The following is a 283374-nucleotide window of genomic DNA, read 5'->3' on the forward strand; positions in this document are numbered from 1 at the left end:
TTCCGTTTAATTTTTTTTGGTGCTGAGAAGTTTTCTCAAGTATCTGTAGACACTGAAACTCACTGCTGGGTTTCCCCTGTTTGCCTTCCATTCACCGCTTAGCAACAGCCAGCAAGGCTGAGACTGCAGTTCTTGGACTGAAAGGCTTCCTGCTATACACTTGTAAGGAGACAGCAGCCTTTTTGGGCACAGAGGCTGAGTCAGGCGTGGAAATACATTCACATCCTACTGCTTAATGCAGTTGCACAAGGGAATTAGTTGGGCAATTCATATGAAGCTTCCCGTAATTTAGGAAAACCCTCCCTACCATGAATATGAGAAAAAGCCCTTTTTTTTTTACACCAGCAGTAGGATTGCCTGAATAAGGATTTCCAGATTTTCACCCACCAATATCTTGAACAACATTGCCTTGGCCTCCCTTTTTCTCCTCACAGGACACAAACCCTTTGGAGATATTCTTATATGTTAATAAACATCCTCCTCTTCAGCCTTCCCACATTCCTCCCACTTCCAAATTTTGCAAAGTATTGTCTTGTGTGACCATGACCTGCAGGCACTGATGTGATGGTTCCCCCCCCTTGTTCCTCCTCGTGCCTGCCTTGTGGGAATGTGAACTTTGCAAAGTGATGGCAAACACTGCCTCATTTGGTGAGGGATGTTTTTACATTGTGAGGAAAGGAAAAGCGGAGAGGAAACTTTCTTATCCCTCTTCTTGTTTGGAAACTTGCATATGACATCTGTGTCTCACAAGCCAGTTTGGGCCCATCTCTCGCAGAAACATGGGAGCAGTTGGAGGAGGAGCAAGCTTCCCTGCTCCCAGAGCATCATTTAATGTGAAAAGTCTCTGGTCTTTGGGAAGGATGGTTCTGAGAGCAGGGCTGCCAGGCTGCTTGCTGGGGATGCATTGCACTGAGTGGGGAAGGATTCCTTGAAATCAACCCAAAAAGTCAAGGGTGTGAGTGGGTTTTTGTGGCCTCTTCTCCATCGCATCGCTGGATTCCCAGAGCTCCTCTCTGTGTGCCTGTGGAGAACCTTGGCTGCCCAGCTTGCTTTGAGGGTGGGGCACACACCCCATCACCCACCCACAAGGCTACCTTATTCTCAGGGACAAGGTTTAGCACTTTAGTGCATGAGCTGGAGCCTGTGTGTAAGCATCAGCTCCTTCAGTCTCATGATCATTTCCAAATTTGGCCAACTCAGCTGCTTTCTGGTGGGATTTGGGATTTTCTTCACTGTAGCTCCTGCCAGATGTGGGTGAGCCAATCTGCCCAGCACCCTGAGTCCATCTCCTTCTCCTCCAGCGCTTGCATTCAGCGCTGCCAGTGTTAGCAGTGGGTTAGGAAGGTGGACATTTGTCCTTGGGCATTGGACAGGGAGCGCCAGGCTGGCTTTGGGCAGGCAGGGAGAAGCCAGAGGCCACAGGGACCGCCCCACGCAGCAGTATCCTGGGACTGAGCAGCACTGGACCAGAAATAGTTATGCAATGCTGATAGGAAAGGAAAGAAAAGCAAGTTCCCATTGCACCCAAGGAGTGGAGCAGGTAGGACAATGTTTGGAGTGCTTGTACAACTCTGGTGCTTCCTGTTTTCCTGCGGGCAGGAGCTGTGATTGTCACTTCTTATTCAGCTCCTCATCCTGGGAGGAAGACAGTATTGGGCTGTCCGGGGGCAGCAGGATGTTTATGTGGCAGGCTGAGTCAAGGTGCTGCTTTTAATACGCCCCGGAGCAGAGTCATTGGGGGAAATGTACATGTTAGATTTGGTTTGTTGTTTTTTTTTTTTTAAAAAAGACTCATGAACATCCAAAGTGCTTTTGGAATTGCCATTGAGCTGTGTGGCCGAATGCCAGCGCTGAGTGTCATTGTTTTCTAAGGCTATTACACGAGGATTTTACAGGGTGAACTACTGGTAGTTTAGGGAGGATTTGTCTAATTAGTGATGCTATATTGAGAGGCTTTGCTTAATTACTCCATAAGCTGTTAAACTTTGCATTGTCTCAGCCAGGCCCACATCAACCAGAGCACATAACGGTGGTGAAGAGAGGACGAGGCAGCAGTGCAGCCTCTGCCATGTGCCCATCCAGAGGACCTCTCTCTCCCTGCTTTATTAAGGATAAGGGCATTTTCCTGGAAGGGGGAGCCAAAGGACTGAATGAGACTCAACTTTAAAAAAAATATGGGGATTACAGCCATTATCTCTCTGCAGTTGCAGATGGGAATCCCATGGAAAAATAGCACATGTCTGGATCCATGTGTGCAGGGGAAGGATGCTCATCATCATCAAGGTGGCCATCACCTCCATCCTATCATCTGCCATGGGACCAACAGCCATCCATCTCATTGCCTCTATCCCATCACCTGCCATGGGACCAGCAGCCATCACCTCCATCCCATCGCCTCCATCTCATCACTTGCCATGGGACCAGCAGCCATCCATCCCATCACCTCCATCCCATCACCTCCATCTCATCACTTGCCATGGGACCAGCAGCCATCCATCCCATCACCTCCATCTCATCACTTGCCATGGGACCAGCAGCCATCCATCCCATCACCTCCATCCCATCACCTCCATCTCATCACTTGCCATGGGACCAGCAGCCATCCATCCCATCACCTCCATCCCATCACCTGCCGTGGGACCAGCAGCCACCGCCTCCATCCCAGCATCTCCTCATGGAGCTTTGTGGTGCCACCTGAACAGCACAGGACCTTTTACCACCGAGTGTTTCTCCAAGCAGATCTCAGTCTTGCTTTGTGTCCCAAGCTCCTCCTGGCCTTCCTCTCTCTTTAGCGCCACATCAGAGAAACCCAAAGTGCTCCCAGACAAACCAGGCAAGGCCTCTGGATGTGTGGTAATTTGGAAAATCTAGTCCTTCAGCTTTTCTTTCTCATTTATTTCTTAATGTGAATTTTGTTTCATGCAGACACCTCTGCTCTTTGGACTGTTCTTCCCTTTGGGACCTGAGTAAGAGAGGGATCCTGAAAGAGTTCTCAGGAGCCGCTTCGCTACCACCCCCAACATGGGGACAAAGCCTCTGCTTGGCGCACAACTTCACAGAGATGGGAGAGTTTTACTTGGGTGGCCAGAGCAGCATTGCTTGGGACAGCACAGAGGAGATTGGGGTCTGAAACCTCTCAGAATTTCCTGAAAAAGAGCTGCTGGTAGTGAAAAACAGGATGGTGGGAAGAAAACCTCTGTTGTAAAACATCACTCACTGGAACCAGACTTTGATCTCCTGCTGCAGTCCCTGATGGGAAGGAGAGGTGTGGGTTGGGAGGAGATGGGCAAAGGAAGAGGAGATCTCATGGGATTTGGGCTTGTGTCTCCTGTGGGTCCTCTGTTCCTGAGCCTCCACTCTCTCACTGCAAAATGGCTTTGCCAGGCTTCACACCCTGTTCCTGCCCTCTTCTCTGGGGGAGAAGCACTTTTGCATTGCTACAGCAGCGTTTTCCCCTTTTTGTGTAAATTTTTGTGCTGCTGCCTGGTCACATGAGGAAAGCTCTCACATGTGTCTGTTGCTGGACATGGGGGGATGGATTCTCAGGCAGATTTTGAGCCAGGGACTGGCTTTTGCTGATGCTCCTGAAAGCTGAACTTGTCTGAGGGTGCATCCAGACATCTGCCCGCTGTTCCTGGCCTCTCCCAAGGGAGCTCTGCCCCGTGACACTGCAGGCTATCGCATTTTCTTAGTTGCTGGTTGTTTCCATTATTCATACAGCAGCTCTTTAAATATTCAGAGATCTCTTGACTGGTTTTTCAGCGACTTGTGGAGGAGGAGGTGGCAGCATGGCTTGCTGGGGCTACCTCCACACCTGATTTAGTAGGATGCTATTTCTGATGAACAATGTTTTCGGGAACTCTGGAGCCTACAGCCCTGACTCTGCACCAGAAGTGGCAGGGGGAAAAGAGTTTAAGGTCTGTTTGTTTTACTTTTTTGTCCAGACAATAAGCCGGCAAATACTCCCAGGTTGTTTATATTTGGATAAGGCTGCTCGTGTCCTGTGAAAGGAAAATGACACATCTACTACTTCTCCTGGGGAGAGATGGTGTGGGACAAATGGTCTCCTGGCATGGCTGCCAGAAGCCTCTTGATGCCACTTCTGGGATGTGTGGGATGGCCTTGGCACTGTGGCCCAGATGGGGAGGGCATGGCAGGGGCATTGCCTGGTTTTTCTCTGTTGGTGGCATTAGGCTGGGACCAGATGCACAGGAAGGGCAGAGCTTGGTCCCCAGTGCCAGCCCCATGTTGCTGCCTCCTTCTCTCCCACTGGGATGTGGAGCTGTGGACACTGGGAGGTAGCCTCATCAGACTTCCCATCCTGCAAGTTGTTTTTGGAGTCTGTGGGATGTGAACCACAAACTGAAATTCTGCTTTCCTGTGTTCTTCCCAGAAGCTCAGCCCTTCTGGCATGGCACGGCATGGGGGAAAGACAGGAGGCACTGGGGTTTGGCTGCAGGGCTTTGGGCTGCCTCTGCTCAGCTCCCACCGTCCCTAACCAGGGCATCAGGTGCCTAACCCCCCCAAGGACACCCAGCTGGTCGTGCCTGTGTGTCCCCATCTGTTCTGGCTCCCTCTCACCTCCCTGCAATGAATGGGATTTAGCAGCTGCAAACAGGACTGACAGCAACTCTGGGGCTGAGCCAGTGAGGATCAGTGTCCAGCCCCATCCTGGGACTGGCAGAGTGTCCTCCCTCAACACGAGCCTTTTCTGAGCACAAGTGAGCACTGGATTCATTTGGGCTACACCACACGCAGCGTCCCCCTTGTCCTGGGGCTGGGTCTCGTGGGTTTTGGAGCTTCCTGCCATTGTCCAGCTGCATGGAGCTGAGGGATACTCTGCCCTCATCTCCTCTATTCCAACCCTCTCCTGCAAACCAAATGCATACCCTGAGGTGTTTTCACGGGAGCTGGGCAGCCCATCATGGCAAGTCACAACATGCAGGTTCCAAAAACTACCCCAAAACAGTTTTCTTCTTTTCTAAAATTTATTTTTAAATCACTCGCTTTCAGAAAGCACCACCTGCCTGTCCCACAGGGAGCGGTCAGGCAATGGGAAGAATGGGAAGTGAACTCGAGGCACTATGGCCCTGCAGCAGGTCAGGGAAGAGGAATTTTCTTGGCTCACAGAGCCTTGGCAGCTCCTGGGGTGGCTCTGCTGGCTTCACCCTGGGGCAGGTGCTGTGAGAAAGCGCCAGGAACTCGCAGCTCCACTGTAGCCTGTACCTCCAGCTGGGTCCAACACCCCCTTTCTTGATGTCAAAATTGGTCAGAATTTTTCTTTTTTAAAATTTTCTCAGGGTTATTTTTACCTAAAGTGCTCAGCACTTTACCTAAAAGTGAAGAAAAGAGAAACTTCTCTTCCTATTGTTTTTTTCCCCCTAGAGTTTTTGAAAGAAGTAAGAGGGGAAGTGGCTTTCCTCCTTCATTCAAAGTTGGCAAATGCAGCCAAAAATGGCCTTCTCCTCCCATTATTTTACTTCTATTGGTAAATCTTGCCTGTCTGTAAATTGGGCATTTCTGCATCTATTTTCATTCTGTGGAAATAACCAGTCCCAAGCCTCTCCTCTCTGATGTTTGTCTCCCCATACATACTGAGGTTCATTTGATTTAAATATTTCCAAACAGGCTGGAGACGAGGGAAGCAGCGTCTTGTCACCTGCAGCACCACACTTCCACAGAGCAAAACCACGATGTTACGAATGAAAAGGCCTGAAAAACTACTTGAGAAGAAAAAATTTGCAAACAAGCAAATCACCATCATTTCACATATAGCCACAATGAAAGAAGCAGCAGATCTGGGAATTGAGGCAGTTTTGGTCTGAAAAAGCCCAAAGGATTTCATCTCCATGTCCTAATCCAGGGCTTAAAATGCAGCAGCTGTTAAAAGTCATGCTCTGGTGCTCCACCTGCCCTGAGTGCTGAATTCAAAAGCAGGCAATGAAACTCTGAGCTGACAGGCCAGGAAAGCCATGAAATGGAGGACCAGGGATCTCTGTGCCTGAAGGAAAGACCCAGGAGGGGTGAACAGCTCTTTCACCCCTGCATCTATGAGCCTTCATCTTACCCTACACCTATTTCCTCTGAATGCAGGGTGTGGGAACAAAATGTATTTGGGGAGCTCTTTGGAAACAGATTTCGGATGCACCATTGTTAACTTTTACCTAAGACCTTGCAGCAGGTTTTGCCTTTGGAAGCTTGTGACCCCATCTGGTTGTTGCACCCTGGGTGAGCATCCTCAGCTGATTCTCCTGGTGAAGATGAAGAAGGAGAAAAAGAAGAATGATGGAAAGGTGACTCCCTTGGGAAAAAAAAAACATCAGGAAGGCATCCACCACATGCTTCAGCCTCTGAGGGAGGGCAAGCCAGCAGGGAAGAGGTGGGAAGGTTCTGGAGAATCCATGCCAGGTAGATGTGACCTTTCGGGACGTGGCTTAGTGGTGGCCTTCGCAGTGGCAGATTAATTGTAGGACTCAATGTCATAGAGGTATTTTTCAACATAGATGATCCTATGGTTCTAAAACATTACTTTCGTCAGCTCCTGAGTGCTGGGATCAGTGTGGGAGTGGTGCCTCAGCCCATGGGGTTTAACTGGAGCAGAGCACTGAAATCCCCCTGAGACCTGGCTCTTGGGTACTCCTGAGGCTTTTTTTGGAATCTTGGCTGGTGGTTTGGTGTTGCTCCAGCACATTCCCACTCTCTTACTGCTTCTCCAGCAGCCCCTTTGCAGAAGACCATGGTGGTGTCCCCAGAGAGCTGCCAGTGCCAGCTGCCTCTATAAATACCCCTGGTATAAATTCAGAGAGCTCTGTCCCTGGCAGGTTCAGCCTGTAGGGTGCTGGGCTGGAAACTCAGGCTGTAGAGCACTGCCACAAGAGAAACAGCTGTTAATGCATTGTTAGAAGGCTTACATTTCCCTTTCCAACTGATTAGTAAAAGTGATGCAGTGGTGGCTCTCTGGTACTTCAACATTTCTATTCCCTTGGTCTTATATAAGTCAAATATTTCAACTTTTGTACCAGGACAAATAATTTTTAGAACGCCAGCTAAGCTCTGTATGCACGCCACAGTGCTGCAGGCTCCGTGGCAATGAGCCTGGGAGCTGGGCTAAGATGTCCATGTGTGGGTCACACCCGTGGTTGCACTTTCCCTGTTTTATGGAGGAGTCAGCATGAAGCTTCCCATGGTTGCAGAACACATCCTTCCATTCTGACAACTCGAGTTTCCCCAGAGAAGACAGCTCTTGCCCCCTGCCCTGGGCAATAGCAGCAGGGTATTTCTCAGGCTGACCTAAAGGGACATTTCTTTACTGGGCTGTCCTTGCCCAGACTGATTTTGTGAGTCATGGTGAGGTCAAGTCCCTGGGAACCAAGCTCACATGGTGAGGTCAAGTCCCTGAGAACAGCCCTGTTGGATCCAAACCCATGTGAGGAGGAGGAGGGAAGCCTCTCTAGCCTGCCCCTCTCTGACAGCTCCCTGCAATGTTAAAGGGTGTCTTGGGGATGGGCCACAGCCAGAGCTGCTTTCAGTCCTGGGAGCCACATTTTTGACATCCACAGCCCCACTGAGAGAATCAAGATTTATTCTTAAAAGGAAAAAAATATGCACTTTTCCTTTTTTCAAGAAAAACTCTCACTCCCTTTTGCTCGCTTGCCAAGAGGAGCGGCTTGCTGGGGGTTGAGGGAAACTTCTGCTCAGCACCAGGCGAATGCATGAATTCCTTTTCATGTTCCTCTTGGCACATCTCCTTTTAGCACTTGAGGACTTTTTCCCTGGTCACAGAGAAAAGCAGGCAAGGAGAAAATAAGAGCTGGTGGGCAGTAGAGCCCTTGCCAGTGCTCTTCCTTTCATAAATGATGCTAGTGACCCTGGTGGCTTTGGAGTAAGTTTTTGGTGTGTGAGTACCCCCCCAGGGTAGACACAGCTAAGAGTCATGCCTTTGCGTTACAGGAGACTGACAATTATTGGCATTTGGGCTCCAAACGGCCTCTCATGAAATTGTGACAGAGCACAGGCAGAGGTGGGGAGCAGCCCCTCGAGGCAGGTCCACACGTGCTGCTCCTCCCTGCATCTCCAGGGGCTGTTGGGGAGCGTGGGTGTGCTGGGGAATGTGGGAGCTGTGTCATGGGGGAGTGGGAAGGGTGGGAGGAATGACTGTTCTGTGCTGTTATTTATCTCCTGGTTGATGACCAGGCTCACAAAGCAGGATATGCCTCCCTGGAGCCTGGCAAACTGACAAAAATCTACCTGGGAAGGATGCAAACCCAAACCCCCCTACTAAAAATATGCAGGCAAATAGAGATTTTCCAAAACAGAGTTCCAGAATGCTAAACTTGGTGGTGATTCATCGAAGGAGGGGGGCACAGCTGCTTTTTTTTTTTTTCCCTGAAGGCGAGCAGGAACAATGTAAATCCCAAATGTTATCCACCCTATCCCCTCAGCTGGGCTGCTGTGCTTTGAAGAGCCCATCCATAACCCCATAGGCACCAGCTTCCCAAGAAGGCAGACCTGCCGCAAAAACAGGAATCCCTTATCGGGCAGCAGGAAATCCTATTTTTACATGAAGTTCAGAATAAAAATAAAAGGGAAATATATGCTCTGTGGGTGCAGGCTAAAATTAAACCTGGAGCTTCTCCCCTGATGGCTGGCTCCTGCCATTCCCTGGGTTGAGAATCTGACAGTGAACAAGAAGGATCCTGCTGTCCCTGGCTGCTCTCAGTGGGATCTGCTGTGCTGTGGGGCTTTTCTCCTCTCAGTGAGCTCTATGAGTGTGGCTTAAATAAAGTGCTGTGGCTTAAATAAAGTGCTGTGGCCAAGGCCTGTGCCCTGGGCAAGCAGAAAGAGGTTCCTTTTCCTCTTCTTCATGTGGCTCCTTAGCATATTTCTGAGTCAAATTCTTCAGTTTCTGACTGCCCTGTCAGCTTCACTGAACTATGTCCAGCCCAGACCTTTCTCTGACCAAAATTTCTGCATCCAGGTTTTACCACAAGATGTACTGATGCATCATGAGGGTCTGTCTTACCTGAGTTTCCAGCTTTGGGTCTGCTTCCCCACCAGGAATGAACTGGCACATCTGGTCTGGATTTGAGCATTGCCTCACAAAGTTCTCTGGGGTCTGTAGTAATGAAACAAGCCCTAAGCCACAATCCCCAAACCTCTTCCTTTCCTGCAGTCCAACACTGAAAAGCGACTGCCAGAAGAGCGCTGTGGCTGTGTGTTGTCATTGCCACTGTGATTTGTACAACAAATGCAGCCCTTTCGCAGCCACGCTTTTGTTCTTCGACATCTCAGGCCTTTGCCAGCTGAAGCCACGCTCAGGGCTTTCCTCTGGGCTGCACCAGCTTCACCAGCTCTGCAGGGCAGGATGGCACTGAGACAAATCCCATAGGGACAGTGAAGGTGGCCCTGATAGCACTTTGTCAGCATTTCTGTCAGGCAGCTCATTTCAGACTTTTCTCTTTTGGATCTTGGACCAAAAGGCTTTTTGCTTGACTTCCAAAGAGCAATTAAACTGGATCCAGAAAAGTCACAGGGTAAAACGAATGATGAGGTGCAGATCTCTTGGCTGACCACACTGACATTTTATATATGTGTATATATATGTGTGTGTGTATATATGTGTTCAACCTACCTCCTGTCTGCTTTTTTTTTCTGCAACAAAGCTTCACTCTGAGCCCTTGGCTGCAAAATATATTGTGAAAGGTCGTTTGCTTGGAGTAAATATTTGAGGGCATTTTCAGCCTCCATCAGGAGAGCAAATCCCAGTAAACATTGAGCAGAGCAGCCTAAGTTAGCCAGACCCCTGCAGATGCTTAGCAGGGCCTTGGCTTCTCAGGTGCACAGGAGTTTGAGAGCAGAATTTCCTTCACCTGAGCTGGTCTCCTCCTACTTAGTGAAATTGCAGGAAGGTTTGAAAGGGTGGATAGAGAATGGTGGTGTTGGGTTATTACTGAGAGCCAGGTTGTATGGAGGGAACAGCCCCTGGAGAACAGGTAGGGAAATTGGGGAAGGAGAGGGAAGGTGAATGAAGAGAAAGCATTTGGTGATGGTTTTGGATACTTGTGAGTATCTAGGGCTAGAGGGAGCTGCCTGGGTTGTCTCAGCTGTGGTGTCATTTTTAGAAGATGGCTTTTGGTTTTGAGAGAAGGTAGAATTGCAGCATTCACCACTGCTCCTGTTTGTGGCTGGCCTGGGAAGTTGCATGTCTTGAAATTTAATGTTCCAGCATTGTTTCATTTCTTTCTCATGCACTAAGTGGATATATGTGGAGAGCTCCTCTCAGCTTTGCTAGCTAATGTGGGCAAGCAGTTAAATTGTTCTGGGCAGCCCTGTGTGTGAATGACTGCATGTGGCTTGCAGCAGTGGAAAGTGAATGTCTGAAAGCCCTCCAGAAATGCAGGTCTGTGATCTCTGTTCTGTTGTGTAAGTGCTTCTCACTTCTGCCGTTTACTGTAAGATGAAGTGATGAAATTTGGCTTAAAGGAGAAGTGATGTGAAATGGTGCCCAGTCTGATTTGGAAAAAATCGCTGGCTGCTCTTGCTCCATAGGGTGCAGTGTAGTTTGAACTTCATCATGTAAAATTATCTTGCTTATTCTTGAAAGGTTTTGTGCTGTAAAACATCACCTTGCTGTTTTGCCCCTTTGCAATCACTGTAAAAACTGTCCAGGCCGCTCCTGTTCTGGAGAAGCTGGGGGGCTCTGGCCTGGCCCTTGTCTTTCCTGGGGATAGGGACTACGTGCTAGAGGACAAATAGAGCATTTAGTTATTTTTATTTCATTTTCTGGACTAAATTTGCTGGTTGTTTCTCTTTCAATGTGAAGTGATTTTTGGGGATTAAATGTTAAAATCCTGTGTGGTACTGTGGTGCTCCAGGGGGATATCGTGTATCTGTATCTGATGTTGGATCAAGCCTGTGCAATGATTTTTCTCTTATCTCTGAAAAAGAGAGGCATGTGGAGCCAGTGAAAACAGAGGTACACATGAATGCCTTTGGGTTGGGATTGAGAGGGGTATGTGAGTGAATCCTCTGCCAAAACCCCTTGTGTAAGAGGCTTCCTGAGTAAGGACAGCACCTACAGGGAAAGGGTGAAAGAGAGGTATTCCTTTATTTGATACAGTCTGTTTGGCCCAGATATTGAACTTATGGTGTGACCCCAGAAACTGGGAACAGTAGGTCCAGGAGGTGCCCTGAGGTGAGGAAAGGAGTGGGCTTCCCTTGGAGGCCATTGGGACCCCTGGGCTGCTGCAAACACAGGCTGCTACCAACACAATGTGTCAGGAGAGCTCGCTGGGGACTTTGGGGTTTCAGACACAAACCTGTGTCCGAGGTCCCCCACATGACACAGGGTAGGTCAGCCATAAGCAGAACGAGCTGCCCACCTGGTTACTCTCCTCAGGCACGCAGAGGTGACAGGGGTCATGCCACCACAGCAAGAGGAGTAAACACAGAGCTCATGTCCCTGGAGATTTCAGGGTTTTTTTGCCTTTGCTAGAAACTGTGAGTGTTGCCAGAGTGCAAAATGCAGAACTTGAGAGGTGAGAGCGCAGGGCAAGACTAAATGTGGGCTCAAAGGCCGCTCCATCATCCTGAGCCGCCGAAAGACTCCATGTGCTTCTCTCACCTGCTGTCTCAGCTGGTGCACTTGAGTTTCTTGAACCTGGTCCCCATTTCACATTCAGCAAAAGAGAACAAATTTTGCAACACAACATGTTTAGGGGAGCAGGGGGGGAAAAAATCTGTCAGTCCTTCCTTTCTGAGATGTTTTGAGAGTCAAATTTTTATCAGAGGGAAAAAAACCCAACCCAAGACTCAAAACAGGAAACTCTTATCAGCTTGCCAGGAAGCTCTATTGCTTTGTGGAAGTGTTACCCTACGGTCATTGCTACTTTCAGTAGCTGTTTGTGAGTAATTTATGGCTTTAAGATGGGCGTCAATCTTCCATGCAAGCAGGGGAGAGGCCCTAAAGCTGGAAGGAGTAGTGGTAGGAATAGAGGGTGGAGGGGAAATACCAAGGAACAGGATTTGTATTATCTCACTACATATATTTACAACGATAAGATTTTCATTGTCTTCTATGGTAAATTATGATCCTGTTTTTGTTCTGTATTTGGATCAGGAAAAAGAAAACATGTGTCTTCAAAAAATGCACAGACTTAGTGTTCAGTGACTGTTATTCAGCAGAAGTAATCGAGGGACTTAGGATAATACGTAACTTCTCGGCAGGGGAATTTCTAAATTATTGCCTTATGGAGCTCTGTGTGCTTGAATTCTAAATGTGTGCAGGTGTCTTTGTGTAAATCATATATAAATTTATCTAAAAGCTATTAAAACCTGTCAGAGGGGGTTATCTGGTTTTCTTTTGTGTCCAAGTTTTGGTGTGCCCATCTGCAACATAGAGCACTTGTTATGCCCAGAAGTAATTACTTTAAAAACAGTGTTCCTGCAAAGTGTCTTTGGATTTAAGAATAAAGAAAACAGTGTTATGCAATGTAGTAAGATGTATCTGAAAACTCTGTGTGTATGCATTGTAAGGGGAGAGATCAGGAGCTTGTATCCCAAACCCTCCAGGTAGTTGTGTTGAACAGTTCTGGCTCCTGGCCCAGTGATTCTTTTTATTTTGCCTTTTTGTACTGTGGTGTGTCTGTTCTAGTGCATTGTGGATTGCTGTCACTCCTGTAGTCACCCAACATGATGGGGAATCTTTCCACCAGAGGCTTTTTGTGTCCCCCAAGCTGTATGGGACAGGCATGATGTGGAGAAGGAAGTGCAATGCTGCTGCCAGGTTATCGTGTTTGTCATGTTGACTGCTGACTAAAATGCTTGTTTATCTCTTAGTTTGTGCTGGCAAATCTCTTTTGCTTAAAAATAAGCATTAAACTTTTGTCTGGAAAGCTGGGCTTCTGGGCCATGAAGAGAAAAGATAATTTCTGAGTGTGTAACCCATGACCAGATTCTTAAAGGCATTTTGGCAGTGGGGCTGTGCGGAGGAGCTGGGATATGTCCTGGGTAAGCTCACTGTGCACCACCAGTGATGCAGAGCTCATTTCCATGGGCTCTGGCCTTGCATTTAGAAATACATCATGGTGTGACCAGGCTTTGGGAGTATGGGGACTGATGCTTTTTTGGGGGAGCAATGCATTTCTTGGCATGTCTTGGGCTTTCTTGTGGCTGGAGGAGTCCCTGTGAAATCAGCATCAGGGAGGTGAATCATCTCCGTCTTTCCATCTCATCACAGACAGTGAATGCACTTTGAAACCTGGCTGTGCCTATTGGGTTTTGGGCTGACATCCCTCTCTTAAACACATCTTTTAAACACACAGATTCACCCTTTTTATTTTCACCCTCCAGTTTTTAAATGATGGTGTTAAACCCAGAGCACTCTGTGTCCCGCACTTCTGGGAAATGAGGTTGTTCCATGACAGCTTGAAGTCTTTGGCCAAGCACTGTTGGTTCGCAGAGCTACAGCATACTGACTGCAGTGGTGTGTGAACCCACTTTTCTCCTTTAATATGCACTTACCTTTCTAATAGGGCATTGGAAAACATTTCTCTGAAACCCAGTAATCAGTGGCCTTTCTTACTCGTTGGACTCTGTTCAGTGTTTGCACTAGCACTTCATTAGGAAGTAAATAGCTATTTTCTGGGGCTGTAAAAAATTATTCTTCCTCTCCTTGTACCTTATCTCCTCTTCCTGGACAAAAGTCAAGAGCCTCTTTTCCCCTGCCCCTTCCCTCTTGGATATACAATTGAATACAAATGATCCAAGGAGTATGATATGCCAGGTATTTTGCACACTCATCTCTGGGAAGCTGATAACAGCAGCCTGTCTCTCTGGAAACAGCCTCTTGGCTGCTCCCACCTGCTGGAGTCAGCAGCTTCTTGCAGGGCCAGGAGGTGCTCACCTCCCTTGTCCTTCCACTGAAGGACTTTGGGGCAGGCAATGAGGTTGCATCTGATGCCTTGATGTGCTTCCAGAATAATTAATGCTATAAGCTCATCGAATAATTAATGCTATAAGCTCATCAACACGTTTGGTGGGAGAATTGCAAACCTCCAGCCAGGGTGGTAGGGGCCTTGAAAGGCATTTCCTTAGCTAGAGGGGGGAAAATGGGCTGCTTCTGACCACCTCTGGAGATAGTGGGAAGCCAGGTGGGAAGATGGTCTGAACATCCTCTTTTCCCAGGGGTCTCCCAGTGGCCAAGGTGAGCCCATGAGTCCTGTATTGTCCCAACTTTGGCAGCCTTTCCGTGTAAATCGCAGTTCTGACACTCACATCTGCAGTGAGAAGCTGGACGAGTAAATTCCCTTCGGGGACAAGGGAAAGGGCTGGAGCTGGCGCGTGCCTCTCAGGCCGTAATGATGGCCCATGGCTCTTGGCAGGACTGTGCCAGCTTTTGTTCCCCCCTGTCCTCCTGAAAGGAAGTGGTGAAAGGGCGCCAGGCCGCCTTTATTTCTGTGAAATGGAGTGAAATGAGTGAGGCAGCCCATCGGAAGCGGATCATTAGAAATATTAGTGACCTTAAGTGATCTCTCCAGGGCTGGGAGAGAAGCAGACGGAAAGGACAAAGTGTCCTTGTTTGTCACGTTAGCAGTTTATCATCCACTGCTCTGCTGGGCTTATTTGTCTCCCTTGTGAAGGAGACATCCATGTTTCTTGCTGTGTGGAGAGCAGCTTCTCCAGGAGGGTTGGACAGGCCCTCCACAGAGGCGTGGCCTGGTTTCAAAAAGCTCTAGTTGCACCAGCCTGCTCTGGCTGCATGGATGTGGCACCTTGGCCAACTTTTAGCAGGTTTCCCATATTTTCCAGTCCCACCTTTCAACCCTGGGACCTTCTTTGTGCCTTTGGCAGCTTCTGTTGAGGGCTGTGCTGGGAAGCCATCTCTGCTGTGTTGCTGGGACCTTGCATGGACTGACTTTTTGCAGAGGCTACAGAACAAGCAACAACACTCTTGCCTGTCTAGGAAGGCTTTTGGGCTGTCAGTATAAGCACTTTTCTTCCCTGCTCCCACAGTGCAGGTCGGATGAAGATCTGTACTTCCCCAAAGCCCTTGTGGGAGAGGAAGGACAGAGAGTGGCCTTGAGAAGCGGAATTTCCACAACCCAAAGCCCAAGACTGCTTCTCCCAGGTTCTCAAGAGAGATGTGAAACTCTGCCCCTGGGTCTGTGCTGAAATGCTACCGAGCCTGAGATGATGTGGTGCTTCTGGGGTTTGACTCAGCTGTGTAGAGGATGGAGGGGGAGGAAAAAGCTGTTCAAGCCTGAGCCACTTCATAGGCAGCATGTGGTCTCTTTTCTGTGCTGTTCTGCTGAAGTGCTGTGCTTGAAGCTTGGCAGGTCCTCTGTCCTCACAGATATGGGGAACAGAGCATTTAAGGCTGGGAAAATACTGCAGGGAAAGGGCTGGAGCAATTCAATCAGCAGAGCTTAAAGGAAAGTATTGCTGCCAAACCTCACTGCTTCATCAGTCTCCATTCCTGTGAAGTGTTTACAGGGGGGAAAAAAACCCCAAACCCCTACAAAAACCCCACCACCAAGAAGGTCGCATGGTTGCCCAGACAGCTGTGGGACTGTCAGGTCCATGGGCTATGGTTTGGTTGCTGTGGGCCTGGATGTTTGAGGCGTTCAGTCCCTTGTGGTGCACAGCATTGCCATACGTGATGGCTACAGCTGGTAAGGCAGAGTACATGTCTAGAGAGCTGCTTGCTGTGTATGCCACGTACTGCCTGCCTCAGGCTGAAGCAGGTTTGAACTGGGCCCTATAAACCAGGCCCCAGTGTGTCATCAGTACTTGACCCACGTGGGCTTTTTGATTAATGCTTCCTGAGAGACTTGGGGTTGACATTCACTTCTTGCATAACTCTTCTTTTGTAATGATCTCCGCTCCTGTACATGCGAGACATCTCTGGGCAGTAAAACGCCTTTCTTAATTGTTCTTCCAGTCACTGGATTTTCTATTGCCCCTGAGCAGCCTGTAAAGCTCTAACTAGCATTAAATGGCAACCACTAGATCACCTCCTTTCCCCTTCAAGGCTGCTTAATTTCAGAAGGAAGAGTGAAGCCTTGCATAGCTGAGAAGGAAGAAGGGCTTTAGGTGTGCTTTGCTATTATATGTTAGTGGCTGCTGGTGGGACCTGGGAAAAATGCCACCAGTTCTTTTTATAGTTTAGTTTGCAAGCTGTTAATTTCTTGGCAGAGAAGATGATCGTTGGTCTGTTTTTCTCCCTTTGGCATGTTGAGTCATCAAAGATGATATTAATTAGAAAACTAATCTCCCTTGGTGGCAAATGGTGCAAGTTCTCTAGTTTGCCAAGGGTTTGTTCCATGCTAGAATTGGATTGAGGGGTGCTAGTTGCTGTTATGGAAGCTTAAGCTGCTTATGACCTTTCTGTGCATGCAGAAGAATTGAAATTCCCAACTGGGCATATGAAGGAACTCTCTACTGGATATTTAAATCCTAACTGGGGAGCAATTCCGCTTCTGAAAACTTAACATACCTGTGAGCTGCCAGCTTGGACTGCAGCTACACAGTTCTGATACAAGTGGAGATGTGTGTGCTGTGGGACATGGAAGCTTTAAAGATGGTAGGATGCAGGGAATTCCTCCTAGTCTGTTCTGTGAATGGCTTAAATGAGGTAGGCAGACAGGCAGCAAACTCTTCATTTTCATACCTTTCCACTGTCTTTAGGAAAAACACTGCTGAAACTGTGCCTCTGAAAACTTGTGGTTGAAGGAGGTCAGAAAATGGCCAGAGAGCTTTCCCTGGGAGCTGTGCTTCCTACTGGCCTCTGAGCTGCATCACCTTATAAGGAGCTTCTGTGATCCTCATCTTGCTAATAAATGTGTAAGGTGGTGGGTGAAAGCTGTTCAGAGAGTTTTTGGTTGGCATTTGCTTGCAGTGAACTTGTGTGTCATTAAGGAGAGGAATTCCACACTCACGCCCTTTGTTTGCGCAATGGCCCAGGCAAGGAGGGCGATCTGATCCAAGGCCTATAAATATCTCCCACGTTCACGTCTCTGCAGACATTAACGGAGGCCTCGCTGACGGCTGTTTACAGGACACGGAAGCAGCTGGAGAGAAGCCCATTTTAAACCTAGCAACTCGTGCAGTGTTTGACAGCGAAGGGCTCAGTGGAACGGGCACGCCGTGGATGGCACGTGCTGTACTCGGCAGGGATTTCTCTCCCTTCAGGCACTGAGGAATTGTTTCAAAGGCCTGCTTTAAATACTGGATTTGTTACTCTATCAGCAGTGCCCAAAGGAGCTGGAAAGTCAATCACACTGTGATTGACTTGCCTGCACTAGCCTTGAACTTCTTAGCATGTTGAGATTTCAAACTAAGCCTTGTTTTTCCCCCACCCTTGGACAGACTGGGAAGAGGAGGGAAAGGCTCATAAGTGCAAGGAAGGAAAGGGAAAGACCAGAAAATAATAGATGCTATGCTATGTTATGAAAATTCCACAAAAATAACTTGGATGTTACTAGTCAAGCTGCTCCTCTGGAATAATTCAGTGCTGTCTTCCATGGGTGTTCTGTCTGTCAGGCTTTGAAGGACTTAAATAGTCTATCATGTCCCCTGATTTACCAAAGCCTGAATGTGGAGCCACAGCTTCTCTCTATAGTAAGAGAAACATGAGATAAACAATAGCAGAGGTGGAAACTATCAATGATGTAAGAGGTGTAGTGTGATCTGAGGAGAATTCTAGAGGAGCTTGTCCACGGTTCCAGCTGGGCTCGTAGGAACACTGTCCCTCTCTGTAAGGTCAAACAACTGGTAACTTTTGCTCACTAACCAAAGTCTGCTGTCATATGGACAAAGCATTAAAGCATAATAAGGAGAACTACTTAAAAGAACAGTTTCCAGACTTAAATCTGAATTTCATTGTTGTATGAAGCTTGTGTTGGAACTTAGGGTGATGGAAAAACTGATTCTAACCTTTTCTGTTTAATTAAAAATCCCTCTGAACTTCAGCATGCTGGCTAAATTCCAGCTCCCAGAAGTAATTGCCTTTTGCTAAGCTACACACCTCCTGTGAAATGTTACGCAGGGAACTTAGTGTAATTATTATCCTTCCCTTCAAATAAATGGTTGTATAGCACTGTTGATCTAATCTGCCTATCATGTTCCACAGTAGAGAGAATTTAATTTTCAAGAAACTCATATATTAGCCCATATAGCATGTAGGTACAGCTGTTTCTGCTCTAGATCCTTCCCAGAGAGAGGACCAAATGCAGTTCCTACTTAGAGGGGTTAAAAAAAAAAAAAGACCTTTTTGTTCTTCTGACCTTGTGAAAGCTCTTCTGTGTGAGGTTGGGTAGAGAAGGACATGAGAGGACCAGAGAAGTGAGTGGTAGTGGTATGTTCACATGATAAAATCCCCCACCCACAGACAGAGCAAATGAATCTGTTCCTCTGTAAAACCTCCTGGGGAAATCTTGTTCAGTAATTGAGAACTGCTCTTGGAAAAAGGAAGCACTGTTGGACACAGATAACTGCCTTTGGAACGTGGCTCTGTGAACTGGCAGGAACATGCCCTGGCTGGAGGCCTGCGTGCAGTGCCTGGAGTCCTGGTGGGCTTGGGAAATCACATCCTTCCACAGATGTGGGAAACAATACAGGTGGCTGGGATTGCCCAGGGAGTCCTAACTTGGAAGGGAAAAGGAAAGAAAGGGGGTGTGTGCATGTGCAGCTGCTATCTGGGAAGGGGATGGAGAAATACATACACCTTCTCATGGCCCAAGTGGTGAGACAGGATTTCACGTATTTTTGTAGACAACCTCAGGATGTTTCAGGTTTGATGTGGGGTTTTTGGTGCTTGTTTTAGTGTTATGTTTGTTTAAATTCCCTGAAGAGCCTAACAAAAGCGAAACGTGCTGGATAAAGTTATCTAACAAGGACTATTCCTAACCCGCCTCTCTGGAAACACAGCCTCCCTAGCAGCTGTCCTGTAGCAGGGTTGCTTTGTCTCCTGTCCTGCTGGCACACCCCGCTGCAATCCTATTAGGTAACACTGTGTTTGTCAGTGAAGTGCTGGCGGTGTTTTTCCCCCTCTCCCCACCACGAGTGGGGAAGCCGTGTTCTGACAGCACCAAGTGGTTCCTGAGCAGTGTTGAAAGCGAACCCCACGCGGCAGCGCTGCGGCGGCACCTCGCGCACTGACCTGTGTGGGCAGAGCTCCTGCTGGCCCTGCTGGGTGAATCCTGCTGGAACATCCCGAGACGCTGGCACAGGGGTGAGAGGAGCACGATGTGTGGAGCAGGCAGGAGCTGTGGAATGTGCTGGTATACCCCAGCCACGGTGTGGGGGTAACTGCTGCCAGCAACACAGGAGATCTGTTTCCTGTGTAACAGTGGGCCCTTCTTTGAGATTAGTCTGAAGCACCACTGCAGTCAGGCACTGATAACTAACCTACTACACGTGTTTTAACAACAGGCCAGGGGTTTGGTTTGTGAATGCATGAACAATCAGGCACAAATGTGCCCTAGAAGTTGTTTGATTGCTGTTACAATGAATTTTTTGCTACCTGAGCACATTGCTAGAGTGTACAGGGAAGAAAAGACTAATAGACCTCACCTTCTCCCATCCCCTTTGACAGAACCAGTAATGTTCTGCCTTTTCAGGAGTTAAATTTCAGCATGTGCTTGGCACAAGCAATGTGCTACTGTATGTGTGTCTATCAGACAGTTGTGCCCACACAGAAGTAGGGTTGATTCAGGGTGCTCTGCTCAGCCTCAGCTGGAGTCTGATGGATGCAAATTCCTCAGGAAGACCTGGACAGCCTTAGCAGATGTTTACTGTGATGACAGTTAAACTGGGGGTTACTGGGCAGCTGAACTGGAACGACACAGTTTGCTGACTTTTCCCTCAATTTGCATTTATTGCTTTTGCTCTCCACCCTATGATTTCCTCTCCCCCCTCTCTCATCCTGTACAGATGCTAAATGGAAACTGCCAACTACTACAGCTCACAGCCATTCTCTGAGTGCTTCCCCAGGACTATCCTACCTGCTCTCCCTGTCTTACTCAGTGCCTCTCACTGTCCCACTTGGGGGATAACTATCACTGCCATGAACATGTACAGAAAAGAAAGGGCAATGAAGACAGAAGTAGAATTAGTAAGATTTAAGACTGAGGTTTTTTGCATCCTTTCCAGATCTTGATAAATTTGCAGCATTCTCATTGTGACTGGCAGGAGGAAACTGCTTCAATATATTCCTTTTTCTACTGAAATTTGGTTGTTACCTCTCCCCTGCACTGAACAAGGTGAATCACGGGTTCAATTCCTCTTGCTTTGGCAAATATGGATGTTGTGATTAGACTGCCAAAAGAGAAAGATGTTGCAGATGTCAACCAGTCATTCAGAGTGCACACCCGAGTCCAGCTGGGCTGATCTGTACATGCATGTTTGGAAATGTGCATAAGGATAATCTCCTCCCTCTGTTGCATTTAGAAATAAGCTTTTTTTTCTTTTCAGCTGCATTTCATTTTGCTGTGTAAAGAAGTAGACAGATCTGGCCTTTCTTTTTTAATAATGTCTTAGGACCAGGGTACAAAAAAGGTTAATGCATTAATTTTTAAGACAAGTGATAAATGTACTGCAATAAGCACATCCTACATACACAGAATATATTTCTCTATATAATATGAACACAAGAGATATAAAATAAGTTATACTTATCTTGGTTTTTCATCACAGTAGGAGCTCAGCTTATATAAAGTGACAACAGGATTGGAACAACACACTGCTCCAAAGCAACAACAAAAACCAGAAGAGTGTGCGCGCACATGTGTGTTTAGGCAATGAAATAGGAAATTGAGGGATTTCTGCTAAAACTGGGTCTTGAAAACAAAAATTTCATAGAGCACGAAAGAAGTGGGGAAGGTCTCTTGGCTCAGGGTAGAAGTTCTGGAGGGGATCAAGTGTTACTGTGTGGTGAGGGGAGTGTATGAAGGCTGACATCTTGGCTAGGTTTGTGGAGGCACAGAGCAGAGCAAGCTCTGCCCAGTGCCCCTGTGTGTTCTGCCCTTGTGATGGATCCACCTGACAGTGTGGGGTTTGTATCTGTACAGTGAGAATGGGGCCTCGCAGCTTTCACTGTGCACGATGAGAGCAAACACGTCACTTCACAGGGATCACAGACACCATCACTGTTCAAAGAGCAAACACTACCCACTGGGTGTGAAATGTTGGGTGAGCCTGGAAGTGGTGTTCCTCCCTTCCAACCCAACTGATGTCCACCTCTAGGGCCCCCTCCCTCTGCTTCCCTTGGAGGTTGGTCCTCTTGGCCATGCCTGCAGAACAAATCTCCCCTGGGGACTGAATGGGAGGTAGCAATGATTGGGAACTCTGAGTGCCTGTCCCACAGGGAACAATGAGGAACTCCAGCTGCCCAGTTCAGAGCTCTTTCAGATTTTATTAATGTATTTTTCTTTCAGGACAGGGGAACGTTTGTAAAATTTGCATCTAATGGTGAATCAAGGTTCCTAAAGTTCTTAACTCTGGGGTTTAGTATCTAGTATTTTAGTGTGGGCTTATGTGAATTAGGAAATGCTCTTTATTTTGGCCAATAGCTTGAAGACCTTGTGGTTTCTCTTTGCTATCAAGATCTCAGTCTCCTGAAGTTTGCAAGACCCATTAGAAGGCAGAAGGTGCAGCCAAAGCTCAGGAGTGATACTGGCAGTTAGCAGATTTCTATTAGTGCCTATTCCACTCTCCAAATGCAGCCCACTTCAGGTTTTCTTCTACTCCTGCTTAACAGAGTCTCCTACTTTGCAACATCCTTTTTTTACCTTCATGTTTACAGACTACACATTAGAAAGCAGGGACAGTACACTGGAAGAGTTAATTGCATATTATCATGAAGGATTGGACTTTTTTGTTCTGCTTTAGATTTTGTTCTTCATACAGCAAAGTAGGTATAAATCCAAACGTGATCTCACATCTAAAGGTATAATTTAAGTAAACATGTTTTTCTCGATCTTTTATTTTCCCCTTCCCTTTCCCTCTCCCCTGTAACCTTCCTTTCACTCTGTTATTTTCCTTTTGGATGGAGGGAGGAGATGGGAAGGGAGCTCATTTGGCAGCTCATGACCCTCCAACTTGACTTTAATGAGATGATTCGCCAAGGCAAACTCCTCATCATCCAGCATGCCATCTTTGTCGATGTCAGCCAGTTTCCATATCTTGCCCAGCACGGTGTTGGGCAGCTTAGACCTTACCATCTCCTTCTTGGCATTGGCACCAGTTATTTTACCATCGACAGGCGAGAGTGTGTAGAAGATCTCGTCGTACATGGGCTTGTCCCTGGCCACCACCCACTCGGCGTCATCGATCCCTTCTCCGGCGCCTTCTCCGTAGCCGTGGCCGAAGGGACCGTGCAAGGTGCCCTCGAAGGCTCCTCCCTTCACCATCTGGGTTGGCCGCTGGGACTCTTCCTGGCGGACGAGCACCATGAGCTGGGCGATGTCGTTGGCCAGCATGTCTTCCACGGTCTCCAGCAGCTTGCTCTTCAGAGGCTGGAACTTGCTAAAATCCTGGGCTTGCAGCTGATCCTTAAAATGGGACAACACAGCAAGAGGTGAGCAACATGGCAATGCATGGCGGAGTAATGGTGTACAGTGGGATGCCTGCCTGCTGCTTGGCTCACAAAACCCTGCTACTGCAGAGGAGTGGGGAGCTTGGCATTCCTTCCTCTGACAGCCCTGCTTCCAGCATGGGATGGGGTCTCCCTGGCTGGCCTTGCTCTTACTTAAATCCTCTCTTAAGTCCTAGAGAAAATGACCAAATAGTTCAAGGCAAACTGGTTGTGTGGCTCTTGCTACATCCTCCAGCCAGTGCTCTACATTCCCTCCCCCTTCTGCACTCTGGGAAGGAGATGCCACCTGGCAAAAGGTCATTGTACTCATCATCATGCAGTGCATCTTTCAGATGCTATTAAGGCAGTAGTGTGTCTCTAAGAGGTGGTGAGCATGTCTTTACAGCATGCTCAGATTATGTAATTTCCCAGCTAAGCAAAAGTGCTCTGAGTAGGGCCTGCAGAGAACTCTCTTCTAGCTGCAAAATGACCTACAGCTTTATCTTCCACCCTCTACTCATTAAATCCACACTACTCGCTCCTATTGGACTGATACAGTTTTTTAAACGCATATTTTAACAAGCAGTGAACAAGATCCCCTATTGGATACGCTCCATAGATCTCATTCCCAACAACTTAGGGAAAATATATTTTCAAAAAGAAAAAAAATAGGCAAATGCTGTTTTCCATAGGTAACTAGTAGCAACCTCAACAGCTAGAACTCAGAACAGGTTTCTGCTTGGACTGAAGCCATGCAGCAATGCAGCAGTGTCCAGCATTGTCTGAATGTACAATACAAGGCTCTGATCCAAGGTCCTTTGAAGTTTTTGACTTGCATGAACACTGGGCTAGGTCTCAGGTCTGCAGAACAGAAAACCTGCTTCTCTGCTTAAAATAGAAAAGGGGCTTTAAGTTTTCACACCTTCCTTTTTTTTCGAGAAACAAAGAGTGAAATAGAAGACAAATATAGCTCTTGAGGAATGTGGCATGTGTAGCCTTTTCAGGACACAGCTTTCCTTTTAATATAAATTAACAGTATGCTTAGGCCTGAAAAATCTGCAAATGCAACCTGGAATTAAAAATAAAGGAAAAGAGTGTAAAGTGCTATTCAGGCAAAGATACGATAAATGAATGTGAAGCTGTAATACTTCACATGAGCTCTGTATGCAAGAAGTGCTCATGCCCAAATATAGCCTGCACATATTTTAAGGCATATTTCAACATTACAGCAGGCTTTTCCCACAGGTGGCAACAATCAATGTCTGCATGGCTCTGTTGTACTCCCTGCAGTTACTCTAATGTTCTTTCCTTGGGTGTTTGCCAAGATGCCACTGCTTACCTGCATTTTTCTCAGATTAGGGAAGTCTCCTGGTGAGATCTGATGCTCCCGTTCAATCCGGGCATAAATATCTCCCAAGTTGTTAACAAGCTCTTTCTTTTTATTGTCTTTCCCAAACATTGAGGGCATTTCCTTCTTTAGGGAACTGATGATATAGGCATGGACCTGAAGGGAATTAAATTATATGGCATGAAGGCAAATGTTAAATAGCACATCAGAAAATTCTTCTCAGCGGAGTTACCTGTGCCTGGGACTCAACTCCATCTTGTCCCACCCTGAAGAGCAAGCTCAGCTCCTCAGCTTGCCTGGACCTATGGATTATTATTCCAGGGCTAAATGCTGCTCAGCTGTGTGCTCTGGCTGTGCTGAGACAAGGTGAAAACAAGGTGTAGTCCTGAGCATACAGACAGTGACACTCATATGCACTTTCTGGAGGGAGTGGTGGGGTTTTTTTTTCTTCCACTGAGCATGGCCTTCAAGGGAACAGTCCCATTCCAATCTAAACATACAGGTTGAATGTTTTAGTACGAATACCAGTCCTTAACTTATGCAACATTCTGGCTTTTTTTTTTTTTTTTTTTAATGGTGAACCAAGCATTTTTTCTGGAAATGAAGACCCTTGCACTGAAAGCTTTTGAGGGATCTTTTGATATCTTTTCTCAGTTGATGTGGGGTTCTTTCCTGTATTTTTAGCGGCTTCTTTCACTTCAAATACTCAGGGATACTGCAGGCTTATTTATCATTTGGGTGAGTCTCCACCTCCTCTGCATCCATCTAAGCCAGGTATCTTTCTTGGCTAAGAAAGTGTAAAGCAAAAGACCTAGTGCTCATCAATTCCCTTGGTGTATGATTCTGATATACTAATTGGTCCTAACTCTCAAGTTGCTACCACAGAGCAACTGCTTTCCAGATCCCTTCAAGTGCTACCTCCTTTGACCTGTAGTTATCTTCCTCACTCTGGTCTGCTATGATTGACATACCAAGCAAAAGAGGTGTTTTCTTCCCATATTGGCATAGAGCTCATATGCTGGGCCTGAGTTAAATGGGATGGAAAAAGAGTAGGATCCACCAGCTCTGCAAGCTGAACTGGCCAAACCCACTTCTCCATAGGCTGCATGCTGCAGACAGCCCAAACCAAATGCTTGGGGGTTCTATGCCAACACCCACCTTGGCCAGCCGTGCTCTCTTGATGAGATCATTCAGCTTCCTCAGGGCTGCATTGCGGGGCAGGCTCTGGATATCCCTGAACAGGTCCTGCTCCTCTGCCTCAAACAACTTGCGGTTGTCGGGGATGAGCAAGGGATGGGACCAGAAGGAGCCGATGTAGACTCTGATGACCTCGGGAGTGTTGACGATCTTTCCCAGGGACCACATGAGGGCACCGTACACCCGCATCAGCTGCTGAGTCTCTATCTGGTCGGCCTTGTTGAGAACAACTCTCATCTTGTCCTCGTGGTTCTTCAGGGCCTTGATGACCTCAGAGAATTCATCAGAGATGTCCAGCTTGTGAGCATCAAAGAGGAGAATGATGCGGTCAACCCGCTCTGCGAACCACTCCAGTACAGCAGCGAAGTCATAACCTGCAAGGGGGGAGGAAGAGCAGAGATGCAGCAAACATGGGAGTAGAGAGCCTACTTGCTGTACTCTAACTGCATCTGTACCTAACTGAGGGTAAGCTTGCAAGGAAGCAGCTTTCCCAGTGGACCAGGTAGCTTGATAAGGAGACAGGCACTGTCCTTCACATGGAAATGTCTTGAGGCAGACAGTTAAGGACAGCTCTTGTCCTCTCCACATTAAGAGATCACCCAAAGAAGTCTTGAACTTGTGCTCCAGATCTTCATTCAAATGCATATCAAGGTGAAACACCTACTGCAGAAGTCTTGTATGTGGCAACAAGAGAGGTCTGGTTTGTGAATGACTGGCCATCAGCAACCCCTACGAAGGCTGTAGAAAGCTGCATAGTTGCAGAACTTGCACCCAGACTGGTTTGAGATGCGTATCTCCACTGCTTAATAAATCTCAGGTCTTGTCTAGTTGTGCAAGACTAACTCTGTCCCATCCAATTCAAATTCCAGGATGCAAATAACCTTCCTTACCAGAGCAATCATCCTGTCATACCTGCTGCATGTGCACAAAGCCAAATGATTTGTGTTCACTTAGCCAAGCGCTGGATGCTTAGCAGACAGCATTGCTGTGAACACCAGAGGCAGACACAGGCCAGGAACAGTGGGTTTAAATTTCATGTGCCTCAGGACTAAGATAATGGATTCAGTGTCAGACTGGGTCCACCTCTAAGCAGTACAGGGCATGATAAATAGAGTGTTAGAAGTCCCTAAAACAGTAGTAATGACAGCAACAAAATTACCTTTTTGCCTAGCTCTGTGGTGTTTTTAAAATCTTCTTTAAAGCCTTGGTGAGAGACTGGTTGGTTCTCTCCCCCTGCTCTGTCAGGCTCTCCTATGCTGTGCAACATTTGGGATTATCTGAGTCACCAGAGTGCTGCACTTTAAGGGAAATCAGGACAGACCAAATGCTGTTTGCATTCAAATCCTTTAATATACTATTTTAATCTTGGCTTTCATGAATAAATGCATGATAATTAGTTCAGTGCTTTTTCCTCTTGCTCCTCTTTCTTCTTTGTTTTTTTTCCTTCTGTCCCCTCTAAAACCTGGAGGGCAACCAGTGCATCCCAATCATTAGACTGGAACTACAGAAGGGAGGATAGCTGAGCTCTGATCTTGCTTTTTGACACTGGCCTTTTCTTCCATATGACTAACCAAACTGGAGCGAAATCCTGGCTCTCATGTCATGAGTAGAGCCTGTATGAACTTTCTCTTCAGCTGGATAAATTGGTATTAACTTTTTGCCACTGAGAACTTTTATATAACTTCAAAGTATTATTACTGGGCAGTGTTGTGCTTTGGCCAATTACAGTTTGCTCCTTACAGGAAAAGGGGGTGGCAGAGTGTGGGTGTGCGAGGTGCATGCTTTTGGATGTGGACACTTTGCCCTGCTCTCTTCCATGGGATCTACAGAAATCTCAAATGAAAGACAGATGTTTGTCTTACCAGTGTCCTTCTGCTCACTAGGACATGAGTGTCTTCTCTAACAAGAGCAAGCAATGCTGGGCCTTGGCTCTTTGCTCAGCTATGTTTGATGCTGAGAACTTCAGAGAATTCAGAACCAGTATTAGCTTTGACAAAGACCTGCTGAGCATTCAATATATTATATTGATAGCTGTGTATCTTGCTCAGTTCATGGGTCTGACCTCAAACACTGTCACAAGTCAGTCTTTTAGAACTGAAACAAACTTGGTCCTGCTTGCTTTCCGCTATTAGCAGCCTTTTTTAACCTTAGGTGTTAACCTCAGCTTTTTAACCTTGGGTGTTCTGGCTGCAGGGAGCTCTACTCCACTGCTCTAATTGCAAATCTGCTGCAAAGATCAGTGTGCTGACTCCTTCCTGACCTGTGCTGGGGGCAGTGCGAGCAGGACGAAGTCGATGCTGATACCTCATTTCACTTGGCCCAGGTTCAGGCTGTCAGCAGTCCCTCTGCAAGCAGATCACTGATTGTGCAAACAGGGGCCTCCCATGCCCCCTCAAACTTTGCTAGAGAGGACACACAGACTTTATGCTCACTTCTGCCAGGGCTGGAAGTCATCTGGCATGGCAGGACAGTTTATTCTTCATACGCAGAGCTACACAGCTTGCTTTTTCATCATGGAAGCAGTGAGTCAGGGTGACTTTATTTGGAGATGTTTGTGCATTTAATCTTGTCAAATCTCATGGACTGGGATGTTTTCTTGTCAAGCTGGCACATGTTTGAATTGTACCATAACTACTTTGTCCAGTGTTTCTCTTGGGAGAATCAAGAGGAAAACAGTCATGCTCTCTAGGCTACCTTGTAATGCTATAGTGATGTCCTGTCACAGAGCATGTGGATGGTTTCCCTTTGACGGTAGAGGAACAGTCACTGTTGTGCTCTCTGTTGTGTTAATAGGGGGTAGGGTGAATTGGGAAAAGTGTCTGCACCTGACACTCAGCCCACCTTTTAGTGATTCAGTAAAAGTGGGAAGTGATTATTTAAAAGAAGGGAGATACAGGAAAAAAAGTGTAATTGTGGTTTTGGTATTAACTGAGGACTTAGGAGACTGACCTTTGCCCTTTGATCTGCCTGGGTCTCAAGGTTTGTTCAAAAGTAGGTGCTTAGCTCTCATGAATTTTATTCTGTAGCAGCCTGCATCCACAGTAGCACTTAGAAGGTATCTATTTCCTGAGCCTCTCTTTACTATTAACAAAAATAAATGTTGCTCTACCCAGCAAGAAAAGGAAATTAATATCTGTTCAGACCCTTTGTGTATTCCCAGCTGCTACAGTAACATACAATGAGTCTTGAATGTCCCTGTGGACTTCATTAAATGTCTAGATCAATTAGCAGACTTTCTTTCCTGGCTCCTTTGCTTGTTCAGAGATAGTCTCCTGACAGCTGTCCTGCAGATCTCCATTAAAGAGAGAACAAAGCCCAGGAGAGTAACACTTGCTGTTCACTGCTCTGAAACATCACCACAGCCTCATTTGCATCCCATGCCAGGACAAAAGCCCAACCCAAACTCTCCCCTTGTATGTCTCACTTGCTCTGGCACTTAAGGAACCTCTCCTGTTGGTGCCCAGCTGAGCAAGAAACATGTCTTGTGTGTGCAGTGCTACTGATCACAGCTGCACTCCTCTGTATGGAGGTACTTGGCAGGAAAAACAAGGTGGAAGTGTATCTATTCTGTTCTTAAAGTGATAGAGCACTACAGAGGGAAAGGGGGGAAAATTATCCCGAGTGCTGCATAGTTCCTTAACACACAGCATGACGTGGCACAGACCTCTGTTTACAACTGTCTGCTTGGAGTCACTGAGTGTGGTGGCGTTTTTGCACACAGTGCCTAGAGGATTGCTACAGATGTGATTCATGGGGCTGACTTTTTAGTCTTGTTTTTAGTGTATAATAGATTCTTACTAAAGCATTTGGATAGCAGGATGACAGTGTAAATGCTAAGGGCAAGCTATTAATAAATGTGTTTAAAAATAAGGTCTTAGATAAGTATTTTAATGTTTCGTTTGGAGCTTTCATTTTTGGAAGGCTCTTCAATGGCATATAGAACTCGGGGCATTTTGCCTGGCTCCAGCCAGAGCTGAGGGTGTTCAACACCTGAAAACATGAGGCTGATTCTGTAAGTAAATTTAAGCATTATAGCCTCGCTTTGGTTTCTTCCCTCCTGCCCCTTTTTCATTTCACAGATGCACTGGGCCTGCCTCTTTCTTCTGGCAGGTTATTAACTGTGTGAGCTCAGACCAAGTACTGATCTGCATCTACAGTCAAATTAGGAGTTTTCATAGTGTCCCTTGCTCATTCCACTGCAAATGCATTATGTCTCCCTACGCCTCCCTGTGTTGTATGGCGTTGCTAAGGCCTCTCACAAAAGCAGGCAGTCACTATCTCTGCTTTGGCAGTGTTTCAGGGATGGGTGAAGCTGTCCACGAACACAGCACGGTTTTATTGTGAACTTACAGGGTGGTTGGGAAGCCATCTGCTTGCCAAAGCTGCATTAATGCAAAACCATTATTACAGGGATGCTCAGACAGAATTGTAAAGGGAAGAATTTTCTGTTCAGTAATTCCTGTCTGTTGTACTTGCATTCCCTGTTGAAAAAATGCTGCATATTTAAACATTCTCTAACATCACTGATGCAGCTTCTTTCACAACCTCCAGATAAGGGGAACGTGAAGAGAAAATTAATCCAAATCATACAGTACTAGGAGGACAAGATGAACATGATAACAATTTTATTCCATCAGATGTTTTTTCATGGCACAGGTTTCCTTTTGACAGCATGAAAAGGACTCAACAGACTTCACACAAAGCTGACAAGTCAGCAGGACTGTCAGTGGGTTCAGCCTGCAGAGAAAATGATCTTCTTGCAGACTCCCTGCCACCTAGACTCCATAAGACAGGCTGGCCTAATAAATACTTTGTGCACCATTGGAATATCTGGCACCATGCATTTCACCAAGATCTGGCAAGATTATGCAATTACATTCTGTCAAGTCAGATCAGGCATGATACAGTCTTTATGCTGACTGGGAAGATGGGTGATACCTGATCCAGCATAAAATCTGCCTGGCTGTAAGATTTCAAAGCCAATTTAAACCAGCAAGGAGTGGGCATGCACTGGTTCAGCACTTCTCACCATGTAGCTACACCGATTGCTGGTCTGGCTTTGTTTTGTTTGTGCTGGTTTTTTTGATTAGTAGCAAGCATAGTACTGATTTCCTGTCTTGTGGAACCATAGCCACAGGTCCTGTGGTAGTGGAGTTCAGGTGGCATCGAATGGGAACAGTGAGATCAAGAAGGGCCAAAAATCCCAAAGCTTCTGCTTTGCACCAGATACCTCACAGCTTGCTGTTACTACTGCTGTAAATTGTGCTGCTGCTTTTAGCAATTCACCTCTTTCCTGCTGAGTTTTAGTCACTTGGAGCTTCTTTGTCATCTTTCTAAAGCTGGTGTTATCCAGAGATGAAAGATTTATCAGATTGTGCCACTCTATAAGGCAGAGTTTTATGGCAGTGTCCCTGTTTGTCAAGTGGGAGACTGGCTCTGATTGTCCGAGGACAACATCACAAGATGGGACAGCTGACACAGTGAACACTGACTACCTAGAGAGGGAACAGCTCTTGGGAGATGAAAAATGAATGCTGATTCCAGGGAGCTTATGACTTAAATTTTTATAATTAAGAGGGTTTTGAGGATTAGTCTAACTGGTCACAACAATGTCCTGCCTGAAAGCCCTTCAAAGTCCAGGGAAGAAGGCTTATGTCACTGCAAAACAAGCAGGCAGCCCACACTGGAGGGGGAGAATGTGCCAGGGAGGGGCAGGTGTTACCCAAATGTGACAGATGGCTGGGTGCAAAGAAGAAGGAAGGTCACACGATGGCCAGAAGAAGAAAATGAGGGGAGGGAGGGGGAAGTGGCACACCCCTTTGAGGACACACAAAGTGAGTGGGAAGCTGGGTTGGGTGGATGTTGTGAGATTCAAGAGAGTAATGGTGTCCTAGAGAGAGAAGGGTGCTGGGTAAGAGTATGAGAGAGGAAATAGCTGGGACTGGGTGGAAGAACAGTGATTTGAGCAAATTTCTCTCAAGGTGAGGAGCTGGTGGTGCCAGCAAGGAGAGGACAGAAGGGATGGGTACTGGATACACCTCACTGCTGCTCATCCTAAAGCACCTTTGTAAACAGCTGCCATATTCCTCTCTGGAAGAGGCTGCCTTCCAAGGCAATATAATGAGATTCCTGTAATGTGTATCTGTGGGTGTGTTGGGAAGTAGACAGAAGTCCTTTGGGATGAAAAGATTTCTTTGAATGTCCCATGGCCTGATTTCTAGAGCACGCCCCAGCTTGCCAATCACTTCTGCTTGTGCCTATACTCAAAGAAATAATCTGTCCTGGAGCTGCTGATTCAGAGCACTGGGAGCTACATCCTCCTGCCAGTGCTCCGCATCTCCTCCTCCATACCAAGAACTAATGGAAACATTAAATACGTTTTGGAGGCTTTAAGGTTTCCAAAGCAAAGGCAAAAGGACTCCAAGTACAGCAGATCTCTGTTCTCAGCTAGCAACAATGCTAACATTTACATTAACCAGTACCTGGAGCGCCAGACTGTGTGGCCTTTTGCTTTCATGTTGTTTACTGCAAGGGCTTCAGGGTGGGGAAGAGACTGGGAGCCTGATGGGCTCTTGCTTTATGTCACTGGGAAGTGAACGAAACCTCACTAGGCACATTCAAATCAGGTGGAGTAAAACTGAGGAGAGCATTGTCCAGAGCTAAGTTTCCCTCTAACAGCCTATTCAGCTCCTATGAACAGACAGCAGAACCTGTCCCCATCTACAAGTTTATGTATTTGCCACTTGTTGACAGGTCTGGTACTTGGGCCAGTTCTGAAAACAATTTCTAGCCAGATTTTGAGACCTCAGAAGGCACCTGGATGCAGGCCAAGTTTTCCTGAGAAGTCAGTGCATAGCAGCATTGATATGTAGCTGGGATTCCAAGGAAGTTTTTTTACTATAGCATCTAAACACAAACTGAATTCTCCTGTACTCATACTTTAAATTTTGGGAGAAATCATGTTTGAAAAGCTGGCCTGAAATGGCCACCAGTAACTGATAGCTCCCAGTGACCAGGAAACACATTCCTTCTCCATTGTTGCTCAGGAAGCTGAAAGAATGCATGATGGGCATAAATAATGCAAATTGATGAGATGCTGATGGCATGACCATCTTCCCTCAATGCAATAGATACTTAAAATATTTCTGGAGTGCACAGTGCACAACAAATGGACAAGCTGCACAGCTGTTCTAAAAATCAGACTTGTTTAGTAACATAAATTAAATGCTTGCTGTATGTTAATAGGAATAGAAAAAAGCACAGCCCTTCCTGTCTCTGCTGCCATTTAATCTTGTTCTTTTGTGTTACTTTTTTTTTTGCTCTTCCAGCTCTGGAACTGCAAAATGTATCAGTATTTCCAACCCAAATCATGGAGACAGTCCCTCCCTCCTTCAACACCAAACAAAATAATGGTTTGGTTTTCTCAAACCCCAAATATAATCTTGACCTTTTGTTTGTATGCTGCTTTCAGGTCAGAAGAATTAGGCTCATGGCTTTATGTATTTCTAGAAATAAGAACGAGAACTGTGCAGGTTTTCTGCTCATTTTTGTGTTGCTTTTAAGAGGAAGTGCAGACCAGTGTGCCTGTAAGAGCTGAGCGTTTCAGTGGAACAGTATGTGTTAAGTGAGACTGTGATAAAATCAGGCAGGCTGGCAGAGCAGCTGTAATGGAGGTGAACTGGAAAGTCCAAACTAACCATTGCACTTTCACCCTCCCAGGCAGAGTGAAATACAGAATATAAGCAAACATCACCAGTGGGGAGTATTATAGCAAATATTTGAAATGCCTCCCTTTTAGAGGCTTTCAGGGTGGATGCCTTTAGTTTGTATCACGCTGTTGCTAGCACACGTGACAAAGCTCCTCAGAAAAAATATTTTTTGTTGCCACTGTACCCTAAACAGCATTGCATGAAGTGGGAGAACATTAATTCCCTTGGTGTTTGCCTTTCCCTTCCAAGCATGGCTATTTGCGAGACAGCCAGGCTGAGAGCTCTGCACTGCCCAAGACTGTTGCTATTAGCATTTTTCTTCTTGCTGTCAAGGCTGGTGAGTGACTAAGTGTCCCTGGTGCTGAAGCTGCTGGTCATTTGGGAATTCTGCTTTCCCAGGAGAAGGGCGCGGCTGGTGGGTAGGGTTTTTTTCCTTGGTTATGGGATGCTTAGGCTGCACTGAAGCCAGCAGAATGGAACTGGGTGGAAGGCCGGGAAAATGCTGGAAAAAAAGCCAGTGCAGAATGACACTGCCAGTCCTTACCTCCTGGCTAGGACCTTGTGGTCACTGCTAAGGCAGGAAAGGGAGAAGGCGGCAGAGAGAGGGTGAAGATGAAGTAAGTGTTCAGGATATATCCAGGAAGTACTACCCCAAAACAGGGATCAAATACAACTTGGCCAAGGTGTCACTGAACTTGGCAGACTTGGATCTGCTCAGCTCAGGGCAGATGTAGGTTGAGACAGATGGGCAGCAGAGCGTGCAAGGCTCAGCCCCCAGGGATGGCACTGCCAGTGAAACGCATGAGTTCCTGTTGCCAGGTGGCTCCATTAGCAGGGCAGACTGCACAAGGTGATGAATTATGGGGAAGTCCTCACTGCTGTCCTGGCTCTGCTGTACTGTATGACCTGATCTGTGGTCCTCCCCTCTGTCCTCATTTATTTCAGTACAGTCATCCCCTCCTCATTTTCCCTCCCAGCAGGCTGGCCTGAGCTCATTAAGTGACACCAGAACAGTTCTTTACAAATGGATGGCATTTCTATCATTATCAAATTGTCAAAGGAGACAAGACTGTACTGTTTTGGTACAAACACCTCCCCTATGGGCATCTCTGCAGCCTCATGCTTCCCTGGAAACAATTAAAAAAAATGACACAGAGCAAGGGACAAGGCAATACAACCATTAGTTCTTTAAATGTGGACATAGATTCATGCCCCAGTCTGTAAAAAAGATCAGAAGAGAAATGGCTGCCTTCCAGGCAAGGATAATACAGAAGCAGTGAAAGACAAGATGCTCTGGGCCAGGACATCCTGGAAACATTTCCCACAAAGCCTGTAAATGACACCTGTGTATCCTAGGGAGTCTAGCTGCCACACCTGTGACACCGTGGGTGCCCACCACAAAGTAGTGCATGAGCCAGGAGCTCAGTAGGTCAAATCAGCGCAGGCAGCTCCTTGGCTACACTTTTTACGAGAACCTGAGAGCAGCAGCAGCTGCTGTGTCAGTGCTGGTGATGTCACTGCATGTCAAAGGGATGTGCACTTCAGCTATGACAGACTCCATCACCCTCAATTGCTTGATAGGCCTAAACCTGCAGCTCTGCTATTGGGAAACTTCATGGGCTGCTCTGTGGGGGAAGGGGGCTCTTTATGGTCATGCAGTCCTGGAAGAGAGCCAGCGTAGAGCTTTGTTTCCTGGGATTATATAGCATTCCTTGAAGCAAAGCTTGGTAGCCATCTGCAAAGCCCTGCTGCTAGCACTAACACCAGCACCCTGTGCTCGTGCACACACTGGCTGTGAAGGGGAAGGGACTGTCAGATCTGTCACCTTTAACAGCAACAAGGCAGTGAGTTTAATTCAGAGTTGAGTGCAGACAAATGAAAAGCTTCAGAACCTCGACTTGGCCCCAGAATCAATCCTTTAAACCCTGTTCCCTTGCTCCTGCTCTTTGAAACACGGATGCAATAACAGGAACAGATACTGCTTTGAAATTGAGGGGTATAAGGTGGCTCTCATGGATTGCTAAACTTTGACAGCATGGTATTCTGCTAAGCTGACACTGCATAGATTAGCTAATGCTCCTGACTTCTAATGGGGAAGGAGACGGACTTGTGATGTTCCCACTGAGAGGAATTTCCTATTTTTAGAAATGCTGCTGGTTCTCATGGGATGGGCAGGCTGGGAAAGCCTACCACATCTTTTACATCTTTACTTTCCCCCTCAAATTTACAACAGAATGCTGCTTCACTATCTACTCTCTTCCCTGACTTTGCATCACAGGTACCCCAGTCTGAGGGTCTTAGAACCTACTACTATCAATGGGGGTAAGAAAAGCATTCCTGTTCTGAGCAGTTAAGAAACTTAAAAGTCTCTTGGAAAACCTCTGTAAGACTCTCTCAGGTATTGCTTCACTCCCAAGTGAAATCTGAGCAGGCTGGGAAGGTACAAAAGGAGCAGAAGAACTTTGTTGTGTCAGCAGTTTTTAGCCCTGTCTTGTTTCCTGCCTAGAAACCATGTCACTGCTCTATCTGCCTCCAAAACCAACTTGCTGATGAGGTCAGCTGGCTTGTAAGCTTAGTAGCAAAGGTGCCAGCCTCACCACTTTTTCCTATTCCTCTTCCATGGGAACTGGGAGGTGAGTACTCCCTTTCAAACACCTTGAGATAAGCTCAAGCCAATGCCTGGCAGCAGCCCTTCCTAAACACAAGAACCTCAGCACTCTTTTGACTCTTCCTGCTCCCTGTAGACAGAAATTGCTGGAGTTGTCCCAGCCTCAACAAAGCCATGTTCATCTAAACCAGATGAGGATCTTGTCCTGTAGCTATTGCAAGGTCATCTGGCCTGGCCCACATGACCACTTTCAGCCTATCCTGACAAAGCATGATCTCACCTACACTGTACTTTTAACTCCTGTGATTAAATCAGTTGACAGGTTGTGACAGCCCCCTTGTCTGGCTGGAGATACAGCAGAGCAAATTCCTGGGGTGGCAGGATGATCAGGAGATGGCTGTACTCCATTGAGAGTTGCCTCCTGGCAAAAGGGTCGAATGACCAGACAGTGTAGTCACAGGGTCAATGTGACAATTTTCTGCCATAAGTGCACTTAATTGTGCTAGGGGCAGAAAAGTTGTCCAGGAAGACCCTGTTCCACATGCTGAGACAGGCCTCCAGTTCTACAAACAGGTATAGCGTGCAAAAACGTATAGAACTGGGACTCCCCTTTAGCCTCCTCAGCTGTTTCCAAATGTTTGCAGAGGCACTACTGGCTTGGGTTAAGGTACACCAGTGACCTTCCTAACAGTGCCCAGCTGTGCATCAGCGTGTTCTGGCATTGCTGGCATTTATTAGAGTAGCTGCAGGAAGCATAGAATTGTTTAGGTTAGAAAAGATCTTTAAGATCACTGAATCCAACTGTAAAGCCAGCACTGGCCTCAGCCCATTGATCTGTCCCATCAATTCAGATCCCTCTACAGATTCCCCTGCAGAGCCATCCTACCCTCCTCCAGCAGACCAACACTCCAGCCCAGCTTGGGGTCATCTGCAAACTGGCTGAGGGTGCTCTCAATCCCCTCGTCCAGATCATTGATAAAGGTATTAAACATGCCTGGTCCAGTGCTGAGCTGGAGCACCATTGTGACTGCCTGCCAATTGAATTTAACTCCATTCACCACTACTCTCGGCCTGGCCCTCCAGCCAGCTTTTCAGCCAGGGAAGGGTGCACCCATCCAAGCCCTGAGCAGCCAGTTTCTTCAGGAGAATGCTAAGGGAAACAAGGTCATAGGCTTTACTGAAGTTTAGGTAGGCAATATCCTCAGCCTTCCCCCCATCCAGGAAATAGGTCACCTTGTCATAGAAGGAGAGCAAGTTGGTCAAAAAGGACCTTGCCTTTCATAAGCTTGTGTTGCCTGGGCTGATCCATGATGATGATCAGTTCCATGACCTTTGCCAGCACCAAGGTCAGACTGATGGGCTCTAGAATGGGATACCAAGGCCCACTGGAAAGCTGACAGAGAAATTTTTGCAGAAAGAGCAGCAAGAAGTGCCAGTCTATTTTGCAGGGGGGTATTTTTAGCTCTGTAAACAGATGAAAAGTAGGAAAATCTTGCAATATATGTCAGGATTTGAATTAGTGAGGAGATTTGGAAAAGGAGCTTGAAATGGGTTCATTTTGACTCACACCTTCTTTTCATTTTTTTTTAATAACAAAAATATTTCCTCCTAAGCAAGTTTCCTTCACTGTGATAGTTTCACAGAACTGTTTGCTTTCGGTGGCATTTTTTGACTGGAAAATGTCTACACCACATAATACAAATTTTTTTTTATCTCCATAATACTTTCTGCTGAGGGGAGGAATGCTTGCACAGCATATTTTTCAACCTTCTCATGAAGGCTGGCACACCTTGGAATTTCTGATCCCCTAGCAGGGCAGAAGCCCACAGTGAAAAAGGTTAATGTGAGTTTTCAAATAACTGTAGCTGTGCTTTATTGACACTTCTTTGCTAGCTAAGGTTCCTGTGCTGGAAAATCCCAGCAAAACAAGTAAGACCTGGCTCTGTGCAAGGTGGCTGCTCATTTAAAAGAAAAAAGTAAGTTTCCAAGAAAAATTTCAATGCAGAAGTGTCATAAAACTTGGAAAGCCATGAGTCATCTGAAATCTTATGGGACAGAACATGGAAATACAGGAAAGGCCTCAGCACTCTGGGGTAGAGCCTGTGCTGCTGAAACTCAACTGTGCACTGTTCATAGGCAGTGTGCATGAGAACTGATCTTCTCAAACCTGAATGCTGAGATTACTACCCTTGGCTTTCTTCCAATGAAATGATGCATAACTCCCAGCTTTATCTAAGGAATCTTCTAGAAATGCAAGCTATGCCACCGTCACCTTACAGAGCAAGAAAGTGACCACAGATGTTAGGTTTGAAGTATAAAGATGTTGCCCACTTTAGAGAGGGAGTCGGAGAGTGACCTCAGAAGTTCACTAAGAGACTCTGTGCTATTCATCAGCTCCATTTACAAGGGTCTGTAGTGACAGGACAAGGGGGAAGGGCTTTAAACTGAAAAAGGGTAGGCTTATATTGGATACTAAGAAGAAATTCTTTACTAGGGAGGTGAGGGTGGTGAGGCACTGGCACAGCTTGCCCCAAGAAATTGTGGATGCCCCATCCCTGGAAGTGTTCAAGGCCAGGTTGGATGGGGCTTTGAGTAACCTGGTCTAGTGGAAGATGCCCCTATCTATGGGAGGGGGTTGAAACTAGAGCATCTGTAATGTCCCTTCAAACCCAAACTACTCTAGGATTTTACAATTTAGTGTTCACAGGCTTTCCAGATTCCCCACTGCAATGAGCAACTTGGGTGCCACTGGCTCTTAAACCCAATCCAGCCCTGCACTAGATTTAGGAAGCTTGGACAGTGCAAGCAACCAGGTTGATTACAATGGGGGCCTTGGCTATGGATCATCAGTAAGCCACTGAATGCAAGTGTTTCTGCAAAGCAGATAGTTATTACTTGACTCTGATAGAAATCTCTTCCATGGGGAAATACTGGACTGTGCCACAGGTACTGCTGACCCTGTCAGCAGCCTTCCCTGAAAACATTTAAATTCTCTGCAGATCGACAATGTTCCTTTGGTCTCCATTTGCAAAGTCATGTTGTAGTTCTGAGAGGCTCTTACCACTGCTTTTATCCACAGCTTGTCTAGTTTGAAGTGAAACTCATCTACAGTTCCTCTGGTTTTCATTACTGTCATTTAGAAGAGAACTGAACTTGGGACTTACCTCTGCTAATTCTCTGCTTTTCTCCAGAAAGGATTCCTGGTGTATCAATGACACTGATGCTTTCTAATACGGGATTAGGTAGCTGGGCACAGACGAACCTGTGTAGAAAATAAGTATTTAAAAAAAAAGGCAAAACATACTTATGATGTGCTGAACATCACAGGCAACATGGGACAAGCCAGACTCTGATCTCTAAAGTCTTCAGTTAGAAACTGGAGCTACTGTTACTTAAAGAAATGAGAAAGAGGAAAGTGCTTAGTTCTAGTTTCTGTTTTGCTGCCGCTGGAACATGGGTCTCAGTCATGAACTATGACAGGTTTTTTATATGGGCCCCCAAATTGAAATTATGAAAACATTTGGGTTTTCATTTATATGCTGTTTAGATTTTAACAAGAAGTGGTACTTGTTTTTCTTTGCTTAAGCATTCCCCTGTACAGTCCTGAACTCAAGTGAACTGAAATAACTTCACTTAAAAAAAAAAACAACAGCAATGCTGTAGGACTTTTGTTCTCTTTCAAATCTGGTCTTAAACAGACAAAAAGCATGCTATTATTGCACCATGGAAGTACTAAAGCATAGGCAGCATGAGATCTCAAGAGGTTGCTTAGTCTATCATCCTGACTCAAGGCAGGATCAATCAGGTTGTCTAAAGTGTTCTTCAAATCCATGACAATGCAGACTCACCAACGTTTTCTGGGAGTCTACTCCATTACTTAATAATCTTTACAGTAAAGCCTCTTTTTTTAATGTCTAATCTAAATTTTGTATGCTACAATGCCACTCAGTCACAAACACAGTAGATGTGGAAAATTATTTACTTTCCCCTCTTGTCACAATGTTCACTATTGTCATCCTGCTCCTCTCAGTCTTTCCTCTATAGAAAACAGTTTGGTAGTTGTTTTTTTCTTTTTCCTATCTCTTCCAGTTCTCTCTAGCTGCCTTTCCAGCTCATTTCTAAATCCCTGAAGACCCTTGAAGCCTTCCTTTGGGTCCTCTCAAACTGCTTCACATATTTCTTCAGGCATGATGCCACAAGCTGACGTACTCCAGCCATGGCCCTGCTAGTGGTGAGCAGAGTGGATGGATTGCTCCTTATCTCTTACAGATGACAGTCCTGTTTATACATCTCAGTGACATGTTTGCCTTTTTAACAGCAGTATGACACTGTTAACTCACATTCAGTTTGTAATTCACTGCTCCCCGCTCTGCAGCTCCATTTACGTGTAATTGCTCTTTAGCTAGTTGTTCCCCATCCTGTATCTATGCAAATCACAGCCTAAGAACAGTCACTTGTGCTTTGTGGCTGCAGCTCATCTATTTCAGTTGCTAGTAACAGGAAAGGACAGTGAAAGCCTATCTGCTTCTGTAGCTCCTGGTAGCATTTCATGGATAGCCTTTTTGTGATGGCATTCCAGGCACACAAGCATGTGTGTGTGTGTGTGTGTGTGTGTGTGTGTGTACATATGCATATTAATAGAGTGGTGTGACATCCAGGCACAAAAAACATGTTCCTGTGGGAGGAGGCAGAACCACAAAGGATGGGGGTTGGCAGAAGGACTACTCAGTGCAGTCAAGGCAGATGGGGCCCTGCAGTGCTCTGATGAGTGTCTGGTTCTGCAGAAGCCCCTGCATCTCTGAACTCCTCCAGGCTATGCTACAACCTCACCCCAACTGTTCTGCTTGTATGACTCCAAGGAGATTCTGACAAGAGTGAATCCTCATGGGTTAAAGAGTGTCTCCTCCCCAAAGCTGTCAGCTATTTCAGACCACATATTACAGCTTCCCACATCCCCAGCTTGGCAGGTGGTAACAGGGAGCATTTCTGAATGTGTAATACCTCATATCAAAGAGGGGGACTGGCTTGATTATCCTGTTGAGTGCCAGGCACAACAGCAGAGAACAAAAGGCTCAGGAGGTCATGTTATTCCCTTGTCCTGCCAACCCAGGTTTGCTCTCCATTGTTACAGCCCTAAGTATTCCCTGTGCTGTAATATTAAATGGCGCAGGGGGATTTTCCACTGGTTTCTCTAGGAGAAGTACTCCACAGGAGATTTTAGATATAAGGTCAGAGGCCAGCATGAATGAGTGCTTTCTGGCTCTGTAGGCAGAGTTAAGGCTGCTGCCTTCCTGTTGTGCCAGCAGAACTGCAGGACCTCAGGGAGCATGACCTAATTCTGTTTGGGGCCATATGAAGGGAAGAACGTGGTGCCAAACTAGAGTTTCACCACCTCTACAGGCAGAGCATAGGGCTGAAGGATCAACCTGTTATCCACCTCTCCTGCTGTTCAAAACACAAAACCAGGACTGACTCCACCTTAGCTTCCCAAAACAAACTTTGGGGATGGGGGAATTCTTGTAACCTAGTCAATTTGATATGAAAGTAATGGGCGAGATTCCTGATTTTGCTCCAGGCCCTTGGTGCCAAACAAGTCTTCCTGATAACAAGGTGCAACCTCTAATCTCTCTGGAATCTTCCCAGAGGTGGGGTTTGGCCAGCCTAGTTGGAGAAAGGAAAGCAAGTCCTTCTCTCAATGCCCAGGAACAACCTGAGGCAAGAAGAGCAGACAAGAGACAGGATTCTGTAGATCTGCTGTCTTCCTTTCAGGCCTGAGCAGCCCTATCTCCCAGGTATGGGTAGGTGCTCCATTTCCTGGGAATGGAGGGAGGATGCAGGCTCTGAACAGCACAACTTGCTTGTCTCCCAGCCAAACCCTGACTATACCAGTCTTCCCCTGCTTCTGGAAAGCAGCAGATCCCAGTCTCTGCTGGGGAGGGAGTCCCAGCTAAGGGTGGATGCTCACTTCTGGACCAGCAGGCTCTGCACCCCACAGGACACAGTGCTGGCGGCTGCCACCTCTCAGCCAAGACCAGCTTGGCCTGTGTGAATGCTACTGCCTCATGTTGCTGCTCCTTTTCACTGATGCTCACAGTCAAGTGTTACCTTTAACCATCCATGGGCAAAGCAGACTTGCCCATAGTCACTCTTATCTTGGCTTAGAGGTGTGGCTCCTGGAGACTAGCTCCCTTCTGCAAATTTCTTGCTCACAGCCTCCTAGCTAAGGTCATGACCTTGGCATATACATGGCAGCAGCAAGAGATGTGCAAGGCAGAGATAGCTCTGCCTGTCTCCAGCAAAGAAGCCAGGCCCACTGGAGAAGTAAGTGTGGGTGGCTTGATCTGGTCCAGTGGGTGCACCACGACTTACATCTGCTCAATTTCCGGCCCTCTGCGTCAACTCTTGCATGTGTTTAATTTCCTAATTAGCTGGGCATTAGCATCTGCATTTTCAGCACTGTGATGCTCACAGAGCTGAGCTAGTCCCCCTTAGTGTCTCTTCTGTCAGTTTAGAAATCATTACCCCCTCTTTTTTCATGTCAGCAAGAGAAGGTTGTCATTAGCTGCTGTGGCTACTCCCTGCATCACTAGAAGGACTGCACTTATGCTGCTGCTGAATCACTGCTGTGTCCCTCTGCCCTGCTGAACGCACACGGTTGACTCCTTCCTCAGGAGAAGGAAGAGTAGAAGCACAACAAGAGCACAGCATGATACAGTGAACTGGGTTAATGCATGCAGAGATTCCTTGTTGTATCAGGAGCAAATTGCATTCAGGACACATCCATCAGGCTAGTTCAGAAGTGTTTGTTTTTTGCCCCCCATGCCTGGCCTAATGTTCCTTCTCTGCAGTGAACTGTCTGCCAGCTGTGGCTGTTCTTGGCTATCAGCTGAGCTGCTCTGAATTACGTCCTCTTCATCTGCGATCTCTGCACTCCAGGCAAGAGGCCTGTTGTTTTCTTAGGGGAAATCACCTTTCTGCCCTGGTGTAGGGAGTGGGCAGTCACATGACCTAACTGTTGGTCAGGTGCAGATGTTCTGGGCCCTACGAAACATCAAAAACTTCTCCAAGTCTCTCCGGTGCAGGATCATATTGATGCATTTGAATGATGGTCCTGTGCAGTGATCAGATATTGCTTCCAGAGTCACCCTGAGGCACTGTGAGGTTCTTCACACAGCAGTGACTCCAGCTAGGTCCCTCTCCTGCCGGCAAGCTTCTCCCCATGCTTCTCTGCAGGTCCATTCCCTGCCTCTCTGCAGCCTACACCAGCACTCCTGTGGTCAGTGCTGCTAGGAGATGCTGCACCCTCTGGACAGTCATTCTCTAAGCTCGAAGATAGAACGGGAGCCAGAGCCCAGCCCAGCTTTCCTGGCTCTTTGGCTGAGCAACTGCCATGTTTCCAGTGTCTCCTACACTGTGTTAGCAGGGAAGGCGTTGATGATGGGTGTAGTCAGTTTGTTGCCTTCTGCAGCACAGTTTGTGCTCATCTAGGATATGGGTGTGTGCTGCTGGCTTCCTGCAAGGCCTAGATCCAAAATCTCCCTATGGCTGGGCTGGGTCTAGGGGATGGAAAGGTTATAGTCCTCATGACACAGAGCCACTGTCCAAACACCCTGCAAAATTTTTTTACAGGAAACACATTAGAGTGGTCATCAATTTGAGGTTGTATGCGTAAGGCATGGGAACAGAGAGAGCCTGGTTTTGATTGCAAATGGAAGAAGCTAGAAATACTGAAGCAGGGGAGAGCAAGTGTAATGAAGATATTTACCTCTAGTCTCCTGTAAAATGAGCTTAGGCTGTGGTGTCATTTTTGTTTTGTTTGTTCAAGTAAAATGAAGGTTTGTCCCACTTGAATTTATCAGCCCTTCAGTGAATGACTTACGTGCATCTGGTAGGACTGGATTGGTGTTGCATCAGCCATGTGGATGGGAGGAAAAAAAGTGCCTTATCCCTTTACATTACTCGCTATGCTGCTCATTAGGTTATAACTTTACTCTGCAGAACAAGGGAGTTCTTGAGTACTGACCTGTTCAAAAAGGCATTGCCAAAGGCGTTGAGTTTCCTGAACGGTTTTTTGGGATCCACCACCAATGCATTTCCAGGAACGATTCCTTCCACATCTCCTTGCATAACTGCTATAAAGGAGTCAGTTGTAGGCTCTGGTCCAATCCTCATCCCTGGGAAATCCTGCTCCAGCAGGTACCTATAAGTCAAAAAACAGGGTGTGGGCATGAGACATGAGCTGCCTAAGTCCTAAAGGAGTTGTACTGAAGATTGCAGCGCAATTATGAAGCTCAAGAGCATGGATCCTTCTGAGACTATTTTTAGCACTGTCACTGAATCGTTTGATAAATGTCTTGGTATCTTTTCTACTTAGGATCTCAACATTGAAAGCTCATTTAAGGTGGATTAAGAAATTGAGATGATTATAGCTGCTGGGAAGAGATTTCTCATCATGTTGCATCATTTTGTGTACTTCAATCCTCAAGACATTTGGAACAGACTTAGCCCAGTGAAGTAAAAACAGCAGTTCACTGCAATCACAGAGTTAATCCAGAAACCCTACTGGCTCTTGGTGCCAATATCAATTACTTCGCTGCTGCTCATTTCAGCAGACTCATCCAACTAATGTGCTTAGCCCCCAGTCCAAATCAGTTGCTTAAATGCCAACTTTCCCTGCACTTGACTGAAGTCTCAGTCTCTGTCCTTGTGTGCTTCTGAAATGCAGCTACAGGTCTGCACTACAAACTGCTCAAGCATATTGAGCGCTACGCATGTGGGTGGGGGAGTATATTCCAAGCTATGCATCAAGCTAGATAGCACAGTAAGTACAGCATCCTATATTGAAGGTAATTTGGCAAATTTCAGGGAAAGATAGTCACCCATGGGGCTGTAGGACTTTGAATAGGACCCTGGCAGCATATACTAACTTACCCTGCCAAATTCAGGGTGGGTTAATGCTGCGTGCATGGGACAGTTCCCTTTGGCTCATGGAGGTGCCAAATGCCATCACTGAGGCCAGGTCTGTGTTTGTGTGTTTGGATGCAGAAAACCACCTGCTGAAGCTGTGCTGAAAACTAAGACCATTACATCCATGTGGCTTGCAGAAGGTAGCTAGAACAGGTCTAGCCCTCAGTATGGGATGGTGTCAGAGGGACGTGACAAGTGATAAGCTCTGGCTAGTTACATGAAGAATAGAATGACTACCACACTATGAAGGTTAGTGTAATAACGTGTTGCTTGTTGCCAAAGGGTAGCTGGCACTCCCTCTTCCATTGCTTTGACCTAATCCTTAGTAGGTAGAAAGATTATTACAGAATTGCCGTGGTGTTAAAAGTAGATTATGGGGATGTGGAAAAGGAAATAGGAGAAGGACTGGAGATTTTTTTCATGACTGTGACTGATATGTCTAAGCACCAGAATTGGTTCACTCAGGTGAGTCTTAAGTGAGGGAAGTCCCTGTGTGAGGGACTACAGGACCATTGACATGAAGGCCTGTGATAACTTTTTAGGAGTTCCTGCTTTCACTGTCATTTTAACACAGGTAATCACTATCCAGTGTTTAAGAAGCAACAACAAAAAATTGTGCAGGCTATTTATTGATACCGTGTCAGTAAATATGTCTTCAGTTCCCAATGGGCAAGGCCAAATCAACTGGATCTAGAGGTAAAACAACCAAATGTATACCCAGGACAAGTCACTGCTACTTATCTGGTTTGGTACACACTCATGCTGCAACAAGAATACCTCCAGAAATGACATCCATAATTCCCTTAGGAGCTGACCACACCTCCTTTACTGGTGTATTATCATGTATTTTCTAGTATCTTTTGTCCAAAGTGACTTCCAAGTCCCATGCTCACCAGAAGTGACTCTTCTTAACTGCAGAACTCTGAGATGCAACAGCAGCTGTTGATCAGCTCCTAAAAGACCTGAAATAATCCAGGAAGAGAGCAGCCCTCTGACCTACTACACTAGGGTAGATATATCCTATTTATCTAAACCATACAGGGGTTTCTCAAACTTTCCTATAAAAGTGGGTCATTACTTAAGCAGACTGCAGGTAGTGCTGGTGTGTGCTACCTCTCTGGCTGGTGATTACAATACACCTTCCTGGCAGCTGTAGTAACTCCTCTCTAGCTTGAAGCACCTGAGAACAAGGTAGGGCTGCTTCTCTCCCACCAAGGGCTGTGTAGACTGTCATATGCATGTTCCTGGCTTAATTCCCTGGAAAGCTCTTTACACTGACACAACTGTTTGCTAGGTTAGAAGCCACTAAGTCAGACTCTGGAAACCTAAGTTTGTGCCTCCTAGATGGCAATTCAAACCCTAGCCCCTGATGGACATTGCTGTCAAGCCAGTGGATTTATATAGATGGGAATTCACTGAATCCATAGCAATAAATGTTTGCATCCTCCCCATGCAAATACTAGAGAGAAAAGAAACAGGCAGTGTTAACAATTGTCAAATGCAACAAGTGAAGTGCTTTTGAGAAAGGCCCCTTACTCCCAATGTCAGGTTGCAGCCTTGCTGTAACAACCACTGTTTTTCTTTTTTACAGGCTTGAGATGCACGTGTAATATGACAACTTCTGAGCAGAAGTAAAAAATAGTTGAAGGGGGGTGTTTTGTTATTTATAAACAAAGCTTCCCAGAAAGTCTAACCAAAAGTCCTGTGTGTAATAGCAACACTCCTCCAGACAGCCTGCTTGGAAGAATTTTATCACAGCTCTGCTCAGCTAATGTTTCAAAGCATTTCTGTGTTTATTTCTTGTGTAAGAGTCAAAAAAATACAAAGCAAAAAATCCCAACAAAAGCACAAAAGAAGTAGCTACACACCAATGTTATTGACTTAATGGGCAACAAGTGGTAGGAAACCAGGGAGATGAAGATTGGACTGCCCACTATCACAGCATCTATTTTAAGTGAGGCCTCTCTGGGAGATTTGGGTACATTGTGCAGCAGGGTGTCAGCAGCACAAGAATCCCATTGTGCAAAGCACAAATACAAGGGGTTGTATTGACACTGCCTGATGGGGGGAAGCACTTCTGCTCCGCAGTGACACAGCCTGCCCTGGCTACCAGAGGCAAGCTAGAGAACACATGCAGCTGTCACACTTGTGGGGATTTCTGGGAGAGAGGAGCAAACAATAGCTGTGGAAAACACCAACCCTAGCAAGCAATTTCCCCTGCCAGTGCTGCATGCCTTAAGCTGAACGGCTGAACACCTTTAAAGGCATGGGGGAGTGACCTCCAGCCAGGCTAGGGAAGTCTGCAGAGTACCCCAGGTAGGAGGGGAATAGGTTTTTTATGACCAATCTGCTTTTCAGAGAAGTGTCTGGAGCCGGTGTGTGGCTGGAAGCATCATGCTGTTTGCCCATTGCAGGCCTGTTCCTGGTAAGGGACAGGGCAGGAAAGCAGCTGCATTAGTGCCAGCCCAGCTTGGGGTCCCCTTTCCCAGGCAGATTTGGAGATGGGTAAGGAGAGGCTGGGCTCGCTGGGCAGGAGTGCCGCAGGATGTGGGGGAAGGGGCTGCCTGCCCGTGATGAGTCATGCAGAAGCCCTGCAGGATGCCGATGAGTGTGGCAGCAGAGGTGATGGCGAGTGGGAAAGGGAAGAAGGGTAGAGCAGAAGGAAATGGTGACAACAGCCTGATGCAGGCAGAGATGAAAGGTTCAGGGCCACATGGGGAAGGCACACCAGAGCTCTGAGTGTAGCCTGTGACAAAAGTATGGAGAGGCCAAGACGTGTAAATGATTAGCTGTAGGAGGAAGGGGTGGCTACACCAGAAAAGCAAGCTATGTTGACAGTCAGTAGGGCTCTGGCAGGCTTGTTTATTTTATTAGCAGGATGGCTGGACTCGAGCCAGGATTATTTTTAGAAATGATCAAGGAATCTAAGTTAATTAGGAGAGTAATGTTCTGTCCTGCACTCCCACCCTCTCACAGGAAACATAAAAAGCAATAACGTTATAAAGGCAGGCTCCAGTGAGATCCTGCTGTGGCTGTCAGATATTCCCAGGTAGAGGTGTTGCCTTGCCCTAACCAGCACTGACTTTCAGTCCCCAACCCTGTGGAAAAGCATCAGCCAAATACATACCAAGGAGAGAAATGGGAGTGAGCACAAAGAGATGATACAGCAGGAAGCAGGAATGGAAAAGCTGCATTAGCAACACCTTTCACATAGCAGAGAAAGGCTCAGTTCTGTGTCCTGGTAAGCAGAAAAGGGAACAGACTGGTTCCACTGAAAACAAACCTGGCTCTGGTCTCGCTTCACTGGCGCTGACCCACACAAGAATGTTTCTCACTGCTGACCTTGACTGCCTTTTTTCTGCCATCAGCTCCTGATGAGAGAGAAGCCTCACTGCAAGATGTTGCAGCTTAGGTGCTTCAGAGCCTTGCACTTCTTCCTTGTTTCACCTCAGATTTCCCAAAACAAGGAAAAAGGTTTGGAAGACGGACATTCCTTAGGTAGGTGACTAAGGGTCTTTTTTTTTTTTTTTTTTTTTTTGGTAAGGTGTCCTGGGATCCAGGTAAACTGGGACTGAGTTCTTTCCACATGATTGTTTAGTGGCATTAAGTCATCTCCCTAAATTGCATGGCAGTACAAGCAGGATGCAATTTAAGAGTGGAATTGATACATAAGGGTAACACTAATTATCCCCCATCCTGACAAGATTATGGAAGGAATGTCCAGAGACTGTTTCTTGCTTCACTCTAGTGCTAAGACATAATGGTTGTCAACCCTCCCACTTCCTCCCCCAGCCCCCTTTAACCCCTCCCTGCTCTCAGCTTTAGCTCCCACTTGCCTTCCCACAATAACTCTGGACGCTAATCTGGTGCTTATCCCAGCTCTTTAATGACCAGTGCCTGCAAGCTCACGCTGGAAGCCTATCACGAGCAACACGAGGTTTTCTGGTCTTTGACTGGGAACACACTGGAGCAACAGACTCTCACAGTTCTCCTACTGTTAGAGACCCTGGGCTTCTACCAGAGTTCTCAACTTTCACCTTCTTAGGTACTATTTTGAAGAGAAGACTGCCTTTTCAGAAGGCCTTCTCAGGTCCGTTTGGTACTCCTGTGAAGCAGAAGCTTCCAAAACTCTTGGTCACTTCTGCTTGACCATAGTCTCATCTCAGCCCTGTGCCCAGAAAAAACTGACAGAAGAGGACACAAGCTCAAGTGAAAAGCAGCTGTCAGAGAGGCTCAGATCCACTTGCTGACAGCAAAGAGGTTGTTGCTGCCACCCCACATGAGCTAAGCCTCAACCTTCTTTTGCCTGGACCATGCTCTAGGCACCCAAACTTTCTGCAAAAGAGGCTGAGGCTTACAGAAAAAGGACTCCCCTGAATAGAGAGGGGCAAAGGCAGGAAGTCTCTGCTAACAGTATGCAGGTGAGACTGCAGGGAAACACATGCTGGCAATCCAAAGAAAAGAATTAGGAAGAGATGCTTTAGTTAGACAGCCTTATCAGGAATTCAGCAACCTCCTCGTGGTCAGGCTCTGAGTGTCTGTAACCCAGACGACCGAAAAAGCTTTTCAAAGAGGTTTGGTACCAAGTCACAGAACAAAGATTTGGGTTGGCACCAGGCAGCTGTGCCATCCTCTCTATTTTTCCCTTTGCAAACATGTACAAAATACTTCCTTGGGTCTTTTGCACCCCTTCACCATCCACCTGACCTTCTCATATGAGAAAAACCTTTTAACTCCTAAACTTTGTTTGCCAGGTACATGCCAAGGTAGCAGAAATGCATTCTGTTCTTGGCTCCCGACCAGGAAATTTAGCAGCAGGAATATTACAGCACATAAAAAAAAAAAGCCCCTGCATTTCTCAAGGTCACTGCTTTAGAGGTACAGTCAATTTGATTCACCTCTCTCTACTCTCTGCAGTTCCCTCCTTCACCAAGAATACGGGTAGAACAAAGGGCTGGCTGCCTGTGGCTCGCGTCCAGATTTACACTGGGGTAATTCCACAGATTTCAACACAGCCACGCCAGAAAAAGGCTGGAATTTAACGCTTAGCTTATGAATCACATAGGAAACACAGACAGCGCAGCTTCAGCTATGATCCCGAGGGAAAGGCTGCTGCAAGCTGAACTATCAGCATGGCTGAACAGAGATTCCTGCAACCAAGTCCAGTCGGAAAAGTTTAACCCTCTCTGCGACAGTGTCACATCATCGAAATGAAAGAGCTGCTGGCAGCTGCTCTTTCTTTACAGTTCGAAAGGAAATTGCTGCTCCCAGCATCTCGTCTGAGCAGGACACAGTTAAAACAGGGCTTTACTTCTGGAGCCCTGAAGAGGGGCAGGTCTCTCTGTGCACAGGCACACACGCTGCTCTGAGCGGGTTCTGAGTGCTGTCTGGGACAATGCAGAAAAAGACGGATGCAAGTGTCAGACCACCTGCAGACCGAAGCACTCCCTTTAAAGCTGCCTCCCCATTCAAAAGCTACAGCAAACTGAAAAGAATGGCTACTAAAAGGGTCAGCCTGGGCAGTGCAGGCACGGGAATGCCCGCGGGCTTCCCAAAGCCTTTGCACTTTGAACGGCCAGGAGGGCCCCAGTGACTCACATCTCCACACTCCTGACCTGCCTGCACTCCTCAGCCCTGCCCTGGGCTACTTTTTGCCACGTCGGTGTTCCATGGGACATCTCACACCACTCTGCGCTTGTGAAGGAATGCTCCACGTTTGAGTGGAGGTGACTTTTCAACGAAAAGCTGTTGAGGGGACGCGAAGGGGGTAAAAAAAGGGTTTTTAACGCATAGCACGGGTAGCAGAGACACGTTCTGCCCCACCCCGGTCCCCGGGCGTTGAGGGTGCAGGCGTCCCTGGGAGGGGGAGCGACGGGCAGCTGGATTTTACCTGATGAAGGTGGTCTTCCCAGTGGAGTACTGCCCCACGAGGAGCACCATGGGCTTGTTGTCGAAGTCGGCATCCTCCAGGGCGGGCGAGTGGAACTCGTGGAACTTGTAGTGTTCTTCCAGCGGCAGCAGCTTGGTCTTGTAGAGCTTCTTCAGGCCATCGCTGACCGTCTGGAACACCTCCGGGTCCTTCCTCCGACGGTCGTCGGTGCCCAGCCAGCTGAACATCTTGTGGCCGCCTGACGCCAGCTCCGCAGCGACCACCGGGGCTGGGCTGGGCTGGGCTGGCTGCGGGCGCGGGCTACCCGCGCATCCCCCTCAGGCCGGCCGGGCCTCACTCCGCTCCAGCGCCCACCCGCGAGGGCCGCCCGCCCTCACGCCACCTGCGCCGGCGATTTCAGCCAGAAAGCAGTCCCCGCGGGAGGCTGAAGGAGCGGCTCGCCCGCGCAGCCCCGGCCCAGCGGCACCGGCGGGCACCGCCTCCCCTCACGCCGCCGGCTCCCGGCGTGGGCATGGCGCGGAGGGCCGGCCCCAGGAAAGGGGCGGGCGCCGGAAGTCGGCGGTTCCTGGCAGGCGCCGCCCGTTCTCCCCGGCGGGTGAAGCCGCGCCGGGCGCCGCCATGTTGGACAGCGGGAAGGGCCGGGTCCCGCCGCGCCCCCTGGGGGCCGTTGGCGGGATTTTGAGCCCGGCCGCCATTTTATTCTCTTTCTCTCCTCGCGTCGAAATAAACCTAAAAAAATCCACTGAAATGAGCCCTGCGAGTGCAAATCTGAGAGGGAGCCGGCTGTTCCTGAGCACTGCCAGCCTCAGCTGGCTCTCGAGCCTATCATAGAATGGGTCAGGGTGGAAGGGATCCCAGTGGGTCATCTGCTCCAAGCTCCCTGCTCAAGCATGGTCATCCCAGAGCACATGGCACAGGATTGTGTCCAGATGTTCTGGAATATTTCCAGTGAGGGGCACTCCACAACCGCTCTGGACAACATGTTCCATGTGTGGTCATCAGCACAATAAAGAAGTTCTTCCTCGTGTTCAGGTGGAATTTCCTGTGCATCAGTTTCTGCCCATTGCCTCTTGTCGTGTTGCTCGGCACTGCTAAGAAGAACCTGGCTCCATCCCCTTGAAACCCCCACCTGAGATATTTATACACATTGATGAGGTGTGCTCTCAGTTGTCTCTTGGGCTATTCTTTCTCCAGCCCAATGATTTGGCTGCACTGCTGCCCCTCACTGCGTGGGGCTCGTGGCTCTGGCTGTGCCTGGAGGAGTTCTCCATCTAAGCAGATGAGACGGGCAAATTATCGGCTGTCCCCACTCCTTCGTTCCTCCAGCAATGAGGGGTGATAGGACAGCCACACAGGTTTTCCAGGAGTAGTCTGAGGATCAGCTTGTCCTTGGTGCTGGCCGTCAGCTCCTCTGCCAGGCTCTCCTCATCTCCACTGCACAGCTGGGATAAAGCAGGATTTTTTCCCTAAAATGTCTCCTAAAGGCTTTTTCACTTTAGTCTGCCCCACAGGTCCAAAAAATGTGGCAAGAGGCAGTTTTGGAAGCGGTCCTGCTGTGTGGCAGTTCCTGCCCTTTCCCAGCCCTTTACTGCCAGGAGGAGCCCAGATCTTGCATAAGCAGAGGCAGCTCTGCATTAAAACTTTTTTTTTTTTTTTTCCACAGGAAGGGGGACACATGGAGACTGTGGCCTTGTGTGCCTGAACAATGATCCAGGTCCATTTTTATGCCTTCTACTGAAGGAGAAGACACCTTCCTTGTCCCCATTGTGTGATCCCAGGCACTCGTATGCTCTCTGGCATGGCCTGACCCATGAGGTGCAAGCAATGACTCCAGGGTCCAGTTTTCTTTTTCTGGAACAACATAGCAGGCTGACTGTATTTTCTGAAGATCAGACTTCTGTGCTTTCCTGCCAATGCCTAGAGCTGAAAGTGGAACTGATGTTTTGAAACCTCCTTAAGACTAATTTCCCTCATTTCTTTAGTTTTATAAATAGAGGCTTTTGGCTTTAAGAATTTGATGACTCCTTTCCAGTGAAAACTCCTGAAAATGAAAGGCCCCATAGAATTCAACATTTTGGCAAGAATCACTCATTTTGTAGGAAGAATCTCGCTTTCATCTTCTAGCTAGTTCTGCCATTTAAGGGCTGTGCTCCTCCGATGGCGCTCTGGCATTTCTACAGCTATATGTGGAGTCTCTTTGGTGCTTGCTTGTGTTATCCTCAGAGCTGAGTAAAGGTCAGGCCAGGAAGCCTTTGATTGTAAATCTCCCCAGGCCATCTTGGTGCCCTTCCTGAATGCAGTGAATGGGGAGCAAAGCAAGGTTTCTCTTGTGCAGGCTGCAGGAGCTGACTGCTACAGGTGTGGCAGAAGCATGATTGTTCCCCGTTTACAAGGTGAGGATATTAATCATTAAATTGTACTAATCATAAATATGCATACCCACTGGCCAAATGGCCCAAAAAAAAAAAAAAAAAAAGAAGTTTCTTTGCCTTGACCAAAGAGAGTCCTTTTTCTGTGGGTTCATTATCACTGGGGCAGATCACAACTTGACAGTCTGTACAGACTTTCTTTAGGTGTCTCACGAACATTGCACAATTTTATTTATTTTTCAGTCTGTTTTCCTAGCCATTTGAGATTGACTTCCTCAAGAACTATCTTTACCTTGAAGTATAGAGCTTGCCAAAAACAAAGGGAAGTAAAATTACGAAAGGAAGTTTACAGTATAATTAGGTTTTTCTTTCTGGCAGAATCAAACTGAAAGTTTTAATCTGTTTTCATTATTTATTCCTTTTCTTAATCAGAGGTGCTTTAATGGATGGTTTTCTGTTGGGTAGATTGGTCTTATAGTGCAGTCTTGAGTAAACTGAGGTTTTTAAAAATAATTTACATTTTTAAAATGTAAAAGCTCTCCCTTGACTGGCCTGCACAGAAGCTACTCTGCTGCAGTACTCAGAATCTACCTCTGTCTGATACTGGTGGGGATTGCTACAGTCCTCTAGTATAGAATTTGTCTTTATCTTAAAAGATATGATGGATTTAACTTTTAGTTCTGTAGTTTCTCAGTCATGTTCCTGCTGTTGGTACACAGGGCTGGCAGTCACTTAGCTGGATGCTTGCCTTGACCAGGAGAGAGAGGCTTGCTGGAAAAGATTCACTTCCACTTTGCTGAAAGTCAGTGAGGCTGGACTAAGTCATGTAGCATTTGCCCACAAAATGAAACCTGGGGTTTTGGGGGCAAAACACAGTGTTGTATAACTGAATGTTGTGAAATGGTGACAAGTTTGTTTGCTTACCTGCAGCCTTTAGGTTGGTCAGGTTTACTTCCTAGAAAAGATCATCTGAGGATGGGGATTTTGAAGACACAGAATTTGAAAAGAAGTGGTGACTCAGACCATAACACGTCAACAGTTTCAAGAAGCTTGTGGGAGCACTGTAGTTCAGTAAAATTAACTTCCTGCCAGTGCAGTTACTGCCACTGTTTGTCCATTACCACGTATGAAACCTGAGGAGACAGTGTCAAAAGTTCAGGTGGTCATGGGTTCAACAGGGAATAACCAGGGTTGTGGGAAAGGAAAGAAGGGAGAGGAAGGTACAGCAGGCCCCCAGAATTAAACCAAATGTACTAATTTGATGACTAAGGGAGGGAAAGTTTCCTCTGGTTCAGCTGCATCAAAATTCTCAAGTGCCTGCTGGTGCCATATGGCCTATATGGAGACGTAAAATCATCTCCAGCATAGTCTATTCCTTTCCTCACTCATTGCTTTGCCTTTGCAACTCAGAAAGCTGCTGCCTTCCTTCCTCTCCTGGCCTCACTGCTCATTCATCTTCCTCTGAAATATTTCCTGTTACCTTTCTCCTACCATTTTCAGGTGTCTTGGTACGCACACACCCACACACACAGAGTCCTTTTCCCTACCCTGCCCATACTGCTCTTAGCCCCTCATTGCCTGAGGTGGAACAAGGTGCTAGTACCCAGAAGTGCCACCAAAAATGGGGAATGTGGGGCTGGATAATGTACATCCAGTGAGTGGGAAGCATTCTTGCTTCCAGAGAGCTCCCTCCTTAGATCTGCTTGGCAAGGAAAGCTGCTTGTATTGCACACAGGGACCTGACTGATGGGATGTCTATCAATGCTGGAAAGAAAAATCCTCTGAGCCCTTTGCCATCCATGCAGTGCAGAAGCTTGGTCTATAACTCTTGAATGATTTTGTCTGTCTCTGCCATAGGACATACACCTCCATCAAACTTACATAAATGTTCTTTGTAAAAATTGTTATGATTAACTGATTGACCAAGTGTCATGTCCCCGTCTGTTCTGAGAAAATATGGGGGTTTTGAGAGTATTTCCTCTCTGAACTACTTCCTACCTGAAAGCAGCAATCCTGTTAAAATGTATTAAGACACAGTTGAACACACCTTCCTGTTCTACCTTGTCAGTGATTTATGGAGAGATGTGGAGTTTTGTGCTGTGAATCATCGAGTGACAAACGAAACAAGGAAACTGCTGTCCACTGAAGTGCTGGGTGAGTCAGACGGTAGCCTGCAGGATGGGCTGACCTGTTCTTTTATGTCTTCTGTGGAATATTTTGCATTGAGTTCTCCAGAAGTTTTCTGTCATTGCTCAGTATGCTTTTTTTTCCCCACCTCCTGCTTCTACCACAGTATTTGATAGGTTAGGACAGGCTCTTGGGGTTACGTATGCAAGACATATATATACATGCACATAAACACACACACAGGGAGAGATAACAAATACACTACTTATGAGCAGCGGGCATCACTGCCAGTAGAACAATTATCTTTTGCTGTGAGACCACACCTGGAGAAGGTAGGACATTAAATGCCAAGTGCTATGTAGAGGTATTTGGTGCTGGCATTTAGCAGTTATCTCTGGCTAGCACAGAATTAGGATTTTCTTTTTGAAGGGGTTTGAAGGGAGTGTAACTCTGTCACCATAGCATGGTGTTAAGATGAAGCTGTCCTCTGGGGTCAGATGGGGGTATTAGTCACACAATGCAGCAGCTGCTGCTGTGCTGTTCTCTGGAGGTGTTGAAGGGAAAGGGAAAAAGTTTGTATCAGCAAATGTGGGAAGGATGGGTGTGATGTAAAGCAGCTAGATGAGCCACAGCAGCTGCCCTGCATGTCACAGCTCCAACGCTTCTGCCTGCCAAGTGGTTGGCAACACAGGCTGGTGTTTTAGCTAACCCAGATTTTGTGCATCCTTGTTATCTCACTTTTGCTGTTTAGAGTTGGTTTGGCTGATAGTTGATCACTTAGTATTCTGCGGAGATCAAAAATTTCATCTGTCATTAGCAGGAGTTGTGAGCAGTCAGAATATCTAATGATTGGGATGCTTATGTATAGGATGTTGTGACCTTAAGTGCTAAAGCATAGATCTTGAATAAATGGAATTTTCATATTTCCACTGATTTCAATGTAGCTTGGACAATTCCCACAGCAAAGGATATGTATTTTTAAATCTCAGTCAGAATCTTTAAAAGTGACTCTTTGGTCAGAGAGCTATTACTTGAAGTTCTGAAAGCCATCCAGGCATTTTTGATACAGACTTTTTGTTAAGATCAGTGGGAGCAGGTTCACTGCTTGACCTTGAAAATCTCAGCACCAGAAGGTGTTCATCAACTTTTGGGCCAATAATGTAAGCACAGGAAATTCAGGGAAAGGTCATCCACCTGTCTCTATATTCATTCATTTTGTGAGAAAACATAGTTCAGTGCTTCTTTTCAGGATATTTCTATTTGCTTTAATAGCCCACAGGAAGAGCAGGAGTCAGCCTTGAGGGTTTTTTTTTGAAATACAGCATTGTGTTTAATCAAAGACTTGAGGTTGTACCTGCAAGTGCTGTTTTTATACTGTTTGTTTAGAGACTACAATAAAGATTACCAAAGCCTAATACACTCACACTATCATTTTGACTAATGACTACTAATTTCTGCAGCTAGTGTTCTGCTGTATTACATGAATGGTTGTAAAAGATGGCCCTGCATCGTTTGTTCTGCTCACCCTGAAGTTTATTATTTTTCATGCAAACATTTACTGCTCTGTTCCACACAATGAGGAGCAGCTCCTCAGCCCAGATTTGGATTGTCTTTGTTAAATCAGAGGAACTGGGCTGAGCTCTGTCATCCCCAGGTTTAGCCCTCAAATTGCCCACTGTCCAAGTGTTGCCTGAGGTAAATCCTCTCCTAGAGTGAGTAAGAGGCTCTCAGAGAATTAATTCATGGTCCAGTTACTTTTACAGAAAGCGAAGGATTTTCCATAGATTCTTCAGCTTCTCATTTTAAGACTTAGGGATGAGGCATTTAAGAAAGCTCAGAGGAGATCATAGGATGCTAATGCAGTGGAAGGACTTAGATCAGATGGTAAACATGCTAACTAGGGGAATGTGGAAGGAATAGAGAATCAAATCCATTTAACCTACTAGTTCATGGCTTCTCTCTAAAGCTTTTAACCTCTGTTTGCTACACTTGGCTGCTTTCCCTTAGAAATTTTAATTGCTGGAAGAGACATGCACACACTCTGCTCCACCTGTGGTGGTGGACTGATTCAGTCTGGCTCAGTACCACTGGGGAGTGGAGTACAGGTGATTTCCAGGAATACCTTGGCTGGTCATATACATCTGTATCTGGTGCCTGCTCATGCACAGGACTGTGGCCAGACAGCAGGCAGAAGGTTAAACAGAAGGTGGAACACTTGCTGTCTGAGAAGTGACTGTTCATGACACATAGAATGCTTCATTGCATCTTTTGTTCAAAGATTTCCAGGTGATTTGGAAAAAAGTTTAAAACAACACACAGGCAGGTTCAGCTGGGAGGTTTTCAAAACATACAAAGTAGCATCATAGACTCAACACACACTGTTAGAGTCAGGGGTGCTGGCTGAATTTATTGAAAATAAGGCTACATCTTCAGGTGATTTCAACCTTCATTTTAGAAAGCATTGTTTTTTTCATATTATCTTTGGATTTCAAGACCTGTATATAAAGTTCAACTCTTTTTCAAATAAATGCCAGAGTCTAATGAGAACTGGTGAAAAGTTAAAATAATTTTATCAGACACTGTGAATTCTCTGCATGCCCAAAAATCAAGTCTCAAATATTTGTTCTTCAGTGTAGCTCAAAGTGTGGCAATTGCTTTCCACTTCTTTTCCTGGAGAGCAGCAAAATGAGAAATTCTTCTTCATACATGTTTTATCTGCCTATATAAAGTGCAGCTGGTCTCCAGGCTGTTTTCTTCCTTTGTTTTTCTCTTAAATCTATCTCTGTCTGTTGATCATGTTGTTGCAGCCGTGAAGGCCAATGGCTGTACAAAGGGAAGGTTTGGAGGGAGAGACAATATTTTTCATCTGGAGAAAAAGTAAGCAAGTTGTTAGGCACTTAAATTCTTTTTCATCTCTGAAATGTCTACTCTAAGATAGAAAATTGAATTTCATTTCCAGGGTTATCTTTTGAAGATTTTCTCTTGGTTGCCCTTGAGGGTCAAGCTTTGTGGATCACTTGTAGAGTGGGTTTATAACAAATGAGGGCTCTGTGTGGTTGAACAGTACAATCTGTGGTTGTTTGTTTTCTCACAGGGACTGCTGGTGGCCTTCAGCTTCGATGGGAGTAACAATCAACTGGTGCCTGACTGAGACCAGTGTCCTCGGGTGCCTGGGGCAGGGATTTTGAGTCTCAAAGAGCCTCCTCTGTGGGGGAGCCTTCCAAATGCTGTATCATGGCACGTGAACCAATTTTTAAACTTTGCATCCTGGTTAATTTTTTCAGTCCACACTGTACTAACTGATTGTGATCACTGTGTTAGCACTGATGGAAGTGATTTGCCTGCTGAGATTTAGTCGTGATTTCTCCCAGCAAGGGGTGGTGCAAATGTTTAACATAGCTGCTAATATTAAAAAAGAGCTAGGACATCACTCTTTGGTGTTTTTAGTGGGGGGATGAGAAACATCTGTCTTGAATGTTACAAGTCAAAAAATACCTCAGCATGAGATTTCATATGTGAATCTGTGGTGCTCAGCAAGATGGAATGTGAACTCTTGGGAAGATCATATCATTCTCCAAAATGAGGCAAAAAGGGCAAAATAACTATCATAGGGGTGTGAATCGTGGCTTTGTAAAACGTAATGTATTCCATTTTTCTGTTAGCCTTTGAGTTATCTTGCTATTTTTCTTTTTTTTTTTTTTTTTTGGGAGGGGAAATAACTTCATGCCAGAATGTGATTGAATAAAGACTGTCATTCATGTTGTAACATGTTGTGAAAATATCCTGGAGAGCCTAAAATAGTCCAGAGAGAGACATAGAATAGCCATGTGTATGTCTTCAAAGCTCAAGTAAAAGTCAGCGGGGTCACTCATTTTGATTTCACTCAGATCTACAGTAATATTAAAGCCTTGGAAGTGCAGTGATAGGTGCTCAGTTAGAATTGGGTGGGCCCCCACTTCTCCTGGGCATGCCACTCTTCCTACCCACCCCTGCTAAGACTAAGAAGAAAATTTCAAAAGCCAGAATTAAATGTACTTTTTTATACTTATTTTAACTATCAGGAATTCCTCTGAAAAGACACGCCTCATCCGAGAAAACCAAGAGTTTCCAGCAGAACTGTGCAGTGTGAGATCCCTCCAGAATCCTCAGTGGGAAGAAATTATCCTGGTGTTATTGGAGACATCAGCATGCCTTTTCTGCTGTGCTTGAAAAAAAATAAATCACCCGTGCCTTTAGGCAGGACTATCTTTCAAAAACACACCCCTCCCATCCAGCAGAACTACCAGGCTTTGCTGGAGTCGTGCTTGAAGAACAAACGCTTGTTCACAGACGACACCTTCCCTGCTCACATCAGCTCTATTGGAACAGGAGCACTGCTAAGGAAACTACCCCGAAATTTACAGTGGAGGAGGCCACACGTAAGTGACTTTCACTGAGCACTGTGTGTAAGAGGATGATTACAGATGATAGCCAGCAAATAGTTTTATCATTGAACAGACTACTCTTAGACTTTAATTTAGGTGTACTTTAATGTCTCCAGGGATTACATTTATCACATCAGGTGTCATTTTGGAAGCTGGGGTACATGGAGTTTCATAATTGCCTTTGAAGCATTTGTTGCTCAAAATCATAACCAGCCTTGTTCAGTTTATATCCACTTGGAGCAGGCAGGGAGAGGAGGCGAAGGGAGCAGGGAGAACTGGTTTCCTTGGAGCTCACAGCTACAGTGATCTCACCGTGATTCTGTGGTGACAGATGAGATCCTTCTCCCCAGAGTTCAAGATCATGACCTTTTAGAAGATTTCTGACTTTCTAGACAATTCTTAGCCGTGACCCCTCTCTCCCATGGACCACATACTGTTGTGATGCTGGAGGCTGCTACTTTCCCAGACAGGGCAGGTGCCTTATCCTCTTGCTTTTCCTCCCTGCTTAACTGTTTAGTCTATTGTACTTGGAGTATTCTTTTCTCAGCTCTCAAGGCTGAGCTTCTATCACAGCCAGTGATTGAGCATCAGTCTGTGAGTTGGTTTTAGTTTTGGGGTCTTTGTTTTCTGCTTGTGCTCACATTTCCAAGGCCTTTGCTGCTGTTCCAGGCTTAAACTGAACTTCACAAGAAGAGACACCCGATTGCAAGGGCTGGTCACAGAGCACGTTCTCATAACAAATGGGGAGATAACAAGTCTGGGAGGCCAGGACAGCGGCCTGGCACAGTTAGATAAGGCCTGTTACTAGCAATGCCAATTTTGCTCTTGCTGAACCACTGAGCAGAGTATTGACAATCAGATCCTTCTGAAACCAGTGTATAGAATTATGTGAGAATTTCAGAATTCCCTTGTCTGCAGGGAATTCTGCCAGGTAATAGCAGATAGCATCTCCCAGCTAAGTTATTTTCTAGCTGTCGTATTTTGTGAGATTTAAACAATTTCTCAGAAGGATCGAGTTTCTGCAAGAAAAAAAAGGGCCAATGTGAGTCCTGGCCTCTACAAAGCCCTTCAAGTCTCTCCACCTTTCAGATATTGAAATGGACTTGAAACTGCCTCTGTCTCTCAGTCCACTGTTCTGCTGCTCTGCTGTGATCTTTGGAGTGTCCTGTATAGGGCCAGGAGTTGGCCTTGATGATCCTGATGGGTCCCTTTCAACTCAGCATATTCTGTGATTCTGTGATTCTAAAACTGTCTTGTGAAGAAGGCTGCTGTTTACTCTGGATGCCAAACTCTCTGAGCAAAGACTCTCTGAGAATAGATGCTGTGCATCCTTCAGTCCCTGTGCTGCAGAGGACAGGCTGAGATTCTGCCATTCACCCTGCAGGCTTGTAGCTTGCTGCATCTATGACTGATGGCCTGCAAACTGAACACCCAAACTCACCAAGGGCAGGCCTTGGTGTCTAATTACTGTGACTGCCTTCTGAGAGTTTGCTGTTTCTTTGCTACTGCCTGCAGGGGAAGCCAGCAGCGCGAAACTTAGCTTGAGCAATTTCTGGGTCATCCAAGTGAAATGTAATTTTGACACTTAGGTTATTAATTTAACCCCAGAGGCACTTGTGAAGGGAAAAAAAATCACGACATTATTTCTCTCTGTACAATTATTCACAGACCTACTCTTGTCACAGCAACAGGAATTCTGTAGCAGCCATCGGTCTGTAACTCAATTGTCAGTCAAACTGTGGAGATGCCAGCCAGGTTGGGTGAAAGTTTGAACAGTTATGCTCTGCCCTCATAACCTCTTTTGGCTGACACTGGTGTGGAGGAGCGGGACTGGGAGGTTTGAAGGGTTGTCTTCTCAGCGTGGTGTCTGTGGAAAGCCATGGTGATGCATCTGAGCACCAGTCACTTACTCTGGAGACCAAATTCAACGTAAACCAAGCACAAATGTGTGGCCAGGTTGGTGTCAGGTTAGCCAGAACACATAACACCAGATTTATACCTGGGCCAGAACAATGTCTGCTGGGACAAAGGGACTCTCAGTATTTTAAAAGCTTTGACTTTCAAGCTAAGTCAGCTCATTTTACTGGCTTAACTCTGTCCTTCCTTTTTTATTTCTTTTTAATTTTGTGCTTCCCAGGCTTTGCACAAAAGTCCCGTATTTTATTCTGCAAACAGAAAGCAGCTTGATCTCTGCCAAGGATTGGTGGGTAAGGAAACTCCTTTGTATAAATATCTAAGTATTCTTACACAAGATAACATTTTGCATTGAAGTTTGAATGTATAAAACTTGGCATGGAAATAGAAGGTGTCCATCTCCTTTCTCCACTTGGCATGGTGTGGATGAAGCAATCATTTACTGGCATAGGCTCAGTAAATAAGCTGGCAAGCTTTGAGGTGGGATTTGAGGCATGAGAGGTGTCTCCACAAGCTGAAATCACCACTGTGTGTTGTTTCTGCCCATGCTAATAGGAAGTGATCCTGTGCTCTTACTGGTCTGTGGTGTTGCTATTTGACAATTGAACAGAGGCCACAGAAGGACTTTATATTTGTACCTAATGCTCAGTGTGTGTTCTCTTCTCAGCCTTGCAGTTAGAAAAATAATTTTATCCCTAAATAAAAGACTGTATTGCCACCTGCAAAACAGGTAGAGGTGGGACTAAATTAGTTTTTAAGTCCTTTATGTCTTTAAAAACAGTTTGCTAAGTACAGTCTTACATGTGAGATCCACTGGAAATTTTTTTCTCTTCTGAAAAGCTAATGTTTTCAAAGAAAAATGGAAATTTTTTTTTAATAGTGTGCCTTTATAGAGAATAGAAAAACCCTCACACAACATTGGTAAAACCCAGAATGTTTTCATTGACAGTTATTGCTTGCTAAATTTCTTATTTAACCAAACAGTATCCAAAAGAAAAGATCATGAGAGAACAATTATAAACCAATCATGGTTTGGTTAAGTAAAGCACATGTCTGGATCATCTCATTTTCTGTGTATGATTTGTTATAATTGTAAAGACATCAGCACAACAGCTCTTCTGCTGGGATCTTGGTGATGTTGCTGAACTTGGCTGAGAGCTCTCACTTTTCAGCCAACTGCATGTGTCCGTTTGTCTTGGCGCAGAGAACTGCTGGTTCCTGGCGGCCCTGGAAGCCCTGACATTCCACCAGGACATCTTGGCTGCAGTTGTGCCACAAAACCAGAGCTTTGAGAGGAAATACGCGGGCATTTTCCACTTCCGGGTACAGCTGCTCCCCCAGATTGCAGGAGACCCTCAGATATCCTTCTGCTATGTTTTGTGTCGCACCCTTAGATAATTTGTACGTGGTTCCCTTTGTCCAGGGGCAAGTGGCCAGAGGGTATCCCAGTCTGGAGAGGAACCCATCACCCCTCCTACAAAGTAGTGCAGGCAGTGAATCAACTGCCAGCCACTCTGAGGAAACACCTCTGCTTGGCTGCTCTCTCCCACTGTGTCCTACCCATATTTTAACACAGACAAAACTCTTTTTCAAGAGTGGCAACAGTCAGCAGGACCTGAGCACATCAGCTCCAATGTTCTACCCCTTTGCCCACCTGTTGGTACAACTCTGCTACCCTGCAGTTAGGAATTCCTTCCCCAGAAGTCCACCTGTGGCTAATTTCCCTGCTTACTCCTTTTACACCTGATACATGCTTTGTTTTCTCCTCTGGCTGGGTGGGGCTGAGAACCTGGCTTTGTGGGTGAGTCAGCACATCCCACTGACCCACAGCAGTTTGTTCTGTGCCCACAGCTAGGTTGTCTTGCCTTTCCTGTTGTTTCAAGGGGAGGTCCCTTCCAAGGAAACATCAGCTCATTCCTTTCCCCTGACAGTTCTGGCACTTCGGGGAATGGGTTGACGTGGTGGTTGATGATCGACTGCCGGTGAATGAGGCAGGGGAGCTGCTCTTTGTTTCCTCGGTCTATAAGAATGTGTTTTGGGGAGCCCTTCTGGAGAAGGCATATGCTAAGTAAGTGACTCATGCCAAGTTATGTAAATAGTCTCTCTAAAATATGTTGGTTGGTGCCTACGCAGTTTGTTCTTGTTTATAAATGCATCTCCTAGGCCTCACTACATTTGCAGTGTAGTAGATGGCTCTCATCTTTCTATTATTGCACAGTAAAAGCTGCCATTGCAGTAGCTGTTATCAACCCAGGCCCTTGAGTTTAAATCCAAGGGTTTAGGTGCGAAAACAGCCCTGTTGTGGGGGGTTGTCCTTTGAGTGTTATCATTGTTTACAGTGTATTGGCTTAGGCTGATGCCTTCCTTGTAAATACCACAGAGGAGTGAAACACCACAGATAGAGATTTTCAAATGTGAGTGATTTCTAAAAGCCTCCTTTAATGTATTATCAGTGGGAGAAGCCTCCAAGGATTTTCATTTTGGAGGTCTGCTGAAGTATTGCACTTTGTTTTGACAGATATTTTTTCTCTCAGGTCCCCAAAGCTGAGCCATGTCACAAGTCACATGGCACGGTGAGAACAGTGGCTTCTCTCCAGAGTGTTTTGTCTACAGTGGTAATCTCTAGTGGTAGTATCAGCACAAAGAAGAAGGCAGCAAGGCCTAACTGGTGGAGTTTGTTAATATTTGGCTGAAATAATCTCTGCAGAGCAGGGAAAAATATCCTAGTTTATAGTGAGAGAAAGATCACACAAAGGTGAGAATGTTCAGTTATTTTCATTTGGTGTTGGTGTTAGAATGAAAAGACTGGACCAAGTTGCACTGCAGTGATAAAGAAAATCAGATTGGAGACTCAGCTCTCAAGGCACTATATCTTAGATACAGCACAGTGCCTGGTGATAAATTCAGGTAACATTCTCTAAGGCAGAATTATCAAAGAGTCATGATGGGCATGTTCTCATTACAGTGCAGTCAGGGATGACAGCGAGTGAAGAGTCCCTTTCAGACTATGGCCAATCTTGGAGGCAATTTTGTAGATTCCCCTTGCCAAAATCTCCCCTAAAATTAAACATGAGTTACAGCCTTCCTTTTTCTTTTTGCACACTTTTTTTTTATGTTTTCATAGGCAAGCTGTTCTCACCCTGTCATCTGTGAGTATAACCTAAAGAATATATTGATATCTTTTTTTGCTAGACTCTATGGCTCCTATGAAGATCTGCAGATTGGGCAAGTTTCAGAAGCCTTGGTAGATTTTACAGGGGGTGTCAATACAAGGATCAAGCTTGCAGAAGCTCCTCCTGATCTGTGGGATATCCTGACAAGAGCCACCTACAGCAGATCTCTCATGGGCTGTCAGACACACTTAGGGGTGAGGCTTGGAGTGACATCAAATGGCTCTACAGCTAAAAGCCTTTCCACACCCGTTTCCCTCTGCTCAGCTGGTCACTATGACTCAAAAAGTATCAAAGCTGCCACATGTGGCTTTCTGTAGAAGTCACATTCTTCATGTTAAACTTTGCTCGTGAATTGATTCCCTGATGCTCTCAGCTCCCTGTTGTTATGTTTAGGAACTGGTTTATCTATCAAAGAATTTCTTTTGAATAGGGACCTACTGCATTTTCTCATTTTTGTTAAATAAATTTTCCATTTTTACAGATGGTGCAGTGAGGTACAGACACACATGGCATGAAGTTACAGCTAAGGTAGAGAGATGTGTAGTTCAGAACATGAATTAAAATCTTGGCTTCCAAGCTTTATGCTACCACCTCAGCTGTTGGGAAACTCTGCTTTTCTGAAAATCAAAACCTCCTGGACTTCCTTAAAGTGAGATGGTCTCTAGCCAAAGATCCACAGTTTAGGAAGGGGCATTCACATTCAACCTCCAATTCCAAGCATACTGCAAAATCTGCTCTTAGGAGCTTCCATTTATTTATTTATTTTCAGTTCTCCTTTTACTTTGAAAATCATTGATTGCACAAGTACAGGTTTCTGGTATTGGTATGAGTCTGCTGTATGAGTAGGGATAGAAGAAATGTTTATTTCCCTTCTGTTTCTTTTTCTTGTATACAGACAACAAAGGTCCTGAAGAATGGGCTTGTTGCTGGCCATGCCTACACAGTAACTGGTATTAGAAAGGTAAGACCAGCCCAAATGTCCTGGGTCCAGGTTAATTTGGATATTAGCAATTTTTTTTTTCAGTCATATGTTCAACCATTGATCAGAGCAACTATAATATCTCCTCCCCAATACTCTGTTCCTAGTCTAAGGCTAAGAGAGACTGTGTGCTTTGTTAAGATTTGCTTTCTAAGTATGTTATTTTTAATTTGGAGGCCTTGATGTAAAGGACAATGGTTATGGATCAGTGTATCTCTAAGGCTGGGATGATTCACAGGGCTCTCCTGAGACCATCACCTAGAAATGCATCTTAGCTGTTAAGAATGAAGGGACTGGCTTTTGGGGCTGCTGGGAGGATGTGCTGAAACTTGGGGATGCCTGGCAGCTGTGTCTGCTGGAGTTAGCTCCTGTTCCCTCGCCACATGGTGTGGGGGAGGGTACAGGCTGAGGGGATGTGCTTTCTACTTGGGGTAAAAAGCCTTCCTCTGAAGCCAGTGGAGAGGCCATAGAGAAGTAAGGATGTAAAGGCCAGAATATGAAAAACTGCAGATAGAAATGTGAGTCAGGGGTAGAGTAAGGGAACTGAACTGTGCTCCTGTGCAGACAGTGCAGGGGAACCCCACGAATCTCCAGACGTATTGCTGGGAGTCCCCTTAAGATATTTGTCTAGAGATAAAGGACAGTGAAATAATAGGTCCCAAAGAGTAGGAACTTCTCCCTCCTGAATTAGTGGATGACTGTCTTGTCCAGCCTCAAGAGGAGTTTGACAGGGGTGGCAAAGGACTCTGTGGGGCTTTGAACATGTTGGTGAAAGCATGTTCAGTACCTCCAGCAAGAGATACTAGAAAGGCTAGAAGAGGTGAGCTGGATGAGGCATATTTGTGTCTCGCACAGGAGGAGCAGGAGGGTTTTAGGTGTGGAGTTTTTCAGCAATGTGTCTGTCAGTCTGGCTCCTCTGATGAGATGAAGAGCCAGGCAGCATTAAGGGACTGACCAAGCATGTGGAAACAGTGTGAAGTTAGCTGTTCTGCTGTGTGCTGCCAACAAAGCCCCTGATTCGCCTGGCTCCCTCTCCTCCTGCCGTGGCATCCCAGTTCAGGAGGCATTAATCTGTGTGGTCACCCGAGGGGGCTGCATTGTGCTGTGCCGTTGCACTGGGATAGGACTTGGCTTTCACATGAGTACAAAATGAGCAGATGTTGGAAAGGAAGAGGAATTTACAGTCAAGCCTTTAGATTAGGAATCTGTCATGTCTCTGCTTTCAGTTTAGAATGTAAGATGAAGCACCTTAATCTCTTCATTGCTGGAATTCAGAGTTGCATGTTCAAATATTTTTGTTATCATACTTCCTGTGATCTATGAGAACAAACAAAATTATTGTTAATATCTGACATAGTACAGTGATATAAACCAGATGAGAACTGCTGAGACCTTGGTAAGCACAGCATTACTGTTTTCTGCAGGTGACTTGTCAATATGGACCAGAAAGCCTAGTGAGACTGAGAAATCCATGGGGAAAAATTGAGTGGAAAGGAGACTGGAGTGATAGGTGAGTTTAAAAAAGGAAAGGTATGACACTGAGCAGAGGAAAGGTTTCTTGGAGGAAAGATGCTGCCATCTTCAGGCATGAATTAATGTTGAGGACAGCAATAAGATAACAGTTGCTTGCACAGACCTTCTGGTGTCAAAGCAATGACTCCATAGATTTATGTCTCCAACAGACAGTGCTTCTGTAGCTGGGCTCACTTCACACATGCAGCCTCAACAAGATCAGTTCTGCTCTTCCATTTAAAAGTGCCAGAGGAAACATAGTATGAACATGAGATGCTGACCATGTTGCTGTGATCTGGAGAGCATGCAAAGGGACAGACAGCTGTGCAGAAGGCTCTAAAAAAAAGCATGTTTCAGGATACAGTCATTTATCACGGGAGGGCCCAGGAAAAATATCCCACAGGCTGAAAGGTGTTGGAACTGGGTAGCTATGAAGGAGTCCTCTGTCCTGGCTGCTTGAGGGAAATACAGTTGGGTATGAGATTAGAAGAAGCCGCTAGTGAGGAAAATGGGCCCTATATTTGCATCTACCTGACTTTTTATTATTTTACTTTTTTTTTAATTGGGACCCATGAAAGACAGTGGTTTGCATTCTAGACCATGGGCAACTGTAAACTTGTGTCCTGTTCCTCTTTGAAATGCAGCATGTTTCTTTCTTCCAAGCTTCACTTCACTCCCTGCACAGGCTGTTTGCTGAGGCTCAGGACATAGAAAGGAGGGAAGAGTACAGAGGTCATTGGGAATGCGAATGGCTTTCACCTTGTCTGTCGAGCAGTAACTTCTCTGATGCATGTCTGTCACATAATGACAGCACACCAGCTGTTCTGTTGAAGAGCATAATGAGCAACATACTGCAGGCTTGCCTTTGAAATGACTCCCAGCTGCCTCTTGTGCTGTCCTAGTCATTCATTCATTATGCCAAACACTCTTCCTATTATGTCTCCTTTGACAGAAAATTAACCAACAAAGCAGGTCTAGATTTTTACAGTTTAAGTACTTGGAAGCTGTGCGTTCAAGTGAAGGCACTGGCTGATGGAAATGGAACGTTTCTGGCTTCTGCTGGAGAAAACTGGAGCCACATAGGTGTATTTACATCTCATGGGACCCAGGGTGGTTGTGAAGAGTCTTGTGTGGCTGAAGGCATAGCAGGGGATAAGCATGGAGATATGTAGAAACAGGGATTTGGCCTCTTTTTATAAGGAAGGCTATGTCCTCTGTCTTGAATTTGTGGCCACATTCGGTTAGTCACCTCATGTTTTTCCCTTAGCTCTTACAAGTGGGAGCTGCTGAGCCCGAAGGAGAAGATTTTGCTGAGGAAAAAGAAGGAGGATGGAGAATTCTGGTAATGGCACAGTCTTGCTTGTCCCCTCTCCTCCAGTAGTGCTGGGGCTGCACCTGGAGCTGAAGCAGCACATTGCCACTAAGGCCAAGGCATAGGTGATAAGTTTTATAGCAGCCCACGCTCCTCTCAGCTTGATGCTGTGAGGAGCAGTGGCTATGCTGACATGGCATGCACTGTTCTTCAGTGTAGGAGTGAGGGAGAAGCAGGACGTTGCCAGCTCTCCTGGGGCTGCTGGAGATAAAGGGCAGCCCCAGGAGCTTTTGTCCTGCCTTTTTTTTTTTTGGTTGGTTTTTTTTTTTTTTTTTTTTTTTTTTTACCATAGCTTCGGGAAGCTCCCGCTTGCCTGTTTGCCTACGGTTTCTCCACAGCTTTTGCCACGAGGTGGCAATGTTGCTGCCCCTGTAATTTCACTGCGTTCCTTTTGCTGGCAAGATTATTTTACTCTCTGTTCTGCTATCCTTTGCTGAAGTTTTAGTGGTGCATTTGCTACTCCTAGATGCTGCTGTTGAAGCAGACGCTCTCTTCTTTACTGCCTAATAAAATATGAGCATTACCATATGTAACACAGAATGGTGCAGCTTCGAAGTTCCCCGCTCCCTTTTCTTTTCATTTTATGAGCCATATGGACTAAACTAAACTGCTGACAAGATGTCTCTTGGCACTCTTTTCCCAGGATGTCTCTGCGAGATTTTAAGATTCATTTTGTAGATCTGGTGATCTGTAAATTAACTCCAGACCTGATGAGCCAGGAAGATGGGAAAAAGTGGATGTACTCCTTGAAGAGTGGGAGATGGGTTAAAGGAAGTACAGCAGGAGGAAGTCTGGGATTCTGTAATGGTGAGGGGTGCTCTTTTGGATGACTCTGACTTTTGGATGCTCTGCTGACTCAGTTACCAGCTCCTTTTAACCTCTTAACATAAAATTGTTAACAAACATGTGTTTCCTGCTTCAACCTCCGCACAAACATCAGAAATAAGCAGCTGAAGGACTTTGACTGGCTCCTGCTCTCACAGAAGATGCACTGCTTGCAAACACAGGGCAGTGGGCTGATTATAGCATGAAATAAGCTTTAGGATCCCAGGATCAATTGCCAGCACTGATCTGCTCTAGGACATTAAGCTTGTCTGCTAAAATTTGCATCCTCAGCACCTCCAGGGAGTGTGTTTTAAGTAAAGTGAATAAAATAGAGGCTCAGCTCTTCTGGAAGCAGAGCAGGTGGAGTCTAAAGTCAGCAAGCCTGTGCACCAGAGGTGAGAGAGGAATAGTGATACATTTATGAACAAAATGAGCTCTTAGTTGCATATAAGCAGAAATATAATTCCTTCTCCTGTCTTAGTAGTTGCACTGCTAGACTTGTAAACTGCACCTTAAAATCAAATTCTTCCAGGATCTGGAGATCCAGACAACCTGTGACCTATTCAGTCCAATGCCAGGCATCATGTGGGAAGCTGGCAATCAATTTTGTCATGGAAAATAACATCAAAACGTTTTTCTTTTACTTAGGCAACTTTTGGATGAACCCTCAGTACTGGCTGAATGTGTTACCAGCTGAAGACAGTAGGAAAAGCCCAAGTTCGTGCAGTGTGGTTATATCCCTCATGCAGAAACACAGCAGCAAACACCGGAACCAGGCTCCTCACCTTTTCATTGGGTTTTTACTCTATAAGGTGCAAAGAATTGCTTTGCTTTTCTTGCTCTCACCAAACAGGAGAAATTCCAGCCCCTGTAGATTGTAGTGCTCTGCAGGCCAAGAGTTTGGTTGTGCGCAGGGTTATCTGTGCTCTTTCCTCCTGCCTGTGGCCAGTCTCCTCACACATCAGGGCTAGGCTCCCTCGGGCTCTGTGCCCCTCTTGCTGCCTCTCCAGCATGCTGTGTGTCATCCTGCAGAGCAGTGAGAAGTGCCTCTTGCTTCAAAGCACATTGGGCTTTATTTTGCTGCCTCTGAGGGTTTGTGCAATAGCTGGAAGAGGGTGCCAGGAGTTCCCTTACTTTGGGGCAGGAAGAGCTCTGACCTCAGGTTATTTCCAGTTATGGTAATATTGTGCCTGAGAAGTGTTCCTAATATGATGTGGCAGCTGCCCATGTGTGCATACTGCTAGCTCCCTGTGTATCCAGAGCTAAGTGGATATCACTAGAAGGAGTGCGAGTTTCCTCCCTTCAATTCTCTGCTTATCCAAGTGCCTTGAGAGCCACTCTGGTCCTTTGAACAGAGACACAGGTCTTGTTGCTGCTGTGAGCTTGCACAATTATGGAGAGGTGACTGTGGGGAAGGGATTTTGGGTGGAGGGACTGAGTTTTCTGAAGGCAAAAACCCCATATAGATCTATGTAGCTGCTCTGCTTCCCACGAATGACTTGGCTGTGTTTTGTGGACACAGATGTCCTGACTAACAGATGCTCTGTTTCTTTTCTTCCTGCAGGTGGGCCTACAGGTGAGTCCCTTGTCACCACTGCTGGCTGTTGTCTGGGGGACCTGGGCGGGTGCAGCTGTTAAGACAATGCTGAATGGGATGTGTTTGCCTTTGTTCCTTGGCTGACAGCAAATGACAGTATTTGAATTCAGTGAGACACCACAGCAAGGCACTACTAATGCAGAACTATCCTCTGACTCTTCTAAAAAGCAGCCATATCAGGAGGGCTCATCGGCCTTAAAAGGGGGTATTAGTTGTTTAGCTTCTGTCCTGGGACTTCAAAGGTATTAGAAGTGGTATCAGCCTTTACCTGATGAGCACTTCATTCCTGCTGCAGTTGTGGGATGGTGTCCAAATCCTTGGCTGTGTTGTGGGAGTCAGAGCTGCCTTTCTGCTGTTTTCCAGTCTTGGCATGAGGTGGGAAAAGAGCCTGTGCCCCATGCAAGTCAGAGATCTCCTAGGGAGCTCGGGTTCCTGGCTGGCTGGGAATGCTCTGGCATTTTCAGCTTCCTTAGGCCAGCTGTGTTTCTAGCATTTCCTTTATCAAAGAGCTTTTGGGACCTAAGAAAGGGCCCTGGCAGTAAAATCCTGATGTGAGTCCCAATTTTGGCCCTGACCTCAGAGGGCTATTTAAAACAGGGAAAGGTTTAGGTCCTTTTGTCTTTAAAGGGCATATCTTCCACTGTGTCACTACTCAAATGAGAGTACACCTCTTAAATGAGAACTTGGGCTGGTAAAAAACTAGTTTGGGTATATGGTTAGGGCAGCACAATTGTGTTCCTAGTTACTGTATTCCAAGCATGGTAACCATGAGGTAAGATGCCACTCCTTCCTGACTTAAATATCTTGGGCACCATCAGGGTTACCTTCAAGGTAAACTTTCTGGCAGAGGGGGTCTGAGTGTGGCCCTAGCACAGTGCTCTGCCACACCTGAGTGGGAATGGTGGCAGCCAGGACTTTTAATTTCAGGTTTGTAGTGGTTGCCAAGATCAATACGGAGAGATGGCAGGCCTAGAGCATCTAAGGTATTGGAACTGCTGTCAACAGAGTATTGACTGGAATATAAAAACTTTGAATTTAACATAAGGGGCATCAGGAGGAGTAACCCTGAACCCTTCATAAGAAAGATTGCTCTATTAGTAAGAAAAATACTGGCAAAGAAAGAGGAATAGCATCTCCCCATGAGGCTGCAGAGTAAAATGGCTAAATGTTTTGAGGAACAGCCAAGATCAGAAGGTGACAGTAGTTTTAGCTAGCAGGATTATTTATTGGGCTTGTGTACTGGGCACTCAGTGGCATTAAAATTAGTTCCATTTTGCCTGGATCAACACTTTATCCATCATCTTGTGGCAGAAAAGGGCCTGCAGGGCAAAGAGTGCCAGACAGATGAAGGACACTTACATCAAGTCAGGGCTAGGGCTTAGGTTGCTCGTGCAGTATGCTCAGATCACAGGTGCTCAAAAAAATCCTCTGCTACCACACCCCTAGTGCAGAGGACAAGCTGGGGACAAAGTACGTGGTCCCTGTGGGAAAAGAGGTGTTCTGGCCAGTGAAGGCCAGTCTCTGGAGCAGTTCCTGCCTGCAGTCATTTTGGCCAGTATGGCAAAGAATTTTGCAGTAGCCACTTTGACAGCAATGGCTTCTCCTTCCCAGTCCTTGTTGCTGTTCCTTACAAGTAGAGTTATTTTTTTTGTAAGTTGCGGGAAGCCCAGTGCTTGGTCATATTAGTACTGAGCAAGGGTGCTGCACAGTGAGAACCACCATGTCCTGGGAGGAGACAGTCCTTTGGGCTCTGTTACCTGCTTGTGCTGTAAAACAGGCTGAGATGTGAAGGCCGGCTGGCTGTGCCCTGCCCGTGAATCCTCCACACGCCTTTTGTCCGCGTGTTCAGCTGGGGCAGAACACGTTTCTCTTCTCTTTCTTCCCTGAACAGTACCAGGAGAGCAACAGAAAGCTGCCCCCAGGTTTCTTCACCCGACATCGGCCTGTGAACAAGCACCCGGTTTTCCTTGATGAGCGGGAAGTGACTTGTGACTTCCATCTGGAGCCTTGTGTCTATGTGATTGTCCCATCCACCCTGGAGCCTCAGCAAGAGTCTGAGTTCATCCTGCGGGTCTTCTCCAGGAAGCACATTCTTCGGTGAGATGCTGCTGCCCCTCTGCCAGCACCTAATTCTCTGGGAAGGTCTGGTCTTTCTAGTCTAGTGGGGACAGCTTAAAGACTTTACTCTGTAAAAAGCAGCACCATGTCTTTCAGAGAGTCTGGCTGTGGGTTTCTCCTGCCTTAGAATTCTTAATGGTTGGAAGTTTTTGGCCTTGTCCTTTCAAAAAAGGCTGGTGGGCTAGGCCCACACAACCCTTGCAGCATGCTCACATTTGAGACTGTGAGAATGATAAGAGCTTTTTAGCTTAGTTTGCCATGAGTCCCTGCTGGCAAAGCTGGGACAGTTGCTTTTACAAAAATGGTGCTTTGCATACTTCAAATGCCAGCAGCTTTTGGGATGCTGTATGGACATGAGGCCTTCCCTTGCTGTAACACCAGAGAATAAAACACATGCTGCAAGAGCAGGTTGGGGCCCCATCTGGGGAAGGGGGATGCCACCTGTGGTGAGACAAACACACAGTTCTGAGATCTCTCCTTAATGTGTCTGCTTTTTTGCATCTCCAGGGAAATGGGTGGGAACACGAGCTTCACCCTCTCTAAGGTGAGTGGGTGTGAGGGGAGTGGGAGGTCTGTGGTTCAATCTACAGCTCTGAATGTTGGGTTTTTACTGTTGCTCTGCCCTAGAGAAGAGGCTGAGTGAGAATGTCAATGCTTGTGTTACAGCACTTTTGAGAGCACAGCCTGGGTTTACAGACAGTCCTTTGGACCAAGGGGACAGATGCAGTCAAATGTGGGGGACAGGCAAAACTTTAGACAGCTTAGTTGCCTTTTTGCAAAGATCTTTTAGTGATACCATCTTCCTTGCTCTGCAGTCTTTCCTGTTCATGGCTTTTTGGAGACTCATGGTCCATTCTTGCACTTCTCCCTGTCCCTTTCATGCCTTCAAAGCTTTGAAGACGTTATGGGACCTTAGCAGTACTATTCCCATGCAGCAGCCTAAAGGTTATTTTCAAAATACCTGGTCTCAGCAGCAGTACACGCACATCTGCAGCTTGTGCCAGGGAATTTATAGCATAGTCTGTTCCCCTGGCATAAACAGGGCCTTTCCTGCTTTCATCTCCTCTGTTGGGCTGCATAAAGGAGGACAGAGACCCTTCTCTCTTTGTGGCACAGAGTGGGCCCCATGCTTCGCACAGCTTGGGGTGTGGTGAGGGGAATGTTTCTCCCCACTAAGTGTTGTCTGAGTACTTTTCTCCAAGAAATAGCACTTCTCTGGTGTGGGGAGGTATCTTAGCAGTGGGCTGTGGTAGTGATGCAACACTCATTACAGGGTGGCGAGAAGGGCAGGGAATGGAATGCAATTCTGGGAAAGCATCTTTATTACTTGGTTGACAATATTTTTCTCATGCAAGTAAATGATTTCTAATGATTTTTTTTTTTAATGTCTTAAAGGAAATTGTTGATAGGTATGAAGGCAAGATTTGGGAGGATTTCTTCACAAAACATTTTGAACAGGTAAGTGCTTGCATGAGTAAGCTCCTCCAGAGCTATTATGTAGCTCTGTGAAAGTAAAAGCATGTTGATATTCAAGGGAGGACTGTGGAAGTGTGGAGAGCAGAGAGGGGCTATGGAGAGGAGGTTGGACTCTGTACAGTGATGACTCCACGCAGCAAATTGGCCCGTGAAGCTTAGCAATATGACAGCATTGAGACAGGCACACTTCTCTGCACAACATGGTGTCAGTGCCTGGAACTTAATGTGGATGTGACAGTATCAAGAGGCTCAGAAGGTACTAGCAAACTGATGGGAAGAAAGTCCATAAACAAATACTGAAGGACTGGGCAGGGATGTACCCTCTAAGATCACTTTTCCAACAGGGAAACAGCAGAATGGACTGCAGAAGCTGACCAGGCTCACGTGCTCTCCCTAAACGTTAATTCCTATTGCCTGTACTGGGGACAAAGTGATGGGCTGTGTGGATCCATCCTACCCTTTGGGGTTTCTTACATTCATAGAGAGCATCCCTGAAATCTTGTCTCACACATACTTCATCACAGTTGGATGGCAACTAACTTGCTTTGAGAGGTGAAATAGATACTGGGTGTCCCATCATCTCCTTTTCCCCCTAATTTTCCTAGTCAAATGTGACCCTTACTGAGAAAGATTCTTTTTAGTGTTCTCTCTGGCCTGATTTGGGGTGGAGCTGACCATCAGGGATCCCATTAACTATGGTGAGGGATGCAAGTGTTTCACCTTTCAGAAAAGGTCACTGCGTTTATTTAGCATCATACCCCGTATTTGGCAAACACAATTTCACAAAAACAAATTTGCACTTTTAATAGGAATATTTTGAAGGAAGCTGTTACTAAAAACAAGGAATGCTTTCACTTTTTTCCACTTGTTTAAGATTTTGGTCTTGAGAACAGTGTGGCTTTGATGTGCTAGAAATTGCCACATACTGTGAGGTGCTGGTCCTTTGCTGTCAGGATGTCCAAGTACACACAGAGGCAGAGGCGGTACTGCCATTTCTGAAAGCTTTACCCTGGCATGTCTCAATGATCTGAAAGCAGGTTTTTATTTTTGAAGAGTGACATTTTAAAAAATCCTCCAAAGAAATGATTGTCGCAGCTTCCAAAAGATCTGTAAACTTTAGTATGACAAGCGGGAGGGGGAGTCTCTGCTTTGAAAAGTTTGGGGAGAAGTGTTCCAAAGTTTCCTCCTTTTTTTTTGTTTGTAAATGATAAAAGGGGAATGTTTAAAGCAGGTCTCTTGACAGTGTGCTTGGTGGGACAGATGGCAGCAGGGCTGAAAGGTTAACGGTCTGCATCCTCACTCAGTGGAAATCTGCACTACTGCATTGATCTGTGTGGAGCCCTGAGAACTTAGCCCAGAGCACACTGCAGCTCTTGCAGGCTCAGAGTCTTGTCATATTCAAAGGGAGTCTCTTCTATTGATTTTCACAGTGGCTGGAGTAGGGCCAGAAAAGCAGAGAATGAAGATGGGACATGCTGGGAAAACAAAAGAGGGAAAAAAGTGATTTAATACTTAGGAAAAAAAAAATTAAAATTCTCTTCCATATTGCAGAATCCTGAAATAAATGCTGTTCAGCTCCAGAGGATCTTGAATAATATATCTTGGAGAAGTAAGTGCTGAGAAATAATGTTTCTGTAAAATAAGCCCTCTCAGAGAAAAGCCTCAGCTCCTGTATCTATTTCTTGAATTCTGGGAAGTGAAACTGGCTTCAGTCTGACTGAACTGACTCTTCTGATGCCATATTAGATTTCCAGAGCAAAGGATTTGACTGGGTTTGAATCAACCTGGCAGAAATTTTATAAGCAGAGCTAATCTAGTTTGAATTTCAACAACTGAAAGAATGAGGAGGGAGAACAAGCATGGATGCAGATTCTTAATTTGACCTCCAAACCCAGCCTGACCTCAGCTTTGATTCTGAAACTGAATCTCATTTCACCCTGTGCCACTGCTGCAGTCTCAGCAGGACCAAATTAGATGTGGAAAGCCTGGTCTGTAGGAATTTCTGTGATGGAGGAGGGTCTTGTCTTTACTTTCATGTGCCTGGTCCATGCTGCTGTTTCTATTTACTCTTCCCTGCTGTGCATGCATAGGGCTGCTCCTTGCTCTGTGTTTGGGGGACAGGATGAGGTGCAGGTGGCCTGTGTAACTCATGCTTGTGAGAGCCAGGTGAGCCCTGGGCTTGTGTCTCTCATGTGTGACGTCCATTCGGCTGGGGCCAGCCCAGAGCACTCCACAGGCTCACACTTTGGACCTTGGTAACAAATAGCACTACCTGGACAGCAGTGAGGCATTGCAGTGGCTGTTTTCTGTGAACAATGACAATGAAATTACAGATACAATGATGAATCCAGATTTTCTTCCCAGTTTCTGCACTGGTAACAACCAATATGCAACACAGAAAATACTCTGCCCAGCCATTACAGGCAACAAAGAAGAAAATCAAAAGACTGATGTGATGCCTTTTCCACCTAAACTCAACTTGACATTACTCTCCTTTCTACAAAGGTGGACAAGGATAGTTCCTCTGTCCTTGTGAACTGACCCACCAGGCACTGTCTTATCTGTGAGAAAACTATATTGAACAGGGAGCCTTTACTTTTCATAAGTTATTGATTTTAAGACAGCGATTTAAAAATCTTTACAGTAGTTGATTCAGATTTACTAAACAGGGAATTACAATATTAAAATTATTAAAGCATCTTAACTTTCTGCAGAGAAGGAATTGGTGAGTTATGATTCTGTCCCTTACTCAGTAGAAGGTACAGACCAACTCTAATCATGATTTGCAGTGGGATTAGAGCTTATTTCTGTTACTCTTAATGTAATTTATATATGAACGAGGAATGCTAAGCTTTGAGGCAGCATCATGTTTTCAGCAGTGCCTGTACTTTTAATTATGTTAACAGAGCTGGCACTGTGTCTGTGAAAGAGAGGGAGAGAAAGATGCTTAGTACAAGGGTTTCAATTAATTTGGAGTGCTGTTCCCCAAAGCTCTTCAGGTCAAGTGACTTTGCTCAAGGTCATGCAGTAAATTCTGTTTGGGATTAGAGCTTTGGATGTCCTTTTCCTTCCATTTTCTCTAATAGCTGGAGATAGTGTACCATATTTCATTCTATATTACATGCCTGCAGGGAGCTCATATTGGATTTTCTGAGACTAGTAGAATCCATCCTGTTGCCTCATATTTTTATCATCATAAAAAGATACATCTTCTCAAGTGGGTGTAAAGTTTCACAAAGGCTTTGGGGCCTGAGCCCTCTCAAGCGAGGGGGAATTTTGTGAGAGTCCATTTTTTCTGAGAGATGTTCAATGACTCCCCAAAACAATTTTTTGGTTTGTTTTTTTTTGTTCTCTCTCCAGATCTCCAGAGTTTTCGCCTGAGTTTCAGTCTGGATTCCTGCCAGGGTATCTTGGCACTCCTGGATGTATCCATGTCATGAGTGATACTTCTGACTTATGTAATACTTCAGCAGAGCATTATTTCTTAGGGCAGACTGGGTGTTACTGTGATTTCTTTACCACCAGGACATGGCCCTGCTTATTGAACTTCTCACCCCCCATAATAATAGTTCAGCTGTGACAGAATGCAGCTGGTTTGGGAAAGGGTTGATTCCTGCCGCTTCTGAAATCAGCAGCCAGGTTTCCATTGACTTTAGTGGGAGGAGGGTCAAGCCTATAAATAGGCATGTGGGCTAGGAAATCATTATCCTCATATTATAATTGCATGGATGTTGGAATTGCTGTAAGTTTTGGGATTTTTTTAGGTTTTTGGTTTGGTTTTGTTTTCTCTTTTCTCATTTTGTAATATATGTAATGGGTGCTCGCTAATGTTTAATTGAGATGTTTTGACCTTAATTCGCCCACTAAGCTGAATGCCACTGGCACACTGAGTATCCAGGAATTCAGAGTCCTGTGGAAAAGACTGCTTTTCTATTTGGTATGACAACAATTTCCATGCCTCCCTTCAATATCTCCCTGCTCACAATCCCTTTGGTATCATCTGTTGGGTTTTGGGTGGTTTGGTTTGTTTAAAAATACTCCCTCACCCCACAGGAAGTTTTCCAGAAGAGAGACACCAACACATCAGGAAAGCTTGACCTTGTGGAGCTGCATGCAGCTGTACAGGAGACAGGTGAGCCCACAGCATGTTTTGGCAAGTCTCATCTTCTTGCTCATGAAAGCTGAAAAAAAGCACAGGGCTGGGAAACATCTTGATAACTGTGTGTAGAGCCCAGGAGAAGTGGAAAACAGTATCATTTGCATGGCCTTGGCCATCTCTTCTTCCTTCTTTAGCTGGGTAAACACTTCTGAAAATTATTTTGCCATGGGATGGGCTGCTCACTCTTTTCTCAGTGTGGTCTCACACTGAGAGTTGTCTGAAACAAGTGTCTGCCTATTTCAGACCCAATTTTGAAATCCCTTCCTGTGTGTTGCTAATTGAATTTTAAAAGATTTGTGGGGTTGTGTGGATGCAGGAGGCCAGATCTAGCTCCTATTAAATTGCTACCTCTGCTGAAGATGACAGCTCAGGGACCAAATCTGGAAGTGTGGGACTTGCACGGAGACAATACTGGTGCCAGACTTCACTAATGCAGTGTCTGAGACTTGATCTAGAAATGGCAGATGATACATATGGATCCAAATACTGGACCAAGCTCTGTTGCTATTGCTGGGTGTTGTGTGGGGGCTGGTGCTCAGTCTTGTAGCTTCTTTTGCATGTTTACACTTTAAATATCATTCCTCTTTTTGGTGCATGTTCACCCAGTTCATCTGAGTCAGTGAAAGCACAGTGAGAAACCCAGGCAGACCTCTGCTAAAGCAAACTAAAATCCCAGGCCATGAATAGAAAATGCTTTTATTCCTAGCAAATGCTGCTGCTAGACTTTGGGACTGATGCTTTCTGTATGAGCTTCCTCTGGATTTTCTTTTTCATCTCCTTTCCTACCCTCTTGGGAATATTGCTCTTAAACCCAGTGCTGCAATTACCCTCATATCCCATGAGCAAAAGAGGCCTATTTGTATTTTATTCCAGCTCTCAGTATAGGGGAGCAGATCTGAACCATTTTAAATTTGGAGGAGATATCTTCATGTAGAGGTCTCATTTGGGCTGGCTAATATTTGATTATCTTAAGCCAGGCTTGAAAAACAAAGCTGTTGGAGAAGAGATGAAGACCACTCAGTTGTGCCATCTCATTCTGTTTTCCTTCCCCCCCCCCCCCCCATTTTATGTAGGCATTTCACTCAGCAATGAAGTCTGTAATTTGATGGCAATCAGATATGGTGACCCTGACTTACAGATCAGCTTTGAGAGCTTTGTTTGCTTCATGCTTCGAGTGGAGATCATGGGAGGTGAGGCTGGCGCTCCGTGTCTGGCCTGGCAAGCTGGGCTGCCAGCTGAGCCCTGGCCCCTCTGATGCTGCTCCCACTGGCAGTGGCAAGGTCAAAATTAGCAGAGCTGGATTTCTGAATAAACCAAGAGTAATCAATTTAAAGCAAGGGACAGATAAAGAGGAAATCAAGCTCTCTCTTTACCCCCCCACCAGTCCCTGCCTACAGACATCTGAGCTGCACGTATCAGAGTGATTAAGCTCTCTGCAGGTTGGCACCAGCCTTCTGTAGGAAGAAGCAAGAAAATTACAGATGAAAACTACTAGTTTCCCATGAAGAGGACAGCCTTTAAATATATATTTTCCAGGAAGAAGAAAACTTTGAAATATGTCTTTGATGGACTGCAGTTGTGAGGATGAGACAGCTGATACTCAGATCATGCTGTAGACACTTTGCACATGTCTCAAAATTGTGGTGGGTCGGGTTGGGACCTCCTGCATTTTGAGGTTTCACAGATGCATGGGCAGCCAGTAACATGCCTGACTTTATTCAGCTGCTCCCAGTATTCCAGCCTTCAGGGATCTTCCAGTGACAGAACAGAGAAGCTCACATGCACTTGAGACTAGCCTACAAACTCTGCCTTTGGGGTTTTTCCTGAGACAGTGCCTTGGCTGTGGTGATCTCTTGGCTATCAAGTTAATGCTCCTCATTTACTTCTTTTGCAGAGGCCTTTCGCAACTTAACACAAGATGGCAAAGGGATATATCTCCGGGAATCTGAGGTAAAGCCCATTCCCTGACTGTCAGGTGCAGGCCCCTTGGTTGCATGTGGCACTGCATGCTTTGTTCTGTGGTATTAGAAAAGGTATCTTTAACTGACCACTTACAGGGCAGGTTACAAACAACAAGGAGGTTCAGGCTCCTAAGCCTTCTGCTTTATTATGGCTTCTATTCCTGCTGGAGGCAGAATATCTCCAATGCCCCATAGCCCAGTCCAGGTGGGAGTATGGCAGAGCTCTCACAGGGATGGATTCTTTCAACCCCCTTTCCATATTATTTTACAGTGGATGATGATGACACTTTACTCCTGAAGCAATGCTGTAGAGGAGGGGACAACCAGACCTGCACCAGCATGAGGAAGGCTGCCTTGTTTCAACTTTTTACTTCATATGAAAAGTCTTTCCCTCAAGCAGACTTAACCTGTTCACAGACAAGCTCACAGACTTGGTGAACTGAAGTTTTGCTAATTAACATATTTATTTTGAGTCCTGTTTCACTTCAGACAGCCCTACTGAGGAGAGACCGTTGGATGCCAACCACTACGAGTGCATAGTGTGACACCCTGGAGCATGGTGGCTGAGTGTTTGGGGTCACCTACTTCATGCTGATGTAATGCTGCTGTCATAGGCACACACTGTGGTAGTGCCCAGGGGCTGTGCTTGGTGTTGGGGCTCTTGAGTCTGGGAGGGGAATGGCCCCTGTCCTCAGTAGCTTGTCCCCTGAGAGAGGGATCCCAGTTCTGTACCTGCTAGGCCCATGGTAGAGGACTGGAGTCTGTGTGCTTCTGGGAAAGAAGGGGTAGGGACTCACAGAATGAATGAACACTCTTCCCTAGCCCTAACTTGGAAAGGTGATTTGCAAGCATTCAAACCATCTCTTTTGCTTTTCTAAGTTAGCACTGCCCTATTGAAGTGACCCTAATTTGGTTTGACCAAGTGATGAGCTGGGCCTCCAGCTGTTTGTTGTATGATGATTGAGTATTTATTTCAGAAAGGCAGTGGGTTTTCTCTGCAGATTGAAAAGTACAGTACAGTGAAAAGTAAACTGATCCCATATTGTTTTTAAGTCACCGGAGACTGGCAGGGAATGAATGTTCTCAGTAGCATGATACAGGAGCTGTCTGGTAAAACATTTGGATATTTATCAGTTTTTATATAGGGTGAGCGTGTGTGTGTGTACTTCTAAAGGATGCAGACAAATGTAGGTTGTAGCTAATTAAATAGTGCAACCTGGGTGTGTGGCTGTGAACAGCATTAGAGAACATGATATAAATGGGACTATTCACTATTCAGTCAAAATCCATGAGAGAGTTACTTGATGCATTTATCTGTAGGATCCTTTTGCACTTTCTTACCATTCATTTATTTGGGCTGAAAATTTCCATGCTAAGTGCCTGTTACAGGTTGCTGCTTTTATTTTTTTCTTTTCTTTAAAATCTTTTTTGCATTCCTGCAGACAGCTCAGTTGTGGCTCCTTTACAGTGCACAGCCTAGTCTGAGTCTGGGTGCTAAATGAAACAGAGCTCCAATGGGAATGAACATCTAATGAAAGACCATACTCTAATACCTTTGTAGGAAGAAGTTATATTAAGCTTGCACAGGCAGCCTTCCCTCTGGCTTTTTGTGACTTTTTAGGTGCTTAATCTTATAAATATTTTTTCAGAGTGCATGTGAGATTCAGGAATGAGGTGGACTGTGGATAAGAAAGTAAACATGGGCAAAAGACTGAGCTCAGGGATGTGCTTACCACTGCACTGAGGCCTGTGCAATAGCATAAGCATATTTATAGAGGAACTCCTTTGCATATAAGTGTTCCCAGTCAGGAGGCATTAAACAGTAAAAACAACAGCATGCACTTTATTCCCCAGAACCGTCTGTTTCTAAGCAATATCACTTTCCTCCTGTTTTTATGAGAAAACTGTTAGAACCAGATAAATAGATGGCTGTGTTGGTACTTGTTTATTACAGATGATGTATCTATCATCTATTGGGAGTGACCTAGTGTGGTGTCACTGGAGCCACAGGGTTCAGGTCTGTGAAGCAGAGCAGGCTGGAGGGAGCAGGGACACCCAGGGCCCCTGGAGCAGCCGAGGGCTCCGTGTCCCGCTGGGCTCCTGAAAAGGCTCCGTGTCCTGCCGGGCTCCTGAGGAGGCTCCGTCAGCAGCTCCCCTCTCAACACATGCCTCTGTTTCCTTCTGTGACTCGCAGCTGAACATGATGGTGCAAACTAAATTAGCCTGATTTAATTTGCACTCAACTCAGCAGGGGCTGTTATAAACACTGATTTACTGTGTGCAGGAGCAGCGCTGGAAGAACCAAAAGCGTTGGTTGAGGCAGCGCAGGTCCCGCTTTTCTCAGCATGCTCTGGAAAGGATGGTCCCTGGCACCCATGGGGATGTCCAGGGGATCTGTGTGAGTGCAGAGTGTTCACAGCAGGCTCTGCTGGACATGGTGGGATGGAAATCTGTCGGTCCCAACTGGGTTTGTTGCACAAAGTGAGCAAGTGTCATTTAAGGCTGGGAGTGTGCTGGACATACCTCTGCCACAGGCTGTTTGCAAAGCTGGTGCAGGACACCCAGTTTCAAACTGCAGTTCATTTTAATGTTGTACACATTGTTTTTTCTATCAGATTTTGTACTTACTTACTTCGCACCTCTTTAATGCAGAGCAATGTAATTGCAGGGAGATTATTTTGCTATTGATTACTTGATCCAGGAAAGAAACAGAATTCATCCATGCCATGAATCACTAAGCATTTGCAGCAATAAACTTTATTGAGCCATGTGACTTGCTGTTACAGAATTGTAAAGAATGCTTTACTGGAATGATTATACCAAACCATGTACAATTCAAACTGAATTATTTGGCTCACAATAAAATGTTTTTGGCAAGGGCACCTACTCGGACACTGTGAAGCTTTTATATTGCTAACAGAATAATGTTTTCTGGGCAATTCTGAAGATATATTACTCCTCATTTACAATGTGCATTGTGAAAAAATGGTCTGAAATGCTGCTGAAGGATGCATTCGTTTGTAACCACAGCATTTACAGGGATGCTGAGCTTTGCAGTGGGTGGTATTGCTCTGGCAGAAATGAAAGAAAAGTGGGACTGTGGCTTGAGACTAGTATTGCTAATAAAAGTCCTTTTTGAAAAGGCAGGTGCAAGAATAGCAAATAATGTCTGGAGTGGGAAGAGGAGATGGAGGGTGAGATATACTGTAACAATAAGACTGAGATGAAATTGAAAGGAACTAATCAACCCTTTACAAACAAAGTCTTCAGCTAGAGCTTATTGCTGCAAATATACACAACTGGAAGTATTTCATGTTTCCTGGATATAGTTGGTGCACATGTTGAGGGTGCAGTTGGGGTACAGCAGATACCAGTTTGAGATAGAAACACACAGATTGAGTATTTCTGCCTTTCTGGGTAATCAATTAAATGCTGTTGAGACACTGCGGTGTAATTCTCAGTCTGAGGTCACATCTCTCCTTTTGCCAGTTTTACAGTGGGGCCACCAGGACTTCTGCCTTACCTGAAAACATATTGCAGTCCTTTTCTGGGAGGTATTACATTCATGCAAGTGGCTACTGCACTATTAGAGCTGTCCAAGCTGTGCCAGCAGACTTTGATCACACCACATGATGCTCTGTGTGGAATGAATGAATAAATAATGTTGCTTTGGTTTTGATTAAGCAGTATCTGTAAACCTAACTCCACAACCCACAAATGGACCTCTAAAGGGCAAGTTGTCATTGGACTGGCACCATAAAAATGAGGACTTTGGAGCTTTTGGAAGGAAGAGCCTGTTTCCAGGGGCAGGTGCTGCCTGAAAAGTGTCCACTGAGGAGAGGGGGTGCAAAGTGTCCCACTAGTGCAGACCTTTGCACAGGGCAGTGATGGGAGTGAAGAGACAATATGGGAACATGGGGTCAAAGCCACTGCTAAATCCAAGTGTCCACCAGTCCTCACTCACCCCCTCTCCAGTGCAACAACCCCACCAGGAGACTCAATTCAGACAATGGGATTTCAAAATTTGCAAACCTTAAGTCTTACTTTATTTCCTCTGTGAGCTGTTCAGGTCAGTGTTTCATGCAAACCTATGGAAGAGGGTGAAAAGCTGGAGTGTGATACAGAGGTATGATCTTTGCATCTAGATTCAGAAAATTGAAGGGCAAAAATCCCCTTTGTTGTTATTTACAGTGCCACAGTGCCGAGGGGAGAAAGATCGGGTTCCCCAGGGTGATGGCTACTATGTGACACAAGAGCAGGACTTGCTGCGTGCTTAAAAAAAGTACTTCTGCAGTTCCCCGAGGGAGTGGTCTGTGTTCAGCCTGGGGCTCTGTTAAGAGAGAAGATTTGACCTGGACCTCAGCCTCTTGAGGTCCTCATCCCTCTGCATACCACAGCATTGCTGCTCTGGAATCCTCCTCCTGCTGGGAACCGGATTTTCCCCATAAGCAACGCTTCTTTCTTGTTGGCATGCAGGCGCTCAAGTTATGACCCTATCCCAAGGTTGGGGGCTTGGCAAGAAGCCAGTGATCTCTGGGTAGTTCTTCTGCACCTCTATCTGCACACACACCCCCACATCTTCCTGTGAACCCCATATCACCTTCCTTAAAAACTGTTGCAATACTGTGCTGAAAAAGAAGGCGAAAAAATCTTTTTTTTTTCCCTCCCCTGCTCAGGGAGCAGCTCCTTGCAGAATGAAATGCTAACGAGTGCCTTTGCCTTTCCTTCCTGCTGTGTCTTACACTGAATTAGACCTGAAAAGCAGTATCACCAAGCTTGAAGTTCAATTTATCAGTGCAGTCAGGATTGATTTGTTACACTACCTATTCTGGGGAAATGAATGTCTCCATCGCGCTCCCTTCCAGTGCAGGCAGACCTTTGTTTTGCTCACATCAGCCATGTAATGTAGGAAGCTGACATTCCACAGATAAAGGAAAAAACCTACAAAATCCAGACTAATTCTACCCAGCCTGGCAGTGCCAGAGAGTGATGCCACTTGCAAAGGACACACTTGGCATTGTGCTGGCTGCAGATACCAGGCAGAAGTGCTCTCTACCTGGGCTTATCTGCTACTTTTTTGTTATTGAATTAGTGCCATAAGTGTCCTAGAAAATTATTCTTGGCTGAATTACTTGTCCCCTTTATTGCTATTAATGTTGTAGCTGGACCATCGTGTTGATCCTTGGAACTCCAACTCACAGTAAGAGTCAGGTTGAAAACAAACTTGTTTTTTGTAGAAATTTTCAGCTGTTGTGTGAGACAAGAAAAATGGACTTTGCTACTGCTGTTGAGGAAGAAAATTTCCACTCATAATCTAGCACAGGGGATCTCCATTAAGAGAACAGCAATTATAAATCCGGTTTTCTCTTGCAGCACATTTTGATGGAATATTTGCAATGAACCACATACAAATGTGGGAATTACATTTTCAGATTAAAAAGACCCAAAATGTGATTGCTATGAAGTGTTACAATTTTAAAAGACCCTTTTTTTTTTTTTTCTTCCCTAACTTGTCATGCACATATCAAATGTGGAGGGAAGGGTTAAAAGCTAAGAACCCTGCAGAACCACACAGAGTTCTTCATGCTCCTGGAAATGTGGCTACAAGAAGGATGTCTATAGCTGGTGCTCATTAAGCCAGGTGAAATGAAAGAGGTAGTTGCTCTAAAGTAGCTTTTTTTCCTCAGGTAAAAGCAGGATTTCTTTCTCATAAATATGCTGCAGCTAGACATAAATGACTTACTGCTTGAAAGCAGCTCTGCACTGCTGAAGAGCTGGAGCTCAAGAGTAAGAAATTTGCTCTTAAGCTACCCTGAGTGGGTGCTTTCAGCCTGGCTGCCAGCAGCAGCAGTGCTGCTTTTTGCCTGGGGTGAGGCTGCTGAGGGCTCCTGCCTCTGCAGCTAAACACTGAGCTCCCAGAGGATGCAGGAGTGGGATTAAGTCTGTGATTGTCCCATTACCATAGTCTCTCCCTTTCCACAGCCCTCTTCAAAACCAAAGAGTTAGCTTGGAATACTGCTTCAGAAACTGGGACCATGCTTGCTCTGTAAGTCTTTGGGTACAGCCCCCTATTAATGGAGTAGGTGTTTTTTGTGCTCCTTTGGAGCATACAAGCACACCCTTGTTGACCCTTCTCTGCAGCTTGGATGTTTATTGTAATGTATTGTGTTCCCCTTTAAAAGGAAAAAGAAAACAATCTCAGCATCACCCACTCTTCCTAGCTGCTCCTTAATGTCAGATCTCATCTGAGTCATAATCCTAGTCTTAAAAACTGTCTCCTCCTCTTAGGGCATAGGTACACATGTACCAAAAGACTAACACTGAAGGGCTGAGGTGTTCCCCCTGATCCTCTGGCCAACATTAACTCCAGCTGTTCATTAGCTCCAGCTCTGCAAACTGCAGGAGCTGGCTCCTGCAGGAACTGGCTCATGCTGGGCCACGTGTCCCAGCACCTGGGTCCGATGGCACCCATGAGAGGTGTGGGACAGACCACTGGCAGTCTTATTTTAAGTTGAAGCCCTACTTGTCTCAGAGCTCTTCTCTGAAACCCAGGTAAAGCCCATGCTGAATCCCTTGTGCACAACTTCTCCTTCAGTGAGGCTGGGAAATGTCAGCCTGCTGTTAAGATGCTTGTCCGCAGGGACTCTGACTCTTGGCCTCCCAACACTCACCAGGCAAATACGGACAAGAGAAATAACCCTGAGCATCTCCAAAGTAGTTTGATCTGAAGGGCTCATTATTTTTGAACAGCTAAGTTGAACATTACTGAGAGCTCAATTTCCATTTCAGCTTGCTTTTCTACTTTGCAGGGCAGAGCGTGGGAGCAAGGCTTGGGCACTTCACAGCGTCCTCCGTATGGATCAATATTTTCCAATGTGCACAAGTTTCCAAGAGTTTAAACCGCTGAGTTTTGCAGAACTTTAATTGTATCAAATGCAAAAAAAGAAAGGGATACTCTATCAAACTAGCACGTAGCTAAGCACATAAAGAATTTAGGGGATGAATTAACAGAACAAAATTCATATGCTGCAAGAATAAACTGCTGAGTCCAGTAGAAGGAACTCCCATTTAGTTTTTATTTTTATTTTTATTTTTATTGTTTACAAGTACTTGGAAGTACAAAATGACAAGGGGAATTTGGTGGAAAGGCCATGTGGAGGTGCCATTCCTCCAGACTACTCTTTAAATTACAAAAAATGGTGCAATGAGTCTGTAGAACATCAAAGAACTTCTGTCAGCTCTGACCACCTGATGGAGCTGAAGGAAGCTGTGGCCACATTACCTTGCTGAATTCAAGTGCCAGAACCTGAGCTAGACACAGCTGTCCCTGGAGAGCTTACTGTGACAGGAAATAAGCCCTTCCTGCTGCGAGGCAGATATTCTTCCTTTCTCAAATTATTTAAAACAACCAGAGGCAACAGATCCTCAGGTGACCCATACTGCTGCATACACCTGAAAGTTAGGATCAGCTGAGAATGCTTCTCCTCAATGACTTGGCATATAGAATCATAGAATAAGTTGGGTTGGAAAGGACTTTTAAAGGTCATCCAGCCCAACCCTTCTGCAGTAAGCAGGGATATCTTCAAATAGACCAGATTACTCAGAGCTTTGTCCAAACTGGCTTTGAATGTTTCCAGGGACAGGTCATCTGCCACCTCTCTGGGCAACATGTTCTAGTGGCTCACCATCTTCATAGGAAAAAATGTCTTCCTTATATCTAGTCTAAATCTTACCCTCATTCAGTTTAAAGCCACTCCCCCTTGTCTTATCACTACCTGCTCATGTAAAAAATCCCTCTCCAGCTTTCTTGTGTGCCCCCCTCAAGGTACTGGAAGGTGCTCTAAGCTCTCCATGGAGGCTTCTCCACGCTGAACAAGCCCAGCTCTCTCCTCCTGTCTTTGGAGGAGAGATGCTTCAGCCCTCTGAGCATCTTCATCGCCTCCTCTGGACTCGCTCTGACAGGTCCACATCCTTCCTATGTTGGGAGTCCCAGGGCTGATTCAGTACTCCAGGTGGAGTCTCATGAGAGCAGAATCTCACGATTAGAGGGAGAGAATCCCCTCCCTGGACCTGCTGGCTTTGCTTCCTTTGATAGAGCCCAGGATGCAGACGGCAATATAAGAAGAGCTGCCTTAGTTAGCAAAGCCTAGAGAGAATGTCTCCTGGTGGTTGGTAAAGCTGCTTTCCTAACAGGCTGTGCTGGGTGCTTGTGCCCTTCCCAGGCTGGGTCCAGGAGCTGAGCTCGCTGTTTTGCAGGGGTGAATGGCAGGGTGAAGGTCCTGCAGCGTCAGCTGAGGCTGCCTTTCTGCTCTTTGTGTTCAGTCAGTGTTTTTCCTTTGGTGAATAACCCTGGCCTGGGGATTGCTGCGCTGAGGGTTGAGGCTGTTGTGATGTTAACAGGAGGTGGTTGCAGCGGGATCAACCCCTTCTGCATTGCTCGGGTAGCAGGGTGAAAGTACTCCAAGGGTGAGCAGGCCATGGGGTGGCACAGAGCTTGGGAGGTGGGCACACAGTGCCCATCAGTAGCCCAACTCTTGGGGGCTGTCAAGGATATGGTCACCTGTCCTATTGCCCCCCCAAACTGAGGCTACTCCTGGCTGCTTCTGGACTGTGCAGGGACAGCCAGCCTGGGACCTGAGCCCCTCCTTGCATTCAGCACATGGAGGAGGGAAATTAAAGGAGTCATCCTCCCAAGTCAGGCTTTTTGTACAGCTCTTCAAACCTAGAAACCACTCCTTTTTCTCCTGGCACTAGGCTCAGCTTGCTGAAACAAAGATTAAAAGCCTGGCTTCCACTAAAGATTCTTCAGTGGCAGCCCAAACAGGCTCCCTAGAGAAGATTAACTATCCCCTGCACTGAGGGGAATTTGAGCTTTAGCAAAATGGACTGATGAGAAAAACATAGGTAGTACTGCAAAGATGAATTTGATAAAGGTGGGCAGAGCACAGTGGAGGCATGAAAAACTGGTTAAGTGTTTGCTTTTATGTATAGCTGAGTTCTAGGTCTTTAGACAAGACTTAATCTTTTCTATAAACAAATAACACATTCATTTACATGAATAATCCACATTTCTTATGCAAATCACTTCCCTGCTGCTATTTCTACTGAGAATAATATTCAGTATAATTACCACATTTATTTAGTGAATCTATTTACACAGGATAGCTCTCTGTCCATGAACGCTCTTCACCAGAGAGGCCCAAAGAGCAACAGGGGAGCCCAAGCTGCCAGTCATGTGTGCCCTCTGCTTTCTATTTTTGTCCCCATGAAGCATTCTGGGACCGTTTGAGATGTCTCAGCAAGAGCAGAAGGATGCCAGCATCCTGCCTCCATCTCAGGGAGAGCACCTGCTGCTAATGGAAGGCAGCTCTCCCCTGCTCACCAGCCTGCTGTTTGAGCTCCAGCTAACTATAATGAGGCAAGGCACTTTGAATAATAACTTTCCTTTGGGTATAAGGCTATCTTAATTTTTTGTGTGCTTAAGTTGGTAATTGCCACAGAGTTTGAAAATCTTCCAGGTTTTACCACTCTTAATTATGTTCTCATGCATATGCATCCCCTGCTTGTGTGCTCATTACTGCGAGGAGATCAGAACCCCGAACGCTGGAACGGTTCCCTCCAATTATCTTCCATATGCAGAAGTTCCTGTGAAATACCTCTCCTGCATAGGATGGCCCAAGCTATTTGGAGAACATCTTGCTGTCCAGAGCACATTTTGCTCTGGGTAGTAAAACCAAAATGCTTTTCATCCCTCGTGTGTATCACCCAGGCTGCTGGGATGTCTCCTTGCTTGTAGCACCAGCCATTGAAATACTTGTTCAGGGGAAGTTATTAAGGCGTCCTAATGGAAAATATTTCAAGTTTCTAGGGCCCTGATTGCCTCTTTACCTGCTCTGTTTGCATCTATTGATCGTTCTGGTTCAACAAGACCCTCTGGGACTAACAAACTCTAACAGGTTTGAATGCATTCATGAGGTTCTATGTGGGGAAAGAAAAATAATGCTGTTGGGCTTCTGACTTGTTCTTGCTCAATAACAGCAAAACAAATGTGTGCAATTAAACATTACTTTGTTTTCTAAACAGCAGCCTTGAAATTTTGTCCTGCTAGCAAGGGAATCAAGCTGCTGCTTTGCTGTCTAACCAACAGCAATGATTTGGTGATGGGAAAGGAGATGTTAATCCACCTGAGCATGTTCAGGGTAGAATACTGTTCCCTTGTAGGTAGGCTGGATTTCTAGCACCCTGTGTGTTTTTGTGTAGGAGATCACAGTGGATCCTATGAAAAGATTGAATGGAGCAAGCACAGACCTTGACGTTACTCACTCTTTTTGTACAGAGCAACTGCTTGTTAACTGTTTCTCAGGGAGCTGTGGGGTTAGTTGATAGCCCCTTGGAGCTTTTGTACTGAGAGAGGGAGGTTGCCTGATCAAATAGAAATCACTGTCTTTACGCTTAAAGCATTGGATTGTATGTGAAGAAATGTCTATTCCTAGACACTTCACCTAAATAATGGGATTAAAATCTTAAGAAGTAAGGTGATGTGTGGCTCACTGTCTCCAGGTTTTGTATCCCTCAGGAGAAGGGAGAGATAAACAGTCAGGAATTTTTTCTATGGAAAATTTTACAGGAAGAAGATGAGGGTAAAACTTTCCACCCAGCTGTGAAAACCCTCCTTCCCAAAAAGTGCCTGGTGCAATATTACATATTGCCAGCTGTGTTAATAGATGCCTAGATCCCAGCTGGCATTGGGCCACACTTACATATCCCAGAAATAGAGATTTAATTCTGAAATCTGCTTAACACCTGCACACAAAAGGACAGAGGCATTAAAGGTGCTTTAAGGACAAAGCTTTACTTTAGCTCATGCGTTCTCTCGCCCATCACATGACTTGTTCTTTATTCTGTTGAGTGTCACCTGTCCAAACCACAATTATGGGCTTCAATGTGTCTAAGAGACACAGTCCTGCAGCTAGCTAAAAGGGACTGATTTAGTGTATTGAAAGAAACAAAGGGGTTTGGTCTGAATTCGGGCAGGGTTCTCTGCTTTTAGAGACGGATGGTGGTGAGTGTGTGCGTGTGCACATGTGTGAATGCACACAGGAGCACAGCTCCTTGGGAGGCAGTGAGCAGCTTTGCTTCCCCTGTGATGTCCCAGCAGCACTGGGGTCCACCAGGAGCATGTGCTTTACTAGAGCTGTGCTGAGAACTGCAGGGTGCCCGGGACCTCACAGGCTCAGCTGCTGGTAAAGATTCACCTGCCCTGGGCTCTGTTTATTGATTGTTTGCTGCTACTTGGCTCATAAAACTTTCTGCTGCTTTTGGTCTCAAATGCCCCTTTGTGGCCATTTGCAGTGTCTTCCACTGGTTGCTGGTGCAGTGACCTGGAGCTAGGCAGAATACTGAAAAACCAGGCTGTGGGATCAGGAGCCATCGCTTATCCAGAGGCTTTTTCCAGAAACTGGGAGCATCAGGAGAGACTAACAAGCACCAGAGACATATATCGGACAGACAAGATCCAGAAGACTTTATTGTAGCAATAAAACCCAGAGGCAGAGCTGGTCAAGACCAACCAGTGAACAGTATTGAAGGTGGTTTCAGTGGAAGAGCACTGTCCAAGGGAGCTGTTCTTTGCTAAAATGTCCCTCAGTTACACACTGAAGTCAATGTGTCTCCCATCAAATCTCCCATTGCTTTTGCCCTTGTTCCCACGCCTGCTTGGACTGGCATCACTGGGCACCTGTAAATGCTGTGAGTAAAGGCTGCATCTAATCCAGAAAAACCTGTGCTCCAGGAAATGGAGACAGGGACTGGGGAGCATGTGAATTAAACACAAGTGCAAGTGGGTGCCCATTTGATTGCAGTTGCTAGAGATGGAAAATACCTTGTGATAAGCAAGAATTCCCCCTAGCCTTTCTCCAGTTTTACTACAGAGAAGTGTTTGTATTTGTTCCAATGATGAGGGAGCTCAGTGCTGCCTCATCCATCAGTGCCATAGACACTAGCCTGGAGGTGGGAGTCTGACTTGTAGGAACTGCAGGCAAATGTCTGGATGTGTGCTCTTGCCCATCGACTCGGGAAGCAGCTTGTGTTGCTGCAGGTGACTTGATGAGAGCTTCAATTAACAAATGCTATTAAAGTAGCTCTCCTCTTTATTTTATTTTTTTTAATGCATAGCATTTCCTGACAGCTTAAACGTTTAATTAACTGGAGATGCCATCGTGGAAAGTTTGCTAGAGAAGCATGCTTGCGGTTTAATTAAATGGAAAAAATATCCTTTAGAGGTACTGGAAGAGATCTGCTTGCAACACTAATAGTGGCAAAAAGTCTGCAGGAACTCCTGTATTTCCCTTTCTGAGTGTAGCAGTAGGTGAGGAGGTGCACAGCGGTATCATCACCCGAGAGGAGAAGGTGAGTGCTCCACAGCTTCACGTTTGACCCTCCCGTTTAAACTGCATGTGTAGGACAAGCTACAGCTCTGTTACCTCAGCAAGGGAGAGGAGACAGCCAACTAGAAAGTTTTTGGTTTTGTTTTTTTAACACTTTAACTTACAATTCTTCTGGTATTAGGCCAGAGCTGTCTCTAACATTTTTCATCTTCTCCAAGGGCACACAGGGAGAACATTTTTCATATAAGCATTGGTTTGATTTTTTTGGCTTCCGTTACAGCACAAAAATAAAGGCAGCTCTTACCTGCCACAAAAAAGTGGGATACTCTTCACATTATCTTCAACAACTGCCACAGAAGCTGGTTTTTGAGCTGGCAAGGTACTGCCTGAAGTGGCAGAGAGCCCTTGCTGCCCTCACAACGCAGAGGGCTGTGTGTGATGGTAGCTGTGGGTAAGAACCCCCAGCTGAGCACACAATTGTGCCCCTGCAGCACCTTGCCACGAGCCCACGGCACAGTGGTGTCAAGTGCTGCAGGGCTGGGGGTCCCCCAGGGCAAAGCAACAGTCTCCTTGCTCCTGTGCAAAGGACTTCTCCCCTTCCTCTCCTCATACTGACCGAGTGACCCAGAGGCTTTTTGAACAGCTACAGGTCTGAAAAGGGAACTTTGTTCCAGTAGTAAATATAAACCTGGAAGTCACTGACATGACTGTTCACATTTGAAGCACAGCTCCACCCATGGAGGGGTATCAAATAGTTGTGAGTCATCCCTGGGAGCAGGCTGGGGCTGTGGGGTGGTGCTGGGCCAGGGCATGTGCTGGCTTGCTGTCCTGGAGCCTCTGCACCCAGGCTGGCACCTCTGCTGCTGGTGACGAGGGACAGCTGGGCTCCTGCTGAAACACGCCAATGCTCAGCACTTGCCAAAACAGCTATTTGGGAGCAGCTCGTTGTGCTCTCCCTCCTCTCCTGGCCCTCTCCTCAATGTGGTTAAATTCAGTAAGTGTAGCACACCCTCTGCCAGGAGTGGGAGAGAAACTTCTGAATGAGCTTCTTCCCCCGAGCCTGGAGCATGCACCGCAGAGGTGCCACTGACCACTGAATGAAATCCAACAGTCTGTATAACCCCATATTACCATGCTGACCCTTTCAAATGCTGATCTCCTATTTTTTGCACAGTCTTTCTGATATTTGTGCTACCACAAGCAGCACCTCTTCATGGGGATGGTGCACTGCCATGAACAGCAGTGAGTGCTGGGCTACCCCAAGCCACTGACTGAACCAGATCCTCCCCTGGCAATAGAGAGCTCTCTGTCCTAGAAGCCCCTTTCAATCTGGAGCTCACTGGGGTTCTTCCATCTTACAATAACCTCCCATGTTCAGTTGAGACTCCTTAGTATCCCAAGCTGAGGGTGGATTTTGATCCTTTCCTCTGATCACTTCTTGACTGTATCTGTTTAAGCCCCTTTCAACTTTCTGAGAAAAAACTGCGAAGTATTTGTGATCCTTTTGGAAAAGAAACATTCTCTGGATGGAATATCAGATGTGAACTGAACTCAAACCCAAGAACATTCCTAGTAAAAACTGCACTGAAGCAGTGCCCAGCTGGTTTGTAGAACCAGTGAGATTAGATTTCCTTGAAATGTGCTTTACAGATGCCCTTGAAACAGCAAGGAAAGCTACTTTCCCCTTCCACCCATTCCTTAAAGGACCCTGAAGGGCCATTGCCTGAAGCTGTGATTGTGAAGAGTCCACCTCCCACTCAGAACTCATGTCCTATTTTTGCCTTCATGAAACAGTTACTTTCATCAGCTTTTCAATGCTGATACCAACAAATGCTGGCCACCCATTTCCTAGGCTTTTTTCCTGTCTCTGGCTGCACTGCCTGTAAATTTTGCTCTGTTGGAAACAGGTAGTATGTTATGGGCCTCACCTGTGAAGCAGCTGAGACTGGCAGACGAAAAATTAGAAAAATGGCAAAGATATGGGTCAATAATGCAACAGAATATTTTTTTTTATTGCCATGTTTTAATGGAATTGCAGTAGGATTTTTATATGAGTCTCTGAAAGTCTATGACTTCAAATAACTCTGAACCTCCAGATTTGTATTCTTGCCTTATTCTTGTTTAAATAGCTGTTACCATCATCTGCATGATACATTATCTGTCCCAGCACACAGGCACACCATCAGGAGGAATATACTTCCTTGGAGACGACGCATTGCTAGAGCTCCTCGAGTCTCCTGCCTCCACGTGGGACACCTGCACAGCGCGGGGATTTGTACAGTGTCCCCTCCTCGCTGGAGTGGTGGCAGTGCCAGCGGGGAAGTGTTTTTGCCCGTTCTCTGCTGGGCACAGCGAGTTATCCATCACAGCACCGAGCCCTGCCAGTGAAGCTTTCCCTCAGCAGAGGGAGTTGTTTCTCAAGGTAATAAGAAAGCATTATCTGATTGCATTTTTGTCAGGTATGTCCTATTTATTACCTTACCTGTAATCTAATTTGTAATGTATTTCCTTGATATTTTCTATACTTCCCCTCTGTATTTCATAATAGCTTCCCCTGAAAGTCTGACCTACAAAAAAGACAAGGTTTTTAATCCAGCTTTGAATGATAACACCCTCCAGGTACCTTTATCTGGAAAAACTCTCCTAGCACAGAGGGAGGTCTCATAGGAAAAACTCAGCACCCTCTGCAAATGTGTTGGGGGAACACTGTGTAACAGCAGCCAAGGTCACTTTGTCCCAGGCAGGAAAACACCAGTGGCTATTTTCTTCTTGTGGCAAGGTGATATTTTTGGTCAGAAAGCCATTCCTGATCCAAAGAAGGAATGTGAGAAGTAGCAACCAGTCTGTCCCAATAGCAGGGGTGAGCATAAGGCAAGAAGATAACTATAAACCATGTAAAAACTACCACCCATGTGCCTCAGCTGCTGAAAGCTTTTCAGGTGTTTTACCTTAGGTGTCAGGAAAAAGCATAAGGCAACAGTTTGGGGGGAGAGCAGTACCTGTAGGTCCTAACTAGGTTGGGCAAAGATGTCTTATGCTGGCAGAGGTGGAGTGTGATGGTCCAGCTACCCTGCGTGGGGCTGAGGAAGGTTAACTGGCATGACAAATGACACATGCCATGGGAACAGTTTGCATTTTCAGGCTGGTTTGGGCTTCCCATGTGACATGAGGTTGGTGGCTCACCAGGGCATGAGGGCTTTCTGCCCTCTTCCCACTTGGTTAGTCCTGATCCTTCCACAAAGTTCAAACTAACTGCCTGCTGGACCTGAATTTCGTCATTCTGGTAAAGGTGTTTCAAAGTCGCACAGCTTTAAAACAAAGAAAGAGAAATGTCCCTTTTTGTGGATGCTAATGAAATTTTTATCTGGGCATCTTTCTGTGAATGTTGGGCCTGAGAGGCATGGATTATGTTAGGGAGAAGGGCTTATTGAGCCCTGGAAATAAATCAGAGGAGGACAGAGGATGAAGATCACAAATGATAAATTAGCAAGTGACAGAAAACAACTGCAGGAAATAATAAAGCCAGGAGGAGTGCGTGGGAAATGCATAGGAGCAGTTGTTTACAACATGTGCATTGGACTTTCCAGCATTTGACATCTTATCTCTATTTCATTCCATATGTTACTTTATGCATGGATTCCTGTTTTTATGGGGTTTGTTCTGTAGTTTTTGTACTAACATGAATGACTCACATCTGCTCCAATACTTAATTTATTCTCTAATGTCTTCTGCAAAGGTTTGCTCAGCTCATGTAGTACTTGTCAGTGGCAAGATCGGAAGCGCAGTGTCAGGCAGGTGAGCAGGGATAGCTGTGTGAGACAGCTCTTTTCTGGAGTCCTACTCTGTAGTTGTGCTAGGTTTTTTTTCCCCTCAGCAAGGTCTGTAATTCCTTCTTTGGCTGCCCTGTGTGGACAGGCCTGCTGTGCTGGGGCTGTGTATGGAGCCAGCAAGGAACACCCCATGGGACAGGGATTACGGCTGCAGGCCATCCCCGCAGGACCATGGCCCAGCACCAAGCTGCTGCCGGAATAACAACAGCTGATGATTATGATTTTATTTTTTAAGTGTTCCTGACAGCTCTGGAGACACACATCTTCTCTTCCAAATCCAGTAATTAAATTCCACCTACCTGAATTCCCCCTGCTGTTTCAATTGGTTAAATTAATCTTCCCATCATGTCTGAGCCTCCTCTGTGTTGTTGAGCGCTGGCCTCCTCTCGCCCCGGAGTCGGGCGGGGACCGGGACCGACCCGGGCCAAACTCGCAGCGGCGCTGCCCAGCCCCGCGCATCCCCTCGCGTGGAAGTGGCCCGGAGTCACTCACGGAGCGAGGGCAGAGGGATGGGCGTCCCCGGTTACACACAGACACCCCCGCACCCCGCGGTGTCCCCGTCCCCGGGGCTGCCTCCCCGCCGGCGCAGAGCGGGCAGGGCAGCGGCTTCCCCGGCACCAGCCCGGCTGCCTGCGCCCCACACCTTTCCCCGGCAAGCGGCTCCGCTCCAGCCCCCCTCCTCCCGGCGCCTCCTCCTCCCGTTCCTCCTCCCCTCCCCTCCCCTCCCGAGCATGCACAGCCCGGGACTCGCATCGCCGGCTCCGAGGCGGGCGGGCGAGACCCTCGTCCCCGTCAGCCCCGCTCCCGCTGCCCTCGGAGGCGCCCGCGGCTTCCCCTCACCGCCTCCCGGTGCCCCCGCCGGACTTTTCCCTCCTCCCGAGGATGAGGCGGCCGACGCGGCGGCTGGTGCTGTCTCTGCTGGGGGTGCTCTGGCTCGCCGCCCTCCTCCTCTTCTTCTTCGGGGCGCGGAGGAAGTTGGAGGCGGCGGAGCCCGAGGGTCACACACCGGAGGTAAGGAAGGGGCGGCGGGGCCGCGGCTGCTCCGGCGGGACTTGGGCGCGATGCCGCCGCTGCCCGGGGAAGAAGTTCCCGGCGGTTTTCGGGGCCCCGGCCCCCCCCCCCCACCCCATCGCGCTCCCTTTCAAGTTGGGTACCGGACCTGTGCCTGTGCGGGGGGGGCATTGCGGCCCTTTCCGTACCCTCCGGTCGTGGTGTCCCCCTCTCCTCGCTCCGCTTGGTCTCGGACAGCGGCAGCCCCAGCCGCCCCCCCGCCCCGCTTCACCGGAGGCTGCGGCCGTCGGGGCCGCCGGCGGTGCCGGCCCTTTGCCCCAACGCCACCTTGGAGCATCCCAGGCTCCGGGCCCTGGGGGGCGGCGGGACCGGGGCGCCCCAAGGAAACGAAACGCGTGGTTTGTGTCACGGGTGGGCGGCCGGCGACCCCGTGGGTCACGCCGTGCTCCCGAGCTCTCCACTAAAGGAGAAGGGCTCGATCCTCTCTGGGCTGAAACGAGAGGGGTGCAGACTTTGATGGTCCGTGCTTGGCGTACGCGGGCTGGGCGAGCCCGGTTAAAGCGCTGGGGCTTTTCGCCGCTGGTTGTGATGGAAGAGCAGACACGGGCAGGATGCTGCTGCCCTGGGAGCCCCAGCCGGGCTGGGAGGAGGATGCCTGTGCAATCGCGCCTTTCTGTGTCGTGTTTGAGTCCCCGGAGTGACAGCACGGCAGAGATGTGAGGAGCATCTCGCTCCACACAGGGAATGAATCAGAGGAGTTTCACTGCCCAGACGAAAAGCAGGGGAGCTGCGAGCAGCTGCGGCTGAACGAGGTGCCGTGTCCTCTCCGGGTCCCTTGTCCTCTCCTCTTCGGCTGAGAGCGGCTGGGGCTTAGCCGAGGGTTAACTTTCCAAAGGACGTGGATTAGTTACTGCTTAGTTGTACTGTTGTAAATCTTGAATTAATTAATCCGGGTTGGAGTCCAGTTTCTGAAAATACACCGAGATTAGGGTTATTGTGGCAGAGGAAGGATGTGAGACCTCAGCTCCTTTTTTTGCACCAGTGACACCCAGCAGTGTTTGGCCCACAGTATGTGACAGGTTTACGTGTTTGCCACGTCTTTGGAGAGTCTCATATATGTGTCTGTCGCCTCAGCAACTGAATTAACGACCTGATTGGAAAAAAAAAAGAACTCATAAAGCTTACTTTGATTTTTTCATCCTGAGGAATTATTGGTTTTCCATGTTTTTTTAAATAAAAATGATTGAGGAGGTTTTTTCAGGCTTTCGTAAATCTTTCAATCCTAGAAGAAGGGAATGAATCTATGCAACTTCAGGCCCCAAAAAGAAATAATTATCTATACATTTATTTATTTATTTATTTAAGCTGGGGAAGGCAATAAATAAGTCACTGAAAGCAGAGTTAGAATACAAGCACTTTCTTAACCAGAACTGTGCTTTGGTGTCAAAACCGTATTTGTAAAAACTGCAAAAAAAGACTTCCCCTGTTTGACAGGGGCTACTATAATCTCCTTGAAATGAGCCTTGCTTTTTGCTTAGCACCAGCCGCAGCTGAACTGCTGCCATTTTGCAGCCCATTTTGACTTTCTGCTCCCATTCACAGCTTCCCCCACCTCAGGGTGCAGGTTGCTGATACTGTTACAGGCTGGTCTTGGCTCCCGCAGCAGGTGAACTTCTGCCACACAGGATCCATCCCCATGTTTCAAAGCTGCCACTGCCAAGTTGCCATAACTCCAGCAATTTGACTGCTTAAATTGCCTCTCTTTCATTTCTTCTGAATTTTCCATCCAAATGGTTGCATCCCCTTGAGATCCATAGAGTGCAGATTGTTTTTTATTTTTTAATGCATTGCGTTTTTTGGCTTTGGAAGCTGCTTTGGAGCAGTATGACTTATAAGCTGTTTATGAGCGTGGGGACGTGGTGTAACTTCAGTTAACACTTCTGAATGGCTGCAGAGCTGACTGGGGTACCAGAGACAGGAATGCTGTGGTCCAGAGAGGAGCCTGGTGGGGTATCCTGTTGCCCTGGCCACCGGGACTGGCTGCCACTGATGAAAACTTGTGCAGTTAGGGGATGTCCTCCCAAATTCCTCGAGAAACAGGAGGAAGTGCTGGGTTGCTAACAGCACCTCAAATGTTGAAAAACAGCTACAGAGGGGAAATGGAGCAAATCCACATAAACTTTCCTGGCAGCATTTTCCAACCTGTTCCCTCCCCTACTTCTCTCCCAGCTGAACTGTATTTCTACGGACATGGGCACACCATGTATCATGCCTCGAGTAGGTTTAACCTTTAGACCTTTCCAGTTAGGCTTCAGCTGGTAACGCTGCATCCTGGCCATGCCTGTCTCCTGGCCGTGCCTGTGTCCTGGCAGGCTCTCGGCACACATCCCATGCTGGAAGGCCGTGGTGCTTGAGCTCCCTGGCTGGCTGTGGCACATTGGTGCCTTGCTGAGAGCCAACAGCAGAGCTGCTGCTCACAGATCTGCCGCCCTTGGCTCCACAGATGCCCATCGATCACTGTTACTTTGGTCTCACCCTACCCCTTGCTTTACCCCAAATCCTGAACCAGATCCAGGCCTCAGCTTCCCAAAGGAAGGCTTGTGATGTTTTTCTTGCAGCCAGAGGATCCTGTGCTGGGGTGGGCAGGGCCTCCAAAGGGCAGGCCCTTGGTGTGAGGGTCCGACGCAGTCTTTGAGTCCTTCCTTTGTCCAAAACACACTGCTGGCTTGGCATCTCAAAGATGTGGTGAAGACAGGTGTTTGGGGAAGGTCCTGCAGCAGTAGCTGGGCTTTCTCAAGCTGTTCGTGCCCGAAGAGGTGGGTGCAGCAGTGTCTTGTAATTAACTTGGCTTCACCTCCCCCTGTAATTTTTTTTCCTATATTCCCCTGCAACCCATCTCTATGGATCCCTCGCTGCTGCCCAGGGGCAGGCAGGTTTAGAGGGCCCCCCTACTTGCCAGCCCTTGCTTCCCTCAATCTGTGTCACCTCCTTTCCCTCCTCCTCCTCCCTGCTGCCTGCAGCCGCTGGTGGTACGTGCCAGGGCAGCAGGAGCAGGTTGAGGCTGGATTTTAGGGTGTGGGACTCCCTCCTGGCCGTGAGGTGTAGCAACCTTGCAGGGCTGGTAGGGTATGGAAGAAGAAAGCTGGCAGTGTTTAGGACCATGAAGTTGTTCCTGGGACAGCTTTGCCGGTCCCTCCAGTGCTGCTTTTACTGCTGTTGGCTTGGGGCTTCTTTTTTCTTTCTTTTCCAAGGGGCAGATCAAGCCCCATTAGTGCTGTAAGTAACACTCGCCCTTTCGCTGCCCTTTGTGAAGTCCTGTGACTTGGCTGGGAAGAGAAGCCGTAGCAGGGTGCCTGCCGCTGCCAGGGAGCTTTACCCGGCCGGGAGCCGGGTTAGCAGTGTGGGCTCAGCCTGCGGGGAAGCCGAGCCTGATGCATGGGGATGTAAGGACACGGGGCTGGCTGGGGTCGTGGATCGGCTGGGACTCCTTGATGCCTCCTGCCTTCCCTGCCTTTTGGAGGAGGGCTTCGAAACACTTTGCAAGCTTTAATTAGTTCCAGCCTGTCTCCGTGTCCCGGCAGTTTTCCAGCTGGATAAACCAGGACCCGGAGAGGCTAATTGAACTTTGTATCCTTCTGTCTCGCATGGACTCCGGAGGAATTGGAATCGTTTTATCCTCTTGGAAAAGCAGGCTGCCAGTGACCTACCTGAAGTCGCTCAGGGAGGCTGTGGTGGGGTTTGGCATGTGCTCCAGTAATCAGGGTTCATGGCCCTGTGCTACCGCCTGGCATCTCCCCTGCCTCCCTCTGATCCCTCCCTCTGCTCTGCTTTGAGGGGGGGACATATAAACTAATAACTTAATTACATTAAGGAATAATGAGGGGAACTGATACGCGGGATTAATTACAAGCAAAATCCCAAATTAATTGTGAAGAGTACTTGTAGCTGGCTCTGCAGCGATGCTTTGCTGGTGTGCTAGCTCCTGTGTCCTGTGCCAGGCTGTGGCTGTGTGGCCCTGGGGGATGCTAATGAGGGAGCAGGAGATGAATAGGTGGATGACAAGCCCTTGGTCCTCTCATTTCCTGCACCTGTGTGAGACCACAGTGGCTGTATAGCAGAGCCCTGCAGCAGGGAGGGGGTTTCAGGGGTCTGGGCTCCTGTGCTCAGGGTCAGCAGTGTGTGCAGGAGGGGCAGGAAGATAGTTTTTGTTGGGTTTGGTATTTTATTTCTCTTCATTCCCTCCTGCATGCTAGCTTGCTCCCTTTGATGAATGGCTGAAGCACAGCTGACAGCCTCTGGAGGGAAAGCAGGTCTGTCACGGGCTTGACTGCAGGAGAAAAGCTACAGAGGAAAAGTTTCCTTTATTAAAAAAAGTGACCTGTTCTACTTGACTTATAGTAGTGTTTGCAATGCAACAGCTCCTTTCTGAGTGTGAAGCCGGGGAATGGCTCCTGGGAGATGTGGAGAAGCTCAGCAGCCTCACTGCCTGCTCCAGGTGTTCCAGGGTGCTCAGCACGCTACAGGGTCGGACCTCAGTGCAAAGGGACCCTTGCCAGCTTTGTGCTTGTGTGCCTTGCACCAGCCTGTGCTTCCTTCTGCATCATTGCCGTGTAGAAAGCCTCAGCACCTGGAGCTCAGCTGACAGTCTCCAGATACTAAATTCCTGTCAGTTTTATAGCAGCAGAGCCACTTAACAGATTAAAATAACTGTGTATCCTGCAAAAATTCAGATCTTGACAATTAGGGATTGAAGTGGCAAAGCTGTTGGGAACAAAAAAAAAAGAAGAGGCAGAGTGTTTAATACCCAGGAAGCTTATGTTGACTGGGACTTGGGACTTGGCTGGGGGCATGGATAGGTCCAGGATGTGAGAGAAGGGGAAACTTCTGTCATGCTTTGCTGGTGAAACCCCACTCTGAAATCTAGGAGTAAATCCAGGCTTTTTAGGATGTGCAGAGCTTTGCCTGTGCAGGAGGTGTGATGGAATCCAGTTCCTCTCTCTCTTGCTTGTGTATTTAGTGCTGGTTAAAACAGAAAGCCATGCCCAAGCTGCCCTCATCTGTGGTATTGGGCAGGACAGGTCTGGTGGAGCAGGGGTGAGGCGAGGAAGTCACCTCGGTGATGAAACCAGCTGTGGGCAAATGGTGAGCAGCCTGCCTGGTGCACCTTGTTTAATTAACCTGCCCACTGTGCGTTACAGCGCTCCCTGAGATACCTGTGAAACAATAACCCGTCAATGAAAACCCTCCTAATTTTTCACTGGTAATTGCAATGAATGAATTTCGCCTCCATTACATTCTGGTAGAGCTCTGTGTTGCAGCTGTGACTGATGGGGACATAAATATCGATTGAACAAGACCTGTTTGCTTTGCAAAACAGTGAGCATTGGAATGTACAGGTGCCTTTCATAGCTTGGTGCTTTTAAAAGAGGTATCAGGGAAGGAAGGACAGGAGGCAAGGATTCTGCTTCTCTCCTGGTAAGAACATAAATAAATTTCTGTGCAGGTGGTATGTGTTTTGTTGACAAGAACTGTTGAGCACCAGAAGAAGAAACATACTTTTTATTGTGCTCTGGAAGAATAAAAAGAGTTGGAAGAGTCCTGCTGCTTCACTCTGAAGGGGTGTTGGAGGTGATGGTGCTCTGAGAGTGAGTTGGGCTCAGGAGTGTCATGGTTTCTCTTGTGAACTGCTTCTCCTGCCAAGGTCTGTGTGGAGCACCCTGCATGTGGAATTAATCTGGGCTGCAGCATCCCTCTCCAGCTGGTGTGACATGGTGTGGCATCATCCTCTCATAGGTGACAGGGAAGGGCTTGAGCCCTTGCTGCTGGGTTTTTGGGAGGACTAAGCTCTGGCTCACGTCCTGGAGCCCTTGGCGACCTTGAGGGGTGGGCTTGACAAAAGCAAGTCCTACTTTTGAGCAGGGAGGTCTCCAAAATCAGCTCTGTGTCTGGATGCCGAGGCTTCAGAGACACAGCACACATGTTGAAGTGTCTCCATGCTTGAGAAAGATGTTGACTGTCAGGGAAGATGTTTTGTCTTATTTATCCTTTCACCACCTCAGATATGCACAGAGTTGGATTGTTTACTCAAAAGCCCACTGTTTTCTCCTTGCTCTTCCTTCCCTTGATAAGAAAGCATCATCCTGATTTATTTTGATGGGCTCATGGCCCAGGGCCTGTCTTGGTTGGGTTTACTTCTTCTTGCTCTGCTGAGACATCTCTTGTCCCTGGCTCTGCAACGTGACCCGTACCTCCCCACGGGCAGGGGACTCAGCACATGGGATGGCTGCAGGGTGAGAGCTATAAATGGGAATGCTGTGCCTGGGGAAGGCAGGTCCAGGGAGCGTTTTATGGTACTGTGACTGGAGTTTTCCTGTGCCTCCTGAAGCTGAGAGGTTGATTGTATGTGTAGAGACCAGGGCAGAGCACGGAGGGCACACTCTGCTGAGCTGCTGTGGCTGTGATCTGGGCGAGCTCTGGCATGGGAAGGGCACTACCAGGAGACGCAGCCTTGCAAATAACGCTGTCTTGTGATCCCACATAAATGCAGGTGCAGTGTTATTGTCCCAAGCTGACAAATCCCTGGGAAGCTGAATATTGGGGTTTTGTGTGCCCAGTGTTTTTCTAGGGTGTGTGGATGTGTGTGTTCTGTGTGCACAGCTCACGGGATGCCACTTTGATAACCCTGGGTGTGTTTCTTTGTGCTGTAATCTCCTTGTCAGTGGGAAAATCAAGCTTGGGAGAAGTTGTGGAAATGCAAAAGCAACGTACTCCGCATGGGAGAGTCTCATCTGTGAGGACAGGCCAGCATTTGGTGCAATAAAACCAATTAAGGGGAATGTATCTGCGGAGAAAGCAGAAGTAGGATCTGTTTAAGGAAGATGTTTGCGTGAAGGAGTAATTACGTGCAGCCTAACGACAATGGGTGCAGCGGATTGACTATTAATTGGAGTAGCAGGAGAGGGAGATTGCTGGCGTTAGCTGTGTGTTTCTTGCTGGCTTCCTCCTGTTTAAAGAAGGAAGGGGTGAGGAGCAGATGATGGGGGGGAGTTTGCTCTCAATCCACTTTCCTGTGCAATGAAAAAGCCATTTCTCCCCCTTTCTCTCACAGCAAAATGTTCAGATTTTGCCAGTGATACTTAGTGCAGTTGCTTACTAAGCTGCAATTAAATTGATTTCCCACCCTCTTTACCCTTTTTGGTTCCAGAATCGCAGCAGGAATCAGTGTTACAGGAAAAGTAAGCCAAGGAGGAGATCTTGAGCCCCATCTCCTGCTCATCTAAATCAGTATTGCTCTACTCTTTATATGTATTTCCAGAGGAGCTGAGAAAGGGGGGCTGCCTAGATACAGGTTTTCCTATATAGCTGCTGCTGGGGTGGGAAGGGCAGCCCTAGGTCAGGCTGGATCAGTCTATAGGGTACCTGGAAAGCCTCCCACTGTGGGATGGGCATTGGGTGTCCAGGGAGGGGCTGGGGCTCTGGGTGCCAGTAGCACAGAGTTCCTGGGAGGAGCAGGAGGAGGGTTTCTTGTCCTTAACATGTCCCTTTGGAAAATGATCAGTGGTGACAGGTTCAGCAGGAGTTCACCCCTTTGTTCATGGAGGCAGCATTAGTCGTACTAAGAGTTTGCCTCAATCCTGCTGTTTGGAAGCCCCTTATGAACCTTGGCTAACCCTTCCTGCAGCCCAAGGGCGTGAGAGCTGTGCTGGTCCTTTGGGGGTCATTGGAGAGGTGTTTGAATAAGGGATGATGTGCCAGTGTCACTTCTCCACGGGGGGACAAGGTGACATGCTGGACTGTCCCCAGAGAGCAGGTATGCAAATGGGTGGTGGCACTGGGAGGGTGTGGCAGGACTTGTGTCCTCCGTCAAACCCTGCCTTGCCACACATGGGCAGAAATTAGTGATGATTTACTGCAAAGCAGCTTGAGCTCCAGCTTTGTGATATTATTTGGAGGAGCAAGTGAGCTAATGATTGCATCTCATCTCGGAAAGTACTGTGGGAAGTGCAGTGCCAGGAGAGAATTGATTCAGAAGCAAAACAGGTTCATTTTCAGATCAGGCCGAAAGACAAGGGAGAGAGAGATTCTCCTTTCTTTTTTTTCTTTTTTTTTTTTTTAATTTTTGTTTTTTCCCCTCAGTCTCAAGTGAGACTGAGTGTCGTAGCCTTTCCCTCCTTGATTTTCTCGTGGAAACACCAGCTATAAACCTGATTGGAAAGTGATGCGAGGAGAACAGGGTTCATACGGTGCAAAAACAAATGAGCTATGAAATCACCCTCTATTCTCCAAACATTATTCACAGAGCCAGGAAAATTGAGACGGATGATTCTTTTTCTTTTGAAGCCACTGAAGGAGTAAGTCCAAAGGATGTAATTTGGCCCATGCCAGGAGAGAAAGGCTGCTTTGTCCTGGCTTTCCAAATAGCTTTGCCTGCATTTAGACACACACCATTTCCTCCTCAAGGACCACTGTCGGCATCCGCCAGTTACAACCACACCTCATAACCCATTATGGAGACACACGGCTCGCAAATATGGCGTGGATATGTTCAGTGGTGTGGGCCTTGGCTGCGGCCCCCCCGGGCTGGATGGAGTTCGTGCACATCTTTTCTTGCTTGTGTGTTGAATTTTTAGTTGCTTGTTGTTAGGTGAGATGGAGGAAAGATGAGAGGGAGGAGTTACAGGTGTGAGCAAATTCACTTTCAATGGCTGGCTCAGTTCCTCTTATAAAACACTGATTTTTTTAAAATATATTTTTATTTAAAAGACGTTTTTTTCATCTGGGTCTAAATAATCTGCTTTACCCAGTGGGTTGATGCAGGGTCGTTCAGGATGGAATAACATCCTCTGATGTCCTTTGGGATCTGCCTTGGGGGTCATTTGGCATGCAGCCCTTTGCACTTTGAGCTTGCCCAGATGAAATGCAGGGTCTGGTTGGGGAAAGCAAGTGGTTTTTCCAGGGAGGTGGACAGTGGGAAGACACTGGGAGCTGCTGGAGCTGGTGTGTGGGAGCCAGGCTGGGAGGGAGACTTGTGTAGCATGGTCCTGCCTTCAACAGGAATGGAGCTGGATGGAGAAGGAGGAGGGAAGAGTTGCAGCATTCATAATGCCCGTTGCATTTTCCTGGTGCCGTAATACAGTGTCATTTAGAGAGAGGCAGACTCAAACATGCATTACCCAGCCATCTGCTGCTGCCACTGGAATCCAAATGGATGAATATCTGCCTAGTGCTCGGAGTTAAACCATGTATGATGTGTAGGCTGCATATTGTTTTCTCCTGGTGGTACAGCAAAACACTTCGTGAAGAACCCTCCTGTCCTGCCCTCCCATCCTGCAGGAAGATCTCTGGTTTGAGTCTCTTTAGAGAAGAAAGAACCAACCCCTGTGCAGCCCTTGGGGATGTGGCCTCAGCCCAGCAGTGTGCTGGCAGCCCTGTTTGCTGGCCATGGCGTGAGAGGAGCTGATTTTGGGGTGGAGACCCCTTGCAAAGGTGATGTGTGAAGGGTTTGGTAAGGAGCAATAGAAAAGGTGAGAAAGTGAAATATCTGAAACTTGAAATTAGACTTGCAAGTGGCGAAAAAGGGAATGGAATGATGAGAAAAGTATTACGTTGCCCGGTGAGCAGCCTGTGTTACTGCACATGGATGTGGATGTGTCTCCTCAGCAGGGACCTCCTGGATGCACCTGTGCACTCAAGAAACACAGCATTTCCAAAATCAAACATAAAATATAAACACAATCTACCTTGCAAGGTGAGAGTGAGCTCCAGCAGGCATCTGAGTGCCAGAGAAGGTCGTTCAGATGTTGTTCTTCACCTGAGGCACCGCGGGATTCAGCAAGGTGAGGACACCTTCCCTCCTGAAGGCAATGTCAGCAAAGGAAAGTCAGTTCCAGTTTGGGTTTTGCAGGCAGAAGCTCTCCTAGCGTGTGGAGATCATGTTGGTACTTTAGGGCACCAGCTGCTGGGAGGCGGAGGGCGGTCAACCTTCCCCAACAGGCACAAGGGGTGTTCTGGAAAATGGGATTTCTTTGCTCTTGGTGCCTTACTGCACCCTTGGGTGGCAGCTCCTGCTGACATCATCGTGGCCAAATCCTGACTGTGAATGAAAGAGAAGTTTCGTTCACAGAAGTGAAGATATCTCTGCTGTGTAACCAAACCTTTGCACATCTTCTGTTTACCCAGAGCATTGTGCTGGGACAGCAGCCGTAGCACTGGGGCAGAGCTGGTGCAGCAGCAGGTGCAGGCCCAGCATGGGGATTTGCCCATGCCATAGCTGGAAATTAACTCATTAAATAAAGTAATTTGCACCTTTTAATCTCAGAGATTCCTGCGTGTGGGCACCTGCATTTAGGAGAAGAGCTTATTCTGCTTCAATTAATTTTATATCAATATAAGCTGAATAATTAAAGGTGTGAATGAAAGGCTGGGTAGCTAATTCCCTTCCCTCTGGTGCACAGGCTGCACTGAGATAACCTGGGAGTGGGAGCTCCTGGCAGTGCAGGTGTTAGTCCAGCCAAAACAGCCAAACAGTTCTGAGTTTCTATATGTAAATAGCAACTGGGATCAACTAATTTTTGATGTTGATCTCCTGATATTGATCTCGGTTTGGGCATTGGCACCAGCTGTGCATGTGGCTTTGGGCAAGCCAGTGTTTCTCTGAATGCAGACCTGGGTCTCAAGATGTTCTCCCCACCTTCAGGCAGAACCAGCAACCATTACTGCATCTGAGAGATAAAGCAGATGAATTCCCACTTTTTTCCCTTATTTCCAGAAGCTGTGTTTCAAGTCTGTAGTCCAGGAGTGGCTCTGTTTCACAAGGTGTTTCATTACCGCAGGACACCAGAGATAACTGGCCATTTCTGCCTCAAAATCACAGGGAACTTTTCAGAATTATATTAATGCAATAAAAGAGTAAAAGCTTTCAAAGTGCAAAAGCTGGGGACATTTCTCCTTTGAGAACGAACCAATGCTTGACCTAAAAAGTATGATATATCTCAAGTCCTGAGGCGCAGCTAAACTCATGCCGTGCTCAGGATTTCTTCTCCTCCCCCAGTAATCCTTTCCCACTGCATCGGACAGGTACAGGAGATTAATTTGCTCGAGCTCTTAATGTTTGCTCCATGTTACAGGGACCCAAATTCCACAAGAGGCTGGCTTTCACTGAAGGAGGCTCTCAAGCCACCCAGTTCACCCCAGTGTGTGTGCTTAAGGGCTTTTGCAATGTGGGATTTGGTTTGGAGAGAACATGCGGGGAAGCCAGCGCTCGCTTTGCTGTAAGCAGGGTTGATTTCAGCGCTCTACGGAGCACAGGGAAGTTTGATAACCCAGCAGCATGGTTCAGTGCCTTCCCTTGTGCTGCCTGGCTGTGTTCTTGCAAGGAGCCACAGTGTGATTACAAGGGCTGTTAAATGCCCTTAATATTCACGCTGTTGGAGAGAGCATTACTCCTGCCGGCTCTGCTGTCTGCTGCTGTTTGCAGTAGCATCGCACTGATGATTAAATCACCAATGCCGCAGTGAGTAGCGTGTGAAGCCCCTCCAGCCAGGAGATGCAATGGCAGGGTTAAATCCCTCCTGTTTGTCCACTTATTTTTTTTTCGCTGTATCTTAACAGCATTTTTTTAAGCAAACAAAGCACGGTGGAACAGTTTGGAGCCGTTAAACGAGATGGGAAATGAGCCCCTTGCAGAGAGGTTAAGAGAACAGGGTACGGACGCTGTGAGGGGAAGGAGCTGGAGGGCTCAGGGCAGCCCATGCATGATGCAGCAGTGCTTTGCATGCTTCTTCTCCTCGTCTTCTTTTCAGGCATAGAGGGGAGAAGCAGCAAACTGAGTAATATATGTGTGTATATACACTGGTACGTACTTGGTGGTGCAGCTGAGCGGGGAGTGGCAGGGGGTGCTATGATGGTGGTGTGGGGAGGCTTTTGGAACTGAAGCCAGGGTCTGTTTGTTGTGAGAGAGCCTTGTTCCATCCTGACCCCTTCTGGGTGCTCAGGGGAGCTGCTCCCAGTTGGTGTTGGGTTTGGAGAGTGTTTGTTCCCCATCATGCCTGCACCATTGCCTCAGCTCCCGTGTTTCCTTGTCTGGCACTGAGATGCAGCTATTTCTCCAGCAAAGCCTTGTCCCTCATTTGCAGCCTCAGCTGCCTCAGACAATCTTCAGTATGCCAGGTATTTTAAGGAAAAGAGCCAAAAAGGAGATTCTTGGCACCCTGTTCCACTTGTTGGTCTGCTCTGCATCCCTCTCTGACCCCCAGGGCTGCATTCTCACTTCCTCGTGTGCCTTCCTGCTCAGCCGCAGGTATCGCAAGCAGGTGGCTTGTCTTGGAGGTGTCCCCACACTTCCTGTTTTGCCCAGAATGTGCAGTGTCTGTCTGGCCATAAAGACTTGGATTTTGCTTGTGGGGCCAGGGGCCTTGAAACTTCAGTGGTCATTTGGGAGAGAGGTACTGAGCCGAGCATCCTTGGCTGCAGGGAAATGCTGGGGACTTCCCCAGGGCCGGTTCCCGGCGGCACTGCTGCAGCCTCTCTTCTCTGCACAGGTACTGCCAGGGAGAAGGCTGGCACCTCCACAAATGACTTGTTTCCATGGCCTGCCCTGCCGGGGTGTGGGTGAGGAGCCCTGACAGGGTGGCCATTAGCAGAGCTGTCGGGTAATCGCTCCCCGTCGGTTTGAGTTAGGGAGAGCAGGTGCCGGGGACGCCTGGCTGGGCGCCGGCACGAGCTGCACTCAGGGTTTGCCGAGCCTCCATTGATTTCTAGGCTTGTCACGCTGTTCATTAGGAGAGCGAGAGCAAACGAGGTGCTTAGCAGAAGTGCTCCGAGTCGATCCTGATGGAGCAGGTTTCTCCGCCGCCTGCTTAGGGGCAAAAAAAATTCTTGCCCAAGTCTGCTCTGCTCCTAGAGCCCTCAGCTTCAAACCTCGTGTCTTCCAGGAGTGCCTGGCAGGATCTGTCCATCTGCCCTGGCACTGCCCTATCCTTGCAGACTTGCTGTACTGATAGGGAATGCAGAAAGTTGTGCTGTTGGTGCTTTTGGTTTGTGGGGTGACTGCGTTCTCTGTCACTCCCTCTTGTCCTTCCAGGTTCCCACAGCTGGGTCCCTGTTGCACGCTGAGCTTGCTGTGTCTCTTTTTCATGCTGGAGCTGCATTGATCGAGGCAGTAAATCAGCTGGCTAGTGCTGTGGATATAAATGATTGATGTAATGAACCAAGGGGGAGAAGAGGCAAAAAAAAGGAGGGGGGAAACAAAAGGAAAAATTGGTAAGAAAATAGCATACTCAACAATGGATGGGCTATGAGATGAAATCTCTACCTCAGCCAAGCCCCTCAGCACAGGAGCATGGTCCTCGTGATGGCTGGAGGTGCTGCAAGGGGACCTGCTGAGGGAGGAAAAGGGGGCTCCTGTGCATGCAGAGCTGTGCTGGCACCCTGCCTTCCCCCCATGCTTTCTGACAGCAGGTAATGGATGGTGGAGATAAGGATGGAAGCTGGTATCTGCTGCGTGGGCTGCCCTGCAGGGCTGGATAGAGGGCACCAAATGGAGCTAAATCATAGGCCAATTTACAGTCTTGTTGGCTACAGCTGCAGGGAAGGTTTGAGATACTATTGTTTGAATGTCTCTGCAGCTCTTAAGGTTGCAACCCCTTCATTTGCTTTCTGCCTTAGCTGGGTTTCCTTTTTTCTTTTAGTTTTAAAGCACTTTCCTGCTGGTGAAAGGCTGAGAGCCCCCAAGGCTTAAGCCTTCTACTGATTTCAGCAGTTCCTACATCCCTGAGCTGCTTGTACTCTGTCCCTCAGCCTGGCCCATGCTTTGGGGATATAGAAGGCAGTTTGGAGCCGAATCAGTGGCATCTCCACCAGTGGGTTGTTACCCAGCTGAACAGAGCCTGGCAGCTCCCCATAGGCCACAAACCAGATGTTGTGTGGCAGTGATGTACAGTCTCTGTCATTTAGAGACAAGTCAGTGATAATGAGTCTCTTTTTATAGAGAGGGACTTTGAGGCACGGGAAGATTTAATGTGAGATGCTTTTAGCTACTTAGCTAACTTTAGCAAAATCTTAGCCAAATTAGCTAAAAATGAGCTAAATTCAGCTAAAATCATAGGAGAATTGTCAGTCTGGATGGCGGAAAAGCAGAAATTGAAGGGGAAAGTGAAGCGTTTGTAGCACTGATGAAGTTGTAACATCAGTTGGTTGTTCAGGAATGTGCCCCTGACTTGGCTGTGCTGCTGAGTTCTGGGTGTCTCATTGGGATGGGTCCTGGCTTCGAAGAAATTAAGGTGGAGGATGGGAAGTTACTTGCAGAGAGAGTAATTTCCTTGTGGACCTCACTTTGGCCAGGCTTTTGCAGTGTGAAGCACTTGATGGCTGGCATCAGGAGGCTTCAATGCCTTCGTGGCCACCCTCAGCCGCAGCTTTTGTAAGAGGAGGAAAAAGAGATGGGGGAAAAAAGTGTCTCGTGACGCGGGATGTTGTCTTGAGGGCAGAAAAGTGGGGAAAAGCATCACTCCTAGGGGAGTTGTGTGTAGCTGCCAGTGCAGAGAGGTCTGCCCTGTGTTGGAGGCAAGGTGTCTGGTTGTATGGTTCGGGAATGATTTGTTTTCTGAGGTTGGGTATGGAGAAGAAACAGGGCTGTTTTAGTCCCATGCCCTTGGAAGTGAAATACGAGGAAGGAGAGATGAAGAAAAGCCTCTGAAGTGGCTGAAGGAGGAGGTGAAAGAGGGTAAGATAAAATGCAATTCTGTGAGCCTGGCCCTTGGCCAGGAGGATGTGGTGAACTTCTGTGTGCCTTGAGATCTGTCATGACCAGGAGCACTTAGGAGCTGTTTTTCCTCCAGCAGAGCTACATCTTTCTGCAGATGTTAAGTTGACAGAAACAAGATGGATTGTTGCAGAAGTACAAAGGGCTTGGATGTACATTTTTCCCTTTATCCCAATTTATGCTCGAGATAGTTGTAAGCCCCATGGAAAATTATCCTTGGCAGAGGATCTGGTGATGTGCTAGTGGCTTTCTGGCTTTGGGCTTTTCCCAGAGACAATTCCAGTGGACTAACCAAGGGTATCAGTGTTACTGGCCTGCAGTGGTGAAGCCAGTCCATGGGGTCCCCATGTCCTCCTCCATTATGTCTCCAGCTGATCAAGATGGTCTGGAGTTGTGGTTTTGTGGATTGTGCATGCTTGACCTGGCTCTTATCTGCCCATCTATTTTCAGCTCTTGGAGCTGGCAGAGTCATTTTATCTGAGTGGTGCAGAGTCAGGAGGGCACATGCCAGGGGAAGCCTTGTGTGGAAGTATCCTTGCCTGCAGCTTGGGGCTGAGGACCACAAAGTAGGACCTAAGGCAAATCCTGGAGCCTGCACCCCTGGGAGGTGAGAAGGGAATGCAGAGCTGTGCAGAGCAGTGCAGGCGTTTGCTCAGCATCCCCAGTTCACTTCTGGGACAGGAATTACTGTGGTGTTTTCAGGAAAGTGGACTTGGAAGTAATACATGGAGGCAGAAATCTGAATAGTCTCTCAGTTTGCTGACTGCTCTGATAAACTGTTGTCTTCAGGAGTGACAAACAGGTCATGCAGTTTTTGTGCTTCCTCCAGAAAAAACAATCCCTAAACCCCAGAAACCCACCCCCTGCCATTTAACATGGTGGGTAGGGTAAGGAAGAAACACATCTCTCTGTTTCTTTCACTTTCATTAAACGTGTTACCAAGAAGCATTGTTTAGTTTATGAATTTATTTCTCCCCCTCCGGAAACACTCTGCTGACAGCAGTCCCTGTGGTGGCTGGGCAGGCCCTGGCAGTGCTGGGCAGTGTTCAGGATGTGGGTGAATGTGACCCATAATTTCAGTTTAATAGCACCTGTGTTGGGCAGAGGGGCTGGTGTCCCATCCTAACCCTGACCTTGGTTTTCCTCCTGCAGCTCCTGTGTGCCCAGCAGGAATGTGGGGCAGCTGGGGCAGCTCTCACAGGCCAGTGTAGCTCTTTTGGGTTTGTGGATAATAATGAGCTGCCATGGGAAATAGCAGTTTCTTTTAAAGCAATCTTCTCTACAAAAGTCCCCTTGAATTTAATGAAGACTTAGAAAGTTGTTCCTGCAATTTTTACGCTGGCATATAGATATCCATAAAAGAGCCCTCCCGTAAGTGGAACAGAAAGGAAACCATTCATTTTAGCGTCTGAGCATTTATGGATTGATTTTTACAGAATCCTATTAGTTTCACTGCCAGTAAATGGCATGAAGACTCTATTTCAAGCCAGACAATGTCAAAATATAGAGGTGGGCATTAAATATCATCCTACCTGTTGCTGTTCAGCTATGCTGCTTGTGTCTGAGCAGAATGTAGTGGCAGAGGCCAGGAATGGCAAGTCGATCTCTTCCAGCTCTTTGCTTAGTAAAATCATTAGGAGCCACAATAACGTTAAGAGGCTGGCATTACACTGTTTCAACAGCCCATTAAATACATCTGATCATTTTTGTTCAATGCTTTCTTAAAAGCAAAGGAATACTCTCCTGTAGCTGGTCCTTGGTGCCTGCTTTTGAGAAAAGAATGATTTATGAAGCTCCTCCTAAATAAACAAGTTAGATACAATGAAAACAAACCCCAACCCCATAAACCATGGACTACTACTGTCCCCATAATGCAGACAATTTCTAGAATTTTTTTCTCCTCCCCCTTGGTCAGGTAGAGGACAGAACATCCTCTACCTGCCCATTTTACACTCTTCCTTCATGTGGTGTTTGAGCTGCTGACAGCCAGATGGTTTCATAAACAGCCACCTCTCTTTGGGCCAAGGGTAGCTCATCTTCCAGTGTCATTACCCAGCTCTCAGGTTATTACCAGTGGAAACATGCTCTTAGTGTGATTTCCTTCCCCCCCCCCGCCTTTAAGCTCTCTGCTTTGTGCATCCCACTTGATTTTTGGCAGTGTGATGCTTTGATTTTTGTTGGTGGGTGGTTTTGCTCTTCGATTTCAATTCCAGCTGCATTTGGTTTGCAGAATGTGGGGACTTTGCAATTAAAACCAAAACCGAGCCGCACACATGGAAGCGAGGCAGGGAAAGCAAAAGGCTGACACTTTGAGTGTGGCACGGCAAGTGGGGGACATTGCTTAGCCATGGGCTTGGCAGTCTCCTCCTTGGGGAAAGCAAATCTGTGAAGCCTTACTGGACTGTTTAGAAATGGCAAAGTAATGTAAAAATCATATGTGTCTATATCCATATGTATATTTTCCTATATATAGGTTTTCTGTAGCTGAGAGGGAAGGGGTTGTCGCCAAGATCAGTGGTATAGCCCCAGATGCCATGTGCTATTTAGGGATTTGATGCTGCTGGTTCTCAGCCATCTGATCACAGACACAAAAATGTGCTTCAGAGTTGTTTCTCGTGTTTTACCTCTGTGGGCTGACCAGGTCACCCCTGCGTTGATGCTGTTGTTGCAGTGGAGACTCGGAGGATGTCACTTCAGAAAGAGAAAAGGACCTTTTTGAGGGTCAGAAAAAAAAGAGAAGAATGTTAATAAAAGAGCCTGACCCTGAGCTTATCCTCTCCCTGGCTGTTAGGTTACTGCTCACACCCTTTGTCCACAGTATCTTGCAGGCTGTGGAAGTAGAGCGCTGTCAGGATGGACACTGGTGCCCCAAATCACTGCTGTTCTCCTGCCCATGGCCAGCACAGCCTTGCCACGAGTGTTTTCCTGCCTCAATGCTGGGGAATGGTTTCTAGGGTTGGAAGAGCACGTGGCTCTTTCCTCCCTGGGCAGCCTTGGGCTTCCCCGGCGGAGTGAGCACGGAGCTCTGCTGCTCTGCCTGGGGGCTGGGGAAACTCGTGGGGAGCCAGCTCAGCTCTGAGCTCCCAAAAACACTGCAGATGCTTTGAGCTTGCCCTTTTTGACGTGTGTAATTTCTGAGTGCAGCAGATGCTGGGAGACGTGTTTGGTGCGGGTTTGTGCCAGGGCACCTTTAAATTGCAGGGCTGGGCTCCTGGCAATAATAGCATTTGGCTGTAACATCTGTAGCCTAAATTTCATCCTGTCCCAAAGCTTCTGAGACTAGCTGGAGCTGGATTATTTTATTTTATTTTATTTTATTTTATTTTATTTTATTTTATTTTATTTTATTTTATTTTTTAAGGCTTGAGTTGTACTGTACCCAAAGAGCTGCCACATACACCTGCAGCTCTGGGATAGCCCAGCATCTGGGCTAACAGCTTATAGCACATTCCCAGTGGGTTTACATCCCATTGAGAATTCCAGGGTCTCCGTGGGCCAAGCAGTCACTGTTCCACACTTTATTTGCCCCATCAGGACATGGGGAAAGGATAGGGAGGCCTGGGTGAGGCTGTGCTGTGCCCTGGGGGCACAGAGCGGCACACCCGGCACTCCCTCACTGCTCTGTGCTTCCCAGTGGGAGGCCTGGGAGCACGGCAAAAGCTCATTTTGCTGCTTCCTTCACCCACTCTGATGGTGAAAAGCAGCTCCCAGTGTAAGGCTTTAATGAAAGTTACATTCAAAGCAGGGCTAAAATCCCGTTTCTTTTGCCCTTTAATTATTTAATTTATTTCTATATTTAACGTGCTTGCTCTTCGTGAGTCAACTGAATTTTCATGTGGTGGTTTTTTTTTCAAATATTTATCTGTGTTGGTGGAGGGGACGTTTTAAAATGAGCCTCTCAGAACTTGCCCTGGATGCCCTAATGTTTCTCCTGGCTTCTTCTGCTATGGAGGGGTTACTTGCTCCACATTTCCCACATGTTTTCCCTGCTGCTTCCAGTACAGATAAAATATTAAATCAAAACACAAAGAAGAATTTTCATTTTATTCCTCGTCTTCACCGCTTGTGTCTCGGGAAGTAAAGGGCTGGTGGGCTTAGCCCGGTGCTGGCAGCTGAGCCCTGCTCCGTTAGTGCTGGCCGACCATTCCTGTTTGGCATTGCTGAAGCTGGGCAGGAGTGAGGGATAAGCCACAGCCAGCCTGCTGGAGCTCAGCTGTGACATGTGAAATAGCAGAGCCCCTGCCAAATGCCCTGTGGAGGGGAAAACCATCTTGTCCTGGTGTACCAGGATCCTGGTGCCTTTTAGAAGCCTGGATTCATATTTCAGAATAATGAGGCCTTTGCTGCTTCTTGCTCCCTGCCATCCTGGAGAGGTGGAACTGGTGCAGAGGGGGACACAAGGTGATGGCTTCTCTGCAAGAAGTAGCCTTGGGCAGCTTAGCCTGGGATGGAGGAAGGGGGTTGTACTGCAGATCTGGAAGATCATTAATGGCAGACAAACAGTGGGTAGGAAATAGTTCCTGTCTCTTCCTGGACAAAATCTGGGATTGTCGAAGAAGGCTGGCAGGGGCAGGTTCAGTGTGCTTGGATACAAGCTGCTTGTGGAGCCCCTCTGCAACAGCATCTCCTGGGTGCTGAAAGCCTGGCTGGGTTCAGCAATGACTGGACAGGATGCATGGGAAAAAGGTCTGGGCAGGTGTTAAATGAGATCTGCCTTTTCCCCTGCTCCTCTGAACACTACATTCCTCAGCTCAGCAGTTTTAGAGCTGGGTGATACAATCAAGTCCAGCTGACTGGGACAAGCCCCCTGCCAGTGCAGGGAGCTGGGCAGATGTTTCTGGTGCCTATCTAGGACAGGAAGGTGGCTGCATCCCTGCTGGGGCTGCTGTGCATCCTGCTCAGGAGCTTTAAGCAGTGCTTTCTGGGGCCAGAGCACAGCACCGACCATTAGTCTTGCTGAGTACAGCTATGATTGTGCTTAGTGCTGCCTTCCTATCTCTCCTGGCTGAACCGTAGAGCACTTTGCAATGATTAATTCAGCATGAGACTCTTAAGTGAGCATTATTGCCCCGTGTTAAAGCAGACATAAAGGTCGCTGGCAGATGAGGAGCAGAAACTCTCTGCCATCCAGATGTTCACCAGCCTGGCTGGCTGTAGCCACCAGTATGTCCCACTGGCCTTCTTTTGTCACAGTGCTTTTTTTAGGTCAGTTTTCTTGCCCTTGAGATGTTGCTCCTTTTGCTGCAAAAAAAGGGGGATGCCTTCAGATGCTCAGCTGTACCCCATAGTTGGGGATTAAAACTCTCTTTGACTGCATAGATGAAAAGTCTTGGCTTGTTTAACGGGTTGTTTCTGGTCCACCTCTCCAGGCACCCGCGTTGATGTGGGCAGCAGCAGCATATGCTGCTGGCTGCGGAGGGACCAGTCCTGTCACCATCTCTGTGCAGGCTTGCTGGGGCAGTGGCAAGCGTTGCTGCTGGGGCTCTGTGTCCCTGCCTTTCCAGGGACCTGCACGAGCCAGGGGCAGATCATCCAGCTCAGAGCTGGGAGCCTGCGGTGCTGTGTCTGGGGCTCTTCACATCTCATAAGTTTTTTGTCCTTCAGGCTCTAGCAAAGGTGTAAAGATTATGAAAGCTCTCAGCTGGAGCTTGTGCTCTGAAGGTGCCTTTACAGCAGTAAATCAAATATAAAAGCAGTCAGGTGGGTTTTTTTACAGCTGTCAGGACCAGTGCTGGTTGAGATGCCTCATACACAGCTTATAGGACCTCTACATTGGCTGCTGTATTTTTGGGAAAGATCCATGGAATAGCATGTCTGCTCCTTGGCACATCTTCTCTATCCACCTGGTTTCTGCTCTTCTCTGAGGTGGTGTGGCTTTTGCTTGCTCCAGTGTGCCTCTCAAAGCCTGAGTGTACCCCCAAGCACCTTCTCCCTTATGTTTGAAGATGCACTGTGACAGGTGCCAGGGGTTGGGGGAGCAAGGGGAGATAGAGGCATCCCTGTAGCTGGAAGGGAAGAGCTGCTGGAGAGTATAGGAGAGGATAAGGATGGAAAAAGATCTATGAGAAAAAACGAGCCAGTGAATGCCTAGCATTAAGGGAAGCAGCATCACCAATTTGGGGCTTGCTCGTGCTTTCAGGACCATCCAGACAGCAGAAGGTTGTGTTTCATCTCTTGTTACACAGGCCTGGCAGGGGTGGTGTGAGCCACTTCCCTCCAGCGGCATGAGCTTCTTTTGCAGTTTCTACTCCCCTGCTTTCCACCAGGAAGCCCAGCTGGAGACATGGCTCCTCAGCAGGGAGAGTTCCTTCCCTTGTAGCTGTGGCCCATCAGGCACTGTATATCCAAACCTGTGGGCAGAGAAGCTGCATTAGCCTGGTCTCAGCCCTGTCCCTCCTTTCCTTGCCTGCCTGGCCAGAGTTTAACAGCATCTTGTTTCCCTCCGCTTGGAAAGACTGGCTCCTCATTTCCTTGCAGCTACTGCCAGCAGCAAACACGACCTCATTTGTATTATCCCATGTCTGATCCCACCTAATCCTTAATGCAGCTCTGCAGGCAAGGGAAGTGTGTTGCTGCTGGAGCAAGAGGGATCAAAGGCATGTGGGATGGGATGTGGACCACGTGGGCAATGGGGCTGCCTACATGTGGGTCCAGCCTCTGCTCTCCACTCGTTGTGTCATGTGGGGACTTCCCCTCTCCTCCTATGGCTTTCTGAGGGCAGGGAACCTTGCCTTCAGCAGATACTGCACAGCTCCTGGTGGATCTGATATGTCCACCCCTCATGAGATGTTCTCCATGGAAGCAAGCATGGGGCTGTTCCAGTGCTGACTCTTTGGGTTCAGAGGTCCTGGAAGTGTTGTCTATCAACTTGTTTCTGGTAGTTGGGTGGACAAGCCATGTGTGGTGACACCACTGTGCTGCCTAGGCCAGTAGTATCGTTGTCCCTGAGTGTAGTAGGTGTTGTCTTGCCACCCAAACTGTGCTGCAAGAAGCTGTACTGTGCCCATGGCCACTGCCACTGTCCAAACCTGATGCTGCCAAAGCGTGAAGACCTAAGAGATTTCGGGCAGCTTGTTTCTGCCTGGATTTGAGCTTTGCTGCTGGCTTGTGTTGTGATTGCTCTGCTTGCCCATGTGCATCGTGCAACAAAATGTCATCCACAGGAGTGCCTTGGTGTCTGCATGGAAGGGGATGAGTTTTGGGGGTTTGAGACATTGAGATATGTGGCAGGGCTTGCTGCCTCCACAGTGTGTGGAATTGTGTAGCTGAGCTGGAGCATGCCATGAGCCACACTGCCTGGGTGGAGGAAGCCTCTTCCTGCATCAGACAAGGGGGCTGGTCCAAGCCCTAGCAGGAGCTGCCCACCAAGACTTCCATACTGTGTTTTCATGACTGAGGACTCCAGAAATGCTATTTTCCTTATTGCAGTGAAACATGTGTTTGTATGGGTGACAGAGAATCAGTGCCAAATGCAGATTTTATTTTTTTTACGATAATAAAAACAAAGCTCAGTGCTGGTTGCTGGTTTCCATCCAGATCCCTACGCTCTTGGGGGATGTTTTGAGTTTGCTGCATCAGGAGACTTAACATGGGTTTGGTTTTTATGATGTTTGTGCTGTGGCTCCCGTGCCCAGATGCTCTGCTCAGGGTTTTCCCATGCAAGCATCAGGGCTGTGCTGCTGGAAGATGGCCAGAGCCCAGGGATCTGCCTGTTTTCTGCCTGGCCAGGTCATACCAGCCATGTCCTGCTTCTGTTTTCCCCCATCCCCAGCCAAGCCTGCATCATCCCAAGGCACAGCACTTGAGGCTTGTGCAGCACCTGTGCTCTTGGCTGGCTGGGACCCACAGTCCTTCCCCAACAGGCTTGATGATTTTCAAACTTGCCATACCTTGCTACAGTGCATTTCTCACTAGCCAGCACTGATTTTTTTATTTCTATTACTGAGCTGAGATAGGGGAAGGCTGGGCTGACACATATGCTCTAAATTATGCTGCTGTATCTCTGGTGCTGTCAGTCACGGTGTGCCCAGGCCCAGGATCGTGCAGCTGTTCTGGCAGCAGGCACCTAAGGATCAAAGGTTTAGATCCGTTCTTGCTGTCACAAATGTTTTATATCTGATTTCTCCTTGAGGGAAACTGGGGGGAGGATGGGCTGGTACATCTGAGGAGTATAGGCACCATGGAGCATCGTTTCTGTGACCTGAGCTTCATCTCCCTGTGCCTGTGTGTTGAGGACCAGCTCTGGGCTACAGAAACACCTGCCTCTGCAAAATGTGTGTGTGTGAGACGAGGACATGGGTCACCAGTGCTTTTTGATGGGGGGATGGTGTCTGAAAGGCAGGCACTGGCAGGCAGCTGAGCCCTGAGAGTTTGCCCCATAGGTTGGTACCCCACAGCCTGTGCTGCCTCTGCCAGCTGCAGAGAACCTGCCCCTGCATTCTGCATCCTCCTACATCATGTGAGCTAGGGCAGCTCGCGTTTCCTGGTGATGCTTTTAAATCTGTTGGAGAAGTCATACTCTGACCAGGAATTTCTCCACTGCTACCATGATAGCTGCTTAGTGTGGTTTGGGCTGGGCTGGGCTGCAGCACATCACTGCACAGTGGGCATATGGCAGGAAAGCTCTCTGTGAGGGCTCAAGGCATTTTGGTTAGTCTTCTTACTGCTTTTCCTGTGCTCTTCCCACTCTGCTAGGGGTGTGAGAAGTGTGAAAATGGAAAAAAGCCCTTGTAGTGGAGCTGCTCAGCACAGGTGATGCTCCCGCCCAGCAGGAGCCTTGTGAGTTAATTGTAGGAGCAGGGAAGCTGAGGCATGGCTGGAGGGAGTCCAGGGCTTTTCCAGAACCAGAAATCAAAGTGCAGTAGTGGGGAGTTTGGTCTGACAGCATTTCTTGTCCTTGCTGAGCTCCTTCCTTGGAGCAGGTTGTGCCTTGGTGCTGTCTTGGTGCATCTCTGCTCCCCAAAGCAGTTAGCTGACAGAGGGAGGGGGAAAGGTGAGCTGGTGGCTTCTTGGAGGCAGCTAAAGCCATGCATGTAACTGTCCTGTGTGTTTGCAATTATTTTATTTTCCTTTCATACCTGTTTTTCTAATATATGTGGTTTTTTATAACCTTTCCCTCCCTTGGAGACACTTCACATTCATATGCTGCTGTTACCATCACCCCTCGTTGCTGCCTGGCTCAGAAGGGTGGCTGCTCAGGGAAGGATAGTAGCATTAGTTTCTAAAGCTGTGTAAAGATCCTCATGGAAGCAATTACCAGATGGATTACCCCTGGCTTTGCTGCTGTGAAAAGCCCATGTTGGGTCGAGGATGCTGACTATATTAACAGCACGATCCCTTCCTTCTTGGGAGGAGTGGTTTGGATTAACCTCCTGATTTTTGAAGGGCTGGGTTGAAAGCAGAATGTTCAGAGCAGGGATCTGGCTGTCTGGCTCCTTTATTCTTCTCTCCCTGTTCCCCTTTTCCTTTCCCCTGATGTGTCCTGTCCCAGGCTGTCCTCTGGCACGTGGGATCCACAGCTCCATGGGGAAGGGAAGACCTTCCCCAGCCTCTGAGATGCTCAAGCTGTGTGGTTTGGTAGGAGTTTTGGCTGTTATGCAAGAGGAGCTCAGCTGGAGACTGAGTACAGCTATGGGCTCCTAAGTACTAAATCATCTGCTGCTCCTGCTGAAGCCTGGGAAGGCTGGTTTGACCTTCATGGCTGGGAAGCAGCTCATGTCTGTCCTGAAAGGCACAGAAGGAAAACAAAACACCGTCTGTCCATGTAGGAACTTGCTTTTGCCACTTTATTTACCCACCATGGCTCTGGGCTCTTCTCAATATATTCGACCTCTGATGATCCTGGGAGTGTGCTGAACCTGGCTGGTGTGGGGGGGACACATGGGATGTTGCCTTGATTTCTTTCCCAATTAGTGCCCTTTGTAATTGCTGACTACCTTTGGGGAGCAGCTCTTGCACTCACCCACGCACTGGCCGTACAGCCAGCAGAGGATGGCACTGAGTGGTGGCAGTGGGCTGGGGAGGGGCTGCTTGTGGTGCACCAGTTAATGTGGCACCATGGCCCCAAAGATGCTCTTTGGCATCTCCTGGCACCCTGGTGAGCCTGGAGAGGGCTGCCAAGAAGATCCCTTCTGGCAGGGAGCAAAGGCGCTTTTGGGAGGTAGCAGGTGGAGAATGATGGAGAGAGCCTGGTGGAGCTGTGGGTATCCCACTGCTGATGGCATAGGTGGGGGACTATTTCCATCAGCTCAGGGGAGCTGGCTTGGGAATTGGTGCTCAATTCACTGTGAGGCTGCTGCCAGTCCAGCAGTTTTCCACTTATTTTGTTTTTTTTAAACCTGAAATCTTAAAAAGTCTTAATGAAAGCAGAGACTCTTAAAACCTATCTGGTTTTGTTTGCCATCCAGATTTAGTATTTGTATACCCATTAGAAGGGTTCACAGGTGCCAGTGGACTTGGATTGGCTTTGCTCATCCTTTCCTGAGGGCTGTGGGAAAACCCAGAAGACCATTTTTTGATAGAAACTTGAGGAGAGACTGATGCAGCCCAAGGACAAGCAGTTGAACTGAGAAGTCCTGCAGCATCCCAGGAGAGCTGCGGGCAGGGGGAGGAGGAAATGACCAAAAATCTTCTCCATCCTTCTGCTTGACTCCCAGCACAGACAGAGCTGGGTCTTCCCTTTTGTCCAGTCAGCAGCTTGGTTTGTGCTGACCTCCTAAATATTCAGCTCATTATACACTGTAACGTATAAATAAAACAGAAGCAGGCAGCAATATTCTCCAGGAGGATATAATCGGCTTCCTTTCCTTTTTAATTATACAGGATTTGTCTCCATGTGTCAGGCTATCCTATGGGCTAATTTATAATTTTTTAAAGAGTTAAGATCGGTGTTCTTTATGCAGTGAGACACGTACACACCTGATTTTGGGGGTCCAAGACGAAAGAGCATCTTTCTAGGTGGAAATGCAAGGAATTTTGTTGCTGGGTGTTGTTTCTAGAGGTCAGTGGCCTGGATCCTGCATTCCTTTCCATTGTCACAGAGAGACAGGAGGTTCTTCAATATGTTGGAGGCAGTGAGGGTCACCATGGGAATTCCTGGGATCTGTCTGGGGCGTGTGGTGCTGGCTGCTAGCATGCATTGCCTGTCCCTCTGCAGAGGCAGGATGGTGGCCTGGTGCTACAGCCAGTGGATAGGAGCATTGTCCACGCATGGAGCTCTGGCCTCAGCTGCCTGCAGGAGATGTGTATATATTTTAACCTGGCACCACTGCCAGTGCAGCAGTTGCTTGCTGATAAGTGTGGTGTGAACTCTGAGCTGACTTGTTTTTTTCCTAAGGGAAGCCCTTGAAAGAAAATTTGGCTTTTCATCAAAGCAATGAATCTGTCATCTTTCCCTCTGTGCAGCTCAGAGTCCCCTGCTTCTGATTTGCGAATAAACTCCCCATTTTGGTGGCTGCCCTGGCCATCCATTTTAAAACTCAAGCTTTGGTCCCCTTACTGGAAAAAGCATCAGTAATTCTCCAGTGGCTTTTCATGCTGTTATATTTGGCCGGAGACTTCAGCAGATTTAAGCCTCTGGAGGGTGTTTCAGACCATGTATATTGTTTACCACAGATACAGACAAGAAGATACACAGACTGCTGGTTCTAGCTGTGATTGACTTAATGATGGCCCAGATTCCTTAGCCCTGGGTCAGCTGCTTGCACTGAATCCCTGGCCAACAACCTGAGCTGATGCCAGCTGAGTGTGGGGGTGATAAAAAGAAGATGCTGAAGAGCCTTCTCACAGGCCTTGAGGGGGATTTTTCCATCCAGGCTGAAGTTGCAGCTGTACTTTGTGAGGGTCAAGTCGTCTTCAAGTTCTTGAAGGTCACATCTTATTCCATGGCCCCTTTCCAGCCTGTCATTCCTATTGCCTGATGCAGTAGGTGCCGTGATTGCGTAAATGTGTGTGTGCACCACAGGAGAGATCCAGGCTCTGCCCACACAGGAGCAGATGTTACAGAGGTGGTGAGCAGCAAGGGCAGGAAAGGTGGGGACAGTGTGGGCTTGCCCTCAGGCCCAAGTGAGAAAGTGGGATACTGAAAGATCCTCAGGGACTCGTGCTCCCTGCTGAGGCAGCAGAGGAGGAGGTGATGCTCCATCCTTTGAAGATGGAGCGGGATGCCTGTGGATGTGCATGAGCGGGAAAGGGTCAGTGGCAACGAGAAGTTTAATGGTGGATGCTCAAAGCTTCTCCAGGGACCCCAGCTGCAGGGCAGCCTTTGCTGGAGAAGTGGTTTGCTTTAATTAAGTATCTGTATTAATATTTTATTTGATTTTTCTTTTGTTTTGTTCTTTCTTCCCCCAAAGTGGGGTCAGAATAGACTCAGATCTGAAGGTTTTCCTTAAGAGACAAAAAAAATCACCTCCAAGCAGGGGGAGGTGCTGGTCCTTCCTGGAGCAGGGTGGGATCCTGGATCTGCTGTGTGTCCCCATGGGGTCCCAGAGGAGCTGCCACCAAGGTGCTCATGAATGTTGTGCCCAGGTACCAGTGCAGGAGGAAGAGGAGTTTCACAGCCCTCAAATAAACGAACTGCAGCTAAAATCTCCATGGGTCAGAAAACTAATTAGGGCAGATCATGGCCGGGGCCCAGAGCTACCTCCATTCCCAGTGTGTTTGTGTCAGCACAAAGCAGGGGCACTGAGCCAGTGAAGCACTTAAGCAAGTACTTAACATCAGGTGTTTAAACAGGAGTTTCTCTCGGTTACTACAAATGCCTGGAGTTGCTTAAGTTTGTATTTAAGTGCTTGATTGGCTTAGGGACTGTGCAGTTTGGGGAAGGAGGGTAAGAAGAAGGACGTGATTTCCAGGGTCCGTACCGGTTTGGTGCTGAGCAGTACCTGATGTACCTGGAGGATGTCATGCAGGATGAGTACAAAGCCTGTTTTCCAAAGACCCACAGCCTGGTTATGGCACTACTACATCCTCTTTGGATGGGGCAAAGACTATGGCCATGGTGCTGTGTCTGTCTCCCCCTTGTATCCTGGGGCTGAGGCCATTGGGATGCACAGCACTGCTTGCTCAGGGCTAAGCCAAGGCACTGGGCTCTGGGGTTGAGAAAACTACACCAAACTTGACTGAAGGATCTTGTACCTCGGTGCCCCATCTGGGTTATTCAAGGATGAGGATGAACGCGGTGTGATGCTGTCCCACTTCTTTTCCCTCTGGTGCTGCTGACCCTCTTAAGTGCATGTGCTGGCACCAGGGGATGAGGCGGGATGAGCCCTATCCTGTTTGAAGTATTATAATCCTTTCAGATGGCATTAGTGCCTGGGCCAGCAACAGCTCTATAATTGAACCTCCTGTTTGCAGGGGCCCTGCGCTTCAGTGAGACTTCTAAATCTCATTTGTATAATGCCTGGTTGCAATTCCTGCTGAAAGATTGCCCTCTGCCTCCAGTGCCCCCGAGCCTGCTGAGCACAAAGACGTCCTCGCTGGCAGAGGAGTGACAGAGCGTGACTGGGCAGCAGTGTGCTGCACGGTGTCTGAGTTTCCAGAGCTTTCACGTGTTTATTGCATCTTTTGATAGGCTGATGTAATTTTTTATTTCCCCTTCCCCTCCTGTTTTTTAATGCCTGAGTCGCAGAGAATGGGCTCAATGGCAACTGCTGGGATGGGATTATTTAGGGATGAGATTTTCCAAGGAAAGCTGGATGTGAGGGGAATCGAGGTAGAGGGTACATTTTGGCTGCTGCCAGACTCCTTTGAGGTCATCATTGCACCTGCATCAGCAAAACCCCTTTTCTGGCCAAATGGGTTCCCTGGAAAACCCTGTCAGCTCTGCCAGCCCCCTGGGCTGGCTTGGGTTTGCTGCCACCTGAAATGATGCTCATGGCAGTGGTCTGATTCACTCTGGTCTGAAGGCAGAACACAGCAGCCCCAAAAGGAAAACGGCTTGTATTTTAGCAAAGGCTTAAATTCTCTATGCTAAAATAGTGCCACAAAACAAGAAAGTGAGTCAGAATCTGCCTTTGGCTTGCACTGCCCACTCCTTGTCTTGCTGGGCAGCTGGAGGCTGGCCCTGGGGACCGGTGTGACCTGTCCGACCCCAGTCACCACTGGCTCTTCTTGGGCCAGGCTTTTCACCTGACATGCCCTTTCACTGCTGCACTGCCTCTGGGTGGCCAAAGTGCTGCCACAGCACGTTCCCTGCCCAGTGTCCAGCCTGGCCTGGCCTCCCGTGGCGGGAGGGGTGCCGGGGGCTGCCTGCCGGAGCAGAGCATCCCGCGGGGATGCCCCGGGCCCCCCGCAGCAGCCGGCTGGGCTGTGTGTTCCTCCTTCCCGCTCCAGCGATCCCTGCTGTACTGTAATCACACAATTATTATGCCATTAAAATGTCATATTTGCAGAAATCCACATAAACAAGCCATTAGCAGTTGCCAGGAAATTGTAGTTTTACCGCTAATGACCCATTTTCCCCCCACAGCACCACTCCTTTTTTTCTTAAATATTATTTTTTCCCTTTGTTTTTTGGGGTGTTTTTTTTTTGTTTTGTTTCTGAGCTGTGATTTAAGAGGCAGATGACGAATTACATCTTCGCACTGAGAGGCTTTTAATCTTTAATGTACAGTTACAGTGAAAAGCTGCCTCTGTGCTTGCTCTGGGCTGTGTGCTCTAAGCCAGCGAGGGTGATGGGTGGTTTTGGAGGAGGTGCCTTTAGTGGGTCATTTTTTGGGGGGTGCTTTACTGAAATGGCAGAGAAAGCTCTTGGTAAGCCCTGCTCTTGGTTGGGTGCTGGTGTGAGGTGGAAGCTTCTCTTCACAAGGAGCTTTGTCCATGTCTTTTTGTGGGTTGACCTCTTGTTGACCACCCCTTGGGGACCCCCCAGTGTGGTGTTGGAAGAGGCAACACTTGTTTGCCAAGAGCAGGCAGCCACCCCTTGGATATATTTTTCTTCTCTTTCCTTCAGGCTCACTGAGTCTCTCAACTCTTAAGCATTGACTGTGTTTCCTATAATTAATACCAGTCATTAAACTTCAGTGTTGAAAGAGAAATTACCTAATTCCAAGAAAAAAAAAGAAAATTTATTACTAGTACGTGAGAGAAAAAGAATAGGAGACTTGGAGAGATGAGCCCTGTAGAGGATAAATAGAAAGGCAAGTGGAGTATTGACTTGATCCTTTTCTAGTGCAGGGTAATTTGGTCTCTAAAGTGAGTTAGATCATAATAAATTAAATTTAGATTTCTGCACATCAGTTATATAACTCCCAAAACAGAATTCTGGTGTGAGGGAGAGGTGATAATACATGGCAGAATTATTATAATGAAGACCTTATCTGGTAACCTGTAACCAATGTGGTGTCCCTGGGTGAGCAAAGGGGATTTCTCCTGATGCTTTAACTCTCATTCCCTGTCTCGGATCAGGCACAGGTGAGAAACATATGAGTCCCTGTGCACAGGCTGGTGAGGTCTCCTGCCTCCTGCTGCTTGCACAGCTGGGAGCTTTTCATGCTTTCCTCTTCTGCTTTGTGCAGGTATGGTTTGCAGAGGTCAGTATGCACCTGTGTCTGAGCATCCTGCTCCAAATTCAGTTACCCTTGTAGGGAGGCTTGGGATGGAAAGAACACCCAGAAGATTTGGACAGGTGCTGTGGATCAAAAGCAAATGACTGATCCCCAGTATCTACTTCTGGCTGAGAAAGTCAACCCAATCCAAGTCTTGCTTTGTGGCCAGATAGGGATTAAAAGAACTCTTTAATCTCTGGCATGTAGTTACTCTTGATCTCAGGTGTGTATTTAATTACCCAGTATTTAATATCTGCCCTACTGATAGCTTTCCTCAGCCCAAAAAGGAGGGCCTGGGTGAATCAAGGTGGGCTGGTGTCTTTCAGGTGGAGATTGCACAGGAGTATTAATTAGTCACTGCAGAGTGAACCAGGAATGCAGCCCTGGGATGCAATGCTCATCCAGAGCAGGATGAGAAGTGAATACTATGGGATAAGGCACTGGTATTTGCCCATGTATCCATTTACTGCTGGGACCCCAGCCCTGGTAACAGGACATTAGTGGGGTTAGATGGATGCAGGGAAAATGCCATGCCAGACCCTGCCATGTGCCAAACCCCTGCTTCTGCTGCCTGGCCAGAGCCTTGCTGCCCTTGTAGCAGGTGCAGAAGCTCCAGTTTTCATGAGAGAATCCACCAGCCCTCCGACCTGAGCCATCAGATTCTTGCCCAGCTGCACCCTTCTAGCTGATGCAAGGCTATTGGGATTAACTGACATTAAAAAAACCAAAATAGCATCAATACACACACATGCACACACACAGCTTACAGCCTTAAGTGCTGTGTGGCCACTTTTGAAAGCCATTTCTCTTCTTATTAAGTTTGATAAAACCAACTTTTATTTTTCTTCACAGCATTAAAATTTAGGGACTGCAGCTCTGGCTGTTGTTTTAGCAGCGCCAGGCCTCCTGGGGTCATCGTGAAATCTTATAAGCATCAGGCTGTCGGTGGCTCCGCGATGCAATCGCCTCACTTTCCCCTGATCTTTTACTGCGGTGCTAAATCATGTTTTGCAAGATGCCTTAGCAAAAATCCAACATAAACAGCATTTATCACCCTGTGCACGTCAGCCCTCCCCAAAGTCCGCAGGCGGGCTGTGAGCGTCCTCCTCGTAAAACTCCTGCAGGGACCTTACTGGTTTCATAACTTTCTCCCAGCCTTGAATAACTTTCTTCCAATCCTGAATAACTTCATCTCAGTGTGGCTGGTGACTTGGGGGTTTCTTCTGATCTTCTCACACTGGGGTAGGTGCTGGAGGAGGTCCTGAGAAGGCCATGGGGTCACACCAGGGGAGGATGAATATGACCCTGTGTCTGGAAACCCCTGCATCCCTGGAATTTGTTGGCTTTTTGGGAGTGCTCGTGTCACTGTAACCCAGAGCGATGTGGGGCATCCTGTGGCTGGAGGTGCCTGGCTTGCTCCTGTGGTGGTTCACTTGCAGGAGCCAGTGCTCCCTCCCCCCCTTCCTGTTGCTACAGAAAATGCACTGCCAGATGCGAGTAAAATCAATTACGGGATAAAAATCGCCCTTTTCAAAAGCTTCATTTTGCGCTATTAGCAGGCAAAATCAGCTTTGAGATGGTATGAACTGAGGAGGGGGGAGAAAAAAAGCAGAAGAAAAGATCAATTATTGGATAAGATCACAATTTTCTTTAGGGCTGAGATGTCTGTAAATGTTTGCATCTCTCAGTGTTACAGGTAGGCTGAGATCAAAGAGGTGGTGCTGCTGTAGCGATGAGATCTTATCGGCGCTGTTTTGTGCTGGCTGCCTCAGACACTGCCAAAGGATGCTTAAACCCCCGACAGCTTCTGCTGCTCAGGGGTGCTTAAACCCCAACAGCACCAAGCCACCAAGAAATGCTTCAACCCCTGAAGATTGTTGGAGCTGCTGGGTAACCCCAAAATGCAGCTCCTTCATCCTTCTGGAGTTGGGGGACCACACAGGCACATGCTTCCCTTCTCTTCTCCCTGCGGTAGGGCTGAAGTCCTCAGTGGGAGAGGTGTGGTGGCAAAGATGGACTGAAATTGGGCTGGGAGCATGATGGCCCCCTTCTTCCAGAGCCCTGTTGCTGGAGCCAGCTGTGGTAATGTGGGACTGCTCCTATCTGATGGCCCTTTCCAGCCTGAAGGGTTACAGGGGCAGTGGGTCATGTGATGTAACATACTTTTGATTTTTGGCTGGAGAGAAATTAAAACCCTTACAAAACGTTTGTGCTTTTTTATTTTCTTGGGACCGTGCTGCTTGAGAGGGGAATCCACCGGAGACCTGAATTCGGTTTCAAATTAGTCATTTTATTTCAAATTGGCAGGCTGTCTTTGACGTGGTGTTTCGGGACCTAAGGACCAGATATAAACCCTGAAAGCCTTATGGGACTCCTTGTTAACCTGCTCTTGTGATGCTTGCCTGTGCTGCAGGGCTGACTGACCTCCGGCGGGGTTGGGAGGAGCTCTGGAGCTCTGGGGTCAGTCGTCCTCCGGTCTCTCCTGTCTCTAACGGGGCTGACTTTGTGCGCGCAGGAATCGGACGTGGACTGGGACGACCTTTGGGATCAGTTTGAAGAGCGGAGGTACCTGAGTGCCCGGAGGTGGAAGGGCGGCGAGGACCCGTACCGGCTCCATGCCTTTAACCAGCGGGAGAGCGAGAGGATCCCCAGTGACCGCGCTGTCCGCGACACCCGCCATCACAGGTTCTGCCTCCCCCTGGCTCCTCCTGATCTTCCTCACCAGACTTCATGGCATGGGGGCATAGTCCTGGTCCCCTTCAGGGCCGTGGTTTTGGGATGCCAGTGGGTGCTCTTGGGATTGGGTCTGCCTGGGTTGTGTTTCGGGGATCGAGTTGTTGCTTGATTTCTTGGCATGTCTGGAAGCCTTAAACCTATTAATTGAAATGGTATAAATTATTCCAGGATGGAAGAAAGGAAAAGTCTTTATTTTACCTTCAGAAAAGTAATGCTTGCAAGAGCAAGTCTCAGTATTGGGCTAAGTCTTCACTGTTGCTAGGAACTCTTGCTCTGCAGACGATGCAATGAGGTGGTGCAAGGGGGATAAAATAACTGGTGGGCATTGATTTTGCTCTGCAGAGAGAGAGGAGTGAGGAATAAGGGATAATTGCTGAGTGAGGAGGGAAAAAGAGTAAGAACTTGATGGATTACTAGCTGCTCCAGCACCACTGAGGTCAAAAATATCCTTTGGTGCCCAAAGGAGCTCTTGGGAGAGGCAGGGAGGATTGCAGCAACAGTTTCCTTGTAGATGAAGCTGCATTCCCTTGTCAGTGTGAGAAGGGTGTGGTGGGAGTTTTGGGGCACCCTTGCTTGCTGAGGTCTCAGCTGTAGTCTCCCTCTGGTTGTCTTTCCAAACTCACCAGGGAAGAGCGGTCCTTCATGCTGAATGTCAGTGGGGTTAATTGTTAGTTTGCTGGATGGGGTGATGCAAGCATATCCCAAAGGTGAAGGAAAAGCTCCCAAGGTCCCCTCAATGCAGTTTTCCTCCTTGTTCTCTGAGGACACAGTGTATGCCTGGTCCCTGCTGTCAGTCACCAGTCTACATGCAAGCTCTTTCCATGGAGCTGTGCCTGGCATTATGTCCCAGCTTTCTGGCAGCAGCTGTCTCTACTGCCTTGTCCTGGGAGCCCTTTGGGGGAAGTCTTGCTTTGGTGGGAGCTCTGTGCTGGACCCAGCCATGGCATGTGCTGCCCCTGCTGCACCTTGCTCCCAGATCAGAGTGACTCCACTCCTGGCATCTGACCCAACTCTGAATTTCCCCTATTCCAGTTCAAATGCAGCACTTAGGCTGAAATGCTGAAACAGCACCAGTTCCCCAGCCCTGTAGCAAGCAATGTGCTTATTTATTTATTTAGCTTCTTTTTGTTGTAAGGACCAGATGCTCCTTTCTCCGGAGAGGAGCTGTCAGCCCTGACGGACGCCTGTTGTAGCTGAGCAGAGAGCGAATGTGCTATTCCTGGAGAGAATTAATGCCAGGGATATTAACCATCTGCCCTATTAAAAGGGAAGATTGACTCGGCTGCCCCTTGCCGTACCCCTGCTGCGCAGTGGCAGCCACCTTGTTCCTGGGCGGGCAGATGTGGCACTGAGAGCTCCTGTGAAAGAAAAGCCCTCGTTAAGGAGGAGGTGAAGGCACAGCACATGGGAGGGGCTGGGGCTAATTTAATTTGTTTCCAATTTCCTTAACCCGGTAATTGGATTCTGATTTATTGAATATGCCTGAAGAACGCTGTGGATGATGAGCCATTAGCCAAGCATTAGAGTGGCCACTGAGGAAATGGGGCTGCCGGGAGGTCTGGGGGAGGCAGGCGCTGATGGGGAGGATGGAGGAGGGAGAAGGATCTGGGATTGGTGGCTGAGGGAGAGAAGAAGGTGCAGATCTGAGGCCTCTCTGGGAAGATAATCCTTACTTACGGCACAGGTGTCCTGAGAGCTGCTGCAGGTGATGCTCAGGCCTTGCTATGCAACCCGGAAGCTGATCTTGAATTGTGCACCAGAACTGTGTGGGAAAGCACGGATACACATGGCCTGCTCTTGGAGCAGGGAGAAATTGCTCATGGCTGTGCAAGAACATGTAAGGGGAGTCCAGCATGGGGTTGACTAGATGTCCCTCCTGCAAAGGGGAGAGCAGGGTTCTGTGGGCCAGGCTGCTGTGGGAGGACACCCCTAGTGCTCATGCTGCTTGTCCTACTGGAGGCTGTGTTTAGAGGCTTAGTTTCAACGGAAAACCTGGATTAAGCTGCTTTGTGTGAGCCAGACTAGAAGTTCTCAGGCTTGCTTTTTTGAGAGTGAGCCCAAAGTGTCGGACCTTGATTCTACTCCAGCTGAATTGGAGCAAGGTACATCCTGTCATGGACCTCACACTGTGCCAAGAGGCTCCTGCCCAGCTTGCACGAGGGTTTAGGAGGCTTTGGAGAGAGTCTTACCCATCGCTTCAGCTTGTTCCCATACACAGGCAGGTTCTCCTCCAGCCTCTCAGGTGTTGTACTCTGCTCTGTGACCAGGTTCCGAGTGTGTTGGCTCTCCATCCTTCATTGCCTCTGTACGATGTGTGGTAGCACTGAGATGCACAGACCTACACAGCGTGGTAATGCCCAGAAATCCATGCATTGTATCCTAATCCTAGGGACTGGAATGTGGGGAAGCTGCTCCTTACAGTATCTCTGTGAGGTGTTTTTCATTAGGGTGGTTGCAGAAGGTTTCCTGGTGTTTTCTCTGCTAATCCAGCCAAGCATCTGGACTTGCCAGCGATAGCTGAGTATACAGAATCTGGCAAGGGCTGAGCAGCAAAGCTCCTTGCCAGGAGGTCATGGAGAGGGCAAATACTTTCAATGGGATGGGATGTGGCACTGACAGCCAGTTGCTTAGCAATGTTTGCTGGATTGATTTTGTTTTTAAATTGCAGCCAGTGGAATAGTTTCAGATGGAGAGGAATTGCAGTGTTCCAAGGAATCAGAGCAGGAGAAACTGTGGTGAATCTCTTTGTCTGCCTCTGGCTAGTGCAGAGCTATGAATTTCTGCTTGGTTTGTGGGTGATTTCAGCCAGAGAACTGTCATGCTTTCTGTGGATTACCTTGTGTTACTTGGCCTGGGAGATCTCACAGCTGGAGCATTGCTCCTGGTGACCCTCTTGTGTTTTGCTGCCATTAACTCCATTCCTGGTTGCCTGTTGACTAAGCCCTTGGACCACATAAAAGGCTGCCTTTCTCCAGGAGAGACCTTGGATGGTCCTGTGGTGGTACCTCCCATGCCCACCAAAAGTCAAGGTTAAAACATCCCTGTGACTGCATCAGCAGACTGGACCTGGACCTTGGTGTCACATCCACACCGTGCACAGCCAGCTTGTGCTGCTGGAGTGGGTGGCTAGTCCCCCTCCACCACGGTAGCCACATGCAGTTGGGATTACCTCATCCCCACATCCCACCTCCTACAACTCCCACTGGCAAACTGTGGGACTGAAACGGCAGTGAATGAGTCAGTGCCAGGCGTGAGCATGGTGAGAGAGGATCTGAGGTTTCCAGTATTGCTCAGCGGCTTGGAAAGCCGACAGGGAGGATGCGTCGCCCCGAGCCAGAAGATTTTGTCCTGATGGCTCCTGGGCTTTTTCCATCTGCAGCAGACAGCTCCTGGGGAGGCTGGTATTCACCACGCCAGTGCTCCATATGCTGCTTGGGCTGACCTCCACCTCCCCATGCTCCGTTGGGTTTGATGGATGTGCAGATGCTGTTGTGGCTGCCAGGCTCAGCTGGGACCGCGAGGCACGGCCGGCACCGGCCTGAGCGGGGGTTTTTGCTGGCTGAGGGCGGCAAAGCAGAGAGGGGAAATCAGGGACAAGGAGAGGAGATGAGAGGCTAGAGGAGAGGTGAGAGCCTCCAGCAGACGTCTCCAGCTATTGCAAATCACGTCAGCCAACTTCAGGCATCTCCCAGTGTCTGTTTTCCTCTATTTGTCTTGCTTTTTACTTCAGCAGTGCCGATACGTGTTTAGTAGTGCTGTCTCAAGAGCTGATAAAGCAAGAAGGCCAAGGATGGAGCCCTCTCAAATTCTAGCATAAGACTCCGCATTTTTGAAGTTCCCTCCTTCCTTGAGTCCTAAGTGCTTTACAAGAGGTCCTACCTACCCAGCTAATGTTTAATTTTACAGCTGCTTAGGGGTGTGTTTGTGTATGTGTGTGTCTGAGATAGAGAAAGCAGCTGCTAAGATCAAGTTGTGATTGAAACACGAGGCTGGCAGGGATGTTGCAGGCATGAAGATCAGGTGTTGCATTGTCAGCTGAAGGTGAGAGCATCCTGGCAGCCCAGAAGCCAGGTACTGCCAACTTGTGCCCCCTAGAAAAGCTCTGCTGTTGTAGTCTGTCCTGTTCTCTGTGAGGGGAACAACACATGCTCTAAGGTTTCCCCGAGGTTTCTCCTCTTAAACCCCTGTGCTGTGCCAGCTGGAGAGCGTCCCTTGGGTAGGAAGGCTGCTTAGGACTGGTTGCTCTGCTCAAATGGTCTGTTCATGGAAGGATGGGAAGATGTAGGTGGTGCCTGTGATGTTCCCCTGAAGCAGAGAGCTGCTGTCTTGTATTCTCAAGGTCCAGGAATGTCAGGATTTCAGCCCTTGAGCAGGAGCATTACACACTGGAGTGCTGTTTTGACCCATTAATTTCAGTGTGCATCCCGAGGGTGCAGAGCTTGCACATTCCACTTTGCGGTGGGGCAGCTGTGGTTGGGGTAGGCAAAAATACCTGGCTGTGCTGAGTGTGGGGATGACTGGGAAGAACAGGTGGTCCTGAGGGTCACCTCTGCTGGGTGTGCTACCTGTGTACACCTGGGGCTGAGTGCGGCTCTCTGCCCTTCCCTGTGTCCCACTTGGACACGGCTGGCACATGGCACACGGGAGCGTGTGTTGGCATCCCTGTGCAGATGAAATGAGGGCAGCTGTGTCACGTGCAGGCTTTGGAGTGGCTCTGCTTTGAGGTGAGTTGGTGGTTGCCACCCGAGAGTGGCAAACAGTTGAGTGGACTGAGAATATTGTGATATCTTCTTGGGAGTGAGGAGTTGAAGAGGAAAAAAGGAGGTTTTGACAGCATTGCTTTTGGTTTGGCATGTTTATGATGCCCTTGGACTTCTCACATTGCCTTGTCTTCTTCCAGCTTCCTTTTCCTCCAGACCAAAACCACTTTGAGGTTGTTCTTGAGGTGAACACTGGGTCTCAGCAGCTAGAAATGCATTTTTTGCCTCACATAGGGATTTAAGCATATTGCTTTTCTCGCCTGGTTTCTTGAGTGTCCCCAAAGGAGGAACTTAATGTCTGGAGGAACTTAATGTCCAAGCAGGACAGAGTGGGGGCTCTGCTCTGATGTCCTCAGTGGTACCTGAACATCAGACCTGCAGAAGCAGGTAAGTCCCTAGGGTCCCTAGCAGGTGACCAAACCTAGTTTGAATTTGAGGGAAGGTTTGCAGGGACCTAGATGGACTTTGCACAACTGAGAGCAGAACCAAATCTAGAGATTTTTGAGGTCTCCTGTTATCTTTCACTTTGCTGACTCCATACATTTCGTATTTTGGCCTCTGGGCTGTAGCTGGGCTAATCCACTTTTCTGTGGAATGCAGACAAAGTCCTGAGGGTTTATTATTTTTAAAATGTGCTTATTCAAGCAGTGTCTCATGAGTTGCTGGCTTGGGGTGTGCTGTGTGGTAGACCAGGGCAAGAGGTGGTGTGGGCAGGGGTCTCCCTGTGCCTGATGCTGCTGGGTGCATCTGCTTGGGGCAGAGGGTAGTGGGGCAGGTCTGAGCCGAGGAGCCTTGAATGCAGTGCATGTGGATGGAGCCCTGCCCTTGAGGTCGGATGAAGGAGCGAGGCGGGTGAGAAGGATGGGGGAGAGGGAGTCCTCAAATGCTGCCACATCTGTGGACCTGGCATTGGTGAAAGCTGGAAGAGGTGTCTTCATGTGGCCAGATGTCTGTGCTGCTGGCTTTGCTCTGTCCTGTACCCTCTTGTGTGGGTGCTCACCCATCTGCATGATGCTCTGAGGGGAGAAGGGTGGCAGCACCTTGTGTGAGCTTGGGGTGGCTTGTTGTGGGGGGGCTACAGGTTTCTTCTTGCTTTTGGGACTCATTATTAGCTGCTGGGTGGCTGCCAGCAATATCCTGAAGAGTTTTTCTGTTCCTTGGTTTGTTGTTCCAGCTGTTGCTGTTTTCTGGGCAGAGCCAGGATGTTTGTCATTTCATTGCAAAGTAAGATTTATCACATTTGGGCAAGGTTCTGTATGCGTGAGGGCCGTCCCTGGATCTTTTGCCTGCAAAGCATTTTGGGGCTGAAACAGCTGGGTAAGAGAGGATCTGGGATACCCCTGCCTTTGGTCTTGGTCTCCTTACTTCTAGTGACAGTGAGAGCAGAGCACGACCCTGCAGGTGAGCAGGTACACAAATCAATGGTGGAAAACAGCTTTGAGATGGAAGTATCTCCATTAGGAAGCAGCATGGTTGCTTTTGTCTCTTGGACATCAGAGCCCAAGAGGTTAGCTCTCAGCACTGTGTTTTTCCATCACCTCCTTAGGCTGAGATCTCTCGGGATGAAGATACGAGAACAATCCTTCCAGTAGAGTAGGGGCTGGCGTGTCCCTTTGGGATAAGCTAGAACTGCCTGCATTGGCCAAGGTTTTGTTTCTGCCCTTGGTCAGACAGCTTTTGTGGCCTAAGTTTGAAACTTGTGGGAGGTGGGCAGAGAGAGAATTGCTTGTGATTCTTTTGTGCAGCCCAGTCACCCTTTGGCAATGGTAGAAATAGCAAACAGAGGCTGGTGATAGGAAGGGAAGCATGTTCTGTAGCTGCTATTGAAGCAGTTGGGCAGCTGGATGTCAGTGAGAGAGGCGGCTTTGGGCAGCATCTCGCTCTCCACACACTGTCACCAGCCACTGACCAGCCATTCTGAGATCCAGCCACACTGTTGGTGTAAGAGGGGATTGTCATGTGGTGCTGGGATTTATTTTATTTTTTAGGGAATTGTTGTTCTTATCTCTTCTCATTGTAGTTACTCTGTTTTCAAGCTCTACAGCCCCCCAGGAATTTAGATCCACCCTAAACAGGTTGGTTGCTAGCACAGCCAGGTACCCTGGGTGGGAAAATTTGCTGTCTGCTGGCAGAAGACCCAGTGGGGAGCTCCCCTTATCAAACCCCATTATCTGTAGCTTTGTGCTGGAGTTTTTACCTGCTGTCATTCACAGCTTGGACCTGCGCATTGCTGAGGCTTTGGAATGAGCTGAAGTGTGAAGCCCCAGGTGCAGTTTAGAGGATGCAAACTGGGAAGGCCAAAGAATTAATGGTGAGTTGTACTTGGAGAAGAGGTGTGCACTGCCTCCCTAGACTACCACACAGCAGTTATTTTACCCTTCCAGCCCCTGTCAGGCAGCTGTGCCAGCATCTCATGGTCGTGGTGGCCAGTTTTCTGCCCACATCCTGAGACGACACTGGTTTCTGTCTGTTGGCTAAACCTGACCCACTTATGAGTATAAATGGGCCAAAAGCTAAGTCTTTCACTCAAAAGAGCTCAGTTCTGCACAGCGTAGATTCAGTCTACTTGGAGTGCTCACCTCACATAGCGGCATTTTGCACTTGGTTTTCTGGGTGAATTTGGACTTGAAACTCCAAGAAGGTTTGAGGAACAGTTGTGTGATCAAAACACAGAGAGACTTTTTTCCGGTAGCACAGAGAACAAGGAGTATTGGGATTGGCAACTCTTGGCAGCTAAGCGAGGAAAGCAGGACAGCTATTAATCAGAAACTGGCACTTCATAAAATCATAGAATAATTCGGGCTGGAAGAGACCACAGGAGGTCTCTGATCCAGCCTCCTGCTCCAAGTTGGGTCAGCTCTGTAATCAGCCCAGGTTTGTCTCAATGCAGAAAGCAATGAGCCCACTGGGACTCCTGCCTGTCAGGCTTGCCCCAGCATGTTGTAAAAGCTGATGTAATGTAAAAACTTTGGTTGCAGCACATGGAATTTGTAGTTCTTTCCCCCCAGCTACCTGCGTTTGTGTAACAAGCTTTGAAGTTGCTTGAGGTGCTGTCCTTGCAGTGCTTGGGTTGCCTGTATCTTGTCCAGTCACCCATAGCAAACGCATTCCAGTGAGAGGAGGGGTAGGTGCCTGCCAAAGCCTCCTGTCCTCACTGCCTGCCATCTTTAGCATCATCTTAGTACCAAATCTGTGTAACAAATCTGTTGTCACCTGATGGAGAGCTGCTGAGGTGACTGGAAGTCCTTCATCCATGTGATTAACAAGCAGGAGTCTCTGCTGCTGCTTGGGTGATGCTGATGTGTTTGGTGGCCTCAGGGCATTTTGTGTGGGACAGCAATGAGGGGACTTTTGTCATCTCCTCTTTTGGTGTTCATCACTTCTGGATGATTCATGTAACTACCACACTCATGTGTGTTCTCTGGCTTAACATTGCAAGGCTTTGCCAATGGTGAGGTTGAGGCAGGCTTGAGAAAACCTGGTCAAAGACACAAATCCCATGGAGTCTCCATTATGTTGCCTGAAAGTGGAGAATAATATTCACTGGATTGTTTTAGTACTGCAGAAATCCAGTGTTTCGTGTTCTCCTGCTTCTGCTGGAGTATAGATGGTATAGATGTGGGAATATCTGCATCAAGGTGCCTCTCTCTAATAGTTGCCCCTGTTCCCAGAGAGCTTGTTCAAAAATGTGATGGGTCTCTCTGGGGACTCACCAACTGCGACCTGAGCTGGACACTCACAGTCCTGGGAAATAGCTGGTGTGTGTCCAAGTCCCCATACTGGGAGTATCTGTGGCCACCCCAGTGTCTGTGACATTTGCTGCCCCATGTTTTTGTCTGGTGGAGGTGGAGGCCTCAGCTGACCAGATGGCTTCTGAGGCAGGGACTGGTGGCTGGCTTCAGGGGACAAAAATCGATGAATGCAATGATCTTTTTTCAAATATCTTTCTATGTAATGTCCTCTTCTGAAGCTTTCTGGGTTTGGGGTTTTTTTTTTGAATGTGGTAGGGGAAGAAAGAGTAGATGAGAAGGGTCTGCATGAAATGGGATTACAGTGTGTTTGAGCACTGAGAGAAGTTGCATTCCCTGGGGATGGCAGCCCATGTCTGAGCTGGGATATATCCTTGGCTGGTGGTCCTGGCTAGACCACCATCCCAACACTCACTTGTACTGAAGAGCCCCTTCTTCCCTCCTCAGATGTGACAGGGCTTCTGCCATTGCCTGTGTTGGATCTTCCCATGCCTTTCCTGGGAGTTAGTGTGTTCCTTGGGCATCTTGGACACACAAACCACCCTGTGTGACTCGCACAGACCTCACTGGAAAGGAGGGAGACTTCCAGGCACTAAGATCCCAATCCAAACCCAGATGCCTGAGGCAGCCTGTGGTACTGCTCTGCCCCCTCCAAGCCCGGCCTAATCACTCCCTGGAGCTAGAGATGGTGGGTCGGGTCGCTCAGCATTGTCTCCTTGGCAGGGACACAGGGTCATTGTCACCACCAGTCTAACTGCATCCCTGCAAAAGGAGCTCCTGCCAGCCTCTTGGTTTCGGGGATGCTATGTCTTCCTCACCCTGGCTGTGCAGCGGCTCCACTCAGGTTTTTGGAGCACAGTTCAACTGATCCCAGGTTGCAGATTGCGCCCTGGAGTCATGGGCTGTGACTCTGGATGTTGGCAGTCACCAAGGGGGCAGGAGCTGAGGTGAAGTGAGATGCTGAAGTTTTGTATCTTGAGGGGCTGCCTAGAGAAAAGGCTTTCCTTAAAAATGGCTTTGGGAAGGAATGCTGGGGCTGGGGGAGGCTAATGTTTCTTCAGGAGCAGGGTTGATTGTGTTTTGATTGTGGCTGCTGTAGGGAGGTGGCAGATGTGACAGTGCTTATTCTGCAGTGGTGGATTTTCAGTGCTATTCCTCCCCTCTCCTTTTTCTCGCATGAGAAGGATGAGGGTAACTCTTGAGAAGCAGCTGAGGAGTGAGCTAGGCTCTCTGAGGAGCTGATGCAAGTGTATAGGCGGGTGTTTGGGATGCAGGAGGATGTGCCAGTTAAGTGGTTGTGTTATTCATTTTTTTTCTGGAGGGCAAAGCTACTTCCATCTGAATGGGCTGTGAAAGGAGTGTGAGTTATGGCACTTGTCGGCAGAGCGAGTAGAAACCATTCCTGAGCTGTATTCTTGGCTGAAAGATGTCTGCAGGCCGAAGGGGATTGGCAGTGTGGGTACTGGGGGAGTCTGTAGGGACTTGGTGTCTTGGAGTCTGGCTGCTGGCAGTGGGGATGACTGGACTGTTCCAGCAAATATCGTGGTATAATACTAAATTTTGTACTGCTGTGTTTTGTTTATCCAAGTTGTCCCTTCTCCTGGTCCTTCAGTGCCTTGCTGATTAGGAAGAGCATCTGCATGGGACAGGCATCTTCCCAAGGAGAATCTGAGGAGCTCACAGGGGAGCAAGCACAGCTTCCATCCCAGCTGTCCCTTCCCTGAAGAATACCTTTTTTTGTGTTCCTTGCCAAAAATTGCGATTTCAGAGAGAAAGCTGAGAACATTTTTACCACTCCCCACCCCCCCCGCAAGTGATGTATTTCTTTCCCCTAAGTAATTTTGGCATTGTTTCCCTGTGAGACAGTCTTGATTTCATTTTGGAAATTCCCCGCTCACCCGTCCACTGCATTTTGCCAAGAAAAATGCATGCACAAAACAGTTCTGGGTCGATTTGAAATGACCCTTCCCTCGTCCTTTTCCAGTTCCTCCATTTTCCCTGCTTCCATCCCAGCCCTGTGGAGAGATGTTGTGTGCTGTACTGAGAACTTCTGTGCAAGCACTGGGGGAATCTTCTTCTGCACAGTCCCTGTGGGAATTTGCTTCAGTTGTAGGTTCCCTCATGAGAACAGGTTTGGCTTTGGGATGGAAGAGTTAGGAAAGCCCTTGGGATTTCCCTTCTGTTGTACAGACTGGGGTGCTGGAACAATAAGGGAAGAGAGTGCCTGGGGAGAAGGGATGGGGACTGGTGCTCTCGTGTCAGCGCTCTTGGGTGAGCCACAGTGCCTTGGTTTAAAGCATCCCTGCACCAGAGGGCATGGAATGCACAAGAAGAACGTGTGCAGCCTTTGGAGAGAGGTTTCCCTCTGTTCATATTCTGTGGCAGGTTGGTTTGTGTTGAGGAGTAACCGCTGGTGAGATGCACTGTTAGCCCAGAGTTGAGCTGCTGTCTATCCATCAATACCACGTGTCTCTCTCCAGCCTCCAGTCTTTTGCTCAGTCCCTTGGGAAATGGCAGAGCTACTACTGCCAGGGCTAATTATTCCTCAAGACAGAAGACATGTGATAAAATATTAACCTTTTTCAAAAACAGAGTCCCAGTTAATTAGCTTCACTTTTGTGACACATTCACCCAGAGATAAAAGCTTGTTCCCCAGATATCTGTCTGTGGAGCAGTGATCTTTCTGCGTGTCCCTGTCACAGTGGGGGACATGGAGGGAGAGCTGGGAATTTAATAAAAGACAGTGACCTGCCAGCCACTGCACCCTGAGGACGAACTGCTCCATTTCAAGGTGAGCAATGCCTCGGTACGGGCACTGCTGCTTTTGTTCAAGAGCGTGAAGCTGGAAACAGAGTGGGTGGTGGCATCCACCTCGCTCCCCAAACCTGGGCTGTGTCTGTATTGTCAGTGCCACATCTCTGGAGCTTGAATTTGGGGGCTACATGGGTAGATAGGGCTCAGTAGAGCTGAGTGAATAATGGTGTTGCAGTTCTTTGGTTATTTAAGAAAAAGAAAAGCCAGGAGATGGCAATTTTCAGGATAAACCAAAAGCAAAGCTGTTGGCGAATCTGAAAGTAAAAAGACAGGAAGACTTAAAGCCAAAGGGATCTGTTTTTCTCGTCCTCAAAAGGGAAAAATTTCATTTAGATCTCAAATGTTTTTGACACTCTAGTCATCTAAAAATGACAAGCTGTATTTCAAAGCAAGTATCAGATGGAAAGTACACATTGGGCTCCTGAGGAACAAACGATGTGCTGGAGTGGAAGTGATGCTGCAGTGTGTGTTGGTGGATGCAGGAACCACTGGTGGGAAGCAGTCACTGCACCAGGAGAGGCTTCTTTCCAGTGGAGGGACGGGGGCGGGGGGGGTCTCTGACAGACCAGGATTGACTGCAGAGCCAGCCATGGCCCTCAGGGTGGCTGTACCAACGTCAGCCAGTCCATGGGGGCAACAGGATCTCTTTTCTTAAACTCCATGTGCCTCCTTCCCTGCAATGGACTGGAAGCATCCTGGGGTTGTTACAGGGAAGAGAAAACCTTGCCTGTCTCGGTGCCCTTCACAGGGTGCACCCACCTGAACCACAGCAGGGCCCAGTGATGATTTGGTGCTGGCCATCCCTTCATCACCAAGTGCTTCAGCATTCCCAGGGTGCCATTGATCACTCTGCTAGAACCATCCTCTGCCTTTGACTGCTGTAACGTATTGACCACTTGTCTTACAGTTATTACGTGCCATCGATTACTTTGATAACTTGCTCCAAATAATTCTGACAGAATGAAGTTGTTTGTTTAACTCTCGTGCTTGTCTCACTATTTCTATTGACCTAATATGTTTATGTAGGCTGAAATCAAAGTCAAGTATTAGTAAATAATGGAACTAATTCTCTGAGACTCGCTCCTGTAGATAATTAAGGCCATGAGACAGTTTTCTCCATCAAACTCTTGTTTGCTTTTTTCAGCTACCCAGCACCTTAAAGTCCTACTCCATCAGCTGCAGCAAAAGGGCAATTTGTTTCGGGGCCATTTGGGTGGATTTCTGATGTAAGCACTGCAGATCCCTACATGTTGGAAGTGTGTTTGAGCTATCACAGCGTGGAGCTGGGTTTGTGCTTCCCCAGCTGTGAGTACGGAGGTGGTGTGAGGATGGGGACTTCCTCTGCTTTGATTTGCCACGTGGTGCCAGGAAGCTCTGGTCAGGAAGCATCTTCCCTAAGGAATCTTTACATCCAGGGTTTCGACCTTCTGAAATGTAATTTCAGGTTGTCCTGGCTTCTGAAGACCTTTACTAAGGGGTTGGTGGTTTTCCATGACGGTGCAAGGTACCAGATTTTGCTTTTACTTTCACCAAGTGCAAAACTTCGCTGTCAGCTCTGGTATTCCAGTAAAACTGGCCTCAGTTTAAAATTCTGCTGAATTGTACTGGTTTTGTTTTCTTCTTTTCACTTTTGTTGGCTCCATTTTTCTTTCTGCCTCAGTTCTGAGGAAGGAAGGGTGGAAGGAGTCAAGAAGCAAGACAGACCCTGAGTCTGTGTGGAGGGCCCTAGAAGTCTGAATTATTCATGAGCTGCTTTGAAAATCAAGACACACAATCTGGTTAAACTTGTTTTTAAAGGCAGCCGTGCTATTCTTTCCTTCCTTCTTAGTAAATTCTCTTTTTTTTCCCCCCTCCCCTTTTCTGAAGACAAAAATCCAGCAAATTTTTAATGAATTATAAATGCATCTTCTCATCAGTTTTGAGGTTCACAGGCAGCAGCACGTCATGCGCACAGAAGGTTATTTTTGCCTTCTTGCATTTCCCCTTTTCTTCAAATTTAGTCGTTTGATTAATTTTTTAGATATCTATCTTGCAGGGAAAAGAAAGAAAGAGACTGAAAGAGGCAGTGAGTTAGAGGAAATATTAATTGCACACTAGCCAAATACAGCACTGCTTCGAGTTCCAGAAGTTGTGTAGAAAAATGTCCCTTTTGGTCAACCCAAGGAGGCTGATCTCAGGTCAGCCAGTGGTTGAGTTGCACCAATTTGCAGGACTCTCCTCTTTTGTGCATTTTCTAGGTTTTTTGTGGGGTAGGCAGAGGTGCAGGCTTGGACAGGTTCCTCTGGACCTCTAACCTACAGCCAGAGCTGGTTCACTGCCCCAACAGATTTTTCCTGATGGTCTTCTTTACAATTTTATCCAATTACATCTAGTTCAACCCTGCTAAATAACTCCTTGTTAGCTCTGATGCCAACCACCGTTTAGTATTTGTTGCAGATGTACCTCCTTACCCTTGCTCAAGCCCTTGCACACCCTGAAGTCATCTGCTCAACCAGGGATTCCTCTCTTTGGATCACCACTGTTTCTCCCAGCCCCAGCAGCGTCTGTCACATGCCACCTTAGGGATTTTTCAGTCCCTTTTTGGGAATGCAAACCTAAGGCACATGCCAGTCCAGCACAGAGGAATCCTAATGACCTTTCTCAAGGGTATTTTTTCACTTTGGCAAGCCAAACTTGAGCTGGCATTCCCTGCAATCACGTGGCACTGCCAGCTGCCATCTGACTCCGCGTCCTTTCTTCTTTCCTTTTGGCATGGCTGCTTTCCGGACTGTTGTGGCTTCCAGCTGTGTTTTCAGCCTCTCTTTGCTCTAGGCCTTTTGGTGATTCAGTAGCACCAGCCTTCCCACAGCCATGGCCAGCCCGAGGTGGACGTGCCGGACCAGGTTAGGCATAAGAGGGTCTGTAGCTGGCGGCGATTCCTGCAGGCACCGCTTTTCCCGTTGTGCTGCGAAGGTCACATCTGTGCTCTGAGCAGTGATGTTCACGCTCAGATTGTGGTGTATCCTGGTGGAGCTTAGGGAGAACACCAGAGGGAATCCCAGAGCTTTCTCAGTAGGTCTTTGTGCTTGTGTCTCCCCATGTGCAGGATGTGCCAGCAGTTGTCTCACTGCTCCCAGCTGTGTCCTGGCGAGGCCCTGGGTGCTGTTGTGGTGCTGGAGATGCACAGACCATGGTCAGCCCTCTGTTTGGCAGCCTCTTCCAGGGGCAAAGCATACCTGGAGAAGGAGCAGGAGATGCTGGTGTAACTTGGGAAGGCAAAAGGGAGTTTTGAAGGTCTCTCAAAACTGAGTGAAAAAGTATTTTGAGGCAACGTGCAGGAAAGGTGGCTTGGGGAGAGCCAAGAAGAACTGAGGGTGTTGATGGGAGGTGAATGCCATGAAGAAGATCACTGACCCCTCTATGTGCTCTGGTCAAGCAAAATCTGAATTGTTGTACCCCATTTATACTGTTGTATGAGACTGATGCGTTGACTGTAATGTGAACAGCACGTCTTGGGTTTTCCACCTCTGGAGGTCATCAAGTAATGATTTTTTGCAAGGTACTCTGCAGTCAGGGTCAAGCCACTGGACTTAATGAGTGGATGACTGAGAAATGCAGAAATAACTGGGAGAAATGCCAGAGACTGTGTTTCCCAGAGGTCAAGTGAGGTGGTGCACAGTCCTGTCCAGCAGTAAGCTCTATGAACTTACTAGATTCCATATGAGTTGGCACATACGTTGCTTTATAGTTCTGTATCAATCCGTGTCCAGGGTTCCTATTGCTAGAGTCTTTTCATGGAAGTCTCCTAGGTTAGTTATTGGGGAAGAATTCTCTTTTGTGAGGGCCATGAGACACTGGAACAGGTTGCCCAGAGGAACTGTGGAGTGCCACATCTTTAGAGTTGTTCAAGTGTTGGATGGGATTTAGAGCAACCTGGTCTAGTGCAAGGTGTCCCTTCCCAAGGCAGGGACTTGGAACTAGATGATCTCTAAGGTTCCCTTCCAACCCAAATCATTCTGTTTTTATGATTTATGAATTTTGCTTTAGCTTCAAGACAAGGTTTAGACACAATGGTTTTCCACCATTGTGTATGCCACCCTGAGAGGTAGTCCTGAGAGGTATGACCAAGGTGTCTGCATGTCCTGCCATCCATCCCTACAGGTGTGCAGAGCCTGGGTAGGTTTGCTACTGGCCAGGACAGCTGGGACTCTAATCTTTTGTGATGGGCAGTGCCTTCCTCTCTCCCTGGGGCAGTAATTTTCATTTTCCTCCATGGGAGTAATTTTTCACACTTTGGGGAGTGTCATCTGAAATCAGAGTGGTTTGTCCATCAGGGATGGTGTGAACCCATCCTGTTTGTGGTGGCAGGTCCCTGTCCTCTGGGCTGATGCGAGAGCCTTGTGGCTGCAGAGTGCAGACCAAACCCAAATATCCTTAGTTTGGATGTGTGGTGACGAGACTGCTCTCCCATGTGTTTCCAAGGAGAAGAGAGGAGCCAGGAGGGAGGTGAAAGATGCTGTAGCCTGATGCAGCTGGCTGTTTGAAGTAAATATGCAGAGAGTGCTTTCAGAAGTGGTGAGCTGTGTTGAGGGAGAGTTTGGACTTCATGGAAAACATTAAAAATTCAAAGCAGAGTTGTTGGCAAGTGATGGCTGTTGGAGTAGAGCAGAGGAATGAGCAGAAGCCTGACAGGGGGAATCTAGGGGAATGGGATGAGGATGATAATTTCTTGAAGGAAGTTGACAAGGCAGAGGAGAGGGCGAATGTAAGAGGTGGGTTTTGAGAGACACACCACAGCTCTGTGGGCATGTGATGTGCCCTTGGATGAGCCTGGGGGCACCAGGACAGGCTGTGACACGGGGTCCCATCTCTGCTCACACTGTTAATCTTTACCATTGTGCTGTGCAGCTGTGTTGGCAGGGTGGGCTGTGGTTTGGTGAGGGGCACTATGAGTGAAGTTTGCCACTTTAAATGTGAAATGGGTTCAGATTCCCTGGGAATGGGCACGTGCTGCCCTTGTCAGAAGGATCTCTAAGGATGCAGGGGCAGTTGTGTGCAGAGCCCACCAGTCTGTGATACCACACTGCTAACCAGGAGCACAAGAGCTGAAGAAACCCAAGAAAACAATAGTGAGTAAGGGACTTTGGAGGCCTGGGGGCGATGCTGGAGTGTCCAAACTTAGGGACTTCGCTGTGATTCCTGCAGTGAGTGCAGGGCTCTGGCTGGCTGCCCCCTGTCCCCACAAACAGGTGCTCCATAATTTATTCCTGACCTCTTAATGGCATGTTGGGAACATGGAAATGAGATGTGCTGCTCTGTCCAACCTGAAGGAAGTAGGACAGGCAGTCAGTCCAGGCTGGGATTTTCCAAGGTGTTTGTAGCCAGACTACCCCTTTCAGAACTTTCTGATTCTGAAATTATTTCCATTTTGAATGGAAAAAAAACTTTAAGCAAAAAAAGTGACTCTTCCCATCAAATTAAGTTTGACTTCTTACATGAGGAAATAAGAATTGTTCTCCATCTGGAGACAATCTGGAGGACCCTGGGGCTTTTAGGGCAGACCAGCCAGGCTTCTGTCTTCTTTGACCCCACCCAGTTGTTGGGAGCCTGCAGTGCAACCTGGCACCATTCCTGCTTGCACTTGCTGTGCTAGGATTGCTCCCCAGTCCTGCTGCAAGGTTTCAAAGCATCAAACTTTAAATGGCTTTAGCCAGTGAGTTTCAATACACTGCAAATACAGGCAGTGCAGTTATTACTTTTTTTTCCCTTTTTTTTCTTTCCTTTTTTTTTTTAACCATCTAAAAAAACTCAAACTTTCATTGGTTTCCTGAAAATGTTGTGGGTGTTGTTTTTGGTTTTGTTTTGGTTTTTTTTGTTGGCAATTGGGTGACCTATGAAATACCATCAGCAGCATAAAACGTTTATCCAGTGACAGCCTGAGGTAGCACAGGCAGCTTTTAGCTGGTTTATTTTCATTATTACAGCAATTTTAGGGCTGCATGCTGCAATTTTCACTTGCAGTGAGGTATTAAATTGAAATTACCCCAGATGTAATTGTCACACAAAATAATTCTGGACATGCTGGATTTAATGCTTTTCCAAGCTGTGGTTTTTATTACCCCAGTAAGTGCCAAAAAAGACACTTGTAGTCAACAACTTAGACTGAAATCTGCCTTCTGGGGACCCAGGATGTTTAGCTGCAGTTACACTGGGGGAGGAAGGAAAAAAGAAAAGGGACCAAGTGGAGGAAACTTTGGGACGGCTCCTGAAATAAGAACCCAGGGGTAAACTCCTGAGCAAGGGCAGAGTCAGGGCCATAAGGGACCCAAGAGGAGAAGCCCTGGATAATACAGCAGCTCTGCCTAACCCTTTTTATGCAGTTTTTGGAGAGGCAAGTCCCAGCTGTGGTGTAGTGCTGGTCACAGAGGCAAAGTGAGGTTGGGGGTCCATAGCAGCATCATTCCTGTCCTTGGGATGTGACAAGCCTCACTAGACAGAAGCCAGGGGTGAGTTGCGGCTCTGGAGGTGCCTGTATGTGACATTCCAGCTTTCCCCACATGCACATGGCCTGGTTGGGCCAGTCTGGTGCACAGACGTCTGGAGTTTTAAAAGCAAATTGTTGCTCACGAGCAGCAGCCTCAGCCAGCCTGCAGCATCCCCAGCACTCCCACCCGTGGGAGGCACAGACACACCCAGCTGCTGCCTTATTTACCAGCTCCTTGGCTGTTGTAATAGTGTAAGTAAAGTATTGGTGACTTTATATTTTCCACTCTTTCTCGTTCTTCTCCAGAAATAGCTTCCCTTGTTTGCTCCACAGAACCCTGCTGGAAGTGGGTGGCAGGACACGCATCTGGGAGCGGGGTATAAATAGCACAGGGAGAGCAGTTGCCATGGTCTGTCCCAGCAGCTCCATAGAGCAAACGGGAGCTGAGCCTGAGCGTGGCAGAACTGAGCAGTAGCTTCTTTCTCATCCTATCAGTCTGGGATGGCTCAGCTGAAGCGGGCTACTGGATGATGCAAGGGGCTGCAGAGACCCAGAGAAGCGGCTCAGGGCATGACCCAGTGCTGTTTCATAATTCAGAAAGCCTCTGTTTTCAGCATCTCTGAGATGCAGTTTTGATGGATGAGGGTGTTGTTGCACAGGGCAGTGTTGCTGAACTTGCTCCTGCATATGGAATAGCTGTGCGACTTTGGTGTCCTTTGGGGATGGACCCAGAATTAGAATTGGCTCGAAGGTGAATTTCTGCTGTGGATGACTGTGCTGAAAGAACAGGGGAGTAATGAGAAACCTGCTTTTGGCCAAGTTGAAGCAGGATTTGGAAAGGGTTTTGAGTGAAACAATGAGAGAAAGCAGCAACTAATCTAGCATGAGTTTGCAAATACTTTGTCCCACCCAGGGTATAATTTTTTCTTTATCTTTGGAATTGTTTCTCCTGTTGTGCAGCCTTTTTTCCCTTTAATTTAATTCACTTTGTAAATAGCCAGAAATGCAATTTCAAAATTAAAATATGGAAAACCTCATTAAAAATAATATCTGGAGCATTTTGGCATTTGAGAGGTGCAACGTGCAGTTCTGAATAGCATAAACCAGCAATGTCTGGCTGCTCTTGCGTGCTTTCTCATCTCCATCCTCAGCTTAATTTCTCCATCTGTTTTTACTTCACCTTGCAGGTACTGTGGTCCAGAACTTTGGGGGAGAAAACTGATGGTTTGTTGGAAGAGTGGCTGCTCAGGGCTCTTTCCTGCTACATTTGAGGATGGTAGTGGTAGCACCTGGGCAGTGACACAAGAGCAGACAAGTGGCATGTGGATGGGAAGGGACAGGATGGCTGTGATGGAGAGCTACTGTTTTGTCATCTTAAGACCATCTTAAGGGACTGATAGGGACCTGGAAAGGGCAGCATGGATGTAAGAGGTTTTCTGAGCTAGGAATATATTGGTGTCGGTCTATAAAAGCCACAAATTTAATCAGATAAAGGTCAAAATAATTACAGAGTCTGTGACATTTCCTCCTGGGAAGGAGGCAGCAGGGGCTGTGGTTGCAGCTGTGGGGTTTTGCCTGCTTCAGGTTGGCTTGGAAAGTTTTAAATCCCAATCTTCCCTGTCGTCTGGTTATGCAATTAAGGCAGAATTAATAAGGAAACAATCAATTTAGAAACAGGGCTTGGCTTACCTTGCAACTGGCTGGTGGGAATTGCTTCCTCACAAGGCTGGCAGTGAGGCAGCTTGGAGCTGGAGCTGCAGGAATGCTCTCACCTCTGCTGGGGCCACGAGCCAGGGGGGTTAGAGAAGCACTGGTGGGTAGCTGGGAAGCACTGGGTAGAGAAAAGGGCTGCCAGCTGGGTGTCTTCCTTCTCATCCCTTCCCATTAATGACAGTTCTTTGCTGCTTTAATCCTCGGTGACTTACTTGGCATTTTCTGGACTCCTTCAGAAATGATTCACACAGAAAAAGTCTCACTTATTTGTAATAGTGGCTGGAGGACCATTTACTGATGGACTCTGCTGCCTGTGTTAATGAAGTGAGCTCCCTCTTCTAATTCCAGCCTTTTCTGCTTTCTCCCTCCCCAGGTGTACGACTTTGCACTACAGCCAGGACCTCCCACCGACCACCGTGGTCATCACCTTCCACAACGAGGCCAGGTCCACCCTGCTAAGGACAGTTCGGAGGTAAGAGCTCCTGGGGATCTCTTAAAGGAGGATGAGTGGGCCAGTGGTCATCACGAATAAAAGCAGAATCTGTTTGCACTCACCACAGCAACAGGACCAGACCTGCCAGCTGTGGTCTCAAATGGTGACCGAGAGAAATTAGCCTGAAAGTTGCTCTCTGAGAAGTAGGTTTTACAGTGGTGTGCTTGGGAAAGTGAGGAGCTGTGCTCCCTTTGCAGGGTCTAGCATGGGAAACTCTTAAGGGATCATCAGCAGATTACAGAGTCTGGGCTAGGAGCTTTTATATCCAGCTGGGTGTGCGTGCTCAGCTGTATTTTGTCCCAGCCCTCTAGGGACAGCTATCATTCTACGGATGTCTGCTCCAGTGCTGCTGTTTGAGCTTCTCCAGTGCCCCATGGAGTGCCAGAAAGGCTTGCTAATTGAGAAGCCCTAATGACACACATGCAGACCAGATTTTCAAGGATGGTTTCTGTACTCCTGCAGTGACACGGTGGAGCACTCTGGGCATGTGGCCATTCCTTCATTTGTTGGTTTGTTCTTGGCTGTGTGTCGCGGGTTCGGTTTGTAACCGGGCGGAAACACCAATTTAGTGTAGTGGTTTGGTCCAAAATACTCATTACTGTTTATCTGCTGTGAGATAAGAATTAGGAGAAATGCAAAACAGGCACCAAACTTGAAAGAATATAAAGAAGTTTATTAACAGACCTAAAAGAAGAAAAAAAAAAAATACCACCTTCAGAACTCTCCTCCTCCCCCCACCTTCCTCCCTTCTCCCACTGACGATGTGAAAAGACAACCCTTAAGATGTTCAGTCTGTTTACCACTTCCATAATAACCTTGTTCAGTCCATTTAGAAAGAGAAGTCTCTTCTTGCTCATGCTATGAAAACATTATCACAACGAGACAGCCGCCCACTTCCAAATATCGTTCAGTCCATTTAGGAAGAGGAGTCTCTCTGCCTGCGTGTGAGTCCTTTCCCCCGACTTGCAGCTTTTCCCGCAACTGCCTTCGAGGGTCCACTCTTGAAGTTTTTTGGGGTACAATTTTAAGGTTGAGCCGTTCAGAAACAAAAACAGAGGCCCTTCTCCTTCCCTGGGAGCAAAGGGTCTTCATCATCTTCATCTTTAGGACTATCTCTGGGAGCATCTCTACGGACTGAGGTTTTCTCCTTTCCCGTTCGGAGCAAAAGTCCTCATCTGGTTCATCTCTAGGGACTGAGGTTTTCTCCTTTCCTGTTTGGAGCAAAAGTCCTCATCTGGTTCATCTCTCCCTGTCCAAACTTCTCATGAAATTACAGCTGCGTCAGCATCTGCCTATCTCAGCGCAGGTGCTTTTGCTCACGAGTTGAACGCTCCACCCCCCATATCTTCATGAAATTACAACAGGATACTCTGATATATCATAGCTTCACAACAGAATTTCAGCTTTAAGCATCTCCTCTCTCTCTTCCCTCAGGTTTTCAGCTCTTCACAGCAATAAAAGGGTTACTCTCACCTCGGCCTTGCAGCTTTGCAGCTGGAATGTTGAATTTTTCTTATCGCAGTGGAGAGGGGGAGAGCCGAGCCGCTCCGGCTGCCCACGGCAAGGCAGTGGGGGGGGTTCCACAGCTGGAACAGGTCCATTGGCTTCAGGATGGCCGTGGCCCGGCCCGGCCTGGCCCAAGCAGGGCCTGGCCGGGCCCGCTGGCCCTCACACGGGGCCCGCAGCCACCTGTCCCAGCGCCGGAAACGAGAGAGAGCTTGGAGGGGGAGTTTGCCTATTCTTAAATGTGGATCACAGAGGTGATCACAACTTTAAGTGGCTTAGAGAATTGTCCATATTCAAACTGGCCAGCTGATAGGTTCTATCAGTTCCCAGAGGAAACTGTAAGCACCCCTTAGCAAGGACGTCCCTTCCGGGACTATGCTTGCTAACCTATGACACTGTGTTTTTGCTGTCGTGGATAGACTGAAGGCTTCATTTTCACTGCAGGTTTTTGAAATCTGTGTTTAATCCCAGTGTGTGCCTTGAACCTGCAGGTTCTCTTGTGGGAAGATCTGGTGAGGTGTGTCCAGGTCTAGGCTGGTGGGTTCCTCTCTTGCAAGCGTGGGTGTGCTGTGCTCTGTGCCAGTAGAGTTTTGCAGCTGCATCTCACGCACATGTAGTGACAGTCTGTGCCCTGGTGCAAGTCTTGTCTTTTAAACCCTGGCATCCCCAGGGATCCCTTGCCATGACTGGTACTGGTCAGACTGGGATTGCTGGTTAGGGGGAGGCTTTAGCTGTGCCCTGTTCCATGTCATGTCCTTGCTGAGCTTTTCTCTCAGCATCCTTCCTCAGGTGAGCATATCCAGGGCCACAAGTGAGTTTGACAGTCCTGAAATTGAATTCCTGCTCTGCTTTATGGTTTCATGCCCAATCCTGTCTCCTTCCTTCACACTCAGTAATCTCTCACTGCTTTCTCTCTCCAGGGTGTGTGGATTTTGGGTGACACTGATGCTTGGTGCTGTGCACCACCTCCTTGATCCTGGACCTTCTCTTTTGTCTTTGCAGTGCCTGGCATGAATTTGCCATTCTCCAAAACCAGTTGTAACAGAGGTGGCAAGTGCAGTCCTCTAGCCCCTGAGATATAGGGTGCTTGTAGCATGTGAAGTGCAGGGATGGATTTTAGTCTCATTTCTCCCCATAACTCAGCACCTGACTGTCCTGCCAGGTGTGATCATGAGTGATGATGTCACATAAGAAATGTTAGACCCATGGTACATCTCCTAGGCCTGGGTCCCCCATATCTGCCTTCGTTAGAGAACTGTTCATTGCAGCGATAGCAAGGTTATAGAAGTACAGGTACATTGAATTTTTACTTCTTCCTCTAGATGATTGTCCTTTGAATTTCTTATTTCCAGCATAAAAAGACTTTCTTCCTTGTTCCTCTTCTTTTCTTTTGCTTGACTTGATTAATTGCCTTTACTGCCTTCCTTACCTGGTTGTGTGTGATTTCCACCACAGCTTTGCCCTGTGCACTGCTTCTCCTTGCTTATAGGCCCTGGCAATTCCAGTGCTCATGTTTTATCTGTGGGGAGGTTTTCCCCAGCTTTGGGGATCCTTCTGAGCTCCCTTTCTTGTAGGTTCATCTCCCCACAGTGCCAGAGCATCCCGCTGAGCTGCACCACAGAGGCAAGTGCAGGAACTGAGGAACTGCGATGAAAGCATGGGTCCCCGTCTCCTCTGCCCTCCTTGGGGCTGAGATCCTGAACTGTCCTGAGCTGACCCTCTTTTTTCTGGTCTCCATGGTTGGAGGTGGCCTTTTGGCACCAGGGTTCACCATTTTCCTCCTGGATGCAGTGCACAGGGGCTTGCTTTGATCCGGCCAAGCCTAGGGATACTAATCCTTGGTGGCAAGCTGGTGACGTGGCTCCTGCTCTGTTCCTCTCCAGATGTGGTGATATGATTGTGCACATATTGCCTCCTCCCTGCCTCTTTTTGGACCCAGCTGGGAGCTCGTTTGCCTCTTTATCCTCTGTAGGTTAATTTTCTGTGCCTTCTGACTGCTTGGGGCGTTTTCTCTCTTGCTCGCCAAATACTCAGTTTAATTAGATCTTCCAGATGACTCCATCCCACAGTGGCTGTAACAACATGGATCATTTTCCTTGGCCATTCAAAACAAACTCTGTCCTCCTGACAGTGCTTTGTTCCTTTTGAGGCCGTCTGTGGCCAAGTGCTTTGAGCATTGGGCACCTCTTCTACCTTGTTCTCCCCAGTACATCTCCACAGTGGTGTAACCCACGTGACAGATAGACAGACTGAGGACGGACAGACTGAGAAGCAGAGAGGTGATCTCTGTGTAGCTGGTGGAAGATTTTGAATTGCAAACCTGGTTTTCTGAGTTCCAGTATGCTGGATTTTCCAGCCTCATTGCAGAATCAGTGTTCTCAGTTAATTGCCATGGCAGGAGCGAGAAATAGGACAAAGGGACATTTCTTGGCTTTTCCAAAGCTGTGGGTGATGGGGCACTGTCCCTGCAAAGGGGGCACTTCCTACAGGATCCCATGTGAACACAGAGGAGTGGCAGAGGGAAGTGCTTGCAGAAGGGACCACACCACGTACCTGATCCACAGGGGGATTTTGCTATTCCTGCAGTTTTCCTGGGTGCTTGAGAGCCTCAATGCTCCCCAAGTGCTGAAGCTGAGCTGTTTTGCAGGCTCAGTGTGTTCTGGGCTCGTGGTAGGAAGCAGCAGCACATGGCCTCCACAGCACCCCTTACCCAGGTCACGTTGGGAGCGTTGGGGATGGTTAGTTTATGGACGGTTTGCGTTGTCAGAGTTACTGAGAAAAGCTGGCAGACTGTGTTGAATAATGAATTCATTTAAAAGTTTCATGATCTTTTCTCTGACCATTTGCCAGCTGGAAGTAAAGCAGAGGGAAAAAAAGAAAAGGTAAATTTACTGAATGCCCAAATCTCTGGAAATGGTGAGGTCAGCATTTATAAATGCGTGTGCAACTGTGCTTGTGTACAACTGTCCAGGGAGTAAGGGATGGGTGTCATGAGGAAGGGAAACAGAAAATGGGAGAAGAGGCCAGAAAGGAAGGAGGACATGGTGAATAGCAAAGTAGCTCTTGAGATTTTTTAAGGTTTTGGTTTTTTTTACTGTGCAGATGGTGAAGAAGGTTTCATTGGGTTGTTTCAACCACTCACTTTTCAACAAGTTCCTTATCCCTCTGGGGTTCAGTTTCATGTATTTCAAGCTCCAGGGCTCAGTGCCTAAAAAATGGTGAGAGTCTCCAACAGTGCGTGAGGTGGGACTGTGTGAGTAAACCCAAGGTGGGAAGGCAGGAGCAAGGGAGAAAATAAGCAACAGAGAGACATTTAAAATAATATAATAATAATAATAATAATAATCCCCAAACAAATTCTTCTGTCCTGTCTTTCCATCCTATAGTAGCCTGGATTTAGCAAGGGAATCCTAATCATCATGTGGATGACCTGCTGGGCAGACGGTGAGACAGTTCCGTTTACTCTGCTGAGTGGTTTTTATTTATTTATTCTTCAAACTTGCAGCTGGGGAGCTCAGGGCAGGAATAAGAAAACTTAAATTATTTACCTCTTGCTGACAAACCAAAACACATCCTTTGGCAGGAGTCCTGATGAAAGTGCTGTGAATACCACATCAAATATTTAGGTCATTAATTAGCAGTATGAATATCATGCCTTTCATTTTCCACTGCTCATAGGTGAAAGAAGTGATGTCCTGGGCAGCCAGCACCTTGCACCTTCCCCTCGTGCCACTGCCTTTTCTGCATCCAGACACATCTGAGACAAAGATGAGGAGGTGACAAAGCCTCCTTGCTTAGGCACCATATAGAGTCTGTGCCATAACTGAAATGAGCCTGATTAAAGAAGCAAAAACAAGCCAGGTGTTGCACAGAAACTGTATAATTAGCACTTTGTGCTGACTATTTTTTCATTTCTTTTTTTCTTTTCCGCTTTTTACTTAAACCCCAGACTTTTTTTTTCTCTTAATTTGCTAATCATCTCTCGTGGCGACCGAGTACACAGCCCTCTGTGCGCTTTTACCTTTTGATGTTAACATAAGAGAACTCTTGAATTTCAAAGAGCTTGGCGGGTATTTGAAAGAATAAAATGCGAAAGCCGCAGTGTAATCAAAGCTCATTATGGTTATTCTTGGCGTGATGTCTTTCTTCCGACATAATTAGCCATTTGGGGTTGTTGAAGCAGTTCATTTTGGTGGGTATTTTCTCTCCATACTTTCAGTCTGATTTCGATAATTGTGACCCGTGGCCCTTTTCATACTTTATTATCCTCCCAAAGGTGTTTCTTTATCCCCCAACAAGTCCTAATATGTTGCTATGGAGAGAATTAGCAGGTTCATGAGTTCTCAAGGATGGGTGTCCACAGTCACCTCTCTAAAGCAAGTGGGTGGTGCCCAAAATCACACTGACTTGGTCAGGTCTAAATTCCTTCCCACAAACATTTTCCATATCTTACATCGTCAGGGGGACTTTTGCCCTGGTGTTCATTTGGAGATGAAATTGTGGGATCCAATGCTTACCTCTGGGTAGGTGGAAAAGGATCCCAACAAATTCTTGAGGAGGATGGACCTTACAATGAGAATTTAAGGTGAAATTCTCCATGGCTCTGTCTGCATAAGGTACATAAATCGGAACAAAGAAAATTTCAGCATTGTCTTTTCAAGATAATTCAGTGGCAAACCTGTTCTTTTTAGGTTAACTAAGCACTTTCTGGACTGGAGGCATGGACTTTCATTCTGATGGTAACAGGTCTTTTGGCAATTTAAGGGAGAAAATGTTGTGATCTTTGGCTCAGCAGAACTTAGAAACTGTTTTGATTTGTTCAAATATGCCCATCATAGCAATATATATCTACCTATGTTTGATTTCAGGGAAAAAAATCTATTATAACAGAGGGACTTCAAAGCACTATAATATTGTCTTCTGATTTTACCTGTATAAAAGGGAAAAAAAAGCCATGCACAGACATAAAGAAAGGAAGGTATTAAAAAAAAATCAAAGCTGAGCAGAGGCACAAGTAATAGAAAAGCTGGCTTTGAATTTTTAAAAGTGCTTTTATGGTCTGTCTGAAATAAAAAAACCCAAAAACTGTAACGTTGAAAACGTGGAGGATTTGATGCCTCTTTTTCCCATTCTCCCTGAGAAGCACTGCAGGAGGGGTGCTTATATTCTGTGTGTCCAGAGCCTGTGTGTGTTATTATGTGGTTAATAGATCACCAGGCAGAAAATGCGTTGGAGACACGAATTTGGCTTTGCTGGGGATCTCTCTGTGCCTGCATCAAGTGGCCCTGGGCTTAGCAGCAGTTTTGGGGCTTGCTGGGGTCTGTGCACTGACTTGCAGGTGCAATAATGAGCTCAAAGTGCACTGAAACCAGTGGACATCAGGTTCCATAGAGCCAGCCTTTGGACCACCCTCACCAGGGTGAGTTGTTCGCTTGAATTTTGGAAGAGTGTTCTGTGGTGAGGGAGTCCCACAAGGGATTTGATGGGAGAGGGCTCTGGTGGTACAGGTAGGGGGATGCTGTGCCACCCACAGTGGTGTCTGTCATTAGCCCCATGGAAGGCTGACGGTTTATGGAGCCAGAGGAGTCCTTGGAGACATCCTTCCCTTGTGGGTCAGCATGCTGGCCCTTTCCCTCTTGCTCTGGTCAGTCCCACCAATGGCCACTGTTGGCATTCAGGGGTCACCTTCCCCGATTTATGGGGTGGCAAGGCCAGGCACAGAGTTGGCAGCAAACTGCTTGACCTGGGAACAGTGGGAGCTTGCAGCTGAGCAGAGACTGGGCTGTACCTCTGCCCAGCCCAGGGCCTTGGAAATGGTCCATTTTCTTCCATAAGAGGTGCTCTGGCAGGAGTTCCTCCAAGGCACTGAGTACTGCTTAGAGCCCAGGCCTGAGTCTACACAGCCCAGTGCCACGGTTTTGGTTGAGTTATTCTGGCTGGTACCACCAAAAGCAGAATCAGCCCCTTTGCAGCCACCTTCTCGTAGAGTTAAGCCTTGTACTGCATTTCTGGCAGCCAAATCTACAGGGGAGACAAGGCAGAGGCAGGCCTTGAATGTTCCAAGTTGCCCACTGCCTCCTCCCCTCCCTCTCTCGGTGGGTTATTTATTTATTTTGCTGGCTTTCTTACAATCCTCCTTCTTTCCTGCAGGTTTCACAGAGTTAGGTTTCCAGGCAATCAGCACTTGTTAAATATTCCACTGAGCATGATATTGCTCTCCTGTCTCTGTCTACTGATGCTCAGCTACGGTAATTTGCTGAACTCAGCTCTGGCGTACGGGGATTTCTAAAAAATAACAAGCCTATTAATAACAATAATTAAAAAACACTTGACAGGTGGAAACAGCACATCTAAATTGTTCTGCGTGCCCCAGTGGGAGGAGGGGCGCTGAGCCACTTTCTCCCAGTACTTCATGCAAGCTCTTGGAGAGGTGGTGTTGTCTAACTCTGCTTGGTACAAGCCAAAGTGTCAGGGTGGACACAGCAGCTCCTGACTGTTGCTTAGGGAACTGTGGCTTTCTCTTCCTTCAAACCTTAGCATGCAAGACATCTATAGTGGGGGAAAAGAATGGCTTTTACCAAGATCCTGAAACTGGAAGAGGCAGGGATTGTGTTTCCAGGGAAAGTAATTCTTGGAAGTGATTTTTGAGGCGCTCCACAAGGGAGGTTCCAGGCTTACTCACTCTGGTCTGATAGAGAACCCCCCTCTTTGAGGATTTCTGCTCAGGGAAAAGAGAAACCAGCTTGGAGGAAGGATTCATTATATATGGAAGAAATTACTTTCTGTGAGTTGCCCAGAGAAGTTGCACATGCCCATTTACTTGAAGCGTTCAAGACCAGGTTGGATGGGGCATTGAGCGCCCTGGTCTAGTGGAAGATGTCCCTTCCTGTGGCACTTGGATTGGAATTGGATGAACTTTAAGGTCCCTTCCAACCTAAACCATTCTCTGATGCTGTGATTCTATTTCAAGCATCTGCCTTGTGATGTCCTGTATGCCTTCCAAAACAATCCAGTTCAACTGTTTCTCTCTGCAGGGTTGTAATTCCAGCACCTGGAGGGGAGGGGGTACGCCAGTGCAGGCAGCAGGCACCTGGCAAAGGGGAACCCCCTGGGTGGGGTGGGCTGCATTTTCTGCCAGCTGGTTGGGTGACTCTCAAGTCCCCTGGGGCTTCTCTCCTTTGTAGCTCTCTTTACTGGGGTCTGGGCCAGGAATGTGGTTTTTCCAGACTTCCAGGCTTTTTTTGGCCAGAGTTTTGGGAGCCTGAGAGACTGGGAAAACCTGTTAATAGGAATCTGGCAGGATCAGGGGCTGCAAGATTGTTAGCTAGTTGGGTGACTGCCCTCCTGTGCCAGTAGGAGGTCTGAAGATCTGAAATTTTGGGGGGATTTTAAATCCTGTGTGGAAAAGGAACCGTGCTCAGGATGAAGGCAAAGAGGTTTGAATGCTGTAGAAGTCTGTACAATCTGACTGGCATTATCAAAGCCCAAGTCAAGCACTTAGGTGACTTTTGGGATGCTCTGGGGCTTCTGCTTCAAGCAGACAGCCTTGACCTTTTGCTGGGGCAGGATTTTAAGCATGTGTAATAGCAACTGCAACTCCTTGTCTTACGTGTCAGGGTGACTTTGGCACTGGTGTTTATTGCTGGAGCTGGTGCAACCAATCCACGACTTCTGCGCTGTGAGAGAAAGGGAAAGAGCAGGTCTAGACTTCTTAATAATAGTAACAACAATAATAACCCTTGGTGGCATAATTAAGGGAAGACTGTAGCTTTGTGCCGTGTTTCACAGTGCCTGTCCACACGGAGGGAGCTGTGAACCACATCCTCCAGCCTCTCTCTTTCATTACCTGGGTGGGCTCTGACCCTGCTCTTATCCTCTCAGCAGCCTCCAAAACACAATCAGCTTGAGGATAAAAACAGGAGTCATCCTGCCACAGCTGTGAGCTGTGTAAAGATGGGTTTGAGCTGGGTAATTTTCTCTGTGTTGGCCCTGCTGTTTCTGGACACCATATCATTAGCCCCAGAGGAGGTGGAGAGGTGACAGTAGCTTTGCTGTAAGCCCAGTTAGGAATCTTGGTGTAATTTGGGGAAAAAGTGCCAGTTTTTCCTGGCTTTACGTGGGGCTCTGCTTTTGCTCACAAAGGTGAAAAGGGTGAATTGCAGCTATTTCCTAGGAATACAGAGCGCTTGGCTCCTAGATCAGGCTACAGGGAGTTGACAGCCAGCCACTGGAGATTATTGGGGGGTGGTTTCTGGGTTCTTATCTAGTATATCCTTTCTGGAAATCCAAGCCTGGTCTCCTGTGCTTTGGTGGGGGGGTCAGTTCCTCGGCTCTTCCACTCCATTTGCCGGGTTGTTAAGTTGGTCAAGCACTGTCATGGATTTTCTCTCTTCATTCCTTAGCGTGCTGAACCGCACCCCAGAGCACCTTGTCCATGAAATCATACTCGTGGATGACTTCAGTGATGACCGTAAGTGTCCCCTTCCCTGTTAAAAGCAAAGGGCCAAAAAGCCTGTGAGAGACTGGGATTTGTGCTCAGTGGGGGAGAGTTTGCTGGAGTGGAAGGAAATTTAAAGCTCTGTAGCTGCGAAGAGCAAACCCTGCTGTGCCGGGTTTGCATCGCCACGTGTAGAATTCAAATTCCAAACGATCCAGCCTCTTCTCATGAAAATAATGCAAGAAAAGTGCATGGCAAATTGTTTTTATGCCCAGTAGACGTGAATCCAATCCTTACATGGCTGTACCCCACCATGGCCATGGTGTGTTTGATCTGGCTTTCAGCTGCAGCCAGGAGCAGTTTTGGGTTGACACCACTGGAATTGCACGGGACAATGACAGTGTATATGACAATGATCCTATGTATATGTTCTGCATACGTTTATGTAGGTGGTCAGGTGGTCCTGATTTTTTTTTTTTTCACCCATGGAAAGAGGATTCCCTGCATGGGTTTCCCATTTCTGAGGTGCACCATAAATAGTGTTGTACACCACAGAGACAGCCCACATCCTCCTGCTGTTCCCTCCCAGTTAATAGTGTGACTCAAGGGAAATCAATAGCTCTGGTCTCCAGCAGAAGGTAACTGAAGCCCCAGGGGCTGCCAGGGAACCACCCCAGCTAAAGACCTTGCCTGGTGTGGTGGGAGAGTTGAAGATCTAAGTGCTCAAAAATACTGTCTCGGGCATAAAAAGGATGATAAACTGGCTGAGTGGTCTGTGGCACTTATGTTTCTAGGAGCTGCAAAATAAAGCTGTTTACTTGGAAACGTGAAAACAAAGCCAGATAGGTTTCTTTATAAAAATGGATCTAGGCTTTGCTCTTGGATGTTATAAATAGGCACTGCCTTGGAGAGCATTAGGGACAGATTTCACACAAGACCCACTTCTTGGCATTGACACCTCGCTGGGAAGTTGCTGAAGCTAGGGGAAGGAGCTGCTGTGATTACGGTAAGCCCTGGAGCAGCTCCAACACACGGGGCGGGCAGGCCGGGCGAGTCTGGGAACTGGCAGAACAGGGAGGAGCAGCAGGTGCAGGGACTTGAGCTGCCCTGGAGAACAGCAGAGCAGGATTTTTGGAAGGTGGAGGAAGTAAATGCCGGGTATTTGGCTAAATAGGCAAAGCACTTGCCTTCCTGGAAGTAGGCAGGTTTGTAGGAATGCAGCTCCCCTGTCACAGCGTGCCAAGTGCTGTGAGCCAGGGAGAAGGAACAGGGCTGGGTTTTAACTCATCCCAGGGCACCAGAGGGGAGCCTGTTTCCTGTGTAACTTAGGGCAACCCCTCAGCTACTCAGCTCTCCTCAGCTATCTGACATCTTCTTTCCTGTGATAGTCTGAGCCTGCTGGCATCTGCTCTGCATGCATTTACATAAAATACATGCATTTGCATAATACACTACACACACGTGGTCAGTTTTTTTCCCTGCAACCCACCCCAAGCAATTAGTGCTTTTATCTCATGCCCAGTTGTGTCTCGTTTCTCACCTCTCTCTGCCTGCTGACTTGTTATTCACTGGGATGCAGTTCTTCAGCACATGAGTTCCCACTATCCCCAGCAGGTTTTCATTGTGAGTCCGTAGCCAAGCCCTGGCACTTCTGCTCCCCGTTCCAGCTCTGTCCCTGAATTGTTAGGGGTGTGGGTACAGTGATTTCTTGCTGCAGAGATTTCTGGAGGGGTGAAGGTGCTCAGGGGGGTGTATGGGTGCAGGGGTTGGGCAGAGGGAATGGGGCTCTGTGTTTATAGCACTGAGGAAGAGAAGGCAGAGGGGTGTGAGCCATGAAGGGGTTGTGGAGGTCACGGCGTGGGTGTGTAGAGTTGGAAGGGACTGTGATGGGTGCACCTGACATCCTCCACTTTGCTGGGAGAAATCCAGGTGAGGAGGGATCCTAAGGCTGCGTGTGGGGTTGCAGGACCTCCCTAGCTCAGGTGTAGGTGTCTGTCAGGCCTTTCTGCCCCATGGAGCTGTTGCCCAGGGTGTGAGGAGCCCCCAGCTGCTCCACAGGGCTCTCTTTGAGCATCCCTTTCTCCTCACTGAAGGCTCCAAGCCACCACAGGAAGCTCCTGCCCTGCCAGGCAGACACCCATCAACAGCTTGTGCGTTGCTTTGCAGCTACCAAAAATAGTCATTTGCATTAATGTGCAAAAATTTAGATTCTGACCCGAACCACAACTTTTCTATGCTGATTTTAGAGCATAATTCAGCTGCTCTCAGTGTAAATCTGCTGAATTTACACTAGTTTTATGAAAACTGCTGCTGTGCCAGGCCCAATTTATGCTGCATGAGCTGAGGGGTAAGGCTGTCGTGACCCAGCAGTGCCATTGCCCTAACAAGCCATCAGCCAGCCAAGGACAGGGGCCTCTCCCTGCTCCCAGTCTCTCCTAGGAGTCCCCATTTCTGCTGCCAGAGCCACTGTGAGGGCTGACTTGTCCTCCTTTGTGTCTCCCAAGCTGATGACTGCCGCTTGCTGGGCCAGCTCCCCAAGGTGAAGTGCTTGCGGAATGGACGGCGGGAAGGTAAGAGCTACCTGCCCACATGGGGAAACGCAGATTTTGGGAAGTGTGAGAGTGATGGAGCTTGGGGGAACCTCCATGGTGTGGTCAGCAAGGAGGTCAGTGGCTCCTGGGAGTAAGGACGGCCCTGATAAAAGGAAATGTGATGAAGGGCTGGGATTTGAAATGGATCTCTCCTCTCTCGCTGAAAAAGATGGGACTATTAAGATATCCAGTGAGGCTCAGCTGTAGCTTATTAGCCAGAAAATTAGAACAGGCAAAACAAAGCCTGGGGTCTTATTTGTAAAGATGTTTGCTCTAATGAAAGAGAGAAGATCTGCTCCTGCTGCTTCTGTGGGATTTTTTTTTTTTAATAATTAATTATATTTGAGAGATTAAGAAGGGCTATATGGAGGATGAATGTGTGTCCTGCTGGGATGCTGCTGGCAACCTTTTGAGACATCTTCCCATTTCCCATAGTCTGAATGTGTGTTTCAAATCCTGCTTTACAGTATTAGGAGAACTAAAAACAAAGAAGTGTTTTCATGCTGCAGATTCAAGCTGTGAGTCCAGGTCAGTGTTGGGTTGAGGAGACTGAGGAGTGGAGAAGGTTTTTTTCTCTGTGGATTCTTTCTGCAGAGGGTTTCAGCTCTGCAGGTATGGTGACAGGGTGGCATCAGGCCCCATGGGTGTAAGAGACATTCCTGCTTTGGCAGGAGAGTAAGGGAGATCTCCACAGACCTGCCCCTCCTTCTCACCTTTCTCCCGTGTGTTATGGGGGTATGTGTGTGCTCATCTCCAGCAGCTGATAGACCTGCAGTTATTGGTGCTCTGTAAATCAGTCAGAATGTGGGAACTCAACCTTACCTTGCTGAATACATCTCTTAAACTGTATCCCTCAGGGGCTGCCAGGATTTGGGAAGGGCAAATGCTTGGAGGCTGTTCCTTAACCCCTTTCCCCTAGGGAATTTTAATATGAAAGTCAGTGACCTCCTGCACAGTCCTAATGTGTGCTGCTCCCTAAAATCCTTCTGTCTCTCTTTATCTGCCTCTATGTCCCCTTGTATTGCCACTGTTTCGGCTTCATAAAGAAGTTCTGCTCCCCTTGAGTCACCTGTGTCTTTTCTTGTTTGCCAACAAACCATCTCCTTTCATGGTTCCCTTGAGCAACCACTTCAGGCAGGAGAAGTGTTGGAAAGCTGGTTAACTCCTGCATAAGTAGGAACAGGGCATCTTTAAGAGCAGTGGTCTTGCCAAAGTCTTGTGTGAAATCCATGTGTGGTTTCCATGACCTCCCTCATTTTTCATTTTTCTTTCTCACAAACGTGTGCAGCAATCCCTTCCCATCTCCACATGATTCCCAAGTTCACTGTCAGAACCCTGATGAGCCAAGCCTCTTTCCTGGGTGGAAAATGTTGTTCCCATTGAGCAGTGCCCTCAGGGTGGGAGAGAAATCTGAGAGTCGCTGGGACATGGAAAGGATCACAGCAGGGAAGAGGCAGCGGTCTAGGAAAAGCTTAATTTTGTCACAAGGTGATCCCATCCTCAACTTCCCTGGCCCATTCCCCACTGCCTCACATCTGTGTTAGATTTGTTGCCTGCAGAGGGTAATGAAAGCACTTTGAATCATGTTTTGTCCCAGAAGGTGACAGCAGAACTAATTGTGCAAACTACATATTGTTATAAATGCCGTAAGTCAGTAACCTTGGTGGAGCCATTTATTTGTGTTGGGGATCTTAGGAAATGGTTTGCATACCTTGCAGCACTGGGAAGGATCCAATGAACCTGGGCCATGTTTTATCTGGATGGGATTTAGGCAGGTCAAAACCTGGGAGAAGCACGAGTGCAGGAGACCCTGGTGGAGGAGGCTGGGGGTGTTACCCAGCCATCTGGGCAGCAGCTGACGTGGTGTGTCCCTGGACAGGTCTGATCCGGTCCCGAATCCGAGGAGCAGACACGGCAAAAGCAGCTGTCCTGACCTTCCTGGATAGTCACTGTGAGGTGAATAAGGACTGGCTGCTCCCTCTGCTGCAGAGGATCAAAGAGGTGAGTGCTCCTGAGAGACAGGGTCACCCTCAGGGAATGCATGGCCGATGGCCCCCTCCTCTTCCTCTTAGTGGGCATGACCATCCAGCCATAACCAGCTGCATCCAGGCATCCAAGTAAGGGGTACAGAGGGGCCCTTTGGGGTACAAAGTGGTGTTTTCTGGCCTTCCTCCACTCAGGAGGCAGGTGGGATGTCTGTGTGACTGGGGAAGCATGTGGGTGGGCGGGACAAGGTGTCTCCCGGGGCAGCAGGACTCTTAACTGGCAGGCACAGGTTGAGTGGTGATAGGGGAATATGTGGGCAGTGCTCCAGCAGAGATTTTAATTAGGCTCATGTAAAATGCTCAGTGATGATGATTTAAGGGAGTGACGGCTCCTTGAATAGGGGCCGAATTTAATTTCATGCAAATTAAGTGCTAATAAATTGATTTAATAGGATTTAAATTCTGCTGATTTCGGAGCAGACAATGACATTCGCCTTTCTCCGGCGGCGCGTCTCTTGCCAGACGTGCACACAGAGGCTGCTGCACCTTGTCACTTGAGTCAGGGGAGCTCTGTGCCCGTGACCTGCTGGCAGCAGAGTGCAGGGATTGAAGCCTGCAGCTCTGGTGGAGGTGCACCATCCTTTCCCTTTGCCGTGCCTTGTTTGTTCACCCTTGCTAAACCTCTGGCTCCTGATTGCTAGTGTTAATTACTCAGCAATTTTGTAGCTACTGAGCTACATTGACATAAGGGCAGCTGAGGAGCAAGGGGAGGCTGAGGTGGTGGGTCATGGAGAAACTGCCTGGCTGGTGTTCACGATGCCCTCATCTAGGGCATCCTGCTTTTCACGTCTGCAGATGTGACAGCTGTGATGGCTGGGCTGTGCATCCACTCTCTGTGTCAGCAATGGGACAGGGGGAAGGGGGGCACAGCACCAGGTCAGGTCCCTTCATGTGGGCGAGGGCAGTCGGTGCTGCTGGCACTCGCAGCATAGCCAGCGCTGGAGAGGTCCCAACCTCGGTTTGCAGGCTGGGCCACAGAGCTGCTGATAGATGGTAATGTAATGAAAATGGTCTTTTCACATCATCGATCGTGCCTCCAGTAGAGCTGTGAGAACACATGCTGGGATATCCTACTGGAGCCTCATGGCTGGCCTGGCCAGGGTGGGATTCACTAGTGAGCTTTACAGCATCACTTGTTCCTCTGGGTGTTTTTAAGGCAAGCGTCCTTGCTTTTTGCCAAAGCCCTGCTGTTCTTCAGTGAGGAGTATCCAGAGCAATTGCATCTTTCCCAGGCAGAGCTTTTGATGTGTTTTGTCAGGAGAAGGACGGTGAAGGCGGCAGGAAGGGGGCTGGCAGATCTGCTGTCCCACGCAGCTCCGGGACGGTGCCCCATGTCCGGCACCCATGGGGTGGGTGAGCGTGAATGCCATGTGCAGCATTGCCGTAGGAGTTTCAGTGCCTTGTGGTCTGAATGCAGCATCAAAGGCACACATCACCTCTGTGAACTCTCCTGGATTCAATCTTTCCCCAGCTGGAAGTAAGGCAGTCTGTAAGCTTGCAGTGCTGCTCATGCTGCCCTGACCTTGCCCAGTATCTTGCAGCCTCAGGCAGCAGGGGAGATGTACTACAAAGAGTGTTGAGGACCCTGCAAAGCCAGAGGGGTCCCGCTTGCCTGCTTTTTAGCTGCTCGCAGAAGCTGCGGGATAAGGGCAGAGTCCTCAGTCTCCTCCTTCCCCGGCCCACCATACCCATCTTTGTCAGCAGGGTTGAAGTACTGCTCAGTGAAGTGTATGAAATGTTACTGCTGCCACCTTCAGGCTGTGCTCAAGAGATGGGCTCCCTGTCCAACTGCTCCATGAGGATCAGCTGCCTAGGAAGGGCATTTTCTCACTCTGTTGCACCCAGGAACAGTCTGTTTTGAGCTAATGTGGTTTACATTCCAAGCAAATGAGCGGTGAGTGCCTCAAAGCACACCCATCACTTTTGCACTGCAGCCCAGCCACCCTGCGCATCGCTTCTCTTATTTTCTCAGCCAGAGCAGCTATTCCTGCCACTTTCCATGGTGGGAAGTGCCAGAGCCCATGTGTGCCACCGTGCACCTCTGTGGAGGTGCCCCTTAAGCTCCACCTCGAGCTCTCCCAGCAGCTGATGGTTTTCCCCCCACGGCTGATGCTCACTGGTGGGCGTGGGCAGCACGTAACCAGCATATGGATTTGGAAGCAAGCAGGAAGAGCAAGTGATGGAGTGTGGGGGAAAGATAGAAGGTCTGGGGGATCTCAGCCCTGTGCCTGAGAGGGTGTTTGTCTCAGGGAGCAGCAGTGATGGTCAGTGTCTTGCACCAGCGTGTTTGCAAAAGCGTGGTTGGGAGTGTGTGGGCCTGGGCTCTTGTTTTTACTTATGGAACAAATATCTCTAAAGCCATTAATGGTGCATTTCAGGGCGGCTCTGAGTAACTTTTCTAAAAATGTAATTATCCATCCCGAGGTATTTTTACAGTATAACTCAACAAGCTCACCCCAAAACTAGATTTGCAAATGGGCACTGGGATGAACCAGTGAATGGTGACCCCCTGCTCCCAGCTCAAATACCCCCCAGTCTGATGCTTTCCTGGGAAAAAGGAGACACATGAGGGGCAGCCTGCCTAGTCTTTGCCTAATCCTGCTGTGGGGCCAGAGGAGCAACTGTGGCCCTTTTTGATGACCATTACAAAGTCAGGATGTAGAGGCTAGGAGCCACGCTGCAGCCAAGGTCCTTCTCCAAGTCTGAAATATATCTGTAATCTTCAGGCCCATTCTTTAGAGTTTTTTCCTGTTGGTTTAGGTGCATATATTGGTGTGTTTGAGAAGTGCATTGCAGAAATGAATTCTGAGGTTTGTGAAAGAGGATTGGAGGTTTGGGTGTTGTTAATATTAACACGCCCTGGCATGGGTGGGTATCAAAAAAACCAGAAAGATGAAGCTGCCTATAATAAGATTTGGTGCTCAGCCCAAAATAAATCATAGCAACAGCGCTGTGCTCTTGAGCATGCCTTGCTTTTCTTTTGAGGGTCAGAGTGACCTCCATGAAAGCTGAGTAAATATAAATGTTCCCAGGATGTGGCAGGGAAAGTGAGGCAGGAAGAAGATAGCACTGCACAAGGTTAGTATTTTGCAGTAATGCACTCAGCCCCAGATGTGAAGGGGATTTTTCTTTCAAGAAGTTGTGCTGTGCAAGGAGTAGCAGTGGAATTGAAATTGGGGGTGAGTGTCAGCTAGCTAGAAGTGCTTGCAGGTAAGATGTTTGAGGGGCAGGTTTTAAATGAGTGGATGCAATCCTTTCCCTGCAGTGCTCAGCACACAAAGCAGATGCTTTGCTTAAAACCTTTCCCCTAGCCTCAGGCAATTAAAGGATGCTTGGCTGTACTGAGCTGTGGCAGCTTGTGTGGCACTGTGCAGCAGCCACGATGGAAAGGCTCATCGTGCTCGGATATGACTTGTGTTTCCCCATGCAGTACAGAGGTACAGCAGACCTTGCCCTTTCAGTGAGATGTTTGACTCACAGAAAGTGATGGTGAGATCCCTGGCTTGACCCTGTTAAGGAAATACCAAGTATTTGTCATGCTCAATTGGAAAATCAGCTCTCGTCCAGCTCCCAGCTCATGGCCTCTGGTTGCTTCTTCCTACAGCTGCATTTGAATACTTCTTTGTCAGGACTAATTTCTAAAACAAAGTCTTTCCCAGTGAGAGAGCAAGCCCATGTGTGCTCAGATGCTTTCCTTTGTATAGCTGTGAAAAAACAATTTGATTTGGCGAGGGTAAAACCTTGAAGTTTGAGCTATAATTGGAGTTTGGGATTTTTGAAAAGAAAAAGGGAGATAAGAGACCAGTCAAAGCTGTCAGAGTCTCTTCCTCCTGTAGATATTTTTGTTCATAACTGTTTGTATAATCTCTTTGCCCATAACAAGATGTTAATTAAATCACCACCAACTATTTTGAGTAAATCAGGTCTTTTTTTTTTAACCCTTTCATACCTTTGGCAAAACTAACTGTATTGCCATAGTTGGTGCATTAAAAAAAATACCCATATTTAAGCTATTTGGCTGTGTTTTTCCTCTGTCATTTCAATTGTCTGTTTGTCACTTGACTTCTGAAATCCAGTTAAAAGTACTTAAGGGAGGTGAAAGGGGAATATTTTGGTGAATTTGCAAAAGGCAGAAGGAACTTTTCATCCAGCCCAGCTGGGTGCCAAGTACAGGCACAGCCTGAGGAGGAGGAGGCAGTAATAGGCACTTGTCCCTGGCAGACCTGAATGACGCCAATGTTTCCAGCCCCTTGGTGTCTCCAGAAGTTTGGAGTCCCTTGCCCAGTTTGAGTGGTGCCCTCTGAAGTCATGGGTCTGTTTTCTTCTGCTTTGCAGGATCCCACCCGAGTGGTCAGCCCCGTTATTGACATCATCAACCTGGACACTTTTGCCTACGTGGCAGCTTCCTCAGACCTCAGAGGAGGTGAGTCCAAGCTTTGTGCATGTCCTGTGGGCATCCATTCCATGGTGGGAATGTGCACTGGCCTTTGCACCACACCTCTCTTTCCTGCTGCCCCACAAAAATGCACAGTAGCACTGCTTGGTGCTCCCGCTGGTGGCTCCACACACAGGTGGGTGTGGCATGAGGAATGCTCTTGCACTGAGGAATGCAGTGGATAAGGCGGTCAAGCAGGAAAGAAGGGTCACATCAAAGCCACCCTGGGCAGCACTGGAAGTGACAGGAGGAGATGGGGGATGTCTAGGCAGCAACTGGAGGATGCGAGTGTACTGCTTATTAGTACGCCTGTGCTATTTGTAGCACGCAGTATCCATCAGAGCGTGCTTCTGTGTGCACAGGGGGACTAAGTGAGGTTTCAGCTGCAGCTTTAATTCTGACTTTTCCTGCCTTTGGAGCACTTGACTTTGCAATTGTAATGCAATGTGTTGTTTCTTGTTCATATGTAGTTGTAAAATATGTTAGGCATTGGACTTTTCTCCCAAGAGCTGCGTCTCTGTGGCTTAAGTCATTTGAAAGTGGGGAAAATGCTCCATCAAACACAGCTTCTGCAGCCTGCATTGCCTCCTAATCCATATCAATTTCTAATTTCCCCATGGCACTTCTCTACTCTGGTTTTAGGTTTTGACTGGAGTCTGCATTTCAAATGGGAGCAGCTTTCCCCGGAGCAGAAAGCCAAACGACTTGATCCCACCGAGCCCATTAAGTAAGTCAGGAGGGGGAAGGAGGCACCTGGCTAACGTGGGGCAGGACAGGCCTCTCATGTGACCTCATGTGTGTCCCCGTGGGGCAGGACAGGCCTCTCATGTGACCTCATGTGTGTCCCCATGCACTGTAGCAGTGTGCTATTTCTTCCAGGGCTGCTCTGAACTTCAGGTGCCTCTGGCGAGCTCCTGGCTAGCCTGGGTTTTGCAGTGCAGCTTCGCCTTCCAATACTGAAGCCTGAGATTGCCACAAAGATAGAAGGGGTGTATTTATGGTTACTGGGGTTTTGGGAGTGCTAAGGATTATGGTTAGGGAAAAAGCCCAGTGCTGTAGACTACTGCTTCCCTCAGCTCAGCTACCACTTTAAAAATAAGGCAGTGTCCTCAGCCCTCATGATAAACTTGGTGTCTAGTCCAGCCTTCCCAGATCCGCACTGCTCTTCTGGACCTCACTGAGGACTCCTCAGAAATTGGGGTGTGCAGGAGAGGGAGCAGAGCTGAACAGGAGAGGAGATGCCATCTGTCCTCATGCTGTGGGATGGAGGGGGTCCTTCATTCTGCTGGGAACTGCTGCTGGCAGCAAGCCTGGTGCTGGTGTCTACAGCCCCAGCCAGGTGTGAGGTGTGGGCACCAAGTGTTGGGGGAAGCTCAGGGCCTCAGAAGGCTCCCAGGGGAGAAAAGCACTGCTTCTCCTTAGGATGCTGCTGTTAACAGGAGCTCTCACTGGCTTCCCAAAGGCTGGCCCTTGCATTCGTGATCACTCTGCAATGTAGGGCACAGTGGAGATTAGCCTGGGCACAGCAGTCACCCCAGCTCCTCCCAAGCCTATGCTGAGGCATCCACAGTGTCTCCAACTGAATGGAGATGGCACTTGTGCCAGCGAACAGCAAGTCTCCTCAAGCTATCTTCTGGGTCTGCCCTCCCCTCCTCCATGGGCTTTCTCTGTGCAGTTTTCTTAGCTAATCCAAAGAAAGAAAAATAACCCTAGTTTGAAATAAAGATCACACAGCTAGTGATGGCTTTTAAAAAGCCCTTCTGAATTGGCTCTGCCTTCCTCTCCCCGGTGGAATGGTGCTCTTAATAGGCTGGCTCCAGGCAAAAAGCCCATCTGAGTGAATAACCCCTCAGTGCTAAGTGCATTTTTGATTCTGAAGCCTACAATCAGGGATGTGAACTTTGGGCTTGTAGGAGTTGTGCTGACAGGTGCATTAGCCAGTCATTAAGTGCCAGGCAATTTATGATTGACAGCAAAACACCAAGGCAGCCGAAAGAAAGGCTCAGATGCATTTTGAGGTGTTTTGTCCTTTTCTCAGTGAGAAGGTGATACGTAGGTAATGTCCTGGTGATGGAAGAGGAGGCAAAGGGAAGGGCTGCTTCTGTGCATCCAGGTGCTACAGCAGTGCTTGAGAGGGTGTCCTCTTCTCCTTGTCCCTTCTGCAGGACACCCATCATTGCTGGGGGGCTGTTTGTGATCGACAAGGCCTGGTTCAACCACCTGGGGAAGTATGACAGTGCCATGGACATCTGGGGTGGGGAGAACTTCGGTGAGTTGTTCTTCATCTTCCTGTGCCATGCTGTATTGGCTTCCTTTTCAGAGTCATGCCAGATGGATACAAGGTCATTTTGGACTTTGCTTTGAATGCTGTGGGTGGTTTCCTTCATTTACAGTCATAGGTTGTGGTCTTAGGAGAGTGAGGGATCCAGCAACCATGAATGATGGGAAGTGAGCAGTTGTTGGTACTTGGGACTGCCTGCTTTGATTTTCTGGAGGTAAATACCCTAAACCACAGAGTTTTCAGCTTTGGTGTTACCAACAGATGAGAGAACACTCCATGCACCCTCCTATTCCTTCCTGATCTTATTTTCTCCTTAATAAAGCAAAGAATATGTCTTATTCCATTAATGACAGCATTTCCAAGCTATGAACTGAGGTATCAGTGCCTCCTTGAGTTTGCAGAGTACCTGTAGCTCCATCTGCATACAGCAAACAGGTAGCAAAGTAACACGGCTGCTTATCCATTCCTGTGTCCCTGGGTGGCTGACTGCTGCCAGGCTCTCTGTGATACCATCGCTTCTCCTGCACCAAAAAAAAGGGTTGAGCTGACCTAAATTCAGTCACCTCTGGCCCTTATCATGGGACAAGATGGGCATTAAGAAATCTTCTGCAAGCACACTTGAGAGGGCACATGAAAGAGGTAACAGCCTTGTCCACTTGTCAAGCAGAGCTGGATCGGGCTGGGCTGTTCTCCCTTTGAAGCCATAGAGATGCTGTGGATCAGGACAATTGACTGTACCCACGAGAAAAGGGGGAAGCACTTGATGCCAGGCAGATGGATCAGAACCTGGCTTTAATAGCTTGCACCTCTGGGGAGTGCGGCTAGCCAGGAAGGAAGGCTCTTGTGTCCTAAAACATGATGCTGTCAGTCATCCAAGGGAGCAGATGCTGCCGCCTTGCAGGAATCCATCCGCTGCCTGGCACTGTTGTTTCCTTCACGTGCCTTGTCCCTCTGGATACATTTTATTTATTTATATCATGCAGTAGGAATCTCACTCTTTCATGCTTGCTCTTTGTGGGCGGGTATCTTGCCTCTGGACTGACCTGAAGTATCTGAGTGACGTGGCTGTGAGGAAACCTGGGAGGGGAGTGACAGCCCTGCCGCCTCCCCTGCTGCATCAAAAGCCCAAAGAAAGCACTCAAGAAGGGAACTAGACAGGAGAAAAGGGGGAGAGGAACTGCCATGCTGTGCCTGACCTGCTGCCTGTCTGTGCTCATCATTCGTCTCTGAGCTGCTCCTGGGACATGAACAGTGACAGCACAGCCTGCTCTTGGGGGAAGCTCCATCCTGGCAGCTTGTCCCCTGCCAGGCTTGTCCCATGACACGGCAGGCACTGTGCTCCTTATGCCTGGTTATGGCCCATCCTACAGAGGAGAGGTTTCCCTTAGGGATGCTGTGCCCCAGGAGGCTGGGCCTGACCAAACGTGCACTGGCTGGGAACTGAATGTGCTGCAAGGTGTACCAGGGCCTCATGTGACAAAGGAAAGCAAAATCAGGGTTAACATTGCAGCAAAAATGTGCAGGCCTGCATAGCAGCAGGGCAGAGCCTGTCTTGCCCATCGCCCTGGGAGCAGAAGTGTGCCCAGCTCACAGCTCCATCTCCTGCAGGTGCAGCAGTCAAGGGCAGCGTGTCCCATCTCTCCTTTGCACCCTGCTGGCCCTGGTCAGCTCTGGGCAGGGAACGGACAGCAGGAGCTGACCTGCTCATTTTGGGTGCTTGCAGTGAACCATGCTCTTCCTGGTAGCTTAGTCCTGAGGGGCTGCAGGACTCTGGTCCCCAGGAGTAGGGCTGCTGCCTTTAATGTTACTGACAGGGCAGCTGGAGGGGGCTGGAGGATTCAGGCAGAACAAAAATGAGTGTGTTTGGCTTTGAAGGAGGACACCATAAGTGTTTTGCTTCTTAAATTTACTGAATTCCCTGTAGATGAGTAATGGCAGAATGGACTTGCAGGCCAGCAAGAAGTGCTGGAGGTATTTTGCTGAGTGAAGGCCAAGTCCAGTGCACCCCAACATGTAGTGCTCACACCCCTCCTGGGGGTCACTTGGAGGGGCCACTTGTGCTGGTGACATCTCTTGAGGGTCAAGTGAAGGACACTGTTGATTCCTGCTCCCCTGACTCCTCTGAGCTTACCCTGTACCATGCTTCAGTTGGTGCCTCAGTTTACCTTCCATTAGGGCACTTTGCTCATGGCTGCCTGTCTGGAGACCTTGTTTGTTACTCGCCATGGATGGCTCCATGGATCATCCCTACCTGTGGGAACTCGTGCTTTCATTGTTTCTGCTGTGCCTGGAGCAGGCTCTGCAGGGTGCAACTAGTCTGAAGCAGAGAGCTCAGACTCCTCAGCATCTCTTGTGCACTGTGTCCTCATTCCAGTTCACAATACACAGAGATCACCTCTTCACTGGGCTTTGAAAAGATCAGGCAAGGACTGACTGGTGTGAGTCTTTCCCTTTTAGCACATCAGGGAGCTGCTCTTCTCCCAGGCCGAGCAGAAGGACCAGAGGAGGGGAAGGCACATTGCAGCAGCCATGCTGTGCTCCACAGCTGCTCAGCTGGTTGTCCCCTTGTATCAGGTGCCCTTGTGACTGACACAGCAGTGGCCAGTGCTGTGACACGCAGACAAGTGACAGCAACGGCCCTGTGCGAGGGGCAGCGAGAGCAGCAGCTCAGAGTGGCCACATCCTGCCATAATCTCATTTCCCTGCACCTGTGATTAGGGTTGCTCCCAATATAGCACCAGGACATGGCACAAGGGCACGTTTTATTGGCCTCTTAATACCCAGCACTGGGGAAAGTGGTGAGGCTCCAGCTGCTGTTGGCAGCTCTTGCATGTAAACACGGCAGTGAAGGGAAAGGGAGGGAATTTCTGGAAAGGAATACTGCTCCCTGCTGAGCTTTCCCACTCCTGCCATTGCTTGTCCCTGCTGCCAGGGCCAGCTGTTGGGGATGGGATCAAAGCCTTGAATTTTGGACTCAGGCATCAAGGCAAGAGGGCTTTGCAGCTGTGCCAGCCTCCCATTTCCATCAGCTCAGGAGCAGGCGGGTGTGCTGGGAATGGGATGGGAGCAACATGAACCTGGCTCCCACCTCTGCAGCAACTCAGGGCTGAGCTGTGTGTGCTGAGAGGGCTTTGGAAGTCCGGGCTCCATTTTGCCTTTGCTCCGTGAAGCTGTGAGCTGTTCTTGGAGGGATGGAAGCTTTGTAAGCCAGCAGTGCCTGCCCTTGGAGGAGGAGGAGTCCTGTCCACACTGCCCAATTGGCCTTCCTGCCACAGGTGCTTGTCTTGCCAGCATCCGACCTGGGGACAAGTGCTGGCATATGTGAGGGGACTGCTGGGAGCACAAGCAGGCAAAGACAAGAGGTGTTCTTCTGTCTTAACTCTGTACTTAAATGGGGGTGTGCATGTGAAAAGGAATTATTAGTTTTGAAGTAGATACATGCTTTATATAGCTCTGCACTGTCCATGGATGATAAAACAGGATTTGAAGAACTGCAGAAGCCTTTTCATTTTGATTTCATTTCTTTTCCACGCTGGTTCTGTCTGAGCATGACTGTCTGACAATAGAGCTACAGATTCATAGCTTCATAAGCATCAGGACCAGATGGACCCATTAGATCAGCCATTCTGCTTACCCATCCTACCTCATCCAGCTCCCTGCCAAGAGCTTTATAACTTCTGGTGTCAATTGTGCCACAAGCTCATTTTCCTAGAGAAGGGCCCTGTGGGCCAGCCATAGAGCGGCTTGGAGTGACTGGGAGACATTTCCCATACTGAGAGCTTATCCAGATTTTTGGGATAATCCCTCCCACCGCTGACCTTTCCTTGTGTGAAGGTGTGTGCCTTACTTAACTGCAGCATTGGCACTCAAGGCCCAGAGTACCTGGGCAGGGTAAGCTCCTGTCCATTTTGGGGCAGGTGATGGATGCACAGCTCTCTGTTCACTTTGCAGAATCAATGGTGGATTGATAATGACAGCTGTAGTCATTAATGAAGAGAATTCATAGCCTCTCCTGGTGAACTTGACAGCCCTTTGGAGGGAAGTGACTCTGAAACAGGCAGTGCAGAAGTAATAAGGGAGGCACAGAACTGGCAAGATGATTCTGCGATGTATGAAAAGGGACCTGCGTACCGTCTCACGCTCGCCATTGTGGTAGCACCTGCTGTGCTAGAGGCAGGTTTCAAGTGCACTGACTTCAAACAGCTTGCAAAGAAGCTTTGAAATGCGCTTTTAAGGCTGTTGTGCCTAGGAAAGCCCGTCTGGTAATTGATTTACCCTAGTTTAATGTTGCAGAGGATGAAGTAAGAGCTAACACCAGGATTCAGACTTGTCTAGGACAGAAAGACAAAGTGCTGAAGCTGCTTCTCTTACAGAAATCTCTTTCCGGGTGTGGATGTGTGGAGGGAGCCTGGAAATCATCCCCTGCAGCCGTGTTGGGCATGTCTTCCGGAAGAAACATCCGTACGTCTTTCCAGAGGGAAATGCCAATACATACATTAAGTAAGTGGTTTGTACTTGCTTTGTTTTTTCGTGAAACGGCCTTGTAGGGAGTGGGGGAGCAGAGAAGACAAGCAGGAAAGTTTGTTTGGACAACTTTGAAATATCCTTGGGCAGGAATTTCTTGAGCTGAAGAAAACGTAAGTCAGTACAACTGTCCCATAGGATTTCTCCAGCATCGAGAATGTGACAGAAATAGGACATTTATATGGTAACTCTCATCAGCACAGAAACGGAGGGAGGGCCCCAGCACATCCCTGAGCGCTGGCTACCGGGACATAAAATGGTTTAGACCTTCAGGTCGTCAGAACACATTTATAATGACCTGAAATCAGGCTGCCAGCAACGTCTGTCAGTAGCCAGTGACCTTGGCTGAGGGCTCAGTGTGGCTCAGCTGAACCAGAAAATTTGGTTCCCAGTGCTTCTCTGGGAGTGGAGCCACACAGCTTGCTGGAGTGGGTGGCTCTGTCTCCAGGCTGGTGCTCTTTCCTGAGCAGAGGCAGCAGTGGGCTGCACCTGACTGGCATGGACACCAAAGGAACTGCCAGGGCATGCCAGCTGAAGGGGACCTCTCCTCACACACAGGAACATAGACTGAATCAGGTTCTGAAGGGCTGCCTGAAATGGGTTAAGATCCAGGAACCATCAGGCAAAGAAGGAGGAAATCCAGAAGTGGGAATAGGCATGGGAAAGATGATGAGAGCAGCCAGTGAGGTCAGGAAGGATATCCTCCATTTTTAGAGTTTGAGGCTGAACATTGTTGCTTAAATGAATGACAGAGAAAAGCACTGGAGGCACTTAGAGTAAATGCAGGGTTGTTTCTGAGCTAGCCTGCAGCTGTGAGTGCTTGCACACCAGGCTTGCCTTTTAGTGTGGGCTTCCCACTGTTAGAAAGAGCCTACAGCATTTGTGAAGATCCAGAGTTACTGCTGGCCCAGGCTCTCTGCAGCTTCCTCAGCCTTGAGACAAAGAACAGGGGGAGTGCAAATTACACCTCTCACTAACACCTAATGTGTGATTTCCAGCCACACAGTGTGTGGAGCAGGAAGGGGATGGCAGTGATGGGCACAGGGCATTGCTGGCATCAAGGAGCAGAGCACAAATTTGAGAATCACTAGGAGGGCTCTTGCTTTCAGTAGTGAAGCCAGACTACTTCAGAGGGGTCTGGGATGTGGCATGATCTCCACTGTCAGTCGCTGCGTACCTGAGTGAAAAGGTGGTGCCTGCATTGCATCACCTGCAGGAGGAGCAAGGGGAGCTCGAATGGGTACAGCTCTCCTGATTCCTTGTCAGGAACCGGCCTCTGGGGACTTAGGGGACATCTCTGTCATGCCTGGGTGTGAGCCTTGGCGTTTTTCCCCGTGTTTCTTGTAAACTCAAATGAGATCAGGAAGCCAAACAAAGGAGCCCTGCACTTTGGGGAAGGTTAGGTACAGATGTAGACACTGATTTAGTCATCTCTTGAGCAAGAGCACTTAGACTACTGCCCTAGAGAGAGAGGAGGAAGCCCATTAATCAGCAAGGAACTGAAAAGCAGTCTGGAGAAATGTACCTGTAGGCATCAGGAGCTGGGGTGTTACTAAGCTTAGGGTATCTGCCAGCCTTAATGTCATAGTGTATAGATTGAGAGGAGAAGCAGCTTCTGGATTGAAACAAAGGAAATATTTACAAATCTTTGGCACACTTTCCAGAGCTCCATCCCAGCCACTAAATAAAACCGCAGGCACTCCTGCCTTGGAGATGATGCTTAAGAGAACATGCAGTTCTGAGTCTGGTGGATGCAAAGCATCCAGCTGAGTTTGAAAGGGTGAGTTCTTCACCCGAACTTTATTTGGCCGGATGTGTTTGGTCCCTGGGTACTGGCAACAAAGCACTACCTTCTCTAGTAGTGAGGGATGGGCTGGCTCAGCTTGGGTGAAGACCGAGCCGAGGGGAGGGAGGAGGGCAGGATGGACCAGTTGGTGCGTTTTGGGAAGTGTCACCTCGCAGGCCCCCTGGGTTTCACGCGCGTTCCGTTGCCTCCCTCAGGAACACCAAGCGCACGGCGGAGGTGTGGATGGACGAGTTCAAGCAGTACTACTACGCCGCCCGGCCCGCAGCCCAGGGCAGGCCTTTTGGAAAGTAAGGGTTCTTCCTCTGCTGCCTGTGCCCTGCGTGTGCCCTGCCTGCTGCACTGGGTGCTCACGGTGACATCCCCTGCTGTGGAAACCCTCCTGCATTGTTTCTGTAGTAACAATTAAATGCTAATGGCAGGCACGTGCTACAGCAGTGAGGTGGATAAACAGCCAGTTTAAATGCTGTGCTGGTTTATTGCAGTGAATAAACCAAATCCAGGTGGGGGAAAACCCCCTCTGCCTGTGTCCTGCCCTTGGCACTACATACAACTACTTATCCCAGGGCGGAGTTCGGCAGAGAGAGTCCAGAGGTGTTGGTGGCAGCTGGCAGACAGGAAAATCATCAAATTTTTGACCTGCTGATGCTTTATTGGAAAGCAGCGAGTGCTTTGTGTGCAGCGAGTTTGCCATTCCTTCTGTGAATAGCCAGAAATGCCTCCCTGTCAGGAAAACTGTAAATATCTTTGTTGTATTTCTCATTTTCACATGCTCCTCTTTGCCTCTTTCCTTCAGACTCCAGGGGGTTCCGAATCCAAACCCAAATTCCTTGTGACCACTCTTCAATCTCCAGGATAAATAAGTTGAAGTCCTGGTGACTCCCCTGTTTTTAGTGAATGAATATATCCTCCTCCCATCCATCAGCACAGAATGAACAGCTCTGTCCTGCTTAGTGTAGGAGGGTATGGAGAAGTTGACCTATGTGAAAAGGAGGTACTGGAGGCTTCTGACTACTCCATAAAAGCCAGCTCATAACAGCTTCAAGGGTAGAGGTTGGCCCAGGGAGGAGCTGGAGTTTCTAAAATGTCACTGTACATAATCCCTCAGTAGAAATTTTGTCCTGATTCATGAAAGAGAAAAGTATTTCACTGTGTGATTAGATTCTGCTGGCTTACAAGCATGTTTAGGTGCTCTTGCAAATTCGGCCTCCTATAATCCTGTAAACCAAGAGTAACTTAGAATAGCAAGTAGCATATATTAATTTCCTGGTACGTTAATATATTCAGGTAAGGGTCATTGCATATACTAGCATACATTTTTTGCTAATCATTTTTAAATGACTGCTCTTCCATGAACCTTTTCAGCTCCAGACTCCTTGTTAAAATGACAATATGTCATCATGCTATGTTACCAAGTGAGACCTCCAAAGAGACAGAGATCCAAACAATCGCTCAAGCTCACGCAGAGAGAAACCAGAGCTGCTGATGCTCTTATGTTTGCTGGCTATGCATTTCTGTTGAGTTTCTCTCAGCCTCCCTTTTTGGTGTGTTGGGTCTCACCTTCATCATTTCCATTGTATCTCTGTGATACTTTCTTCCCACAGTGTCCAGAGCAGAGTGGAACTGCGGAAGAAGTTGAAATGCCACAGCTTCAAGTGGTACCTGGAAAACGTTTATCCCGAACTTCGGTATGGATGTGCGATCTCCACCTGCCTCCAGCAGGCCAGTGGGATGCTCCATCCCTCCCTCCTGCCCCACAGAGCTTTCCTCTGCCCCAGAGACATAGGCACCCCCTCCCTCAGGCCTCACAGAAGGGCAGAGTGAATTTTGTGCTGGCTTTAAACACAGCTTGCTCACAGTGTGACATACTGCAGGGCTTTGGAGATCCTTGGGAGTCCATTCCAACTCCGGATATTCTGTGATACCTGCTTCCTCTAAGCTCTTTGCTGCAGGGCTGGTGAGGGACAAAGCACCAGTTACTCCCATTTGCTCTCGGGGATTCATTAGGTATCCTCCTGCCTATGCTGTGGAACAGGCTGTATAGGGAAATAAGAGAGATTTCCTCACAGAAGTATCCCAGGGCAGAAAATCCACCATAGCCTCTGCTGGGGTGTTTTGGTACTTAATGACTCTTGCTTCCTAAACAAGCACCTAATTTCCAGTCCTTTCACACTGTTCTGTGGCACTCAGGGCTTCTCTATTGTGAAACCATTCACTCTAGGATTTTATGATTTGTATTCAGATGGCTCTGCCTTGCTTCTAGCCCAATGCTTTGCTAAACATTGTTGCTTTTGCACAGATATCTTTTAGTTACCAATTTACTCCAGAAACCATTGCATTCATTCCCCTGGTGCCTATCAGGAGCCATCCTCAGAAACGATGGTAAAGTTCTAGAGATGCCTCCATGGACCTGCTGGTGCAATAGCTGAGTGCAGAATCACTGTGTGAAAACGATGATTTATAGCCATTTTCTTGCTTTTTTGCCATGGGTGGCATTGCACAGCAGCATTCACAGGCAGTGCCAGGGCTCTGTGACAGTTTGTTATAAAGTTCCCTTCTCCTGTAAGCTGAAGGCTGACCTTCAGCCTGCTCACAGCCTACTCCTGGCTCCTCTGTTTGCCTTGTGCAGTTATTTATTTTTTCCTCTTATAAAGGTCAGCCATCCATCTCTGAGTGCTGCTTCTGCAGCGTCCCAGTCTGTGTGCTGCTCTCAGTGCTTCAGTATTGTAGTAGATCTTGCCACCCCTCATTTTCTGGAGGTGAAATGATGCAACCTCACCCCACTGAGCCTCCCTGCGTACGGGGCAGTACGGATGTTGTTTTCACACTCTTCCCACAGGATTCCCGAGGAATCGCTCTATCAGACTGGGATAATCAGGCAAAGGCAGAGCTGCCTGGAGTCACACAAGTCTGAAGACCAAGAACTCCCCATCCTGAGCTTAAATCCTTGCAACAGCAGCAAGGGCACTGTACCAAAGGCACAGGTAAGATGTGTATCCCTGTGATGCTGGATGGGAAGAAGCCATGGGGGCAGCTTCAAGATGATTTCTTAAGGTTGCTAAAGCTCCGTTGGAGGATTTACCCATTCTGCCAGTGTCTTCCCTTAGTTAGCATGTAGTTAAACCCTGGCAACTCCACCTGACCTTGGTGGAGGCCCTGGACAGCAGCAGGGACTGGTGCAGGAGCCATGGGACAGCGTGTCCTGCTCCATGCGAGTCTGTGCTGAGCACTTCCCGCTGCCCAGGAACGCCACATGCTGCTCATCTGCACAGATCAAAGGCAAAGAGAATTACAACCTCCTCTCATCTCCTAGCCTTTTTTCCTTCAAAATACACTGAGTTGCAGTGGCATTTGTAACTTCATAGTCTGCATTCTCTCAGTATTGGATTGCATTAAACTAGCAAGAATTCAATGAGGATGATCTCGGGTTTTTCAGTCTCATTGAGACGAGAAAGCGCTGTATGAGTTGATGTTCTCAAAAGCACAGCCTAGGAGATGTTAGAGCCAAGAGCAAAAACATGTGCCTTGCAGCAGAGTTTCTGGACCAAGACAGCTTCAGAAAAACCCACCTTTGCTTCAGGCTCCCTTTGTGATTTTGGGCATGTCAGTAAGTTCTGTGTTTCCATCTATAAAACAGGGAGGATAATAATCCCTTGCTTCTCCATGGTTGCCATGAATTAATTCAGTGGGAAATGGTGTGGTGTGCTTGCTTCCACTTGTACATCCTTAACCCTCATGGTACATATTCAAACCAGGTAGCTGTGCATATGAAAGGCCCAGCCTGGGGAGACTGCTTAAAATGTCCCTGATTTATGTGTGCAAACAAAGCATGTCATTATGTGCATCTCTTTCCAAATGCAGTTGCATGTCTGTCTCTAGGCAGGAAATTAATATCTGTTTCACAGCATGGCAAAATCAACAATGACTACTTGAATATTAGTCAGTTCAGAAAATGTAGTTAATGTAATTGCAAGTGCCACATGGTAACACTTGGTAGGGTTTCACTGGTTTTCAGCTTCCAGAATTGTTTTTCTTTCTTCTGCTATGTGGACTTTTCACACAAACAGCAAGCTGATGAGAGCAGGTCATAATGTTTTCAGGGCTAGCTCTGCAGAAGAAAGAAAAAGTGTTCTAGTGACAATAGCAACTTCCAACGAATTGGCTGTTTTTAAAAAAAGACCTGGGAAAATCAGAATGAAAAATGCTGCTGCAAGTTAGTGTTTCAAAATGAAATGGTATTGGTCTTTCTGAAATACCAGTTTGATGTGGTATTTTAAAATGAGAAATGTCATGCCAACAAATTGGATTGTTTCATTCCCACCAAACACATTTTGTTTTGACATTTCTGTGCAGTAAATTTTTGGAATTTTTCACGCCACAAACTTTTCATCTTCCCGTTCTGATTCTGCAGCAGTTTGCGATAGGTCAACACTTCCCACTGGATGGCAACTCCATTTCTTGTGCACGTCCAGCACTAACTCTGCAAGGGAACAGAAAAATGCACTACAAACAGATTGCAGAATGGCTGCACTCAGTACACAGCAAGAATAGAGAAAAGCCTTCCCTTTTTATCTTTCTCTGTTTTTAGGCTAGTTCTCTGTTACTTGTACTCATGAAGAATAGTTCAGATTAAAGCAGGGTATTTAAACTTCAATTGTGAATAGAAACTTATATTTTAATGACTCAGTTGCTACAAGACCACCTGAACTTGTGGATGACATGGGTGTTAGAACCACCAGGCTGTGTAGAATTGATTATGCAGCAGTCTTGAATGCTACTTGGTTTTGCATTTGATATACCAGAATAGAGAAATAATCTTCACTTTTAACATACTGCAGTCACGTCTTGTTTACCCTAAGCTTCATTATTTGAAAAATAGGCTTAGCTAAATCAAAGCTCTGCTTTCCTGGTGTTCAATAAGTACCGTGGAAATATCCTGGCTGTCCAAATTCCTTATTATCACTATTATAGTAGCAGTAGTTTGGTTGCTTTGATTGCCTTTCTGTAGCTGTCTCCCTGCTGGGCTGCTGCAGCCCTTTACCAACATTACATCCATGAAATCTTGGGACTGGCTGTGGGAAGATCTGAGCTACTGTGGTTTAAGGAGAGAGGCACAGGAGCTGTCAGATGGCAATCAATTGCTCTTTATTTTAGGTTTTTGTACCTGTAGTGTAGGGGAAGGGTGTTGTGAGACCTCTGGCTACATCCATAGTTTGGGTAAATTGAGACAGGTGCTCTGTGGTGAAATCAGATTTACACCCTTAGGAGATCTCAAAAAACCTCCCTGGTGGTGTCTGGTGTTGGTCCTGAAGTACTGAAAGGGGCACTGAGGCACAAGAAGACCCCTCATCTTTGTGTAGGAGAGCTCTGTCTTTGCATCCCAGGGGTCCACTTGGCCCTTTCCTCTCCAGGTCTGGCAGTGGGCAGGGTGGGCTCTGTCCCCTGAGATGTCTCTCAGAGGGATCTTGAGGTGGTTGAGGACCCCGGGGTGGCTCACAGGGGGCTGCTGAGTTAGTGACTGGCAGAGACGTTTCTGCAGTGCCCATCCCCAGGGCAGAGCAGGCTCTGCCTGTGCTCCTGCCCACTGGAACCTCGGCGCTCTATGCCTTGTTGAGTCTCATTTGCTAAATGAACAGATTGATTTAGTTTTTCATGAGAGAAATGCATCTGAGGGAAAATAATTGATCATAATTTTGTCCTCATCTATCTAATGAAGATGTGAGTAGTTGAGGTTTTTTTTGAAACCAAGTGTCAGTTGATATTAGTTCATAGAGTTCGGAAAAGGCATCTGACTCTGGGATTTATTTAAGTCATTAGCAGCTTCAGGAAACCTGACATACTTCAGATAAAAAATTTGAAGATGCTTTTACCTGGATATAACACACATGTAAGCAGTTGCTGCAAGAGGAATGTAAAGCTCAGGCATCTTTCAGACAGGCAAGGAAAAAGGGGAAAGGCTGCAGCATCCGTTTCCTGGGCCTGCACCCCAAAATATCTGGGGTTTGCAGCTCAGTGGCTGCCACTGCATTTGAATGGCATGTCCTTGACTGTTCTTGTGAAGGAAATACAGTGTGATAATCTGCCTGGTATGGCTTTGATGCTCATCCCAGTTGGCTTGAGGTCTTCTGTGTGCTGACTAGATGTGCACTTTTTTTGGAGAGCATTTAGTATCTATCCAAACCCAAGTCCCTCCTGAGACATCTCAGCCATAAACATTCTCTTCTGACCTTCTTCCCCTCAAAAGCCTTCGCTCTTCTCCTCCGTGGGCATGACCTGCCTCGGCTGTAGGCTGGCTGCAGCTGTGGGAGCCAGGCTGAGCGAGCAGAGCAGAGGGGCAGCAGTATTATTTCTGCACCCAGGTGGTCCTGGGCACCTCATGTACTCTGCTTTCCCTCTCCTGAGATGTGTGGAAGTGCCAGTTGTATCCCAGGGTCTTTGGTGAGGGCAGCACTTCGGTGTCCTCAGGTGCCTTGGGAAGTCCTTCCCTGTGATTTTAAGAAGATAATTGGATAATTAGATCGTTGCACCTTCTTCAGAAACACTTTTCTCCAGCTTCTACCTCAGCTTTAGGGTACGGCTGACCTCTCGCTCGGCAGCAGAGGCCTCGCTGTCACGGAACGCTGGGCTCCCGTGGGACTGCTCCTTCCCGGGCTGAGGGGCTCCTTCCTCCATCTGCCAGCCAGGCTGTGCCAAGCCAAAGGTCACTTTTGAAAATAATTTCCTCAATTCACAATAATGCTGAGCAACAGTGACAGGTGCCGGCTCAGATGATGCTGAAGCCTTGAGAAGCAGTCACCAGCCTCAGACGAGGGGGTTAGTGTTACCTGAGGCTTTGGGGGAAGGGGGTTGCTGGTTGTGCTGTGCAGCTGGTAGCTCTCTTCTCCAAGTCCACCCTCTTCCTCCTGGCTCCACCACCACTCCTTCTTTGTCTTTGAAAAGGCAGGAAATCTTGATCTTTACCTCATGTATCTGTTTTTCTTTGGTTCTGGGGTCAGCTCTAAAGCCTGATGGTGTCTCCTCAGGCCAGTCTGCAGCCCTGAAGCCATGCTAGCTCCTTGCGGGGCTCCTTAGGAGTACCATGGGCTGCCTCATCCACCACAACCTCCATGATGCGAAGCTCTGCTGCTGTTAGTGCTGTGCTGGCCATGTCAGTGCCAGGGACTAGGAGATAAAGTAGTTCTCATGGGGAAAAAAAAAAGAAAAGAAGAAACTCATACCCCAACTCATACAAATAAGGGAAGAGAAGGGGTAAGATAAAAATTTGCCTGGCCATGGGTGTGTATTTTAACTCAAATCCCTTCATGGATTCTGTGGTGTTCAACTGACTTCCCTCTCCTCCCCCCCAGATTTCTTCATTTTCTGAATAATTTTATTTGGCTTTCATCTAGGGCTGAAAGGGAAGAAGACATGATTAGAGCTGGATAAAATACTTTCAACAGGACTGGCTTCCATAAAAAGCCATTCTGCCGAGATAGATGAGCTGTGTGAAAATCTGTCAGCTGAGATAAAGACAGTGGAAGGACAGCCTGGGGGCAGGAGGGTGGGATCCGGTGTCAGCTGTGGAACTGACACACACATCTAGCTCTGGAGCCCTCACTTCTTGTGGTGAAAAACAGCTTAGGGAAAATGGTTACTGCCATCCTTCCTATCCCATGGTCCACTGCTGGGTGAGAGGATGGTCCTGCCTGGAGAGGAGGTGAATATTGTGGAGGCTTGAACGTAGCCTGGTCTGGAAAAAAACCATGGAGAACCTGTGGGAGGAGCAGTCTTCCATGAGATAACCTCAGTGAAGGAAGAAGGTTAAGATGTCAAAACAAACAAACAAAAAAAGTCCCATGGCCCAAGTTAGTTGGAGAATTCAACATACACACAAGTTACAGGATTAACTGGCTGCTGCTGAGGAGCCTTGTGGGCACAGCTTCAGCCCTGTCCTGAACTAAAATGACAAACAATTGGTTAAAAATGTAAAGCAGGTTTTCAAAGCATCTTATAGCAGCGTGGGTGCCAAGAACAGATGTTGCAGCTTGCCCCATAGGGTTTGGTTCTTCACAGATGCTGGACTAATTTGGCACCTGATTTCCCAGGCTGGTAGTTTACACAGCAGCTGACAGGATGCATGGTTGGGATGTCTGGAACGTGTTCACTGTAGGATCAGGTAAACCCTGCTCCATATGACAAAGAAGAGTAGTTGCCAGAAGGCCCTTTGGGTGTGGATTTGGCTTTGAAAATGAATGCTTGTTATGTGCCCAGATCCTGGGCAGCTCTTGCTGAGAGGCCTGTGGGTAGGCTGTTCAGAAAGCCAGGTTTGATTTCCATGAGCTGGTGGGGAATAGTGGGCTAAGAAGCATAGAGTATGAGGATCACAGTGTGAAGTCCTTGTGGAGCTGGGTCTGCCATGGAAGAGCGTGTTTTCCCTTCCAGGTGGCTAAGAACCTGAATGAAAGTGGGATTTATATTCCCAGGAGTTAAATGCCTGTAGCTGTCTGTTTTGAAGTTGAGGAGAGGAGTTAGAGCTGCTGACGGTGACAAATACCAAAGGACTGGAAGCATTTCCCTGCTCTAATAACTCATGCTAATGCAACCCAAAACCTCCACCATTCAAAGTCAGGGGAGCTGCAGGCATCCCAGCTCTGAGAGTGGGGCAGCCATTCTTCACATTTCCCTCCAGCACTCAGAAAGGGTTGAAGTCTCCCAGGAGCCCCATTTTTCCAGCCCCAGCCTCGCAGCCGTATGTTTGAGCACTGCCTTTCCCTCTGCTGCCAACACCGCTGCTCACTTCACTTCTCACCGAGCTCTGACTCCTCAATGTCTGAGCTCTCAGCTGTTCTGCTTTCTCTTTGCACCTTTTCTTTCACAGCAGGTTCAGAGTTTTCATGGCCTCTATCCTGTCAACGCATCTGCCGTGGCTCCTGGGTGCTCTTGTGGGAAGCCTCTTGCTCCCTGGCCTTGCTGTCTGCAGCAGGGTTATTGCCCTCTGATAGTGAAACCAGCCTGCTGTTGGTCCTCCAGCCCTGCTCACCTGCCCTGCCACGGCTCAGAAACCTGCTTTCCATCTGCTCCCACTGCTGCTGCTCAGAGCCATTCACACAGCAGGAGTTGATCCTGCTTTGTACCCTGGCTGGGAGCCCTCAGAAAACCCTTCCAGTCCCGCTCTTTCTAATTTTAAAGTTGATGCTCACACAAAGTTACAAGCAAAACACTTGTTCCAGAAGTCCCTCTCCAGGGTTATGTGAAAGCATGGTTTGTGGTTTCCTATCAGCCAAACCAGCTCTTGTCTGCTTGTGCACACACACGGGTAACAGGGAGGCAGACATCCCTTGGCTGGGATCCTCTCAGGAGGTGCTCTTGGGTAATAAGAGCACAGGTAAGGATAGAAACTGCTCAGCTGGAGTAAACTTCTGTGAAACACTCCTGGGCTAAGCAGTGTGTTTGTACTTCCACTGTGCTTTGTCCAGCACATTTGAAATCCTCCTCAAACTATCAGCTACTCCTCTTTCTCTCCCAAAAACATTCAGTGGTGAAAAAGATGGTAATTCCAGAGATTGCCTGTTGTTTGGTAAGCATCATACAGGACAAGAGTCTCTGCTTGATGCCTTGAGGTGGCCTCCTAAAAACAGAGGCTAGACAAAAATAAGAGGATAGAAGTAGGTATTTATTTGAAAGGCCTTCAGAGGAAGGTACACCCTGGGCAGCCAAAAGGCTCCACCCAAGATGGACCCTGGGTCATGGGTTCTTCACACTTTTTCTAAGTTTGGTTCATTTGCATATCAGGATTAATTCTCCAATTATAACTTCAGTTAATGAAGTCATTACCCCAAGTTTGCCCCCCCCCCCCGCCCCTCCCCTTCTCTAGGCTTTAGTTTACACATTTTGGGGCCTGGTGTCCTTGAAGAGCAAACCTAGAGAGGCTGTTCTGTCTAACTAGCATGAGAGAGCAGTAGTTAACAGGGCACACGAAACTTCAGAGTTACACACTAAGCAGTACAGGACTTGAAAAATATAAAAGTTAAAACCTAAGGCATCAGCTCCTCCAAAGTTTATTTCTGGAGCTGAGAAGCTGATAAAGAGCTGGTGAACATGAAAAGCAGCAAAAGAAAAAACCTCCAAGGTGGACCAGTGGAACAGGAATAACAATGGTCATAGCAAACCAGAACAGCAAACCTTTGAAATTTGGTCCCACTGCCTTGATAGAAAGCAGAGCTTTACCCCTTATTTTTGTGGTACTTGGGAACAGGATCCCAGGAGTTGCAGGCATTTGCTAGGTATCACCTCTCTTCTCCCACTGCCAGCTGGAAAGCATCTCTGCTGCTCTTCCCTGAAAAAAGAGGATTGCACATTGTCTGGTTAGTAGTATTCCTGCCTCTCTTCTGCTTTTTTCCCATCCTTTTGTTCTCCAACCACAGCCCAGTTCTGGCTGTGAAATCTTTTGTCTCGTGAAACATGTTCTTCCAGCATCTTTTGTAGACATTTTCTTTGGTACCTGCAATCCCCCAATGACAGCTTCAATTTTGGGGAGGCTTCAAACATCCTAATGACCTCTCCTGGTGCCTCTTGAAGTCAGTGAGGTTTGTGCTTGATTTTGTAAGGGGCAGGATCCAAGCCAAAGTGTTTGTTTTCCAGGTAAAAAAATAGTAAGAATCAACACTGATCTTTCACCACCTTTCTTTTTCTTCCTCTGTGCAGGAATGGACTTACACATACAACCACCACGTCCGCCAGCAGCAGCTCTGTTTGTCTGTGTACACCCTCTTCCCTGGTTCCCAGGTGCTGCTGTCACCTTGTAAAGAAGGTGACAACAAGCAGGTGAGCCCCTTCACTGATCCCTCATTTTCTTGGAAGTTCCCTTTCTTTCATCACAGTGTTAGTGCACATTAAATGGCCTGTGCTCTGACTTCATTTGGGAAGCACAGTCATTTTGGGAGTACGGATTCTGGCCTGTTGAGCCCTTTGCCTCTTAAATGAGTGTGTTGATAAGGATGTCTATTAGTGAGGGTGGTGATCTGGATACTTCAATGCAGAAGTCAAACCCAAACTGGCAATTTAGTTCACATGGGCTGCCAGTAAGGCAGCAGATGCTAACATTTCCCTGCAGTTAATCACTGAGCTGGCATTTGAACCAGTGACCTGGGGAAAAAGCTGTTAGTAATATATTATTTTCCTGAAGCCAGGCAGAGGCTGAGTTGAATGAATGTGCTTCTGTTGGGAAAAATGCTCAGCATGTGCTCTGCTTGGTGTGGGTTTGGGGACCTTGTACTTGCCAGCATCAGGCCACAAGGGCTTGGTGACAGCTGTCCTCTTGATGCTGGAACAGCACAGTAAAAGCATTGTGGGGAGGAAGCTTGTTCACCTCTTTCTCCTGCTGTGTGTGTCTCTCCTCAGCGCTGGGGCAAAGTTGGGTCACACATTGAGCACATAGCTTCACGCTTCTGCTTGGACACCGAGACCATCGGGGACACGAACGAGAGCATTAAAGAGCTCGTCATCAACCCCTGTGAGAGCACAGCCATGAGCCAGCGCTGGGACATGGTGATGTCTTGACCTGCTGGAGGATGTGCACGGCGGGGACGGGCACCGGGACGTGGCCACACGCGGCTGAGGTGCACCGGATGGGGCTCAAATCCAAACCACTGGGCGTCCTTGTGTGCTGTGGGACAGGAGGAGAATCGTTCAAATAAAAATGGGACACAGCACTCCAGGTGGAACAGCAGATGTTAACTGCCAGACATGCAGCTGGTATTGGCCTGGTGATGGTCAAGGAGAAGGGGATGGCAGAGAACCAAGCTTGAAATGTTTTAGAGGGATACTGGGGCTCCTGTAATGGGCTGTACAGAACTTCAGCATTGATTGATCTCCCTGAAAACGCAGGTAGAAGGGCCTTTAATACCTAAAGAAGACTTGGGCTGAGCAAAACAAGCATCCCAGTGGCTCTTGGGGGTTGAGGCGGGTGCACAAGGTGGGATGTGCCAAGGGCTGCTAAGAAGCATCGCCAGGGATCAAGTGGAAGACCCTGAATTACCTTGGCACTTGCTGTGGATGTTTCTGTCTTCTGCCAGCAGCATGGGTGGAGCCATGTTGCACATTGGAATTGGTACCTGATCCACATCCATGTTGTGTGTACAGAGGCAGAGCAGCATTTACAGCTGTGGCCAGGATCAGAACAGTGAGTGATGGGGCAATCCTGCTCTGTGCTAGCTGCACACAGTCCTTGTTGAATTTCCAAAGCCCAAGCAAACAGAGGATTCACTGTGTGAGATTAAAGGATATAAACTTCTGTCAAGCTGGGAGGAAAGGCAGGAACATGATTATTTCTCCTCTCTGAAGGCCATAGGTCACTGAAAGCTCCCCTAAAATTTCACTGTCTCTCACTGCTCTGCTTCAGATCTGGACTAAATCAAATTTTCACTTTTCTTCCATAAAAGTAATATTTTTGGTAATTGAAGGTAATTGTGTCATATTTCTGTCTCCCAATTTCCAAACTACAGATGAAGGGACTCCCATAAAATGCTGCTACTGAAGGTTTAATTTACAATTAAAATTAGAGACTGCTCTGAGAAGGGGAAAGGGATATTACCTGGGTTTGCTTCCCAGTTACCTTGTGGGCCACGATGTGAAGTACTGAAGAATAGGTTTGGGATTCCCCATTCACACCTGTGAGCAGGGAAGCCTGGGGCACAATGTACCTCTCTCTCAAAGTCACTTAACATAGGCAGACCAGGCAGAAATGATTTATTCAGCTTTTGGAGATCAGTCGTTTCCCAGAGGTCGTGTCAGGTGCTGTCACTGGGTGGGAGTGAGGTGACTGCCCAAGGAGACTAGGACAGACGCCCTCAGGAGGGATGTTAGGAACAGAAGACTGGAAGGTCCTTTTCCAGCCTTTCAGGGCAGCTGTCCCTTCAGCCACAGGTAACAGGCATCACCAAGAGCTGTGCACACAGCTCTCCTGTGGTAACAACTCTCAAAGAGAACTTCCACAGGACTATCAATGTGACTTGAAAAAAAAACCCAACATAGTTTCTGTCTCTGAAAATGCTAGGATTTAGCGAGAATCCTATCCATTGTTTCCTGTGCCACAGACTGCAGGTAAAATACCATAAGCTTTAAGCCTTCAAGTGCTCTCAGCATCCCTTCTTGAATAAATTGCTGGCTTTCAGGATTTTACTGCCTCAGTTTCTCCTCCCTCAGTGCTGGGAGAAAGCCATATGTTTAAATCTCTCCAGCTTTAGAAGCAGAACCAGTGTAGCTCTTTATGTACAAAGGGTCGCAGTGCAAAATGCTTTTCATGTGCTGCAGTGATTACCAACCTCATCAAGCTCCCTTGGTGCCAGCCTCAAGGGCTTCTGTTATGAAAGGGCTGGAGCAAGCTGTCATTTCGTGGCGGGAGGTGGCATTGTTTCCATGCCACCACTCCGAGCAGGAAACAAAGGGGAGCACTTAAAATGGAATGGACCCATTTCACAAAGGAGGGCAGTGACCTTGGGCTTCTTTTTAATTGAACAGGGAAATATCACATCTACTTTTCACAGTGGTGATGACAGGCAAGGGGTAGTTATTCCCTGTGTAGTGTTTACAAGGGAAAGCAGCTCCTAAGAGCTTGGAGCTTAACACGTTCACACCTGTACTGTGCCCACAGCCTGGGACTGCCCAGCAGCTGGCAATTCGATTGTGAAAATTCAAATTGCTGGACAACTCGGCGTGGGTTTTGAAGTTCAGCACCTGGCAGGTACACTCTGAGCAGGACCTCAGACCTATCTAGCTTTACTGTTTTCCACCAAAGCTGAAAACAAATCTCTGTTCTGCTGACAGCCAAAGCTCTCTAAACTGTTCTTTGCCTTAGCAGAAACAGCTACCTCACTACATATGTGTGTGTGCTTGGGCACATGGACCCATGGGACCTGCAGGGATGTGTTCTAGGAAGGAGTTGTTTGACCAGCTTTTCAGCTCTCTTGCCTTTTGGGAAACACAAATGCTACAGCAAACCCCTCCTGTTCCAAAACATGGGCTAAGTGATCACTGTGAACATGTCTGGGGACAATGGAAGGCAGGCAGTGGAGAGAGGGACATCAGGCATGGTGTCCCCTACCAGAGAGCAGCAACTAAGTTCAGCTAAGTCTCTTGCAGGCCCAGCAGCCACCAAGTACCTCACAGACCTGGGGAACAGCAGCACTTACCAAACTGGTGATGGTGTCTCACACAGCCATCAGCTGTAACCCTTAGGCTACAGCTTATTTCATGGTCCAGGAAATGAGATTATCCCTGTGGATCAGCAGTGTTTTCAGAGAAGCCTGAGAGTATCAGCCTGTGACTCCTGGGGAGCTTTATATAAAGCTGGTGATGGTCTGGCAGTCTCCAGAGTTAGCCCCAATATGGCATTTAGCAAATCTGCTTAACACCCCTGCAGAGAGACCTCACATCGTGTCAGGGAAAAGGTTAACTGCTGCTGAAATCCAACTCGTACCTTCAGGTTTGTTTCATTTATTAAAATACACTGAAAACAGATGAACCCTTTTTGCTTTGTGTTTTTTCAATGCCTGGACAAATTATTATCATGCTGTGAACAGGGACAGGAGTGACTGATTGGGATCTAGATGGGCTCCCATGCCAATGCTTCCTAAGCCCCAATGCCATTTGGTAGTAATGCTATTTGGTAACATTTTACACTGACTTGAAAGAACAGCAGATAAAGTAGAAAATATGATTCTAATCCTGACTGTTGAGCTTTGTGACAGCCTTTATGAACTCTGGGTAAGTCACTTCTTGTGTCTTGGGAAAATTACATTCAGAGCAGGAAACTCAAGGCTAGAACTACGACTGGCTTTTAAAGAGCCAACTAAGGCTAGCAAAAAAAAAAAAAAATTCCCAGAACCCCAAAAAACACCATAAAAAATCAAAAAACCATTTCCCCTCATGGAGGAGATCCATATTCCAATGAGAACAAATCTGTCTGGTTTTAGCTGGGCTGGAGAAGTCTTGCACTCCTTACGTTGCTGCTTACGTGATTTCTAGGTGTCTCGTGCCCATCTTCTCCCTGTACCAGTGCAGTGCCATAAGGTAACAACACAAATCATCAGTGCACAGAACCTCAGGTTACAACATGGCAAGGTAGTGATTTGGTGGTACAGAGGTGGAAACTGAATTCAGAGATCTTTGATTATCCAGCGATGCAACAGCAAAATGGGGCTGGTGGATAAAGACTGGAGAACTTGTGGTGGTTCAAGACAAGCACAGCCTTGAGTGCTAATCCCTTCTGCTTCTAGGAGTGGCTTGGGATAGCTTGGGTCGTTTTCCTTCACTTACTAGACTGTCTTTATCTTGATTCACAGGTTTTTCTCACTTTGCCCTTTTGGATTCTTTCTCCCGTCCTGTTGGGCAGGGAGGGAGGGAGGGAGTAGGGACTGAGCTGGCAGACAGGGTCGACCCCACTGCCCTAAGCAAACCAGGATCTGTGGTATAACAGGCTGGTGTTCCTTGTGGCTCAGGCTCTGATCGCAGCTCTTCAGTAGGATCTGCACTGCTCACATTTCAGATCTTAAAAGCTTCAGTGAAAAGCTGGGGGCTAACATTGTTTGTAGAACAGGTAAAGGAAGCAAGGTCAAGCAGGTTTCACACAAGCAGAAGAAGAAACTTCTGCTGCTCAATAATGTTCTGGCTAAATTAATTTTGAATGATCAGTCCAGCACCAGTTTTAATGTGCAGCTACTTTAGATGGCTGGAGAGTTAAAGGAAGCCTTGTATGGGTGTCCAGCTTATGTTGAGACTTACGTGCTGAAATCCAGTGGCATTTTTCCAGATGTATGGATGTTTTCTCAGTGTCCACTGTTCTGTTTCTCACTGGAAGTGCCTTCAGAACCCTGTAAGAATAAAAACCTCTTGCAAGCTACTACCTCTCCAACTGAGTCTAATTAAGTTTTGAATAGAGCTGCATTTTAGCACAGAGCTGACAAAAAGCAGCACATAAATTTACAGGTAAGGACGCTCCTTTTGTGGTGCTGGGGGCTATTTTGTTTTCTCTGATACTCTGGGCACTAAAGAAATCTGAACTGGTTCTATGTGATGTACAAATGAAATCATGACTGGGTTTCAAGGCTGGGTTTTGCATAAGCACTCATGTAGTAATTGTCTATCAACTGTCCATCACAATGAGTGATGTCTCTCATTTTCCTATGACTAATGGGAAAGAAGTGTCCAGACCAGATATTGCTACTGCACAGGGGTAAATTCAGTTGTAAAACCAAGCAGTCATCCAACCAACCAAGGAGATGAAAAAGGAGAAGGAGCACTGAAAGCTTGTATGTAACCTGATATATGTAGTAAAAGAATGATACTGTGAAATTAGGACTGTTCCCAGGGTGAAAGGTTTGGGAGTGTGCAAGTCAGTAGAAATGTGTTTAGGGTTATTTTTAAGAGTCCCAGTGACTTAGAACTACACAATGGGGACAGGTTTATAACACAGCACCTGAACAAAGTTGCCCCAATCCGCACTTCTCTGAAGGAGCACAAGCCTCTGCACTGCTCCTGTGGTCCTTCAGAGCAGCTGTGCTTGTGTCAGGTGCTAAACATGCACGATGTGGTCCCAGCTCACTCTGGCCATGGAGGCACCTGATGATCCACGTGTCTGGTTGTGTCTCTGCAGCAGACAGATAAAACCCCTGCCTCCTTCTCACGGCTTTGGAGCAGTTGTGTGAGCCTATTCCAACAGAGATCGGCATCCTGGTGCCGTAGTGGTGCTCTGGCATTCGAAATGTTTTCAGAAGAATCAGTATTAGAAGCACTTAGAGCAGTTTTCATGAATTCTGGTCCTGTTGACAATTCCTGGATCATCCCCATGGAGATCCAGCCTGTGTTGTGTAGCAGAGATGATTGTTTTCTCTAAATGTGGAGTCAGGCCCAAAGTCTGCATGTAGTCACAACCAGATCCAAGGGTATTACTGCCGTTAGCTCTGACCCTCTTGGCCTAAGCCCACACAATTTAGATGGCTTTTACAAATTTTGCTGGACTCGAGGCCACTGACAACAAGGACGTGCAGCAACGATCATCTCACCAGAAGCAGAAGAACGTGTGGTGTTGGGAGAGGGCCCTTCTAATCCTCATCCTGAAGCTGCTGTCACCTCCTTACTAATCCTTGGGAAGTTGATCTGGGGAGGGCTGTGCACAAGGCAGGGTGAAAAGGAGGTTTCCTGGAGGTTTGGCAGTGGTGGGAAGCACTGCCTGACAGTGGAGCTGATGGAGGGCAAGGTGGGTGGGTTCACAAGATGTGTGGAGGTGTGAGGCTGGGGAGTAACCAAGGGCAAGTCAAGTGATTTGAGCATGGAAACACCTGCACCCACGGGTGCAGAGAGCCTCGGTGGATCTCAGAGCAGCACCCTACTTTCAGGGGGGGTTTATTTTGACTGATAACTGATCCAGTGCTTGAAATGGCTGCCCCAGAACACTGTAGGGGTTAAAAGAAATTTGCTTATCTGGTCACAACATACTTTGACTTCTGTTAATGGAACTGTTGTTAGAGTGGTAATGGATTATTCAGTGCCCTGCACGTGAGACCTTGGTTTGGACACAGCCCATGTGTTGGTAACAGGCACTGCTTGTCCTGTCCCTGCAGCTGTGCAGTGCCAGACATTTGGTATGTTTGCAGTGGATCTTCAGCGTGAAGGATCACAGTCATTGCATCTTGAAATTGATTTTCTTCTACGGAAAGCTGTTTGAAGCAAAAACCAATTTGGTTTGTATAAACTACATTAGAGATAAGGAGATATCCCTCAGAGTGCACAAGATCACCTTTGAAGACATTTTCACCCTACTGCAAGTAACAAGTCGCACAATAAAAAGAATTTCTTACAGCTGATCTGATCTCCACCCACCCGTGAGTTGGCTCTAAAGTGAGATAAACCTATCTCCTCTAATTCAGGACAGGTGTATCGTATTTCCCAGTCCTATTACGGAGACTAGAGAGGCCCAGTGGTGTAGCCCTGAGCATATAACCAATGCAAGTGAGGCAGCTTTATCTGCTTTGAGGGACTGGCCTTGTAAATAAGATGCTAAACTGCTCCTGCTGATCTGGAAGCTGGTCTGCCTGTGCTGCTACCTAGTAAGTGGTGGCTCTGGAGGGTCACCTATGTGGCTTTCTTTTCTTTCTGGATAGATTCAGTGTCTTCTATCTTCCCTCTTCCTCTGTGTGATGCTGTCTGTCCAGTCTGGTCCTCAGTTGGTGCCTGTTTGTTTAGGTAGTGTGGCAGCCAACCTACAGAGAGAGCAAAACAGAAAGTATGCTTTAAAGGGAAGAGCAGTGAGGGGAAAAAAAATAAACACAGCAAACTCACCACTTTTTCCTCCCTGCCTTCTCCCAATCTCTTGTCTTTTGTAATAGGTATCCCTGAAGTATACTAGCATCTAATTTGTAGGGTATCTAAGAGGTATCAGGGCTTGGTAAACTACTAGGGTATTGAAGATCCAGGTGGATTTGCAGTTCAGCTCTGGGCTAGAGCCATCCCCTCTCTTCCCTAAACAAAAGGTTGCCAGCTCCAGTTCTAAGACTGGTTATGTTTTATGGGTCCTGCGTTGCTGTTTCCCCTCAGCACAAGTGTCAAGTTAGCTCAGGAGCACTGAGAAGTTTCCCTAAACAGGAGCAGATGGATTCCTTAGCCAGAGATGCCAACTCAGGTTGTCCATGAGACTACAGGGGAAAAGACTATGGCTCACCAGGCCTGGGGTAAACACTAGTTGTTCTGCAGGGAACAGGGTGATGTTCCCAGCTGGGCTCGTTGCCTTAGATGGCAGAAGGCACATCTTGTGTTGGTTTGGCTGTATGCAGCTGTGGGGGTGAAAGGTGCCATGTTCGTGTATCACAATATTCATGGCAGTCGTCAAAAGGTGCCTGAGAACACAAGCATCCAGAAGGGAAAGGAGAGACTTGTGGTGCCTCAGCTGGATTTTGTAAGACATTAGTGGACTGGAGAAAGAAAAAGAACATGTCCTTAACCTGATTTCAGCATTTTGTAACAAACAGTGATGGTAGCAGCCATGGGTGTGTAGGAAGGGACTGTGTGCTGTCCAGTCTGTGAGTGAAAAGATCGCCCCTGAGCTGTGAGGCAGCGGAGAGTTAAGAACTCTGCTTGCTCTGTCATGTGTGCTGTGTGCTCAAGAGTGCAGGGCTGTGCTGGCCCCCGGGGAGCCCTCTCTCTCTGGGCTGTGGAGGCTCCATCAGTGCTGGCTGCTGGGGGATCAGTGGCAGTCTGCTGTGCCCCCCCGGTTGTGCTGCACCCTCCCTTCCTGGTGACATGCCTGCTCCTGGGAGCCCCGTGCCCGGTCTGTTCAGTCACAAGTTGTCCCTTGGAGGCTGCTCTTTCTGGGACACCTGGCTGCCTGCTGCATCCTGCAGTTGTTGGCATATTATCAGCTAATTTAAAATTGCTCAAACAAGCGCCCTTATCAGTGCATGAGACCAAAGGGTGTTAGTGGGCATAATGACAAGGAAGGTTTTATGAACCACTCATGAAGCCAAATCCTCAGGAGCTATTGAGGCTGTAATTAGATTTGAGGATAATAAGATTTTTTTTCTTTCTTCCTTTCTCCCCCCCCCCCCTCTCTCTTTCTGGTAGCAAATCAAGGAAAAAATTGGAGCTCTCAGTTCATTCTTGTGTATTCAGAGTGTGGCTGCGGGCTCTACTCAGTAACACAAAGGGATTACAACTTGATATCAAGTAGCCTGGGAGAAGTGTGAGCATGAAAGTACGGTGGTGTATTTTGCTGTAGACTATGTGGATCCCTTATGGATGTGCCTCAAAAAGGCCTCCCAAGCCTTAGGAGCGATTAATATTGAAATCAACTAATAACAAGATCTGTGATGTGAAGAGAAAGCTAGCCAGTATTTTGTTATGGGGAGAAAATGAGCAAACCAGCAGGGGACATGCTGATCGTGTCTGATTCATGTTGTCTCTATAATCTCAGCTAAAGTTTTAACAGCCCAGGAAGATGAATTACCCACTCTAACCAACACAGGGATCAGCATGGGGTTTATTAGAAGCAGGCTATCATTTAACAATGTCAGGAGTGTATTTATTATTAAGCAGTAGACTCCACAGTCTAAATGGAAAACCATCACTCCTCCTTAGACACCAAACAAGGTATGTTTATAAAGCCAAATGGCCAATACATTGTATTGCCTGAACACAAATGCATGGTCTGCTTTACTGGACCTCAGGGCTTTCTGTGTTTAGCTACAGACTAATAACCCAAAGTGTTTGAAGCTACTGGAGGACAAAGCTCTACACCATATGCTAATTTTGACTCTCAAAACTCCTCCCTGGTGACTTCACTTCAGTGAAGAAAGAAGAGAAGGAAACCAGAGAGAGAATTCTGGGTTCAGCACAGAAGGGTTGGTTAAAAGTGAATGCTGATGGGCCAGGGTACAAAACTCTCTGAAAGCAACTCTGATTTCTAATATGCACTGTGTACTTTCAGCTCAGAGATTGGTCAGTCCTTCCCTCTTCCTTAAGCCCAATGCCTTTGTCCATAAGAAGATCGATTGGTAAAATATCTGGTAATAAAACATTTTGGTTTTATTTATCGCCACATTAAGGTACTCATTGAGGAAGCATAAATAATACAGTTCAAGTAAACTACCACTTCATGTAGTAATATTTCAAGCTGGATTTGTGGGAAGGGCTTGGGCTGGACATGTTTACAGTCCAACTTTGCAAATCTGAAATGTTTCTGGACCAACAAACATACAGTGCTGTCAACCTGTAGCATGGCCAAGCAACTCCTACATTTTGCAGTTCTGCTCTTGCTGCACAGTCAAACAGCAATCACAGCAACAGTCTTTTGGTCTGAATGTGGGAAAGAGTTCCTGGGCACAGCCATCTGAGTGATGTGACTGTAACTGTGGGCTGCCACAATTGGCTTTGAACATGACCAAAAAAATCTTTTCTTTGCGATTTATGAGGCCTTTTCAGCCATATTTTTAACATGTCCTCCTAATGGCCCTCTTGGGCGATACCTTGAAATATGACAAAGTGAATATGAAATATGACGAAGCTTCTCAATTTTCAAAATTTAGAAGCCAAACTGCAGAATGAAATGTGAGAGCTGAGTCAGGCATGGAGCAAATACATCAGACTAATTTTAAGTTTCACCTATTTTTATCAGCTATCTGGGCATATCTGAGTTCTGAGGTTTAAGCAATATTACAGAAATTTCTTAACATTTCATGTCACTTTCAATTACTTTCTTTAATTTCTCAGATTCGGGATTTGTGAACGTACTAGAGTGGAAATGTAGGACGTAGATTACGCCGAGTTAATGCTGATCTGGAGGGTCTTGCTATAGCAAGACTTTTTCAGTTCTTTTCACTGTCAGTGCTCAGTTTGTCCATTCAAAATTAAAGTCCTTTTGTGTTTCATTGCCATTCCCATCAGCTGCTTCTGCTGCTGTCACTGTTCCCTGAATTCCCCATAACCATTATCCCTGATCAAGTCATAAAAGCAGATATGATACCATCTCAACAGGAATGATTTTCATCTAGGTGTGATGAATACCTCTTGCACTGCAATAGCTTGGATTCGAGCCATGCATAATTTTTGCATTAATTATGTCATTACTGTTTAATTACTGCAATTAGCAGCATCACTTTCTCTGAGCCATCAATGTCATTATATGGCCTCCACATTATAGCAGGATCCCACCTGTTAGGGCATCCTATGCTGATGTATGGAGTGTCCATATAATAGCAAAGAGCTGTGCTTACCTGACCACAGGAAAGGGAGTATCTGAGCTAATACCTCTTCTCTGTGAAGGCACCTAAAGCCCTGCAAGGTGACTGCAAAATGGTGCCTCTCTGAAATGTTTCTTTTTTATGTCCTTTTCCTGTATCTTCAGATGGCTACACAAAGTACAGGAAATATGGAATCAGGTCTCAACCTGAATTTTAAGGAGCTTCATAAGCTCAATTTATTTATGTCACATCATGACAGTGAGTGCCACCTGGAAGTGATAGGCACGTTGCTTAGGAAATGAAGAGCAGGCTGGGGCTGTGTATCAGGAGGCAGACTGATAAGAGTGTGACCACACTCTTCGTAAGCACTGTAGCTGGTCACCCCATGCAGAAAGGGATTCAGTTCACAGCTATTCGGATGATGTGTCTGGGTGATCTCAGTGTTTCTGGAAGATCTGAGTGCTTCCTACCATCTGGTGAAAATGTTAAATGGTGGATTAATAACAGGAAGAGTGTCATCTGGGAGTGCTTTAGGAATCTCCTCCCACCTCACCCCCTGCTGCATGTGCAGTGGGGAAGCTCTGTGCAGAGCCAGTTGTGAGCTTGTAAGATCTCAGGGAAGGCTGTCAGGATGAACTAGATGGAAGCATCTCCTAGGCAGGCATAAGACCCTCTGTTTTCATCTTACAGCAGAGCTGGCCACAGCACAAATTGTTATACATGCAGGCCACATCTTTGCTGTTTGTGCCTTTTAAGGTAAAATTATCAACATTGCGTCTTGTTGGTCTTCTGCACTAAATTAAAATCCATGTGAGATAACGTCAGAAGGATGGCAGTGCAGCAGGTTATTTGTTAATCCTACAGCTGTAACACGTGGAGAAAGCTACCGGGGCTAGGGTACACCCATGATATTAGAGTAGTTGGTACTGTTAGATTATTAGATGATATTGTTAGGTGAGTACCCAAGTCTGCCTTTCTGTTATGCAGAGAGGGAAGGGCTTGTTTCCCCGAAGTAATCACTCTTACTTGAGTAACCTGACCAACCCTCAAGAGATTATACAAATTAAAACTGCACTCTCTTATTCAGAAGCAAGATTAGCTCTTTAAGGAGAGCCGTACTTTGTACTGTGGTTGTTGGGCTCAGGAGGCTTCTGACTGTGTGACTCTCAGAACTCCCATTCGGCGTTAAGCTGTCTGCTAACAGCACCATCAGCCAGCGTTACTGCACAATATCCATCAAGCAACAAGCCCTGGTATCTGTTTAGCAGCAGGGGATTGTTACCCAGGAGGTGTTCTTCTGCCTTAAGACACTCTGCTTTAAATAAGGGTCAGCCATCCTGCCAAATGCATAAAACTCACTTTACCCAAACACTTACTTTTAGTAAAGCAGCGTCTTGCATTGCTTTTAATTCGCAGTGAATTTTGCTTTTACTGTTTTTTTTGGTGCATGTGCTTCTGGAGCTTTTTTTTTTTTTTTTTTTTTTTTTTTTTTGCAATAGCAATGGCCCTGCTGGGAGTTCTTATGATTGTTGCATTCATTTGAGCTTGCTTACACATACAAAACTCACTCAAGCAAAATCACTGCTGATCACTCTGCAAGTGGGAATGATGATGAGGTGACAGTTAAACGGGCTCAGTTTCATGGACATAAACCATCTTCATTGGCTGGAAAAGCTGCCTTGGGAGGGGTTCAACCTCTTCGTGTTTGTTCCAAGTGCTCAGGAAGAAAGGCAGCAATTACAGAACGTGGCTTTAGGTCGCTTTAAGTCACCCAGTGATGAACATTTATGCCACATATTACCAGCTTTATAAATGGCACTGTTCTGTGCCAGTGGTTACCCACTGTATAGGTAATTGTAAAACAAACTCCATATTCCAATTGACACCCTTTCTAATTACATCTCACCTTCATTAGGCTATTAAAGTGATAAATGCTAGCAATTACATTGAACTCCAGTGAAAACCCTCTGTCTGTGGCATGCCCTGACTGTGGTGTGAATGATTTGCCCAGGAGCCTGGCAGAATTCTGCCAATGGAGTGAAGCTCTGAACAAAACAATCCCAAAAAAGGAAAAAAAAAATTTTTTTCCTGAAAAATAGCTCAGCTGATTAGAGAGTATCTAACAGCAAAGTCCACGTCCAGCATTGAACAGCACGGCTGGCTGGGGCTGATCCTCCAGCCATGAGTGGCAGCTTCTCTTCATTTTAATTAGATCTCTGCAGGAGGGGGAAGAGTGAGTGGATCTGGCATGTGCTTCAACATGGCTTAAGGTGTTCCTGTCCAGCACTGGTGGTGGTTCTGTGGTCATCTTTCTTGCACGTTTTGGCTCTCCCGTGTTCTTGCACAGGAGATCTCCCTCATGTGGAGGGACAGGATTCCTGGGACCGGCATGGATGGACGTGTGTGTGTAGGATTTAAATGTGCATGGTTACCTGTGTTCTAGCTCAGGTGTGGTCTCTTCTGCATGAGCCAGACGTGGGTGGGAAGACAAAAAGCTGCTTTCTGTCACGAGGATTGGATGTGGTGCAGCCCTGAACAGTGGGGGAAGCCATAAGGAGGATTCCCAGGTGTTGAGGTGCCCTTTGGCAGGGCTGCCCTGGCCTGGTCTCCTCCTTGGCAGTCCCTTCTAGAGAGCCAGGGAAGAGAGCTGGAGATATTTGGGTTTTGGGCTTCTGCCTGTTGAGTGATTTGGGGGAGCAGCAGGAGGGGGAACAGGGGAGACAGGGAAGTGGCTTTTTTTGCTTCAGTATCAGCAGCACCTCCTCCCAGCCTGATGTAGGGGAGGCATGGTGGGGACCCCCAAATGGGAGCCTGTCTGTGTGGCATGGGAGTGGGACAGAGGGTTTGGGGTCACCCTGCAGGTCTGCCTGGTTTCCATCTCATAGCAAATTTAATTTTAAACCACACAATGCTTTGTTACAGCCATGCCTGCAGTTCAGTGAAGACAGCAGCCAGCCACTGCAGGAGCAGATGTTTTCCTAAAGGGTTGAGCCAACACAGGGGATGAAGTGACAGAGATTTGTATTTATTTTTTAAATAAATATGATACTTCTGCAGACTTTTTCCTGAGGGTTCCTGCAGGGCAGCTGCTATTACTGCCAAGAGCATATCCTGAGCTGGACACAGGCTTGCCCAACTCCTCAGGGATGGTTTCTTGGGGGCCAAACAACTGGGGCTTCCTGTGAGTAACATATTTGCCAGAGAAGGACAGCCAAAGTCACCTCCTCTTATCATTTCTGATCTTCCTATGGACAGATTGAGGGCTTCTCAAATGCAGTCGCTGTTGGAAATTATTTGCTGAATGCAGCCATTAGTCATTTCTGATTTATGAATTTTTCAGTCTGTGAGCACCTCGAAGTAAGGTATTTGAGATTCAAAATCCTGGCTGTGCTGATGTGTTGATTAGCTGGTCTGAATGCATTGAGGTACTTGATGTGTTTCTATTTTGTGACTAAAATGAGTGTGACCTTAAAATGTTTTTTACTACTAAAAATAATAAGCCATTAAAATCCTTAGTAGTTGGCCTATGCCTTGAGAATATTCTCCAGAGTTGGGAAGGAACAGCTGTGGGCTGCTTATTGACAAATGATAGCAGTGAACTTCCCCCAGCTTTTGACAGGATTGCTTTTTGATCTGTGCATTTCCATGCCATGTCTGAGAATCTTGCAGAAAAACCCTGAGCAAAGCTATCAGCACCTGTTTTATTATTTCTTCCATTATACCAGAAAAAGACACAGGTGAAAGGGGATGATTTGTTTTGGTGTGAATGCCTTCTCTAATAAGGACTGTTTCTAGCAAAGCTTTCTGCATTTCATTAGCTACAGGCTGGACACTGCACTAGTCTGTTGATGTGAAAATTTTGTGAGTTTTCACCCAAATGGTAGAAACTCTGTCTATTTTCAGTGACTCGTGCTGCACAATGTGAAATCTGTTTTCTGTGACTATTTTCTGCAACTGAAGTATTTTCTTAGAATACTGCTTTTGACTATATTATTGCCAGTAAAATTATTTAGAGTGCATTTGTAGAAAAGTAACATGAAGTTAGCAGGAACCTGGAAGAAAAAAACAAAAGAAAACAAGTCTTTTTAAAAGAGGAAGGATAATTTCTCAGGAAAACAACACAGATATGATAAGCCTCTTCCACTGAATACTAGTCCAGATGTGATAAGCCTCTTCCACTGAATACTAGTCCAGATGTGATAAGCCTCTTCCACTCAATACTAGCCCAGTGACCTCAAACAAGGATGTACACAGCCTTCCTGAGCTACCCTGCCATTCTGAAAGGCCCTCTCTGACTCCTACCACCCAGTCACCTCCTGGAGAGGAGTTCTCTGGGTCGCTGGGGGAAGAGAGAGAAAAATCAGTGGGAGATGCCTGGTTATGTGCAAGGGTGGGGTTCGTACCTGGTGCAGCTTTCTGTGAAACCAAAGGTGCTGGTGTGTGAGTTTGGGGCCGAACTGCCTGTGGTCCTGCCCTCCCTGCTGCCTAGGCCACAGGGGTGGCTCAGGGTGTTTGTGAGTGGTTTACTCAATCAAGAATGAACAGATGCATGTGTGAGTCGAGTCTCCAACACCTACCTCAGACAATGACAGCAGCACGAGTCAACAGATTTGGTTCCTGTGTTTTGGTGACACCCGACTTGCTGCCCATGAGGAACCCAACACAGGTTAGAGCCAGCAGGTAGAGTCAGTGGACCTGGTCATTGCAAATATTCACTTTTCAAGCACTTTTGACACAAATTTTAATTAAAGGCCTTGCACAGATGCAGGTGCGATGCAGCATCTTGTGTTAAAACTATCAATGTAGGTGCAGATGAAAGGAAACAGGGAAATGTTCAGGCATGGGGGCTTTTCTTCAGGTCTGAAAGCAACCCCAAAAGGTTGCCTTTGCTGGCTAGCAAAGAAGCACTACTATTTATTTAGCAGATGGCAGTTTGCAGATGCCCATCCCCTCCAGCCTGGATCAGATGCCTTCTTTAGGGCTGGAAATAAGTTTGTGCTTTGGGCACATGGCTCTTGGCCTCAGGGCCAGACTCAGGCCATTGGCATCTCCCGTGGTATTTAGCAGTGGGGATGAAACCTCAGTGTTTGTGTCTCGTTCCTGATGTGGCCATTGACCCCAGGCAGGGCCAGGGTGCTGCTGCCTTGTCTCAGAAGGTGTGCTCCAGGGTACACTGAAGTTACTGGATTATTCTGTCAAAGTCAGTGGCCTTTGGGTTAGATCCTGGAGTCAGCAGGCACTTGGGCATGGTTTTGTTCAGAAATCCAGGCCTTGAGCTGATCCCTGGTTAGAGAAACAAGATTTTCAGGTGTGTTTCTGAGATGGACTCTTGAATTATAAATAGGAATTAATTTTCCAACTAAATGGTTTCTGATTTCACTTTAGATTGTCTCTCTGTGAATGTTTCACCAGTAAAATTTTCGCTCTTCTCTTCCTGCTCCCTGTTGATTGAGATGACAGGGTCTAACCTGCCTCTACCTCTACACTGCCACCAGAGGTAGGGGCTAAAGAGGTGAAGGTGTGTACTTAAGGGAGGGGGAGTTAAAAAAGTGACTGTGTCTGCAATGGAGCTCTGTGGCCTGTGTTGCTGGCCAGGTAAAACAAGTAGAACAAAGGCATAGCAATCTTCATGAAACATAATTTTTATTATAATCACTTGGCTTTTCCACAGCTCATAACTTTGCTCATTAAAAAAATGCCCAGAGATTTATGAAGTCTGTTAAAAAAAAATAAAATTAAAGATTAACTATTCTGAAGCTTCCTTGTCTTTTTATATATCCAACAGTTAAAACACAGCAAAATGATTTTAATCATTCCTCATCCTGACACGGAATAATTGTTTGTTCTTACTGTTTGGATTACAGAGGGCTTTGAAAATCCAGTCAAAGGATCAAAGTCTTACTGTGTGAGGCACTGTACACACAAAATAAATCTGTGGCTCCAAAGAAGCTGCAGGATGGGCTATTTTTCAGTTTTTGTCTCCCAGCAATGCAGTGATGTCTTCTCCTGCTCTCTTTCTCTGACAGTCCAGTTATTTAGTGTGAAACCCATCTTTGTGATTTCCTCCTAAGATGCTGCAATGCTCAGTGTAGCCCATAGTTAATAGGACCATCCCCAGTGCTTTGGCAGGAGGATATAAAGGGAGTGGAGAAGAGGAAGGTAATTCTTTGTTCTAGGAATCCGATCCATCACAGCCTGCGCTATTTCCTCCTCAATACCATTCTCTGTCACTCACTGGGGCATATATTGGGTCAAACACATTACAGTTTGATTCTCCAGCTAATGGCTACTGAGGCCTGGTCTCAGTACGCTGCAACAAGCACAGTAATTGAAATTCAGACTGCAGGAGAGAAGAGGCTTAGTCTTCATTTCAGCGCATCACCCTCTTGCTTATACACAGTTTTTTCCTGGATGCAGTAAACAAGGGGCTTGATTCAGTATTGCCCTGAAGTCTTATCCCTTATTAGTAAAAATAATATGACAGTACATAGAGATCCCAGCACTGATTGTTTTTAGGTTCAAAGTGTCTCATCTTCTTGCTCTGGAGAACAAACTTTTGATGGTTCACAGTGGCAGACTCAAGGTCCTTGATTAGTTCCTGGGAGTTGCTAGATTTGTGTTGCCTTTTCCATTAGTGAGTCAGGAGAGCTGCTTCACTCAGCTGTGCTCTACTGCCTTTCTGCATCTCCCTGTGGCTCACCAGCATCAGAGTAGCTGGAAGAAATCAGATGCCTGGGAGAGTGACAAGACTTTTCTCATCGGGTGGGCTGAGGGGGGAATGTGGCTGCTTCTCATTCAGCTCTTGCTCCATCTTAAACCCTCTCTTATATTAGTGTTGACATAGTGAGATTAGTGATTTGGTCTGGGATTTTCTAACAAGCTCACCAAATTTGAAATTAACATGTTCTGTTTCAGAAAAAGTTAAAATTAAAAATGCACCAGGAATCGAGGCACTGTCATGTTGTTTTCTGGGCTGCCTTTACTCTCCTGGGTGCTTCCCAGCATGGTATTGTGCCAGTTCTTCTCACCTCCATGGGAAGCAATCCTTTCCAAGCCTGTCTCACCCTAGGGCTGGTCTTGCTGGGCCTTGTCCACTCCTAGAGTCCCTCTTCCCTTTCAGGCATTACCTTGCATTTTACTCTTTTTTACTGGATGGAATAATTTTCATGGACGTGATCCTCTGTAAATTAACTGAGACTCTGCTCTTCTATTTACATTCTTGTTCTATGTTTTGGCCCTGTTTCTATCCTGTGACTGTTACCCGAAGCCTCCTGTGTTTGTCCACAGAATTAGAGTTTAGTTCTTCTCTTCCTCCTCCCCCAAGAAGGAGGAAACATTTAGAAAGATGGTGCAGTTTGGCTGAACAAGTTAAAGGCAGTGTCTGATGTGCTTCCTTAATACATTGTAGAATACAGATTATCAGTGAAGAACATTAGTTGAAATGTCAATGAAAAGTGACAGAAACATTCACTAGGGACCATATGCTGTTCTCTGCACTGGCATCTCACTCTCCATACATGGCTCTGAGCCCTAGCTAAGTGCCTTATCTAGCTATTTAAGGTATTTAATTAATACCTCAGATAGAGTACCAATCCTCATTTTCCCATGTACTGATAGAGCAGAGCAAAGAGAGCAGCCCTGTGTTATCACAGCACACTGTACAGCTCTGAGAGGAGCCTTTCATCCTGACAAAAGAGCTCAGGGCTGGAGCTGCTCTGAGGCAGTAAAAAGGAGCCTGCTGCCAGCACAGTGTGGGGACAGGGGTCACAGTGCAGGGTCAGCCTGGGAAAGGTTGTGCCAGCTGCCATGCCTGTGCTCCGCAGGCACATGGCAACGAGCTGGAAAAGGAGAGCAGAACACACAAACCCTTTCTTTTCAAGGGAGCTGCACTGATGTGCTGGTCTGTTTGTCCATGCAGGTCATAGCTGGCCCCTCACAGCTCTTGGGAAGCAGAATCTGTGGAGGGCAGCTTTCTTCATCAGGGATTTGTGTGTCTGAGTCCTGTTGCTGTGCTGCTCCAGATGACTGCCCCAGGGAGGGCACCACTGGGCTCTGTGCCTCAGATTTTCCATTTGCGCTCTAAAACTTCACCACTTGATCTTTGCTTCTCTTTCAGCTCAGATGGGATTGGGGCTTTCATGTGTCCTAGAGCACCCACCAGAGCCATCCTGCAAAGGAACAAATACCCTCTCATTCCAAGTCTGTACAGTTATTAAAAGTTCATCCTGGTAAACCCCTAAGCTCTTTCTACACAAGATCATCATGTTGCTTTTTTTCCTTCCTCTCTTGACAGCAGGCCTCAGCAGCAAAACTGTCTCAATTACTGGATGAGCCCACTTCTGTCCCGAGCTTTTCTCCATGGATTTGCCACCCTTCCTATGCCTTTCAAATAAGAGGCCACATTCTCCTTTGGTTTTGGGCTGAATAAGTATAGCCTCCACACTAAGCTGAACAGCCTTCTTTATGGGTAGTGCTTTGCTTGTCACTTGTGTCAGTCAGATGAGCAAGCTCAGATGCATCGGGCTACAAAGTCACCAGAATGAGAAAACCCAGGCTGGTAATGTTTTAGGTTCTTTGGGGCTTTTTAACTCCCCAGTCCTGTAATGTTGGCAAGTGCTGATGCTGTTATGAAAGCTGTGGCCAAAATAATTCTTAGAGAGAGACCAAATGGGTTTCTGGTGAAGTGGGATACAAAGTGTGGACTGCTTTTTTCAGAGGAAAAGCACCTGGTTTAGGTACCCTGTATATTCCAGGGAAACAGAGCATGATCCTGGGAGCCTTGCACTTGTGTTCCCTGAGGCCAAGGAGAGCTGCCTGCTGTCCTGTCCAGGAGGCAGAAAAGATCTGTACCACTCTTACCTAACATGGTAACTGAGGTGAACACAAACTTTTTTCAGACATTACCATCAGGTCTGTAGGAATCTCACCATCCTCTTTCAAGACAGCCTCTCTTTTTAAACTGCCTGGGTAACTTGCAGGTGTGTGTTTGGGTGTTACTGCTTCAGACGAGGTCGCCTCTGTTGGATCAAGGGAAGATGAAGCCGGAGTCATCAAAAGCATCTGATTGCGGGCTTTTTTTTATTCTTTTAAATTTCCAGGAGTTTGGTGATGGAGTTGTTAGTCTGAGAGATTAATTCAATTTCTCCTTCTATGCCATTATTTGTGTTTCATGGAACCAGTATAGTCAAACAATGGCCAATGCTGTCAGCATACAGCACACTGTTATTGCTCCTCAAGCTCTTCTTAGAGGATTGGGCCAGGATGTCACGTCTGTGACTTCCATCCAACTCATGGCTTAATTCCACTGTGACAGTGGTAGGGTTTGCCATAATTTAGCCTCAGATCCCTCTGCTCTGATTTGGGTAGTAACCCCATTTTCAGGTTTTGGGTATGTGCTGAAGGACATGGAATCCCAGAGGAGCTGTCAGGCTTGTCTCAAGTTGCAGCCCTTAGTTTCTCCAGGTGTTGGATGTCTTGTGGGAGCAAGGAGGAGAGGTGGACAGCAAGTTGCCTGACTGGAATACCAGCAGGGCACCCTTGCTGGCGCCTTACAAATGGCAAGATGTCCAGGAAGAGGAAGCTGGGCTGTGCAGTGCATGTCAGCAGTCAGCAAGGACTGAGGTGAGGACTGGGAACTGCAAATGTTTTCAGTAAGCTGTTGGAATGATCTGCAGGCCAAGGATTCTCCATCAGAGGATGGCGGGAATGTTTCTGGAAAACAAACAAATGCGAGACTGTCGCAATCTGTTCGCACCAAGACAAAAACAAAACAAAAAAGCGTGAAATAAATTTTCTCATACCCACAGGGCTTTAACAAGGCTGGAGGCAGAAATGCCAAATAAGGGCTAATATGCTGATGAAAACAAGAGCTTCGTTTTGATGTGCCCTCCACAAAGGGCTGTCTCTGGACCCAAAAGCTGCTGATGAAGGGGTAGATGGGGGACACCAAGTAGAGAAGGGTAAAAGTGCTCCTTTGGTTGCTAGCAAGGTTTGGTAAAGCAGAGAAGCAGTGCTATGACCAGATGGAAGGGTGTCCGTGTCACTTGCAAGGACGATGTCATGACGGCTCTGTTTAAAAAATGCTTTGATGTTACTCCTGGTGATAGGATGGGCTTATTCTCAAGGAGAGTTTCACTGCTTGCTGCGGAGGGGCCAAACTTTTGTAGAGGTTTTGTAGGGCTTCAGTATTCAAAGTGCTATCATATTCTGTTCCTCATTCAAATGAAAAACAAAGTCCAAAATTTCCTGGGAAATCACATTCTGAAAAATAATGTCAGATCGAATGCAGAGAGCTACTGCAATAACACTTGAAATCTTTTTTACATTGCAATGTTAAACCTTTTGGATAATGCAGAGATGAGCCTGAAGTGATGGGTTTTTCATAAGCAAAAAAATGCAACTGTTGCAAAATCAGAATGGAGCCCAATGGCATTATCGAAAGGTATTGTGCCTTTCTCACAGTGAAAATTCATTGTTAGTGGCTTTCATCTTTGACAGAATTGCATTTTTCTGAAGGAAAAATATTCCACTGGGAAATTCCAGTGCTAATATGGGTGTCAGTAGCAGGTTGCCTATTTTTTTATTTTTATTTTTATTCTCGAAGAATTCCCACTGTGGTTCTGAAGTCGGTGGATATTTCTTCTGAAAATAGGGCTCTGGAGAGAGATATTTTTCACACCAAATCCCCCCTCCCCCAAGTGGCAGTAGGATCTAGCTCTGTGGATTCATTATGTACTGTTAAGCAGCTGCCACATTTCACTCCGGCAACAGTTGTACTTCATTTATGAGCAAAATGATTCATATGTGAATATGGCAAAAGTGCTGCAGCTCGTGGTGAATTTGCACTGAGGAGCAGCTCGTGGGTGAGGATTGGGTAAAAACAGATGCTGAAGTAGGACTTTGTTACTTGCCTGATAGTTTTTACAGTCATAAAAGTTTATGTTTTAGAAGGGCAGGTCCTGCCAGAAACAGGAGTGCATAAACACAGAGCAAAGGAGCTTGTTTATGACTAAAATTAATCACAGCTTCCCTGCATCTTGTGTAAGAGAAGCAAATAAATGGTAACACTTGACCTATATACCAAGTTATGAATGAGGAAATGAAATGGATTGATAGTGTTCTTACATTAGTCCCATAATGCAAAAACAGCGGGATGCCCAATCACTGCAGCAAATGTGACAATGACTGAAGGATGATTCCTCTGTTACACAAAACCTATTTGTGTTCACTACCCTGGAAAATTTCCCAGCCTGTTTCTTTTATTTACCGTGGTGTAAATTAGGAGTCTTTCTGCTAAAAAGAGTGTGATCTTCACAGGGCTAAGAGCAGCAGAAGTAAAAAATTAAGGCATATGTCTGAAATGTTGCAAAAGATAACAGTGTTAATACTTCAGTGCAGAAGCTCCGTGGGTGGAGTGAGGAGAGTTCCCTTCTTAAGGCCAAGGCTTCCACTAGTATTGGGACAAAATTACGCAGTTCCTCCCCAGACAGCCTTGAAGATGATACAAAACTCACTGCTTCGGAATTGCCACTGGCTACTGTGCTGGTTTTAACTGGGCTAGAGTTGATTTCCTTTACAGTGTCTGGTATAGGGCTGTAGTTTGGATTTGTGCTGAAAACAGTGTTGATAAAAGAGAGATGTTTTTGCTATTGTTTAGCAGAATTTGCACACAGTCAAGGCCTTTTCTACTCCTCACCCCACCCCAGCAGTGAGCAGGCTGGGGGTGCACAAGGAGCTGGGAGGGGACACAGCCAGGACAGCTGACCCCCACTGACCAAGGGGGCATTCCACACCACAGGGCATCACGTTCAGCATATAAAGCTGGGGGAAGAAGGAGGAAGGGGGGGATGTTTGGAGCTGCTGTTTTCCCCAGTAACTGCTATGTGTGATGGAGCCTTTCTTTCCAGGCTGAACACCTGCCTGCCCGTGGGAAGCAAGGAGTTAATTCCTTGTTTTGCCTTCCTTGTGCACATGGCTTTTGCTTTACCTTTTGAGATGTCTTGTCCTCAACCCATGAGTTTCTTCACTTTCACTCTTCCAGTTGTCTTCCTGATCTGGTGGTGGAGGGAGTGAGTGAGCTGCCAGCTGTGGTTAGACCATGACAGCCATGCAGAGCAACAGTCTACCCTCAGGAAAGCCAGGCAAAGAGGAGATATATGTGTTTAGTTTAAAATCTATTTCAAAAGAACCCCTGTGTTGTGCAATTTTTTGGGTGTATTTTCATCCCAGGGTAGAGGGGAGTAAGATTCACTAAATTCCAAAAATCTGTGATGCCAAAAATCTGTGGTGCCAGCTGAGACCTCACAAGCCGTGCTGGCTTCACATAAAACCTGGATTCAACAGCACTTGTTGGTATTTGCTCTCAGGTGCCAGTACCCACGAGGAGAGGAAGCTGTTGGTCCTAAGCAAAGGGGCCCTCCTTTATTTGGGCTTTACCAGCCCTAGCGTGGTAACTTAACAGTGTAGAAGCAGCTTTGATTTTTCAGTGATCCTTCTGCTGAGGAGTAGATTAAACTGCACATCTACCCTTAGACAGATTAATGTCCTTGCTCTGCAAAAGCAAACTTCAAGTCAGGGGAATTGTTGGCACCTGCCACAATCTCACAGGGTACCACTGGAAGAAAACACCCCTGCTCTCTCCATGCACAGCCCTGTGCTTTTTACTCAAATCCTTCTTTCTTATTTTTTTTTCTTGCAGGTTTCCACAGACACTTAGGATAGCAAGTAATCCCAAGGCTCATTACTGCACATAAATCCCTCAGCCTTCTGTGTTTGCTTCTCTGGAGCCACCGCAAAAATGGACACATCAATACAGCCTTCTGCAGGAAAGCTGGCAATCTCAAAATGGGCTCATGCTGCAATAGCTGAAATCTCCTGCCAGGTTGGTGATGGGGCTTTCTAATCAACTTTGCAATGAATATTTCTTAAGTCATGTTAATCCACCATTTAAGCAGAGATATCAGTTCCAGACAATGAATCACCATACCTGGAGGGGAATATACCTGCCGTTTCCCCAGAGAGGAGGCGATTAACAGCCCGCGTGCTGTCAGATGAGCCAGCAGCTATGGCATTTATCACCTCACAACTCCTTTCCTGCAATGAAGGAAATCTTTGCTCCCTGCTTCTGTGCAATCAGCTTTTATTTATGTAGTGGTTATGGAAAACAGCTCTTAAAGGAAAACTGCACCTGTTTTGCCCTCTGAGGCAGATTTTGCTCTAATTTACATGGATGCATTTCCCATTAAGAGTCTGCTAAATGTTGGGCTCTCATGAGGAAATGAATGCCGTTAAATATGAGCAGGCAGAGTGCAGTACACAGCTTTTAGGCCCACAGAACTATAGTAAACATTGATGAAGAAGATGAACTGTCTTTTTCATGAGCACTTTTATGTTCTTATCTCCCATAGCTCCTAGGAACCAGCTGCTATGTGAATTGTTAACATCCCAGCTCAAAGAGACTGCAGTCCAAACAGAAAGCCTTGTTCTGGAGAAATTCCTGAGCACAGGTGATTGTATGATTGCTTTGGGTAAGTGAAGAACTATGGATTGGTAACTTTTTCTCTTAATCCCCAAGGTAAACTTCATGAACATTCACTGCAGGGTAACTTTCCTTTTCATGAACAAGCTGTGGTAGCTTGAAAAAGAGAGGGTAATTTCTTGGGTCTTTGAGTCCCACTCCAGCTCAATGCAGGCTGACTTCTGAGTTAGGTGATGTTGCTGATGTCCTTATCCATGTGAATATCTCCAAGGGCAGAGATACTCCCGGCTCTCTGGGCATCTGAGCCACTCTGAAGATCTTTTTTGTCTCCAACCATGTGTAATTTTCCTTGCTGCTCCTTGTGCCTGTTGTCTCTGCCCATCTGCTGTGCAGCTTCAAGAACAGCCTGTCTCCACCTTCTCTGTAACTTTTTGGATAGTTGGAGGCTGCAGTTAGGTGTCCCTCCTGGGTGAACAGACAAACTCTTTCACCCTCTTCTCTCACACCGTGTGCTCCAGCCCCCTGACCATCCTGGTGTGTCTGTGCTGGACTTGCTGCACTTTCAGTACCCCTCTTAGGCTGGGCAGCCCCAAACTGGGTACAATACTGCAGATATCATCTCAAAAGTACTGTGCAAAGGGGAAGGGTGCCCTGCCTTGACCCACTGTGCTGCAACTCGTGCAGCCCAGGGTGCTGGTGGTTTGCTTTATTGCAAGGTTGCATCGTTGTCTCTTGTTCAGGTGGCTGCGTGCCAGGACTTTTACTCAAACACGTGTTTGCAGGCTGCAGGAATACACTTAGGATTCCTGCCAGGGAATGTGTCCCTGAGAATGTGCTGCCCACATTCCCTTGAATTTTGGGCCTTTTTAGGCTATCTCAGTTTGGTCTCCCAAAAATAAACATTTCCATATTTTTGCTAGATACTCTTTAATTATTTGGTTTGGGGCTTTAGGATAATGGAGGTCAGTCCCCTCCTAAATATAAGGATAAGTCCTACTTCCTCAGGCAGTCCTGGAGGAAATGAGCTGCCCAAGTGAACTGATGTGGAATTTAAGTAAGAGCCCAGTGTAAATGCTAAGAGGCATTGGCCTAAAAATATCTGCTGCTTTTACTGCTGCAGAAAGAATGACATGCACCTCTGATAACATGTCTTGTGGTGAGTCCTGCCAGGCTGTGCCTGGATCCAGAGTGATTACTGCACTTCCTGGTGCTTTGAGGAGGAAAACAGATGAGAGGTGCAAATAAACCTGCTTTCCTCTAAGAATAGCTGCAGCTGAAGCCACTGCTAGCCACAGGATGCTGTCCACAAACGTAGCTCGATAGAGAACTCATTGTGCATGGCTAATAGAAGTGTGTGTGTGTGTGTGTTACCTATCTCTGTATATATATTTTCAAGATACGATGAAGTCTGTATGAAACTATTACACCCAAGCCAGAACGGTCGTTGAACTTCAGCTTGGTTACGTTTACTTAAGGCGTGGCAAAAGCTCCCCTATAAAGGAGAGCAGGGGCAGTGCCAGCCCGTGTGTCTCCGCTGGTGCTGGCTGGAGTTACGCCGGAGGCCCTGCAGGTAAAACATCCCTTTGCTGTTTTATTTAGCACAAGATGAAGCAGGTGAAATACAAGTAATAGGGCTGGAAAAGCACCACAGACACATGGAGAGGGATTGCCTTGGAGAGACAGGATAAATTAGAGTCCCTATCCTTAATGTTACCTGGAGGGAAAGAAAAGACAAATTTGCCATCCTAGAAAGAGCCTCCTTTGTAAAACGGTAAGTTGTCAGAAGTAATTGGATCAAGTGGGAGTAGAGCTTCTAAGATGAGAAGGATGCTATAGTTACTGTAGGCTGCTGTTAAATGAGGTAGAAAAAAGGTATCTGGAACTGTCCTATGCTGTGTATGCAAAACGAGAAGAAAATTGACTTAATAAATAGCCAGAAGGGAGTACTTCACAGGCTGTTTGGAGCAGAAGGTCGTGCAAGATGCCACTGGGAAAGTAATCTCCTGCAGGGTTGCCAGAGTGCCTGGCTTTGGCTTTGATTTTCTGTGGTACTCGAGGCTTTCACACATGGTGTGTCCAAGGAGCTGCTGTCCGTCTGGGGTTTGGGATGCCCACGTTCTGGTCCTTGCACTGCCTCCTCAGCTTGCTGTCTCTGCAGAAGGCTGCTGGCTCTCTCTCTTTTTTTTTTTTTTCTCTGAATGCAAGGAGAGATAATAAACTCACACTTTCCTTCACTATAAGATAATTCTGGAACTGAGTTCCCGAAGTTTTTACAATGCTTCAAGTACATGAATGACGGGATCCTAGAGGAAAGAGTGCTGGCATTACTGTAGCATGTATTGTCTACTATGTGGAGGTGAAATGTAGCTTAATAATTTGGAGTGTTTGAGAGGAAACAGGGGAAGAAGGGCTGTTGGCTTTTTGGCTTTTCTGGTACTCTTTGTTGTGTTTGAGAAAATGAGTTGATCTTTTTAAAGTACAGAAACTCAGCTAAGCCAACATGGAATGGAAATGTTTTGAGAAAATCAGTGGAGAGGAGAAGGTTCAGCTATGAAGTACACATGGTTTCTAATTGCCTATTTCTACTTTCTACTCAGTGAAAAATACCAAAGCCATTGAAGGAAATGATGTCTGTACTGTGACATAAATCTTTATGCGACGTGTAATTAGCTGTCAGTAGGATTTGCCACCATTGAGTACCTGATTATAGTAGTGGTTTGACATCTTTCCTGAATGAGAGCTGGAGGGAGACAGGGCACACCTTCAGTGCTGCCTTTTAAGCTGTTCAGTGCAGAGAATGGTGGTTGCTTGGGGTTCCCCCATTAATTTCTGCAGGAGTCACCAACCTTTTTGCCCTGCTATGCTCAGAGACTCTGCTTTCCTTCCCATCCCTTTGAACTGTATCACTTGATCTCTTTTTATCCTTCTCTCTGTAGCTTTTCCACTGCTTACCTTCTCTCCCTCCTTCTTTGCTGTTTGTCCCTTTCTCAGGGACAGACAGCAAGGATGTCCCTCTGCCGAGAAGGAAGAGGAACCAAAAAAGAGCAGCAGATGCCAAGTTGGGTGTGATTCCCTTCTCCATTTCAGATAAGTAAGTGTGTTGAAGGAGATCCCAGGACTAAGTAAATGTTTGTTTAGCCCCTCCTGAATGTTTACCCCTTCTGAATAATCATTTCTTTCCTTAGTTGAGTGGCAGTCTCTTTGCTTTTCTTTGGAGTTTGACAATATGTGTGAACCAGCTTTTGTGAGTGTTTGAAATCCCTCCCTCTCTCCTTGCATCTTGTGGCAGGGAGCAGTCCAAGGGCAACATCTCCGATATCCATTCCATTATAACTCTGTCCCTTGAAAGTCTTTCTGGCTCTTGGGGTAAGTAACAGTGAGAAGCTCACCAAGGAAGCAAGGCAATATTCAGCTTTAACAGCTTTTGTGATCTTTGCTGTTGCTGACGGACCCATGAGAGCCACGGGGAAGAGCTGTGGCCAGGATTCAGGACACTGCTAGCCAGGTCCTGACCCCAGGGACTGCCTGCACAGGGGCATGGGTGGGTATAGAACTCATGTGTCTGTGCTGATGAAGATATTCCTGCAAGGGAAAAGTAGTTAACTGTATTATTTTCCTCAGTCTGGTTGCTAATTTAATCCCAGTATGTTAAACAACGTAATTAAACACACACACACACACATGCTAAAAACTCTTGTTCTCTGTCAGAAGAGAGGGAATGCGTGTCAGACCCAGCCTTCAAGCTCTGTTAATTTTAATTTGAGTTTTGGAATTAGTAATCAGTTTTGCTGGAACACTGTTTCAAGAAATAGATCTTAGCATGCATGGAGCCTGGGCACAGTTTCAAATGAGTATTTGTTAGGAAGCCATTCCCTTGTCGTGTTATGGTACATTACATGAGATTTATTTCCATTGTATTAAAAAATGCAAACCCAAGGGGAATGCTCTCTCTCCTTGTTGGCCGAGGGTGGTTTCGGATTTTTTTGTGGGGCTTTTAATTAAAACAATGAGATGCAAAACCACGTATTTGTTTAGGCTGTTGTTACCATGCCAGGAGGCTAAGTGAAAGGTGATGAGACTAAGTAAAAAGGGTGTAGGGAGCGGGAGTGGGGGGCTGTATCACACCTTCATTGTGGCTGAGCTGTATTTTTGACATGTGGGAAGAATTCACAGTACAAACCTGCGGCTTTGCTCTTACTGGAGCCATCTGCTCTATTTGTGCAGCACCAGGGACATCTCAGATCTACAGATAATTTTGTTTGGTAGAAAAGAGCCCTTTCATCTACTAAAAAATTAAACAAAAAAGAAAAAAATCAAACAAGCAAACAACACCAACCAACCAAAAGAGCTATGGCATCCGGTTGCTGGAAAGTGAAACTGGGTGACTTCTGGTTAGAAATTAGCACAGCAAAGTTAATTAACTGTAGGTGAGGCTTGCCCAGGGCATGTGGTGGATTTTCCAGTGCTAATTTATGAGAAGGTACATCTTAAGTGGCAGCCAGGAGCTAGGGGCAGGAATCCTTGGATCAGGTATGGTGGCATCCATAATGCAAGATGCCAGAGGAGGACCACAGGGATTCATGCCTTTAAAATTCAACTACTACAGGGCTTCACCATGGGCTTCTCTTTTCATAAGAAAAGAGGCAAAAGGGGAAATATGGCTCAGGATAGTTAGTATTTTGGTTTTGTGAGGGCAAGTGGTAACGAAGGGTGAAAACTGGTGTGGAGCCTGAGTCATGTTTTTATCCAGCAACATGTAATTTTGTGTGACAATAGGGGCTGACGGAACCAGGAGGCAGGGCAGGCTGCACAACCTTCCTGCTGCTTCTCTGAACCCTGAAACCCACAAGAGAACCTTTCAGCTGAAAGGAGATCCCCAGGAGGTGGTGCACAGGTGTGTGTGTCTCTGTACATTCATGTGGCTCTGGGGAGCACACCTGAAAACTTGTGCTCTGCTTGGACAGAACAAATTGCTTTCTTTAAGATCCAGTGCCACCGACCCCTCCAAAAGTGCAGCTTTTCCTCTTTCTTGTGCCCTTCTCCCACTCCTGTTCTAAAAGCTCTCCCATCCCACAGTCCAGTGTCTCCGTGGAAGATGAACTACCTTCCTTTGGAACAAAAGCAGATCTTTGATGGCAGGAATCCTGCTGTGCTTTTTGATGCCTGTAAGGGACAAAGCCCTCAACAGGAGATTTTGGCTCCTGCATCCATCCAAGCTGTGCCAGCAGGTGTATTAGCAGGTCTGTTCAGTTCAGGGTTTCACTGTATAGATAAAATGTTCATTTTTCTTAATTAACGTGCCCCTTTCCTTTAGACACATTTGTTGAGCTTTTGATGGGAGACCCTTCCTTCTCAGACCAGGGTAAGAGAGCAGAGGAGGCTGCTGTTCTGCTAAGTTCTTTATTTCATAGTCTCATAGCTTTCTTGAAGGCAGAGTTCAAGGGGGTTACACGATAAAGCCAAGCAGCAACAGCAAACAGCAGGCAGAAAACAGCTGCTTCTTCTAATTCTATATACTCTATCTTCTTTTCTTACAGAAGTGTGGATTACATTTGTTAATTGACCAATAAGTTTAACACACGATTCTAGTTTTCCTTTTCTTAACCTATCCTGGTCCAATTCTAACAGTCATAAGCCTTACACAAGTGTTACACAGGTATTACACAGATTTGCATATATAGTTTCTATCAGCTCTTATTGTTCATGGGAACACTCTATCTAAAAAATGTGAACAGTACAGTTCTAGCTATATTTTGTCTAAAGTAAAGAAATTCTGTGAAAAGGCAACACTGCTGCAGTAAGAACTGTGTTTAAGGTCTCTGCTGCAGGTCTTCAATGTTTCAGGCACTTTTTGAGGCACTTAGTATTTATTTCTACTAAAAGTTAAAAAATCTGTATTTCTATTTCACTTTGGTGTGACTTCATGTATCTCAGCTTATCCAAAGGTTTTAATTCAACCCCTGTGCTTTGGCTTCCCTCTGGGCCTGAGTCCAGAGAAGCTTTCACTCCAACACACATTAACAGAGAGGGGTTTGACCATGCTTCAGACTGGAATACCTGTAGATGCCATGCAATGACTGCCCAGTTTAAACAACAATTTGAAGTCCTGTGCCCTGGGCACAGCTGTGATACCTGGCCAGAAGAGTCCTGGGTACCTCTGGGCATCGTCCCTGCTCACACTCACACTCCCCTGTGTCTGCAGCTCCTGTTCCATGCCCTGTGCTCGCTTCTATTGCAGCTGTACCTCAGTGCTCACACAGCAGCTCACTTGCAGCTTTGCTCTCTGTCCTCAGGGAAGACTCCAAATTGAATTTGTAGCACTGACAGCACTGGTTTAAGATAAACCAGTTGGGATTTGACAACTACTCTTTCCCCATGCATTTCCAGCTAATAAGGATTTTGTCACTGTGGCTGCCCTCAGTTCTGCAAGCTGCTGCTCCACAGTTCTGCTGGTGGGAGGGGGAGGTGTTATCCCACATGCTCCTAATGCACCACTTTCTATCAGGAAACTAATGGCAGTCCCTGTCTCCCCCTCACAGGAAAGGGGCACGATGCTCGCCCCCAGCTCTGCTCCGGTGCAGGGCTGGCAAACCACAGGAGCAACAGGAAGCCTCCAGAACCTGAAGAAGTTTAACAGCCAGGACTTCAAAGACCTGAAAGCCTTGTGCCTGAGCCAAGGGCTGCTCTTTGAGGATGCCACCTTCCCCGCTCATATCAGCTCCATTGGTCCCAACCTGCTCCCAGAGGAGAAGCTCTGGCAAATACAATGGAAGAGGCCAACTGTGAGTTCCACCAGCTGGGGTTTTTCGTAGCACTGCTGCTGAATGGGAGCAGTGATGGCCAGTGGCTAAAAGCCTTCACTCTGGGGTGGGAGGCCCGTGTTAAGTAGGAAAGTAGACCTCAAGAGGAACACTGCAAGCACACTTGCAAGGAGGGATCCTTGCTGTGGCATGTGGGGAGAGAAGAAAACCTCTGCAACGTTAATGATTTCACCAGGTACGTTTTTGTAGGAAGCTTGCTTCCACCTGTGAACCTGACTAGAACTACTGTTCCGACTTTGATCTGCTTCTAGAGGACTTTGTGCAAACCTGAAAAGTTGTTAAATTCTATTGAAGATCTCTGATTTCTGTAATCCAAGCGACTGACTCAGCAATACCTATTTTGAAGTAACTGGGACAAGGCAGGAGATGAAGTACGTTTGTGTGCTGATTCCCAGTTGCAATTTAATAGGCAGTTATCATCTGGCATATGGAAGTTTAGAATGGGAGGTGGAATCACATGCTCAGCTCTTTTATCCTAGGACCTAATTTAGGAAATCTTCCCATGGTCCAACTGCTCTGTATAGCACTGCTGTGTACCATTTGCTGCTGGTGCAGCTCCTGGATTAGCCACGTGCTGCCCTTTTTCTGGGTTTTGCTGAGCACACTGCTAGTGCCTGGGGCCTTTGGCTTCCCTGGGCTGGGACAAACCAGCTCATCTCCCTGGAGGCAATGCCTCAGGGTGTGGAGACAGTGACTGTGAGACTGTGAAGAGACAGCACAAAACAACTGGAAAAGATTTATTTGGATGGCAGATGCATTAGGGCAGTGAGGGTATGCTGGAGCTTGGCAGCGTGGTGGCCTTGGCACAGCAGCAGCAAGGCTGTGGCCAGCATGGATGTTGAAACACATGGATCCCAGAAGGGAAGCAGAACAGCCTGCAGAGCTGCTAAATGTGGATGCCTGTGTGGAAAGGTGGGAAGGAAGCACAGCACAAGGCGTGGTGGGTGTGAAGATGCTGGGTGGAGATATTTGGGTGTCCTCTGTGAAGGTGCCATGAAGGGATCATTCTCTTCTGCAGAAGCTGCTCCTAGCACAGGCTGCATGTCTGTGCTTCTCCTTAGGCAGTTCTCCTTCAAGTCTGTGTCTGGTGAGAGTGCAGCTGGTGCTGTGTTTTTTACACCAGCACTCTGCTTATGGGTTCAGAGCAGGTGGGAACAATCTCTCTTGAAATGGGGGTTGTAGTAAGAAAGTGACTAAAAAATGCAAAGGAGAGGAGTTAGTTGCCACTATTTCCAGTCTAAAAGAAAAATACGATAACTAAGCATTAGACTCACAAAAGACAAGCACATATTAGAAAGGACTCTCCAGGGGCATTTTAAAGATGAATAAACTGGAACAAAATGTTATTATACAGTTCTGTTAAATACTAACACCCCAGTGCTTTTGCAGAAGAAGGGTGTAGGACTTCAAAAGCATACAAAGTGACTTAGAAACCCAAATACCACTGATTTTGAGGCACCGCACTGTGGTATGAACATCTATCCTACTCTAATATCCTGAGAGTTTTTTCATGTGCAAAGGGACTGATGTACCTTGCCAAAAGCAGAATCTGCTGCTGCTAGTGCTTGAAGTTTGTCAGGTGAGGCAGATACTGGAGAATTCCCTTCTATTTTGCTGAATCCATGAATACTAAGCTTATGAATAAAAGTTTTTATGGAATTGGTTTCAAAAATTTGCATATGTCCTCTCCATCCCAGCATTTCCCTTCTGAAGAATTTTTTTACAGCAGCCAACAATTTTCCAGAGTTTCTTTTTCAGGAAGGAGCAGGATCAAAATCCTTAGCTATGCCAGAGCTCTCCTTCAATAAATTAAACCATATACTCATGGTCCAGGGTTCATGACATGAGCATTGAAAAGCCTTTTGCTGTTTTATAGAGGCTAAAGCAGCATCACCAGCTGCTCTTCCATGACAAGGGACAAAAGTTGAGACTGCTGACTCATCTGGGTCATCTGGAACAGAAACTCCGGATTCCAGTGCTGAAGAATGCCCCATTTTTATTTTTTTTCCTCAGTTTGACCTAAATTTTCACCTGTAGCTGTTTCCCACCCATGAAGGATTCACCCTGCCAGACAAGATGCAAGATGAAGGGCAGTGGCATCAACTGCCTGAGGAGACCAACCAGAAATTCCCAAACATCACCACAACAGCCATGCTGTGTCATGGTGACATCAAAGTGTGGCCTCGCTTTCCTGACAGAATGAAGCAGGGGTAGAAGAAGTTGCTAAATCACAGTGGTTTCTTTTCATTTATAGAGCTGCAGAGGTTGAGAGCAAAGGGTCAGGAAGCTGTGTTTTGTGAATTTCGTAAGTCCCAAAAGGCCAGTGCTGTGTCCAGTTGCCCCTGGGAGTTGGTCCCCCAGGAGGAAGAGGGAGGTATCAAGAGCAGCAGTGCCCCCAACCTGAAGTTTTTCAGCTGGGCACCTTTTACCCATGCAGAAATGTTGGTACAATCTTTGTTCTTAGGCCATTGCACTGTCAACTCTAAGGATATGCGATCCCAGGTGTTTAAGCTACCTAAACAACTCAGCCAAGAGATACCCATAATTTCCTCAAGAGAGACTTTTTCCTACCTGAATACATCTCCCAGAGACTCAGTGCAGTTGTACCCTGCTGACAAAGCATGGCCAATTTAACCTATGTCTGCATTTTTCTCAGCCTCCACCATTAGCTCCCTCTGACATTAAAATAAATTTGTCTGGAAATGTACCTGTGACTGGCATCTTGGTCCTAATAATCTCTTAGCCTCCATTTGCTGTCATGCAGCATCTGGTTATTTAAGTGGTAGATAGCAATTATAACTGCTGTCTTTGTTCCAGATCCAACCGAGCAGTTGGGCAACATGCTGCTTCTATTTTACCTTGTACATTGTCAAGAGAATTGCCAATTATGCTCAGAGTTTGGAGTCTTCATATCGGGGGGTAATGTATGAAGCAGAGAGAAAACAGCTTGATTTCAGACAGTAACAGTCAGCAGTGACAGTCAGAAACAACTTTTTGACTTGTAAACTGGTCTTGTTTAATAGGGATGTGCCTGAAAAGGGAGGGAAGGTGGCTCAGGAGCACCAAGACAACATTCGAAATGTTTCTTTTCCCGACTCTGCAGTAGTTGCAGTTTCCCATCAGATGGGGGCTGCTTCAGGCTGTGTTTGCATCCCCAGGGCCTCAGTGTATGCCCTGTGAAATGTGCAGTCTGTGAGAGAGATTTTGTATGTGGTACCTCAGGCATTACTAGAGGCGGGGCTGAAGGTACCAAATACAGCAGGACCTCACAATTAACTATTCCTTTGGCTCACCAACAGTTTTGAGAAATGGAAGAGAAATTCTACTTTAGACTGAATAAAGTATTTTCTATTGCTATGCTTTTCTAAAGATCAGTCAAAGGGAAATTCTCTGCGAAGAATTATGTCAGATTTTAAAAACTGAGATGCTCCTTTTAAAACGTTCAGAACAATTCTTTTTCATCGTTTGCTGCTTTTCCTTCACACGAGCTATTGATTGGAACTGAGAAAGCCATGAAATGATTAACTCTTGTGGAATATGCATTTTTATTCAGTTAATGTTCAGGCTAAAGATTTCTCTCTGTTCTGATCATAGTGCATAATACTGTGCAGATGCAAAAAGAAATTGAAGGAGGATGGTCCAGACGATGTGAATTGTGGTGATGCTAAATGTGGAACGCTTTACTTCTGCTAACATTGGTTATATTTTCAGACATGAGATGTGTGAGGGGAGAGAGATTACCATCTGTGCAGCAGTGCCTTGGCCCTGCTCCAGGGATAGCCCACCACTGTGCTCAGTATGGTGCCCATTATAAATGTGAAGGATAGTCCGTGCTCTTCAGTGCTTATGATTTAAAAAAAGGCTAAAAAGGGCACAGGGTGAAGTTGCTGAAGACTTTTCTGAAAGGTCTTCAAGGTTGCAGACTACTGTTCCTGCCCTGCTCACCCTTGGTCTCTTGGGGACCCTGTAGCTCCCTTATGGGATGAGGGGATGCTGAGCAAGAGCTGGCATAAGAAGGTCTGTCCTCTGATTAACATAGACAGTTATGTGTGTGAGCAGCTGGGAGAGATGGAAAAGCTGCAAGGTGGCCAGTGGCAGTTTGAGGATCAGCATGAGAGGAATCCCCGAGTGACTTGTAGTGGGGTGCGTGGTGAAAGGACTGTCTGAAAGAGCCGACATGGGCTTTGTCTGCATCATCAGTCTGTTCAGAGCATCAGGGCGTGGACTCCTTGGGGTTAGCTGGTGAGAAAGTGTCTAAAAGAATTCCTTGGATGGAAGGTGCAGAAAGAGGCACTGTGAACTCAGGCAAGGGATACACCTTGTTCTTATAGCAGAGCCCTGTGCTACTGCACTTAGCACCTAAAAAACATTGGAGAAAATTTTACACATTGAGCCAGTGCTTGTTTGCTGGGAAAAGTGATCTATCATTTAAATCAGTCATTTGCAAAAGGGCTTGTTCATGTTTTTAATCCCCTTCCTCTGTCCCTTCCCAAAGAAAATGTAACCATCTTTCAGGAGCAGAGTGCCTATTGTGATTCCTTGCAGCTTTTGGTGATTATTTGTTCCTTGGCCTGTTATTTATTTCCCAGAAATTTCCAAGAATTAGCATCAGCATTATGGAATTTTGAATCCAGCAACTGACTTAACAAAAATGGACCCCTAAAAAAAATTAATTTTGAAGTTAGCATCCTTCTAGACAGATAAGCTGAGCTGGATTTCCTGCTGCATCAGCCTTGGCCTGTCTGTAGCTGGAGGGGAGAAAAACCCCAGATTTCATTCAGGCAAGAATTTAGACAACAATTTGAAGTTAACCTAAAATCTTATCTCTTAATAGAAGAGGGGAAAAATGAAGAAAAGCCTACCAAAAACAAAAAGAAGAGGAAAAATAAGTACAGGTTGTCACATGAGCTGCTTTAATGAGGGAAGTTACGGGAAATGTGTGGCAGCAAGGGATAGTGGTGTCCTGCAGATCTGTCACTTTGGGGCCATTTCCTGGCATGAGCCAAAGCTGCTCACCAGCTGTTCATGGTGGAGTTCACAGCTTCAGTCTTTCCCAGGGGCCAGGAGGCTCTTGGATCCTGTTCAGTGTTTCTTCGTGATGAAAATCAAAATCAATTCGCCTTGTTCTCTCCAAGTGTGCGTGTGCAATCAGTGTAATTGAACGGGAGCAGCATCCCCAGGCTGCCGTTGTCTCAGCCCTTGCCTACTCAGCTGATTGCACCTGACCTCGACTTGGAATTCATCCCTGTGGGCCAGGGAAGCTGCAGTGCATCACCAGCTATTACATCCCTCTTCCTGGAAGACAGAAAAGGTTTATTTGTGTAGTACTTCCCGACTGCATTGATCTTTGGGAAGGGCTGATTGTGAGGGGCAATTCGTGCATCCTGGGTGGATTGGAAAGCAGCGCTGCTGTGATGGTCTCCTGACTGCCCTGCTTCCCTGTTTCTCAGGCAGGATTATATGGCTGTGGTGGCCGGAGGGTAGTTGGTAACTCCATGGCACTTTCAGCTTGTACTGTGTGGTCCAAGGGGGAGGTTCCAACACCTCTAGGGAAACTGCCTCTCCAAGGCTTCGGGTGCACAGGACTACCTCCCTTGTTTACCTCCTTTGCCTCCTTTGTTTGCAATGACTGTTTATTTTTTAGCACTGAGCCACACAAAGCAAACAGGTTTCAGGTAAAATCCGATCTGATTTCTGGTTTTGTCTGGTTGTTGCCATCAGTCCATCCTCCAGCAGGACTTAGCTTTCACATTTGTGGGCTCCCCCCCCTGTGTGGAGTCTGGTGAAGTCATTCTTCCATGCAAAAGAGAACTGGAGCAGAGCATGGCTTTTATAAGCAACCAGTGCATTTGTATTGAAATCAGGCAATTAGGAATTGAGCTATTCTGCTATAAAACAGGGAATTGAGTTCTGTCAGTGTGAGCAAACCCCTTGAGAGCAGTCTGATTTTTCCTACTAATTTTGGCTTGCTCAGTTATCCTCTCCCTCTCCACTCTGTCAGAGACAAGTCATTGCAAGTCAGATCTTTGGTGTGGCCCAGCAGATCTTTGGTGTGAAGCCAAGCTGAGCAGGGCCCAGCCCGGCCTGCTGCACTGCATGAGCCCCCCCAGTTACCTGTCCAAAGGCCGGAAGCAAGAGAGGTTTCCCAGGGTTTATTTGTTCTTAAATGTGGATCACAGAGGTGTGTCAAGCTTCTTAAGTGGCTTTAAAAAGTTGCCAATATTCAAACTAGCCAGGGGATTGGTTCTATTGGGTCTGGAGGAAGCTGTAAGCACCGCTTTGCAAAGAATCACTTCCGTGACTGATGGAGCCTTAACTAAAAACCCAAACTATGCTAAACCATGACCACATCTTATATTGTGTGGGTTGGAAAAGACCTTTAAGATCATTGAGTCCAACCATTAACCCAGCACTGCCAAGCCACCATGTCCCCAAGTGCCACATCTATGTGTCTTTTAAATATCTCCAGGGGGGAGACTCTGCCACCTCCGTGGGCAGCCTGTTCCAATGCTTGGCAATGCTTTCAGTGAATGAATTTTTCCTAATATCCAACATAAACCTACCCTGGCACAACCTGAGGCCATTTCCTCTTGTTCTGTCACTTGTTACCTGGGAGAAGAGACTGACTCCTACCTGGCTACCACCTCCTTTCAGGCAGATGTAGAGAGTCACCCCCCTGAGCCTCATTTTCTTCAGGCTAAAAAAACCCAGCTCCCTCATCCATTTCTCCTAAGACTTGTGCTCCAGACCCTCCACCAACTTTGTCCTTCGTTCTGCTCTCCCTCATTATTCCAACTGTTTTATTTGTCTGGAGGTTCCCTGTGGTTATGGGATGTATGACAGTGGTGTGACTGACCCCTCCTCAGCACTGCTGGGCAGTGCCTTCAGCCCAGGGAACTGTAGTACCGTGTTTGCTTCTTAATCCAGAGCAACACTATTACAGGCACAGCAGTGCTGCTGAATTAACATTTGTCCAGCTGAGAATGGTTTGCCTTTCAGTCAGTAGCAGCCTTTTTTATTTGTCATAATTTGTGTGTGTTGAACAGGGAACACCATGACTCGTGATGGCAGGATATGTAAGGATGGTGGAGCTGTAGCAGAGGGGAGCAACACAAGTGTAGCTGAAGGGAAAGATGTGGACCTGTGGCAGGAACAGAAGCAAGGCTGGGATTTTACTTTAGGGTTAAGGTGAACTGACCAGGAGGTGGCTCTGCTATCAGTCATCTCCAGCTTCTTAACCCTCAGTGGCCTTGTGCCAGCACTCAGAGTCAGGTGGGGAAATGTGTGGGAAAGTGGCCAGCACCCAACCACAGCAGCCTGCAGCCAGACTGTCTTCCACTGCCTGGGAAATCCCATCTCAGGCTTCCAGTTTTTCACAAAACTGTTTGACTGCGTCCTTTGCATGTCTGCATGTGGTCTACTTCTACACTACCCACCTCCAGCTCCTTCTGGGGACTTGTTCTTCCCTAAAAATGTCAAGCAATTATAAAAAGAGATTTAGAGATAAATGCATGTACAGGACACTTTCCTTCCACCTCTCAGATTAATTCTCCATCTTGCCCTTTAGATGAACAGTACTTCTGTGGTAAGACCATGCTCTAGAGGATGAACTGGTTTGAACTTGAACTTCTCTTTCCTTTTGAATACATAATGAAGTCTTCAGTGGGCCAGGGAAAGCAAGTGATGAGAGCTTTGTCCTGAGGGGATGAGTTCAGGCAGAGTGCTTGACTTGCAGTCTATATGGTTGCCTTTACTGCTGGGCTCGTAGATACTCTGAGAAGAGACCACGTGCCTCCCTGAGCTCCCTCTTCTTTCCCCCTGCAGCTAAAACTGAAAAGTCTCAGGAATAATGCCACAAAGCCTCATCATTTCTCAGTGAAACAGGGCACTGCGTCTGGACAGACTTAGAGTTAAAGCTGTGGTTTCTCTCTTTGTCATGCAACTCGAGCAGTAGGAAATAGTGAGGCTTGCACATTTTGTGCAGTGGTAACTATGTGTTTAGCTGTGCTTTGCAATAATGGACAATGTGGTGTTGTATGACTGCTGTATTCTTGCCTTTGAAGGAAGAGGAGCTAATTGGAGACGTCCTTTCCTCCCGGGTGAAAGGGTCCAGATTTCCAAAGCACTTTACCCATCACAATTATGTCCTCTCTGTGCTATTTCAGGAGCCCTCTGTGGGTTCAGGCAGCTGCTGAGCTGCCCCTTCCCCTGGCTAGTGGAAACTGTATTGTGTCCTAGTTATTGCCCCGGAGCCCGTGGGGAGTGCACACTCCTGGAAGCAGAGCTTGGTGTGCTGTGGGTGCTGGGAATACAGTGTTGGAGTGCTCCCTCTGACAGCCACAGAGATGTTTGTGTGCACAGTCCAGGCGTGTTGGCTGGGGCTGACTTCAGATTATGTCTTTTCTGGTTGTAGACTAAATTACCAGTTTCTCTCAGCAAGGAACCTGCTTAATGACTCAGCTCATCCCTGTTTGCTCACTGGGGAGTCGGACACCTTGGTGGGCAACAGAATGTTTGGTGAGGCATCTAATGGGCTGACTTTTCAGCCGCTCTCCACAACAGGCTAGCAGGATCCACAGAGCACTTATGAGCTTTAGCATTCTGGCACAGAGCACAGCATCAGCCCTTTTCTTGGGGATCCCATAAAGACACAGCTGCCTTCCCATTAATTACAGGCTCATGCTTCTGGATGGTGCATACCCCCATGGCGTCTGTGCACTGTAGCCTAGCCACCCTGCTTCTGGCAACTAAGACTTCAAAGCCCTCAGAAATGATGGGGGAAACAAAAATACCCATTCCTTTATGCTGTTGGTTTTCTGGGATGACTACTGGCAAGTCAGACACACACAAAGGCACAGGCAAGTTCAGAACTTTGTCATGCAGTTTAATCTTTCCTGCTTGTGGAAAGTTTTGAGTTCACCCTGGTGAGGGGCACAAACTGCTTTGGGAAATAGAGGATAGGGGGAAGGTAAAGCTGGGATGGATGTAGAGTGGAAAGGAGAAGGGCTCAGTGCTGCTGTTTCCCTATACTATGAGCAAGCACTGCTGCTTGTGGCCACACATCTTAGGCCTGCTCCCAAGCCATGGGTAATCTCTTGCTGCAAATCCCCAAAGTCCTGGGATAGGTGGGGATGGCTGTAGGAAGGCATCTCTCAAGGAATTTGCCTGCCTAGGTTGTTTTCCCCCACATCAGCAGTGCTATGGAATCATGATCCGCCCACCAGCTTGGAGCAGTGACGTTGCATTGCATCTTTTCCTGACAGGGAAACTTTTTAGAGGGGTTTGATCACTGTGAAGCCATTTCAGAAAGCTGACAGCACTTACTAATGCTGAACTCATGCAACCATGCAAGTCATGAGTCACATTGTGAGCTGGTCTCATTTTTGTGCAGCATGTCAGATCAGCTAGGGAGAAGGAATGCCAGGGCCTGTTCAAGGAAGGGCTGCTGTATTATTTTTCTTACCAGGATGGTTTTTTTCCTCCTTTCATCTCTTTGTTTTCTTACGTGTGTGATGACTTGCCTGTTTCAGGCTGATTGCTCTTTCAAAACAGAGCCTTACCCCACTGGAATGTGCCAAGGGGTTCTCATGGGGGATGCTGAGGCCGTTCCTTCCTGAGCACTGAGATATCCCAGGCCAATAGCAGACACAGCTGGGAGAATGGTTCACGTATCTGTGTGCAAAGCCAAGCTCTGAAGTGCTTCCCCCTTCACTGCCCAAGCAAGACTCTCAAGGAAAATTCTCCCTGAATCAAAAATGTCAGCCAGGCCTATGGGATTTTGCAGACAGAGATTAAGCTCTCTTTCCGTATCTTCCTCACCAGAGTGAAAAAAGCAGCCCAGGCTGACCTGTATTAGACCTGAACAGAAACACAAAAGACTCAGAGTGTAAAATGCTCCCAGACCCACTGCTGAGCTGAAGGATGGACCCTGTTCCACTTTGCTTGGAGACCTGTGTGTGTCTCTGCCCTGTTGTGCTCCAGGAAACTGCGTGATTTCACTTCCAGGCTCAGACCCCTCTCTGAAAGGTGTCAGTAGCATCAGAAAAGCCCAAATGAAAACTCAGGGAGCACCCAGCCCTAGGAATCCACCCCTGGGAATATCTGAGCAGATTAAAGAAGAGATGCCTGAGTATCTCCTCTGGTTTTGTTGGTGGCAGGCAGCAAAACACCAGGGCTCAAGAAAAAACAGTTTTCAGATGTGGAAAAGGTAGTCAAGGTCTTCAAGGGGCAGGAACACACTGCTGGCAAAGGCTGGGTGCTCACACTGTTCTTTGTATTTTCTTTCCTCCAGGAACTTCAGAGAAACCCTCATTTGATCATGGATGGAGTTAGCAGATTTGATATCATACAAGGAGAAATAGGTAAGGTTATATTTATGTTTTGGAAGAGATGTGCACAAAGCAATAACCCGTGACTGCTTTGCCGTGTTCTGAGTGCTCGGTGGGAAGATGTGGACCATGGTAGCTGCAGTAAACAATCAGTGTGGGTCAATCTAGACTGGCATAAGTCCACACACAACTTATTGCAGATATTTAACAGGATTCCCAAATGCAGCAGCTCAAATCTTTGTTACTTTTGTCTGGCATCTGCCTTCTGGCTGTGTAAGGCCAAGCATAGAAACAGAGGTCCAGCTGAGAGCAGGCAGATGCTTCAAGTGCACGGGTCCAGCACAGCTAAGTGTACGTAGGTAAGTAGGCACAGCTCCAACAGGTGCAGGACAGAATTTTCTTTCTGTCCTAATGTCTTCATTTGACTGTCAGCGTTTTCTTTCCTGTGGATATTTCCATTCAACTCCTCTGATACTTACCCACTATCAGAGTACGTATCTGCGTGCTGTGTCGTTTCCATCTTGTACTCCTGGACCATGTTTGTTTTTGGGAGCAGCTCTGCTCCCAGGTAGAAAGAAATGCCTTCCCATTTCCCACTCCACTGAGAAGTTTGAAGGTTTCATAAAGATCGTTTTGGACTGCAAGTCTCAACATGACTTCAAAAGGTGGGAGCAGCCTGAAAGTAGAAAAGGATGGCTGGGTGACAGTAGGGTTCCCAGTGGACTTTGCTCGTGAACACTTCAGCATTTTGGAGGAGGAAAAGGTGACAGAAGAATGTTGGTTGCTTTTGGCAAAGTGTTTCTTGAATGTCCTAGAGGCTGTAGCCCACTCTCTTTAAAAAGAGTTAGCTATGATCAACAGCAGTGAGTAGCTGACTGAATACACTGGACTCTTCCCTCCCCTGAGGTGACTGCTGGATGCTGGCTGCCCTGGGCTCCTTGACACTGCGGAAACAATTTTTGGAAAATGTTTTACCGAAGGACCAAGGATTCCAGGACGATTATGCTGGGATTTTTCATTTCCGGGTATGTATTCCCTGTGGTATTGGCACCTCTTGAGCTTGGCTGGTTGGATTGCATAGGGGTTCAAGCTGCGGCCCCACATCTCAACATCCTTGAAAGCTTTAGTTCTTCAATGCTGACTCCCAATTCGGAATTTTGCAGAAAATCACGAATTTTTTTAATGATTCTTTGTGCTCCAGGGGGTGCAATTGCACTTCAGGGAATTTGATGCCCTTTTCAGAAAGTTATGACTGCAAAGGCAGTGGTACCAGCTGTTCAGATAGATTTGTGTACATATATGTTTTAGATGGCATTCTGGTGGCTGCTTTGATTTGGGCAGTCTGTTGTGGCTGTCATCTCACCTGCACTATCTATTTGGGCTTGTTTTCTGTTTCCCTACTTCACGTTGCCCTTTTAGCTTGTTGAAATGGCTGGAAATTACAAATCCTTGGAGACAGATCAGAGGAACAGGCTTTTGATATTTTGAAAAGAGATTTGCTTCAGAGAGAGGAACAAGGCTTTTTAGTAAATCTCACTTTCTACCAAGTCCTAAAATTGTCTGAATCTCCCAGGAGGGTGACTCGGGTAGCAACTGGCAGGCTCTGCTTGCTTGTATCTGAGTCAAACAAGTATCTGGTGGGATTAGAAGAGCTAGCAGCACCATTAAACTCCAGAAGCTAAACTGGATGTGGAGAGAATCACAGTATAAACTCAGCCATTGCTCATCCCTCTTATTTCACAAATCTCTTTTGTTTCATGCAGTTCAGCACCAAACAAAGAGCTCTGGCAGTGAGACTTCTTTGACCTCCTAGGCTCTTGTGGAGCAGCACCAGGAGGATTATCTTGTGGACAGTCTAAATTTCGCTCTGTTCCTCTGCTCCTCGGAATACCAGATGTTTCTATCTTGGCCCATTTCCAGCATACAGAGCCACACTGTATGAGATAAACCAGCTGAAGACACCCCAGTCTGCTTAAAACACATTTAAAGGATGCAAGCTAGATTGTCTTTCATGGGAGCTTTGAAAAGATTAGTTAGGCGCAATCCTTAAATCTTAAGCAGTATAAATACCTTACAGTATTTGAAAATGTTTTCCCTGTCATCTCATCTGCAAATCAGTGCAACTGTTTCTGGCTTTCCTTGAGCAATAAACCCCTGAGAAAGCTTCTCTGAATGGAAATGCTTCTCTGCAATGCCTTTCAATTATTCCATCAAAGATATTTTACTGCCATCCACAGGCTAAGCCACCCGTCCTCAGTTCAGTGAAGAATTGCAAACAAGGCATATCATATGCTAATATAAAAATTTTATCTTATAATTTTTGTCCACCTTTTTGGAACTGGAGCATGTTGCCTCTCAGGAATACAAAGGGCTGCTCCAGTCTTCCTCTGCAGCACAAGCTGTTCAGCTGCAAGAGTCAAGGGTGTTAAGCACTTCATCAGCTGTAGTTAAGATGGGTTGTGTTTTTATCTAGGGAATAATTACAGTGATGCTATTTCCCCAGGGATTAAGTTAGTCCCGTGTTTGTATAGGAATTGCTTTCTCTGCCACAGAAACTGTGGTGCCCATGAGGCAGAGTGTGTCACTCCTTGTGACGGTGAGGAGCAGCAGCTCACCTTGGGAAAAAAACAGAAATATTCTCCAGGGACTATAGGGGGTTATTGCACAGTGCATCAACTCACAACTGGAGGGATCTTCCCTGAGTGTTAATATCCCTGCTCTCAGGGAGAAACAGATGAAATCTTGAAAGACTATAAGTGGTCAAGAACTCAGTTTCAGGAAACATCCAAAACATGCTTTTTAACAGCATAAAAAAGGTTGGTGTTAGTTGATAGTTGATAGACATGTGATTTTCCCCTTACTCGATTTCAGAACTGGATTTTTCTAAGATCCCAGTCCAGGAAGGAAAAAAGGAGGCAAAATAACCACACAACATTCCCCCTTTGAGCATCAGAACCCTAGATGTGTTGTTGTCATCTTGGAACTGTCCATTTTTTTTCCCTCCTCTTAAGCCCAGGACAATAAAGTCCTGATTTAAAAGGCTTATCATAAATGTGGAAGCGAAGAACTTCCCTCTTTGCATCCTGCCTAAACAGCAATTCTTGGTTTTATTTACTACCATGTTCACAGCTGCAGTACTTAAATCCCATAAAAGGGTATAAAGAAATTTCATTAAGCCAGACTCAAGCCAAACAGTGAAGGCTTGGACCTTCTTTGAAGGCAGGAGAATGACTTCTCCTGTACCACTCTTGCAACTTCCAGAGCACTCTAGGGCTTTCCATGAGGTTTCTCATTCCCATTGTGGCTTTTCCCATCCTTGTGAGCTCAGACGAGACCACCATCTGAAAGTCTGTGACAGTCAGGACAAAGCAGCTCCCTTTAACCTGCTGAAGAACAATACAGTGCTGCATTCGGATGGCCTCCAGGCTTGAGCTCCATACCAAACATGGCCAAGGAACCTGACTTTTGGAAAAATGTCTCTCAGTGGGTTTGGACTGCATGAATCCCTACTGCAAGTTCTGTATGTTGTGTTTGCACATGAAGCACCATGGGGAGGTGTGGCTGGATGTCACACCTTTTCTCCATACAGTCTTGCTCCTAGGTGTTGGCTGGTGACAGAAGGGCTCCTTAGGTGATGGAAAGGACTGCTCCTTTTGGGCAGTCCTTTTGCCTGTCTCTCCTTCGGGCAGAGGACAGCCAGTGGAAGGCTTTTCCTCAACCTCCTCCTGCCAAAATCAGGCAGAAGCCTCAAATTGCTCCTGGAGCTCAAGTTAGAGGTTCCAGCCCTGCCACCTCCTGCCACCACTCATGCAGGAAGGGAGAGGCCTGGGTGAGGCAGAACCTAAGTAGGATCAGACCTCTTTCAGCTGAGCAGTCTGTTAAGCTGCTTTGCTGCTGGGCAGATCTGGTCTTGTGCTTTTCTAGTGGAACAGCTCATTTTGGGGTTTTGCATTGAACGAAGCTGTTGAAATAAAATCGTGCTAGACTAAATCTATTGCTGTCATACTTCCACTGGAGTCCTTAGCATTACTGCAAATAAGAGCTTGGCCTCTTATGATTTCGAATCGTGCTAAGCTACATTAATCTGCTAATGACTCTGGAAATGACTCCTTTAGTTCATCCCCACAGATCTCTATTCCTGTCTTTTCCCTTGAAAAGTTTCATCAGCTGGATCAGCTGGAGAAACACCTGCTCTGTCCACATGCTGGAGAGACTGCCTGTGTCCTTCTCATCCATCAAGGAGATGGATAACACCTCAAAACAGTCTTTAGTCACTACACTGTCTCCGTCCATGACAGCATGTCAGAGTCTTAATTGAAACACAGAGGAAAGAAAATTTAGAGGCTGGATCCTGACAGAGGCTCTCTGGGCAAAAGCTGTGCCGTGGGGGAAAACCCAAGTGCGGCTGAGGAGTGAGGCTCATGGAATCCACCTGCATAATCATTCTTTATCTCCTTGAAATCTTGCTATTGCCCAAGAATATTAGCATATTCCCCATGTTGAATCTCTCCTCCCACTGACTGCAGGACTAGATATACTCCCCAAGGACTTGCCCTGCCACTGGGAAATCCAGCCTCTTGGTAGCTTGTTTAACAATGTGCGCCATTAGCCCGAGGCAGTTCAGGAGAGAACTTGCACATATCCACGCTTTAGGTTAATTCCTGTGCTAGTTCAGGACTCTTTTGCATGGCATGGGCATTAGTGCTTAAAGGAGGCTTGTTATTTTCTTTTCTCTCTCTCTCTTTTATAAAAATACATACTTTTTTTTATTTTATCTCTTTCCAGTTCTGGCAATACGGAGAATGGGTGGATGTAGTGATAGATGACCGACTGCCACTCCTAAATGGAAGATACCTGTTTGTACACCCCCGAACTTCAAATGAATTCTGGCCATCCTTGCTGGAAAAAGCATATGCCAAGTAAATATACCTGGTCTGTTCTTCCACCCAGTGCTGAATGCTTTCTGTGGGTGGTTTCACCCTCTGCCTTGTGCAAAGCACACAGGGAGGAGTTCAGGCTGACAGCTGCCTGTGTGGTGCTGTGCTCATGCAGGGAACCATGGCTGCAGCAAACTTAGGGCCAACATAACCTGGAGATGCTGGTCGTGCATTAGACCTAAAAGTACCCGGTCCTAAATCAGCTCTGGGGTGTTAATGCCTGAGAAGCAAACTGAACAGGGCAATGGTTGGTGACACACAAGGGCCTGGAATCTCCTCCTGATTTTAGGCAAACTTCTTTGCCCCTGTTTTCCATGCTGTCCTCTGTTTAAAACTGCAGAGTCTTAAGTATGGATTACCTGTGTTTACAGTCACTAAGCAGAGATCATGTGGATATTTGGGGCAGGCAATGAGAGGAAGCATGACTGAAGAACATGCCCAGGCACAACACATGCACGCCTAGGACTCTCTGATCAGCTCTCACTTTCCAGAGAGCTCTGACTCTCAGCTGAGGTCCCCAGAGTATGCAGGGTAAATAATGCCTAATAAAGAGATGATAATTTTAAAAAATCCTCTGGGGAGAGAAGGGATCACGCTGTGCTCCCTTAGCATTTGCCCATTTCCCATTATTAAAAATGCTGAAGAAAAAGTCCTGTGTTAGGGGTGGTATGAAGGGCTGGAATTTGGTACCTGAAGCTGGTGTAGCATTTGCAATGCAGTGAGGAGAAGATGAAGAAAAGAGATAATAATTTTGGCAGATTTGGTCAGGAATAAGCAAATGTTAAAGCAGCATGAGAGCGACTCAGGAATAAGATGCATTTTGCCCTGAGATATCTCAGAAAAGTTGACTCAGGATTCAGTATCAATTTCCTGCATAAGATTTTAATTACAATGCATACCAAACCTCTATTAAATTAAAGTTGCAAGCAATGCTGTTTATGAGATTCCCATTTGAGAAGTTATTCCCCAGTGCCCAAGACAAATTCTTTTCATCAGTGTAGGACAAGGACAACTCTTCAAAATACAATTAGCTGCAGACTTCATTTGATTACATTCATTAAATACAGTGTGTATGGTGGGGTTTAACAGCATGCTCTACCTGCTCTAAGTACAGAATGTTCCAGCTTATTTGCTGTCTCAATAAAAACCACATGATAAAAACAACAAGGACTGTGTTGGCAATATTAAATTATTATCCTATTACTGCGCTCTAGCAGAGTGAACTGGGAACAGTGCTGAGAACTCGTTTCTGCCTTGCCCTGGAAGAATGGGTAAAATACTTTCACCTCTCTTCTCCTTTTTCTCATTTGCAAAAGGAATACTGGCCATTTTTATGAAGAGTCATGTATAGGTATGATGTAGAAACTAACAGTTCAGCTCCATTTGATCTGAAACATCCATTTGAACTAGTCACCTTTGGCTCCCTTCCTGTTCAGAAAAAGGAAACTGAGTGTTTCAAGATGAGATGCCGCTCACTTCCCTAAAATGCCTGTGCTGGCAGGAGATGCACCTTAATGTTTTCCACTGTCTGTAAATGGCTCTGGACAGCTGCCTCAGATGGGGATGAATACACAGAAAAAGCTCCCCCTTTGTCTCATTCCTTCCACAAGGCATGTCTTGTGCCTGGCCAAATATTTCGATCACGTTTCCTTTCATTACCTGCCCATAATGTCTGCACACCCCGGGCTCCCCTGTGCTCACCACCTTGATGCACATGTTCATTTTTAAAGCAAGCACTGTGCATTGTTTATGAAAACACAATGTAAGGACTAATTAACTTCACTCTCTCTCTTTTTTTTTTTTTAATCTTTTTTAATTTTTCCATAGGTTGCGGGGCTCCTACCAGAACTTGAATGGAGGCTTCCTTTCAGATGCTTTAGTAGACCTCACAGGTGGAGTTCAAGTACAGTTTTCATTGAAGGATCCACCTCCTGATCTGGAGGAGATCCTGAAAGCAGCTGACAAATCTCGGTGCCTGATGGGGTGCAGCACCACAGGCCAGGTGAGTCACAGGGCCAGTCACATGCCCCGTGCCTGTCTTGGTTTACTGTGTTTGCACAAAGGTTGCGCTTTGGAGTGGAAAAGGAAGTCCATAATCACTCTGTAAAATAGTTGCAGTTTTATAGTTTATGGATGCCCGAAGGGATCTTGGCAGCAGAAAGTAAATAAGGTTATTTGGTAAGGAATGTAAAGGCATTTGGGCAGGTGTAGCTGGATTGGTCTGTCAGAGAGGGGGGCTGTGGCTTCTGTCCTGGCTAATTCCACTGCAGTAGAGTGGTGTCCTCTTGCAGCAGGCCTGATTTTGGCCTTGTAGCTTTTTGATCAACTCTGGCAGGGCCAAAACACACCTCTCTTCTGTAAGAGGATGCAATTTTCTCACGATGGCTTGCAAGCTACTGGTATTAATGCTGGGAAGTTGCAAAAGGCTTTGTGGTACTCAGCAAGTACCTTTGGTAAAACGTCTCCAAGGCTTCCCTTATGGCATGTGACATGTGACTGCAAGGTGTGTGACACTGCTCCTGTGGTGCCTGCTTCCTCAGGACATGAAGCTTGGCTGCTGCAAACAAGCCAAGGACTATTCCCTCAGCTCAGGTGGCTGACACTGGGCTATGAGGGGCAGGGAAGTTCTGCATTCCCCAGTCTGACTGCAAGTCACCCAGTCCAGGCCATTCAGCAGTTGCAGCAGCTCTGGACTGTGGAAGAACTTGCAAAGAATTGTTGATCTGTAGCTTTGTTAAATTTCCTGGCTTGCTTATGGCTGCAGTGGGAACAACAGTCACATTCCTGTGTAGCATGTGGTCAAACCCGAGGCTTTGTTTAGTGCTGTGGCAAATGGCAGTTCTGGGAGCTGGTGGCTATGTCTTTACAGTGTGGCAGAGAGCTAAAAGCTGTGCTTTCTTCCTTCTGTAGGCAAGCAGGAACGTAGAGCTGAGGAATGGGATTGTACAGGGTCATGCCTACACCGTCACCGGAGCTGTGAAGGTAAGATCGGGGACGTGTTCCTGCCTGGAGATCTTGCACTGATGATCCACTATGGGGCAGTTGCACTGCTGTTCCAGTCAGAGTCATTTGAATGAGCTTCACACTTAGGAGGGGAGAGCACATGATTCAAATTCCAAGAGATGGAAGGAGTTTGGAACAACAAGAGGGAGAATATCTGAATCCATAATGTTTTCTAATGGAAAATGCAACTTGAATTTACTTCTGTTTTGGGACAATTCAGCAGCAAATACAACATTTCTGGAGATTTTCATTCCATGCTGACTCTTAAAAAAATGTGCTTTTCTGTTTCACATGGGAGTAGAGGAACTGGCTGAAATTGTGGGATTTGTCATATGATGCAAATCTACATTTGTTCAGCTCAGTCACAAGCTGCCAAAAATCACTGTGTGAAAAGTAAATCGCTGGTTCAAGAACAGCATTTCTCCATCTTTTAAAGCTGCTGTACTCATGCAGAACTGCTCCTGGCTGGATATTAATATTGATGATCTGAGAACCAATTTATCACATGGATCAAAAGAAATTAAGGATTTTTTACAGCCAGAAGTCAGAACATGGCTTAGCCCAGTAAGCTGTAGTGCACACAGGGAGAGTTAACAGTGAGGAAGGAAACCAAACAATAGCTATGCTGTCAAGCAAGATAGCTACAACACATTTGACTCTTTGAACCTAAAGTACTTTGGAAAGGGGATGTTGCTTTCCCTAAGCTGTTTTCTCCCTTATCCCTCTCTCTTCGTTGGTTTTCTGTGTGAGCTTGGCTTTGGTTCGTGTCCCCTCGTGCCATGGCATGCTTGGTGCCATCATCACAGTCAGCACGCTGCTTCTTGGAGAACACTTGCTTGTAGCCAAGGGGCTGCAGAATGGACAGATGGGGGTTGCCAGGCTCCAGAGAAGGCCCCAGCTGTCTCTTTGCAGGGAAGGGGCAGAAGGGTCTGCAATTCTGTTGGAGGAGAAGCGGGCTGTTCCAGCCTCCTGCTGCTCCTGGTGTGTGCATAGAGGACAGAAACAGTCTTCACCCCACTTTAAGCAGTGCCAAGGCATCCAAGGGGTTGTCCTGAGGGGAAATGATTGAAGGCTGGGCCTTTGCCTGGGAAGAGACTGCCACAGTACTCTTTCCAACACTGCCTGCATGCATAAGGAGAGCCAGAAAACAGGTTTGCTTCTCCTTTTGACTTCCACCATTCACTGGTAAAAGGTAATTGCCTCTGACTTAAATCAGTGGCAGCAAAAGGAGGAAAGCACCAGAAACCCCAGCTGTTGCAAACCACAGTGCTATAGATACAGACCCACAGATTCTGTTCATCATCAGCTCTCTGTGCTGACTGTTGGCTTTCACTCCAGGCAGTCTGGTGACCTCGTTCCTCAAAGTCTCTGCCTTTGCTGACTCACAGCATCAGATGTGCAGAATTAGGCACTGGAATTTCCCAAGGCTGTTGAATTCATGCAGTGTGACAGGAATGCTGCTGCTTCTCTTTGTGTCAGCTATTCACTATCCTCAGGAAAGCAAAATGGGTGCAGTTTTCTCTCACACATCATTCCTTTGCAATGTAGCAGAAGGCACTGATTTTTCACTGCTGGGAAAATGAGATCAGATGTCAAACCTGGTCTCTAAGGTGTAGAGGAAGATCCATTTTATTACCTGTCTCTTCACTGAATATCACAATTGCGAAAAGCTGTGACTAAGTTTGCTTTTCTTTCCTCTTTACAGATCCCCTACAAGAATGGCTGGAAACATATAATCAGGATCTGGAATCCGTGGGGCCATGGGGAGTGGAAGGGGCCCTGGAGTGATGAGTAGGGTCTTAAAGCTTTAATGTCAAGAGAGAATCAATCTTTTTATAAGAACCTCTGCCTCGCACCCATTTTAACAAAACAGATATTTCCAAATCAGTTCATTATAAGCATTATTTCCATCTGCATAGAAATCCAGTCCAGGGAAAATTAATGCAGCCTCTCTAGGCTCAGGTATCACTTCTTGTCTGTGTGTATGCATTTTACCCAGTGCATAATTCTACGTAAGTCATGGATGAAAGAGTTCTTATTTCCTGGAGTAAGCTCTGACCATGTCCCTAGATGCTGGCTGGCTGCTTCTATTGAATTCTCCTGCAGCAATCACACATCCACCTTCCTCCTCTTTCTTCTGCTTCCATGAGTCTGACTGGGAAGAGGATGGTTAGATGAGTCCATGGAACAGGGCAGTATTGAACACCGAAAGGGTCCTTGGTTACTGCAAAGGCAAAGTGCCAGGGAATGGCTTGAACTTTTGGATCCTGCATGCAGCTTTGGGGATGCAAGGACCACTTGCTGCCTGTGGGGATAATCTAACATCTCTTTCCTAAGGGAAGGAATGATACAGACTGCAACAGTATTTTGTAAATAAATAGATGTTAGTTTTCCTTCTGGAATTGCATCAGCGTTTCCATGATTACAGAGATGTTCTTGTGCCACTCTTAGGTTATTTGATAGCATCCCACCCCTCCCTGTTGCTAGGACCACACACAAGCACTCTGCTGAGAAAAGTCAGGCTAGAGTGTTGCATCTGGAAGGGTTGGTGGGTTGTGTAGAGGTGTCTAAGGCTGGGATAACAGCTCTCTGCTCAGACAGCATCCTCCCATCCTTTTGGAAGGGTAAACTACAATCCTAACTGTAATTGAAATGTCAGTAGCACGTTCACAGGTAAGCTGCACAGATCAATAAATTATTGATTCACATGCTGTTTATTTATCTTAAACTCTGCAGAAAGTACAATTATCACTTAATTATAAACATGCTGCTTGGAAACAACACATTTGACTGGGTAATGTGCTCTCTACGTGTCAGTGTAATACCAGTGCTTCACAGTGCTATGCCTTGGTGCCTCACTTCAGCATGGAGACAGCTGACCAGGCCAGGGGGACAGGATTCCTCACCCCAGGGTGGCAGCTCAGGCACAACAAAGGCACAGAGCTCTATTTGCTGGCCTTGGCTATGAAGGTATCAAGCACAGTCCTGTTTCCAATGTGCAGTTTGTTCACCTCTCCTGATCCCTCATGACTTGACAGGCTGGTTAGAGAAATGGGCCAATAATGAAAAATTGTGCTTCACATCTTGTTGGTTTGTCCTTTTTTGCAGGTCTCCTCAATGGAACCGTGTTGAGCCCAAATATAGAGAAGCCCTCCTCAGAAATAAGGATGATGGAGAATTCTGGTATTTCCCTATTGATCCTTTGTCTACCAGGTTTTCTGTTCACTTTCAGTATGAAAAAAGTAATTTTGGCAGTTGTCTCTTCTTGGTGGTGGCTCAAGGCACCCTTTTTTAGATGTGTGCAAACAGCAAATTGGAGATTGTTCTGGCCCCATGGTTTCAGAGGAAACAAGACCTGAAAAAATGGAGTTGGCCAAGATTAAGTAACAGGCTGATAAAAAAAATGAGAAGTGAGAGAAGTGAAAACCCAGCCCCCTGAGACCTGGTCATTTTGTCCCACTGCCTCTCCTCATAAAGTGTGTGGTTTGAACCTTGGACTGACAGATGCTTGAAGGGGACAGCTGGCTAAGCAGGTCACTGAGCTTGTGCACTTGACTGCTCTGCAGGTGCTTGTAGTTTTTCACTGCCTCAGATACAGCTTAGCCATGCGTGGGCTGTCCCTTAGAAAAACTGATCGTTCAGAAAGTGCACCCTTGCCCTGTGAGGCTCTCAGGAAAGCAGGGCAACAGCAGGTGGGTCTGAAGTACACACTTGAGGCTTGAGTGAAGCATGAGTGTGGGACAGAACACTATGGAGGGACAAAGGCAGGGGACAGTGGCAGAGGTGTGCTGGAGATGGCAGGGCTTCACCAAGACACCCCTGAACTTGCCTTGTGCTTTACTCTGGGCATTAGGGGCAGTTAGGGCAGCCCAAAACACATTGAGAGCTGACCTCTTCTGCAGAGCTGCAGGTGCCTGCAGTGTTCTCATCAATCCCCTTTTAAAGACATGGGGGTGAGTGTGGGTGCCTAACTGGTGTCTTCATGGAATCACAGAACGGGTCAGGCTGGAAGGGACCACAGTGGGTCATCTGGTCCACCTTCCTGCTTAAGCAGGGTCATCCCAGAGCACACATGGCACAAGACAGTGTCCAGATGGTTTTTGAATACCTCCAGTGAGGGAGACTTCACACCCTCTCTGGGTAACATATTTCATATGTGGTCAGTTGTGCAGTAAAGAAGTTCCTCCTCATATTCAGGTGGAATTTCCTGTGCCTCAGCTTCTGCCTGTTCCCTCCTGTCCTATTGCTTGGGACCACTGAGCAGAGCCTGGCTCCCTCCTCTGACACCCTCCCCTCAGATATTGACAGACACTGATGAGGTTCCCTCTCAGTCATCTCTTCTCAAGGCTGAACAGGCCCAGCTCCCTCAGCCTTTCCTCGTAAGAGAGATGCTCCTGTCCCTTGGTCATCTTCATAGCCCTCCACTGGACATGCTCCAGGAGCTCCATGTCTCTCTTGTACTAAGAAGCCCAGAACTGGACACAGCACTCCAGACGTGGCCTCAGCAGGGCTGAGTAGAGGGCCAGGATCCCCTCCCTTGACCTGCTGGCAATGCTCTTCTGTCTTAAGCTGAATGATGAGATTTTCCTCCTTCTCTGCAGGATGTCCTGTGAAAACTTCCAGGAGCAGTTTTCATGGCTATATATATGTAACAGCACCCCAACATTTCTGGACTTTGGAGATGAGCACTGCACAACGTGGTCTCTGAACAGCCACATCAACCTGTGGAGCCCAGGCCTTCCCACACGAAGGAGCCGCTACTCCCCAGGTAATGGATGCTCCCTGCAGTCACCCGGTCATCCCCTCCCCTCCACTGATGCTCACGGTGAAACATTCACTCTGAGCACCGAATTGCAGAGGTATTGATTGCCAGTTGTTAATGCCTGCCTTTCCCATTACTGCACTTAGCAGCTAAACAGGCAGAAACAAAGCAACAGCACTGGCTGCTGAGTTAGAACAGGAGACTTGTGATTTAGGAACCCTGGACTCTTTAAGTCAAGATGAGCTTGTGTATCTTCTTTCAGCCAGTTGCAGTAGGTGTTACTGGGGGCCTCATCAGAAAGTCTGGTGTGGCAAATATGCAGTTGATTTTACAGAGCAAAAAGTACTATTTAAATGTATGTGAAATGAAAAAATTGTGCTACAAAGCTCTATTTTTTAAGGTGAAAAGGTCTTTAAGCTGATAAAACCATTGGTTTTACTGCCTGTGCAAGGACTCTTCTGGCATTGTAAGCTCCAGTCAGTAATAGTATTTTTTTTTCACATTTTAATCTTAATTTATCTCACTTTTTTTTTTTTTTTTTACAGCTGCATCACTATTTGGGCTCCATGTTTTTACTCTAGGACGGTAGTATATGATCCATGAAGAGGCTTCTTTTTTTCTCAAATGGCAATCCTCAACTTAGCAGCACACAGGTTTTATATTTAAACTATGACACAAAATCTGTGTTTGCTTACAGATTTCAGGCTCCTGCTCCTGATCACCAGGTGTGGTAACAAAGCAATGCCTGTGCTGCTGCACACCACAGTCACTGGGACTGAGCAAGGAGATGCAGGGGCTGAACTGAGAGTGTGTGGGCAGAGCCATTTTCCTTGGAGCTCTGTTTTCCAACAGCCCTCTAGTAAAGTTCCTGTCCAAGTACAGTCATCCTAATTTGCAGGTTTCAAGGCCACCCAACATGGGGATCTGGCTTAAATTCTAGTCTGCTGCCATCTCAGTCCTTTTTCTCCAGTCTGGGTATTTCATTGCTTTTTTCTTTTTTTTTTTTAAATCAGGAGTGCTTCCTGTTAAGCAAAGTCTTGGCCAAGAAGCAGCTGTTTCCCTCTGGTGCTTGACGTTCTGTCTGTCCCTCACAAACCCTAGCAGGAAGGAAGGAGAGGATGGCTTTGCACCATTTTGTCCTTTTCTATGTGTTTATCTTCTCAAAGCCGCAGTCTTTTTCAGCTCAGCCACTGAGGCAGGTGTCTGATTAAGAGTCACTGCTTTTCTGCTGCTGGGAAAGTGTGCCACGGAGGTGAAGCAGATGTAGGGGGGGTGAGAAATCTGCATGACTTCTGTGACTTTGCCAGAGATTTCTAAAATGATCAATGTGCAATTAGTTTACCTCCAGATGCCTCAACTTCTAGTGCTAATATGGAGAGTAAGGTGCTCTGTTGTACTGAAAGGATCTCGGAGCAGTCACTCCTCTGGGTCCACACAAGCAAGATCTTACACAATGGGCTACTGCTGGAACATCTGTGTGCCTACTGTTAACCTATTAACACTTTCTTGGCAGGTGCAGTTTCAACAAACCCTCAGTATTTTTTCAAAGTGCTAGATCACGACCCAAAAACCTATAATGTAGCAATTTCACTCATGCAAAAACACCGTGAGCATATGCAGGATGAAAAAAACCTGAAGATCGGCTTTTTCATCACCATGGTAAGCACAATCAGATATCATGTGAGCACTGTTGTTCTCTGTGTGGTTTATTTTACCTGTATGTGGGAGTGAAAGGCTGAATTGCCTTTTGGTCTGTAAAAAGTCAGTATGTGGCGTGAATTTCTGGTTGCCTTCTGTTGCAGAAACTCACAGTAAAAATAGAATTAAGCAGGCTTAGTTCCTTTTATTCATGTCTTAAGGAACAAAGGTGGCACTTTTAGTTCTGTAGCATCCCAAAATAGCCTTGGGAAACTCAGGGAGTCCCCCAGCCAGAAGATGTGCCAGGGCAATATCCTGCATACCCAGCAGTACTGGTGACATGCCATGCTGGCTGGGCACAAGGCATGACAGCCAGCACTAGCCACAGCCCTTGAGCAGCACTCCAGGTATAGCAGGGAAGCAGATGGTCTCTCATTCCCCAAAGTGGGTCTGTCGTGCTCATCCTCCTGTCTTCTATCTGAAGAGCCAGGTAAAAACATTTATGAAATACATGGGAGCCTTTGCCTGAGACCAGTGTAGAGGAAATCCACTCCGATACCTGGGACCTCCACTACAATTTCTCTGGTTTTTTTTTCATGGTGACTGTCCAGAGAGGTGCCTTTTCAAGCTGTTCTCAGAGCACTACCAGGCTTACTTTTTATCAACCTGTTACTGAAAGCACAGGTGCTAGTGTGGATGGATGCTAGCCTTTCCCAAAGTGTTTTTGTTGTTGGCTGATGAGTGTGGGAGGCTATTGTTCTTAACCCAAAGACTAAAAGGGAGGCAGGGATTGCTATAACCCTAATTTCACATTCTTCTAATTACTGGAGAGGTTTGCCCTAGTCCCAGGCTTTAAATAATTGATGCCGTAAGTTTAACAGCTCCTCATAAAGGAAGAGCATGGCTTTGTAGCTCATAAAAAAAATGTGTCTGAGAAATAAAAAAGTGTCATTAAAAGATCATCCCTCCAGCAAGTGGAGTCACTATCCCTTTATGAGGATATCCTCTGTCCTGTGCAGGTATCAAGCCTGCAGGACTCTGTGGGGCCAGCAGTGCCACTCAGAAAGAGCTGCTGCTCCTGGTAAATGGGGAATTGCTCCTTCCAGCATCCCCAAAAGTCACCAGACATGGAGGCCCCTGTGTGCTCTTGCACGATGCTCGTCCACCTTGATTAGCTACCCATTTTAACAGAAATGACATTCACTGGGAGGTGATGATATAGGTCTTGGGTCCCTCAAAAAAAGAGATTATTTAATCAGAAAGCAGTCTAGGAGACAGATTTTCTCTATTCTTGTTTTATATTTTAAGTTTTTCCTCCCATCCAGTTAATGCTCAGGTGTGTTTTCTCTGTCTTGGTATGAGATGGATCAAGGATGGATGGACCTCGATGAGTTTGTCAAGACTGGATGACATGGCCTCTGTGGGCTGTCAGCCCATAGCTCACCTCAGGCTGGCTTTGGGCTCAGGTCACTTGGGCTTCTGCCCTTAGGGGTGATCTACACAGGAGCTGAAAGGCAGGGCCAGAACAGAGCATTACTGGAGGCACCAGGATTACTGTGGAGCACCTGGACAGTGAGGGCAAGGGAACAGTTATGCTGCTCTGTCACACCACAGCTTTTATCAATATAACCATACTGGTGCACATTCACACAGAGGACTATACAGAAAACATTCCCTCATAGACACACATTAAGTATTTTAATATGAGAGCTGCTCTACCAGCTCCTCACAGCCAGCCTGGTGTCCTGTCCTGGTAGCAGCAAAAGTCAAGTTCAGGAGCTAAAGCCTGTAGGTGTGAGTGCCATTCCCTCAGTTTATTCCCCAGTGTTCACCCTCAGAGCCTGAGGGCAGTCAGAGCATCTTTGGGTAGAAGTTTACAAGGGGTTGCTTTGCACAAGGAGAGTGCAGTTGGCAAGATTCATGTGGCTTCACTCTTCCCCCCGATCTGCTCTCACTGCTGTGATTCATTATCAGCAGCATCCATTGCTCGGTACCTTTTGAGATGCATCAAATTGTTGCTGTGAAGTAAGAGGAGTATTATCCCTCGATAATAAAGGATGAGAGGAGAATGCAGTGCAGGCAAGGATGCAAACCAGAATGGACGTATCTGATAGCTCTAGGAAGCCTTTGATTAAATATAGACTTGGAACACTAATACATGGCTGTGAGGGAAGTTTAATGTTGTGTGATAGAGCTGAGAAATGTATAGAGGCTGATTCTTATCTCACACCGATTTTGATTCCATTGAGATATTAATCTGCTTCTGCTTTTTACCACAAGGAATGTGGAATAAGGCTCAAAAGTGGGGAAAAAAAAGTATTACACCATTTATTTCTTTGCAGCACTGTCCATTTCTATCTGCTCAAGATCTGACCCATAATACTCGGCAGTCTGTGTACCTCCCAGCCGTCTGTAACAGTAGTCATCCTGGTTTTTTTTCCCTTTCAGAATAGCAGTTTTATGTTATTGTCTCCCAAAGGCATGGCTCATAAATAACTCTGCCACGCTGTAGAACCATTCTAAATGGAATTTATACACGCTGATATATTTTGGGGAATATGTTAAGGAAGGGTTTTTTATTATGCTATCTTTACATGTCATCATAGTAATAGCTGTTGCATTATATTTGTTTCATCTCAGCAAAAAAATACTGGAATAACAGATGAAAGATCAGAATACTCCATTTTCTTGTGACACTTGCTGGTTTGGATTGTGATTCTTGAAGCATTGTCATCTGGATGACATGCTTAGAGGGCTCTCTGACCCCTCTGAGTCACAGAAGATCTCAGGGAATTTTTTAGTAAGAGCACTCATCCTTGATTCCTTCATGAACTCCAGTCTGCTTAATGTTAATTGAAGTTCTCTGCAAATCTACTTACATTCATTTTGCCTTCTGTTTCTTTCAGTTCCTCCACCATTGAGCAACTTTGATATGTCCTTGAGAAAAGTCTGTCCCCCTGGATGGGCTTTTCAGGCCACTGGGGGGGGCCGAGGCGTGATAGATGCAGTGTGTATTCAGAGAGGTGTGGGAATGTGAGGCTGCGGTGAGTGTGCTTGCTGATTTACTCTGGCTCCTAACAGGAAGGGAAGATAGCTGGCTATATTTTTCTTTCAGGAGAACTCCAGACTTCTGAAACAAATTTTTATCCGGACTCGGGATGTGACCAGCTACTTTACCTTGAGCCCAGGAACCTATGCCATTGTTCCTGCTGGAGCAGAGGAGCAAGAATTCGAATTTCTCTTACGAATTTTCATAAAGAATCAAGACTACGCTGAGTAAGATGATACGCACTCCTTAAAGGCCCCAGACTCACAGTGTGCCAGGAATGAACTATTTAATGTCAAGCTAACTGATGCGGCGATTTGCTTTCAGTGTGTCCTTGGAGGGGGTGGGAAGGCACAGAGGAGTGTAAAACACCATGTTGAGGGGGATCAGGTGCACAAGGGTGGCCACTGCAGAGCAGGGCAGGAACTCATCTGCAGCCACCAAGGGTCTCAGCTTTGGTACAAAGAGCCACACAAGGGAGCAGTAATTGTGAGATATGTCCTCTACCACTGATTGTGGGGACATTTCTCTTTGCTGAAAGGAGGACTGGGAGCTTGTTTTCCTTAATTCTTAACAGCTGTTTGGTAGTTTCTTATGTTCTGCTGGCTGGATGCCAGATGGATTATGTCCCATTCTGCTCGGAGTGGGACGTGGAGAAGCCAAGAGCAGTGAAAGGCCTTGATCCTTTCACTCCATAGACAGGCTGGCAGGGCTCCCTGTAGGTGTGGGACTGGCCTTGAAGATAAGTTTAGTGGAAAAATGGTATCTGAGTTCATGCAAAGGCAGCTATTACCACACACACGTTCACATTACCACGTGAATACCTGGGTGTGGTTTACTCCAGGTAAGCAAGCCCCAGCATTCAGCCTCACCAAATGACCTGCAAGCATCAGCTGTGCAGTGCCTTCCCTTCAGCAGGCTTTTTAGAGGATGTGATTGCAGCTCTTACCTCACTGGCCCATATCTTACTAATGAGATTGCTTTCTAGGCTTTGGCCCCTGGCAAAAATAGCCCAGAACCAAGTGAGGCAACTCCTGAGTTATGGAAAGCAAACACAAAGAGTCCGTGCTGTGGGCTGGACTGCTGTCAGCAGGATGAGTCATGTGTGAGACAGCTCAGCCCTGGAAGTGAGCTTTTCAGGAGAGCCTCTGGCTCTCACAGACCTTCCTGAGCTAGGCCAAGTGTGGAGATGACCTTCCAGTGGGTCTTTGCAGCACTTACCTATAGAGATGTTACAAAAATAGAACCTAGCTTGTCTGATTGCTCTACCGAAAGCAAAACTCAAGTACTGAATGTGGCTGCTAAGTGTGTCTTAGGAATGGTGACCCTGGCCCAGTTTCAGGCAGTCTGCAGGCATTTAGAAGATGTTGCCTTTTAATAGCCCAGATGCTATTTTTATTCCTGACTGTTAAGCTGGGCAAAGAGAAAGGAGGTGAAAAATTTCTGTGTCTCAAGGCAGGGCAGCCCTGTCTTCTGCATGGTGAGGTTAGTCCTGGCATGCTCAGCTACCCTTTCTCTGCTGCTGGTGCCACCAGAGCTGGCTTGGGGAAGGCAGTGGCCCCAGAGCAGCCAGAGACTCAGACCTGTCTGTGCCTGTTTGCACTGAGAGACCCAGGACTGGTGCAGCAGCCTTGTCTGAACTGGGCCAGGCTGGGCCATGGGTGCTGAGCCTGTTGTGGGGCCATGGGCTGGGTGAGTGCTGCTGCTGGTGCCTGGCTTCCTCCACAGCTGCAAATCAGTGCTCTGGAAAGGCCTCTTTTCTCCCAGTTTGATTCTTGTAACTCTTTTCTAGGAACTCAAACTCCCTGACTGACCCAGTGCCTCCTATGGTAAGAGTCTGAAAACTGGTGTAGATTCTGGTGGTGGTGAATGGTTCCCAGAGAGCTGATCATTTGGTCACCTCTACTGGTCATCTCTACTCTACACCTCTTCTTCATCTGATCTTTTCTCCCTTTACCACCCACTACAGTCCCAGAGTCTGATTCTGGCACCCTGCAACCTTGCTGGGAGGGTAGGACACCTCTCTGGAGAGATGGGAGTGGCAACAAAGCCCTTCCTCTTCTCATATGTCTTTTTTAGAGCCTGATTTTTAAGGAAACAGGTCTTATGCAGTCCCTTTGTCAGTCTGTCTGTGTGTCCTTTTCACCTCATGATCTTTAACACTTTGAGAAACCAAATATAGGAGGGGAGAGAGCACTTAAAAGGTTCTAAAGTCTTTCAATGTCTGTAGAATGGGTATATATCCGTGGGGGAGAAAGAGGGAAATTTAATTCCTGTAAATGGGGTTGGACATGCCTTCCCCATGGAAATGATTTCATTTAAGTTCTTGTACCCTATAAAGCCCAGGAGTCCATAGGGATGAGACTCAAATCAGATTTCTTCTGATTTTCATCAAGATATCTTCAGAGACAGAGACATAAAGCAAATTACACTTTGGAACTGGCTGCATCTCTAGTTCAACACACATTTTTGCCTGTCCAGCCCAGCTACCATGGGTTTTTTGACTTCTTGCTGTGAGCTGTGTGCATTTCCAGGGCTGTTCCAGTCCCTGCTGGTCCCACCAGCAAAACCCTGCCACTGAGAGGCTGCTATTTACAGCCTTCAAAGACACAGGTCATTGAAGCTAGAGGTGTGAAGCTGCTTCAGGGGAACAGAAAACAGTCCTTTCCCTGTGATTCGTTTTCCAGCACACAATTAAACCCCATTAGAGGGGTGGTGTAAATGGTGGCTCACTATCTCTTTCCACTGACAAGCTGTCAGTCTACTTGGCTGTTGTCCTTAGCCAGTGTTTTGACTTTGATGAATTGTGGTACCCACAGTTTCTGCTCTTGATCAGGTATTTGGGCTTCTTTGGTATGAAATATCTCACACAGAGATAAAGGCATTGGGTCTTGGGCTTAGATTTTTTTTTTAAAAACTTTATAATGTTAAGGATAATTCCCCTTAGTGCCTGGTGGACCTTTTCACTGGAGGGTTGAAAAAAATCACTTAACTATTGAATTGCAATTGCTTAGGTATAGTCAAGTCTGCCTTGGGGTTGAGAAGGTACAAGAGAAAGGAAAAGCCAACTCCTGCTCTATTTTCTTGGTTCACATGAATCTTCACATGCCCTGAGCCAGTGGTACCAACCAGGGTCCAGCAATAAGGATCAGGCTTTGTATCTCTATATTCATGTATTGACTTGCTGAATTCCACCCTGGATGTGTTCTGTCATCTTCCTTAGGCCTTGAACTGCTCCTTCCTAGTTGTGCTAACTGCTAACATCCAAAATATGCTTCTTTCTTCATTGCAGTAGCTGTTGCTCACTCCTAGTCCACTTTATTTTGGGGGTGTGAAAACTGCAGCCCGTGCTGTACATTCCCTGCCCCTCCAAAGTGCTGTTTGGATCAGCAGACTTTTGCCTCCAGTTGTTTTGTAGCTGAATTATTTATGTCTGCACTTTGTCTTTGATGCAGGATGCACCAAGATGGAACCAGGACAGCTCCTATAAGGCTCTTTTCCTGAAATACGCTGAGCAGGTACCCTCTCTAAAACATCTTGTTGAAAAAAATAATAAAAAAACCACAAGTGGACTTGCAAAAAGAAAAACTGATCTATGATGCTGATACAAATCCATTTAGAATTTTTTTTTTTGGAAATGTAGCTCCATCCTCAAGTGGATACCCTGAAAATGGTATTGATTGACCTGCCAAAACCCCCAGAAAAATGGGACATTCAGCTGGGATAGATTGTCTAGTGCCATATATCAGTGGAATATTGGAGATTTATGGTTGTGCTGGTGATGGGCTTGCATGTGTACTTTTCTTTTTTTTTTTTTTTTTTCTTGCTTTGGTTTGTTTATTTGCTGAAAGCAATTAGAAAGCCCTGGGTAGTTCCCCCCTCTCATCAGCATCACTTTCCATTTGCCTTCTCAGCACTTGGAAACCAGACATCAGTCAGCGTTTGAGTAATTGATTCCTGCTCTTTCAGAGCCAAGCTCTGTGTTCACAGGAGATGCTTTTAATGGTTTAATAAACTGTTATAAAGAACTCCTTGACTTAGTCAAGAGGAAAAAAATCACTGTCAAAAGTCTCTGCACACTGGACCTCTTGCAGTTATTGGTTATATCAATGTGTGACGGTGAAAATGAGCACGGGCTGCCACGCTGGGTGTCCCGGGGCTCTCTCGGGAGGGAGGCGGCCGGGATCGCTGATGGGATCGCTCCGAGGGAAGCAGGCAGCAGTGCCTGCGCTCCCAGCCCGCTCACACAGCTGCCTGCTGGGCCTGCCCATCCACAGCTCCCCAGCTCGGGGCTGGTGGAGTCCCATCCCTGCTGGACAAACCCCGTGGGGATGGCAGTGCCTGTAACTCCCCTGCAGTTGTAGGGGAGGACCAGGAGTGGGCTGGCAGCGTGGAGGGCTTTGTTATGCTCCCATGGGGATGCTGCTGCTCCTTTGATATATAAGCAGAGGTTCTTGGCTGCCACAGTGCCAGAGAAAAGAAGTTTTGGGCAAAAGTAACACAGGAGAAAACTTTATGCTCACAGACCTCTCTTTGTGTTTTATTTTTCATTAGGGCTCAACTATTGATGCCTCGCAGCTGCAACAACTCCTTAATGAAGTGATCTTGCAAGGTAAAGCTTTTACAGCCTAACTAATGTTTTTGGTGCTTCCCTATCCTTAGACTAGAGTAAATTAGGCACAGGATTTAGTGATGTCCTGATGGTCCTTTAAAAATCCTCATTGTGGCTTACTGCACAGGGGGATCAGAGCATGAGAGGGGCACAGCTGGAGGGCTGGAGCCAACTCAGCCATGCACAAGGCTCAAAGTGCTCTTAGGACTTGATAATTCAGCGTAAGTGGCCTTTCTTTCACTGTTATTTCCCTTATCCTTATTTCAAGAGGGAAGAGTTTCCGTCCAGGCAGGGAGGTGGGCAGGGACTGTGCAGAGTGAGCCCAAGCAGGACACCTGTCCTTGGGGAAGGTAGAGATGTCTGAGATGTGCAGATTCCCTCAGCTTGGCACAGAGCCCTTGCTGCTGTTCAAGAACCTGAACCAGAGCTGGGGCTTTTCAGCTGTGTGAGCCTTCAGCCTGGTGTCCTCCTTCCCTCAGAACAGTGTCCTGGTGCCTGTCACAGCCCTTGCTCTCACTAATTCCTTCTGTTTTGTCAATCCTTGCAGATGAGATGACCAGCCTGGGTGGGAGATTCACCTTTGATTCATGCAGAGGCATTTTAGCCCTGATGGATGTATCCTTTCAGCAGAAGCAATAAACTTCCCTGGTGCTGCCCATCCTTGCCTTGAGTTATGGCTGAGCTGAGCATCCCTGTGTGAGAACCTGCAAGTAAATATCAGCCCCAGTCCCCAATAAATAACTGTCTGTGCAGGACTTTGCTGTGCATGCCCTGGCTCTGGTGTGTCTGCTGAAAGGTGAGGGTCAACCTTCTGCTGCCAGCTGACTCTTTGCTCTCTCATTTTGCCTTCTCTGGGGCTTGGCTAAGCTTCACCTTTGTGTGGGGGTCTAAGGCAGAGCAGAGACAAGGAGACAGGACAGAGTTTAGGCATAGCTTAGCTGTTCTGTGTTGGCTGCACCATGCTGGCCTGGGGTGGCACCTGAGTAGGCTGCCAGCAATGCTGGTGTCAGGGGCAGAAACACTGTCACTGCTGAATCCCAGGCACTTGCCCGGCAGGCCATTCCAGTATATCTTTCCAGTGTATCTTTCCTATTTAGCTGAATCACTCAGTCCTTTTACTGTTAACAAGACAACATGAGAAGTACATTTCTGGCCACTGTAGAACAAGAGGGCTCCTTGATGAAAACATTCATTCTCCCTCGTGTGGCTTTCCCCCTTGCTTGCTCATTGTCTTTTTTCCTCCATGCCTAGAAAAACCTTTGAGACATTTTCAGACCTTTAAAAACTGCCAGAGAATGAATAAAAATGACCAGAAGTCACTCTCTCTTTCCAGCTTTCAGCATCTAGCTATCAAAAGAGACATTTCCCCCTTTGCAAAGCCTGTCCTGGGATAAATGGGCACTGTGAATGCATGGCACGTGCAAAGAGCTGACAAAGCCTCTGCTCTGCTATAACTCAGGATGGATTTTTAATTCTCTGGCCTGCAGATAACCCATGTACAGTGTGACCTATCCTGGCCTGCAAAGCCAGGATCAGCTTTTTTCACTCAGGTTCCACGACAGTAGCACTTGTCTGCTTGTGATGCACTGGTGATGAGTTTTGCTTTCAGGGAGTTTTCACCATCCTGCATTAGGGTGGGAGCTTTGGGTCTGCCCAGGACTCCTGGGTGGAGTGTGGAGGGGAGCAGGCACACTGACATAGCCCTCCATGCATTCCTGGGGAATGTCTGCTGACACCCCTGGGGTCCTGTGCATGGCTCAGAGGCTGCTGCTGCCTTTTGACAGAAGGCATCAGGATCATCTCGTGCTCTTGGCTCCTCAGTGCTTGTTCTCCTGGAGGATCCAGTAAGAGCAGATCCTGTGGTGCCCCATGCAGAGGCAAGGCCGTGGGGCCATGTTCATTCACAGGAGTGTCTGTGCTCCAGGGCTAAATGTCACTGCAGCTTCCCTTGTGGTTAAAGGCACCTTAGAAATAGAAACCTTTTGTGGTTTGTGAGCCACAGGCATGAGCAGCTGTACAATGAGACAAAGAAGGTGGATTTAAACACAACTGAGAGCAGAAAAACTCAACACAAAGTAACAGAAGAGGCAGCATCCTCGGGAACAAAGACAGCCAGGTTTAGCTCTCATTAAGTGCTCGATTCTTAACTAAATGCACAGCTCAACTCGAACGGGAGACTCACCCTGCAGGAGTTCGGGAGCCTCTGGCGGAGTCTCACGAAGTACACGGTACGGGGCGGTGGATCTCTCTTGGCTGTGGGTGGATCTCTCTTGGCTGTGGGTGGATCTCTCTTGGCTGTGGGTGCTGGGCACGCTGTGGGTTCTGTACCCTGGGGTTTTCCAGCAGCAGGGAGCAGATGCTCCGTGCTCTCAGAGCGCTGCGGGGGGGAGTGTTGCAAAGGCTGCTTGCTTAGCGGGTCAGAGGTCCCTCCTCACACGCTAGGGAGGCAGCGGTGTGTGTAAAGTGCTCCAAATGAGCAGCCCAGGCTTCTCCAGCCCAGGGAACATTGAGGGGAAAGGTAAGAAGGCCAATTAGGCTCAGAATTTGATGGAAATCGCGGTGTCTGTGCCACCACTGGCATTTTTGTAGTTTTTTTTTTTTTTTAAACAAACTTTCTACGCTGAAATGACTTTTTGAACAGAGTCTGAAAAATGTCATTTCCTCATTGCTGCAGTTTCTAGTGGAAATGTATAGGAGCTGATGAAAGCTTTGGGAGAAATGTCTCTGTTCTGGGACAAGCACTAGGTCTGGAAGCAGTGAGCATGGTGTTTAGGGTCCCATCTAAATTCACAGCCAGGGCATGCATAGCAGCTTCTGTCATGGCCCTTCTCCCTCCAGCTTGGTGCGGGATGGGTGCAGGAAGGTTTTCCGAACACTCACATTTGGGTGGGCTCCAATTTTTTTCAGCCCTCTTGAGATGGTCTGAAGCCACCTAGGACACAGAGTGCCAGTTCCCTAGACACAATGCTCTTCCTACTGACAGCACCTCAAGTGTGGCTTGTGCTGTCTTAGGAAAGATGATCCCACACCATTCTGGGTATGAGGGACTCTTGGCTTAATCTGCGTATTATAGACAATGTCTTTTTGTCAATGAAGTTGATTATTCTCATTGCTTTCTCACACACATAAGCCATGGAGAGTGAGCAAAAAGGCTTCTTCCCACCCAAATCTGTGGGATTTCTTTCACAGTAACATTCTCTCAGAGCCTTCTGAAAATGGGTCTCCCTCATCACGGCCTCCCCATCTCACCTGTTAAACTTCCTCGCAGCGTGTTTGTTAAGGGAGGAGAACATATGTAACTGCTTGTGGTAGTAAGTGTGGGGAATGCTGGTAAGGGCTTGAAATCTGTCTTTGCACTGTATTTTAGGATATCTTCAGCAAGGAAGACAGAAACCGTTCTGGATTTCTTGATGTTGCTGAACTGAAGAGTGCGATACAGGCAGCAGGTGCGCCCAGAGGTGCCAAGCAGCTCCCTTTCTTGTCCCTGTGGCAGTGAAGGAAAGGATGAAAAAGAAAGAGGGGGAAAAAAAAAAGAGCTTTAGGGAGAAAGTGGGTTGGATTTCACAGAAACGCCAGTTAGATCACAGCTCTGCTCAGAGGTCTGTGTTGGGGAGCCAGCAGAGAGATGCAGAGAAGTGCAGCACTGGCCAGACTAGCTTATCCATATTCTCTCTAGGTCATGGATGAAATACCCAGTAGAGGAAAGGAGCAAGGAAGAATGGAAGGAAGAGTCGCCCCAGTTCCTGCAGTTTCTCTCCAGGGCAGCGACTAAATCTAGAAGGGAAAGCCACACTGACAGGCATTTATTTAGTTTGCACTGACCTCTGTTGGCTACTGAGCGCTGAAACTCTCAGTGAGTGCGCGTTAGTGAAGCACTTCAGCTGGGTCGTCTCAACAGAGACTTTGTGCATGAAATACATCTCTGACCCAGCGATCCCCTTTTAACTGTGCAGTAGAGAAGCTCCCATTTGGCTCCCTGGAGCTTGGAGGGGTGCTGTCCCAGGAGGAGGCTGGTGCAGGATTCCTATCCCTGGAAGCCATCAGCTGGGGGGAAGCATGCGTAATTTTTTTGCTGCTGAGAGCTGGGCAGAGCATCAGCATCTGCCTGAGGAGCGCAGAACTGATGAGCCAAATGTCAAAGGAGAAGTTGCCAGGGCCATTCTGTGAGAAAGATGCTGAAAAGTGGGAGGAAATTGTGCATGGAAAAGTCCTGTCAGCCAAAACAATGCAGCTGTTTGAAGGGATAAAAAGACAGTGTTAAATGGCAAATTCAATACATGTTTGGCTACAAGTCGTTCTGAGTGGAGAAGAAAATTATAAGCTCATTCTTGCTGCCCTCTGAGCCAGACAGCTGTGCTTGAATCTGGTTTCGCAATGGGATGATCCCTGCCCTGGCTTCTAAGTAGGAACCTCAGAAGGCATTTAGGAGCTTGGTGCTACCTCTGGGAATGGTATTAATCTATCTAAATACAGCTCCTAGCTAGTTGTTCCCTGAAGTGTTCAGTGCTTTCCCCAACAAAACACTGCAGTGTGTGCCTAATTTTCACTGTTTTCCTAATGTTTCCAATAACAATGACGGGTCAGAGTAAAGCACACCAGCTGCATTAACAGCAGTGCTGCCCTGAAATGCAGCAGCACTGGCCTGATGTGTTTACAAACTCCTCTGTGGCAACAGTAAACGATTAAAATTAATTTTTATAGATAGGGAAACGTCAAGTCTGTATTTTAAAGCTTGGCTAAAAACAGAGGGAGGAATCCAGCAGATAAAAGGTTTGGGGAGCAGTCTTACAAATCAGCTGAAAAGTCTTGTGAAAAGAGAGGACTGACCATTCAGTCTGCTTGATGAGGTTAATTGAGAGACATTGCCGGGTGAGCAGATTTCAGAGCAAGTATATCCCAGACTGACCAGGCCAAATTGTTGGTGTTTTACTTGTGTAAGACATGATTATAGCATCCCATAAGCAATGTTTGCTAGAATCTGCTCTCTGGAGAGAGCTTGATTGAATTTCCACTGTCTTCAAAAGGTTAAAAATAGAATTCATTGCTCGCTGCTACAGTGGTTTAAAACCAGAATCACAGAAGACATTTCATTAATTAGATTTATTTCTAATTACTATCTTTTTCTCCTATGAAAAGAATATAAAATCAGGTTTACCTCAATTTGAAATGTATCTTAAGCCCAAATGTATTTCCATTGTTTAATTATTCAGCACTGCGTACCTGCTTCCTGCTGGAGACCTCCAACTAGGCTCATGCAACCAGAGTTTGTCAATGTTGGTACTGAACAACTTCCATTGGCTCCCTCTCTCCCTACACAGGTGTAGAGAAGCCATTTCTTTTATTTCTGCTTTTTCAACTAATTTAGCTCCGTGATGAGTTCATTTAAAACGGAAAAGTTTAGACCTGGTTGAAAAAGCAGGAAAGTTACTTCACATCCAGCTGAGCTACTAAAACATGGAGTGAGCAAATGAGACTTTTCTGAAGTCTCAGAGAAGGCATTAAACTAAAGCTATCAGTCCAGCTCTCTGCAGAAAATTTCCCTTTTGTTTCGCAAATCAGCTTTTAGTGCAAAATATATTTAAATTATTCCTCTTACACAGCCAGCACATTCAGGGTAGTTTTATTTAACTAATAAAAGAATCATTCTAAAAAGCAATTTTTGTTCATTCAATTGAATACCAATTTCCATCCAAACAGACTGTGACACAAATACTGAATTATCAGCTAATAAAAAAGAAATGCACCCTTCACCATTTTCTAATAGAAGAGAAAATGTAAAAATTAAGAATCCCAGGCATGCTATGCAGCATCTGCCTCTTTAGCAGAAAGAGCCAGTGGTGTTGTGCTACGCTCACACTTTTACAGTTATGAGCCAAAGAAAATCGCCCTTTCTTATAGAAAATAAAAGCTAAAAAGGCAAAGCAAGATAACACTAGATTAGTTAGCTCAGTGTTTGCTGCTTGCTGACTTAAGCCACAATGGGAGTCAGTGAGTGAGACAGCTTTGGTTTTCCATTACCCTATCCCGACTCCTAGGCACGAAGCTGGGGAATGGCTGTCCAGGAATGCGTGCCAGGGCGGGGGGCTGAGCGTGCCCCCAGCTTGTTGGCAGGGTGCAGGAGGCCCTCAGAGCCGGTGCATCCCCTCCCAGCACGTCCCTGTCCTCTTCCCTCGGCAGGTCTGGCCGCCACGGCGCAGCTGCTGCGCCTGATGATGCTGCGCTACGGCGATGCTGCCGGCAGGGTTGGCTTCTCGGACTTCGTGTGCTGCATGCTGCGCCTCGACACCATGACCCGTGAGTGCCAGCACCCACCAGGGCACGTGGCAGCAGGGTGGCCTGCAAGCCAGGCTGAGAGCAGCGGCAGGGGACAAGGGACACGACGCAAAACACAATAATACGCGTCTAACAGCGTCGCTTGGAAGTGACAAACCTCCCCCAAGTCCAGGTGTGGCCTTTGGGCAGCCTGTTTGCCAGGAGCCGGGTTTATCTCCTGCCCGCTGGAGCAACTGGCTGCTAGAGAGCAGTTTAGTGTTCAGTGAAGTTGTCTCAGTTTTTCGGTAAGGAGAAAGCCCAGTATCCTCTGTGGATAAACAAACCCGTGCCCTGTGTTGCATCCACCTATTGCCTGGCACTTGCAAGGAAGGAGTGTCTGTAAATGAGCTTTTGCCTGACTGGAAATGAAATTCTGTTTTACGAAATCGTAGTTTTTGCTACTCTAATAATAAGCATTTTGACTGGAGTCTGGTAGTTAAAAGAAGCCAGCAACTGTGACCCCTGTGCTAGAAAATCGCTTCAGCAATTTATTCCGTCTTTGGAATGAGCTGGGTTTCAGCAGTGCGTGGAAACGAGTGTTCATTTTCTCCCATGTGTTTTTAGCACTGATGTTTAATGGGCTAATAGTGGTCAGCAGATCTGCTTGGATGACACTGCCTAAAATCCCATTTCAAGGGAGTGCAGCAGAAGCAGCTCTGAAAGTGGTGTAAAATCAGAGCGTGTCCCGATTTTAATGCTTTCATTAAAAAAAAAAAACTTGTAAACACCCATTTGTCATGATTATACATGTCACTTGCTGTAGATGAAAGTTCTTATGCCTAAATTAGTGCCATAGTATTTTTTTTTTTCATTTAAAAAAGATCCTTTTACATTTTAAGTGCCAATGTAAAGACAAATCCTTTGCATCCATGCGGAAAGGAGCCTCTGAAAGTTTCATTGCTGTCTGTAATGAGAATCTTAAAATGCTCTCCACTCTTTCAGTTACCACTTTACAGAGGGGTTAATGTGGAATACAGTTCTCAAACTTTTCAGATCATTGTGAATCAGTTTGTTAGAGGAGAGGATAAGGGTTCCAAGTGGGAATAAAAGGCAGTCAACCTTTATGATGATGTGAATGCAGCAGGGAAGATAAAATCTGTCCCATTAAATCATTACTCATCCTTTCAAGATAGCCAGAGATAGGACTCAAACCAAAAGCAGCAGCTTCTTTGCAAATTCTATTTAACTGGAGTTAATGAAGCAGTAAAGAGGCACTTACCTCTGCCCAGAGGAGGTAATTTCAGTGCTGCCATTTTTTCCTAAAAAGACTGCTGGGTGCAAGCCCAGCCCTGCAAACACAGCCTTGTCAAGGGACTGGGCACAACATGAGGATTTCCTTGTTCTGTGCCTTTCTTCAGAGCAGTGTAGGCTGGATGTGCTACCTTTCCTCTCTGCTCTGGGCCATACAGGTAGCTCTGGTGGCCTCCTAAGGGGCAGGTGAGCCCTGGTGCCCTCTTCCTACCCTCTCCCAGAAGCCTTTTTGCCAAGGCTGGGCAGGTTTTGAAACATTCATGATCTTAGAAAGTATTTTCCATTCAGGGTGGGAAACTCCAGGCTCCCAGAGAAATGTGTTATTCAAGGATAGAGAGACTTAAATTTGTTTCAGCTTTTTATTACTGTTTATAACAGCACATTTCTAGGGAAAAAGTAATTTCTAAATAAATAAAAACCCTCAAAATACTGTGTTTTGAGTTTATCCAAACACTTGGGTTTGAAGACTTCTCCTAGACATGTTACAATATAAATATGCACATAGAATAACAATATTTGAATGGATTTAAATTTTTTGATGGCAAAGTGTTCTGTCAAAAAAAACTTTCAGCAATGTTAATTTCAAACTCTAGCTGAATAACAGCAGCATCTGCATTTATATTCCCTGCAAAAAGCTTGCAAGGCATACTAATGACTTCAAGAGAATCACTTTCTTTAGGGCACACTGCGATCACTCACTGCCAGGGAGGATGGAAAAGGACCAACAGGAAGTTTCCCTGTGGGAAGATGTGTTTCATTAGTTCACCGTGCTCCTGTCAGTCTTCAGGCAGGAAAACAATTGAAACAAATTATGAGAGGAGATGAAAGCAGCCACATTCAGCACTGCCTGTCCCTACACTTCTGCCAAATTCTGGCCCTGAAATTGGAATGCCTTCCCAGGCTGTGATCCGAGGCAGAAGAGGTACCCAGCACGGAAATGAGACGTGGCCAGGCAGGACACCTGAGCCAGGCAGAGCATCCCAGCACAGGGATTGCAGCTCTGCTCCTCAGCTGCCACAGCCTTATGTCTGCATTGCATTCTTGCTTCCTCCTCATGAAATAAGATTTTCTTTGTTCTGCCCCTAGATGCATTCCAAAACTTAGCAGAGGGTGGATCACAAATTCTGATGACGACAATGGAGGTAAGAACACACCTGCCTTCTCTTCTCTCCAGCTTCACAGTGGGACCACATGTTAGCAGAAGGGTGAAGTTGAAGATGATGAGTGATATATGTTGCTAGGGCTTTTGTCCTAGCAAACAGTGCTAAAGGTTTTGCCTGGCTGGAAGTACATCCTGTGTGGGAGGTGTTTCCCTGGTGTTCCCCGGCCCCACTTGTACACGGAGGTGGCCATCCATGGCCAAGGCACAGAGTCTTCCCTTCCTGACACCAGCCTGTCATTGCTGGAAACACTGCTCAAAGTGTCTTTGAGGAAGTGACAAAAAAAATATACATGCCCTCATTTCTTACTGCCCCATCTGTTAATCCTGAATTGCAAAACATTTGGTTTTAAGAAAGAAACAGCAGACAAATGCTTGCTGCTGCTGTTTGTCTTAAAAGCACAGCCTGAAGGATAGCTCACTGAATGGGGATACATCAGACTTTTTATCAGCTAGTCTGAAGCAAAAATCCTGCTGTGCTCCATAGTGATATGCCTGAGTACTGCATTTTATCAGTCTGGGGACTGTTATTTGACAACCCAGTGTTTAAAAGGATTTTTTAAAAAAGCCTTTTACAATCTCGCCAGTTCCCGTTTACACTCTGTGGTTAGTGCAGAGCCTCATCGTTCATTAAATCTGTTTTGCACCAAGGGCAGAGCACAGCTGGCAAGCAGAGGACTTGAACCTATTTTATAGGGTAGTCTGTAGGGCAGCCAGGTTCCCAGGAGTTGCTATCCCTTCCACGTGCAATCAGGCAGGTGCCACCCTTTCCCAGCAACTGCTCCTGCTGCAGCTGCTGCAATAATTTATCATGGAAAACAACATATGGAAAGTGTTTCTGGGTCTGAATTGTAATAAGGGAAAGAGGCAGTTCCAAAATCCCTTCCCTATCCCTGTGCAGTACAAAAGGACTACAGTCATTGGGTCACCCCTGTCCTGAGACATGTCTGAAGACTTGGTGTACCATCCTTATCTAAACGCACCTTTCCTTCTCCTTTTTCCAGTGGCTGACTCTTGTCATGTACACGTAAAGAGATGCAAGAGCTCATGGTAAGATATCTCCTCGGTGCTGACAAGAGAGGGTGGGGCCCTTAGAGTGGCCACAGTGAATGTGAGTGGGGCCCTTGCAGGAAGCTCAGCCTGGGGTTATGGGGGGTTTTCAGAGAAGGAGCTGTGAGAGGAAAAGGGGTGAGAGATGCAGCATGAGAGGGGCTTCAAAGGGAATTGGACTTTGGGCTATTTTTTCTGGGGAATTGCTGATGACCTGACCAGTCAAGCAGACCACCAATGGCTCAGCTGAAACTTGTCCCCCCACCTGAGATAATAGATGAGTGAGCAGGACTTCTTTTTTGTTTTCTTCTGAGGGGTGCAATTATCTCTGCATATCTTACACAGCAGCAAATGTAAAGTCAAATAAAGGGTGGGTATACACAGTAACTTAGATTTCTTGGTCAATCTGATTTCACATTTTTAACTGAATTATGTGATTTAGTTTACATTTGAACAGCAGTCCCAACCTTGTGCTTCTTTTGATGTTTGCTCACTTTATGTCACACTTAGAGAGGGACTTCCTTCCTCTAGACTTTCTGATTTTGCTGCTTGGTTCTCATGAAAGACTCTGCCCTTTCCTGCAAAACTTGTGCTGTTTATACACCAAGAACCATCTCAGCCATCGTGCTTCTGCTAACCCTTTGGGATGCCACTGTTCCAGCTGCAGTGTTAGAGTGTTAGTGCTGGTCCCAGACATTTCTCACTGAGGAGAAAACAGGGATGAAACCCAATCCTTAGAGAAAACGTGCAGTGGAGGGGTGGTTGACCCCAGGAATTTGTGGACCATCCTTGGGCAAAGTTGGACACTTTCCTTGTCAGCCCGGTCCAAAAATGGAGTAAAAAACCCAAACCCTTGACATTCTTTGAAATCCATGAACTGCATCCAGATAAGCCTTCCTATAGACAGGAATTACAATAATAAATAAATCATGAACAGCATCTCTGGTATTCACACCCTGTTTCTGAAGGCAGTTTGCTCTGGATGCCAGCTTTGGTGAGAAGTTGGAAGGGGCAATGTATAACGGGGGTTTAAATTACACTCCCCAAGGGAGAAAGCATGGTAGGTTCAGAGCCAAGGCAGGGATGGCTCCATGTCTTTCACCTTGACTCCAGGATAACATTTATGCCCAGCTGCTCCTCTCTCTTGGCTCCTGGTTACATCCAGTGTGTCCAGCTGTGGCAGGAGCTGGGCTTCAGCACTCAGCACTGTGATGCTTTCACCCCTCTGAGCTCTGCTTGCAAACAGTGGTTTGTTTGAAAGTCTGCCCTTTGCATTCAGAGCTGTGGACAGTGCAAACCTGCATTTTGATGTGTGGAAACAGAATATTCACAACAACTGCACCCAGCACTTGCACTGTAGACTATCATTAGGTAAATATGAGAAGGACCTTGCCTTTGGAGATGAAGTTGCTTAAATTATTGCTTGCAAATTATATTCATAGTCTATTTAGTCTTTTTTTTTTTTTCATGAATCATTCATAAACTGATCATAACTTCTGGGAATATATAATTAATCATAATTTTCACTTACCAGTTTGGAATGAAATCCTGCCTGTAGGGTGTTTGTAAGCAGTTCACTTGAGCAAATTAGCAGACACTTGCAGCTGGAGCCTGGGCAGTCATGGCACAGGACCCTCAGAGGACCAGAACTGTTTAAACTGGAGCCTAACAAACTGTGATTGATATGGGAAAACACACTTGGCATTCGCTGAAGAAATTCTCTTGGCAAAAATATTCCCATTAGTGATCCCTAAAGGCTGACCTGAAGCTGGCTGTGTTCTGAGTGAGTCTCTTTACCTCTGTTTTAGATGACTTTTCTTCCTCCTCAGTAGAACAGTGCCCAAGGCCATCCCATACAAAAGCCATCCACGGAGTTCTTGAAAAACCACTGTGAAGGAGTGAAGCCAGGTGTCCTTCTGCTTGGTGGTACTCAGATGTTGTGATGAAGAGTCCTTTCCAGGCAAACTGGAGGTGCCTTGGAGAGAGAAGAATTGCTAATGAAAGCGCTCCATGGACAAGCTGGTAGTACTTAATGGTCTGGGCAAGCTGGAAGTGTTGACTGTAATCTCCTCTTGTCTTCCTGTAAATAGTACAGAAGCCAGGAACAGCTCCATTAACTCCATTGTGAAAAAGAACAGATCTCTGCCTTTTGTGTGAAAGGAGTGTATAAGATGTAGGTTACAAAAAAAATTAAGACACACTTTTATTTGAATTATTCCTTAATTTTCTTGTGTGCCATTAATAAGTGCCAGAAAATGATTGAAGAAATTAGTCATAATTCATAAATAACACCCGAAGCTTTTTGATTCTCTTTATAATTTTTATTAATAAATTAGAAAAAAAAAAAAGTCTGGAGCATTTTTGAGTTCATCAACTATAGGGATTCCATTTTATTTGCTACAGCAGTGGGGTGGCATATTAGAGATATAGAACAGATTGTTCAGTGCTTTTTTCTGACTTCCCGAATCTATATTGGGGCTGTCTGGGAATAGACAGGTTTATCTGAACTGCATTCTCTTCCTCTGTCCTGATGTCTTTAAAAATGTAAGGCTTCTTCAGACATAATTCCTGCTCAAAAATTTAACTTAAACCTGGAAAATAACTGAAACCTTTCTGTACCCACACATGAACTTCATTTTCATACTTTTTTATCATGGCAATAACAGCAAATTTAGTGATTTATTCCACTCAGCTATTGAAAAAAAAAAATCTTTGAAGAGTCTGTGAAAATGCCAGAAAAGAAGGATGCAAATGTCGATGGATGAAAGAAATCCAGGGTTGCCATGGCAATATAATTCACACCGTGCCTCACCCAGACCCTCTGCACAAGTTTCCATTGAGGCATCCACATGCTAGCAACAGATTTACCCCACTTGGCAGGGAGATGTTGCACACTGGAGCAACAACTACATCACAAGGTAAAGAAGAGACCCAGATCTTTGTTATCATGAGCTCAGTCTGTGTCAGTGTCTCATTCAGCAACTTGGAGAGCACTACTCATGTAGGTAGGTCCTAGGCACGAGGGGCCACTGAACTCACTCTTCCACTGAAAATGAGAGGAAGGGGAAATCAGTAAAATTAGACTATTTTAATATTTTTTCAGTAATTTTTGAACAAACTGATTCCTTCTCCAAAGTGAGACTTACACATTCCACCTGAAATCATTAATCACTAATTAAGCCCTCTGCAAATGTTGGCGAAGAGAGAAGATAAAAAGGGGACCGTGGCAAAATAAATATGCTTTGCTAAAAAGGTTTATTAGTAGAACCATTTCAGAGAAAGGTTTATGTAGCTTAGCCTGGGAATTCAAAAAGGGCAATTGAAAAACTTGAAGTACTTCTGGATGGTTTCCACCACACAGTTCAGGGGTGCTTGAGATGGCTCAGACCTGCTGGGAACAAGCTCTTTGTAGCTACAGAGAAGTAATCTCTGTTAAAGTTGCAAAATTCTGTTCGAGTCCACTGGTTTAAATACATTCTTGTTGTGTGAAAGCCTCATCTATAAAAATACCAAGCCATTAAGATCAATCTTAAAAATCTTAATTTGCAGCCAATGTATTACTTCTCCTTTTGTTGCGATGTGTAATTGCCTTTCTGTGGAAGGCAATTCTGCCTGTCAGGAGGCAAAGATCCCTGTCTCATAACTCAGTCTGGCCACAGACTGAAATGTCTCCTCTTCATTAAAAAGCAGGCACAGACACCAGGCACCCCAGGTGAGAAACATCAGCGACCCATGGGTTGTCTCCCCGTGAGCAGCTGCTGGGGATGATGCTCTGGGGGGTGTCCCCAGGCACAGAGCCCCTGCAGAGCCCACCTTCAGCTCCATCCCACCAGCCCTTCACCCAGCCATGTGTGCTCTGTGCACACCAGCACTCTCAGGAACCCACCCATGTCCCCCCTGGCTTTGCAGGCTGGTGCCTGCAGGCTGATCCTGCACTGGGGCAGAGTAATAACTCACTGCTGTCAAGCTGAGCATGGCTGCCTGTCTGTGGCATTGGAAGAATTGGTATTCCACTTGATTTATACCTCCAACCAAGCTAATTAAGCAACAATTCAGGAAGAATCCATCATTGTGACAGACTTGTTGATTAACCATCCCACAAGCAAAGTCAAGGGTGTTTGGTAGCCTGAAAAAAAAGGGTCAATAAGGGAGAAAAGCAATGATTTGGCCATAATACAGCAGTGACTATTATTACCAAAAGCAACAAGAAGCTTAGTACATTTCACAAATACAGGGGCCAACACTGAAAACAAAGGCTGCTCAGATCAGTGGGGTGTTAGATACAGAGAGAAAACTTTCTCGTCTGTGCTTGATTAGGCTGTGAAGGCCAACTTTGTGGGCATGGTGCCTCTATTAAAATCTTTGTGCCCCTTCAACTGTGTTTGCCAGCACTGAAATGTGAGTTCAGGCCCCATGAGGTTTCTGGCACTTGTGAAGGCTCTGAGATTCATCCAATTATGATAGTATCATCTCTAATTTTTTTGATTAAAATCAGTTCCTGGTCCTGAGGGACACAAGTCTGAAAAGCCTTAAGAGAATCTGCTGTTAGAAATTGAAGAGAAGGACCTCAAACAAATGCTCTATTTTTAAATCTTCATGAGGCTAAAGCCCTTGAGAGGGTAAGAAGCAGGCTGAAGCAGATGAGATTAGTGATGCTGAACTCCCTAGCACAGGAGATGGGATATAGAGCTGATGAAATTAGGTAGGATCTAAGCCAACCATTAGCATTAGAAGGACTTTGGTGCAGAAGTGGTGACAGCTGACCCTGCAAGCATAATCTCTGGATGTAATCTTGAAGCCCTGCTGTTTGCTGCCCTCCTCCTGAGACCCAAAGGCCCCATGTCTTACATCTGCCTGGCAAAGGCTGTGCCCACATCATGCCAATATGGACAGAAGAGGAAGTTCTCACATGTCTTATCTACAGGGTCTGTTTCCTGAGTATGCAGCCTGGATCAAGGCTTTCCCAAGCACCTTGGAGGCTGTGGTTTGATGCCCATGCCTCAGTGAATACATCCTGCTGTTGTGGCATGGGAGACTGGGGGTGTCCATGGCCAGTTGTGGGGTAACTGAACCTCCCTCTCCACCTTTTGCTGCGCCTCAGGTCTCTCACAGAGGAACTGCTGCTTCAATTTATACAGAATAACTATAACATTTTTCAAGCTACAAAAAAGGCTCATTATTCCATAACCACGTGCATGGCTAGAGAGGGGAGGGCTGGCTTTGACTCTGGCTGTGGGCAGCCCACTGGCCTGTGCACTTTATGGTGTGCACTAATGATTTTTATTTTTGTTTCTTAATGCAATGCATTTCTCAAAGCAGGGAACAGCCACAGCAAATGCCCTGAGCATGGGCTGCAGACCCACAGGCCTCTCTCAAGCAAGGGTGCAGCAGCGAGGGACTGGTATTCCAGTGGAGGAATACCAACATGGAGGGGTGCCTGGGAATGCTCAGCTCTTGCTGCTACCCTCAGCCAGATGGTGGCCCTTTCTCAGAAGAGCTGCTTGTACTTCTCTGAGTAGGAGGCAATGGAAGTTCTGTCAGGAGAGACTCCTCCCCATGCTCAGGTGGCTCAGCAGGAGCACAGACAAATGCTGGGATCACTTCTGTGGTGGGGGGTGCCAGCTCTATTTGGCACTATGGAGCTTAGCCTCAGCACCTGTCTTTAGGATCTCCTTGCTGCAGGGCTGCAGCTCAAACATTTCACTCTTACCTGGCAGTTCCGTACACGAAACACCTGAACCTGCAATTCCTGGCCACGCTCCTTGCACCTGGTCCCACCCTGCAATAGCTGCACGGTTCCAGCCCTGGGGAGGGGGATGCCCGGGCAGTCCCAAAGCGCAGCAGCCTCTTCAGAGCAGGTTTCCCAACGCCCCCACCAGCCTGGCCATTGCTACCCTGTGTCCCTGCCTCCAGCTGTGCCGGGGCCGGGTGTCCCCAGCCCGCTGTGGCTCTGGGGTCCATTTCTGCTGCCTGGCAGTGACATCTAGAGGCTCCCTGGCCTGAGCTTGTCTCACTGCTTGCAGCACACGGCAGGCAGAAACCTGTTCCTCACAAAGCCCCTGGGGAGGGCTTGAAGTATTGCAAGACTTAAATCCAGGTCCTCCCCTTGCCCTTCCCTCCCTAAACCACCATGGGAAGGATCTTTGTTGTAGCACCTCAAGAAAATTTGGCATTATTTCTGGGATACCAAAGGTCTGGGAGAGCCAGCCCATGTCCCTTCCCCGAGAGAAAAACTGGTCCACGTAAGGCTGGTGCAGGTTAAATAATACATACAGCTTTCCACTTGAGGAAATATTATTTCCTTGCTTTACATGGCATCCATTAGATTTGATGGCATCCACCATCAAAGGCAAAGCTGCCACAGAAATACCTCTGTATCGTGGCTGGCTGTGCGAGATGAAAGATTATTGTGCAAACAGTACTATGCATTTAAAAGCAATGCATTCAAGAAAAGGGGAGGAAATAGATCATCTCCATATGCTGAATTATTCAGCCAGATGATGAATGCATCTCCTGAAGCTTTCCCAGGGTTTGAACTGAAATACCTACTGTGGAGAGAGGGAGGGAATACTATTGCCTATATGAAAGGTACTTGGCATTCGATAGAATGTGTATTCTCTAGGGTGATATCCCATAGGCATTTTGAGTCAGCAGAGCAGATTGCAAACGTTCTTCTAACCTGAAATCAGGGAAAAAGCAGCTTAGTGGAGTAGAGCTTCCTCACAATAAAAATTTGCAGGAATATTGCAGTGAAAAGTGGGAGGAATGGCTCTTGCCCATCCTGTGTCTTATATCCACCCTCCTGTCCTCTTTACTTGTTTTGTCTGCCTGATGCCAAGGAGCTGGGCTGTAGTGATGGCTCCCAGCTCCATGCAGGGAGAAATGCTGAGACAAGGTGGGAAGCACAGCTGTGGGGTGAATCTTCTCCATCATCCTTGGATTTCGTGGCCGAAAACCCCTTCTCCTTATCTCTGAGGGACACAAGTTACATCTCCATCCATGGAGCAGGAAGGTGCTTTGCTTACCGACGGTGTGTATGATTTGCAGGACCTAAACACAGTCATTAACCTGTAGAAATGTTAATGTGTCTAGTTGTTTGGATTTTGGGTTTTTGGGTTTTTTTTCAAACCGGCATTCCACATGCTCTAGAAGTCAGAAGTGATAGGAGATGTGAAATGAAATTGAGAGTGTCAGGCTTTGATTTTACTGGATTGCAAGAAAAATGGTTAAAAGAAAATTGTAGTTGTGAGTGCCAGATTTTTCTTCTTCTGATACTTTTTTTATTTCTCCTAGACACTGGCATAAAACCTTTCCTTTTCATTATTATATCAGATGAAACCAAAGGATTTTTTCCCCATTAGAAAAAAATTAACAGTTTCAAGCTTTCAGGGTAGTCAGTAATGGCCAGCACAATGTTTAATCAAATTTAGAAGACGAATTGGACACCTGACCCATGGCTTCCAGATATCATTGGTTCCCACTGAGGTCCCTTGGACAAAGCCTTCCACATCAGGCTGAAGATACTAGGAAGCCAAAAGGAGCAATGTGCTGTGGTGAACCTGGGCATTTTCCTCTGGGCCTTGGTTGCCAGGCAGAATTCTCACTAAAGGCAGCAGAGGGGAATTCTGAATTCTAAGTGGCCTTTGTAACACTCAGCATTGCAAACTCCTAATTTGGGTGTTGGCTCTGGCCCGGGAAGGGGTTGACATCATTCCTCCTTCCCTAAGGAGGCGTGAGAAACTCCCTGAACTTTGATGGGGCAGGAGGATACTCCATGGCCTGGCTGGAATAAAGAACGAGGAGCAGTGAATATGAAGTTGGGCATGGATGGGCCTGAGTACAGGGAAGCAAAGGCAAACTCAGAAGTTTCCTGGTGGAAGCACCAACCCCTCCAGCAAGTGCCTGTGCCAGAGGTGACTGCAGAGATGCTCTGGGGAGGTTTCTGTGTGTTACTGCCCTGGAACAAAATCACGGGGCCTGGGAAAGTCACCGCAGGCAAGCTAAGAGATCTCAGCATACTCCTGCATGTGGACCTGGGTCACCACATCCATGGGAAAGTCTGTTTCCTGCAGGCTCTGACCCTGCTCCTGGTGCTGACAGGGGTAACCTGGAGGGCTTACAAAGCCCATGTCCCTCCAGGCACTGACAAGACAGCTCACCTGTCAGCTCCATGCTAACAGATGCTGGGAAACAGCACTTCTGGCTCAGCTCTTGGAGCAGGCGATGGATCCAGCTCTCCTTCTTAATGTTTGCTTCATGTGAACAAGTCTTAGGAAAGGCAGACATCTGTAATCACTCAGCTCTGCTGCTGAGACGTGAAGGCATGGCCTTGCAGGCACTTCTTAGACAGCAGGCTGGGTTTAAAGCCAAATTCAGAATATGCGATAGAAGCAGCCTTTTCCCATTAAACCACATTTGTAAAAATAATTCCTGGGGTTTTACCCTTGTGCAATTTCACTTTAAGGCCTTATTACTCTCCTCGTCCCTGAGGTCGGGAGAGGATCATGCTGTTGGACAGCAGTCACATCCAAGAGGCAGCAGGCTGAGTGAACAGCTTTGGTTTTTCGAGCTGGAAGCTCCAAACTGAGGAAGGCAAGGGCCAGAAGCTGCTTGCAAAGCTGCTGAGAGATTCAGGAAGCTGTGGTGTCATCACTGAGCCATCAGGGCTGTGCCTCAGGATGTGCCCTCTGTGCTGGTGGTGGATTGACACACATTCCCACTGACCTACATTAGAGGGATTCATGAGTCACACATTAAAAAGAAATCATTTCTCTAATGAACAGACTGCTGTTACTGAGATGGGAATTTTGCATGAGATACTAAGCAAAAGCCTTTGATTATTTGAATGTAATGATGTACTTCTAACATAGCATTAACCAAAAAATAACTGGCATTCGGCCTTTATGCAGATATTCATGGCTTTCAAGACACTTTATGGATGGATTGATTCTGTTCAATCAACCAAGACATAGAAGAATTATCTCCTTCTCTAGGTCTACAGTGAGTCAATAAAAAAGGGAACAGGATTTCCAAAACTTACTTTTGACTGAACAATGGAAGAGCCTTAAGAGAGGCCTGAGACTCAAGTGTACCCAGTGATAAAAAGTCAGAGGTAGGAATTTTTAGGTCAGGAACAGATTGTTTCTCTTTTTTTGATATTAATGAAGACTTCATTAATCCTGGGATGCACCATGTCATGTATAATACAGGAGTTCAGATGGATGAAGCACAATGTTCTCCTCCAGCACAGGGATCTGAAGTGGTATCTGGATTGGAATTGTGACAGCTCCTGGAGTTAGGGTGGGATCCAGCTGGGAGTGGCTCAAAGGGACACGCTGGCAGGAGAATTGGTTTGGTGGCAGGGGATTGATCTTTAAGGTCCCTTCCAATGTAAACCATTCTATGATTTTATGAAAAAAGCATTGAAAGCATTCAAAGCTTTGGCAAGTGGGAATTTCCTGGGTGAAGTATTTGGACAAACATTTTTTTCCACCTGAAATGGATAGATTGTGTCAGAACTTCTGGGAAACAACACAGCTACACCCCCTTGTACTGCTGATAAGCAGACTCTCCCCCGAGGCTAATCTCAATTTGTCAGGGGCATGTGTTTTAACTACTTAATCATTAGATAAAAGACTTTATCTCATGTACAGCATATTCATTCCTCTTCAAGCCCTGTTTGTCCCGTTCTCACCTCCGGGAATTTTAAACCCAGAAACCTCACCTGAGAAGGTTCTTTAAATAAGGGGTTGTTTGCCCGCGTCCAGGCGGGAGCTGCCTGCGGGGCAGGAGGTGCTGCCGCAGTTCCAGCCGGGAGCTGCAGATGGCAGGATTGAACTGCGGACTCCGCTCGGACCAGCGCTCGCTGCTCTCCCAACCAGCAAACGCCTTCAGCCGAGGGAGCGAGGTACAAGCACCTTGTGGGTGAGGCTGGGAGCACCAAGCACACAGCTTCCTTTGGAGGTGTTCAACCCCTCTTGAAAAAAGATTCTTTTCCGCCACAAGCACAGAGGCTCGCAGCCAGTGTTGGTACTGTGGGGTTGTCCTGAGGGTGCTGCACCCACCTCCTGCCGCACACGGAGGAGTAGAAAAATGCGCAGAGAAAGGCACCGAAGGTAATCAAAGTCTTCTGAGCAGCTGCTGGTTGAGGAATCATTAAATATAAGGATATCTTAGTCTGTAGAAGAGCTGCTTACAATGATGAGAGCAGGTGCACAAAAAAACCCCCGCTCATTGTCCTGTAAGAGAAGAAGCAGGAGCAGCAGATAAATCACTTGCTGGTGTGTTCAAATAGGCCAGATGAGATACTGCTTTCCATGGCCTGGATATGGAAGAGCTCATCTCTGTGAGGTGCTGGGGCTGCCAAACCCTTGCCGAGCTTTGAAAAGTCTTTGGGCAGCTTCATAGAGAGGAATCAGTCAGGGGGTACCATGCACAAAGGCATCCCTTCCTGTTCATGAGGAAATTAGTTCCAGGCATTAAACCCTTCCCAGGGTCTGCTGTTGGAGTCAGGAGACTTTCAGCTGGCCTGATCCAGCACTTCAGTGGCCTTGGCCCAGGGATCCAGTTTAGGGGATGCTGTGAGCTGCTCAGCTTTCAAATTCAGAAGTCCTTTTCCAGGACAAAACTCAAGCCTGTGACCCAGCTACATTGCAGGAGCTCAGAGGCAAGAAGATCAAAAAATGTACTTATAAAAAAAAGAAAAACCTTTGACCTTTAAGTGGGTTTTGAAGGGGAGAAGGTGGGATTCCTGGGTCGGGGTTTCCAAAGGCATGGGATGGCAGCCTAGCATTTTGTCCTTCAGCCTCTTTGCACTGAACTGGAGCCAGTAGGGAACGGCAGGGTGAGTCCCTGGTGTTAGGATTGTTGAGCTGTAGAGCACCACTGAAATATAGAATCATTTAGGTTGGAAAAGACCTTTAGGGTCTTTGAGTCCAACCATTAACCCAGCACTGACAAGTCCCTAAGTGCAACATCCACTTGTCTTTAAATACCTCTAGGGATGGTGACTCAACCACCTCCCTGGACAGCCTGTTCCAGTGCCTGGAAACCCTTTTGGTGAAGAAATTTTCCCTAATATTCTTCTCCTGTTGCCTATTACTTGGGAGAAGAGACCAACCCCCAGCTGACTACAAACTCCTTCCAGGTAGCTGCAGAGCACAGTAAGGTCCACTCTGAGCCTCCTTTTCTCCTTGTCAGCATTTGACAGGCAGAGCTTGGGCGTGTTTCTCACCTCCAGCTGGTGCATCGGCCAGGCCCTTGCTATTTGGGTGCTGCATCTCTTCCATGATCTGTATCCCAGAGTGCAGCCCCAGCAGCTGGGGAGCCTGGGTTGCCCTTGGCTGTCCAAGTGCAGAGCAAGGCTGGAGCAAGCAAGCCCTGGGTTCAGCATGGCTTTCCTACCAAAAGATCTAGTTAATGGGTCTGGATCTGTGTGATGAGGAGGAGGAGGAACAGAAGTAAAAGAAGAATCAGACCAACAACATCCGAGTTAGTGCCTTTCTCAAAACCTATTTTCTCTTTGAGGAAAAGCAACTCTTTTCCCATTTTAATTAGGCTAAATTGGCAATATGGGAACAGCCCTAATTCGTAGCCATTTCCTGGCAGGGTGAGATTTAGTGCAGCATGGTGGGGATGGTAGCAGCAGCACCTTGAAAACCAATAGGGGAGAGTGGCAGGATCTCAGTACTAAACCCTGCAAGTGCTGATGCCCCACTGTTAACAACTAGATAATAGGAAATGATGATCAGTGACTGCTCGGGTCCATTGACTGGCTTCTTGGCATCAGCCAAGCAACCTTTTATGCTCTTCCTGACTGGACTTGATATTCAGGCTTTTTAGCTTGCTGGCTGGTCTGGTTGGAGAAGAGGGCTCAATGCTCCTGTCTGTAGTCAGATTTCTGCTGTTATAAGGTTACCATGTCTGATAGAACAAGAGGAAATGGCCTCAAGTTGCACCAAGGGATGTTGAGGTTGGATATTAGGAAAAAAGTTTCATGGACAGGTTTGCCAAACATTGGAACTGACTGTCCAGGGAAGTGGTGGGGTCACCATGCCTGCAAGTATTAAAAAGGTAGGTGCAGTGGTGGGAGTGACATTACAAGGGAAATGGAGCATGTGCTGATGTGAGATCATTTGCAAGATTGTCAGGAGCCAGTGAACAGGACTATCAAGGTGGAAAAACCTGCTGCTGGCTAGTTAATAACTATGGGAAATGAATAGTCCTACATGTTTCTGACCACCTGTGCTTGGTGAAGTTATGCAGGCAGAATAAGCTCTTCCTCACCTTGTGTAGCTAAATGAAGAAAAGTCACTTGGTTACTGACAGGCCAGAGAGCAGAACAAGTCTGATTTTTGCTTATGCCATGCCCTGGCTTTCTGCTGTGGCAGGGGACAGGCAGAAGGCACCTACTCAAATGCTGGCCTTGGCTGTCCACACTGGAAAAGGGTCAGCCTGGCCCAAAGCAGCATCCAAGCAAACACTGACCAATGCAGGTAAGGATGTTGGGACTTTTCCTTCAGCAGCATGCACTGTCGTGCTTCCAGATCCTTGGTAATCTCCATGTCCAGTGCCTAATCTCCCCTTACCCTAAATTTGCTCAAGGCCTGGCTGGAATCCATTGCTTGGGTGGCAGAGCATAATTCTATTTATTGGACTGCTTTTCCATAATTGCATTTGCCTGTTGTTAGCCCTCTAATCTGCCTTTTCCCAAATCTCATGCAGTCATGCTGGAATCCATTTATGGCTGCATGTGCAGGGAGGGCCCTGAGGAGGCAGCTGGACACACGTGTGTGTGTGTGTGTCCATGCACACGTGTCCAGGGGTGAAAGCACACCTCCTGGCATGGCATTTCCTGGGCAGTGGCTGCCTCCAGCCCTCACTGGGCTAAGCTTTGCCTCCACGTGACAGTGGCTCCCATCCCAAGTAATTTTGTGAAGCTGCCGTATGCCAGAGTCATCTGTTCTGCTTCAGAAAAAGGCTGAGCAAAGGGCTTTCTCCACTATTTGTTGATACCTACCTCACGGGGGGAGGTAAACCAACAGGAGCAGAGGTAAGGCAAGGCCTGGTGCTGGTTGTGACCTGGGCTGTTCTGTCCTGCTCCATCACAGCAGAGCCACTGTCACACTGACAGGACCCACCTCCAGGGGCTTGCTGCTCCAGGCAGGGATACAGCCATTTGGCTTCATCACTTTCAGCAGGAAGGGTTTGCAGCTGTGAGCTCCAATTGTGGCTTGGGAATCTCTGTCCCTTGTCCTGCCCTCATGTGGGAGAGCCTCCTGCCTCTGCCCCACATGCAGGGCCCAGGGATGCTTGGCTGTGTGAGCTGAGTGGGTGCTCCAGGCTGGTGGGCATCCCACTCCCAGATTAGCAGTGCTTCAGGCAGGGAAGTCAGCCCAGGAAAGCTCCTCAGGGGCTCTTTTCCTGGGAGGTCTCTCATCTATTCCTGGAGTAACCCCAAAGACATTTTGCACAAGAGCACATGGCCCTTGACCGTGCAGTTTTCCTTGGACTGTGATGATGTTGAGCAAAGATCAGTGCAGTGCTCTGCTGGTCCCCCTGCTCTGTGCCTCCCACAGGAACTGTTTCTTCCACCCTGAAGAGATCTGCTCCTGCTCTCCCTCTCTATCTGCAGCCCCATCAGTCCAAGAGCAAACACACCAGAAAGCTTGATGTGAACTTGCTTGCAAGAACAATAACCTGCAGGGATGGGGCTTTGGCTGCTGGTATACAATGTTTGGCTTCACAGATGTTTTTGTGGGGTTTTATTTTGTTTGTTTTGTTTTGTTTTGTTTTGTTTTGTTTTGTTTTTCCAGGAAAACCAGAGGGACTGGGTCACAGGGGAGAAGGGGATCTCAGCATAAATTTTGTTAGAAGCATTACAGTAAGCAGCCCTCCAGCACTTGAGCTGGATCATAAATTTTGTTTAGGGGGAAAAAAGAAGCACAGAAAAAAAACATTCATTGAAGAGGGTCTAACAAGCTTTGCCCTGAAACATGCTGGAGTGTTTTTGAACAGTGTAATGCAAACCCTCCAAAGAGCAAGGCAGTGGAAGAGCCGCTGTTACAGATGCCCTGAGACCCAGCTAGCTTAACTCCTTTATTGATCTTCCCTGGAAATGAAGAGAGGTTAAGGGAAACAGATCATAAACAGGAGAGACTTTGAACACATGAAAGCTGGGATGACAGTTTTAGGGAAGACATCTCAATGGAAGCACAGTGCCCACCTCCCCAGGGTTTTAGCCAACAGGCAGTAACCAAACACCGACTCCACTTTCCTGGCACTGAATCAGGAGGTGAAAGTCCAGCTCCTTGTCTCTGCAGGAAGGGGCAGGTCGGGCAGCAGTTAAAGTGGAAGGGAGGAGCTGCATGTGAGTGCCAGACAGGACAATCAGGGCTGGACTGCAGCTCTGGGCACCTCTTGGGAGTTTGGGTCCTTTGCAAGGCAGACCAGTTAGCACCACACCTTCACATTAACTCTGGTCTATGCTAGACTGGGACTACTTTCCTATTTGGCATCCGTTTCCAGATCCAATCTTTAAAATTCTAAAGAAAATTGCCCATTGTGCTCTGCTGAGACACCAACCTGTGCCAGTCCCAGGTCAGAGGTGTCTCCACTGCCCAGGGGAAGCAGGCAAGGAGAGACTCCAGTCTGAACACTTGCCTGCTGCTGCTTGTCCTCTGCCCCTGGGTCCCCAAGGCTTTGCTGAGGGAAGCAGTGGCATCTCTTTGCTCCAGAAGAAGTTAACACTGAGCTAACAGTGGCACAGAAATGTGCTGCATCTCTTTTTGAATTGCACAGCTGCAGCTTTGCATTTTTGAAGGTTTAGCACCTAGGGAATAAGAAATGTCAATATTACCATATAGTTTTCCTTGGGTGATACAAAATCCTCCAGCTGCCAGGTTAATTTAAAGCCAAAAAGGAAATCAAGTTTAATCACAATTTTGTGATCATTTTTCCCCTCTCACAGGAAAACTTCCCCTGGCTATGCTAAAAAGATGTTAGATGTTTCAAGGACATTGATTTGCTAGAGAAAAACTTGCATTCCTCGAGCTGAACATCTCCCTGAGCGAGGGAGGAGGGCATATCCCAGGATCAGGAACCAGGACCTGCTTGAAATACATGCATTTCAAGTTTTTATTTTAGATCAAGAAACTGCTCTTGGCTTCCTGATGGCCTTCAGACAAGCTAATGATCACCCTTGGGAAATGCAGCTTCTGAAATCACTTCCAAGCTGCCTCAGCCCGCACAGGCAGTCACCCAGCCTAGAGCAGCACCTGCCTTGGGGTGCTAGAACACCTCCAGAGGCACCGCCACCCCTCATTCCCAGCACAGCTTCTCCTTTGCAGCTGGTCTGGAACCCTTGGGAACCAGCCCCAGGAAAGGGCTTTCCATTCCCCATTCCAGTTTGAAGGGGAGGGAAGGTAGAGGAACAGGGAGATTTGGAACAGGGAGATTTGAAACAGGGGAGGGGGAGAAGACTCTTGCCAGGGGAAGAGCCAGAAGAAATTCCAAGGAGGTGTGAGATTTAGAGGGCCAAAGGCCCCAGCCATCATTAGCAAGAGGAATCCAGCACAGCACTGCTCAGGAGGGGCAGGGCTGTGAGTCTGCAGGGTGGAGGGCAAGGGAATGGAAAGGACTGGAGAGGACATTGATTTTCTTAGAGGAAAAAGTGAGCAAGAATGACATCAATGGAAAAATATTTTCTGTCTCTCTCCCTTTCTGTCTCACGGACAAATATAGCCCTACACATTATGCAAAGGCAGTGTTCAAGCATGCTTGGAATGAGCAACTTGGGAGGCAAATTGCTACCACTTGTCCTCACCCTTGTTTTTGACTTTTACTTCTTCTTCTCACTCTGTCTTCTCCTCTTCAGCATGGTCCAGCTGCCACAAAGCTACCTCAGAGCGAGCCCCTGACTCGAGAGGACAGAGGGGTGCCCAGGGGGTAGCCGCCAGCAGCCACAGTGACAACCACCACTGGTGTTCACAAATGACTTGAGAGGAAAAATGGATTGAACCAGGGTTGTGTGGGTTAAAGAAGGGAGAAATGGTTGGGTTGGGTATTGGAAAGGTCTTTCCAACAGTAATGAAGTGCTGGATGGTGAGCAGGTCTTTCCAGCAGTAAGGAATGCCTGGAGATTTTGCCAACAGCCATGCCAGGGCATCCTTAGGAAGCAGTTCAGCAATACTCATCCAGAAAGGCACAGGCAGTCATCCCCCCTGACAGACTCACTGCTCAGCAGCAGCCCAGACCATTTTCTTACTTCCCTATTTCTGCAAAATTTCTTTCTCTTCCACTGTGAATATTACAGAACATTTCTGCTTGGAGTCAAAAGGCTGCCAAGTGCCTTTAGCTGTTTCCATCATCTCCTGTTTTCCCAGCCCCAGCTGTGTTTTACCTGGAGGCTGCAGCTCCCGTGGACCTGCTCTGCTTCAGTGGCTTCACTGCTGCTTGTCTTCGGTTTGCTTCTCAACAGGAGCCAGCTCCGAGGGGCTGGAGGGGCCCTGTGACCCCTCTGCCCCACAGCCGGTGCCAGCCCCAGCTCACACCAACATTCCATGGGGAGAGCAGCACAGGAAACACCCAGGGACCGCCTCTGAGCAAGGCTCCCGTCCTGTGGTTACCTCTGCTTGTGTTTCACTTGTGGGGCTGAAAATCTCAGCCTTCTGGTGAAACATGGGATTGCTGAGGAAAAAATCCAAATGCAGAGGTGAGTGGCTGCGCACCCATGGCTGCTCCAGGAGCAAGGAGAAGGAAGACCCAGGCTTGGGTATGAAGCAGGAATCCTGGCTTGCTTTGTCACCAGTAACCAAATCCTGCCTTATCCTTCTCCTCTAGCACAGATAGAAACAGCTCCCAAGCCTTGAAGCCAGCTCTGCAGCCAGACTTTGGGCTGAGCAAATCAGGACAACACTCTTGCTACCCTTCCCTGCCCCCACAGGCCCAGGACAGAGTTGGGTTTTGCAGCCAGGGTCTCCCAGGACAGAGAGGCAGGGCTGGGAAGATCCAGAATTAAGTTGCCAAGGGGCCCTACCAGAAAGCTGGAGAGGGATTTTTTACAAGGGCATGTAGTGACAGGACAAGGAGGGATGTCTTTAAACTGGAAGAGGGTGGGTTGAGATTAGATATTAGGAAGAAATTCTTCTCTCTGAGGGAGGTGAGGCACTGCAACAGGATGCTCTGAGAAGCTGTGGACGCCCCATCCCTGGAGGTGTTCAAGCAGCAATACCAGTATCAATAATAACAGCAATAGCAATGGCAGTGCCTCCCTTCCAAGTGCCAGAATTATCCCCATGTTGTATTTATGTGACAAAAAAGAAATAAAAATGAAGAATTCAAATGTCTTCTTCAACCTCAAACTGTGGGACAGCTGGAAAGAGGCACAGATATCCTTAATCCCCTCAGCTCAGCCACTGTGTGGAGGAGTCTGCAGAGCTGTCTCTAGGATGTGTTACCATTCCCAAGGGGGAAGTGGGAAGAAGCAGAACCAAGGAGCTGTAGTCACCCCCATGGGCAATGCCATGTCCAGCACAGATGGTGAGGGCTGGTGGCCTGGCAGTGCAGAGGTAAGAGCAGCCTCTGCCTGCCATTCTCCCAGGTTTGCATTCCCTCTTTTCTTGAACCAGCTTGATGCCGAGAGCATGGAAGAGGTCTCCTCCTCCAACAAAGCTAGTTGTGATGGATTTCCAGGAAATCAATCAAATGGGACACAACTAAAGCAAACAGATCAATCTGCAAACAGAGAGACTTTTCTCAGTCTTTCATAAACAAAAAATAAAAGGAACAATTCCCTTCCCTCAAAAAAACCCCTGCAGATGTCATCTGCCAGCACCGTTATTTCTACTCCTGGGAGGGAAGCAGACTGGTGCTGCTCCCAGATTTTCTGTGAATGGGCTGGGAAGCAAAGCAATTAGGCAGAAGATAATAAACCATTCACCCAAACACAACAGACAGCAGAAGGAGGGCTTTAAACAAGTCAAGCTTTCTCATCTCCTTGAGGTTTCCAGGGGTTCTGTGATACACCCCCCGGGGCAGGGTTTGTGCCTGGTGAGAAGCCTGAGGATGAGGTGGTATTTGCCCACATAAGGAGTCATTTGTGTTTGCAGAGTATTAAAAATAATAAAATTCCCCAAGCTTCATACAGAGTTTTTGTGCTTGTAGCCTGCAAGAATTGGTCCAGTGCTGGTGGCTGGTGTCAGGCCAGTTTGCAAACCAATTTATATTTCCAGCCCTTGCTGCTGCAATGCCTGCACTAGCGTGGCAGTGTTGAGACAGAGGATAGGCTCTTCCTTGTGATGGCTCTGGTAAAACCAACCTTACCCCAAATATTCCCCAAACACTGTGGTTGCAGCAGGCATGGGGTGGGAGGCAGAGGAGAAGTCAAGGGGGATCCTGGCTGGACCCAAACCCTTCCTGGTGGCCTCACGTTGGAGACCTGTTGGTGGCCAAGGCTGCATGGAACAAGGAAGGCTTCAGGGAGAGACCCCTCACTGCCAGGTGGATGCAGGTTTGGCCAGAGAGGTGCCTTTCAGGCACTTCCAAGGGGTTCATAAGCATACAACTTCCCAAAGAATAACAAATCTGTCATGTCCTCTATCACATTGTTTCCAGGCGTTTGAGGGTTTTGATGGAAAAGCTGCGTTTCTCTCAGAAATGCCACCTTTTTGGCAATAAAGAATTCAGTTTTCAGCCAAAAATGTTGCACTGGGGAGAAAATGCTCCCATGTGAGCAATCCAAGTATTCCTACCTGAGCCATACAGCCTCGGGCCTGGGGCAGCCCTGTGAGTGAAGCTGGAGATACTGCTCCAGGTGTATCCCTTCAAAGAACTTACTTGACTAAATGGGACAGGATAGGATGGGAAAGAAATAATAACTGCAGTGTTTTAATATCCAAAACAAAGAGAGAACAAATTAAAAAAAAAAAAAAAAAAAGAGAGAGAGAGAGAGAGAAAGGAAGACTCTCAATTTATGAGTTATTGGAAAGAGAAATGATGGGTAAGGTGATGAGAGAAGGAAGAGCTCTGCTATCAAGGTCCATGACACAGAAGAGGCTTTTTAAAACCTGCCACAGCCTCTCCTAGGCACATGTCTTAAAAGACAACAGTAATTTTGTTTAGTTTGGCACTTCCACAGCACCTGACAAGGAGGCATCTAGAAAGGCTCTTTTGATTTTCGCTCCAGAAACACAGGCTTCACAGGAGGAAATTTCTGCATGATGATAATCCCTGAAAAATATCAAAAAAGCAGATTCCAGAAAGGGCTGCTTCAGGGCAAGAGTTAACTGTTTGACCACTGGGGCTGACTGCCTGTCTGCCATCAGACCTTGGGAGCTCACATGCGAGTGACCTGGGGAAAAGCACCACCAATTTGGTATTCTCATTTTTCAGGTTCTGTACAATTTACTGGCAAATAAATAAAATCTTTGTTGAAGTATTTTTTTTCCCCTCTGTGAGCAAACAGGGTATAAAACATGGCTTTGAGTGAAAAGCCTGAAGCCAAACAGTGACGGATTCCTTTTTACTACCATCGATCATGTGGGAGAACTGTTTGGAGACTGCTAACACCCTGCATGTTTGAGAAGTGATGTATACAGCCATTCCATCTGTCTTTGGGATGATAAAAGTCTTCACCTCAATCTCCTTATAGATTTCTTCATCTGCATCCCCTGGACCTGATGATGAGAAACCTGGGAAACAAATCTCTTCTGGCTCTTTTGAAACCCTTCGTTGCAGAATTGGCAGTGCCATATTGATGAAACCTGACAGCAGTATTTTTTATTTATTATTTATTACATTATTTACTTATTTATTTTTCATGATTGGTCCTTCTTAGATTTTGGAATTATTGGGACATGCATGGATTTCCTGGCTGAGCCAGGGGACTATTTATCCTTTATACTCCAACTCACCCAAACCACTCAGGGCATTGTCTGCTCATGAATGATGGCATGGATGGCGTAATTTGCTGGGTGCCCACTCTCCTCATCCCATAGATCACAAGAAGATACAGGCACAAGTCTATAAGCAGGAATCTGTTGTCTCCATCCTGCTCTCAGCAAGGGCAAGTGGCTGACTGAGCTGATCCTGGCCTCCCCCAGAACTGCTCTCTCCCTCTCTGTTACCCTGATAATGCAGATTCTCACCCATTAAAGGCTTGCTGTCCCTTCCCTCTTCCAGGCTGTCTCTTGTTGCTTCTCTCCTCGGGTCATACATAGCATCACCAGAAGTATTTCATCACTTCCATCGATCTACATAGCACAAACAAAGGGCTAAGCAGGCAGAAATGGATAGCCCAGTAGATCTGGAAGGACTTGCTGAATGTTGTTAATTCCCCAGCTCTAATTCAGCTTCCCCTGTTTTGAACTGTTGCTCTTTATTCCCAAATGATATTCCAGCTGATGCTCACCCCAGGGGTCCAGATGACTGAGAGCCCATCATGACCTTAGAGGAAGTGTCAGAAACAAAGCTCTTCATGTCAGCCTGGGACTCTTTCTCACCCTTACCAGGACAGTGGGGGAGTCTGAGGAGGAGCTTTGCTTTTCCTACAAGATGTGTTCTGCCTGATTTGCACATGTGCTGACTGGTGTAGGGCCCTTGGACACCCCTCTCCGAGCACATTTCCCTGGTTGCTTCGTGCCTGTGGCTCACAGGAGCTGCCTCCCCACGACCTGGAGCAGAGCAGAGCTGTCTGAAAGGCCGAGCACTTTGTGCTAATTGAATTAATGTCTTCCATTAAGGCCACTGGCTATCAAAGTGCTAATTTGCTTCCCAAGGCTGAAGACCAGATTTTCCAAAGCAAGGAGAAGACTGGTGCAGCATGAGCTTCTTATGAGCTGCCTCTCGCATCTTACCTGTGTCCTCACCATCACTGAGCTGAGACTCATTTAGCAGACCCCTCTGGCATCTGTAGATACTGATTTGGCCATCAGCAGAGACTGAAGCCACACCCATCACTGTAAAGATATTTTTCTGCTCCATATAAAGAAACACACCCTTAAGCAAGAAGGATGTTGCAGGCTTTTGCCATTTCACGTTGTGTACAGAGATTTAGTGTGACTGTGAACAAAGATTTAGTCTTGCTGTAGTGC

The 283374-nt window shown here is 47.1% G+C and overlaps 4 protein-coding genes and 1 long non-coding RNA gene across 11 annotated transcripts; 3 read left to right on the forward strand and 2 right to left on the reverse strand.

The window, feature by feature from the left end:
- Positions 1-20510: 20510 nt before the first annotated feature.
- Positions 20511-50820, reverse strand: EHD3 (EH domain containing 3). Its single transcript, XM_042051643.1, has 6 exons — positions 50293-50820; positions 43459-43635; positions 38600-38697; positions 25080-25492; positions 23913-24077; positions 20511-22550 (listed from the first exon to the last, which is right to left on the reverse strand). Exons 1-6 carry the CDS (start codon positions 50517-50519, stop codon positions 22023-22025), a joined length of 1608 nt encoding a protein of 535 aa, XP_041907577.1. The 5' UTR covers positions 50520-50820; the 3' UTR covers positions 20511-22022.
- A 7822-nt stretch (positions 50821-58642) lies between these two features.
- On the forward strand, positions 58643-83083 carry CAPN14 (calpain 14). The gene is made up of 20 exons (XM_042051567.1): positions 58643-59206; positions 61350-61419; positions 62331-62449; positions 63058-63194; positions 64319-64493; positions 65195-65260; positions 66703-66788; positions 68058-68132; positions 68806-68969; positions 69636-69811; positions 72476-72681; positions 73210-73246; positions 74098-74160; positions 75730-75787; positions 77539-77603; positions 78047-78115; positions 78232-78310; positions 79411-79527; positions 80232-80287; positions 80570-83083. Exons 1-20 carry the CDS (start codon positions 58976-58978, stop codon positions 80594-80596), a joined length of 2076 nt encoding a protein of 691 aa, XP_041907501.1. The 5' UTR covers positions 58643-58975; the 3' UTR covers positions 80597-83083.
- LOC121675807 lies at positions 75268-97172 on the reverse strand. 2 transcript variants are annotated; one of them, XR_006020225.1, is made up of 4 exons: positions 96814-97172; positions 83822-83935; positions 79474-79641; positions 75268-75653 (listed from the first exon to the last, which is right to left on the reverse strand). It is a non-coding gene; the product is annotated as an uncharacterized LOC121675807 (long non-coding RNA). The 2 variants fall into 2 exon arrangements; XR_006020226.1 differs by lacking the exon at positions 79474-79641.
- Positions 97118-194059, forward strand: GALNT14 (polypeptide N-acetylgalactosaminyltransferase 14). 3 transcript variants are annotated; one of them, XM_042051564.1, is made up of 15 exons: positions 97120-97525; positions 130347-130516; positions 150440-150538; positions 160468-160535; positions 163007-163072; positions 164973-165094; positions 169474-169561; positions 170216-170300; positions 171739-171842; positions 176228-176354; positions 178380-178472; positions 179787-179870; positions 181022-181166; positions 188866-188985; positions 189562-194059. In XM_042051564.1, the coding sequence occupies exons 1-15, from the start codon at positions 97397-97399 to the stop codon at positions 189718-189720; spliced, it is 1659 nt and encodes a 552-aa protein (XP_041907498.1). In that variant the 5' UTR covers positions 97120-97396; the 3' UTR covers positions 189721-194059. The 3 variants fall into 3 exon arrangements, with proteins under 3 accessions (XP_041907500.1, XP_041907499.1, XP_041907498.1); XM_042051566.1 differs by lacking the exon at positions 150440-150538 and having other exon boundaries at positions 97118-97525; XM_042051565.1 differs by lacking the exon at positions 163007-163072 and having other exon boundaries at positions 97119-97525.
- A 20705-nt stretch (positions 194060-214764) lies between these two features.
- On the forward strand, positions 214765-264636 carry CAPN13 (calpain 13). 4 transcript variants are annotated; one of them, XM_042051746.1, is made up of 23 exons: positions 214906-214936; positions 218143-218260; positions 219906-220148; positions 230479-230548; positions 231422-231540; positions 235301-235434; positions 237280-237454; positions 238363-238434; positions 240161-240246; positions 241564-241638; positions 243057-243223; positions 244731-244876; positions 247971-248131; positions 249694-249730; positions 251357-251419; positions 252456-252513; positions 253061-253128; positions 254673-254741; positions 255881-255959; positions 258691-258807; positions 261163-261218; positions 262240-262285; positions 264115-264636. In XM_042051746.1, exons 3-22 carry the CDS (start codon positions 219918-219920, stop codon positions 262264-262266), a joined length of 2010 nt encoding a protein of 669 aa, XP_041907680.1. In that variant the 5' UTR covers positions 214906-214936; positions 218143-218260; positions 219906-219917; the 3' UTR covers positions 262267-262285; positions 264115-264636. The 4 variants fall into 4 exon arrangements, with proteins under 4 accessions (XP_041907677.1, XP_041907680.1, XP_041907676.1 ...); XM_042051742.1 differs by having other exon boundaries at positions 264094-264635; XM_042051744.1 differs by lacking the exon at positions 214906-214936 and adding an exon at positions 214961-216457 and having other exon boundaries at positions 264094-264635.
- The last annotated feature ends 18738 nt before the right edge of the window (positions 264637-283374 follow it).

This window comes from Corvus kubaryi, unplaced genomic scaffold (assembly GCF_017639235.1).
Source record: "Corvus kubaryi isolate FWS band 111438036 unplaced genomic scaffold, C.kubaryi_AGA036_p1.0 76, whole genome shotgun sequence".
In the NCBI taxonomy this organism is placed as follows: domain Eukaryota; kingdom Metazoa; phylum Chordata; class Aves; order Passeriformes; family Corvidae; genus Corvus; species Corvus kubaryi.

What these genes read in the sequence shown, in the direction of transcription:
- CAPN14 (XM_042051567.1), top strand. Translation starts at nt 58,976, where the DNA reads ATGCCTTTTCTGCTGTGCTTGAAAAAAAATAAATCACCCGTGCCTTTA. An exon ending in TCCAGGAAGCACATTCTTCG is followed by an intron (nt 72,682 to 73,209) that starts GTGAGATGCTGC and finishes TTGCATCTCCAG; the next exon opens with GGAAATGGGTGGGAACACGA. An exon ending in GTATCTTGGCACTCCTGGAT is followed by an intron (nt 77,604 to 78,046) that starts GTATCCATGTCA and finishes TCGCCCACTAAG; the next exon opens with CTGAATGCCACTGGCACACT.
- CAPN13 (XM_042051743.1), top strand. Translation starts at nt 219,918, where the DNA reads ATGCTCGCCCCCAGCTCTGCTCCGGTGCAGGGCTGGCAAACCACAGGA. An exon ending in AAGGATGATGGAGAATTCTG is followed by an intron (nt 241,639 to 243,056) that starts GTATTTCCCTAT and finishes CCTTCTCTGCAG; the next exon opens with GATGTCCTGTGAAAACTTCC. An exon ending in TAATGAAGTGATCTTGCAAG is followed by an intron (nt 252,514 to 253,060) that starts GTAAAGCTTTTA and finishes CAATCCTTGCAG; the next exon opens with ATGAGATGACCAGCCTGGGT.
- GALNT14 (XM_042051564.1), top strand. Translation starts at nt 97,397, where the DNA reads ATGAGGCGGCCGACGCGGCGGCTGGTGCTGTCTCTGCTGGGGGTGCTC. An exon ending in CCGAGGGTCACACACCGGAG is followed by an intron (nt 97,526 to 130,346) that starts GTAAGGAAGGGG and finishes TTGTGCGCGCAG; the next exon opens with GAATCGGACGTGGACTGGGA. An exon ending in TTCCTCAGACCTCAGAGGAG is followed by an intron (nt 169,562 to 170,215) that starts GTGAGTCCAAGC and finishes CTCTGGTTTTAG; the next exon opens with GTTTTGACTGGAGTCTGCAT.
- EHD3 (XM_042051643.1), bottom strand. Translation starts at nt 50,519, where the DNA reads ATGTTCAGCTGGCTGGGCACCGACGACCGTCGGAGGAAGGACCCGGAG. An exon ending in GGGAAGACCACCTTCATCAG is followed by an intron (nt 43,636 to 50,292) that starts GTAAAATCCAGC and finishes TTTGACTTATAG; the next exon opens with GTACCTGCTGGAGCAGGATT. An exon ending in AAAGCAGAGAATTAGCAGAG is followed by an intron (nt 25,493 to 38,599) that starts GTAAGTCCCAAG and finishes CCCCCCTTGCAG; the next exon opens with GTTATGACTTCGCTGCTGTA.